The sequence below is a fragment of the Saccostrea echinata genome, unplaced genomic scaffold (assembly GCF_033153115.1).
Source record: "Saccostrea echinata isolate AGI-Se365-2 ecotype Australia unplaced genomic scaffold, CSIRO_AGI_Sech_v1 ptg000046l, whole genome shotgun sequence".
Classification (NCBI taxonomy): Eukaryota; Metazoa; Mollusca; class Bivalvia; order Ostreida; family Ostreidae; genus Saccostrea; species Saccostrea echinata.
In genome coordinates this window covers 7,962,924-8,251,281 of record NW_026889795.1, presented here as the reverse complement: position 1 = coordinate 8,251,281, position 288,358 = coordinate 7,962,924, and the positions used below count along the sequence as shown (strand labels likewise).

The following is a 288,358-nucleotide window of genomic DNA, read 5'->3' as shown; positions in this document are numbered from 1 at the left end:
AAACGCTTTGAAATCGAATGCCTGCAAAGTTCAAAAAGTAGGTCACTGTGACCTACTTTCAAATAAATATGTTTTATTGCCCCAGGATGCATCATCTTACAAGATTTAATGATTCTAAACCTCTCAGTATTCGAATTAATGACTATAAATGTTTTGAAAAAGATTAGCCATAAAATTCAAAAAATAGGTCAAGGTGACCTACCTTTAGTTGACCTACTATAAGGACCCAAGATGCAACAACTGACAAAGTTTCATGATCATAGGCCTTATATTGTTCAAAATAGGCCTCTAAATGATTTTGAAAAAGAATGGCCGCAAAATTTGAAAAGTAGGTCACCATGACCTACTTTTGAGTTAACATGATATGAGGTCCTTAAATGCATCAACTGACAAGATTTGATGATCCTAGTCCTTACAGTAAACAAGGGTGAGGGTGCTTCCATTAAAATACGACCAATCATGGCTTTGCTGTTCTTAAGAAAAAGAGTTTTAAAGAATTTTCCTATGCATTCCTATGTTAAACTTTGATCATCCGTTGTGAGCGTAGAACTAAAACTCCGAGAGTAATAATTAAGGTGATGTCCAAGAAACATTAGAGTTCAATTTGTAATCAGAAGAGTCAATAGATGCCTAATGAATGGTCAAAAGAAAGAAGGATAGAGTCAAAGAATAGAGTAGAATAGAATTGAGTGCCGTTTTCCGGCAAAACAGGGTATTTTGTGCTCAGAGGGTATTCATGGTCCCGGATATAAAAGTACTTTTCATTGGCTGACTTACCATTGCTATGCCACCTACACTTTGTCCGTCGGTCTGTCCGTTGACCTATGAACCCCAACATGACATCACCCTCCAATCCAGGTATACCTTCATTAATAATATTTATGGACTCAGTCCCCATCTCTGCACCACAGGAGTTCTAGCCCTAGGCTCTTTTACTTATCTGTTTCAAACTTCCCAATTTTATTACTCTTAATCAAGAATCTTAATAGTACTTTACATTTCCTTTCAAAGTTTATTACTTAGTATCAATGGGCTTGATTGGTCTATTCTGATCAATTCCATTACAAATGAGTTTACAAAATTATAGTTCAGTGTACCAATAAAAACATTAATTTGTTCTAACAATATAATTATACTTCATGATGTTAAAGTCTCTTTTCCAATTATAAAATCACTGCATGTGGTACACAAACAATGTATATCCCCGTTTAACAAATTTTTATTTTATTTTACTGTCACTATAAATAACTAAAATAATTATGTTATGAATATAGTCCAAGTTTAAAATGTTCAGATAAAATGTCCATTCTATGCCCCATAGGTTTACAATATCTTTATCCTGTTGTGTGATTTTGGTGATAATCTGCCCAGTGGTTCGTGAGAAGAAGATTTTTAGCAACCAGTACTTTTGTTTCTATTTCCCTAATTATCTTCCCTAGTTAAAGGGTTAAATCCCTTGCTTTAATATAAACATGAGCCCTTTGGTCAAGGATACTCTGATGCAAATTTGACATAAATTGGCCAAGGGGTTCTTGAGATATGGCCTATATTCTAAAAAGTTTACGCAGACCACACACCGCTCAAATGGCCATAGCATTAGCTCTCTGAGCATAGACTCAGTAGAGCTAAAAACGACCTCTTTGTTGAAATAAAATTTAGGTGATTTTTTAAACAATTCCTTAATTTGAAGTTCTGTGTGCCTTATCGTGACTCTTATGAAATGATTTGCTTTGTTTTAATTGAAGTCCATCATACAGTAGCAATTAACACAATCAATGAACACAACCAATAAAGAATACCTTGGATGCTATCTGTCACATCAAAAATGTCCGTGTGGATATCGACTCCCCTGGTTGAACCGATACTTTTCTTTATTTCTTCCAGGTCAATACCCTTCAGTCTCTCTAACAATGTGGTTTTACCACTACCTGCACATCCTATTATCATTCCAGTGGCGTGGTACATGGTTGTCTTCCCTTTCTCTAAATTCTCAATGAAATTCTTCACTGATTTGTCTCCCCTTAAGATAATCTGCATTGGTATTCCAACTATAATGACAAAACTCTAATATTACAAAGCTGCAAAGCAGTCAAATGCATGATGAAAAACAATCATAAAAATAGCTTTCCTATTCTCGAGATTTTAAATTCTGTAAACAATATCATATGTAGAATTTTCAGTGACGTATTTATCCCTAATGAGTATGTCAATTAAAAGGAGGAAAGGCAGATGGGCAATTTTTCTTAGTTAATTAAATTAGAATACCTTTACCGTTATGAAACATTATACATTTTAAAAAATAGGTCTGTTTGTCAAGCAATGATTTTTAGCCAATACAAGTAAAATAATAATCATATTGAATTTGATCGATATAGCACAATTTTAATTGGGTACTTATTTGACTAAGCTGTAATTGTGACAAAAATACCATGTAGATTACATATTAAACCCCCACTTGTAACTTTGATTCTGGCTTTGCCAGACATTACATTTTAAAACTTTGAATTACTCTCTGGTGTTACATTCTGACCAAGAATAAAACCGTGGTTCAATAGTAGCATATAATCTATCTTTGAACAAGAGGCCCATGGGCCACATCGCTCACCTGAGCACATTGGCTAGGCAAAAGCACAAATCAGTTCAGTATTGAAAAGATTAATGGGGGAGGGGGGTTCTTTTCTTGAGAAGAAATATTTTTCTTATGTAAAACTCTGGATCCCCCATTGGGCCCCATCCTACCCCCGGGGTTCATCATTTGAACAAAATTGAATTTACACTACCTGAGGATGCTTCCATATCAAAATGACTAACATGATTTCAGTTCTTGAGAAGAAGATATTTTCCTATATGTTCCTATATAAAATTTTCGATCCCCCATTGTGGCCGGACCCTATCCCTGGGGTACAGTTCTACAGAAGAAGATATTTTCCTATATATTTCTATGTAAAACTTTGTTCCTCCATTGTGGCCCTGCCCTACCCCCGGGGGTCATGATTTGAATAAATTTGAATGTACACTACCTGAGGATGCTTCCATATAAATATGACCAATCAGGGCTTTGCTGTTCCTGAGAATAAGATTTTTAAAGACTTTTCCTATATATTTCTATGTAAAACTTTGATCCTTCATTGTGGCCCCGCCCTACTCCCAGGGGTCATGATTTGAACAAACTTGAATCTACAATACCTGAGGATGCTTCTATATAAATATGATTTATCATGGCTTTGCTGTTCTTGAGAGGAAGATTCTTAAAGATTTTTCCTATATATTTCTATGTAAAACTTTGATCCTCCATTGTGGCCCCGCCCTACCCCCGGGGGTCATGATTTGAACAAACTTGAATCTACAATACCTGAGGATGCTTCTATATAAATATGACTCATCATGGCTTTGCTGTTCTTGAGAAGAAGATTTTTAAAGATTTTTCCTATATTTTTCTATGTAAAACTTCGATCCTCCATAATGGCCCGCCCTACCCCGGGGTCATGATTTGAACAAACTTGAATCTACAATACCTGAGGATGCTTCTATATAAATATGACTCATCATGGCTTTGCTGTTCTTGAGAAGAAGATTTTTAAAGATTTTTCCTATATTTTTCAATGTAAAACTTCGATCCTCCATAGTGGCCCCGCCCTACCCCGGGGTCATGATTTGAACAAACTTGAATCTACACTACCTGAGGATGCTTCCATATTAATATGACTCATCATTGCTTTGCTGTTCTTGAGAAGAAGATTTTTAAAGATTTTTCCTATATTTTTCTATGTAAAACTTTGATCCTCCATTGTGGCCCAGCCCTACCCCCGGGGGTCATGATTTGAACAAACCTGAATCTACACTACCTGAGGATGCTTCCACATGAGTTTCATCTTTCCTGGCCTTGTGGTTCTTGAGAAGAAGATTTTTAAAAGATGCTATTGATTTTTCACTAATTCTTTATTATCTCCCCTTGAAAGAGGGCGTGGCCCTTCATTTGAACAAACTTGAATCCCCTTCACCCAAGGATACTTTGTGGCAAGTTTGGTTGAAATTGGCCCAGTGGTTCTTGAGAAGAAGTCCAAAATGTGAAAAGTTTATAGACGGACGGACAGACAGACAGACGGACAGACGGAAGACGGACAAAATGTGATCAGAAAAGCTCACTTGAGCTTTCAGCTCAGGTGAGCTAAAAAAAATGACATGCAAATTCTTAAATGTATCCCTTCTCAAATTATCCAAAATTGATTTTATGTAAGTTTAATTGATTTCAGCAAAAAGATTCTAAAAAAAAGAAGATCCCATTTGTAAAGTCTACAGATGACAAAAGGACTCTAACCATTCTTCAATGAAAAGCTCGACTGCATGAATGGCTCATGTGAGCTAAGTGTTTATTTTGTTTAATTTACCACATCAATGTAAAGGATTAAAAGAAAAAAAACAGATCTGAAAAAGTTTAGTTATAGATGAAATCACGGACAAATAATTCAAATCACCCAAACACACTTCTGTTGTTAAACTTTATCCGATTAACTAGTTCAGGTGAGCTGAAAATAGACCTACATTTTCTAAATACAGCTTCATTGAATGACTGGTCCTTCATTGTTGGGTGTGTGAAAATATCTTCCCCAAGTCTTTCTAACAACTCCTCAGTTTTTTCTGGCAGTAACCAACAACAAACTTCATCCTCTCTTCTTGGATAATTCCAGGATCTACAGTACTCAGCAATGTTTTCTTTTTCTGCCCAAGTCAAGAAAATATCAGTAAAGTTTAACCCAAAACTCTTTGAAAATTTCAGGAAACTGATATTTTTGAAGAGCTCAGTTGAAAAACTGATCTCTAATTCATCGAGTTTCAGAATTGGTTTGTATTTTTCTAAATCTGTAAGAGCAAATGGCTTTGTGATTTTCTTGGAATGAAAACTTTTGGCAACAGCATTATATTTGTTCATCCAGTTTCTTTCTTTCATGCTTATTTTGTAGGAATTGGAAAGAAGAAGGGACATCAGAAATATATATCCATCTACAAAATAAAAACAAAATCTCAGATCTCAAATGAATGACATCCATAAATAAATCAAAGTATAAAACAAAATAATCAGTGTCCTGAAAGTACTTCAGGATTTGGGGAATAACAATTCCAAGCGTTTTAACATTCAAATTAACATATATTTTAAATTGTACAAATTTCTCATATATTGTGCAAGTGAATTGGTTAATCATATAAAGTACTACAAATATATGTATATTTATTTTGATTAAAAATCGGGTAAAATAAATATCGGAGTAGAAAGAGCCGACATTTCGTGTACATCTAAAATGCCCACATATACATGATATAATCAAAATTCAAAATTGCACTTGGTTTAAAAATGCCTGCACATAATAATCAAAAAATCTTATCAAAAACTATAAGCAAAATTCTTGTTTCAATCTCCTTTGTACATGTTGTAGAGGTGTCATTTATTCTTCTTTCAGAGCCGATGCAGTTGAATCTTCTCGGGTCTTTCTGGTAACTTTGGAAAAACACCTCAAATGTATATACATCACCGGATGTTAAAATTTCATACAAAATGGAGTTGCTTCCTATTTATTTAAGTATTGAATACACACAGTATATTGTCCCTTCTGTGGTATATTTTAGATAATATCCTTACGTTCAATGTCTTTCAGCTCCATCCTGTACAGATAACAAATCTACCTAGTAGTACATTTATTCAAATGCTTCTGAAAAGGGGGTGTCATGGACACCTACGTAACACATTTGAGGTTGTTTTTTCCACTTGTTGGAAAGGCCCGAGAAGTTGCGATTGAGAACCGATGGCATCAAGTTATTGATTTCCGCCACTAGATGGCGATCATTTCTCCATGAGCAATAGTAAAGAATGCAAGACTCTCTGAGCCTCCGTACAAAAATTCCATCACATGTATAATTCTGTAAGTTTATTAGTAAAAGCCCTTCATCAGTTAAATAATGTAAATATACATCACTTCCTGAATTTAAGCGAGGTGATTTTGACCTTGAACTTGCTAAAGTGACCTTGGGTCAAGGTCAACACACATAATCATTGGACCCAATATAAGCTTTCAGTGTTTTCTCATAATGAAGTTTTGGTCTGGGCATGATTGCACAGACAGAACATATGGACAGCTAGACTGACAGATTGACAATGTGATTTTTATATTCCTCCAAAACTTTGGTTGCAGACAAACCTACTGGCAACAAGGCAACAAGGCAGACAAACTTTGATCAGAAAATTATCCCTTTGGTGTTCGGCTCAGGTCATTAAAGGTCACTGTAATAAATATTTTATTTGATAATTAAAACAGAATGATAGTCAAATATTTAAAATATATTCCATTGGCTATAAAATTTTAAAGAAGTTTCAAACACCTACCTTTTATCCTGCGAATGTTGTCAAACAAGTCCTCTATATTTCTAAGGTCATGTCTTCTGTGATCCTCAGAGCTGGTACACTCCACACACAAGGGAACACCACACGGGGTACAGAACTGGTCCAGGGGACTTCTGGGGTGCTTTTTGCATTTGATGTCCTCCAGAGGGAGTCCTGTTAGAAGAATAAAGTTTTATTTTGTAAATAATTGATAAATCTTGATTAATCTTCACAAAGCAAAGACTTTTTAGTACTCTTCCTTTTTATACCAAACTGAAATCCCAATATTCATGATATTGCAGTAGCCAAAATGTTTTGAGTCCAGACAATTTTAGAAACAAATCTAAGACTAGATATTCACATTCATTAGAAAAACTTTGTATAAGATTATATGCCAAGATATACAGAGGGAGAAAGTTTTGTGGTGATAAAACCTCACTGATTTCTGATCTAAAATGATTATGTATGGGGATTTCTTGTTTCCAATATTGTCATATAAGATATAACAATATAAAAATATCATTAGGGATTAAATGTCATTGATAACTGTTATCAATGATATATTGAATGCATCCTCCACAATTATTTCTACTTTAAAATTTGTGGTATTAAGTTCAGGCTCTGTGAGTATGCCCACAAAATGATGTTCTTAAGCTTGCAAACAAAAGTTTGGGTCACATAACATCTCAGATCAAATGAAAAGCTTTTAATTATCACATACATGAGCAATCAATGTTAAATTGCTTTCTTCCATAAAACATTCACGGTCAATGCACCATATATTAAAAATGTACATAAGCTAAGTACTGATGACCTTAACCATACTCACATGACCTTTGTTTAGTTATGACACCCCCTCGTGTACTATGCAACCTTTGTGTCAAGAATGATTTTTTAACATATCTCCATTGAAAATTCACTGAATGAGCATGATGAAACACTTTTACAAGACCCTCCCCCCCCCCCTTCCTCCAATAAATGATAAAAAAAACACAAAACAGTGACATACACACAATCTTCAGGGTGGGTATAAATTAAAAATAAAAGCAATCCAACAATTTCCTCATAAATAGGTTATATGCAGTCTAAGTGTTCAGAAGTATAAGTTCTTACATCACTATTATGAAAAATTACTGATATAACTTGAAATAGGACAGCCATATCATACATTACCCCCCCCCCCCCCCCCCCAAGCCTCAACACTTAGTTGAGTGTGTTTAAACCACAGAAATCAACCCTACATATATCTGCCAGTGACCTTCAATGCTTGTAACAGTGTACAAATGAAACACTTTCAGTGCAGTATCAGCTAAGGGCTTCCAGTCTTTTAAATTCATGTGACTGGGATACATAGGGTGACAAATGGACAGAATGATTCTAATGATAAATATACAGTACTTCCTCCTTCACCATATCATGCACTTACACTTGATACAGGCAGTAATAATAAAATTATATTTCTAAGTTTCAGCTAAGGACCAGCTAATTTGAAACAAAGCAGAAGGCTAAGTTATTTTTTTTTTCAGGAGTTATTTTTACACCTTTATAATGAAAAGGGGGGTAACTTAATTTTCTTCTTCACCTTCAAATTCAAAATTGAGTTATCTCCCTTCCATTAGCAAGCTACTAATATTGATCAATGCAGTTGCATTCAGGCTCATTCTTTGGTGTCTAAGAAATAATTTTTTGTTCATAAAATTGGCATGAATCTTAAACTTCATTATGGACTTTGAGCTTGAATACTGTTTCGTTATCTCCACATTTCATCTAGAACTTTCTCATACACAAAAATGTCAACTCAGTACACAGTGTAGATTTACTGAACACCTGCTACAGAAATACACAACATTCCTAGACAGAGCTGTGTCAATATCAATGGTGTCTATATCTAACTGTCAACATAAGTACAAAATGTCATCTGTTCTGACTGTAGAATAACTTAAACTGAATACATTATAAAGGTTAGGATATTGTAATAATTAGAAAAGATTTTAAAATTTAATCCATTCACTAATTCTCATAAAATTTACCATACGACACCAATTTTATTTCTCAAACAAAACAGCACAACATTTCACAAGCTGATAATTCCCCCAATGACAGTATATCATACATGGATCTATAAATCAAACTTAGTTTGTCTAACAAAATGTATAAATCTATGTATCTACTTTATATAAGAAATTTCTAAGAAAAATTTACACATCTGAAGAGTTTGAAATAAGAATCAGTGAGTGAAGAGTTACACACAACACCGTACAGTTAATTACACACAACACCGTACAGTTAATTACACACAACACCGTACAGTTAATTACACACAACACCGTACAGTTAATTACGCACACCACCGTACAGTTAATTACACACACCACCGTACAGTTAATTACACACACCACCGTACAGTTAATTACACACAACACCGTACAGTTAATTACAGACTGGATGTTAATCTATTATTTCTTATTAATCTATCTATTAACTTCATCTTTAACATCTCATGTTTGTTGTTTACACAATGAGGAATCATTTGTGATCAAACTATAACATTTGTAAATAAACACTTGATTACATTCATGTAAAGTTATTCTTAAATGACCTCTCTAACATAATGTAGTTATTAATTAGTATTGATATTATAATTATACAATACAATTAAACAAACTACAGTGTTACTTACCAGTCAGAGAGTGTGTATCTACCACTCTGTATATGTTGACTGTGTTGTTGATGGCTGACCCTACCCACAGTAGGTGTGTGTGATCATCATAACTCAGGCCCCATGGTCTGTTTATCCCGTGTGGTGATGTCTGTATCTGTGACAGAAAGTTACCTTCTCTGTCTAACATCTGTACTGACTCGGTGTAATCATCACACACCAGGATGTGTGACAGCGCGTCAGTACAGATTCCATATGGTAATAGTCCTGATCCTGATGGAGGTCCTGTGTAGGAGAAGCGATGACTTCCTCCCCGTTCTGTCACCACTACAGCATCACGGCCTAAGTCAGACACAATAACATCTCCATTGCGGTTCTCTGTGATGTAGATAGGTGATCTATACAGTCCCTGACCTGTGTTGTTGTCGTGCTGTATGGTCTGGATGTGTTCTCCTGTGGAGTTATACCGCACTAACTTGGCTGTATATCTATAACACATCCCGACCAGCAGGTCTCCAGTGGAGGGGGAGCTGTAGACACTCAGTGGTCTCCATGGTGCTGTGTACTTTATTAATGGAGTCTTTACTGTGTTCTCTGTAGACAGTTTGTTGATGTTACTGTGACTGTCTATATAAATTAAATCATCGTCATTATTCACAGTGTGTACTCCCCATACACTAGCTATATCTGTCAGGTGATGTAGTTTATCACCTGCTGTGTTTGTCAAGATGAGATTGTTATAATCATCACTGATCCAGACCCGGTCTGATGATACACGGGTAATGTGATGACAATCACTAACACCTGTCACTGTGACAGATTTCTGTAACACTAATCTATACATCATTGACAGCAGACATTTATTTCATCTTTATCCTGTGGTTTTATAACAGAATCCCGTGTTGATTTCCTCAGTCAGGGAGATCTCTCTGTAAATTACAATATTGTACTAGAATCATCTACATCAGTTACACATCTCTTTACACAGAATTAAATGTTTAGATAAAAATTTTCTTTATACACTTTATATAATTAATTTAGATCAAAAACTTGACTCTGCTTACAATTAATAAAATAAAAACAAATATAAAAACCTTTACACTGCAGCAGAATTCTATTTATTTCTCTGTGAACAGCAGGGTCCAAATATTCACAATGAAGTCTGCTTAAAATAAAATATTGATGGAGTAAAACATAAAATGTATTTATGTTAAAATACTGAAGATTTAAATTCTTATAGATTATCATTTAAAATCATGTCTACCATTTCAAGTCAAATGTATCAACTACGTGTATACAATATACAAAAATATAATCACAATAAACTCTGCTTTCTTTCATATATATCAGTTCAGATGTTACAAGGTTGTGTAGTATGTCAATGTAGATTTTTGTGATGATGTGCCAAACTATATAGATAGGTATGATCTACAGTGTGTTGTGAGTTTGTGACACAGTTATATAAAGTAACAGAGAAATAAATACCAGCCTGATTTCTTGTATCTGGTAACAACTGTTCAGCTTCTATTCATCTTGTTTCTGTGTCCTGGGTAAAGAAAATAAAATTAGAATTTATCATTTTGGGGAAAAAAAAAAACACTCACACATTGACAAGATCATGTCTACATTTTGAAATTAAACAAGAGGCCCAAGGGCCCTAAAGGTCACCTGAGTATAATACAACTATTTAAAAGATCCACAGAGGTATGAAATGAATAGATAGATGAAGTTTTGTTGCCCAAAAGCAAGAGAAATAGGATAACAACTATTTGATTCGGGGGCAGCAACATTTTCGAGTCAGATTATTTCTTTTAATGCCATTCATAGAAAAGTCCTATAAACTCCAAATCTCTATTGAGCACTAACTAATGACAGATTATTTATTTTCTTGCCGGTTGAAGACAGATTATTTATTTTCCAACTTTTCTAGGACAGATTATTTATTTCCAAAATCTGAAAAGTACTTTTTGTATTGTACAATAAAATTTCTTGCATAATTCTCTTATTTTATTAACTTAATACATTATTTACAGTGATAATTATCAAAGATGAATGGCAAAGGGGGAATAACTTTTCTCAGTAGAAAAAAATAATTAATAGAGCCCTGCCCAAGACCGGAACATTTGATCTAATGGCCTAGATGTTCAAAAATCTGGTAAAAATACCCTTGCTCATTAAAACTTATAATCTGTTTGCCTTCAAGATGCCCAGGAGCAAAGAAGATTTTCAAAGACATTGTGCATTTTCGCTATAGATTCAACGCAGCCCCACCCTAAAACCAGAACCCATGACCCAGAGTCATATAATTCACAAATTTGGAAGAGGTACCCTTGCTCATTATAACTATGTACTTAGTAAAAGATTTTCAAAGAATTAAAGAATTAACACATTTTCACTATATTATCAATAGAGACCCCCTCCCTCGGAAAAAAAAAAAAACAAGATGTGTTTGTGAAACACTGATGCCCCCCTATGGCAGCTTATGGCGAACGTTAAAGTTTCTCAAATGCAAGTCAAACTCCAGGTCAAGAAATCAAAAATGTTGGTACCCAAAGAAAGGTCTTGTCTCAACAAATATACCTGTGAAATATGAAAGCCCTAGTACAAGCTGTTGAAAAGTTATGGCGCAGGTTTTTTCAAAGTAAGTAAAACGGCAAGGTCAAGGTCAAATGATGCCCAAGGGGAGGCCTTGTCACAAGTGATACACATGATCATGAAATGTGAAAGCCCTAGAACCAAACATTCAAATGTTATGGCCAAATTTTAATTTTTTTTAAAGTAGGTTTAACTCCAAGGTCAAGGTCAATGCCAAAATTGTTGGTATCCAAAGGAAGGTTTTGTCACAAGGAATATACATGTGAAGTACGAAAGCCCTAACACCAACTATTCAAAAGTTATGGCCAAGGTTAAAGTTTTTCAAAAGTAGGTCAAACTCCAAGGTCAAGGTCAAAGGGTCAAAGTTGTTTGTATTTGAAGGAAGGTCTTGTCACAAGAAATACACAGGTGAAGTTTGAAAGTCTAAGCTCCAACTGTTCAAAAGTTATGGCCAAGGTTAAAGTCATAAAATTTTGCAAAAGTAGGTCAAACTCTAAGGTCAAGGACAAATATGATGGTACCCAAAGAAAGGTCTTGTCACAAGGAATACATACATGAAATATGAAAGCCATAGCTCTAACCAATCAAAAGTTATGGGCAAGGTTAAAGTTTTTGCGGACAAACTGACAGACAGACAGACAGACGGACAGGGCAAAAACTATATGCCCCTGAATCTTCGATTACGGGGGGCATAAAAAACAGAATCCCCTACACTCAGAATTTTAAAGTTTTTGGAAGGAGACTCTTGCTCATCATAACTATGCACTTTGTTTATCTGCTCAATATCCAGGAGAAGACAATATTATTTAATAGATTAATAAAAATAATGTATTTTTACTATATTATCAATAGAGCCCCACCCTTCCACAAAATCTAACCATCTGATCTGGGCCATGAAACTAACAATTCTGGAAGAAGCACCCTTGTTCATCATAATCATATATATATATATTTTTTGATTTGTAACCAGGAGTAAAAATCAATATTTTCACAGAAATTATGCATTATCACTATATAATAGAGCCCCCCTTTCACAATAACTCCCAACCCTGGGGCCATGAACGTCATAATTTTTGAAGAGGCATCCTTTCTCATCATAACTGTGCACTTTGTTTGTTTACATAGTACCCAGGAAAAGAGAAGAAGATTTTCAAAGAATTAATGCATTTATAATAGAGCCTTTTTTGTAGAGGGCTCAATCCTTATTACAATCATGCCTGTTTGATGCCCAGACGTAAAAAAGATTTCTAAAGATCGCAATAATTTTGATGGTTTTAGCCCCACCCAAAAGGCCTGCAAGGGGGGGGGGGAGGGCACGTTATTCACTATTTTGTCTCCCTTCATCCATAGATGCTACATGCCAAAATTGGTTAAAATTGGTTCAGTGGTTTAAGAGAGGAAGCTGAAAATAGTCAAATATTAACATATGATGCACAACAGACGACAGAAAAGAACAGGGGCCCGTTTTACAAAAGAAACTTATGACTGAGACCAAAATCTTCAGCTGATTGTAAAATTTTGTAAAATTAATTATTCTGTTTGAAATTGCTAGCATAAAAATATCTTGTTTAATTCTTTTTAAAAGGATTAAAACCATTTTCAAATCAATGTAAATTAGAAAGTAATAAGAAGAATTAAATTTTGGTCTTAGTCGTAAGTTCTTTTGTAAAACGGGCCCCAGATAGTAATACATGTAGGTCACCTTAGTGACTCAGATGAACTAAATATTCAAATAACAGTTTTATTGTTAATTGTTTGATATTAGCCCTTTCTTTTTTAAAACAAACTTTATTCCATGATGTCAATATTTTCAAAAGTGCATCTATAAATGTAGGGTATAGATGAATTTTTTTTTCTATATATATTATTTTTTAATTATTGCAGATAAAAACCTGTAAGAAGTTGATTTCTTCATCCTCTTAGCAACTGCACATCACATTCTAAGAAATCTGTCAAAATAAATTCAGAACATTAGCCTATATATATTTATATAATGGTCTTGTAAGGTTCTGTAGGTGTATAGGTACTAATAATGCTATGGGCTACGTTTTTTTTTTAAATACAAGTATCTTAATGCTTACAATTTCAACAATAAAGTGTTGTTTTTGTGTGTGTGAGGGTGTGTGTGTGTGTGTGTGTGTGTTAATGCAGGAATTTAAATGAATAATGCAGGGATTGATATAGATAATACAGGGATTGATATAGATAATACAGGGATTGATATAGATAATGCAGGGATTGATATAGATAGTGTAGGAATTGATATAGATAGTGTAGGAATTGATATAGATAATACAGGAATTGATATAGGTAATGCAGGGATTGATATAGATAATGCAGGGATTGATATAGATAATACAGGAATTGATATAGGAAATGCAGGGATTGATATAAATAATGCAGGGATTGATATAGATAATACAGGGATTGATATGGATAATACAGGAGTTGACATATACAGGGGTACTGTACAGGGGGAAAATAACTCGCGGTGTTAATATTCGCTATATTCACGGTGTTAATAAATCTGTGAATTCAAGACACAGTGAATAAGTTTTAAATATTAAACCTCAATGTTTTATTTGGAAATTTGAGAATAAACTACGATAGGTATATATACATGTACGTACAAAACATGGTCATTCAGTAATTACGAGTAGTACTTGTCATTCAATTATCTTAATTATCACGCTTTACTTTAATTCGAATAAGCAACTAATAACCTGTATTTATTGTTAAAAAGCTGTTTTAATAGATACATGTTTCATCAATTAAAACACATGGGTCACGGGTTTTGATTACCCGTGCGTAACGTTACCACGTGTATTTGTTACCTGCATTTGCATTATCCGTATTAGTTTTTATGGAAATTTTGGATTAAAAAAAATATCATTCGAATAACTATCGAACTTGCTGAAGATATGGAAGGATATTATTACGTCTACCTACATTTATACATTTATTAGCGTCCAGTGTTTTTTTTTTGCGGAGATGTGTATACCTTCGGAAAGATGTGTACAGATGCACTCATCGCAAAAGCATATAGGAAAGTCATTTGACGTTTATAGTCAAAGTCAAAAAATTTTAATAACGGCACTTGTTTTAATTAATCATCAATTAACTACTAAATCTAATCATTTTATATAAACCTACCCTGTTGTTCATGAAGTAAATACATAACACTGATAAATCTCGTTCTTGCTATATTAGCTATGAATTACACGGATAAAGACAAGGGAGGTAACTTTTATTATACACCGATTCCGCGAATTCAACAAACTGCGATCGTGTCCGATTAGAGAAAAACGTGAAAATTACAACCCGTGAAATTAATCCCCTATACAGTATTGGATGATGCTTGCTTCAGTTCATGAGAAACAACAAATTTAAGAATTTTTCGCATATATTCCTATGTATTAGCTTTTAATAACCAAAACAAGTCTTCTAGAGTATGCTTGAATATCATTACAAGTAATACGGAAGGACAAAGTCATACGGAAGATCAAAGTCATACGGAAGATCAAAGTCATACGGAAGATCAAAGTCATATGGAAGATCAAAGTCATATGGAAGATCAAAGTCATAAGAAGATCAAAGTCATACGGAAGATCAAAGTCATAAGAAGATCAAAGTCATACGGAAGATCAAAGTCATACGGAAGATCAAAGTCATAAGAAGATCAAAGTCATACGGAAGATCAAAGTCATACGGAGGATCAAAGTCATAAGAAGATCAAAGTCATACGGAAGATCAAAGTCATAAGAAGATCAAAGTCATATGGAAGATCAAAGTCATAAGAAGATCAAAGTCATACGGAAGATCAAAGTCATAAGAAGATCAAAGTCATACGGAAGATCAAAGTCATAAGAAGATCAAAGTCATACGGAGGATCAAAGTCATAAGAAGATCAAAGTCATATGGAAGATCAAAGTCATAAGAAGATCAAAGTCATACGGAAGATCAAAGTCATAAGAAGATCAAAGTCATACGGAAGATCAAAGTCATAAGAAGATCAAAGTCATACGGAGGATCAAAGTCATAAGAAGATCAAAGTCATACGGAAGATCAAAGTCATAAGAAGATCAAAGTCATATGGAAGATCAAAGTCATAAGAAGATCAAAGTCATACGGAAGATCAAAGTCATAAGAAGATCAAAGTCATACGGAAGATCAAAGTCATAAGAAGATCAAAGTCATAAGAAGATCAAAGTCATACGGAAGATCAAAGTCATGCTGAAAATCAGTCATATGGAAAATCAAAGTCATACAGAAGACCGAAGTCATACGGAAGATCAAAGTCATACGGAAGATCAAAGTCATAAGAAGATCAAAGTCATACGGAAGATCAAAGTCATACGGAGGATCAAAGTCATAAGAAGATCAAAGTCATAAAAAGATCAAAGTCATATGGAAGATCAAAGTCATAAGAAGATCAAAGTCATACGGAAGATCAAAGTCATACGGAAGATCAAAGTCATAAGAAGATCAAAGTCATAAGAAGATCAAAGTCATATGGAAGATCAAAGTCATAAGAAGATCAAAGTCATACAGAAGACCAAAGTCATACGGCAGATCAAAGTCATACAGAAGATCATATTCATATGGAAGATCAAATTCATATGGAAGATCAAATTCATACCGAAGATCAAAGATCCAAGGAAAGGTCAAAGGGAAGGTCAAGGTGAGAAAATTATGTCACAGTCCAATATCTTTCACCAATATGTATTGGTTTATAAATGAAGTTTGATAAAAAATATCATGAACAATTTCATTAAAACTGAGATTAATGCAAAGTGTGGCAGACAAATAGATGGAAGGATGGAAAGGCAGAAGATAAATTAAACAAATACTTATCATATACCCCGGTCATATGAATGGTTAGGCATAAAAATGTGTCCAAAATAAAATCTACATTCATATTCAAACAAAATGCCCCTAAATTTTCATTGTGGTCCCATCCTACCCCTTGGGTCATGATTTGAACAAATCTGAATCTACACTACCTGAGGATGCTTCAGAATCTATATAAATATAACCAATCATGGCTTTGCTGTTCTTGAGAAGAAGATTTTTAAAAAAAAATTCCTATGCATTTCTTTATATAACTTTGCTTGTCCATTGTGGCCAAACCCTAACCCCCAGGGTAATGATTTGAACAAATTTGAATCTGCAATACCTGAGGATGCTTCAATTTAAGAAATAAGATATCATTTTTAGAGTTTCATTGGGATATGACATGGAGTCGGTCACATGATCAAATTCTATAACGCCCAAAGGGTGTTTTAGTAGATTTCATCATGTACCTACTTCATGTCATATCCCAATGAAGCTCTAAAAAAATGGTATTTTATTTCTTATATTTATATTTTATTTATTCGTGTTACAAGGAAAAATAGGCACTATTTAGACTTTGTTATGGAAATGTAACATAACGTACCTACGACGTCATATGACGTCCCAATCGGAACTTTCCAAATGGCTCATGCAGTTTGCTTTCCATACACAAGAAAGTCTGATCATGTGACCAACTTCATGTCATTGAAAATTGAAAGTCAATTTAATTAGTATTGTCATATAAGGAAAGATATCGGCAAATGTAAATATATAAATATAACCAATCAAGGCTTTGCTGTTTATGAGAAAAGCATATTTTCTATATACTCCCACGTAAAATTTTGTTTGTCCATTGTGGCCCCACCCTACCCCCAGGGTTATTCTTTGAACAAACTTGAATCTACACTACCTGAGAATGCTTCCATATTAATATGACCAATCAGTGATTTTTCTACACCCAATTTAGGTCCAAATATTGGCCCTTGTACTGTTCTTTCCCAATTTCAGTTACTTTTTTCCCAAAATAAAACCTTGATTGTTTTTGTTATTATATTGAATTTTTATGTACGACTTATCTAAAATGGAACGCTATTGTTCTGGTCATTCAGACTTAAAATAATAGCGAAGAACAGCAGATTATTTTGTGCGTTTACAAGACAGAGAGAAACACATGCGGCTCATGTCAAACGTCAAACTAAATACATTGTAAGTAAGTGTAAGATGCATGTGAACAGGCGAAACATAGCTTTATTTGTAAATCCAAGTACTGGTAGTTCTACAACAAGCACCCCTGATTCCATGAAAATCAAACCGTTTCTACACCAATATTGCAGCAATATCATTAGGTAATTTAGAAAGCTTTAATAATTAGTTAGAAAAAAATGATTTGTTATAGATTATTCGGGTTATATCATCTTCAATGGCTATTATGAGTAGAATTTTCTCTTATGTCTACCATTATGGCAAAAAAAAGGAATGGAAATATAGAACGGTTTCAATTAATGACAACTTTAAAAAAGGAAAGTTGAAAATGTAGAACTGTATCTAATTTGTTATTTTGACGTAAATATTTTGAATAAATGATATTACATTTACTTATATATTTTATTTTACCTGTCAATTAAGGTTAATTTCAATCTTATTGATTTTTCCCAATTTGACACAAATGTCGATAATTTTTCCCAATTGTAAAGGCCCAGGCCCTTTTTAAAAAATGTAGAAAAATCACTGCCAATCATAGCTTTCCTGCTCTTGAGAAGAAGATTTTTAAAGATTTTTCTTATATTAAGCCCTATGTAAAAATTTGATCATCCATTGTGATCCCACCCTATCCCCAGGAGACATGATTTGAACAAACTGGAATCTACACTACCTGAAGATGCTTCCATATAAATATGACTCATCATGGCTTTGCTGTTCTTGAGAAGATTATTCCTATGTATTCTTATGTAAAAAATTGTCTGTCCTTTGTGGCCCAACTCTACCCCTGGGAGTCATGTTTGAACAAATCTAAATCTTCACTAGTGAATTTTTCACTAATTTGTAATTATCTCCCCTAGAAAGATACTTTGTGCCAAGTTTGGTTGAAATTGGTCCAGTGGTTCTGGAGAAAAACATGAAATTGTGAAAAGTTTACGACAACGATGCTTAGGACGACAACTGACATGGGAAAAAATTTGATCAAAAAAGCTCACTTGAGCCGAAGGCTCAGGTGAGGTAGAAAGTTATATAAACCTGTACAATGAGCCGAAGGCTCAGGTGAGGTAGAAAGTTATATAAACCTGTACAATGAGCCGAAGGCTCAGGTGAGGTAGAAAGTTATATAAACCTGTACAATGAGCCGAAGGCGCAGGTGAGATAGAAAGTTATATAAACCTGTACAATGAGCCGAAGGCGCAGGTGAGGTAGAAAGTTATATAAACCTGTACAATGAGCCGAGGGCTCAGGTGAGGTAGAAAGTTATATAAACCTGTACAATGAGCTGAGGGCTCAGGTGAGATAGAAAGTTATATAAACCTGTACAATGAGCTGAAGGCTCAGGTGAGATAGAAAGTTATATAAACCTGTACAATGAGCTGAAGGCTCAGGTGAGATAGAAAGTTATATAAACCTGTACAATGAGCTGAAGGCTCAGGTGAGGTAGAAAGTTATATAAACCTGTACAATGAGCTGAAGGCTCAGGTGAGGTAGAAAGTTATATAAACCTGTACAATGAGCCGAAGGCTCAGGTGAGATAGAAAGTTATATAAACCTGTACAATGAGGATGCAATCTTCTTTTCCAAAGCTACACTTTATGATACATCATCTGGAACCTATTAAAAATGAGTAAATGGCATAAATTATTCATATACTTTTCAAGACGATAGACAGAAAATGATTTTGAAGGTTTCCCTAAGGAACATTTAATAAACGTATTCCTTTAATACTTATCCACTCCTTCAAAATAGAGATACTCTGAACGAGCTTACAAAATAAATTTGAGTGTTTAACAATGGAGCCCTTCTGCGGTTCCATTCTATCCTCACAGGCCATGATTGAACAAATATTAATCATCATTAACTTTCAACTTATAACAATACACTCTTTTATTCTTCGCTATTTCCTAAATATATGCATATCTAGGTACATGTAGTTAGTCTAATTTTGAAAATTCTTTAATAATATACTCCCTGTACATTCAAAAACATATTCAAAAACCTGTAGATTAGCAATTTCTTCCCTTTCTTCATCATGTACACAGTTATACAGCACATCCTGGGAAAGCTGTCAAAATAAGCTCAGTACATTTAGTATCTATTTTTGTAGAACAAACTTAGAACAATACTTTAGGTGTTAGATACAGATATATGCAATGTAATTGTTGTAAGCCTGTATAAAAGTATTCTATTAACTGATCTTTTCAAGACTCTAATGTATTTCTTTATTTTCTCCAAATACAAAGAAAAAAGTAAACCTGTACATGATGGTAATTATCTTCACAATTCTTTATAACATTGACATCACATTCTGTGGTAGCTGTCAAAATTAACAAAACAAAATTAAAAAAAAAAAAACGAAGCAATTGTTTCTTTATGAACATAGTACAGAGTTACAGTTCTTAGTACAGTGACACATCATGCCAGACTGGCGATTCCATGTAAGGGCTGGGGCTCCTAACATAAAGCTTGTGTAACGGGAGAGGAGAAAAATGCAGCGGACCAGACTGGGATTCGAACCCGGGCCCCCTGAATCTCCAGTCAGGTGCTCTACCAACTGAGCTATCTGGCCACCGGCGATTAAACCCTCTGTCCGCCCCATACCTCCCTCCTTAAAGGTCTTTGGCCCCCCAAAGACTCCAACCCAGGCTCTTCCCTGGCAGGTATTTCACCTGTCACTTCCAGGGCATGGCACAGCACCAAATGTAATGGGAGAGGAGAAAAATGCAGCGGACCAGACCAGGATTCGAACCCAGCCCCCTGAATCTCCAGTCAGGTGCTCTACCAACTGAGCTATCTGGCCACCGGCGATCGAACCCGTCTGACCGCCACACTTGCCAAGTTTTTGACTTAAGTAGGGTATTATAGTATATTGTAGACCGCGGGGCTAGGACTTATTTTAATCTACAATAATTACTGATTTATTTATATACAGGTTGGGACTAATCTCCAGAATGAGATATATTAGCCCATTTGGGTGATTGGTCCCAACCCAAACTAGTGCTTCATGAGCTTGACTAGTCAGACACAATTTTTACTAGTCTCGGACATACGGATATGAGCTAATTTCGAATCCTGCCTGGGGCAGGGCTGGGCCACAATTAGCATTACAAGGGGGAAATCAGGTTAAGAACAGCAGGGCCAAAGTTACTCAGGTGAGCGTTGTGGGCCATGGGCCTCTTGTTTAAGAACACATACAGTATGTCCCATTTTGGGATTGGTTCAAACTTAATAATTTTTAAATTTCAGAGACATTATACTGATGAAGCCACCACTTTAAGGAAAGCAAAATTCTCTAATAAGCAAATAAAACTTATTTTTTTTCAGAATGAATTAAAAAAATAAAGTTAATATAAAAATCTTAACGAGGTTCGCTCCTGAGCTTTCGAGCAGATTTATATCTTAACCTATATTTCAAAAATTCTGCTTAAAGTTTTAATTCTTACAATAATTTTGGATTCTACAATGCCAATTAAACTATATTCAGTTAAAACTCCAGGATTAAATTCCATACCAAAAGCATTAAGTGAGGAACTATATTTTGTGGTGGAAGGTTTTTTAGAAGAAAATGATCATTTTTTTTCTCTTTTGAAGTATTTAAAGGATGTGAAGTTTGGGTTCCTATTTTTACATGCAGTCTGCACACAGAGTTATTTTGTGCAGTGAACTGTTTTAGACTGGTCTTAAATTATATATTAAATAAACTGTCATGAATTCTATCATCATATTTGATAAATATAGCAAATATATTGTGAAAATCAAGAAAAAAATAGCCCTATTTTAAGCTTAAAATTAGCACTATTTTAGTTATACCTAAAAATTAACATCACAGACCCCCACTTTTTATTTTATTTTCTGAATATATAAGATACTTTTAAACATTCTTCTTAAATTCAGTAAAATGCCATTACTTTCAAATGATATTTTTGCTTGTTAAATTTTTAATGGCAAAAAATGAAATTTTTTGAGTTCAAAAAGGTCAAATAATTGAACATGCGGAGTAATTTGAAATTTTTTTCGTTAATTGTCACAAATTTTAATGTGTCTATTCAAGATGAAATAAGATTGTGTTTGTTCCCATAATCTATTTGAATAAAAAAAATATTGGAGGAAAACTTAAAAATTGATTTATGTGAAAGACATATTTACAGTGCAAAAAGGTCAAACTAAATGCTTAGCACCAAAAGAAGCGCATTTACCCCCATTTTTTGTTTTGATTTTTAACTAAGCTATGTGTATAAATTCTAACCAGAAGTCTCTGATGAGACTGTAGCTCTACTGGTCTGTATGTATAACAAAGTAGCACTTGGATTTGAAACTTTGCAAAATGCAACAATAAATAGAATTGTGTATCTTAATGTATTCTTCTTCTGTGCCAAGTTATATTGAGATCAAACGAAAACTGTAGGAGTAGCATTTTGAAAGTATTTCACAGAAATTTCTATTTTTAGTAACCATGACAACACCATTCACTGAAATCAAAACCAAAATACATATTATGTATCGTAGTGTATTCTAATTGTGTTCCAAATTAGAATGAACTCAGACCAAAACTGTAGGAGGAGTAGTGTTTTAAAGGAATTTCACAGAAATTTCTATTTTTAGTAACCATGGCAACACCGTTCATCGAAATCAAAAACTGATGCAACAAATAATGTATCTTAGTATAGTCTTTTTGTATGCCAAGTTATATTGAAATCAGACCAAAACTGTAGGAGGAGTAGCGTTTTAAAGGAATATCACAGAAATTTCTATTTTTAGTAACCATGGCAACACCGTTCATCGAAATCAAAAACCCATGCACTAAATTATGTATCTTAGTGTTGTCTTCTTGTGTGCCAAGTTATATTGAAATCAGACCAAAACTGTAGGAGGAGTAGCGTTTTAAAGGAATTTCACAGAAATTTCTATTTTTAGTAACCATGACACGCCATTCACTGAAATCAAAACCAAAATACATATTATGTATCGTAGTGTATTCTAATTGTGTTCCAAATTAGAATGAACTCAGACCAAAACTGTAGGAGGAGTAGTGTTTTAAAGGAATTTCACAGCAATTTCTATTTTAAGTAACCATGGCAACACCGTTCATCGAAATCAAAAACTGATGCAACAAATAATGTATCTTAGTATAGTCTTTTTGTATGCCAAGTTATATTGAAATCAGACCAAAACTGTAGGAGGAGTAGCGTTTTAAAGGAATTTCACAGAAATTTCTATTTTTAGTAACCATGGCAACACCGTTCATCGAAATCAAAAACCCATGCACTAAATTATGTATCTTAGTGTTGTCTACTTGTATGCCAAGTTATATTGAAATCAGACCAAAACTGTAGGAGGAGTAGCGTTTTAAAGGAATTTCACAGAAATTTCTATTTTTAGTAACCATGGCAACACTGTTCATCGAAATCAAAAACTGATGCAACAAATAATGTATCTTAGTATAGTCTTTTTGTATGCCAAGTTATATTGAAATCAGACCAAAACTGTAGGAGGAGTAGCGTTTTAAAGGAATTTCACAGAAATTTCTATTTTTAGTAACGATGGCAACACCGTTCATCGAAATCAAAAACCCATGCACTAAATTATGTATCTTAGTGTTGTCTACTTGTATGCCAAGTTATATTGAAATCAGACCAAAACTGTAGGAGGAGTAGCGTTTTAAAGGAATTTCACAGAAATTTCTATTTTTAGTAACCATGGCAACACTGTTCATTGAAATCAAAAACCGATGCACTAAATTATGTATCTTAGTGTTGTCTACTTGTATGCCAAGTTATATTGAAATCAGACCAAAACTGTAGGAGGAGTAGCGTTTTAAAGGAATTTCACAGAAATTTCTATTTTTAATAACCATGGCAACACCGTTCATCGAAATCAAAAACCCATGCACTAAATTATGTATCTTAGTGTAGTCTACTTGTGTGCCAAGTTATATTGAAATCAGACCAAAACTGTAGGAGGAGTAGCGTTTTAAAGGAATATCACAGAAATTTCTATTTTAAGTAACCATGGCAATACCGTTCATCGTAATCAAAAACCCATGCACTAAATTATGTATCTTAGTGTAGTCTACTTGTGTGCCAAGTTATATTGAAATCAGACCAAAACTGTAGGAGGAGTAGCGTTTTTAATGAATATCACAGAAATTTCTATTTTTAGTAACCATGGCAACACCGTTCATCAAATCAAAAACCGATGCACTAAATTTTGTAACTTAATGTAGTCTACTTGTGTGCTAAGTTATATTGAAATCAGACCAAATCTGTAGGAGGAGTAGCGTTTTGAAAAATTGTTTACAGACAGACAGACGGACGGATGACGGACACCTTACCATCGCATAAGCTCTTCTGGTCTCTGACCAGTAGAGCTAAAAATATACTTGATAAAAAATTCTCATTACTTTTGATTGCAGGATCGAACCTCCTTAAATCAACAAATTAATCCACATCCTGCAGGTCCAGTACAATCTCTTGATTAAGCTATATAGCTTGAAATACCTATATAGCTTTATTAAGCTATTCAAAATAGCTTGATAAAGTATTTTTATGCAGTTTTTCACAAAAACGTTTTTTTGAAAGAAATGAAGAAAAAGTCACAAGTATTTGACCATTCATATGGGCTATCATAAAAACAACCCAAATCAAAGATAGCAGTAACATTGCAGCTGTTGAATGCTTTTACGCAAAAGATGAATTTCCATTGTTTAACTGTATACTACCTTGAGTGCGGTGAGGCATGGATAAGTGTGATTGCTTCTCATTGTGTGGAACTGCTTCCAATCAATTATCCTGTTGACCATAACTGACCTACTTTATAATTTCATTCAAGAAGTAACTGTATGGTCACTCATCAATAGCCCCAAAACTATAAGAACTTTGAGTACAAAGTCTCTCAAGGACATACAATTTGGTGAGTTTATTTTTACATGCAATGTATTCAGAAGAGTTCAAAGTTGAATATTATCACTGAACCAAGGTGCGACTTTTTGTATCTGCTGAAAAAATAGCCTAACAAATTTTAGAAAAAACTGTGATAAAATATCTAAATCACGCTATTCTGAATACTAGTAGCTTAATAAAGCTATATAGCTAAATCAAGAGATTGTGTCGGACCTGTCCCAAAATGGCTGAATCTACTTCCTTGTTCGTGTTTCTCGGTTTAACGTGAACAGAACAGTACAGAGATTATGACTACGTGATATGACCTTACTTTCATTATCAACTACTTAATCTGTCAATACGTGTAGTTCCCACAATAATGTCGTTTTTCAAGTCAATGGCCTTGATGCTGGTTTCGCTGTCTTTTCCTCGATCTCACTTTTCATGCACCGTCTGCGTGTTTTGACCCTTAATCGGCAATATTCTCGGCTGATTCCGATATACCCCATACGAACGAGGACCTCCGAGTATCTTGGAACTAGCCTGGTTCCCTGTCCCTGTTTTGTTTCGTGTACTCCGCGTCACTGCCTTAAAAACCAGCGGAAACTCGGCTGTCTCCGTAAACTCCGACCAGTAGCACTGGTTCTCTGCCCTTGATTCTACTAACTGCCGCTAGGTTGGTTTTTCAGGGCGCTTGCGCCCGTTAACCAATGTCGGGGTATCAGTCTACTCCGACCAGCAGAGAGCTCGTCGGAGATTTACGGAGACAACCGAGTGTCTGGTTGAACGAGACTAGTTTTTTTGTATTTCGATCCCGATCTTTATTCATTTAAGGACCTACTCTCCACCCTAATTTCAGGGTACTTTTGTGTAGTTAGACTGACCCATCATTTGATATAGAAATAGAATGAATTTTTATCTGCACTGTATGACATAAATTAATATAAATCCAAGTATTCTAAACATCATATTAGACCAAGATAGAGTAGTAGAAAACTATTTGCATGTATTTTCTCCATTTGAGTAAGCAAAAGCGAATTTTATTTATAATTACTTCATTATCTTTGAAGATTTTTCCTGGATAAAAAAGGCACGCTCCCTATATTAAAAATGAATTAGTTAATTTCAAAACATCCTCCTTTACGCTATATAATTTTCTCAAAGTCCAAAAAACATTTTTCATCAGTGTATAGAGAGTCTTTAAATACGAGTCAGCAAATCGGTGAAAAAGTTTAATTTTTCAGAGTGGGCTAATATTTTTATGCCACCATCATTGAAAATTCGGGCCATACAGTTGTTGGTTTGTTTATCTGTATCCTCAAAAAAAAAAAAATTAATCTTGTTCATAACTTTTGAAGTTGAAAGCTAGACTTTAGTTGAAGCTATGACTTTAATTTTTACATGCATGGGTCTATTCTCTTTAGAGAAGTGGACAGGCTTTCGCCTACATCCACTTCTCTTCGCAAGCCTTCATGTTTTGATTCTGGAAAACGTGTAAATCTCGAACCGGTGACGGTCTACACTTCAACTGACATTTCGTCTAAAATACGTCTGAATGTACGTAATAGATGTGTTATATTAACAATTTTAACATAAATACACAGAATTAACAAGAAAACTGACCTTTAAAAAGAATCATTTATAAATGTATTTTCAAGAAGTAGTCATTCATTTTTTTTAAACAGATATAAGTTTTATCCGACAATTGGCCAACAGAAAGAAGCTTAAGGCCAATAAAGAGTAAATATCGGACCAATCATTCAACGAAGGGTCAACTTTGAGCTAACCTAACTAACCAATTGCAAATGTTGTTTCTATGTTGGATGTTAGTTGACTTACAATAATAACTATACGTTGGTCCAACAATATGCCATCTGACATTTCAACAAAGGGCCAACATTGGGCCAACCTAACCAACCAGTTGTTAAGGTTGGCTGTTAGTTGGCTTTTAGTTGGCTTAATTACGATTATACCAACAATATGCCATCATGTTGGACCAACGTTGGGCCAATGAGCAAAATGACCGTGGGCCAACGTAGGACTACCAACAGTGGGCCAACGTTGGGGAAAAAATGGGCCAACGTTGGCCCAACAGTGTCTTGCTATCTGGGCAGGTGGAGTAATAATACTGACGAATGAATGTTAAAAGTATATATTAGGTTCTTGTCGAAATCATTTTATGTAGTCTCTCTTTAAAAAAACAAACGTGATTTCAATCCCAGACAGATATTCCAAACCTCTGCAATAGATTCGATCGAACTATATTAATTAAATTTGCAATAATTTGCATTTTCGTTTAGAACCTCCATCAATACTGTAAATTATATTGAACGTAAATTGTCTACACACGCTCAAAAGTTGGATGGTACACAAGCTTCGGCCTGTCCCTTCCCCATGGGTATGACTGTTTAATTGAAATTTATGATCGATGTTCATGTATATTACAACTCTCCAAACGTGTATTAAATGTAAAATACAGTTAATAAAATTCATATCATAAATGTATTTTTTCCTGTATTTATTCCATTCAAGTATATTTGATTTCAGGTTTACAAAACAGCAATTCAATTTTATCATGTTTTTGTTCATTAATCACTGTCTAATTTTCAAAATATATTTTCAATTTAAAAAAAGAAAGAATTTTTTTTTTTAGTAAGCTAGAAAAAAAAGCGTTTGAATATTTTACGCCTCTGTGTAAAACAATGGGTTAAAGAATAACTTGAAAATAATCAATCTCATGTATTTTTATTTTTTTTTTTTTAATTGACAATTTTCAAATCAAAAAAGAAAACTGGGCCGGCGGATTTCGGGTCCAAATTTAAATGCCCCTATATAATTCCGCCATTGCGAATCGAAAATCGAAAATTCAATGGTTTTAATCTTATAGTTTTATTACTGAGTCACTGTCTAATTTTCAAAATTTATTTTCATTTTTTTTAGTTAGATAGAAATTACAAGCTAATTCAGAGAATCTGTGTCCTCCGCTCAAGGAAAAGGGAACAGCATGTGCGGATCTAGAGGGGAGGAGGTCAAAAGGGGGGAACACTTTAAGAGAGGCAGGCAGAGCTTTAGGGAGTTATGTTATAAAATTTCATTGCAAAAGCTCAAAAGGCTTTTGAGATATCGCCCGGAATTGAAAGTATTACACACAGACAGAATGTATGAATTTTTACCTTGACCTTTTGACCTCAAAATCAATAGGGGTCTTCCATAGGGAGTTGTGGTATAAAATTTCACTGCAAAAGCTCAAAGGCTTGAGATATTGCACGAAAACGGCAGTATTTATGAATTTATGACTTTGATCTTTGACCTTTTGACCTCAAAATCAATAAAGGTCTTCTTTAGGGAGTTGTAAGTTAAAATTTCATTGCAAAAGCTCAAAGGCTTCTCGAGATATCGCGTGGATATGAAAGTGTTACAGACAGACAGAAATGCAGACAGACAGATGGACGGACGAAAGACAGACCCAACTTTCAGTGAAAGCGGGGGACAAATATTGCGTTTGAATATTTCATGCCTTCATGTTTAACAGTGCATGGGATTGGAAAATAAAATCTTTTTATCTCATGCATTTTGCAACGTATACCTTTTTTAAATGACACTTCTGAAAAAAAAAAGAATTCCTGGCATGGTGGATTTGGAGTCCCGAATCCACCATTACGATTAAACTGGACCAAAAATTCAACTCCTTGTAAACTGTATAAAGAAGATACATTCTTTCTTATTATAGCTATCATACACGTATTTTAACACAAAAATTGACCAATTGTTCTCAATAGTTGCATGACTAAAGATAATTTAGATTCATGGCAGGTCACCGGTTGGGGTGGGGTTTGGGGGATCCCCCAATAATAGCATATTTTGGCTTGTCAAAGAATTTTTGTTTGGTAGCCCCCCCCCCCCCAAGTATGTTTCGCTGGTCCTTCAGAACTGAAAAATATTTAATGCTTCCTACAGGTCTGAGATTTAAAAAGGTAGTGATTCGTTGGGGTGCAATTTTCGCTGCATCCCGACATGCGTCAAATCGAGAAACCTCAGCTATACGATATGTTCAATTTTTTTTTTAATTCCAACAGTTCCAGCAGAGGATGGGTTTTCAAGTTGAGGATGGGCGGTCTAATCCCCCTTGTTTCATGCCACGGTCCAGAGTCTGCATATATACCTCTTATAGCATGAGAGAGGATCCTTCATTTTGGCCGTGGTTTGCAACGATGTCCAGACCCCTTTACCCTGAGAGTTGGTTTCTACTGGGGAAAAAATGGACTCTTTTAATTTGTATGATAGGTTTTTCAGATTTTTTTATTTATTTTTTTTTTAATTTTTATTTTTTATTTTATTTTATTATTATTATTATTATTATTTTTTGGTTTCATGATGTCCCCCCCCCCCCTAGGAAAAATTCCTGAATACGCACATTGTTTGATTTTTATAGAACAAGAAGGAAAAAAAGAATACCGCGGTACATGATATCTTCATTAAATATCCTTTCTATCTGTTTACTTGTTTAGGATTCTCGAATCCTTCACTTAGGATTCTCGAATCCTTCGCCTGTCCCCAAATGTATATATAGATAATGAGTAAAATTATAAATGACATGATCCAATTAAAGGGGTGTCTTTAGCGTTACATTTATTTATTTATTTATTTATTTATTTATTTATTTATTTATTTATTTATTTATTTATTTATCAATCTATCTATCTATCTATTATTATTTTTGCGTTTTTTAAAGCTCTCATTCACTCTCTTGTCGGTATATTGCAACATCAAAGGATTCTTTTTATCAATGATTGCGTAATCGATCAGCGACAGATAATCCGAGTAAGACAAAGCAGGGTTATCGCCCGTGAATAAGCTGTTGCATTGTGGGTATGGACGCGAAATTTGAATGGCTCCGAAAGAAAACAAACATTTCCCGACAGAGAACCGCTGATCCTCAGAATGAATTTATACGGTAAGAGAGTAAGATGTGTGTTATTGTTTGTACATTTTGTTGTACCTTTATTTATAGTCAGTGTTAAGCGCTAAAACATCGGGATCGGGATTCCATGGTGAGCGGTTGAAAATCTTTGTGCTCCGATTATTGGGAGTGTGTATTGCTCAAAATTTCTTTTTACTAGTTATCTAGCCCTCCAGAAACTAGAAAATCAATAGTAAGTGATGTCTAAACAATACCCAATTGGACACGCTGACGTTACCATTCAATCAGCGATTATACCAACCAACTAAGGACAGAGACAATTCGAACCAAATGAGTAGTATTTACACCTGAATATCCTAAAATGAACCTACATATGTTTATGATTATCTTAATATGGATACTATCCATATTATGTTCAGAAAATCTTGAGTTTAATGAAAAGAACACTGCTTACATAACAAAACAAACCTATAGTATACATGTATGGCTATCAAGAACTTTGCCTGCTCATCAGCATAGTATACATAACTACGTACGACCAAAGTGCCTCATCAAGCTATTATTACTTATTGGTGGTCAAGTCGAATGTAACCCAGGCCCAGTAAAGTATCCCTGTGGCATATGCACAAGGGCAGTAAAAACTGGTCAACGTGGTGTTGCCTGTGATAAATGTGACAAATGGTATCACACTTCGTGTATGTCCATGACTACCCCAGAGTATATCCATCTTGCTAACACATCCATAGTGTGGATTTGTAGTGCTTGCAACACCCCAAACAGCAGCAAGATCTACAATTCCATTTCAGTGGAAGAGAACACATACAACAGCCTCTCAGCCACGAATTCTGACATACTACATACATGCAGCCCATGCTCTTCCATTGGGAGTCCGTGTGCTACATCATCTCCTATCCGTGATCAGTCACCTCCCAAACAACAGAAACGGAAGTTTCTCAGAGTGGTATCACTAAACTTCCAAAGCATAAAAAACAAAGTTCATGAGACTGAGGTACTCATTGATAACTCAGAACCTGACATTATTGTAGGTACAGAGACTTGGCTGAATGAGAACATCTTCTCAGCAGAACTTATACCTACAACATACAATGTCTTCCGAAGGGATAGGGCTGACTCACATGGTGGAATCATCATTGCTGTCAAGAATGACTTGGTGTGTACGCCAGTCTACACCAGTAAAGACCATGAGCTCCTCTGTGTTAGACTTCATGTGAACAAGAAAAAGTCAATCATCATAGGAGCCTACTACCGCCCACCCAACATCACTTGCGAAAATAATGCACGCCTGGCTGTAGCAGAGATGAGCAAGGTTCGCTCGGATAATCCTAAGTGTGACTTTTGGATAGCGGGAGATTTTAACCTTCCAGACATTAACTGGCCTACCCAATCAATCATCTCCCATCAATACCCAAGCAAGATGTCGACAGAGTATTTGAACATCCCTGGTGATTGTGGAGTGGAGCAGCTTGTATGCACACCAACACGGGGAGACAAAATCCTAGACTTGTTCTTTACGAGCAACCCATCACTTGTGCAACGATGCAAAGTCATCCCAGGGGTAGGCGACCACGACGCAGTCTTGATTGACTCCTTAATCCAGCCGCTAAGAAGTAAACCGGCCCGTCGAGAAATATACTCATGGGATAAGGCAGATATGACATCTTTGCGAAGAGACATCAACAACTTTGTACAAGACTTTATCACCAGACCTTTCACTTCTGTTGACACTCTCTGGGAACTCTTTAGAGACTCCACACTTAGCATCATGAACCGACATGTTCCTCATAAGCTCACACGATCCAGGACATCAAACCCTTGGATCAATACAGCTAGCAGATGTTTATCATGCAGGAAACTACGTGCATTCCACAAAGCCAAGGCAACAAAGAAGCAGTGTGACCAGCAAAGGTACCTGTCTCTTAAATCAGAATGCCAGCGCACTATTCGTCTTGCCTATCAACAATACATGAATGACATTATCACCCCCAGGGCCTCAGAAAATCCCAAGAAATTCTGGTCATTTATTAAGAGCAAAAAACAAGAAGCCTCTGGTGTAGCACCATTAAGGAATACGGACGGGCTCATAACCAGCGACCCACAAGCCAAGGCGAATATATTAAACGAACAGTTTAAATCCGTATTTACAACGGAGGACACTAGCCGAGCTCCAGACAAGGGTCCCAGCCCATTCCTAACAATGGACAGCATAATCGTCAATCCACGTGGTGTGTACAAGCTATTAAGTAACTTACAACCACACAAGGCTACAGGACCAGATGCCATTTCAGCACGTTTTCTGAAGGAATTGGCAGAGGAGATTACACCTGCATTGACCTTTCTATTCCAAACGTCTTTGAATTGTGGATGTGTACCAGATGACTGGAAGACGGCCCATGTAGTCCCCATCTTTAAGAAAGGCGACAAGAGTGCAGCGGCAAATTATCGTCCTGTATCACTTACAGCAATTTGCTCCAAGATCCTGGAACACATTCTCCATTCTAACATCATGGACCACTTTGAAAGGAACTCTATCCTTACACCAGCACAGCACGGATTTCGTAGTAAGCGATCATGTGAGACTCAACTTATTGCCACAGTACAAGATCTTGCTAGTAGCCTATCGAATGGAAACCAGATTGACGTCATCTTACTGGATTTCGCCAAAGCATTCGATAAGGTACCACACCAACGTCTCCTCCACAAACTGAATTATTATGGGATTCGTGGCTGCACTCTACAATGGATAGAAAGTTTCTTATCAGACAGAAAACAGCGAGTATTGGTTGAAGGGATGTCCTCCAACATAGCAGACGTGAACTCCGGAGTACCTCAAGGCACAGTAATGGGTCCCCTATTATTTCTTGCCTACATCAATGACCTCCCGGAGGTGGTAACATCAAATGTTAAATTATTTGCAGACGACTGCCTCATTTACAGGACAATTCAATCAATCAATGACACAGTCCAACTCCAACAGGACTTATGTGCACTTGAGAAATGGGAAAAGGACTGGCAGATGACCTTTCACCCTCAGAAGTGTACCATTATCCACATATCTAAGAAACGCCATCCAATTAAAGAATCATACCAACTGCATAACCATACCCTGGAAGATGTCCCAAGTGGTAAATACCTTGGTATCACAATTAGCAAAGATCTTTCATGGCGCGAGCATATTAACTCAACTTCTGCCAAGGCCACGAGAACAATTGGATTTTTAAGAAGGAACCTCAGAAGTTGCCCACAGGCTATCAGAAGCAAGGCATACACTACGCTAGTACGTCCAGTATTGGAGTACGCGTCAGTGGTTTGGGATCCTTTCCAACATTTAATCCAACATCTAGAAGATGCTCAGCGCCGGGCAGCAAGGTTCGCCACAGGTGATTACTCATCAAGGGACCCAGGGAGTGTGACCACCATGCTATACCAACTCGGCTGGGAACCACTGGAACATCGGAGGGCCCGGAACCGAGTGATCATGTTCTACAAGATCTACCATCACATTGTGGAAGTTCCGGTACATCATGTGCTACATGTCACCAATAGCAGAACCCGTGGTTCTATGGCAAACAAAATCCGCCAAATCAGCACCAGGGTTGATGTCTACAAATACTCATTCATACCAGCAACTATCATAGCATGAAACAATATACCAGCCACAATTAGGAATTCACCATCAGTGGACACCTTCAGACATGCAATACAGTCCATCAGCGTGTCTGATATTCTACACCACTAAATTGTCCACTTTTAAATTTTTATCCCTTTTAATACGGTGTACATAGATTTTTAGCTGTTCACTACGGAATTACTGGAGTTTTAACACTCAAATTGAGTTTACTCCATCAAGGGAAGAAGAAGAAGAAGAAGTAAAACAGAATACAAGTTCAAGATAAACAAAGGATATCCGAAAGTATCAGTGCACATGGTTGTACATCACATGTTTGCGTGTAATGCTATGTTGTGATAGGGTTCAATAAATTGAATTATTGCTGTTTTGTATCTGCACGACACAGGATACTCTTGCTTTAATGTGAAAAAGGGGGAGGGGATATCGCCCATATTCTTTTCAGGGTCATGAGGTTTATTGTACATGTATACATACATTCATTGTAAAGTGATATATATGCCACACTTGAATCGATAAATTACTGCAACATGCGCATGCAACAGCAATGAGTTCTTCGAGAAAATTGTTAAGTACTTTCATTACTTCACTATGGGGGGGGGGGGGGGGTTGTGTTGTTACAATGAAACTGAATTGTGGTAAAGCTTAGCAACTGCTGTAGTTTGTATGGTAACTTAACAAAAGCTAAACCTCATACCATGAACTTTCAACTTGACCTACAATTGGATGCTGGTCACAAAGTGATATATATTTTTCAATCAGCTCCATCGAACCCTTTTTCCAAATCTAATATTAAAATGCTCTGTTTACATTTCCGTATAAAAATCTGTTGACTCTCATCAATAGGCCTAGTTGTCGCTGGAATGATTTTATAATTTATTTCTGTGAATGTACAATTAGCAATCATGATGAAAGCTTTAAATTACTAATTTTGGATCAGGACTTATGATAATATTGATAATCAATTAATGTATGTTCCAACTTCCAATAGATACAGCAAAATTAGACATATTTACTGTTTTCATTCGGAAACGGTTGATTGCATCATTATCCACGTGCTGATTAATATATGCATGATTGCTGGGACAACAATGTCTTATTTATTATGCAAGTAATACTATCAGGGACCTAGATACTTTTGATATTTTATTCTTCTCTTGAGTAGGCCTAACAGCTTTTCCTTTACCAGGGATCAGTCCCAGGTAATACTGTTTTAAATCTTCACTTCTTTAAATTTTTTGTTTAGTTTGGAAGAGCTGGTGAACACCTGTATATTGTGTGAAGATAGTTACAATCTTAAAATTGAACCTAAATCATGTAAATGCACAATTTTCATGCCACAAAACCAAGCAATCCTACTTCCAATTTTGTAAAATATGAACCACTTCAAGTTCATGCTACAATATAACTGCACCTTTGTGTAACATCAGAATTTCCTCTATTGTATAGATAGATACCCATTGATCAGGATGCATTGAATATTGCCTAGGACGTCATTGTCTTTGAAAAGGGTTCATTCGACTGATGGTAACCATTTTCAAAATAAATCTCTAGCAGCTATAAAGTGTATATACATGATATATGATATATATCATGCTAGATATGTCTGAATCTGTAGCAGCTATAAAGTATATACATGTATATTTATCATGATATGCATGTCGGGGTACTTCTTAATATGATATCACAATATTTATAGGCAACACAGTGTATTGCAGTGTATTGATTGTTTTTAGGACAATTTTTTTTAAAACTACTATTTTTAGATATCATTGTCAAAAACTATTCAACAGCACCCTAAAAAAAAAAAAAAAAAAAAAAAAAAAAAAAACACACACACACACACACACAAAAACAACAAAAACGAGAACATGGAGAAATTATTCAAATTCAAGATTAAGACACAGCTACATGTAGATGACAGACAAAAACTTTGACATGTGAAATAGGTTGTTGTTGGTCCCTGGTACAAATTGCCAGTAACTTTTTTTGCTACATTTTGAAAAAAAGATTATACAAGAAAAACATAAATTTCCACTTTCCAAACAATTATGTGTTAAATTCCAGAAAAGGACCCCCCCCCTTTTGCATTACTTCTTACTTCCATTCAATACCAGCTTCTCCTGTCTGTATATTCAACAGAAGCTTTCAGGTAATGACCTTTCACCTGTCACAGAGGCCAGGTGTGTGTATACAAGTAATTCACTGTGTACCTAGTACTACCTACAGTACAGTATACAAACAGAGGGGGCTACTGGAAAAAGGGAGACAACAAGTGATGGACAAATCTCACTAGTACATGTTCATTGTGAAAATAAAATTGGAACTAAATTTTTAAACTTACAGATCCATTTTTTTCTCGGTGATCTCAGAATTTAACTTTTTTTAAAATGACTGTGAATTTTTATTCGTAGTAAAAGATCAGAAGTTAAAAGTACTTGATACATGAACATAAAGGAGAAAATGTTTTGGGACTGCGGTGCTTTAAATATTTCTAGAAAAAATATTTTGCCAAAAATTAAAATCATTGTTATTGTTTATAAGTATACAACTGAATACACAAGGAGTTCTCCTTAGTAGTTTCTGAGAGTTTCTCCAAATATTTGTAAGACTATTTCCTTGTTATTCTGAAAATTTATCAGTTTTATAACTATCTGCAAAATATAATATACCAGTTTTAATAAATTCTTGACATTTTGTGAAAACCATTTATTCAAAAAAATATTCATATCTCATGCACAGGGAGGGTTTTCAGATTTGTTTCAAACATAAATTTTGATAATATACAAGAATTTTAATAATTAAGATCCCATGCAGGATTATCTGAAATTCTAGGTAAAAAACAGATAACTTGACTTTCAGGGATGAATTAATACAAAATATCAGTTTATTAAATGTTATCATCAAATGCAATTAATTTTTTTTTATAATGATATTAGCAACCCTTTTTACATATATATATATACTAAATATTTTTATTTATTTGAGAATTTTTAATCTCTATCAGTATATCTTAAATTGACATTTTCTTTGTATTTTATATCATTTGATTTTTTCCCACAGTAGAAAACTAATTTAAAAGGAGATTATTGTTTAATTAGGGAGGTCAACATTACTTATTGTTAAAACAACACACTACTGTGCAGTTAATTCTGGGTACACAATCCCTAATTGGTCCATTTTGACCTTATAGAGGTCAAACCACAGAAATGACAGTCTCTGATTGGTCCATTTAATTTGCTATTGTTCTCTCAAAGTGTCAAACTCCCTCATTGTGACTAGGGTTATTAGTGTTAACTGTTAATTGATTAATTTAATTGAAAGTGTCAAGAAGTGTGGATTTGTATTTTTTAATTACCTGTTAATAATGAAGTTTATACAAGACAGGCTGTCACTGTTGTTGTAAGTAATGCCTTTACTAATTAAGTCATAACAGTAGTTTTTGTAGAAGTACTTTTATGATTTGAATATTACTTAGAGGTGGTGTTTTATACACTGTGAAAATGTGTCAATGGTTATTTCCACCATAAGAAAAAGTCAAAACTCATAATGAATGAAAAATCAGAGAAGGATATTGACAAGTGTAGAAAGAAAAAGAAGGGGGCTTTGTTTAGTTTGGGGATGGCTAAGAAAGAGGGTGAGAAAGAGAAAGGGAGAGTTAGTCATTTTAAGTATGAAAAAAGTGAGGGGGCCACCAACAGGTAAAGCTTTCTAATTTTTAATTTATGTTTCAGCAAGATGAAGTTTAGGTAAAATTGCATGATATAGTTAGTGCTCATCTTGGAATAATACATGTGAAACTGTTTTTAAAAAATGCTAAAGTTGTTATTTGAACATGTTGAAGATCTTTATTTCTACCTCCTCTTAGTAAACTTGTATATGATGACAGTGTACGAAAGGTAACTTTGTTTCATTCTTGATGAATTTTTTTTTCAGTGACATAAATTCCAAGCCTTCATTACTAAGTATAATACATGTAGTACATATTTAGTTAAGACATGTAATACCAGGCCTCAGGAGTCGGGTCCAATTGAACACATCGTATATTTTATTTTGGAGGGGATGTGTTATTTTTCACTTTTTTTCTATAATGATATTATGGAAGTATTGGAAGATAACTGGTCCATTGGACACATAACACTGATTTAATAAGTGAGCACAATGTCTCTGGAGTTTAAGTGGAGGGGGTGGGGGATGGAGAGGAGGGGGGTCAAAGATGTTATGAAAACCTAACTCTACATTTAAAAGTCTGATTAATGATGCCACCATGATGACTGCAGGCATGAAATAATTACATGAAATCCTTGTTCATGAGCTAAATGCAAATGTAGGTCAGTTGGGTGCTATTTGGTACTATCAGAATTAAAACCATGCAGATGTCTTTTTCATGAAGAATATGTTTTAAGGACAGATGATACAAACAAAAATATTGATGCCTGGATTGGTATATATTTTTGATCTATTTTGATTGCAAATGTTTAGAATAATAAATTTCTGAAATATTTAAAGAAATTGTAAACTTTCTACGATGATCAGAATTCTACCTTTCGGAAACCATCCTTATTAATCAATACATTTTTTGTCACTTAAAATCCAATTATTGTTAAATTTGGAATAAAAAATTAAAATTGATGCAGTTAAAATTATTCATTTTACTTTTATAAACATGACTTAAGTTGTTATTTTCAAGATTTTTGATAAAAGTTTGTTTGTATCATCTGTCCTTAAATAACATAAACAGGCTAATTAGTTATTAGTTATTAACTATGTGAATTGTATTTATGATATTGATTATTGTATGTTAAGACTGGATAGATACAAATCTTGAAGATGGATACTAGTAGATACTTATCATGCTTATTGTTTACTTATTGACATATACTCCCTCTGTGTTAATCCTCTTGGTCACTGTGTTGTGAATTTTTTTCTTTGACAAAATAACTTTAATGGTGATTGTGTGACAGGTATATATATGTGAAAAAATTCTTAGTGCTAACCATGTCAGAATATGTGTTGTAAAATAAACCAAACAGGGTTGAGACTGAAATTATAATCCTTCATCCTAAAAATGATAATTAATATTATAGTCATCAAATGAAATTAATTTTTAGTAGACTGTAGTAATGACTGAAACTCGTCATTCTTAAGAAAACTATAAAAAACTTTAATAAAAATTAAGTTACCTCTCTTCGAAATATATTAGATCCACCAACAAATAAAAAGATTAGAAAGCATGGTAAACTCCATGTCTCCCATATACTGTATACAGTGTTAATTTCGCCCTGTGTTATTTTTGCCCTTTTACACCTTGCAAACAATTTTGCCGTTTTGAATTCGCCCGGTCACAATTCTATTCAAGAAATTATATTGTGTTTTTTGAATTCACCCAGTTTTAAATTTGCCCATCTGTGAGTAGGGGGAAAGGGGCGAAAACAAAATAGGGGCGAAAATTTCACCATATACAATATTTAAAATCAATTATACTGGTCATATTGGCAGGTAAAAAACTCAAAGGCATAAAGAAAAACAGAGGGTTATATTTCTATTTACATTAAAATAGTAAAGAAGATCAAATGACAAGGATTTGTCTTTCTACCAAAAATGGGGGGTCCGGGAGCTTTGAAATATTTTTGCTTGATTTGCTGGGCATTTTCTTGTTTCAATTTTATTGACAAGACATTTTTCTACAAACAAGTCTGCATGTATTTATTATAAGACAGTGTACTTTTGTGATGTTCATGTCATTAATATTGTGGTAAATGCCATTAAAAGTGGGAAATCTGCGGTGGGACTAATAAATCTATATTTTACCAATAGAATGAAATAAAATAACAAAGTTCACCATCCATTTTGATCATATTCAAGGTCAGCAGTAATTCTTGATCCGGATGAAATGAAACTCGTGAAAATATTCCTCTTCAGGGGTAAACTAAAACATCACGTACGTATAACCAGTGAAGAAGTATAAAATTGAAAATGAAAACATGACTATTATTAAGTTACTTTAACAAAAAAAGAAGGAAAAAATGATGAAAATATCATGTAGCTAAAAGTAAACCTGATGATAATCCATAATTATTGAGACTGATGGATTTCAGTCTCTGAGTCCGACCATGCAGGCCTTTCACAGTCTGCCTATACCCGGTACTTTTACTCAGCTGAAATCATGATTGAACAGGCCAAAACATTAGTTGAAGAAAAATTCAATAATATATAAAATAAAACTGCATCCACAAGGTACCTCCTATTTTTTGTAAAAGTACCACCTGTTTTTAATTATCTTGTTTATTGTTTAACGTCCCTCTCAAGAATTTTTCACTCATATTGAGACGCCATCACTTGTTGGTGGAGGGCTGGAGATTTATACCTATATTCGGCACTCAGGGCCATTGAGCAGTGAGTGATCTTTTTCGTGCCAGCATTTACTGCGAGACGGGACCTCGGTTTATACGGTCTCATCTGTAGGACCGGTCTCCATGTCCCACAGTGGATTCAAACATGTGACGTAAGGATCAGTTCCTTACTCCGTGACTAGAGCAGATGCTCTAACCACTGCACCATGGGGGGACTTAATCTTTTTTGAAAGTCTAGGAACGTATGTTAACCTCTAGAATTGGTGTCCAGGGCAGGGGAAAAGTTTGAACTTGAATGTTAAAGGTTAGGCACTATTAAATCAAATTTTTTGGGTTTAATTGAAGAAAAAAAATCTAGCAAAATTGAATAGTGGAAAGCAATATTTTGGAGTACATCAGTGACCATAGAAAAAGGGGAACAACTCTTGTCATTACAGTGAGTTATAATATTTTGGTGCACTTTCCAGTTTTGAGAGTAGGAAGTGACTTAAACTGAGTAGAATGGCATTATTTAGATTAAGTTGATCATTTTTATACACAGCAAAAAGTTTATTACAGATACTTTAACTAGTGATGAAAGGATTGTCGCAAACAATTGATTGTTAATTGATTGGAGCTCTTCAATGCTAGTAATGGATTATGAAACAAAAGTCGCCGACGTTGCTGATAAAAATAATAAGGGTTAATTTGGGTGTAAACTTCAAATTTTATTAACAAAAAAAAACTCGCAGAAAGTTTAAAAGTTATCCTGAATGTTTAAAACGTAAAAACCAGTTCTTCACTTCAGTGGTTGTTGTTGACAATTTTTACCACCATGATTGAATGTAAGGTCAGGCTAATACTAGGAAATGGCCAGCAGGCCTCTAAGTGGCCTCTAAAATTTAGGCGCCAGCTGGCGCCTTATCAAAAAAAATTAGTCGCCAATGCAAATTCTTAGTCGCCACTCGCCAGACAATTTTTCTATGGCGCCAACTTTAAAACTTAATAGAATATAGGGACCCATGACGTGTCTAAGAAAATATGACATGTCCATTGCTATAAATAATTTCCTATTCTTTTAAATTTCTTTTCGCTTTTTCATAAAAATTGTTCAATAATTTTTTTTGGGGGGCCTTATATAATGACAACTTTCTGGATTCAAATTAGGACATTCTAACAGGAGATGGTAAAAAATTAAAGATGTTCACACAAAATTTAGGATAATTATGTTTTATATAACACCATTGGCATGGGGCCAAATCTTTAAGAAAAAAAATACAGCTTAAGATCATTGATAATATGGTTCATATAAATTATCTTTTTAACAGTTATTAAAATTATTTTAAAAAGTAATAATTTTTTTGCTTTAATACTTTGATTTGTCAAAACTTTTAAAGAAAGGCCAAAAATTGACAGAAATGGAACTTTGACTTGACAATGTTATGCTTATCCTGGAGGAGTTAGCTCTCTTATCACAGGGTCAATAACCTTAAAACTATTAATATTCAAAGATGAAGTAGAATATTTGGCATCAAAGTAAAATAAAATATCTGGTATAACTTTTAGACTGGTTTTGAAGTCTTGCTAATTTTTGATGCATTAATTCTACTGCATAGAATTATTGATACCGGTACAACTACATTGAAATTTGATTGAGCAAAGAGTGAAGTAGCTTTAGTACAAGATGAATAATTATTGACATACTAAATTTCAAGACAGGAGTAGATTGTCTATCACTGCCTAGCTCTCCTTTCCCACAGCAATATACAGACTCTTTCAGTGGGGGGTAGGAAGGAACATTATAGGCCTGATGACCCCCCAGGGAGACTCATAATGACCCAGTCACAGGTTGACTTGAGCACTGTATGTCAAACTAAGATGTAGTGTAGATAAAAGACCCTCCACTGCCCAGTGTGAACAGATGGTCAGTGTTTAGTGCTATATGGACAGTGCCTGTTGTAGTGTTATATAGTGTTAAATGTTATTTATTGATTCAGGAATTTTTAATTGTTTTATGATTCTTCTGATAAGGTAGGTGTGTGTGCATTTTGTTCATTCTTTTTCCACGTTTTAAAGGAAGGGGGTGGATTTTCTAGATTTCGCTTGTACTGAAATTGATGAAGAAATTAAGGGGGGGGGGGTCTTCAAGAAAAGTTATTAGCAAGCCTAAGAGAACTTTTTACTTGTGAAAAATATTGATAGGACAAAGTTTCTAAGAAACCAAGAAAAAATAAACATGAAAGTTGCTTTGTAGAATATTTTACTGCTATACCTTTTAAATATTAACGTGATTTTAAAGGTAGAAGAGGTGGGGGGGGGGGGGGCAATAATGTAAGAAAAAATTGTATACCATTATATAACAGTGAACCTATTAATGTCAGCTTCCATGCCAAAGACCTGTTACAACTTACTGGGTAGCTTTTCTATATTTTTAAAACAAAATGTGTATTTTAAAAGCTTAAACTTCATCGGGTGGGATTTTATACAAGTCTGTACTCTACAGTTTTATATAAAAGCATCCGAGGACGAGGGGGGGTCTGTCGTTATAGGGTAGCATGCTAGTCTTAACACATAAATCTAGTCAGGAAATAAAATCTGGGTACTCGATCAGCTCATTGTTTAATTATCACCAGTAAAATAACAATGATTGTTCATATATATTGAACATTAGGCTAAATATAAAATTTGAGGTTTTATTTGACTATTGCTTTTTGTGCAAGAATCAAGCTTTGTCATGTTTGTAGAGGGGCCGGGAGATCAGTGTTTTAGTAGTTATATTTTGTAAGTGTTGTTTACAGATGCCCAGAGGATACAAAGCAGATTTTTCTCAAAAAATGTTTTTGATTTTCTTGAATAAATCCCTTGTAAAGAAGCAGCCCCGAGATATATCAGACTAATAGGGATTTGTTTAAATGTCTGAAATGTGAAAAGAAATAAGACCTTACTGAACTAATTATTTCATAGGTTTAATTAACAGTTCATTGTGTGTGTGGGGGGGGGGGTCAAAAATTTTTCAGTTGGCAGAAATTTAGGTTTGAAAATAGGCATAACACAGATACATTTCTAATTATATTTATTTCTAGTATTCTGAGATAATTACTTTCCATCTGTTTCCTTTAACATAATTAATTTTCTCAAAAGTACACATTAACTTAAAATAAAATTGCCACTGTCTGAAAGTTTGAGAAGCTTATAATTATATGATTAAATCAGGGTCATTAGACAGCCAGGAAACAGGGGATCTATAAACACAATGGACAGGAAAGAAATAAAGAGTCCTAAACAGTTAGCTTATGTTGTTGTCATAGCTAAGCTTGTTTGTCAGAGGTTGTTTGTACAGAACATTGTAACAGGTCCTATAATTAGTGTGTCACAAGTCATTGTTGTGTCTGACCCCCGGGATATGCAGATTCTGTAAGTCAGCTTGTAACACCAGACAGGGGTTTTTAAAATGGATTAAATGTTAATAATAACACTGGAATTACTTAGAAAGGGCCTCATCAAATGTGTAAACAACATTCATGTTTTAATATGAGAAAAATATATTTCCATGTTAAAAGTGTGATAAGAATGTGCAGTAAATGTATTATCTGTTTTTGTTTTTGAGTGCAAATTGATTTTGGTAAGTTTGAAGTTTTAAATGATATGCAGCTGATTTTAAAGTTGCATAATTTGAATTTTTGTTGTGCATACAAATCCGACTGTGGCATTCCTGATTTAATCCAAAACAAAAATTTAGTCAGGATTAATATGAGAAGGAGTAACAGAGACAGATTAATAGGAATGTTAAATTTCCCTCCAAATCAGCCACACAGTACAGTAACTGGATGAGATTTTGTTTTACAGCACAGAAGAGTACCAGCCAATGAAGACCGATGACCCCGAAGCTTTCTCCGAGACCGAGGTCCGGAAGATGAAGAAACTCTCCAAGAGACGGACCCTTCTCTTCATCCCCAGCTTCCGCAAAAAGAACATCAAGTTGTTTCGAGAAGACAGCTCCCTCTCGGGCCCCAAGGACAACGACTCTGGTCAGGACAGCGATTCGGTGAACAGTGGAGATTCCAAGGGAGATAACCTCTCCATCCGTAGCAGCCTGAGTTCCCTGGACAGTGGATTTGGATCCACCACCAATTCCTCTTCCAGTCTGATGTCTCGCGTGGTGTCCGACATTCCTGACGTCATACGGGAGGAGTCCAGAGGTCGTGCCCCCATTGCTTCACCGGAGGATGATTCCCTGTTGGAGGATCCCAGTGATGGTTTAGGGGAGGAACCTACTTCCGCAGTAAAGGACGATGAGAATTCCCGAGAGGACAATTCTGCGTCATCCTTCCACACACTGAGTGATTCCTGCAGCTGTGATTCTTGTGGTGACTCTTCTAGTGATTCTGAGGGGGAGGATCGTGTGAGGGTGGACGATTCTTCGGATTCCGATTCAGACTTGGCATCTGTGACCAGAACAGTTACTCCCACATCCCAGCGAAGTACCTCCACAGACTCAGACAGTGACTCTGATCTTGACGAGTGCTCCAGTTTCTTTACACAGGAAAAGTGCTTTCTTCCTAATGCTTCAGGGAAGCCCAGGAACCCAATTGTACATACAAATTCTGTAAATAGAGGAAACCGTATCAAGACCAATGGCAGCGTCATCAAGAGGAAGTCCCACCAACAGCTGGTGACCCCCCTACCCACATATGCACGGAGCCACGCCCTGCCACCTACCACAGCCAAAGCCTGCAGCTCCTCCAGTTTCAGCTCCTCCAGTGCTTTCAAGTCCTTCAACTCCTGTAGTGACTTTACGGATTCAGTTAGTTCCAGTAGGACTGTGACCTCCTGTGACTTGATACAGAGGAATCGGATCTCCTACTGTGAGCCAGATGTCATCCCCAAGCCTGTGCCAAAACTCAGCAGAAGTGAGAGCGAAAGACGAAGCAGGTCTAAACTACGTAGTCCCATTCTACAAGTCCGCAACCAGAGCCTGAACCGAGAAGTCCTGAAGAGTATTGCAGTGGTACCAGATCTCCCACCTGATTCTTCCAAGTCTCCGGCTGATATCCAGCAGTCCATGCAGAACACTGCGTACTGGGTCAGCAACAGTCGATACAGCAGTGACCCCGACGACAGTACCCCACTCCTAAAGGACAAGCCTGACGTCAGCGAGCGAGAACTCTGTCAGGAAATCATCGGGATCTACTTTGGTGAGGATGACAGCGATAGTTCCCTCTCTTCCTCCTGCCTCGATAACTCTCTGGACGGCCAGGATTCCACCTCCTCGTCATCGTCGTCAGGGGATTCCACCTACCTCCCACGTACCCTGGAGACGAACCTTGACGATTTCTCCACAGCTGTCTACATCCCAGCTAAAGCTTCTGAGGCCCACACCCGCAAAATCAACAGTGGTAAGTGTTTGAGATTTGACTGAGTTGTCATGTAAGGAAAGGGATTATGACACAAACTTGTATTTAAATATGGGGAAGAATGACATGACCTTGACCTTAGGGGTCAGCTTTTTTATCATGTGTTTAAGATGAAATGTTTTTGTTGGATGCTCACGGGAAAAAAAAAAAGAATCTATAAAAACATATTTATGCCATGTTCCTTTTCAAAAGAATAAGATTTTCATCACAGTGTAAAATTTATTATTAGTTTGCATTAAACATTTTAAACAAATTTTGAAATTATGAGCTGTTTATTAATGAATACAGAAAATAAAACACCTTTGGTACTTTCAATGACTGATTAGCTGTCTTGTTATTTTTAGCCAAGGTGACCAAGACAAAGGCGGCAATGAAATCCAAATCTGATCCCCCAAATCACAGGAGCCAGGGAGGGACCAAACTTTGCTGTGAGGAGAAGCCTGTACCCAAACTGGTAAGTTTATAATCAGTTACTTTGTAAACAAATAAAGAACGCTTATAATTTTGGTATAAACTGAAAGAGAAATTGGAAAATCTGTTAAAGGAGTTGATAAAACAGAAAATTTCCTCTAAGAGGTAGTGTAGTCATTGTATAAATGTTTTCTGCCCAAGTTAAAGACACGTGTGTTGCAAGTTCAATGCTTTTATCATTTGCCTTTCATCCTTATGAGAAACGTGTACCCTTAAGAATTGGTCTGTGCTTCCAAAAAGTTAAGTCATTGTGGTCATGATTTTCTAGTCCTTACTAAGTTTTTCTTTTTTTATTTACAGAGTGAACAGGAGGTGGACACAATCACCAAACTCCACACTATCTGTAATGGACAGCGAATCGTACGCTATCTCAACATGTCCGAACTTCCCATGGTTCACTTCCCTCGTAAGTCTTCATTTGTATTCAACTTCTCAATCAAATCAAAGGGCTTGTGAAACTTTCAAAATCGCTATGATTTTGTAGTAAAATTAGATATGGGGTTGATTTTTATTTTGTAAAATAAATGGCTGCAAAGAAGTGTATATCAATATTTATAACTTGAAAGGAAAAGAAGTAAATCATTTCTGATCAAAACTGCCTTTCAAAGTTTGAGCTAGAAATGTTTTTGCATGAGAAATATTTCTGCATACATGTTTTTTAATTATTTGTAGGAAAAAAGTATAAATATTTTCATTCTGTTTCAGCTCCAAAGCGAGCCAGCCGGATCATCTGGAATCCGGATCTGGAGGAGGTTTCCCTGAGTCACCACTCCCCGCGCAGCACCCCCACCAAGCCACGGTCAGCCCTCAGACAGGTAAGGCCTCATCATATCTCAGTAATTATGATAGCTCAGTAATTATGACAGCTCAGTAATTATGACAGCTCAGTAATTATGACAGCTCAGTAATTATGGTATATAAACTGAAAGTCCTACAGACAATATCTGAGAAATGATTCTGTACATGAAAATATTTCTAATGTGTTGTTAGGATACACATTTGTGATGGGGCACCTTAACATGCTTGTAGAGTAAAGATAATGCCTCCATTAAATTATAATATGTAAAGAAAGAATCACAAATTAAATAAGTGACTTTTTTTCAATGAAATTTTTTTATTTTTTTTTATATGAAAGTGTTTATTGAAAAAAAAGAAGGTTAAAATGATACTTTATAGAAATTGTTGACTACAGGCTGTGTAGTAATTATGTCTTTTTTCTGTTACAGAGACCCAAAGGATTCACTTTCCCGTTCCTAGAGGACAAGCCCTCACCCATAGTCATCACCAGGGTCCGCAGGAGCAAGTCTATGTCCAGGGCGTCCAAAGAGTGGCCGTGGTAGGGAACTTTACCGAGTCCGAAGTCCGAGGCATCCAGAGAGTGGTAGGGTTGCTAATACCCATGGGAAGACAACTCTGCTGCTCTGTGTAAGCCAGCATAGACATCCCTTTGGGGACTGAGAAGTGTACCTCCCAATACACCGTCCTTGTCAGTCCGGGGGTCCTCTTGTTGTACGTAGATCGTTAAGTCGGTATTCAGACACACAGTTGTGCAGACTTCTGTTGAGAACTTTAGTGACCTTCGTAAGGAGAAATGTTTGGTTTTCCGAATTCCGAGACCAGTGCATCCAAGGAAATATAAGAGAGAAATCGCGAAGAAGGACTTTGTGAAATAAAGGCGTTGTTGTTCCATGTCAGAGGGGTTTGTTTTTTATTGTTTTTATTTGTTTTTTCTGTTTTTAGCCTTTTGATGTTTTATGGTTATCATATTGCCATGCTTTGAGGTTTTATGCATTTGTTAATGAAATGTTTTTAGAAAAAAACCTGACATTTTTAGCTGGAGTATTAACCCTTTGTGACAAGTCTTACTTTTTTACTTTCGCCCAGTAAGATTTGTCTTTGAAGGGTATTTATTTTACTGTCATGTATGGCGGCCAGTCAAATTTTAGGTATCAATAATGATTGTATTTTTGATAAAAAGTTTTGTATGTACATGTAATGTTGGAAGTCCTTATAAATTGTTTGTTAAGATATTGTAGAACTTGTGGGCTTTTTTTGATTGGTCAAATAATTTTCCAGGGAGAAAAATGAAAAAGTCTGATATTTCTCTGTAAATTTGTGGACATTAAGGATGTTTAGCCCCTGTATTTGTAGTTTGACTTCCTGTAGATGTAGTATTGTATGTTCTGTTTTTATAAGTTTTTCTCAGCAGTATTTTTTTGTTGTTTGCTCAAGATCAAACAGTCTCAGTATTTAAATTTTTTTTTTGTCAGAAGCTTGCCTTTCATGTGTTTATATCATCCATTGTCTCGAGTCAGTTCATTTCCATTTGAGATTAATCTTGTATTTTTGGAGGAATTTTACAGCGAATTTGTGCAATATATTTATTTTCTAACCTTGAATCTGATGTATGATCTCCATGTTTGATTAATAACACCTCCCCGTCGGAGGATTGATTACTAACACCTCCCTCATTGTATTATTGTCCTTTATTTATTCAGTGATTACAAACACACAAAACTAGTCCTATTTGTACATAACAAAATGACATCAACATTTTGTAAATAAATCATTGAAACAGATATTGTGGGTTTTTTTTTCTTTTAATTTATATATAACAACAATTTACAGTTGTACTTAATAAAGACAACAAAACAGTAGTGCAGGAGAACTTGTATAAATGTTTATCACACAAAGGAAATACTTGTAAAGGAACACCATGTTGAAAAATTCTAAAGTTGTCAGATAAGGGAGACAACTCTAACTGAAAGAAATAACTATAAGGCATTTGCCCTGCAAGGAATGATGGAATAAATAGAGGATATTCAATGTTTTGTAGATGAATATGGAATTTATTTCACAAGTGGGACAGGATTTTTTTTTTGATATTTTCACGAGTGCGAAGCACGAGTGAAAATATAAAAAAAATCCTGTCTCATGAGTGAAATAAATTCCATATTCATCTACAAAACATTGAATTTTCTGTTTATTACATTTTCTTTGATTTTTACTTTGCCTCTGTCTTTTCTTAACACAGTGTCATAGGCTTGATGTCATAGTTGAGCGGTTGAGACGTCATAGCTTAGAAGTTGTGCGTCAGATTGGAAACATTACAAAGCATGGATTTTAGCAACATATTTAGGAAGAAATTTGCAGTTTTAGCTCTATCAAGATGCTTAGTTACTATCTCTATCTTATGACAGGCCAGAACTTATTTTTTACTTTCTTTGATATCCTTTCACACTGTGAGAGCTTATCATTTTTGGTATTCTTTCACACTGTGAGAGAATATCACTTTTATTCAATAAATAAATCACAGTATTTCACTGTTGAAAATGTAATAATGTGTTTATTTTTAATCATAAATCAAATATTGTTTAGAAAATCATTAAGGCTAAGGTAAAATATTACCTGACTATGAACCTTAAACATATCACACTTCTCTGAGTAATTGCGTTTAGATTATTTTTTTTATACCCCCCCCCCTTTGAAAAGTGGGAGGGTATATATTGATCGGGGATGTAGCGATCGGGATGTCTGTCTGTCTGTACGTCCATCCGTCTGTTACACTTTGGGGTACCCATCTCTTATCCTCAACTCCTCTTATACCACTGAATAAAATTTAATGAGACTTTCACAGAATCTTTATTACATAGTGCCATTGTGCACCTCCTATTTTAATTTTTGGTCTGACACATATTTTGGGTCTCCCAAAGCATAACATGGACTTTGCCATTATAAACATATGGGAAGCAGGGGGTATCATTTTGTGAGCTCAGTGCTCAGAGTGCCTCTAGTTTTTTTTTTTTTACTTCCCTTGCGATTAGTAAATGTATTACTTTAAACCAAACAATGCCTGAATTATATATATATATATATATATATATATATATATATATATATATATATATATATATATATATATATATATATATATATATATATATATATATATATATATATATATATATATATATATATACATATGGACTATGGAGTTTTAATAACATTGAAAAAAAAATATATGTCAACTTTACTGAAAAATTCTTTCATGGAGGAGAGATGTTTTTCCTTTCCTATGTGTTTTTCAGGTAAAAGTCAGGAACCTAGAAATGGGCATATAGATAAAACCTGATTGTAGGGTAAACCTCTCATGCAAATAAAGCGGAAACAAATATATTCAAAACTGTTCTACATGTAGTCATAGATCAGAAGAGCTAATGCGATCATGGGCGGATCTAGGAATTTCCGTCAGGAGAGGCGCTGGATTTTTTTCAGAGACTGGGCTCTGAGGGTTGAAAAGTAAAATCCACGTATGCCAAATTTGCACGCGAACCATATCTCATACCTTCCCTTTATATTTATACTCTTGAATCCCCATCTTTTGAAATTTTACGGGGTCGTGTGCCACCTATAAGTCCACCAAAGGCGATGGTAGAAATTCCGTTGTTTATCTATCTATCCGTCTATAAAGTTACGTTTAAAAACACGTATACAAAATTTTAATTATGAACAAAAAATTTCGTATTGTAAATCATACTAGTAGATCATAGCATTCAACGATGTGGCTAAAATTTATTTTTTCAAAGATCTTTAAAAAAAAAATATCAATGTATGATAGAAGAATGACAAAATAATGAATGATTTATTTGGATTTGTCAGTTATTAAATAAAAGATTTCAAATTTTATCATACAGCCATGATAATTTAAAATTTAAATGGACACAGTATGACACAGAATAATTTGAAACACAAATATTTGTTGGATGGTACTGAGATTTTTTTTCTTTTCTTTTTTCTTTTTTTCTGAAAGTGATGTGTACGCACTTGCGTATAGGCAGCTACGCGCCTGTAAACAGTACTTTTTTTTCAAAATTATACTCCTCCCAAAGCATTTATCCCAGTTTAACAAAAAAAAAAAAAAAATTAAAAAAAATAAACCAAAAAACTTGCATATAAGTAGACTACAATGCTGAATTCCGTGTCATGGCTGTATCAACCGGGAAGGGGGTATAGTATACTATAAAAAACATAAACAACAGAAAATATAAATACACTATGTCTGTGCCCCCTCATTGATAACTTCTGAATTTTTTTCCCTTATGAAGGAATTTTTGCGTGATTGTGTCCCCCAACCCCCCAAAAAACTGAAATTGCGAAACACTTATCCCCCCCCCCCTGGACATACATTATAGGGTGCACAAGCCTTTATTATGGGCAGTATGTACATAATAGGCTGTGTACATGGAAATGAAATTGACTTTTTAAACTTACAATCAATAGGGGTCATCTACCGGTATTATCTGAGATGCAACGACCAGAAATAGTCTTCTACATCACATCTTTAGCAAAAACACGTTTCTCATGATATATCAGTAATTAGTTGTTTCAATCTTTGCAGAGATAATGAACGGAAAGCAAATACTTGGAATTTTTCTAAGTCCAAGGGGCATAACTCTGTCAAAAAAATGCTCGATTCTACCCAAAACAGAACCTGACCTAGATATTCTTATGATAAATCTGTATACCAAAGAAAGAGGGCGTACAAGGCGAGGACGATCACCCGCTCTAAGACAATACATGTACTCAATTTTCAAAGTTCACGAAAAAGTTATATTTTTCTAAAATTATGTTTTCAGTAATGGCATCTTAAACACATTTGATTCAATTATTTTATTGAGTGACTTTTTGATTTGTTTTTAAAGTTGACAGAAAAGCATATTTAGTGGAAAATGGGGTTATTTTAGCCATAGAAAATGATTTATAAATATGAATTGGTCAAGTCTCCACGCTTCAACAAACTCGTTTATTTAAATCACACTGACACACATCATTGCATGCATGACAACAAGATTTCGTAGCGTAGTGGTTCAGTATTACGCCTGACCGTGAGCTTTGGAGAGGGTTCGACTCCTGTGAGAAACATTTTTTTACCATAGTAACCATACCTTAAAACATGTGAAAAATAAATTATATATCAATAAACTATTCAATAAAATAAAGGAAGCAAATGTGTAAAAGTTGATATTGACAATACATTTTTTGAAAAATGTAACTTTTCATGAACCTTAAAGAATTGAGAAATGTCTTTTTCAGAGCGGGGGATTGTCCTCGCCTTGCACGCCTCCATTATTTCATTTCAGTATGTGCAATCTCTGCGAAGAAAATGAACGAAAACTGTTGGTGGACCGACAGACAGCAGCAAAACAATATGCCCTCCCTTCTTCGAAGGGGGGCATAACTATAGGCATATAAGGAGAATGCATTATGATAATTTTGTTATCAATGTTTGAATTCGATGAACGATGTTGTCATGGTTACTAAAATAGAAATTTCTGTAAAGTGATTCTTTTAACTCACTAATCCTCCAACAATTACTGTCCGATTACAAGAAAAACTGGTTCACAGTTACACTTGACCAATATATACAGTACAACATTGTAATTTCGGTGGTGTCTCGGACCAGTAGGGGTGCAGTCTCTTCCGAGACTTTCAATTCGGAGAGAAACCCCGGGAAGATTTGTGCATTTCATTATCCTGTTAACAATCTAATTATTGTTGGGTTTTTTTTAATACACTGTAACTAATAATTAGAACTACCTATAGGTGTCTTTTTAAAACAAAGTTGACGAGAAGTTTTGGAGTCGTCACCTTAATGTACGCTGTCAATGTTTTATAAAGAACCGCTTAATTACGTTTGAAAGATTTCACGAAATGCAACCCCTTTTGTTGTCTTTGCGGCAGTGGTGGTAATTAATAGGTATAGAGTCTTAAAATACCAATCTACTTTACCAAGCTTTTTCAAAAATTTAAATAATACGACCTCTTGAACATGATTAGAACAAAACAGCGGTGGAAACAAAGCCGTTGGTTGTTCCGGGGCTTTAACACAATTTCTCTCTGGTGTTTTGGGGTAATATACAGCAACAGCTGATTATTAAGGTGCACTGTTAGTTTAATCTCGGACCGTGTCGTTAGTGGGAGTAACCCTGTGTCCAATGCTGCGATCATTCTCTGACGTAATGATGAATTGAATGTGGACATAGTTTTATTATAAAGTATTAAGTGCAATATTTTGTTAGTAATAAAAGATGTCTGCCACCGCAGTAGCCAGAACTGTAAGTTTCACCTCTATCTTTTTTTAAAATTTATATAAGTAATTTTATTTTATCTCATATTTTTTTTTCTCCCAATTTTTAACTCCATAAAATTGTCTATTGTTCTTATCAGGCATGCGCATACAAAGTGACGATAGAGAAGATGATGTGAAAGTTAATTTAATTGAATTTAACAGAGAAAATTAATATATAATAAATGTGGATAAAATATATAGTAGCTAAGCGGCCAAGGGGAGGAAAATCAACTACCATCTCTCTTTCCCCTCCTCCCCCTATTTTTTTGGTTTGATTGTTATTAGATATATCAGATAAATGACCTGTTGGGTAACCAATTACTCCCCCTCCCCGCCCCCTAATTTTGGGTTGCTTATTATTAGACATATGTGAACTGCTGGATAACCCTATCAATCTCTCCCTCAGTGGATTCATGCAAGTCTCCAGAAAGTCTCATTCTGTCTTTTTAATTTTTCTTTGGATGTACAAAGGTTTTTTTTTAATTCATGTTTAAATTATTAAATATGTACAGATATGTAGAAATATCATGCTGTAACTAATCTTAAATTCCCCTCAAAATGCACAGAGTAATGTCATAAAATGTAAAATAAAAAAAAAATAAAATAGATTGATTATCGGTTAAGTCCATGATTAACCTCGGAGGATTAATTCGACTGAATTGTTATATAAATGTTCTGTGCGTGTGTATTAAATGATTTAAAAGCTTGGGTTTGGATTATAACTTACAAACAACCAATCACACGCTATGTTATTTAAGATCGTTTGCCTTATACAAATTCGCGGCCTCCATTCCTCTGTCAAATCATTAAATGTTGGTTTAATATATCACTTAATATGAATTTCTAAAAGAAATATAATTTTAAAATTAAGGGAGCCGACTGGGGTTTTATTGTGTAAAAATTACAATAGAAAACCTCTTTAATCTTTTATCATAGGTAACTTACATTGACATCAGCATACATGCCAAATTTAGGCAAAGCCTATCGTCTTGGTATTTTCTTAGGGACCGTCTCCAAATACAGGGTACATTTACTAAAGGATAATATGGGAAATGCTAGTTTTTCACTCTTTAAAACAAATTTTCCAAATACTAGTACTACAATAGACTTTTTGCTGAAATTATAATATATGATGAGTAATACTATATTGTAAATTATATGTAAGAACACAAAATCCTATCATCTGGTTTCCAGATAGGGCATCTTAATATGTATTAAAAAAATGAGATTTTTAAATTCTTGTGTTTAAAATTTTAAGAGCATGCATGTGTTTTATGTTTTTTTTCTTCTTTTTTTTATATCATTTTTTTATGTTACCCCTCATAAAGAAATTTTATCATAACGCCATAAATACACTATTACTACGTCCATCTACCTCTCAGTTGAAAAATCGTAAAAAAATCAGTTTGTTGAAATAATAATTATAGAGTTTTTTAACCTAGGTATGATTTCTTAAGTTCGTTTAATTTGATAAGTTGCTTTAAAGTGTAAATAAGCTTCATTTTACTATGCTGCGCAAAGTATTTCGCAATGAAAACCCCACCCGGTCCCTTAAAATGCACACAATTTCAGCGTACAACGTACACTGTTTACAATTTCAGCGTACAACGTACACTGTTTAGAACAAAATTTGAAAGAAATTACATTGCAACTTGACAAATTTTATCCAGGAATAATCGACTTTTTTTTAGTCATTTATTCAAGTGAGAGTTATCTTCCTTATCAGAGGGTCAATTGACCTTAATTTTGAGTACAAAGGGATTGGATAACTGCATGCATGTTCTAAAAACTTACATGCTCTAGAAACTCTCCCTGCAAGTGGAAATTAAGTCACAGTTTATCATACAAATTTTAAAAAATGTAAATGATTATAGATCAATGTATTTTATAAATACATTTTTATAGTACATATACAAGACTGCATTTGAAATTATATCTGAGAGACAATTTATATACATAATACATAGTTAATATCAGATCTTTTGTCACACACTGACACATGCACAAACCAATAAAAGAATTATTTTACAGACATTTTAGCATCTAATTCTTTTTAAGCTGGGGGGAGGGGAGAGAGAAAAGGAGATTAAAAGGTTAGATGTAGTTGGACATTACGGAAAAGGGTTAAAAATGCGTGAGATGAATATTTCACAATGTTTTCGTTTTTTAGATAAAAATCGTTTAATTAATACATACGAATGTCAATTATAAATTAATATTTCAAAATTTTCTTTGTTTACCAACAACTGTTTTTGCGCAATATCATTAAATCTCTTTAGTATCTATGCTTAGTGAATTCCTATGTATACAAATACTTCTTATATATTACATGTATTTAACTTTTAATCCGTTATGCGCTTAAAATCCTGTGCATTTCGCCTGTTTGTTCATTCACAAACTGTCAAATTCATATCAATTTAAAGCACAAACTTGTCATCTGAGATAATCTACGCAATGCGCTCTACAAAGGGCACCTGTCAATATGAACAGTATATTATTTGTGACCACAAAAGTTTGAATTATAGAACATAACCTCTAGAGATTAATTTAGAAAAAAAAATCGATGCAAAAAAAGAAGTCATTTTAAATTTTCTTTTCTGAAACGTACTTTGATATTATCTATAAATTTTGCTAAAAAAATGATATTAAAATGTCTATAAGAAATTCAAGGGTAAAAAATGCATTTTCTGCATGCATGCATCTTGATTTGTGGATGCACCCCCCACACACAAATATATATACATGTATACCGCGGTGACCCCTTGTTTGTTCCACTTTTTTCGATGACATGCATGATTATGCAGGTCAATGCTGATTAATTTTGTAAAAATAAATAAAATTAAAAAAAATAATAATAAAAAATAAAAACTGTTATCTTCGACCACAAGTCAAAAGTGCTTGTTTGATAAGAAAAAAGTAATGTGCTGCATACATGCATTTAGAATAAATGTTTTAGATTATTATACACTCAACTGAGCATGGGCATTTGAGAGAGTGGTGGTGGCTTGTGGCGTGGGGAGGGGGAGGGGGGCTAGGAATATGATGAAGTGCCCCAGTGCCTCCGGTTGCCACGGGAGAGTAAAATCTAATTTTCTGTATGATTTAAGACCATACCAGGACCGACCACTAACCCGTACATGGAGGCCGAGGACCAATATGCAGACGACAACTTCAGCACGACCTCCACCCAGCTGGACACTTACTCCAATTATACGGTCAACACAGAGACGCCCATGTCGCGCCTCAGTCGGTATGGATTCAAGATCCGCTCCTCGTCCAGCTTTCCCAGCATCCTTAATCTCTACAGCGAACCAATCAGCGAGGAGACGGTGAGTATAACTTGTAACATACCGAATTTGTTCTGAAATCTCATTCGTAAAATAATCAAATTCTTCGTTGCTTACACTATATAAATAAATGTGGATAAAACATTAGGGATGACACTAGCATTTAGAATTCAAAAAATGTTGAACTTTTTGTTTTTTAGCCAACAAAGAAAGAAAAGAAAAAGAAGAGAACAAAAATTCGATATTCGGAGAGTGTTCGATCTAAAGGCTCCAACCTGGAAAACTTGGTGTCAGAATCCAGGCGGACGACGGAGGTGAGAGTTGTTTTGTTTCTATTATACTTTTTAAAGTTTGCATCCTGGTCTGTTATAGTTAAAAAAGTTCTATTGTTAAATTGATCTTGTTCTATACGGACACGGTTTATTGATAGAATTCTTTCCGTGTGTTTGCAAAAAATAGGGCAGATAACTGTATATAATCTACAGTTGTATCTATAATCAATCGGCAATCCTCGGCTGACTCCGCTACTCTCCATACAAACCTCGGGTGTGATTGGCGGAGGAATAAATCGATGCATTTCTCCACCGAAACTACCTTTTAAATCATTTCATATTTCAAATTGCATAAGGTTCACCTAAAAAATCTTCTATCGTATCTAATGCCCATTGTATATTTAGTTTGATTACAACCTTCTGTTAGTAGTTCTTGAAAGCAGAAACCTGAAGTGTTGGACGTGCCACGAAGTAAATCGGATTTCAAAGGAATAATATTTGGAGGAAATTCGGATTCGATCACATGATTGTATGAACACCGATTGTCTGAGTTAAGTGTGCGAGGTGCTCCGATAGTTTTGAATGTTAAAATGGCACATTATTTTGAGGAGAGATGAAAAAAGCATTGATAGAATTTTTTGAATTTTTCCTTTATACGGATTAATTCAATAGGTGGAAGTCACAGAAAAGCTCAAAAAGATTTGTTATCGAATAATTTAGTGTTTCCTCCCTTACAACTTCGTTAATTAATACTTTCCAAAGTTGAACCTGAGCGGATCAGCTATATTATTTTACTGGAAATCCCACTCCATCTTCCTTCCGCCAAAATGTTGGGTATGACGTTGTAATCTCATTAAAGATATTTCCATATTAAATAATAAAGTTATCTTTATTAGTTAAATGATAAGTTCAAACAGCTGTTTCTTCAATTGCATTCTTAAACATAAACAACAAGATTAAAAATGATTGTACTGTATCGAATAACCCAGAAAAAAGAAGCGCAGAACAGAGGGCGATAAAGATCGACCTGTCTTCATACTTAGTCAGTGTTAGTAGCAATTAAAACTGCTCGCGCAAATCGTGAGGTGACGTTAGATCCACCCTCCTTCAATGTAAGTCGTCATCAGGATAATTAAAGCATGAATCTGATTCTAGTGAAAGTTCTCGAATTTCCAGTGTTTGAAGAGGAATTCTGTGATAACACATGTAAATATCTTTCTAGAGCAGAGACAATTTTATATTTCATTATCGCGTGTCGGGCTCAATCGAAAATCCCCCAACACAAAGAAGGGGCTTTAAACTAGTTCCTCGAATCTGTCTTATCTTAAAATTGAGTTGGTCTTTTTTGAATTATGTATGGGTCGTAAATTATTTGCGCTAATGAAAGGGAAATTACATAAACACAGAGTTATTCACACAACATGTATTACGGAAAAAATATTTCATTGATTTTGTCTTTTCGCTCAGTAATCGCCATTAGAAACAGACCATTCTCTAACTCTCTCAGTTCATCAAGGAAGCTGATATTCGTCTTATTTCGGATATATCGCCCCAACTCCGCCATTGTTTTTGTTTTTAAAAGTTAAGTGATTTAGACAATGCCTTTATACAAAGAAATTTTTTAGGATCATAAATTCAAACAAATTTACTCATGAGTGAGATAAGTGAATGACTTGGCAATGTATATGTATATGATCCCACAGCGGAGGAATATCGCCCGCTTATCCGAGGATGTGACCTCCACGCAGGATAGGAGGGAATATGTGGTAAGTTTGTGGTAAAATCATCGGAATTTGTTGTAAATCACTGTTAGTTTGCAGTACATTTATTGGGATATATATGGTATATAGTTGTGTGGCGCATTGTGGGAAATTTTGGTGTAGATGCCAAGTGCTGGTTTTTACAAAACAAACTTTTCAAAAAGATTTTTTTTCAAGCTTGGATTTTTAATTATTATAAGTGTAGTTTATCAATTTTCAGTCTAAATTGTAAAGGATAACATATATGTACATGACAACTTAGATTGAAAATTAATAAACAGCACAAGTATATTTCTGGGATGTGCGGATCCAGTAGTAGTTTTCCCAATGAGGAAAGGGGAAAGGGGTTTTTCTCGTCAGAACCGGGGGATGAGGGTTGACGAGAGAGAGAGAGAGAGAGAGAGAGAGAGCTTCATGTCTGAGGTGCACTTGTCTTATGTCATTTTCGGCCTAGTTTGCTATATGAATGTGAATTTGATAACACAGTATGTCCTATACATGTAGATGGGTACGGAATACCCTAGGAACCTTTCTTCCACTGGATCCGCCCTTGTCAAGGCAGTGGGTGCAGGGTTTTGATGGACTCATTTTTCTTTTACAGTAATTGAACTCTGGGTATAATGGGACTTGAAATGGTTGCTTTTACATATGTTCAGGGTACATGTAGCTTAGTATTTTTAAAATAAATAGATCAGTACTGGTATCCTAAGGTGTTCCGAAGAGTAACAGAGAAAAAAAATCATAAAACCATTATAAGTCCATGATATTTTTCAGTGGGATGTAAGATGATATTTTATGTTGTAGAATCGTGCAATCCGAATCGAAGCTGTGGCTCGCGAGCAGATGGAGAGGTATGAAAAGTATATCAAGAAACTTCAAGATAAAGTAGAAAAACAGAGGGAAGACAGGAGGATCAACGAAGAGGAGATGTCCAGGAGGATAAAGGTCCGAGAGGAGGAGGTATATATAAAATAGGAGGACCTCTTGTAGGAACTAACCCCCCTACTCCACCCCCACCCCTCACCCCCGATCTGACCCCAAACCCTTGACTGTGAGATTCGAGAGGAGGAGGTATGATTTATAAACATATAAGGAGGACCTTTTATAGGAACGAACCCCCCCCTACTCCACCCACCCCTTCACCCCTTACCCCCAATCTGACCCCTCACCCTTGACTGTAAGATCCGGGAGTAGGAGGTATGATTTATAAAAAGAAGGACCTCTAATAGGAACTAACCACCCCTACTCCATCCCCCCCCCCCCAACCTGACCCCATCCTTGACTGTAAGTTCTGGGAAGAGGTATGATTTATATAAAGGAGGATCTCTTATAGGACCTAACCACCCCTATCCCCCCATCATAATCCCCACCCTGACTGAGAGGAGGAGGTATGATTTATATAAAAAAGGACCTCTAATAGTAACTAACCACCCCCTACCCCACCACCACTATCATTGACTGTATAAGACCCAGAGGAGAAGGAGGTATGATTTACTGCAGTACACAGAGGAGGCCACAAGACTTTTAATAGGAGCCTCCAAGTTAATTTTCCAATGCTGTCTATGTATGATACATTGGTGCGGTGGGTAGGTGGGGATGTTGTAGAACAGTTCATAAAAAAACAATTAATATTGGGTAGATTATGCTTTTAAGGGGGCATTATATGTTTTAGGAGGAAGGGGTACACATACAAGTATTGCTTAACCTCACGGTAATTGTTAAGGGATCTTTTTGGGGGGTTTCTTTAAATTTTATAATGTTAGTTATGGTAAACTGAAGCTTTTTAGGATGAGATTTATAAAAAAAAATTGGTATCTTAAAAAGACAAAGTATAAACCATATGCTTTTGATATTTTAAACATAGAAATTTTCAAATCTTGGAGTTTTTATTTTATTATCATTTCTTTTTTTTTTATTTTATTTTTTTAAAATTTTCTGTAAGAATCCATAGTATCTGAAATGTTCTGTAAAACACGAAATTTTCGTAAAAAATTTGACATTTTGAGATGCGACCTTTTAAAAACCAGATGGTAGAATTTTTTTAAATGTATATAGTTAATGTACCTGTATTTTGAGACGATCCCTAAAAATACCTTAGTCGGTAAACGAAATGAACTTTGCATGTTGAAGGCTATACATAGTATAAAAATAAATGGTTTTTCTATTGTAGTTTTTACACAATAAAAATTAAAACTCCAGTCGGCTCCCCTAAATGGGGAAGAATTTGATTTTTTTTGTCCTTTGTCTGCTAACACCAGGGGGGACTTTTATTATTATCCTTTACGTATAAATGTAATGACTTGAAACAGCCATGTTTCAGTTTTATTTTCTAATTCACAAACACGATACATTTTAAAATCTATCACATGTATAAGGTTAAAATAAAGGATTGTAACTTGGTAACTTAAGATTGAAGGAAAAAAAAATCATGATACAAGTAGTTCTCGCATGTTCCATTGGCAATGATCCATACAGTAAAAATAAACATTTAGAGAAAATATTTTATTTATATAAACATTGAATTCCTGTAAAATGTTTAATATTCAAAGACCTTACTACAGATAGGGAAATAATGCCACCTTTACAATTTTCTTTTGTTTCAGGAGCGATTACGAATGAGCATAAAGAAGCGACCTAAACAGGAGCTGGTCAACGAACTGCCCTATATAAAACGCCTCCCAAAGTCCAAAATGAGGAAGGTAGACCCAATAAAGAGAGCTTTAAATTGTACTGAGGAATTTGCACAGTATTTTTTTTGGGGGGGGGGGGTAATCTGTTACTTTTATTGAAGGGGGATTTATAGAATTTATTTGCACACCTTTGGTGGAGTTTATATGTAATGTAATAGACAGCTTTATTTTCAGTATTAAAATATTGTGAACAAACTTTTATACGCGTACAGGCGAGAAATTTCCAATACAGTTCAACGAAGAAAAAGCGATTTTGAGCATGTCCAAACAATTGAACAAATTGTACTCTTTTCAACTACATCTTTTTTTTTATAAAAGGTTGTGCGGCTTTCGGACGATCTACAGAAAAAAGGTGTTCTTAAAACCCAGGGAGACGTTGACAAATTCTGGCAGGATTTTGGACATTCCGGCTTAGGTCAAGATATTATCAAAAAAGACCCAAATAAAGAAGGTTGGTTCTGAAGAAAACTCAGGGGCGATAAATGTTATTGATATACTTTTTTCTGTTTCCTAAAATTTTTCTGGGTAAATTAGTTATACATGTACTCAAAAAACCCTAGAAAAGCTTCACACTTGCATTATTTTAAGGACGAATGACCTTCTTGTAAGGGAGATAACTGAAAATTTAATTAATAACCATGTTAACGTCATGAGATAGTTCGATTATATTCTGCCGGAAAAATTCCATTCGAGTAATGAGAGAGAATATTTACCCTTAATTATTTTTTTTAACTATACATGACTGTGCAATTCTCACTCTCCAGAGTATAAAACAATATTTTTTTTTGTTTCTAGCTGACCAATCTCCAGAGGACTGGACAGGAATTCGACGAAAATCAAAAGCCAAAATAAAACTTGGCAGACATTTAGCACCAGAAAGTCCCGACAAATACAGTGAAGCTAGCATACCGCCGCGAGGTCACACCAAACATCTCGCGGAGGAAATCTTAACGGCACGTGACAAACATGACCCGGAAGGACTGACTCCGGAAGTGAAATATCCTGAAAGAAAAAGTAAATCTCGACACAAGAAAAACTTGCCCCCCATTGATAAAAAGAGAGACAAATCAGAGAAAAATCGGAAAAAGGCAAAATCCTGGCCTGACCGAGACCCGACCGAGGACCTCGATGCCGACAAGAAAGATGTTCTAGGTCTGTTTTTCCCTGATGTTTTCTGACTTCAGTATTGTATGTTATCATAAACACTTTTTCACTACATAAGTACTCGTATATGAAAAACTCCTAGGAAAAGCTACATACTTCTAGATGTACATGTAGTTGACATTTCCTTTATCTTAAAACTAGAGTTATTGAGAAAATTCTATAATGTATAATCATATGTGCATTCATACCTGTATTTACATGTACGGTGTATAGTATACTAACCAAAAAACATCTCTACAAATATTTTGACAAGTGATTATTTAAAAAAACCTTTTTTTACAGCCAACGAAGTCTAGCCCACAAATGAAGTAAATCTAACCTCTACGAGCAATACAAGGAATTCAGATGTAAATTTAAAGATGGACGACTGTCACACCAATACTTCAAAGACTGTCTTTACATTAAAGATGGTTTTAGATTTTGGAGACCTAGAGCAGAGATCGATGCCAGCTTTAATATTCAGTTTTCATCTTATATTAATATAAAAAAAACAATGTAATACATACTGATTCTTCTAAGCAATTTTTGAATGTATTCTGTTCATTGAATGCAATGAATGATCAAAGTGTAACACCGAGAATAAATATCTGCTCAATCCACTCATTATAAATTGTATTAGATAATTATTTATCGGTAATTACTTACACTGTACTAACGTTTGCCAAATATAATACCGGTTAACCATGGTGAAGCACTATGATATGAGATTGGATGACGTCATTACCTGAGTATCAAAATTGGATCTAGTCATTAGGAAAACGGCTATGGACAATATTTTAAAAATGAAAATACAAATTTATGAGACTGGTAACAAACTAGTAGCACGTAATCAGTCATGCTTTTCTGAAAATTCACGTGCAACTATAGGCCGCATGAGGTATTATTATTAACGTAATCCCAGCCTAGATATCGCCATGCGCAGATCTGAAAAGGAGGTGGGGGGGGGGGGGGTCAGGGGTCCAGACCTCCTGGGATTTTCAGAATATTTATATACCAGTAGTAAAGTAACCAAAAAAAAATTACCTTGGACCCCCCTTGAAAACACTTACCTCCTGGTAAAATGGTAAGGAGATTCATATTTATGAAGGAAAGCGACTTGTCTCTCGATCCCATCCGTAATAAATTTTTTTTCGGTTTGGAGAAGTTGTTAACTTTATTGGGGTATGCTTTTGTTTTTTACTACATGTCGAAACATTTCTGTGAGGGACTACCCTCTCCCATTCCGGACAAATTTCCTGGATCCGCGCATTATCACCTTAATGACAACAAAAACGGATATTTATTTCTTCAGTAACAAAAGTAATTTTAAAAGTTACAGAAATATATGAAATTAAATGTAAATGATTTAGATTAACAAGCTTCAAATATCTTAACCTTGTTAATAGAACAAATTCGGTCATTTTCTTCTTTCAGCTTTTTTTTTTTTACCTCCGTTGTTTTGTTTAACTTTCGGACATTTTCAGACGTTTCTCTATATATATCAGCTTAACCAGTTTAGGAATTTCATGGTCTACACCCCTTTAACAACGAGGAGAGTAGAAAAATTCATCAAAAATTATGTAATATTCAAAAATCTTTTACATTTATATATGAAGGAATCACTTATAGACATTTCTAAGAAACACTGCATGCTTATAAGTACAAGTAATGGTTATAAGCCTCAAACTGTCCTTTATGTCAGATATTATAGCTGGTCCGAAGCGCATTAGCGCCGAGGTGAGTTTAATACTAATATCTGACATAGTGGTCAGTTTGAAGCTTATAACTTACTTAAAACATTTCACCAATGTCGAACACTCCCATTGTTAAGTTATTGGACACCTACATGTAAACTGGTCTCGTTCTACTTTGGTGACATTACCTCGTACTGTCCATTAAGTTGGGCCAAAGAAAACGAGTTTCTGAATTTACCACTGTAGATTTTCAATAGTAGGAATCATCACTTTTTATATCGATAAATATAAACATTAACTTTGTTTAGTCTTATTTATCCGCATTGCAACATTTTTAAATATATACTACGCATGCGTAAAAGTTAATGCTATTTATAAAAATTCTTGACAGTTTATTTATTTTACAACGCAACACTACGGATGATGACGTACATTTTAAAACCACGGTGAAGAACACCAAATTGCAAGCTAAAGCTTGAAGTATATAATCTTATATTTTGGAGTTTGCAAGAAACAGTTTCTCGATTGTGCAAAACAACAGGATATTATGGATTTTATTCCAACCACTTTTGAAGCTTGATTTTTTTTTCTAGAGAGAAATTAGGAGATTATTTCTGATATTTTGTTTTAATTTGCAGCAGACAATTTCTCGATTATGCGCATGTTTTGAAGGATTATACTCCAGTCACTCCTAAAAAAGAAACGACAGACACTCGCTCAAATTCGGACTGGAAGGGCAATGGTCACATCTAACGAAAATACAGGTTAACATCACAGAATCAGTCAAAATTTGGTGAACGGAATAAAGAAAAATGGATGTTCAACTGAGCAAAAAAGCTTAAGAATGTGTTTAAGGAAACACGTACATTAATCACATAAATTTTTAAATATCTTTGGAAAAAAATGGCACTTTTCTCTTTTTTCTCCTTTTATCATGAACATTATCAAGCATGTGTGTACATAGCTAACAGTTACCGCTCTGTTTCCAGTACGAAATCACTAGGAGTATAGGATCCCAGGTTGGGGGATATTGAAAAAAGGCTTCATGCTTTTAAAATTCCTCTTCCATAATGAGCAGTATAAGCATACTGTGCACATGATGATGATAATTTATAAATCCATAAACAATAGTGATGTTTTTCTTCTTCAGGGTAGGGTTAACTTGATCATATTCTATTGCCTTTATTGAAAACTAGATGAAATCCCATGCAAGCGCGGGGAATTGAATTTTTAATTTACCGCTACGGACGGAATAATTTCGTTCTTTTACTCGAGAATTAATTACATTCTTATAGCAAAGAAATATTTTGTTTGAAATTCCGCAGTCAGATTAGAAGTAGATATATACGTCACAAACCCAAAGCCCCCTTCTATTTATTTATTTTCTTGGGGGGGGGGGGGCTTGAAAATACGAATTCCCTTAATTGCTGAAATGTTGAAAATCACGCTAGAGCTTTCTTATGTAATATAAATTCTAAGTTGTTCCAATCACCCCCCCCCCCCCCTCCATGGGTCTGGTGAAATCACAGAGGAGACTATATTTACATTGGACTTTATAAGAAAATAATTTCAAAAATCTTCTAAATAATTAATTTCCAAGTTGTGTAAGATTCATTTTTTTTTCTTTCAAATTATTAACCCCGGGGTTAGAGTTGGCTAAAATCTGGATCAAATTCTTCTTCATAACTGCATGGCCATATTAGTCATATTGATATTGAAGCATCCCCATGTTGGTGTGGATTCTGAGAGCAGAGCCCCTTAGAGTTAGGGAGGGGGCATAATATGGGGTCGCTATTTTTCAAATGAATTTAAAAAAAAATCTTTAAAAATCTGATGAAGAACAGCAGGACTTGTTACTCTGTTGAGCATATCGTGGCCCATGGGCATCTTGTTTGGTAATGCCCTCTCCCCAACTAAAAGAAATTGTTTCCTGTTCAGCTAAAGAGGAAAAATAGGAAGAATATCCATCAAAAATTACTCAACAAATTGTACAAATTTTATTCAATGTGATGTAAACACCATAACTAAATGCACAATTATGTCAAAATTACTGAATCAATCACATTCTAATAATAATACATGTATTTAATAAATGTAAGGGTCATACAAAAATATAATCTGTCTTTGAAAATGTATCCGATCTTTGTAACAAAGACCTATAAATTAATCAAAATACAGCTACCATAGATACATGAATCTTTTTCAAGATTAGACATTTTGCTTCTGTATTAGCCATTCAGCATGATGAGCTTTTTTAATTTGTATGGCACTTTTGTATCCTTGCAATCAATACAAATGAATTGTTCTCAGTCATCAAAAGCACAAACTTTCAACAAGTCTTGAAAAAATTCTATACTTTATATAAAACTTTGGAAAGGCTGAAAATAATATGAACATATGGAATCCATACAGTCAAGCCTTGTTAATCTACATTTGTCTTCCTGAGCAAATTGTCCAGATAAATTAAGCATACTGGTTACTGAAATATACTTGGTATAACTAAACATATTGTTCCCCACAAATTTCATCCAGAAGCTGAAGCAGCTGGATTATTGGTGTCCGTATTAACAATGCTCCACTGTAATCTACAAGTACCGGTGGTACTCATACTGTAGGATCAGATTGACCAGCAAGAGTTACCTTTCTTATTCCACCAGCATTTATTTACATACTGTTCAGATATTATAAATAATCATCTATCAAGTGATATAAGCAAAATGTTTAATATTTCGACATTGGATAACACTGTCTTGATTATAAATTACATACAAAGAAAACAGTTGATCATTAATGCTGTACAAATCAGCAAGAAACAAAGAAAATCTTTAAAAAAACTTCTGTTACCAAAAACTTAAACTTAATGACTATTGGAAAACTTGAGATCAATTCTCATTGACTATCAAATAAGTGGATCAGTCTAGGGGTCTCTTATTACCAAGTAAATTTTATTCCTTTTGGAGTTTTCTGACAAATTGGGTCACTTTGAAAAAAAATTATTATCAGATAAGTGGGAACAATTTAGAATTATTTTAAATTACCAAATATAGGGGATCAATCTTTGTAAATAACCAGATAAATAGGATCAGTTTGGGAGTTTTATTGACTACCAGATAAATGGGATTAGTTTGGGAGTTTTATTGACTACCAGATAAATGGGATCAGTTTGGGAGTTTTATTGACTACCAGATAAATGGGATCAGTTTGGGAGTTTTATTGACTACCAAAAAAAATGGGATCAGTTTGGAAGTTTTCTTGATTACCAGATAAATGGGATCAGTTTGGGAGTTTTCTTGATGTGCTCATGGAATGCTGGGTCTCCTCCATATCGTTTGAAGGCTGACTTTTCCTGGAGGGGAATTCCGCTGACCTTGGTGAGGAGGAAGGTCAGGAAGATGGGGGAGATGACGCTGACATGCTCCCACCCCCGGAGAACTGAGGTGGAGGAGAGGTAAATACCAGACCACATCATGATCTCCCCCAGGTAGTTAGGATACTGGACAATGCTCCACAGGCCATGCTGAATAAATTTACCCTGTAAAATAAAGATAGACAGGACAATGCTTAGGCCAAGCTGGATAAATTTACCCTGTTAAATAAAGATAGACCAGACAATGCTTAGGCCAAGCTGGATAAATTTACCCTGTAAAATAAAGACAGACAGAATAATGCTTAGGCCATGCTGGATAAATTTACCCTGTAAAATAAAGATAGACAGGACAATGCTCCACAGGCTATGCTGGATAAATTTACCATGTAAAATAAAGATAGAATGGACAATGCTTAGACCAAGCTGGATAAATTTACCCTGTAAAATAAAGATACATGTACAGTTGAACTTTGGTATCTCGAACACAGATATCTCGAATACCATGGATATATCGAAGTAATTTTGAAGTCCCAAGTGCTTATTTCTTAGTGCTTTACCCTGGATATCTCGAATCCTCTGATATCTCAAAAGTATTTTCTTGGTCGCGTGAAGTTCGAGATAACGAGGTTTGACTGTATATTTCTTTGGACTTTTGGCCCCTGCTTCACAAGCTGTGCTGGATAAATTTTAATTTATAATGTAAGCTAAAGACAGATTAAGGTTGGAGTTCTGAGCAGTGCTCTACGGATAAACACAATATGCTAGTTGATTCTTTTTTGTAAAATAGATTCACATTTATTTAGGGTGTCTGTCAAAGCTCAATACTCTGTACTAAATGATTCTCTCCTGTAAAAAAAGATTCACATTTACACTGCCTCAAAAACCCACAATATGTGCCCTATAAATCTATTCTGTAAAAAAGAGACACATTTACACTAGCTGCCTCAAAAACCCACAATAAGTCCTCTACAAGTAATAGCTTTTCAAAAAGCTTGCCTGACTAATCAATCAATATCTATGGAACGTATAAGCAAGAGAGGTGCTATAAACATTTCCGTCATCAAGGAGCGACATAGTTGCGATACTTCATTACACAAGATGTACAATTGACTTTCTTAAATCTCATTACCAAATACTGCAGATTAACGAATATCTAAGACATGCCACTATTCAATCATTTATTAGTTAGCCAACGGGCTGACAAGTTACTTTGGTATGAAACTCTAACTTTAAGTGCGATAGCGTAGATTATAATTTTTGGGGAAAAGAGTTAGATGATTTTTAAAGAAATTCATATTACATGTACTCTCTTACTAGAGGGCGCACTTCTCTGGTCAGTGATAGATTGATGAGGCCGCCTCTTTTTATAGATTGGTCTGTTTTCCGTCGTTCTCGACGTCGAAGTAAATTATGAACAGTTTTAACTGCCTTTTCTTGAAGTGTTTGAGACAAAAATGCTCCAATGCTGCTCTAGAACTCAAAGTATATTCACTGTACACTTTAAAGCTAGAGCAAAACAAGATACTAATAACACCCCTACCCCCCCCCCCCCCACCTCCCGGACGAAACTCATATACATGTACATGTATTATAAATGAGTTTAAAAATACATCTTTATGTGCAGTTTTAAAATTGTTTAGTTTTTCTTTTTTTAATCGATTTCAGGACCTTTCTCATAATTTTAATAACGTGCTTTTATATGAAATGAAAACTAGTACAGATCATGATGTCTTCTTCATTTTGCCGATTCTTTGCTTAGAACCTTACGGGAGTTAAGCCCATTCCTTTATGGGTACTCACCTACTATTGTCACTATCCTTGTTCATCACAAAGCATGAAATGATATGCTACTGGCTGACTTTCTAAGCTTTTTTAAAAACTTAATCTTGTAACGTACATTATTAATAAATGTAATATTGAAAGTAAAGGTGGGAAACAGACTGAATCAAGAAGGGATGTCCCATTTACTGGGTCGAGGGAGTTTGCTTATGATTGGACTAGTTCACTTCTAGGATAAATAGTAAGAATAATCAGCAAATCCATTGCTTTAGTGTTGCCTGCCCATATACAATGTGTTCTTTTAAAAATGAGATAAAATTTACTGTTAATAAAAAATCTGAAGGTTAAGAATCAGGTTAAAAGAATAAACGTTATTTATTTCCAGAGAAGTTATCACAACCATTCAATAGAACAATCCAAGAAAAAGGTGCGAAGATAATTAACATGCTACATGATTGTGTCACCCTTTTGTATAAGGCAAATGGACTGATCCAGTAGTTTAGAAACGCAGAAAAAATGTTACACGGACATGCCCGTGCAAAGAATCGCAAAGAATAAACATGTGCATGCCAAAAAACTGAAGGAATTAAACACATCATTATTTTGCATCATTAATACGATAATCATTATTTCTTCAGCAAACTGTATTTGTTTAAATGCAGGTAACAAATTCCAGTGTAAATCAGCTTCCAGAAAATCTAGTTCATTAAGAATGATCGCTTAGTTTCGGATCTTGAAAATATTAATCCTTATACTGCCTGACGCACGTGGCGTCAGGCAATAAATTTATTCTGTAAAAAAGAGACACATTTACACTGCCCAAAACCCACAATATGTGCCCTATAAATCTATTCTGTAAAAAAGAGACACATTTACACTGCCCAAACACCCACAATATGTGCCCTATAAATCTATTCTGTAAAAAAGAGACACATTTACACTGCCCCAAAACCTACAACCTGTGCCTGATAAATCTATTCTGTAAAAAAGAGACACATTTACACTGCCCAAACACCCACAATATGTGCCCTATAAATCTATTCTGTAAAAAAGAGACACATTTACACTGACCCAAAACCCCACAACCTGTGCCTGATAAATCTATTCTGTAAAAAAGAGACACATTTACACTGCCCCAAAACCTACAACCTGTGCCTGATAAATCTATTCTGTAAAAAAGAGACACATTTACACTGCCCAAAACCCACAACCTGTGCCTGATAAATCTATTCTGTAAAAAAGAGACACATTTACACTGCCCAAACACCCACAACCTGTGCCTGATAAATCTATTCTGTAAAAAAGAGACACATTTACACTGACCCAAAACCCCACAACCTGTGCCTGATAAATCTATTCTGTAAAAAAGAGACACATTTACACTGCCCAAAACCCACAACCTGTGCCTGATAAATCTATTCTGTAAAAAAGAGACACATTTACACTGCCCCAAAAACCCACAACCTGTGCCCGATAAATCTATTCTGTAAAAAAGAGACACATTTACACTTCCCCAAAAACCCACAATCTGTGCCCGATAAATCTATTCTGTAAAAAAGAGACACATTTACACTGCCTAAAAACCCACAATCTGTGCCAAATAAATCTATTTAGTAAACTGAAAACTATATAAAAATTCTGTTACAGTGCTGCACAAATCTTCACAATCCATTTTGATTAAATCAGAAAGAGGATTAATTCAGGGTTCCGGACAAAGCCCGACTGTTCATGCCATTGCCCAGAAAAATAGATTTTAACTTTGGTATCTCGAACACAGATATTCTGAATACCATGGATATGTCAGGAAATTCTGAAGTCCCTAAAGCTTATTTATTAAATATTTATCCCTAGATATCTCAAACCCTTGCATATCTTTAAGTATTTTCTTGGTCCTATCATGTTCGAGATAACAAGGTTTGAGTATATAAGGAACTGAAGTCAGTAAGTCAGCAAACAGCTTCCCTGTAAACAAAGGAAACTTGTTTTGCAATTATTAAGCACACAAAACAAGTCTGAACCAAGCAAGATGAAAAATTAAAGAGCATAGGAATTATTCTTTTTAATTTTCTATTTGTTTTAGATTTCCTGCATCAAGTTGAAGCAAAAACTAACAATGCAATGCCTAAATAATGACAAACATGTTCTAGAAACTTTGGAAAGAGAAGATTGCTGATGCACAATAATCTGGAATGGTCTTTATTTCTTGGAACAAATGCAGATACACTATTACAGGCACAGAACTCTCACATCAGATCAGACTCTCTCATCTCGTTTGATCTGATGATCCACATCTGTCAACAAAATGTGATCCAGCTCTCTGGCTCAGTTACCATTGGACATATGGATTCAAAAAAACCATGGTGTGGTGATAGGGAAAGCTGGATCAAACTGTGATTGTTTGAAATCAGCAGTAAAATTGAACGACACACACATGGATACAAGACACACAGATGGATACATGACACACAGAATGATACATGATACAGAGCGCTTAGTACCTGGTTTTCTGGATTTCCTCTGAAGGCGGATTTCTGGTAATCCGCGATGCTCTCGATCAAGAATCCGGCTGTCCACAGGGACCATCCGATATAATCACGTGAGTTCAAAGGTTGGTCCTCTCTCTTGGTGTTCACAATCAGTGTCGGAAGTAGTGTCAGGAACACCCACATACCTTCAGACAGAGCAGAAAAGTCATTTTAATGTTAGAGGGTAGCGGTACTGAAACATGACAGAATTGAAGCAAAGACAATTTAAGAAGGGAGGAATGTAATGGTTTTGGCCATGGATACTGGCCTGGGTAGCTCAGTCAGTAGACCACCTGACTAGTAATGCAGGGGTCCCGGGTTCGATTCCTGGTCCAGCCATATGTTTTCTCTATTCCTGTTACATTTGCAAGCCTATTGTACTGCTCCACCCTAGTTCCTAGAACTGATACATGTATTTGATTGGTATTTGACAATCTGATTCCTGAGATTCTAATTTAAAGGACTAAGAGTGGATTACAACCATAGGACCAAGAGTGGACTAAAACCCACTTTTTGCAACTATTCTTCATGAGTGAAATTTCTGGACAGTTGATAGGAAAGCAAATGCATTCAGAAAAGTGTATATTTACTACTTATCAGCTGGCTCCTCAGTTAATCATTATGACTACCTGGTATATATTAATCAGAAAGAAATAGTTTTTTTTTCAAATCTGTTTTGCTTGAGAAAAAGGCACTCTGACTCAACATTGAAATGATACAATTCTGATTTTTGATTCTTTAAAGAAGAACTTGGAACATTTTCTGTTTGTTTGTTTGTTTGTTTCATGATTTATCCTGGCCCAGTAACAGATCTATTAGACTAAGTGAACCAGGAAAAATGCATCAAGTATAAAGTGTTATTTATTTGTTTGCTTTATGTCTCTTTTTAGAATTTTTCACTCACACTGGGACTTCATCAATTGCTGGTGCATAGGTGCAAAGGACTATATTCGGTGATGAACAATATTTGCCCCCAAAGTCAAACTTTGATGGAGAAATCTACAATTCTGTTCTAAACCAGGGGGATATCTGCAGACTTCAAAGCAATAAATATTTACATCAGTCATGACACCATATGACGTCAGAAAAGTGACATAAATTCATAATTTCCATGATTTATAGAGAAAAAGGTGTATATTACGTTGATATTTTGAGTAAAAGTCACCAAGCACAGGTCGCTCCAACTCAATGTTTTGATATAATGTGTAGAGTGATAATATCATTGAAATATGTGGAATATTGTTATGGAGCAGGTTTGTGCTCTATATATTATATCGTAAAAATTGAACAAATTTTGTTTATTTTGTCCTTTTTTCAGAAAAATGACGCAAAATTCAAATAATTTGTGATGTCATAGAAAGAACAATTGCCAATAAAATTCTTCCAAACTATATTTTTTGTAGATTCAGACTTTTCATACAATATTACAATTCAGCACATTTCAAGAAATTTTCAAAATTTGACTTTTATGGGGCCAAAATAGGCATATACCACATATAGCTCTTTAGACTTGTAATTGGCACTTATGGCCATTGAAGGATCTTTTACCGTGCCAGAATCTACCAGAAACAGGTCACCAGTTTATACGGTCTTATCCTAAAGACAGCCTCCAAATCTCCACATGAAAGATTATGCATACATGAATAATTTTCAAACTTTGTAAGATTTTCACCTTGAATTGTCCAGTACACAAAGAACGTCCCGGGTTGGTCCCTGACCTTGTTAAAGCGACGATCTTGACCTTCTTTTAGAATTCTTGTGAAAAGGAACAGACCAAGTCTACAAGGGAAGAAGTGTTTATGTGTATTTCATGATATGCTTTATTGTCAGAGCTTGTTATCTCTAAATCAATGAGACTGAGAGAAAATTAGAGATGTTCAAGGATTCAAGATGTATGGACATGAGATTAACAAACATAAAGAAAAAGTTGTTGGGACTTCCAACTTCGACATATCAACATAAATTTTTGAGACAAGGATAAATTGCTACAGTTTATGATGGTAACAAGAACCATTGTTCTCAGAATTATCTACACACTTTCCTGAGTCTGAATTATCTGATAAGAAACATTTATGAAGAATCAGAAATTAGACTACAAACCTGAACGCCCAGGAGACAACCATTCCTGTGTTGACTTTCTGTCTGAGGTGATACCGCCTTCCCCATTTCAGACTCTGTAAGGCTAGATATATAAACGTCCCCGATCCTACAACAAGGAGATTCCATATAAGTCACTGACTGAGTGTTAGAATTAACGTCCCCAATCCTACAACAAGGAGATTCCATATAAGTCAATGACTGAGTGTTAGAATTAACGTCCCCGATCCTACAACAAGGAGATACCATATAAGTCACTGATTGAGTTTTAGAATTAATGTCCCCGATCCTACAACAAGGAAATTCCATATAAGTCACTGACTGAGTGTTAGAATTAATGTTCCCGATCCTACAACAAGGAGATTCCACATAAGTCACTGACTGAGTGTTAGAATTAACCTCCCCGATCCTACAACAAGGAGATTCCATATAAGTCACTGACTGAGTGTTAGAATTAATGTTCCCGATCCTACAACAAGGAGATTCCATATAAGTCACTGACTGAGTGTTAGAATTAATGTTCCCGATCCTACAACAAGGAGATTCCATATAAGTCACTGACTGAGTGTTAGAATTAACATCCCTGATCCTACAACAAGGAGATTCCATATAAGTCACTGACTGAGTGTTAGAATTAACGTCCCTGATCTTACAACAAGGAGATTCCATATGAGCATGATAAGTCATTGTTAAACTTAATCATATAAGTCATTGTTAAACTTAATCATATAAGTCAGTGTTATACTTAATCATATAAGTCATTGTTATACTTAATAATATAAGTCAGTGTTAAACTTAATCACATAAGTCACTGTTATACTTAATCATATAAGTCAGTGTTATACTTAATCATATAAGTCAGTGTTATACTTAGTCATATAAGTCACTGTTATTTTTAATCATATAAGTCACTGTTATACTTAATCATATAAGTCATCATGGTCATTGTTATACTTAATCATATAAGTCATTGTTAAACTTAATCATATAAGTCACTGTTATACTTAATCATATAAGTCATTGTTATACTTAATCATATAAGTCATTGTTATACTTAATTATATAAGTCATTGTTATACTTAATCATATGAGTCACTATTATACTTAATCATATAAGTCACTGTTATACTTAATCATATAAGTCATTGTTATACTTAATCATATAAGTCATTGTTAAACTTAATCATATAAGTCACTGTTATACTTAATCATATAAGTCATTGTTATACTTAATCATATAAGTCATTGTTATACTTAATTATATAAGTCATTGTTATACTTAATCATATGAGTCACTATTATACTTAATCATATAAGTCATTGACTGAGTGTTAGAATTAATGTCCCGGATCCTACAACAGGGAGATTCCATACTGTAGATTCCTAAATATACGTGAGCTTGAGGAATTAATTATCATGTAATTTCGCAAGAAACACCACTCATGAAATAAATCTAATCACTTTCATTTTTATGGTACTGAAGTCCATATAATATCTCTTGACCAACAGTCCACTAGAGTTCGTTGGAAGACTGTCATCGATGGCCCATGTTCCTAACGGAACGACAGTCCTAAGTAAGTATGTAACAGTCCACTAGCGAATTACTGTTCTCGCGATTTGACATCAAACTGAAAGAGCCATTCTGCTATATAAAGTACTCGTGAAAAATAAGGAATCTATAGTATAAGTCATTGTTATATTTAATTCATCCGAGTATTAGTATAAATGTCAAAAACATCAGAGGTGGGATCAGGTGCCATGGAGGAGTGAGCATATCCTACTAACTGGTCACATCTGCCATGTGCTCTAGTCATGATTGGGAAAAACGGAAAAATCCGTAGACAATTCAGTGTGTGCCATGGAAATGACCGGTCACATCCACCATGTGCTCATTGTTATGACTGGGTAAAAGGAGAAATCTGTTGTCAATTCAGTATGAAAAATAATGGCCTAACAATTTTGTATTAAAGACGTCATTCAATGTTCGACCTAATGACAGATTGTAATTTGCAAACAAGGTCATAGTATCAATTATTGAACTTGCAAAATGTTGACTTCAGCCAAGATTGTAGATACTCTTGTATCCTTAACTTGTTTGTCAGTAGCCTGCCTCATTTTACAAAATTTTTTGTACAAAGAACATGCTCTTGTAAATAATAAAAAAAATAATCAACAGAACTTACAAATGTTTCCATATTGCTATGATATAGTATGACTGTCTCATACACAATTCCTTGTAAAACTTGGATCCCCTATTATAGTCCTTCCCTCCCCCTGGGAGCCCTGGCCCCAGGATCATGAAACATCTTAAGCTTAAGTCAAAATCTTTATGTTGTACTAAAATGTTATAGAAATCAAGCAAATCAAAATTAAAATATATCTCAAAATTGCTCCACAAAAGAGTTGTTACCCAAGAATTTAGAAAGTAATTCAATAACTATTAAACATTTTACAGGCGATTGAAAATTTGACTTAAGTCGAAGTCTGTTTCATGATCCTGGCCCCTGATCTTATCAAATCTCAGTCTACACTTAGTCTACCTGAATCTACACATTAAGTTTAATCATGGCCCTGCTGTACTTAGGATTTTTAGAGTCTTTCTTATATACATGTATAATATCATGTAAAACTTTCATCTCCTATTGTGGTCCCACCCTACATGTACCCCCTGGGGGCATGATCTGATCAAAGTTGAAAGCCTTGCTGTTCTTCAGAAGAAAATTGTTAAAGAATTTGTCCTACATATTCACATGCTATTTTTTTTTTTATCCCTTTATGGTGACCCCACCCTACCCCATGGGACCACAATTTGAACAAATTTGAATGTTAATACAAGTTTCATATAAGTTTCATCGTTTTTGATCAGCAACAGTGGTTTTTGAGAAGAATGCTTTTAAAAAGATGTCATTATATTTAACCAATTATTAATTATTTCCCCACGAGAGAAGGTGTGCCTCTACATTTGAACAAATTTGAACCCCCTTCATCTAAAGATACTTACCCCATCCCCAGGGCTATTATTTCAAAACAAGAGGCCCACGGGCCTTATAGGTCACCTGAGTATCATGCAACAACTCATGCAACGCCACAATCAAATTGGATTCATGTTTTAAACCAGAGGCCATGAAATTCACAATTTCAAAAGAGGCACACTTGCTCATCATAATTTTACATTTAGTAAGCTTACTTAATACCCAGAAAGAGAGCAGAGGATTATCAAAGAATGCATTTTCACTATGTAATCATTAGAGCCCTGCCCTAACACCAGAACCATGACCCAGGGGCCATAAAATTCACAATTTTGGAAGAGGCATCCTTACATATCATAACTATACTCTTAGTTCATCAGCTTAATACCCAGGAGAAAAAAAAGATTTTCAAAGAATTATTGCATTTTTACTATGTAATCATTAGAGCCCCACCCTAACACCAGAACCCCTGACCCAAGGGCCATGAAATTCATAATTTTGGAAGAGGTACCTTTACTCATCATAACTATGCATCAGTTTGTTTGTTAAATACCCAGGATCAAAGAAAAAGATTTTTAAAGAAATAATGCATTTTCACCATACATGTATATTCAACAGAGCCCCGCCCTTACACCAGAACTATGTACTATGTAATCATTAGAGCCCCACCTAAAACCAGAACCCCTGACCAGGGGCCATGAAATTCACAATATAGGAATAGCCACCATTACTCATCATAACTATGCATTCAGTTTGTTTGCCCTGGATCAGAGAAGATTTTTAAAAGAAATAATGCATTTTCACTATATAATCAACAGAATGCTGCCCTAACACCAGAACCCCTGACCCTGGGGACATGAAATTCACAATTTTGGAAGAGGCACCTTTCATCATCATAAATATGTATTTATTTTGTTTTCATAATATCCAAGAGCACAGAAGAAGCTTTTCAAAGAAATAATGCATTATCAATATATATTCAACAGAGCCCCACCCTAACACCAGAACCCTGACCCTTGGGGGCCATGAAATTCACAGTTTTGGAAGAGCCACTCTTTCTCATCATAACTATGTACTTAGTTCATCGGATTAATACCCAGGAGCAGAGGAGAAGATTTTTGGATAATTAATGCATTTTCACTATATAATGATTAGATCCCCGCCATAACACCAGAACCCCTGACCCAGGGGCCATGAAATTCACAATTTTAGAAGAGACGCCTTTCTTCATCATAACTTTACATATTGTTTGTTTCCTTAATACCCAAGAGCAGAGGAGAAGATTTTTTTAAGAATAATGCTTTTCACTACATATTCAACAGAGCCCCACCCTAGCACCAGAACCCCTGACCCTGGGGCCATAAATTTCACAATTAAGGTAGAGGGCTCAATGCTTATTACATTCATGCCAACAGTTTGCCTGTTTGATGCCCAGGAGTAAAGAAGAAGATTTTTAAAGATTGCATTAATTCTGATGGTTTTAGCCCCACCCCTCAGGCCCCAGGGGGGTGGGGGTCATGAATTTCACAACTTTTACTCCCCTTCACATATAGATGCTATGTGCCAAATTTGGTTGAAATTGGTTCAGTGGTTCCAGAGAAGAAGCTGAAAATGTTCAAACGTTAACGCACGACGGACGACAGACGACGCACGCCGATGGACGAAAACAGATAGCAATAGGTCACCTGAATAAACTCAGGTGACCTAAAAAAAACAAGAGGCCCATGGGCCACAGCGCTCACCTGAGTAACTTTGGCCTTGCTGTTTTTCACCTGATTTCTCTCCCCCCCCCCCCCCCCCGTAGTACTTATTGTGGCCCCACCCTACCCCTGGGGATCATGATTTGAACAATTGGAATCTACACTACCCCAGGATGCTTCCAAGTAAGTTTCAGCTTATCTGGGCCAATGGTTCTTGAGAAGAAGATTTTTAAAGATTTTTCCTATATATTTCAATGTAACACTTGGATTCCCTATTGTGGCCCCGCCCTACCCCCGGGGGTCATGATTTGAACAATTGGAATCTACACTACTCCAGGATGCTTCCAAGTAAGTTTCAGCTTATCTGGCCCAGTGGTTCTTGAGAAGAAGATTTTTAAAGATTTTTCCTATATATTTCAATGTAAAACTTGGATTCCCTATTGTGGCCCCACCCTACCCCCGGGGGTCATGATTTGAACAATTTAAAATCTACACTACCCCAGCATGCTTCCACGTAAGTTTCACCTTTTCTGGCCCAGTGGTTCTTGAGAAGATTTTTAAAGATTTTTCCTATATATTTCAATGTAAAACTTGGATTCCCTATTGTGGCCCCGCCCTACCCCCGGGGGTCATGATTTGAACAATTTAGAATCTACACTACCCCAGCATGCTTCCACATAAGTTTCAGCTTTTCAGGTCCAGTGGTTCTTGAGAAGAAGAATTTTAAAAGATTTTTCTTATTAATTTCAATGTAAAACTTGGACTCCCTATTGTGGCCCCGCCCTACCCCCGTAGGTCATGATTTGAACAATTTAGAATCTACACTACCCCAGCATGCTTCCACATAAGTTTCAGCTTTTCAGGTCCAGTGGTTCTTGAGAAGAAGAATTTTAAAAGATTTTTCTTATTAATTTCAATGTACAACTTGGACTCCCTATTATGGCCCCGCCCTACCCCCGGGGGTCATGATTTGAACAATTTAGAATCTACACTACCCCAGGATGCTTCCATATAAGTTTCAGCTTTACTGGCCCTGTGGTTCTTGAGAAGAAGATTTTTTAATGACCCCACCCTATTTTTGTCTTCTCTTGATTATCTCCCCTTGTGAGGGGACTTGGCCCTTCATTTTAACAATTTAAATTCCCCTTAACCCAAGGATGCTTTGTATCAAGTTTGGTCAAAATTGGCCCAGTGGTTCTTGAGAAGAAGTCAAAAATGTGAAAAGTTTACAGACGGACGGACAGACAGACAGACAGACGGACAGACGGACGGACGGACGACGGACAAAATGTGATCAGAAAAGCTCACTTGAGCCTTCGGCTCAGGTGAGCTAAAAATGAATCTTAACTACACAGAGATGCTTTCATATGCTCCCTTATTGGGACCCCTCCTTATCCTGCTGACTCTGACATGGATAAAAATCTGGGATATATAAACATCCACTTACTCTCACAGAAAATTAATTTACTATAATGATAACTTTGATTTACTTTCGTAATCACTTTGAAAACTTTACTGTAAAAATATACATGTAGGTCCCTGATAAAATCAAATCCTGTCAATGACCTAGCACAGAGCCTAGAAACATAAATTTTCATGCATATGGGACATTTATTGCATATCTCTTTTTTCAAATGTTCCAATTAAACAGGCCCTTAAAGGTATACATCATGCGTTGCAGATAACAGGATAGCAAAAATGAAACTGAGGAAAATCGGTACATGAATAGTTTAGGTTACATAACTTGAACTGTTATATGTGTTAACAAAATGGCCGAGGCTATCCGCACGACGGTCGTGCTAATTACCGGTGTTATCCGCACGACGGTCGTGCCGATTACCGAAGTTATCCGCCCGACGGTCGTGCTAATTACGGAGGCTATTCGCACGACAAACTTTGAAACAATTTTATATATTTTTTTTTGTTTATAACTTTATATTATTTATATTTGTAAATACTTTATTTATATAAATAAATTTTTACTCGATGTTTTGGTATTGTATGTAGAATTTTACATATTAGACGGACACAAAAAGTGAATTTAACCCTACCATGCTTATTCTTCAGAAATTCCTAGCTTATTCAAAGGTTATGCCGCGGTATAATTACGATTACGATTTTTCAAAAAGAAAAACAACGGCCTTTTTTTTTTCGAAATACGACACTCAAATTTCAATTTTATATATTAGAAAAAAAAAGCTTCTCGACAGTCCGACACTGACGGTTAATTTATCCCATTCTGTGCAAGTAGTGCCATTAAAAAAAAAATAGAGGGTTTTTTCTTTAAAATCCTCTGGAATGTATATGGAGTGGAATGGGTTGATATCAGATAGAAAAAAATGTCTGGATTTTTTTTTTCAATTACAATAGTGGAATCTTTGCTTTTAGGAAGGGTATAAAGAAGGCTTTTTCACCTGCTTCTCAAATTTAAGGGAATTTGAAATATGTGCAGTGTAGAGGTTATTTGAAGTGTCACAGCATGGCTTGTACACTACAAATTTTCCTGAGATTCAGAATATTTTTAGACTGGAATTGTTCTAGCTCTGTGCCAAATGTCAGGTGAGTTTGAGGCAGTCAAATTCTTTAAATTAATTTTTATGTTATAAAGGAATATATTGTAGCGAAATAGTGGTAGTCTGTGTCCTATGATACTGTACATGTACACGTGAATTATTTTATCGGAATCCAAGATTACGGTCTCAGTATTGTAATAAAGTAGACTAAATGTGAATCTTTCTCATGCTTCTTCTTCTTCTTTTTTTTTTTTTTTTTAAATATTTATATTTACTTATCTGAAATTAAATTCAGTGTCTTTTGTCTTTTCTTTCATGAACATGGATTATATCGTATCATATTGATTTTGAAGAATTTTTGAATGAATTTAAATGGTTCCTCAGTGTATATTTGAAAAACTCCAAACACGTTTGATCAACGTACTTAAATAAGAAAATATTTAGACGAAACTTTATATATGTTCACTATCAAAGAATATACATGTAATATTGCATAAATTTACTAAAAAATCATCCTCTATGAATATATTAGAAATTAATCGATTTACTATTTAAAATAAAAATTTATTTTTAAATAAAATAAATAGGGAAAATATGCACGGAATCACAAATTCTGTTCAATTTGCGGATAGAAAATTATCCGATTTTTGATTGCCTTTGCACGTCTTAAAGATTTTTTTAACTTGTACGCTTGATAATTTTGTAGGATAAGTCCAGAGACTTACGAGTATTCCTTTACGAGGTATCTGGTTTTATCCTTAATTTATAACCCAACAGGAAGTCTATGTATCCCATTCGTAGTCTTATTTTGTATCGAGATAATTTTCGAGGAAGAAATGAGCGGTTTACAATAAAGAGGATCGACCAGTGACGCCCGAAACGATTATTTGACAAGAAAAAAGTCTTTCGAAGCGAACGATGTCATTTTAAAGTACATGTAGGTTAATGATTGATCTATAAACAAAATACGAGCTTGAAGCGGGGGTGCCTGATTAAATTGAGTTAGGTACCTTGTGGTAAAAATAAGTAGGGGTGTCCCGTATACGAAACAAGTGCCTGTGTACAGTATACTGGAAGGAGAGAGAGAGAGAGAGATTATTAAGCCATCCAGAAAAATGGAAAATTATGAAAAGAGAATATAAACACCATAAAAACGAAAGAAAATTATTGAAAATAAATAGCTATAATTTTTTTATATTTCCAATCAAAATAACGTTAGAAGTACGTTACATGTACCCAAGAGATGATATAAAGGACGAATAAAAAATTAAATTCTTATTATACTGTGCCACGATGATTCACGAAGAAAATTCAACGTAAGCAAATTTTGCTTAACTGAATGTTATAATTAGTTCTACATGTGTGTGTTATGTGCATCCCTTTTTTCTTTGGATTAAATTTTAGGTGAAAAGTTTACGTTTGTTAATGTATATAATGTTAGAGTTATCTCTCAGGTGTCGTGCGGATAGGAACTGTAATTCGCACGACCGTCGTGCGAATAACGAAAATAATCGGCACGACCGTCGTGCCGATAGACACTTCCTAACAAAATTTAAAATTTTATGCAGTATGTAGGATTTTACCTGCCAAATCGTAAAATTTCTCAGTCTTAAGACTAGCTGCCACCGCCCAGCACGCCCACTGAATGCCGAAATCTACTGCCGCAGCCTTGGCCAAAGAGTTTCCCATGATTTCCAGCATGGGCAAAGGTCTTTATAGCGTAGTATCGATCAATCTCGAGGATTCCGAATTATTGTAAACAAACTTTCGGAACTTAAAAGTAAATGTCAAAAAATGATGATAATAATTTCCGGACAGAATTTTTTGTTCTAATGCAGAGATAGAGAAATATTGCCCCCCCCCCCCCTTTTCCGTCATGCTAATGTTACCACACCTTTTGGACTGCAATGGTTCCATAACCGGTAAACATGTATAAACATTTTTTTTTTTTAAATTGAAATTGATTGAATGGGGGACTTCTTAAAATTCATATATATCATGTAATTAATTATCATTCAATTCTGTGTATCGACTATGTAAATATTCATATTGATTTTTACTGCGGTGTCTGCCTCTGCTGTTAACGATCCTATTTCCGACACTGAAGATAATCACCGATAAAATTAAAGGAAAAAAAATTCAATATGACAGGAAAATATCAATAATGGAGTTTTAATTCCATTCTCTGCCAGTAAAAGCCACACAGAGATCATAGCGGCAGGAAAGTACAATGTATGTGGAATTACGACCCTGGAAGCTACCAAACATTGAATTATCAAAAACCGCCAGGGACTTGAACAACTTTTAAGAAAATTTTCATGGATTGTCAAAGGTTTGTATAAAGATTTCATCCGAATTGCGTCTATTTTGAAGCACTGAAAACAATTTGCATTATTTTTTTTCGGGGGGGGGGGGGGGAGGTAAAAAGTGCTTTAGAAAGATTATGATCATCTGTAAATAATCAAAGAGAGAAAATTGCATGTTTTTATTGATTTCTTAAGAAATGCTATATTTTTACCCATACAGTATGTACGGTAAGGTCCCCATTCATTTTTTTTTACCAATGTGACTGTACGGAAAAACGACAGGAAATTAATTAATTGTGCTCATAGAAAAGTGTATAGAATGAGCTTTATCAAGGTTGTTATGCATTCTTAATTCTTAATAATCAGTTATCTAATTGTTCTATAATGGCGTAAATACGGAATAAAAACACAACGATATAAAATGTGGGTTAAACATATCAAATGTCTATGATCCAAGGTGTTTAACAAATTGTTGAAATATAAAGGCATTTATTTCCTTCAAGTTTGAGACAGTTAATTAAACAATTTAAGTATGCATTTGCAGAAATCAAAAAAATTATAAGACGAATATTTGTATGGATGTTCATGCATGCATTATACAAAGACAGCTGGATATAATTTTAAAATCATTTAGATTACAAAATATAAAAGATATTTCCCCAATCAACAATTAAATGATAGAGGAACATGAAAAAGGATCAACTGGTTTTTCATTCTTCGGAGTAAACTAATTACCCAGGAGGTATTTCAACGTTGAATCAACGTTGAATTTTGGTTGCAAATGAAAGTTGAGGCAACGTTGAGATATTAACGTTGTTTCAACGTCATTTTTCAACGTTGAATAGACGTTGAAAATGGGTAGAACTTTGGTTGATTTGTAGTTGAAATTTGGTTGCAAATGAAAGTTAAGGGAACGTTGAAACTTCAAGGTTGTTTCAACGACAAATATCATCATTGAAAAAAGGTTGAACATTGGTTGAAATTAGGTTGACTTTTGCTTTAAAGTTTTTGGTTGTACAAGTGTTGATATTTGGTTTAAATCACGTTGAATTCATACTGAGTTTTGCTTTATAAACAAATACATTTCACATTCAAAATAAAAGTTTTTATTCAAGTTGCGAAATATGTAAGTTGTAATTCAGTATTAATATTATTAATATATTTAATAAATATTAATAAACGCTCAACCGAACACCCCACCCCCACCCCCGGAAAATGCAATGTACACGTAAATCTGAATTGAGTGTTAATATATAAGTTTTTTTTATTCCCAGATCGATAGAAATTTACAAACAGTTCTTAGTTACAATACATTTCTTTATATAGTTCAAATATTGCCCGTATAATAAGAGTGATTGAGATAAAAAAAAAAAAAGAGGGTCGACTGTAAATGCGATATACTGTACATGTATATCACGTGACTTACTGGTCAAACATAAAATGTATGCATTCCCTCACCCTCTTCGCACCCCATTCCCCTTTTTTCACAGCAGGTGTACGTACATCAAGCAGTTTCTGTGCAAAATTCAAGAAGGAATTTCTTTCTTAAGGGGTTATTCTATTCGAATTCGTTATATACACAGGTTAGGTTCCCGAGACCCCTCTGTATTTAATATTGGGTGCAGATATAGAGGGGTCTCGGAAACTATAGACAGATACTTATACATTCTAGAGAAAGCTCTACCCATATTTATTCTGCTATCGAAGTGTAGCAATATAAGCATTTTCTCCAATGTTTAATATTCTTCTCTAAAACAAAAGCAAACAAAAAATATTGACTGCCAATTAACATATAAAGCACGTTATATGCCATGTGTAAATATTTCTCGACTTTTGGTGGATCAAGGTCCATAAGCTTCCACAGAGTATAAACAACATCTACAATCTATTACATGTATATAAAAGTCTCTATATGATTAGTAATATTTCCCACTATGATTGTATATTCAACAAGAGGCCCATGGACCACGCCGCTCACCTGAGTCACTATGGCCCTGCTGTTCTTCATCAGCTGATTTTTTCCCTATACATTCCTATGTAAAATTTTGATCACCCTTTGCAACTTCACCCTATAGCCCGGAAGGTCATGATATGAAGAAACTTGAATCTACACTACCCGAGGATGCTTCCATATCATTATGAATAATCAAGCCCTTGCTCTTCTTAAAAAAGATCTTGAAAGATTTTTTCCCATATATTACTATTTAAAATTTTGATAGTCCATTGTTGCCCCACTCTACCCTAGGGGGTTATGATATAAACAAATATGAACGTACATTATGTAATGAAGCTTACACATAAGTGTCAACTCTTCTGGCCCAGTGGCTCTTGAGAAGATTTTAGAAGATTTATCCCTATATATACAAGTATATTCCCATGTAAAACTTTGATCACCTATTGTAGGCTCCACCTTACCCCGGGGTTAGGATTTGAACAAACTTGAATCTACACTATGTAATGAAGCTTTAAATAAGTTGCAACTTTTCTGGCTCAGTGGTTCTTAAAAGAGATGTTACCATATTTTCACTAATTTTTAATTATCTCTCCTTGAAAGAAGGATTGGCCTTTCATTTGACATATTTGAATCCCCTTCATTCAAGGATGCTTTGTGACAAGTTTAGTGGAAACTGGCCTTGTGGTTCTTGAGAAGAAGTCGAAAATGTGGAAAAAAGTTTACCTATGGACGTAGCGACAGACGCCGGACAGACAGACAGACGGACAAAATGTCATCAGAAAAGCTCACTTGAATTTTCAGCTCGGGTGAGCAAAAAATATAGATTACTGTTTTAGAGAGAGAGAGAGAGAGAGAGAGAGATTTGGCATTTAAAATAATGCAGCTATTTTTTGTGTATGTCGTATCTAAAGACGGAAATTCTCTTTATGATTTGATTGTTGTGTTGACTTGATTTGTACCATGCTGTACAAACACAACTTAAAGCAACTTACAATTTATATACATTTACCTGTATACGAAGCTTCTGATAAATTGACATTGATTTAAACAGCAGGCAAATAATTCCGGATCAAAAGACAGTCATATCAATTTTATAGACCCTTAGATACACAAAACTCAGATATACCTGCAGAAAACCAGGGAAAGGCCGACTTCTTATGTGTACATACAAAAATTTGATTAGCGGGCTATAATGCCTGTGACATTTCTGTGGAGTCTTTGACCACAGTAGAGCTTAGATTTAGAGTCCCATTCCGATTGCTGATCGATAGCCCTGCTAAGACAAATGAACGTAGTGATTTCCCGGGGGCTAAACTGACCGTACAGGGAGGAGCATATGTGAGCTTGAGATGTCGCAGACAAGTTATCTGAACACATTTCGGAGGTTGAGGTAAACTTTACTAGACTTAGTTAAGAAACGTGGTATTAGACAACATTTATAAATGGAGCCTGATTTTAGATGTGTATATGAATATCAGATATTGTGTTAATTTATATACATGTAATACACATTCAAAGTTTAATTAAAATTTTCTGTTCATGTGATTATAGCACAGTACTTTTAAGAACGTGCATGTACTAATTGTAAGAAAAAATTAAGAGACGAATTAAGGTGGATAAATGTTTAACGTTGTATATGTAATTGAATAGGTAGCATCATCGACAAAATCGAAGGCAAGCAAAGTATCTCAGCGCATCTATGAATTATTTGGAAAAGTTATACTTTATGTAAAGTATACATGTAATGGGATACATAAAAAAAAATCATTCCTTTTAAATAATTATTCAAAACATTTTCAAAAGCGTGAAAAGTCTATTCGTCATAATAGAACTAGGGAGTAATATACTGTATGTTTTAAATGCATCACCCAAATCGATGTATCTATATGGATTGATTAATGTATTTAATTGATTATTGGTGTATATGACGTCATTACCTGGATTTGTGTGTACGGGCCTGACGTCTTTAAATGTTTTTACCTGTAATAGATTACAGGTAGATACTGTGAAGTGTATCGCTTCTCGCGGAGAACATGCGTCAGACCTTAGAGTTAACGACTCTAAAGATAAAATGGGTATTTTCTCTGATTTAGAGTTCAAGACACTTTAAGCCATATACTGAAAAGGGATAGAACAAAAATGCCTTTCTGAATTAGTCTCTGTTTTTCCACTATATTATGAAATATACACTTTCAGAGAGAGAGAGAGAGAGAGAGAGAGAGAGAGAGAGAGAGAGAGAAAGAGTACAGTATTATATTCTCTCTCAAATTACATATGTAATGAACTGAAATTTTCAATATCAATGATTCATAATTTAAATTAACTTTAAATTATTTGATACATCCACCTTTTTCTCCATAGCAAAGCAGCTCAAAGGATAATCTAACTTAACACTAAACTTTTAACTTTAAATTCTACTTAAGGATTTAAATAACACAATCAAACTTTTTCAGAAATCAGCAATATATCTAATAAAGATGTATCCATAAATAATTTAAATAATGTTTGCTAATTTAAAAGTAAAGCAGGAAATTGTTATAATGTCAAACAATGAGTGTATAAAAATGGTATACATTTATACATGTGTAGAAATTGTATAAAGTCGCATATACGCGTGTATTTGGAACCAAAATAAATAAATAAATAAATAAATAAATAAATTTTACAAAGAATATACCAAAAAAAAATTCGATTTCTTAAATATATTTCCGGAATTTATTATTTATTTCATTTCCGTTAAAAATCAGTCAAAAATTATATAGGATCCATGAATCATTTTTGTTTGTTGTGTTATTTATCCTTAGGAACAAACATTTCAAGGGATGGTACAATTGTGTGCCCGAAATAAGGTTTTTTTTTTTTTTTTTTTTTTTTTTTTTTTTTTTTTTTTTTTAAAATTCATCTCCTTAATCATAAACAAAATATTTACAGGAAACAGTACAAAATCCACACAATTGATAGCATTTCCGTCAGTTGTCTGTCTTTTTTCATCGCAGAAGATAAATTGTTGGAGATAACGACATCTCTATAATCCCGATAATCCCTCTATGAGTGCATTTAGCACATTAATTAAATACAGGCACCTCTTATTCAATAAAGTAGACTGCATGAAGAAACTTAAGTGGCATAAGATAGACGCAATTACCTTTCCAAAAAGAATTTTAAGGAGACTTTTACAAAACGCTGGATAGGTTAAGATAAGCGATAAATTGATATCCTTAAGGAGGGAAAGGTATTGCGTGCGGTCTATATACAATAAATATCAAGATGACAGTCTTAAATCGCCGGTGACTATTACAGATTTAACAGTTCTGTTCTATTGAAACTACACGTTGACTTTTAGTTTCAGCTAGGAATCACCGAGAGAAATCTGCTCTTCAGTGGACAAATGGTCTTGCAATTTACTGATTTTTATTTATAAATTAAAACAAGTACACGATTTACCACAGGTACTTGGGTCTTGGTTTATAATTATGTATGTACCTTATGGATATTTAAAAAAAAAAGTACTTTTTTTAACATATCAATAAGGCACATACATATTTATAAACCAAGACCCAAGTAGTACTTTTTTTTTTTTTTTTTTTACATATCAATAAGGTACGTACATACATATTTATAAACCAAGACCCAAGTACCTGTGCGATTTACAACCAGAGAGAGAGAGAGAGAGAGAGAGAGAGAGAGAGAGAGAGAGAGAGAGAGAGAGAGAGAGAGAGAGAGAGAATTTAAGCCCTTTTGAAAAAAATACGAACAATAAATTCATTTTATTTACATCTCACAATATTCATTAGAGGATTTTTTTTAAAAAAAATCTCTGGGGTAGAGGAATGGGGATAGAATTTATTACCCTTTCACAGCTACAGAATTTTGTAGAATGTTGGGACAAGGTCAGACTGATTTAATTTAACATCGATGTCTTCTTCATGTGACTATCGAGTTTTATTCAAGTCACTATTTGACTCGAGTATTTAGTGAATAAAACAGTATTTCAAACAATAAAGATCACCAAGTGTGATAAAGGTATTTGAGTTGAATACTGGCATAATTTATATTTTCCACCCCTTTCTGAGTACTATTCTATTTTTTATGCGCCCGGATCGATAGATCGGGGGCGCATATTGTTTTTGTCCTGTCTGTCTGTTTGTCTGTCTGTTGTCAACTTTAACCTTCGCCATAACTTTTGAACCATAGGAGATAGAGACTTCATATTTGGTATGCATACTCCACTAATTAAGTTCTTTCAAATGACACCAAGGTCAATGACCTTATGACCTTGACTGTGACCTATACGCTAAAAATAGCTTTTTCGAACTTTGTTGCCGCCGGGTGCATAGTGTTTCACAAACACATCTTGTTCTCATCATAATTTTTTTTTTACATAGAAAATCTAAAGGGGAGCATAGCATGGGGGTGGGGGGTCGAAAAAGATATTTTCCAATTCCACAGCAATTTATAGTCAAGGTCCAACTCCATTTTCAATTACGGAATGTTTTATTCCTCTCGAAATTTAATATAGAAATGTGACTGTACCCTTCAAATTAACACCTGTGTCAGAATAGATGACTTCGATGAAAATATTGCTCTAGTTCCAGTGGTATACGCGTCGACTGAAGGAGGATTTAATCTTACCCTGTGCTATCGATTTTAAAGCTTATATCGATCCCTTGTTAATGAAGTCATTTGTTCGTTGTCAGCGGTCACAGTTTTTAATCGATTTGATGTTTAATATATTTGATGTTTAATATATTTGAATGTACACGGTATAGACATTGACACTATATCAAACCGCGCGAAATATTGGGAAATACCATTGAAAAGAAAGATTCGTTCATTAGAAAATAAAGTGAAAATTTATTATTCACCATGCAGAACACCTAAAATTCATGAAATGTTTTGCTAAAATCAATTTTTATAGTTTAAATATAAAATTCATCGATCGGCAAAATATTTCTTGCTTACATACAAATTTTTACAATTTCACAATTAATTGAAATCTGCGAATAGAGATGAAGAAGGAAAAATGACATAAATTATAAAACGCCAAAATGTGGTTTGATATTTTGTGAAAAAGCAACTACATGTGCGGTTGTCTGTTTTGAACTTATACTTTAATAATTTCAAGGTATTCTTGTTTTGACAGAATTAAATTTTCCACTTTTGAATTTCTGCCAAATAACATATCGAAAAGTGAAGAGCTATATAGTTGAACGATTTTCTAAAATAAATCACGTTAAAAACACGTTTCTTCTTCTCTAGAGGGAAAAGAAATTGTATTTTTAAAAAAAAAAAAGCAGTTGAAACATTGGTTGTCTTTTAATTGGCAAGTAAAAGATGGTTCTTTATAGTTTTGAAAATAATATTAATATGTTTGTTTTCAAGAAGAGATGATTTTGTTTTGAAATAAGGACGCATTTCAGTTCTTGCGTTTAAAATGTCCTTTAGCAAAACTTAAAAGTCTTAAGTCCATACTCAATTCAAAAATCATGATTTTGCATGAACACGTTCGTCTTGATTTAATGCAAGTACGTAATGATACCGTTGAACTTTGATATCTCGAACATCGATATCTCCAATAACTCGATTTGTCGAAGCGAGTTGGAAATCCAAATCACTCTTTTCTTTAAGAGTTTGGAGTTTATTTTATCGACCCAACAAAATTCGAGATAACGAGGTTTACCTGTTTGCTACCTTTTAAAAGACCCGGCAGTTTGATTTTACGAGTAAACCTTCCAAATATGAAATTCTACCGCCAGCATTTGGCATTATACATGGTACCACTCGCAACTTAATTACAATGTAGCTTCCAACCTCAAGAAACATCATGCAACCTGTATGTATTTCAATCTGAACATGTCGAATCTTCGGATATCTCAAAAGTTTTTCTTTGGTCCCATCGAGGTCTGAATGACGAGGTTTGACTGTAAATAAAGGTGATTGGCTTGATTTATGGATGATTTCATATTACATTTATTATTGATGTTAGTTACGGCGGATCGTACTTTTACATATCTTTTGTTCATCATGTAACATTTACTGGTCACGGTAATCTAGTGGTAGGGCGCTCGCTTCGCGATCTGGATGTCAGGGTTTGATTCTCGTTCCCGGCGCCTCGTCAAACTCAAGATTTTAAAAAGGTAGTGTGTGTTCCTTCGCCAAGCGTCCGGTGCACAAGTGTAGAAATGAAAGTTAAGAGTCTTTCGGATGAGACATTGAAAAACCGATTCCCGTGTCATGGTAGGTGTTTGCACTGCTACAGCCGTAAGCGCCTTGCTTGGGTCAACATTTGTGGCACTTCACCTAAAGCAGGTATCATCTCTATATTAGCGAAAAATTCTCGAATGGTACGTTAAGCAACATACATTCAATTCCTGTAACATTTTATAACATATGGCATTTGAAAAACAGCATAAAAATACATGATGTCCTGCCTAAGTCTTAATCCAAACATTCTAACTGTCCAGATTGTGTCATTGAAGTACTTGTATTGTGAAATCAATTCATTATTGAGTCTGTGACCTTCATCTTGAGATTTGACCTTGAGATAAACATCATGCTATACTGTTGGATCATTGACAACATACAGTGTGTATATGCACCTGTTTTTGAAAGCCTTCCAAAGGTTTGCCTGAACGTTTTACGAGGCGCAATTTATGACAGACAATTACATATATATAAGCAACTTACCAAGAGAGGCATACAAAATATATGTTTCCAGTTAAAAATCATTGAAATCTGAAATTGACTATCATTTTTTTGACGTCTATTCTGACTGTTCAAAATCACATCTAACTATAAACTACATGTATAAGGCTTTGTGAATGAAATATTTTAATTGACAGACGTGACAGTCGAAGAGAAAGTCAGAAAAATCCCAACAAAACCGATATGTTTCTTTCCGAAGGAAAGCAAAATGAAAAGAAGACATATTCCTTTATTTTGTACATTGGGTACAGCTATAGATTTTTCTTTATGTTCGATTTTGGGTAAGACAATTGTATTCATTTATGCATGAAACGTTGTTTTCTTATATAAGTAAAGCCCATCAGAAGACGTAAGTATATTGATTATAACAAAGTTTAGAATCTTCATTTAAATTTAATATCGTCATTGTCGACCAGGGCATAAAAGAGGATGAGATATTTTCGTACATAACTCTTTTTGTTCTTTCTATCTGATCAATACATAGGGCTCACGGCCGGTGTGACCGGTCAACGGGGCTGCTTACCCCTCCTAGGCACCTGATCCCATCTTAGGAATTTCCGGGGATCTGTTTTATGCGCTGTTCACAGATTTGTATTGTTGTAAATTTTTGAGAGTCGATCACTGTTTGTTATGTTCACCCTTTTCATTGATTATAAATTCTTTGGAGGAATATCATAAAACTTTTGCACGAATTGATCATCATTCAACAAAAGATTTACACGAGCACAAATATTATTTGTTCATAAATAACTGATTTAAATTTTCGGAAAATATGAATGCTATTATGTAAACGTTAAAAAATTGGAATGAAAACATAGGTAAGTTTAGTTTGAAAATAAGTAAACATCTGTTTTTAAGGCAAGGTATCCCCTTTATACATGTACTCTCTTTTGACTTTCTGCCAGATAAAATATGGAAAAAAAATAGATAGCTAAAGAATCTAAAATAAAATCAAACTCATCTCTATCTCACTATATAAATTCATTAAATCTAAAAGTATGGTATATTTGTCAACTTCCATGATGTTATTTATGTCAAATATAGAATGATGCTGCTTTAACATTTCTCAGGGGAGTGGGGTATAATTCTACCTTAGTTATACCTATATGTCAGTTATCGATCACTTATCGACGACTTGTGATTGATTTATTCGTGTTTGTCGGGGACATTGTAAGTAGTTTTTGAAGCGGAATCAATCCAGTTGACAGATCAATACAACATAAAAATCTCCATGTATGAGCCAAAGGAGTGAAAAGGAATAAAATTATAATACTAGTATACAATAAAATGTCTAAATAAGCGATTGAAAGATAGAAACTATTCAACTTTGTTTATTATATAAAAATTGAAGTTTCTACACATGAAATAATGTGCAAAATGATACAAATGTATCAATTTTAATAAAAAATTATATTGGGGTAATAACGTAAAGAACATCTTCGTAAAATAAGCTAAGAATTGCAATAGATGTGAGTATTTATTATGCCCAGTAATCGAAGATTCGTTGGCATACAGTTTTTGTTCTATCCGTCCGTCTAGCTGTTTGTCTGTCTGTTTGTCCGCAAAAAAACTTTAACCTTACCCTTAACTTTTGATTGGTAGGAGCTATGGTTTTCATATTTCACTTGTGTATTTCTTAAGACAAGGCCTTTTTTGGGTACCAACATATTTGACCTTTTGACCTCGGAGTTTTACCCACTTTTGCAAAATATTTTCAAACATTGCCTTTGGTCATAACTTTTGAACTGTTGGTGCCAGGGTTTTCATATTTCACATGCGTATTTCATGTGAGAAGACCTTTCCTTGAGTACAAATATTTTTTGCCTTTTGATCTTGACCTTGGATTTTGACCTACTGAAAAAAACTTTAACCTTGGCCATATCACTTTTGAATGGCTTTCATATTATATGTATTTCTTGTGACATAGGTGCAGAGCTGTAGTGTTATGGTTTTTTATTTTAGTCTTTGACCAATAAACTCATGCCATCCGACAACAAATTCACAACAAGCGAGTTTATTGGTGTAGAGACGACTATAAAGGATCAGGAGGTGGATAAAATATATAGGTTGGTTATAGAATATGTCTAGAATTAGGGGATGGAAGGTCGTTGATTGACTAATGCTGAAAAGTGGCGAAATATATCCCCAAAGTGCGCTGAAAATCTTGCGCCGTAAATTTGCACTTTATTTACATTACGGGATCTGTAGCATTATGGTCAAAGACTAAAATATAAAACCATAACGCTACAGTTCTGCAGCTACTTGTGACAAGACCTTCCCTTGGGTACCAACAATTTTGACCTTTTGACCTTTGAGGTCGATCTACTTCTGAAAAACTTTAACCTTTGTCATAACAGTTGAACAGTTGTTGCCAGGGCTTTCATATTTCACATGTGTTTTCCTTGTGACACCTTTGGGTATCATTAATTTTGTCCATTTGACCTTGGCCTTTGAGTTTGACCTACAATTGAAAAAGTTTAACCTTGGTCATAACTTTTGAACGGTTGGTGTTGGGGCGTTTACATTTCACAGGTGTATTTCATGTGAAAAGACCTCTCTTTGGGTACCAACAGTTTTTATCTTTTGACCTTGAACTTTGATTTGCATTTGTGAAACATAAACCTTCGCCATGAGCAGCCAAACGGGGGCATCAGTGTTTCACAAACACAATTATTTTCCTTTAAATTAAGATTACTTAATCCTCTTACTATACTGTCTATTAAATGAGGGAAATTATGTTAATGAATACTGCGATTATTTCAAGATATGATATATATGTATGTGCACTTTAATCGAATCCTTCTTGCATTTTAAAATTCTTTTGAAGAAAACTGTTTTTTTGCTTTCTATAAATAATATTCATTAAAAAAGAGATAAAAACCACGTTTGTGTAGAAGAGAACTATGCCTAAATGTAAACCCATTTCACTGAAATAGTTTAGGTAGTCATGCTCTTCTTTCACAGATTTGTAAATCACGATTAAAATAACTCACTGTAAAAACAAGAATTTCATCAGTTCAGATGCACTAAACGTTTTATTTCGATGCTAGTGTACTGTTGTATAAGCAATGACATTGCAATTCTCGTAATATTGTTCAACACGCAATTTCATTTTGCAAACAAAGTCTTGCGTTCTCTCTCGAACGTGATCATATGAAAATAAACTGTCTTTTTTCATCAATTAATGTTTGTGTGAGTGTATGCTAGTGGGGGGTGGGGGGATGAGTTGATGGCGGGAGCTGTGTTTGCTTACCGGAAACCATAATGAAAAACTATGGTATTAAGGCTAAATAAGTGAATAGCCTTTTTGATGCCATTTCAATAGCGATTGAGATGACAAGACGGGATTAATATTACCGTGTCGTGTCCATTTAAAGGAATTTAATTAACACGATGTGCTGATCTTTTAAATAAATGACACACTGTAGAAATTGAGCATTTTGTGAAACCCCATTAAGGAAAATAAAATTGAAATTTCTTTTCTTTTTTTCAGTCAGAGTAAATATTAAATACCGGCTAAATAGTTACTAAAGAGCTAATATATTGTTGTTTCTTTAGAATCGAAATGAGTTGCATTTTGTCAATATCTAGCCTTGCTTGGGTCTGATTTTGCCTTGTGTTGAGTTTATCTTCATGAACAGTACAAATAATGGTTTCTAACAGCTCAGGCTTGGGAGGTATGCCGTTAGAACTGAGAAGATAAAGTTATGTTTATGCCCTTTAAGTTCACATGTTTTTAATATGAAAAGTGTTATCAGATGAAAAAGGAAGTAATTAATGGTACTCCCTTTCTACAAGTAACTCAGTAAAACATGTTAAGTACATGGCAACTAATTGAAATGGGGTCAGCAATCAAGCTTAGAACATTAACGAATAAAGAAGGAAGTTTAGATTGAAAAATAAATATATATTATTAACTGCCATCATAATAAAATCTTGTTCAGAGTAATAAAATACTCATTCCTGGTGAATTCACCTAGAAGACATAAAGAACAATTTTGATTTTAGGTTTGCATATTTAAAGGAACTCTCGGTAACATAATATAGAAAAGGGTTTTATTGGTTTATCGTAAAGCCTTGTATAGGCTTTTCATACTGACTTATAGTGCAGTCAATGTAAACTTTAAAAGTTCACGAAACCATATAACCAAATATTTGAATGTTTTTTGTTTTTCCAAATTAATTAATTTATTTTATATAATTTATTATTTAGTTTTTCATTACAACCTTTAGTTGTCAAACGATCATAATAAGTCATGTACTTAAAGGTGCTTGGACACAGATTTGAAGTTAATATTTTCTCAAATTTTCTGTATATTTTAATTTCATGACTTACATGTTGCTATAGCATTTCATACTAAAATATAATAAAAATCTTATTTAATCTCGAAGTTATTGAAACTTCAAATTTCTGGACGCTTTGGATTGACACATCCTTGCACTTTCACAAATTTTAATTTTATTCTAATACTTAAGAAAAGTGGCAATTTTGTTGTGTATTAATGAAAAATATCTAAACTATAATCCAGAAAATTCAGAGTAGAAATGTTCGAAAGCAAAACCAACTCACAGTATTGTCAGTCCGTGCTCAGTGGTGTGTGCAGACTTTAACAATTGAACACACCCGGTGAATCGTAAGCATTAACAATAACAGAGCTCGTGCCCTGTTTACAAAAACAGTTTACGTTTCACGGGTGTATTCAATTTGTTAAACTCTGTACACAACACTGAGCTCGGGCTGACGATATTAGTGAAGAAAGTTTGCTTTCGCACATTACTACTCTGAATTTTCTGGATTATAGATGTAATGTTTTTCATTAAAACACAACAAAATCGTTTCTTTTCTTAAATATTAACGATAAAGATAAAATTTGTAAAAGTGCAAGGATGTGTTAATCAAACGCGTCCAGGAATTCGTAGTTCCAATAATTTCCAGATAAAATAAGTTTTTAATTATATTTTCGTGTGAAATGCTATTGCAATATATAAGTCGTGATATTATACAGAAAATTTGAGAAAATATTAACTTCAAATCTGTGTCTAAGCACCTTTAATGACAATAATGGATTAAATCTGAAAAAAAAAAAAACATTGATAAGCCTAATTTTCATCACTTAGAAAGCCTTCAAATATCGTTTATTAGTAAAACACACATTTATCATTCACTGATTTGCTTTAAGGACTGGATACAGCTTTTTCTTCCTCTTTTGTATATATTAGCTCTCCCCCCTGTATACTGGCTTTTTCTTCCTCTTTTATAGGAGATCTTAGCTTTCCCCATGTATACTGGCTTTTTCTTCCTCTTTTAGATAGGATATCTTAGCTTTCCCCCTGTATACTGGCTTTTTCTTCCTCTTTTATAGGAGATCTTACCTTTCTCCATGTATACTGGCTTTTTCTTCCTATTTTTTTGGAGATGTTAGCTTTCCCCGTGTATACTGGCTTTTTCTTCCTCTTTTATAGGAGATCTAAGCTTTTCCCCGTGTATAATTTTATAGGAGATTTTAGCTTTCACCCTGTATACTGGCCTTTTTCTCCTCTTTTATAGGAGATCTTACCCCCCCCCCCCCCCGAGTACTGGCTTTTTCCTCCTCTTTTATAGGAGATCTTAGCTTTCCCCCTGTATACTGGCTTTTTCTTCATCTGTTATAGAAGATCTCAGCTTTTCCCCGTGTATACGGTCTCTTCTTCCTCTTTTATAGAAGATCTTAGCTTTTCCCCCTGCCTATGGGCTGTATTACGATTATCAAAAATTTTACTGTTTTAAAAGATTTTTAAAGTTTCTAAAACTAAACTCTTCAGGCATCGTCAGGGAACTCAAAGAGTTCCTCAAGCGAGCGATAAGGGTTCACAGTTTCTACATGGTCTTAAATTGAAAAATTCTAAATTTTTGTAGAGGACACTATGATGAAATACAGTATTGTGGATCCTTCCATTTGGTGGGAAAAATTCTGGAAGTACAAGAAATGTTTTATACATAGTAATTTGTTGTCCTTGATATCAGATTTGTACATTAATTCATAAAGTTTATTAGATTTTTTTCTAAGGAAGTTATGAAAAGTATATATATATACATGTATACCTGTACATATGGATAACTTTAATTGATTTTTTTTCAGCTTACGAACCAGATCATGAAAAAAAAATCGATTATTGTTTGTTCGTCGTCGAAACAAATATTTAATTCTTAAGAAGGGGATGGGGTTGAGGTTTGGGATGGGGGTGGTTGGGTGGTGCCTTTTTCAATTAAAAAAAATAGTCTTTTGTTATAGAATCTATAGCATTCAACACCGTGCCCCTCATCCTGTCCCCACACAAACACTCATTTTTGATTCAGCCAGGTGCAAATAAAGTGTACCATACTATTGGATTCAGAATTTGCCAAAAATATAGAGGAAGATTATACTCCCCCAAGTTTTCGACAATAAATGTTTTTCCTTGCTTGTCACTTTTGCCCCCCCCCTTTTTTTGGTAAACGTTGCATTGGGCTCAGCTGTCTTGTGTTTGTCTCTCACACTATGATCCTCGAGAAAATAAATCACTTATAATGTTAGTTTAGTGACTGTCAAAAGAATTATACTGGGTTGATCAATCTCATAGACTGCTCTGCTCCGCCTCGCCTTCTATGAGATTGATAAGTCCGATATATTTCTGTAGACTGTCAGTAACAAACCTGATAAGTAATAATATGCATCGTAGACACTGAAAATTTGTGCAATAATGTTGTATGCATGAACAGAAAACACAATTTAAATGGAAATAACCAAATGATATAAATATTGTGTTCTGTATGTGACATTTATAAATGTATATATGTGACGGTATACTCCATTTATGATTATTAAAAAAGGAATGTAAATTCTATAGTAGTATGTTTACAGGACCTATCTAATAAGTAGTTTCTCTGCAAATACGAGAAAACCGATTATATCCTGATATGGTCCTATTCACGTTAAAGTACACAGACAAATAACCATCATGTAACCTATTGACGTTAAAGTACACAGACAAATAACCATCATGTAATAACTAATGGGAAAATGGGTATTTGTGTACATTCCATTAGACATATTTCTGTTTGGATTAATGATACAGATGTTTAATTTGTGAAAAAAATATGCATTTTTGAGATTTTCCCTAGTTTATGGTTAAAAGGAATCGCCCTATTTTTTTTAAGTATTTACAAAAATATATGCCTGTATGCCAATAGCGTTAGTGGTTCATAATCTAACCTTGAGAAAAAAGTTTACAAGTACTAAGATTATATCTAAATGTTTCTTGTTCAATCCCAGAACATGCTTTTTATTCTTTGTCTTTAATTTTCAAACCGAAATGTTTTATAGTTTCTTTTAATTTTACCTTAACATTTCCGAAAATAATTCTTGATGTTTAGTGTTTTTTCTTAGATATTGTGATTAATGAAAAAAGTGAAGATTACGAACTGTGAACAATTAAAACTGTGAACAGGGTATATAAAACACAGACTTCGGGAAATTCCAAAAGTGGAATCAGGTGCCTAGGAGCAGTAAGCATCCCCTGTGTACCGCTCACACTCCCCTTGAGTCCTATGTATTGATCACGTAGATGAATAAATTTTAATAATCTTCACACATTGACCATACCTCTATTATTTTAAAGAAAAATACATGTACACGCTAATTAATTTATGATGTTTTCATCATGATTCTGTCAGTTTTTAAATCTAGATATTCATATCTTATGCTTATGCTACCGTTCACGGTAGCTCAGTCGGTAGAGCGCTCGCTCCGTGATTGGGAGGTCGTGAGTTCGAATCCCGGCCGCGACTGACCTAAGTCGATAAAAAATGGGTAGCAACTGTTCCTTCACTATGCGCTCGGCACTTTGAAGTGAAAGTTGCGGGTCCTTCGGATGAGATTTTAAAAACCGAGGCCCCGTGTCACCGCAGGCGTTGGCACGATAAAGATCCCTCAATGCTCAATGGCCCTAAGTGCCGAGTAAAGGTCAAAATTTGAAGCCCTTCACCGGTATATGGTGACGTCTCTATATGAGTGAAAAATTCTCGAATGGGACGTAAAACAACATACAATCAGTCAATCAATATGCTTATGCTTGGGGAGGATCTAAGATTATTGCAATGAAAATTGGAAAGCTGAATTCTTCATGGATAACTCATTTTCACTGGCTAATAACCAGATATATCATAGACATAAAAAAGTACTGGATTAAAGAAAAATAACTACAGCAAAATTTATTATAATATTTTATGATACACTTCCAGTGCTTAAATTCATGAGATTACTATTTTCCTTTACAGTTGTATTTCACGTACATGGAAGAGTAAGTACCTCGATTGCATGATATACCAAATACATTTCAATTTGATTAATGTTACCAGGAATTCCAATTTATGTGTGCTAAGAATTGATAAAAGTAAAATATATAAACAAACGACATTCATTGGTTCTTACAAATATTAATTTTATATTTTGTATATTAAATTCCAAAAATACTGAGTAGTAAGATGCAAGTTAAAAAGCATTTATGACAGGTAAAAAAATGCTTTTGAGTTACAAGAAATGTACATCTTTACTAAAGGAAATCTCATCACTTGATATTCATTGTTGTCTTAAAAAGCTAAAGAAAAAAAAAGGATTATCGGAAAGGAAAGCGTGTTTACTTTGTGAAATTGATCAGCATTTAATGGCTAGATAATGAAATGTAAAGATTTATCTGCACAGATTTAAAAGCTTTTGTGTTCAATATTCAAAGACATTTCTAAATTATTAAAATGTTATGAAACTTAGGATGAGCGTATTTCAATTTTTTAAATTTAATGACGAGAAATAACTTGCTTGATGGAAATGCGGGAGAAAGGGCCTTTACATTTAAAACCGCATGCCTTAATTTCGATTTTTAAATTGATAGACATTTTACGTCTAAATAAACATCAACAACGAATTTTGCTGGCATGTATTGGAAATTTTCAAAGTTTGATTTTGCTATCGATATTTACATGTTATAAGCAAGCTGTCCTTATTATTTTGGTAGATTTACTAAACTCTAGTAACTAGCAAGGAATAAAATGGGGTCTCTGTCCAAAATGTTTTAATATCCAGGTTAATCGTAATATGACATTATTAATACTTAATCAACACTTATTTTTTCAATAAAGAACAAAATCGAAATTTTCAAAAAGATAAAACTTTTATATATTTTTTATGTGTTGAGAAATGATGTTTCTATTAAATTTTTAAGTTACTTATGAAAAAGGATATCAATATGCTGCATTAAGAATAAATGTCAAATTACCTGGTGACACCATTATGTAAGTGTAATTTTACAGTGCATCCGGATTTAATTCTGTTCACTGTTTAAGAAGACAATTTTCAAACGATTTGTATGCTACCAATTTTCATGTACATTAATATAAAATTGTTGATGATAGACTAGTTGATGACTTCTAAGGTATCTGGAGATGTGTTTGATTTATTTGTTCATGATAGTCCAGTTGATGACTTCTAAGGTATCTGGAGATGTGTTTGATTTATTTGTTCATGATAGTCCAGTTGATGACTTCTAAGGTATCTGGAGATGTGTGTTTGATTTATTTGTTCATGATAGTCCAGTTGATGACTTCTAAGGTATCTGGAGATGTGTTTGATTTATTTGTTCATGATAATCCAGTTGTTCAACATAGTGAGTAAAGAGTTCTGACCTACTTTTTAAAATATAATTTAGGTGATGAGTTGTAGGGTTTGTTGTAAGAGGAAAGTGTTTTTGATCTTTTTGTTGACGATAATCCAGATAATAAGTTAGAAGGTATAGTGTCTGAATGTGTGTTTGTTCTACTTGTAGATGATAATCCAGTTTTTGACTTAGAGGGCGTATTGTCTGAATGCTTGTTTTTACCTACTTGTTTATGATTAATCCAGTTGATGAGTTGGATGGATTAATGTCTGAATGCAAATTTTTTTATCTACTAGTAGATGAGAATCCAGTTACTCGTCTAAGATTATATAGCTTGAGAGGGGAGATATTAAAATATCACTTATTCTTTTGAAATTGATAAAAGATAAAGTGCACATAATAACTTATCAGTTTTTCCTGTAGGAGAGAAAATGAAAAAAGTAATCTATTCTCCTTATTTATGAAATATGGAGATAACGAACAGTATTTAATCTCAAAGTCCATTTTAAAACAATAAAAATCGGGAGCAGCGCAAACACGGACCTCCAAAAACATCAGAGGTGGGATCAGTTGCCATGGAGGAGTGAGCATCCCCTGCCGAGGTATATATATTAAGTATAACTCTTTTTTCACCCATCTCCGTCATGTCCGATTTTGGGATCAGATCAGAAAATGATAATTGAAGCATGTATTTCTTTCTGCGTAAAATATCTTTTTCTTTAGTGAGTGATAGTATGCCTGTGTATTATACTTATTAAGTAAGCATATTTATTATGACGAAACTTAAAATTTCAGTCATTGATAAAAAGCCAATAACAAAAAGGGTGATATTTTTAGGAAATTAACTCTTTCGATTATAAATTCTGTTGAAGAATATGAGTTTGAGGAATGCGTTGGCGAAGATTGATTAGCGTTCAACAGTGCGATTTACATCAGCAGAAATATTTGTTCAATAACTACTGTGGAATCATCATTGTTCGTGGGGGATCAATGTTCGTGGATTTCGTGGGTAACCCTTACCAACGAATTTACATCCCCACGAACAATTATTTTGTCAATGTACTGATAAATTAAATCTACCAAATCTGTCATATAAGATATGGGAAAATAGATGCTTACAAAATCTGGAAAAAAATCCATTTTAATCAGATGTCTACATCACTATATGCAATAATTTTAACATGTAAAGTTATCTGATTTATGGTTTGTTCGTCAACTTTGACAAAATTGTACCAAATATAGAATGATGCAGCTGTATGATTTTAAACAAATACTAAACGTCTTTTCCCATCGTTTTCATATTCTATATGTTCAAGGTCAATCATGCTTTTAATTAAATTTTCCAGGATTCTGTTTTCAAATAAATATTTTCATATAAGATTGTAAAATGGTAAGATCTTTCTCATTTACAAATGATTTCAATATAAATCTAGTTTCTTTCTTCCTAAGAGCTGACTGAAGAGGGATTTTAATTCTACCTTAGGTGTACCCTTATAGGTTATCGATCACTTGTGATTGATTTCTTCATGTTGTCGCTGACTTTATCTGTAAGGAGTTGTCAAGAGAGAATCAATTCACTTTATATTACTTTCAGGTTGTTAATTTTAGAAGTGAATGTGGAGATTAATGTATGTTATAAATTTCACGTCAGCGCAAAAATGTAGATATAAAATCCAAATGAATAAAAATTGAAATGAAAGAGAAGAATAACTTCCAAGTAAGCGAAAACTGCAAAACTTTTTTTCAGCTTTGGTTATTATGAAATTCTTTGATAATCTTCACTATGAAATTATGTGCAAATGATAACAAGGTTTCTTTGCTCTTAGAAAATTACATTCTATTTGCGAATAAAGTCTCGCGCTCGCAGTATATCGTGCTCAAAAGTCTGTTTTTAAAACACTTTTGTGTGTGTGTTTGTATGTGTGCGGGGTTTGATTTGATGGCGGGAGCTAAAATGAAAAAAAAATCTTTAGCGGTATTAAGGCTAAACGAAAGAATAGCCTTTTTGATGCCCCTTCAATAGTGATTGAGATGACATGAAGGGATTAATATTACTGTGTCGTGTCCATTTAAAGGAATATAATTAACGCGATGTGCTGATCTTTAAATAAATGACACATAGAAATTGAACATTTTGTGAAACCCCATTAAGGAACACAGAATAAAAAAATTCTTTTCTTTTTTCAGTCTGGGTAAATATTGAATGCCGGCTAAATAGCTACTAACGAGTTTAACTATTGTGGTATCCTTAGAATCGAAATGAGTTTGCATTTTGTGGAATATCCCCTTGTGTGGTTCTTATGTTGCCTTATGTTGAAATTTTCTTCATGAAATTTACAAATGAGGTATGACTTAACAAACTTTTTCAAGTCCAAATTGAGGATTTATTAGAGCTTAGATGCAAAATACTTTTATAGGTAGGATAAAATCATCGTTTTTATTTCCTTTAACTTCATTTACTTTTAAAATGAAAAGTACTATCCGATAGGTAAAGGAAAAAATGATGGCATGCCCTTTGACATGTAACTCAGTTAAACATTTAATGCCAAGAAAATAGCATCTTACAGAAATGGTATCAGCAGCCAGGCTTGCAATATTAACTAAGAATAAAGAAAGAAGTTTAAATTGAAAAAATACATCATGAATAGTGACAATTATGAATTTTGTTCACAGTCATTAAATGCTCAATTATTGCTGGTGCTGGTGAATACGCCAAGAATTCACCATTTTAATTTTATGTTTGCATATTAAAAGAAACTCTCGATAAAGAAATCTTCACAACTTTGTCTGTGGTTGATCTTGAAGCCCTTGGACTCAAAGATGGGCTTGTCGTACTGAATTTAGGTGCAGACACCGATAAACTTGAACGTTCACTTATGTAACAAATTCTATGGTCGACACACTGACCTTATTGGCAAATACTATCTGTCGTTAATTCGAACATTGATTGACGTCTTTCATACAAAATTGTTCGATACAAAACTGTTTACCCGATCCTGACAAAGAGAACACGGCGGGTGTGACCGATCGAAAGGGGATGCTTACTCTTCCATGGCACCTGATCCCACCTCGGTTTTCAGAGGTCTGTGTTGGCTCTGCTCATGATCTGTATTGTTTGGCTGGACTGTTGGGAATGATCGCTGTTCGATATTTTTACATTTTATTTTCCTCAAGAAAGATATCGCTGAGAATAGGACGCTTAGTACTCCTACATTTTAATTTTTCACTGATAAGCTCTAAGGCTTCCATACGATCTTTCATCCTTTTTTACTAAGATCTCTCTCTCTCTCTCTCTCTCTCTCTCTCTCTCTCTCTCTCTCTCTCTCTAATGATATTGGGGATCCTTTCATCTAGTGAAATTATTTCTGTAATTACCAGTGATGTTTTTTTTCTTTTTCTGGAAATTCTTAGGCCTTGATGTTAATTTGTGCGTTGCTATATGTAGATCACATATGTTCAAAAGAAGGAATCAAAAGGTTAATGGACGTTTACAGCATTGTTGATTGACCATCATTTTAATTCGCACGAACAAAGAAGGTAATTCATCTACAAAAATATCCCGGAGAATTGACACTGTATGGAGTTTGGTCAGAGCCATTACTATAAATTAACTTTTTTTTCAGTAATTCAAAGAGACCTACTGCTCGCAAAAATCTTCAAATACATTATATATGTATAATGGATTAAATAGTGAATATTATAAATTCGTGAACTTTTTTCCCTTATAAATGTTAAATTACTAAGTTGTATTAATAAGGTGTTTATTTATATTCATATATATTTCTATTAAAAAAAAATCTGAGAAAAGAATGATGGGGCAGATGTGAGTACCCTTTATTTCTTTATAATTGGATCTAAAACACGATTATTCTAAAAGTTTATATAACACGTCCGTTATAATATCCCACCATAGTCAACATACAAACAAAAGCACTAAAGAATAGATATTGTAAATTATTAAAATTAAAATTTCATTAAAGGGCTAGTGTACGTAATCAAAGTATAGGGTTCAAATACCTACACATATACTTGAGGACATTTTAGGAAGACTTTTTTCTTAATTATTTCCGACTAGGAATGAGAAGAAACTCGCATAAATATACACATTCCTGAAGCATCGATATCATCTTCACTATACCATTGTCCACAGAAGTAGATAAAAGGCATCTATAATCATTGAAGCAACATATACAGAAAGCACGATGTTAATGAGAATTGATAAAAATAGATAAGTTCGTCCTTTATAGGTAACAAAACACTTTGGTGACGGCTTCTTGTGTAAACTGATTATTTGAAGAAAAAGGCCATTTCTATTCTGTGTTGGTATGTTTACAGGACCCATTTAATAAGTAGGTATACTGCATAGAAAGAAGCCTTGTGTTCATAAAGGGATGTGCTCTCATTGACGGTAAAGTGCAAAGACAAATTATTAACATGTCATAACAAACAAAAAACTGGGTATAAGTGTACTCTATATAGGATACTGCTGTTTGTATCAGTGATCGCGATTTTTGTGTATTTTCTGATATAACTTGATTATGCACCTCTGAGATTGCCCCTGGTTTATGATTAAAAAGGAATTGCCCCAATTTTTTTTTCCATTTACAAGACACATATGCCAATAACATAACAATGGTGCCCCATAATTTAACCATGAGAAAAAAAGTTCTATGAGAAAAAAAATTAAGATACTAAGAAAATATACAGAGATGTAAATATTTAACGTCTTGATAGCGTAACACAATGTTAAGCTCTAAGTCTTTAATTTCCAGACCGTAAATTCTTTTCTGGTAAATTTGATTTTAATATAATTTCATTTCTTTAATCCGAGAAATGTGGAAAGTGTAGGTTAGTGTAATACTTCTCAACAGTTAAGATAGATCGTGATCTTGTGTTCTCAGGCGACTCAATGGTTCTCTTTATATAAATACTCAAAAATTTACACCAAGAGACAAGATAGATTTATACGAAGAATTTTGTTCTGAGTAAATAAATGCAATTGATTTTCTTTCTCGTTTTTTTTTTAATTCTCAATAATCATTCAGTATGGAGCAAGAGACCATTTTCTCCTGCAATTTCCCATACTTTAGCAAATCACGTGTAACAGCAACAATACGACCATGAAATCGTTAGAAAAAATAGGTCTCAATAGTAAAACGGAAAACGGTTCTGATGTTCAGAGGATGTTCAAAACTTTTCTATCTTTAGGTGTTTTCTGTTAAGTAATAGAACTTCTACACACTGTACACTGAGGCGTATCCAATAAATTGCCTTAAGGAGGCATGAAAAAGTAATACAGAGGCAGGGGGTCTAGAGGCTGCCTTGAGGCCCCTAATAGATCTTGGACGAAGATCTGGTGGGGATTTCGGGAGGGGGGGGGGAGCTCATGGATTCTAGCAATGAGTAAATTTAATTTTATAATTAGCCTTTCTACTTGTATCCAGGTGGTAAGGTACACCCCCTAAAACGTTTTAGTAACATCATCAAATTATGAGAGGTTTTTTTCGTCATCAGTTTTTTTATTGTCAAGCTCATTTGCTCGTCATTGAATTGTGACTTGACTTCTTCTACTTACATTACTTGATATGAGCAAAATTGCACCCTTCTCCACCATGCACTTCATTGTGTCTAAAGATGCATTTTCATCAATACATCTTTTTTTTATGAATCATTAAATTACCAAATGTCACTTTTTGAGACTATTGAAAGCAAATTAAAGAATTTCTGAGGCAAGGAAATTGATGTCATAGTGAAATGTATTTAAAAAAATCTTGTAATTAAAGAAATACTTCGATGGGATATTTGAGGAAATTATAGAATTTAATCCAGAACTTGCATTATTTGCACAGCAAAGTCATTTTGATTCTATAATTTTTTTGGGTGAAGTTAATAATTTCTTGTCGATGGGCAATCGCCATTTTTACCTTTAAAGATAATATTTCTTCACTTTCCGAAGTAACTGAAGGCATTTAAAAGAATATCTGAGAAAAGTTAAGTGGCATCTATAGAATTGATATTTCTTAAGAATCATTTGGTAGCATGTAGCCGATGGCAGGTCTGTACTATGGAAAGCAACGATTATGGAAACCATTTTCCAGCGATGTACATTGCTTGAAATCAACTATACCCCAAGTAATGTTAAATTAATTGTGAGAGTATGAAAACTTTTTAATATAAAAATTATCTATTTCAAGGGATTTAGACATCATCATTTTCATACATGTATAATGACAGTTTTCTTCGTATATATTTTTTTAAAATCCATAAGAATAAAAATGGCAAGGATAGAATCATTTTAATGTTTACATTCTTGGTGAACTTTCCTTAATTATGTAGCATTATACCATTATCACCTGCATATAGTATTTATGTCTCCAAGCTGAATGGATACGCATGTTCTACGTACGAACAATGTCTTAACCGAGGCAGGCTACTTTCAAATAAGTTGATGATACAACCTCGTTAAATGTTAATATTTTGTAAATTCTATTACTTTTTGCAAACACAAATATGCCCTTACAAAAAAAAAATACTATAGTAAACTATAGTTAACTATTGTTTACTATAGTTAATAATAGTACCAAAGTAAAAACTTTGGAACTTTGATTTACAATAGTAAAAACTTTGGAACTTTGATTTACTATTCTAAAAACTTTGGAACTTTTATTTACTATAGTGAAAACTTTGGAACTTTGATTTACTATAGTAAAAACTATGGAACTTTGATTAAGAGCGATAAATCCCGTGGAATTATGTTTTTGATTCCCAGTCTTTACATTTTATGATATTTCAAGTTTAAGATTCATAAAAGCTTTAGAGAACATTTTAAAAACCCGACTCTTCCCCTAAAAGAATAATGTACAAGATATGAATTTTAATGTAAAGGTTGTCGCTTGCGCCGATAAATAAGCAATATTTATTTTATTTTTTATTTAATTTTAATGTTATGCAGATGTAACATAAGTCTTATTTATGGAGAAAAAATAATATATTATAAAAAAAATTGTGTCAATATCTGCTTCATCAACTTCAGTCAACATGTATTTTTTTTTTAAAATTTATAAATGTAAATATTGCATTTGAATTAACTACTTTTGTATATTTAAATAAAGATGTACAACAAAGCCCAGCCCCAACTAACCCCATATCCACCCCCTCCCCTAAAACGGCTAAATGATAATAAAAAATTAATATAAAAAATACATAAGTTGTTAAACTAGCGAAAAAACTTTGAAACTTTGATTAAGTATAGGGAAAACTTTGAAACTTTAATTAAATACAGTAAAAACTTTGAAACTTTAATTAAATACAGTAAAAACTTTGGAACTTTGATTTACTATAGTGAAAACTTTGGAACTTTGATTTACTGTAGTAAGAACTTGGGAACTTTGATTTACTATAGTGAAAACTTTGGAACTTTGATTTACTATAGTGAAAACTTTGGAACTTTGATATACTATAGTTAACTATAGATTACCATAGTATTTTTTGTTAGGGTGTTTTTAGGTCGAAATTGACTTGCTTTTTCATACAAATTGCTTGGTCATTATTTTAATACTCAATTGTCTTCGGATTTCTCCGTGTACCCGATCATGACAAGGAGCTCAAGGCGGATATGTGTTGTGACAATTGACAGGGGATGTCTACCCCTCCTTGGAACCTGATCCCACCTCTGATGTTTACAGGGGTTCGTGTTTGCTCTGATTTCAATCTTGTTTAGTTGGACTTAAGAGCATGATAAGAAAGTCTAAAAATATTTTTGTGAGCATTAAGTTTTCGAACTACCGAATTTGAAACATAAACTGCGTTAAATTAATGTGCGTAATATATACATAAAATCAATGGTAATGTTTTAATGCATTTCCTATAGTATTTAAATTGAATATGGTGTATTTTTGTATCTTAGAAACATTCTATCAAAGACTACAAACTGTTTATTACATTTACATCAGAATTCTTTTATTTTTCATTTGGATATTGACATCTTTAAAGTTTCTGAACATATGAAATCCAAATTCCCTTAAGATAATTTGCATTCATCATTGTTGACGACCAAAGTATTATAGATTTGAAAGTGTAATGTTTAAAAAAAGTGATAACAGTAAATCTGACGTCCAATGCTTAGATTTATGTTGATTGATGTTTTTTTTTACACAGTTGCATTTCAAGAGATTTAACGTTGGATAGGTATATCGAGAGTATAATGCACTACACGTTTAAATTCGAACCATGTACCAAAAGATTCCATCTTTTATGAGTGAAATTGTGATCGAAATTGAAAGTATATAGGAGCGACATTGGATCTTACGCAAATAAAATTTATGTTTTACATTAAAGCCGCAAAAGTATTGAGTGGCAATATGTAGGTTAAAAGCATTAATGACAGGAAGGACGCATTTAATTTTCGCATAAATGTACCAAAGGAAATTTTATTATTTCATATTCATTGGTGTCTTAAAAAGCTGAAAGAAATTACCAGAGAGGAAAACGTGTTTACTTTGTGAAATTGATCAGTGTTCAATAGCGAGATAATGAAATGTAAAGATCTATCTGCACTAATTCAAACGTTTTTGTGACTGGCATTAAAAGAAGCATTTCTCAAATATTTAAATATTATGAAACTTGGGATGAACGTCTTTTAATTTGTAAATACATTGACGAGAAATTACTCGCTTGATCGAGATTGGAAGGTAAAAGGCCCTGTGTATATAAAACCACATGTCTTATTTCGAATCTTTAAATTGATAGACATTTTACGTTTAAATACACATCAACGTTCAATCTTACTGGCCTGCAGTGGGAATCTCTTTAAGCTAGAGTTTGTTGTTGGTTATTTTTTTATAAGAGTAAGCTGTCATGAATATTTTGGAAGATTTACCTAATTCTAGCAGGAACAAAATGGGATCTCTACCTCAAATTGTAATTACGAGGTAAAATTTTGAGATTTAATTCTTAATTACAAATGTAATTAATTTCATATTTCGCATGAAATTGATAGCATTTTCTAAAAAAAAAAAAATTAAAAAAAGAAATAGTGAAAGCGGTATTTTTTGCATATTGGAGAAATGGTGTACATTGTATCTATATAATGCTTTTCATAGGAATTTCAATACAGAGCTGTATAAAAGCAAAATTGACACTTTCATGTGAGTGCAATAATCATCTTGAATTAAAGGGAAAAACTGTGTAAGCAGATGTTCGAAAGATTTATGTTGCACAAATTTTCCTATATATTCGCTCGTTTGATGATAATTATCTATAAGATTTGATGACTGCATAGTTATAGATCTAGTGTTTTAGATCGAGCGTGTCCATTCTAGTTGATGATAAATCCGTAGATGAAGTGGAGCTTAAGTGTATGAGAGTATGATTAACTTGCACTATTTTTTCTTTCGCTCTTTCTTTATCATCACCTCGCAACGGAGTTGGAGGGGATTTAATATGTGAGCGCATGGGTTAGTTTTTCCTTGTGTGCGTAATTTTCATTGGGATTGATGTCAAATGATGTCTTGATTTATAGATATGTTCGTTTGCGATGGGATGCTCCGCTTTGCGGTTCCCTTGTTTTCTGTATAGACTTAAAATATTCTTGGCACATTTCACATCTACAAGATATTGTATATTGTAATAACATGGCTACAAGGACTATATTGACTTATAACGTAGATATAAAACATTGCCTCCTGGTTATTGGCTATACATGAAGGCAAAATCTCAAGTTTATTTTGTTTATATTCAGTAAAGCCTTCAGTTAGAGTTCATACATGATGTCAACATCTAGTATAGATTTGGACTTTTTACTCAAAACTTGAAGTCAAAGTAATGACACACCTTTTTGTTATGTACAAAAATAAAATTAAGTTTGAATGCATTCTACACAGAGGTTTAAAAGATTTAACCGTGGGAAAATTAAATTTTGCATTCTTGGCATCAGTGTTTATTGGAGTGATGATGCACTGTCTAGTCACACTTATAATTGCAATTAACCATTAGTTGTTTCTTTTTAAGGGCTTCTGGAAGCAACCCGTTTGATCCTAATGCCCACAGTCAATATGCAGGAGAAAAGTTACAGGTATTTCTCATCATAGACCGGAAATAAAACATTTCAAAGACGCAGCCGCATGTACATTTTTATCTCACCACAAAATTAAAACAAAAATATGTTCAATTTCAGAATTTTTGATACGAGTTCATGCCGTTATTTTCTGAATTAATTTCAATATATATATCTGGGTAGGACAAGTTTATTCTAGGACATTGTTCGAATAAAGTCATTATTTTTCCTCTTTTTACATTTATAGGTGCGTTTGGTTACACTGGATGAAAAATACAGAAGCCACTTGTTACATCAACAGATCAAGGCTTTCGAAGAGAAAGTGTACACGTCCTACGACAACTTTAACGTGGACATGATGTTGAAAATGTTCCGTGAACTTGCCAGAAGATGTAAAGGATCCCAGGACATTTATACAATAGGCGGAATTCGACAAGCTATCAATCAAGAAATTCGAAAACTACGCATGCGGAAAAGGAACAAACGACTTCCTCTTTCGGAGGACATGGGCACCGAAAATGATGACGTAATGGAATATTTCAATTGGTTTTTCAAGAATCTGTCCTATTTACGAGAACTTAGGAACAATTTTGCCAGTCGCATATTCAATCCTTTGTTTAAGTACTTTTATAATGTTTCTCATGGAGGGCCGGACCGTGAACGTTCAACTGATTCAGCCATGTCTATGTCGAATCTAAGTGTGGCGTCCCATCGTTCTTTTGACAGTGGCATTACGGGTATTTCCGGTTGGAGTTCTTTCCGATTTTCGGATTCTGAGAGCCAAGCTTCGGGAGATGGCGATATTCAGAGTGCTCGGAAACACATGATCTCGAAAGCCGCTCTCCAACTTTTAGGTCGAGAGCTACGGGATGTGAAGAATTTATACGACACGACCGAGCTTGAAAAGACGGCCCAAAGACTAGCATTAATTAAGGAGCAGCTTGATTATCTCATTGACAACGAAGACGCCATTAACCAAGCTCTCTTCAGTCAGGATAGCGAAAGGGTGGTGAGCCACCTTAAAGTTAAGAACTCTCGGACTTATTATCTAATGCGATTGATCCCTGATATTCTTGTTAAATTCCAAATTTGTGCATGGCTAGCCAGGAAATGGTTGGAAATTGACGACAAGAAAACAAAAGATCTGAAAGAAAGACTTGCCAAACTTGTATCGCTGGAGGATCAATTATCCAGGAGGTTGAAGATGCTGTCCACAGACATCCAGAAGCATGAGAAAAAACTAGAAAAAGAAACAAACGAACTACAGAAGCTCTTAAAAAGAGAAGAGCGAACAAACGAATTAGAAATGACACTTCATGGCTATGAGAATCGGGAAAGAGACTTAAAAGATTACATTCAGAAACTGGAAAACGAGAAACAGGAACTTACGACAAAGTTAAACAACATGATCAAAGAAAAAAAGACAGGGGAGTCCAAAGCTCTACAGACAATGTTGGAGAGGAACAAGCTGCAGCTCTTTGCGATGGAGAGACAGCTGGGGACTCTGAACTACCATAAAACCATCGTACAGAACGACATGCAGGTAGAACTAGAGGTGAAAACAAACATCATCCACTTCACAAACGACGTACAGGATCAGTGCGAAGAGCTCGAAAAGATGTTAGAGACGGAGAAAAAAGAGAAAAGGACTATACAGGCCGCTCTCATTCCTATAGCCCAAGACTCGGAGGAAATCAGAGAGCGCCTGCGCGAGAAAGCATATCCGGTAGAAGAAAATGAAGGCATTGTTGCTCAGTATATTGGGAGTAGTAGGATCCCGCTCTCTACAATGAGTGTCGTAGAAATGAAAAAGAGGTTTGCAGCTAAAAATCCTAATCCCAAACATATTCCCGTCTTTGAGAGTCCGCGAAAAATGAACATATTTAAGACTGAGATTGAGCCTTATCCTAAAACTCCTGAGTTTGATTTTTGACATTTTATTAAGTTGTTTGGGAAACTCGGTTTCCTCTGTTTCCTCTGTTAACTCTGCTTGGTATGCTAGAAATCATATAGATGCTGTGAGATTTTTAATTTCAAAGAATTAATAAGGATGATATTTAGTGAATAATTCTTTATGTTTTTTTTTAAAATAATAATAAATTAGTACTCTTCGTGGGGTCAAATGATCGTGGTTTGACAAAAATATATTGGTTTGTGGGGATTAGAATTCGTGGTTGAAGAATTATTAAGTTGTAATATATATTTTAGATTCAACATTTCGTGGAGGTCCTAAATTCGTGGGTCTTTTCATACCACAAAACAACGAAAATTATCCCCCCCCCCCCCCGAAATTCAGTGATTTCACAGTATTTTTTTTTCTTAAAGATAAGCGAAGAAGCCGAAAAAATGCCTTTGGTTCGACAAAAAAGTGAAACATAATACAGAATTGTAACACTATTTTCTTTGAAATATCAGCTAACTTTAATGTGTACTTTATGTTATCTCCACCATAGTAAGTTTTGTTTGTCATAATTTCATACATTTTAATATTTAGAACTCAGTATACTTAGTTCACAAACTGAATTTGATTTTTATACGTCTGAAACTACGGGCATTTTGCATTCTTTACAAGAGTTTTTCGTTAAGTTTTCATTATATTTGCCAGTGTATGGGACTGATAATTTAATATTTGCTGTTTTGGAAAAGAAATTCAGTTAGGTTGAACATATCTTCTTTTGTGCTATACTTTCTTTTAAAATCCTATTCAAAGTACCATTGATAAAATTAATGATGTTGATTAAACATGCATTACTCAGAAACATTTTGCTTTTATACTCTTCTAATGGCATTGTGTATCTGTCTTTAACTCTCAAAAGAAAGTAGGAATGCTAGTTTTTAAACCCCTGATTATAGATGTAATAGATTTAGACATGCCTACCTTATGTAAAGAACAAACATTATATGTATATATTTATTTCCTTGAACTGAACATTAAAGAAATGATTATTAAATAAATATCAGTGGCATTCATTTAGATTTACCGGTATCTAAGTATATTTAAGCAGGACCCTCAATGGTTCCTTCAAGGAATATGATTTATCGACATTACGTTTAACAGCTTCAATTATACGTACAACTATTAACCTGTAAGACAGCTGCTTTGATATGAAATCATTGAATGTTCAGACTATACTAGTCATGCAATCTGACGTTCATGATTCAGTGCATTCCATGGTAAAATGTTTTAGTGTTGGGGAAATAAAAATGATGATATCAATAAATTACTGGTGAGCTCTACATCTTAAGAAAAAAAAGATCGTTTTTCGTAACTGCAGAAGGACAATGGATACTGTATTCAATGTTTGCCAAAATATTTTTCAGACACAGCAACCAATTGTGCCTCAGATGTGAGCCTGCAGTTTGAGGACGAAGCACCATCTGCTCATTTGAACATATTTTTTTTCTGAATTCATAACAATTTTCTAAAAGAGGATGGAGATAGAGCAGGCAAACTGAGCTCTCCATAAATCAGAGACATTGAGACAATAACAACTGGAGATAAAAATATTCTATTAGAAACGAAGTCCGAGATAAATTTTGGAGTTATCTTTCTTGTCATATCTCCTTAAAGAAATATTTACTCTGTGGGTTGTCGAATCAAATGTACACAAGGATATTACAAATAATGGTGTGTTTCTGTAGAATATTTATTTTTAAAATTCAGATCCCCTAGCCTATATTTGACGAAATACATCGTTTTCTTGTTTTTTTAAGCTTCCACTTCAAAGTGCAAGACATGAGCAAGGGGGTTTTGAGATCATGTTTCGATGATTAGTTAACGAAGAACAATAAGAGATTAAGAACATTTAATGCCGAAGATGGTTATAACCTCTTTATAATAAGTTAATGCTTAACACTGAAACATAGACAAATAAAATGAAACTTCATGAATTATAACAAAATACAGGAATATTTTGAAAGTTTTCTTATGTCCCTTTGCTTATTTGGGAGTCTACGAGAAATCCATTAAAAATCAAAACGTTTGTTATGGATGATGTATTCCAATTATAAACTTATAAAATGAGCTCATTATTTTTGAAATACGTACATTCAAGATGTGAAGTACTTTTTAAGTTTCATTTGGATTAACGAGTGAAAAATTTCACAATTGAGATTTTTGAATAAAGATAGACTTAGATAATAACACATTTTATTAAAATAAAATTTGATTGAATGATTTCATAACAAATTTATTTTCAAACATTCTGAGGTATGATGGCCGATAGTGGCCATCACTTTACACCAACGTTTTGTTTGTAACGTATTTTCACTGAAACTCACTGTCACCACGTTGCACCTAAAAGTAAATGTGTACAAAGTGTAGAGTATCATTGCAAAATTCCATGTACACTCTTCACCAACGTTTTATGTGTGTAAAGTGTTAGGGAAAGTTTCATATGCACTCTACATTTCAAGGCGGTATCAAATGTCAAAATAGATCCAGGGTTTCTTGGTGTTACCCACGCAAGTTTCCTCTTGGAGTTCACACAGATCTAGGAAAATGCTGACAAGGTTCCTTGGTAATTAAATAAATACTCACAAAGCATCAATTTGAAAATTGTTTTATTTATTTTAAACTTGATGTTTGTGTATAAAGAGATTGATCAAGTATCTTTTTTTCAGTTGATGAAATTCTTAACTAGTATTCTAAACGAAGTTATACCTACGGTGGGAATGAAAATTTACTGCAGAATGTAGTACAAAGTATGCATGTAGTAGATGTAGTATAAAACTAGTGTTTCATAAAAGGTTAAATAGGACAATCAATTGTATTAAATATACTTAAACGGATCTAGTTAGTAGTATTTGAAACCAAAGTTTTTAAAGTAATTTTCATAATAATATTTTACTATTGCTATAGGAAACGGCTTTGGATGAAAGTTTGTAATGCTTTTCAAAAGTTATAAAGCGAAACATTCTTTTAACATGGCAGCAATAAATAAGGGCATTTCCACATGATGAGAAAAGAAAAGAAGAAATGTTGATGTGTGTGAAAATAAACACTTTCCATTTTTCTTGACTGGGAAACTTGAATGCTAATGTATGAAATATATGGAGATAACGAACAGTATTCAAGCTCAAAAGTCCATTATACAATACAAAATAGGAGCAGAGCAAACACGGACCTCCAAACATCAGAGGTGGGATCAGGTGCCATGGAGGAGTGAGCATCCCCTGCCGACCGGTCACACCCGCCGTGTGCTCCTTGTCATGATCGGGAAATAACGAAAAAATCCGTAGACAATTCAGTGTGTAAATAATGGTCTAACAATTAGTATGAAAAACGACAGTCAGCATTTGACTCAATGATAAATTGTATTTGCTGACAAGGTCATTGTATCGACCGTAGAACTTACGAAATGATGACTTTAAACGAGATAGCTGATATTTTTGTTTCATCAACTTATTTGTCAATAATTTACCTCGTTTTAGAAATTGTACATACGTAGAGCATGCTCTTGCGTATCGAATCAACTGAGAGATATATACCCCGTATGCAGGTGATGAAGGTATATTGCTGCATAAGTAAGGGAAGTTGACGATTGAAAAGTTAAAGTCATCACGTTTATCATAAAGCTTGGTTGTTAGATTACCATGAACGTCTTTTTCAAGTAAAATATCCAAATAAGAAACAGATGTGTCAGACTCTGTGGTATCTTTTATCTCAAGTTCACCAGGATATATCGTATCGACATAAGAATGAAAATAGCCATTGTTAATTGACAATACGTCGTCGATATATCTAAATGTCGAGTTGAACGCCACAGCAAGTGTTTTCTTCTTTTCACGTACAAGATTTTGGACAAATTCTGCTTCATATGAATACAAGAAAAAGGTCTGCTAATAACAGGGCGCAATTGGTACCCATAGGAATTCCAATAGATTGTTGGAAGACCTGGTCTCCAAAAATCACATAGATATTGTCAATCAGAAACTCAAGCATCTTTTTAATGTCAACTTCAGAGTACTTGTGTGTACAATCAGAATGTTTTTTAACAAAATAATTTTGCAAATGACCAATGACAAGGTAAGTATATTTACGAGTTCCATTTTTATTGAAAAAGCAGCTGTCAATGATATCAAAAAGCCTGGACTTTAATTTATCGTGGGGAATGGTTGTGTATAAAGTTGAAAAGTCGTAAGTTTTTAAGCTGTTGATTTTGGTAAAATCTTGTGATTTCAAATTTTCCAAAAGTTCCATGGACTTTTTAAGTATCCACATCTGATTTTCACCACTTCTCGAATATATTGTTGCGCAGTACTCTTGAAGTTTCTCCTTCACCACTGTTAATATCTTAGTGAGGAGTAAAGATAGAGGCTTGGTTGAACATTTACTGGAACCCGCTATGTATCTTTGTTTGTAAGGATTTTTATGAAGTTTCGGAATCCAATATAAATATGGTAATTCGAATTCATTTTGGTTGTTTGGAATATTAAAAATATTCAAAACTGACATATGATTTTGAAGAATTTCATCCTTAGAAAGGGAACTATGAGTATAAGTTGGATTACCACTTGTAGAATTAAATCCAAGTTCCTCTAAAATACATTTAATATAATGAGCCTTACAAACAAAGACAATGTTGTTACCTGCAGGGACCAGTACGCACTGATCATGTAATCTATCTAATTCTTTTTTCACTTCTAGATTATTGAATGCAGAAGAATATGTGGTTTTCATATTGCCTCTCAATCTTTTAATGCGCGATTTTAACATACATCTGATACATTTAATCCATTCTGACAAAGTATCAAGGTCTTCTTTTTCATGTCTGGCCCATCGCCTGGCGTAGTCCTCTACAGAATCCATAATATTTATGAAATTCTTACGCCAGTTGAAGGATCTGGGTTCCCTAAATTTAGGACCTTTTAAAATTAGTGATCTAAGATCCTCATTATTAACTATATTTACGTCACTAGTAATAACGTGTCCAGCAGGACTATAGTTATAGGGCGAAGAAGAACATGAACACGATGGAGGATTATGTCTCAGATATTCGATATCCAGGCCCTGTAAAGTTTTCTTGTAATTAAAAAGTTTGGAAGCAATAGTCGTATATTTGTAGGAAATACAAGGTGTAGTCTTTAACTTGAAATATGGTGGAATACAAGACTGGACCCTTTTGTGATTAAGGATATTACTTATATTAACCGCGTCAATTCCTTTGTTGGCATATTGAAGTTTAAGGAAAAAACGGATTGTTTCAGCTGCATTTTCCTCAGTAAAACGCGGGGGTTTAAAAAGCCTGTGACTGGCAATATCCATAACTACAGATCCGGGCCTATATTCTGGTGTCGAGGAATCAACAAATGGACTTTTCTTGACCTTTTCAAGAAGACTATTTAAAAGTTTCAAAGGGACAGAGTAAAGTTTGGTGCGAATATGATGTAACCCTAACTGTTGATTTACGTAAGGTAGTAATGAATCAAAAGAGACATCGTGTATTAAAGGTTTATTGTAAGACCGATGCCCATGACTACGTTTACGTCTCTGTGTATGGTTAAAAAGTCCCATCACATTTACATTGTTACACTGTGGACTGGAAAGATTTCCAACACTATCGACATTATCATTACATCCATAGGAAAGGCTGTCCCTAGCTTTCTTATCCAAAATTCTTCTCGTTGTCTACGGAAAGGTATCTTTCCTACTGGCTGGCTGACCCGTTTTTCAAGCTGTGTTCTAAATAGTATTTTCGATAGTAATTACACAAAAGTTATCACGATCTGATTAAGTATATTAAACATAACTGACGATCCTGTCTTACCTTTTTTTAAAACACTAATTTAGTACTACATACAGGCATTGTACTACGTTTTATACAGTATGTTTTAATAGAATACTCATTTCCCAGAAGGTATAATTTTGTTTAGAATACTTAATCAGGAATTTCATCTACTGAAAAAATATACTGCGAAACCTGAACATTTCAAAATTACATATACAATACGAAATGTAATTATGATGCTTTCTGGGTATTCATTATTTACTAAGGAACCTTATCAGCATTTTCCCAGATCTATATGAACTTCAAGAGGCACCTTGCAAGGACAACGCAAAAAAAAAATAATAATAAAAAATTTAAAAAAAAATTGATAATTTAAAAAAAAAAGTGGTTCTATTTTGATACTTGATACCATCTTTAGATGAAGAGTGTACGTGAAACGTTTCCCGACGCTTTACACACATTACACATAACGTTGGTGTGGAGTGCACATGGAATTTTGGAATGACACTGTACACTTTGTTCACTTTTACTTTTAGGTGTAACGGGTCAGTGAGTTTTCAGTAAAAATGTTGTACATGTTACACACATAACGTTAGTGTAAAGTCAGCCATCGTACACAAGTGCTTCGAAATTCATATTAAACGGATGCTTGAGCTTCTGGTTACAATATCTATGTGGTTTTTGGAATGAAATATGGAGATAACGAACATTATTCAAGCTCGAAGTCCATTTAGACAATACAAATCGGGAGCAGAGCAAACACAGACATTCAAAAACATCAGAGGTGGGATCAGGTGCCATGGAGGAGTGAGCATCCCCTGCCGACCGGTCACACCCGCCGTGTGCTCCTTGTCATGATCGGGAAAAACGGAAAAATCCGTAGACACTTCAGTGTGTAAATAATGGCATAACAATTAGTTTGAAAAACGTCAGTCAGCATTTGACTAAATGATAGGTTGTGTTTGCTGACAAGGTCATTGTATCGACCACAAAACTTGCAAAATGATGACTTTAAACGGGACTATTGATATCCTTGTTTCAACTTGCTCTTGCGTATCGAATCAACTGGCAGACAAAAAACCCATATGCAGGCGATAAGGGTATATTGCTATATAAGTAAGGGAAGTTGATGATTGAAAAATTGAAGTCATCACGTTTATCATAAAGCTTTGTTGTTAGGTTACCATGTAAGTCTTTATCTAGTAAAATATCCAAATATGAAACAAATGTGTTATACTCTGTGGTATCCTTTATTTTAAGTTCACTGGGATATATCGATCAAGTCTTCCAACAATCTGTCAGAATTCCCAAGGGCACCTATTTCGCCCCGTTATAAGCAGGCCTATTTTTATCTTCATATGAGACAGAATTTATTCAAAAACTTCTACATGAAAAGAATAAATCTCTTGCTGTGGCCTTCCATTCAACATTTAGATATTTCGAGACGTTTTATCAATAAACAATATTTATTTTCATTCCTACGTTGATTCGATATACCCGTTTGAACTCTAAATAAAAGATATCACAAAGTCTGCCACATCTGTTTCGTATTAGGAAATTTTACTAGAAAAAGACGTTAATGCTAACCTAACAACAACCTTTTTGATAAACGTGATGACTTCAACTTTTCTATCGTCAGCTTCCCTTATTTATGTAGCAATATACATTCATTGACTGGCTTCGAGGGCATCAGGTAAACAGTTTGGTTCTTAGGTCCGACAAAACGCATTTTGCCCGAGACACACAGTCAATAAATGTTTTGTTATACCTTTTATTTTTTGACATACGTTTTTTTGTGCTGGCTTCCATGATGTAAATTCCTTTATCCGCACTGCGGTTAAACTAGGTCGACTCCGTCACTGTCGAACACCAAGGAATGCAAATGAAATTTGCTGATCCCGCCCAAATGTGTCGTAAGCGGTCCAATATCTTATCGACAGGTCAATATCTCACTCCGCGGTCAAACATCGAGTTTTTATGACCGCTGATTAAAACATTAGAAATATATTAAGATTTTTTACTATAGATAACCAATTTTTATTAATATCAATATACCAATATAAATCAATATATAGAAACCAATTTTTATAAGGTATAACAATATGATGACCGTCAAGCGAAAACCACCTTATGTGCATTGTGACGTTATCGAGAAAACGAGCGCTAAAATTGACGTCATAAATGTTTGCCGTATTTTGCAAATAAATGCAGTGTGAAGACGCATCATTAATTAGAATATTTCTTTATAAAGTAAATGCCTAGAATAGACAACATAATGAGTAGTCTTAAGTGTAATTATTAAAGCCTACTGTTTTAAAAAAATATATTTTTTTAACGATTTTTAGCAAACTTAAGGTGAAAATCTTTCGAAGTAGCGAATGCACGATCTTCGCCCTTGTTTTCATTTTCAAGGAGCATTTTTTTTTAACTTCTAAAACACAAATATAGGGAGAAATCGCATATTATCTTGAGGCTTGGGCAGTAACAAAAAGAACATAGATCTACTCTTATTCAACATGATTTTTTGTCACTATTAATTAATATTTCTATATTTATAATAAAAAGCATAGAAAACCTAATCAAAGTGTAGAGCCAAGGTGTTGGATTTTATACAAAGGTATGGAAGTGTATTTGCATACTAAACAGCATTATGTACCAAAAATCAAAAACAAGCTTGAAGGAATCACAGGAATATAATTTATCAGTATATAATTTAATTTGGAAAACAAAGCTATAAATTTACAGTTGTGCACCCTCGGTACAATTTGGCCAGTTTTTACTATAACAAATGAAAAAGTTCGTTTGGCTTTGTTATTGCCTGTCAAGAATCCCCGTTTTGGTCTGTTTTGCTTGCCAAGAATCCCCCCCCCATTAAAAAAAAAAAGAAATGAAAAATGAAATTGCTTCCTACGTGCCTGAAATTATCTACATGGATCTTAACATGTACCAGTACCGCTATTGAAGGGAAGTAACCTGCATTATATAATTATTTATTGTTACCTGGCAACAGGAAGCGTTCGGTATTCACCACTTCCTCCAAAGATTTTTCGGTATCTGTGTGTATTTTATTTTCATGTTTATCGATATTTAGAGGGGAAAGTATAAACTGTTAATTATTCATCCTATAAAATAGTTGCTAAAAAGAGTTTAAAACAAATTGATATTTAAAAAAAAAAATTAATCTGTTCATACTCTGAAAGGATTAATACTGCAACATTATGTATGAATCCTTCGATCAGTTAATCAGTGACAAACACAACCTACATGTCTTGGGAAAAGATGAGAAATTATCATGAAAATGAAATCATTTAGACTCTAAACTGTGTTGTATACTAAATTTATGGAAATAATACTAGTAATACATGGTTTAGGGTGGGTATAAGCAACTTTTACTTTGATGAGTTCATAGAAGTAAAATTAATTAAATTGATTCAAATAAAAGTTGAAACTGATGTAATATTTAGTATGTGGCGAATAACTCTATGTAAGCTATTTTAATGTGTCGTTTAATCGACCAATCAAACCACAATTGTACAACTGTGTTAGAAACTTCTAGGAGTTAGCGTGCTGTCGGGTTATTTCCCTCCTTCTACCGTGCAACCACACCAAAATGAAGTTTATTAAAGTATGGTCTCGCTCAGCCAGCAGGAAGTAGACATGCAGTGGGATTAACGCTATTCAAGACTCTTTGTACAGCCCGCTGCACCCTTCTCAACAGATTTACGACAGTTGCATTATGCACTGGACTATTCTGAAGCGCTTTCAATTCCGCACCACGTACATGTACATCTATGCCAAGTTGACCTACTGTGTTTTGGAGTACATATTTGGTCATGCATGGTACTTAGTGCATATAACGCTCTCTCTCTCTCTCTCTTAAAATCTCAAAAAAGGAATTCTTTTCATGCTGCATTTTTGCACATATCTTCTCATGCCACTCTCGATCTGCATAAAATCTGTCCAGAATTAATGTGCGAGGATCGTATACCGGTATTTTGGTCATTGTTTCCGATGGTGTATTTCAGGGAAAACTTCTTAGATTCTAAAGGCGAAATCAGGTGTTATTTAAAAGTGTACTTGTGACAATGCTTCACATCTCATTTCTTTTTAATATAAAAATGTGAAGCAGGAATGAATTTTGTTATATGCATTTATGCCTTGTATTTTAAATGTAATGTCGTTATTAATGTTTTCATGCATATATTGGTATACTGCCTTATCACCCATATCATTTTGTTTATATTTACAAACCTTCTCAGATAATAGCACGTGTTGCTTCCATCAACTCTTATGGGTAAATGTTTATGTTTGATGATCTAAATTCTCATTGACTATCAATACGGAAGTTAACCTAGCTTTTAGGTGTTACTAATTTCAGTCAAAATTCATACCCTTGGGGTGTATTCACTAGATTTCAAGTTAAAGATTCTATTGTTTACAAAGAGTATATAAACCCGTGTAACTGTTAGACACGTGGGGAATCTTGGAAAGCATTAACTTGCTGCAGGTTCTCTCACTTTAATAAAGGTTAATTAGGTATTTAACAGGTTGCACTCCTAGAAATTATGTTAAGATATTAGGCATTTGACTAAATTGTCGTCGTCTATTGCTCCTGTTAAATTTATTAGGCCATAATTCTAAAAGCTAGGAGATAGGTTTTAAGGTATTCTTAAATAAATAAGGGGTTTTCTAAATTACCCTAGGCCTTTTTCCCCGGCTAGGTTGGGCTAGCGTTTCCGTACGCTAGGTTGGGGGGTGATTTTTATACGGTTGTTAGGATTTTTCTACAAGGCAGGAATTTACAATTGTTATATTTTTTATACTATATATATATATATATATATATATATATATATATATATATATATATATATATATATATATATATATATATATGTATATATATATATATATACAAAGGTAAATAAATTTTGTTGTTTATTGGAACCGGTGTTTTCATTACGACTGACATGAGGTTTTGAATTAAGGTACAAATAAGCTCGGAAATAAGACCAAGCAGAATCTCAAATCAAAATAAGAACCTGGGAAATAATAAACATGAAAATATAGGAGAGTGTACAAAAATATTCTGGAACCACTAATGAAAATGGTGTTCTAAAGTTAACACCTATTACAAATGTATGTCACGCCAGGAGGAGGGGTGCACGAAACATTTGCTTAAAAGAGAAAGCAGCAGTGTCCCTCCCTCATGACTGGTCTTTAAATTCTACGTTTTAGAAACTTTATTCTGTGCGGAAATCTTCATCCTGATAATTATTTTTTCAACAAAAAAAAATATGGACCCCAGTCACACTGCAAATTACGAATTCACTTCTGGTAATGCATTTTTATCTGCATAGCTGAAGCAAATACGTATGTAGGTCAGGTATTATATAATTGTCTTAATTTTAGCAAAATTGTCGTCTACAATCAAGCAGGAAAAAAAACACATTCAATTTGTCAATTATTTTCAAATGATTAATTCTTTTCCTAAAACAGACATTTATTTATCATGAAGACTTGCTATCAGTTAAAAACTTTACTTCCATGCAAGTCCTGTACCTTGATAGGAGGTGGTGGATGTTGGACTTCCTCTAATAAGTAAGCTATATAGACGGAGAGAAGTTGATTGATTTGTGAGCTTGCTTTCCACCACGAGGAGCGAGAAGTGCACATTTTCAGCAGATAAGAAGGGGAAGGGGACTTCCTTCCGTTTACTGGAAAACGAAGTTCAGTGCCAAAAGCCAAAAATTATATTACAGCGATATGTATTATATGCATCTTTAATGCAGTGTCTCTTCAGCAAATTTTGTTCCTCTGTTTCCGGTAAAATGTGTAGTGGCGGCTAGAGAGGATGAATTCTTTATAAAGCTCTTTGGGCCATTTGTGCGAGATGAATAGAAAGATGCAATCAAATCTGCTCCTCAAACTGCTCCAAAAAAGAATAAATTCCGGAACAAAATCATCATTTGAAAAAAAAAAAAACCCACCAGGACAGAAAGTATTTTCGACGAACGGCTTGATTTAATTTATATGTGAAATAATATATTGATTTCTCTCTCCCTCTCTGGAAAATGGTGGGGTCGTTTGTTATCAGAATGCCCCTTATTAGCAGACCTAATTTTTTGTAATCATATGAAGCCGAATTTATTCAAAATCGTATATACACATGAGAAACAGAAACACTTTCTGTGGAAATACACATTTAGATATATCGACTACGTATTATCAATTAGCAACATTTACCTTCATTCATATGTCGACTCGACATATCCTGATCATGAAATTGTTCAATTTTCGATCATAAAATGGCGAATAAAACTTCTCTAGCATAGACCATATAAAGGGCATAAAGGCACAATAAACCCCCCTCCCCCAAAAAGAAAAATAAACTGAAAAATGATTAAAAAAAAATAAGAAACAAAACATCTCGTGTCTCTTTTGTATAAAGGAGGGGAGGTAATAGAAACCTGATTTTTCTTCTAAAATGCTAAAATTATCGATCATAAAAATAGAAAATAACAAAGTTATTAAATAAAAATCACATATGTAATGTCATTTGTAGTCCGGGGTGATTTTTCTTGTGCAGTTTTTAAAACACAACCATGGAAATGTGAGAACAAAATAAATGACGTTTTCCGATAAAACACAGCGTCATGACAAAGAGTATGTATTTTTTTTTTATTTTAAATTGTCACTTATTTCTAGTTTATAAACAATGTCATGTTATATATCATTTGAAAGAAGAGAAAATTGTATACCAGGATTGCTAATTAACTCAAAATGTCAAATTTTTGACTTAAGGGTGGTTTTTGCTTGACGGTCATCATATATAATAATCACCCGCTTATGGGGTTTATGTTTCGCAGATGATTCGATACGTAAGAGCGTGCTCTACGTACGAACAATTTCTAAAACGAGGCAAGCTATTGACAAATAAATTGATAAAACAGAATATCAACGTCTCATTTAAAGTCATTTCGTAGATTCTATGATGGATACAATGACCTTGTCAGCAAATACAATCTATCTTTAAGCCGAATGTTGACTGACGTTTTTCATGCAAATTGTTAGGCCATCATTTTCACACTGAATTGTCTACAGATTTTCCTTTTGCCCGATCATGACAAGGAGCATACAACGAGTCTGATCGGTCGACAGGAGATGCTTACTCCTCCATGGCACCTGATCCCACCTCTGATGTTTTTAGAAGTCCGTGTTTGCTCTACTCCAAATTTGTATTGTTTCAGTGGACTTCTGAGCTTGATTACTGTTTGTTATCTTTATATTTCATTCAAAATGAGTTATAGTTTCTACATCTGATACCCATGTTTGGCTGTTTGATGTAGGATAAAGCTTATAAGGAGGTATGGGAATCTGTTGGATGAAAATTTCATACAGTCCAGCCGATAGGATGTAAAATCCATTTCAATGCCTTTTATTTGAAAAATGTATTTTTTTTTAAATACACATACCTATGAAGTTTCGTGTGTAAAAGATATTCTATGGCCTTTATTTATTTCTTAAGAATTAAACAAAATACATATTTTACATTACGAACAGCGTAACATAAGTTTGATCTGGATCGAGATTTGTTTGCAGACAGGAATGGGTCATACTTAAATACGTCTGCCGAATCCAGCCAAGGAAAGGAGGGAGGACAATATATGTTTAAAGGATATGTTTTACTGCCCGATTGCTACATTATCATTTTTAAAAGTAGTCATAAAATATTAAATATGCGATACGTAAAACTGGTATGCATTTAATTATATTTCCACGACAGACGTACTTTATTTCAATAGGCGTTATTTCAAGGAAATCAGACAATCGCGGCAAAATTCCGTCTAGTGGTGTATGGTGAATATTGTGATAGTTCCGACTCACTGACTGCCCTAAAGACACTTCCCCAGATCCATCTCATCGGAATAACATTACTTCATTCAAAGTTATTTATTGAATTGCCTCAGTAACCATCGAGTCCTCATCAAATGTAAAATTCCTGGCAAAAGATTCTAGACCGTGCAGATATGTGTGGAACCAAAAGGGTCCAAGTCTGCGAAATGAATGATACTCATTTGGCCTATAGGCCTCTTTTACGACTTCTTTTGCCCTTTATTAAACGACTTTTGTTTTTGTACAATCAGTATAATAAGATTATGTATATTTTTTTCCCCGCTGTTATTGAAGATTTGGGGGCATATAATTTTTGCTCTGTCCTTTCGTCTGTCTATCTGTCTGTCTGTTTGTCTGCAAAAACGTTAAACTTGACCATAACTTTTGATTGGTTAGAGCTATATGACTTTCATATTCCATATGTGTATTTCTTGTGACAAGACTTTTCTTTCTGTACCAACATATTTGACCTCTTGATCTTGGAGTTTGACAAACTTTTGCAAAATTTTACTGAACTTTAACCTTGGCTATAACTTTTGAACGGTTGGCGCTAGGGTTTTAATTTTTGAAGTGTATATTCCAGGGATGGGGTCAATTACTTTAAAAAGTAATTAATTAAATTACAATTACTTTGACTTTTCTTCAATTAAATTACAATTAAATTACAGGCTTTCTAAGACATGTAATTAATTAAATTACAATTACTTTGGAAAAGTAATTAATTAAATTACAAATTACATTTTTAATTTTTTTGAAAAATTTATAATCCTTGTCAATGAATATACAGAACATCATTTATTTGTATATAAGCTCAGCCTCTGCACAAACAGTACAAGAAATAATATGCCTATAGGCGTTGTGTATCATAGTGGTTTAATTTATAACATTTATTTACAAAACAATAAGAATCTCTTAAATCAGTTTGATGCAGTTTCCACCACACAAAACCTACATGTGATCTGGAGGGCAATTATCTCTTCCCAAGAAGAGAGAACTTAATTAATGACACACACCTTCTTTTTCTTTATTATTGATCAAACAACAAAGATTGAAATATAATAAATGTGTGTTTCATAGCTGAATAGACCTATGAAGGGTGGTTCAAGATTCATATTTATAAACATAGATAAAAAAATTCAAAATTTACATAATGATTATAGAAAGAAACTAGTTTATTATTATCAAGCCAATCATTTAATTATTTGTTTGTAAGCATTAACCTAAGATTTTGTATAATTGAAGGATTGAGGATATGCTTAACAATAAAATAAAAACCAGTAAAATGGGGAGGTAGTGGCGACGATATATCATGAATATATCATGAATGTGTATTATGTAAAGTAATTGAATGTAATTGAAAAAGTAATTGAAATTACATGGTATTTTTTCAGTGTAATTTATTAAATTACAATTACAAGTAATTGAAAAAATGTTCAATTACAAATTACTTCCAATAACTTAAAAAAATGTAATTAATTACAGTCAATTACAATTACTTTTTCAATTACCCCATCCCTGGTATATTCCTTTTGACACTACTTTCCCTTGGGTACCAACATTTTTCACATTTGACCGTGACCTGTAATTTGACATACTTTTAAAAAAAACTTTAGCCTTGTCCATAACTTTGAACGGTTAATGCTAGGACTTTCATATTTCACTAGTGTATTTCCTGTGACAAGACGTTCCCTAGGGTACCAACAATTGTGACTCTTTGACCTTGGAGTTTGACTACTTTTGAACAACTTTAACCTTAGCCATAACTTTTGAACAGTTGCTAGGGTTTTTATATTTCACCTGTTTATTTTTTGTGACAAGACCTTCCCTTGGGTATCAACAATTTTGACCTGTGACCTTAAACTTGGCGTTTGACCTACTTTTGAAAAACTTTATCTTTGGCCATAACTTTTGAACAGTTGGTGCTAGGGCTATCATATCTCACATATGTATTCCTTCTGAAAAGACCTCCCCATGGGTATCAACACTTTTGACCTTTTGTCCTTGACCTTGATGTTTGACTTACTTTTGAATAAAAAAAAAACCTTGAACTTTAGAACGGTTGATCATAGGGCTTTCATATTTCACAGGTGTGTTTGTTGTCGCAAACCTTTCTTTGTGTATCAACAGCTTTGATCTTTGACCTTGACTTTGGAATTTGACTGAATTTGAGAAACACTAACCTTCGCCATGAGCTATCATACGGGGGCACCCGTGTTTCATAAACACATCTTGTTGTTAATGATATGAAAGGTAAGAAAGGAAATGTATGTATAAACATCTAATTTCAATATTTTTTCTTTCTATGAAATTTAATGTTGAAAGGTTAAAGAATTTCTGAAGCAGAGTAGCGTATGAAGTATCCTATTATATACTTCTTTTTTAATTTCCACATGAAGGTTCTACTTTTTGAGTGTGCATTAAATATTGTTTAGGATCTTTCAACTGTACGAAAATAGCTTTAAACTTGACAACTTATATATCCTACATGTCCTGTATAATAAATTCCTATTATTTGAAAAGTGGAAAAACCTTGGTTACTTTAAATAGTATTAATAAAGATTTCTTCCTTTTTTTATCTACCGAGAGATAATTATATATTTAAGTTTATTATGCAACACTAGGCTCTACATTAATATTCCTGTCCCTTTGAAAGAAAATGATTACAACCACTTGTAAAATTTGCTAAAATAAGCATTTTTTTATACTCTTTAAAAAGCAAAATGCAGTAGAATTATCGTTTTTTGCAACACCAGCATCTTGCATCTGTTTGAGTTTTCAAGATTGTCAGTTACCGGTCACGGTAGCCTACTAGTAGGGCGCTCGCTTCGTGATTGGGGGTCCCAGGTTCGATTCTCGTTCGCCGCGCGACGTCAAACCTAAGACGTAAACATAGGTAGTGACTGTTCCTTCGCCAAGCGCCCGGCACTTGAAATGAAAGTCACGGGTCTTTCGGATGAGACCTTTAAAACCGTAGGCGTTGGCACGATAAAGAACCCTCACTGCTCAATGGCCCTGAGATCCGAGTACAGATCTAAATTTGAAGTCCTTCACCGGTATATGGTGACGTCTCTATATGAGTGAAAAATTTTCGAATGGGACGTTAAACAACATACAATCAATCAATCAATCAAGATTGTCAATTCTGCGTTCAGTATTACTAATCTTTGGGATTTAAACTTCAATTGTTTCATTTTTTATGAAGAAAGACATATGCTTCTCCAAAACATACATATGATTCATCTTCCTTTCCAACAGTTACGTACACTTAACCGATTGATTGATTGTATGTTGTTTTACCTTCCATTCGAGAATTTTTCACTCATATGGAGACGTCACCGTATACCGGTGAAGGGCTTCAAATTTTGACCTTTACTCGGCACTAAGGGCCATTGAGCAGTGAGGGATCTTTACCGTGCCAACGCCTGCAGTGACACGGGGCCTCAGTTTTTAAGGTCTCATCCGAAGGACAACTTTCACTTCAAAGTGCCGAGAGCATGGCGAAGGAACAGTTGCTACCCATTTTTCATCGACTTAGGTCAGTCGCGGCCGAGATTCGAACTCACGACCTCCCGATAACGGAGCGAGCGCTTTACCGACTGAGCTACCTTGAACGGTACACTTAACTGAAGGTAAAATTAACTCAGAAATAACTAAAGATATACCAAACTTTCGGAAGTAATGTTTTCGTCAATTTATAATACTCTAGCCCCAGATTGATGAGGAACGAACACGTTTTGCAGCCCCCGGGATCAAGAATCAGACGTATATGTACATTTGCTATGATCTAAAATGCAAAGCTTGCTGCTAGGAGCGGTCTGGTGACGCCATCTTTAAAAGCATTTTCACTTGGAAAATTTGACGTTTACACAATTTCAGGGAAATGAACAGATTATCACGTACGTCTGGGGCCATAATTCTGATGGTTACTATCAAATAGTTTGTCATTTAGATGTCCAGAATCAGTAAAATTCGAAAATATATATCGCTTACAAGAATTGCAGACCTCAATACTAACAAAAGGCTAAGCCCTGCATTAAACTTAGGGGGCCTAGAATTCAATTAATGTAGTAAGTCAATCTGCGTAATAGATTACAAAATGACTGGGCTTCAATTTACATTTGTGTTTTTCTTCAATGTTAAAATTTCCTCCTGATTGATGGATTCTCGATATGGTGAGGGTGTAGTAGTATACAGTCAACTACTCCTGTAAAAACTGAATTATAAACTAAAATGCAGAAATTCAAATCAGGCCCTAAGACCATAAACTGAGAACAGTCTTAAGTCGAAAAGTTCTGTAAATTATAATAAGTTTTGAAATCATTTTGAAAAATAGAACAGAAATTTCAACATGCATTTCTACTGTAATATTTTACACTTATTTTTAAACATATTCATTGAATAAAGATCGAAATATTAAGAAATCTAAATTTTCGGCTTAAGTCTATTTTCAGTTTATGTTCCTTGGGCCTGGTGTTTTTAAACTTATGGTTCTCTGATCTGAATTTACCAAATTACCAAATTAATCATTAAAAATATCCCTGTACGTTCACTTATAGCCTAAAGAAAAGGGGGAAATAATTTATAACAACCACTTATAAATACTATTGAAATGTAAGGAGAAAAAATATATTTAGAAAACTAGAACAAAACTGCAATTAGTGGTAAACAACTTGGATTTAAAATTGTAAAGTTCTTAAACATTAAACCATTCTCTCACGAACTCACGAAGAGGTGATTAAAACACTTGATGTGATAAAAAGAGGACAAACTGCCTCTAGTATGTAATTGTCACTATATGTTTAATTAAGCCATTCCTGAGTAAAAAGTGATGAATAATATAACGACATAATAAACGATATATTAAATGATTTGTGAATATTGTAGACTCTATAATATCTTTCTTAAGAATGTATGCATCTTAATTTCATACTGAACGAAGCAAATAGCACTTAGCAAAAATACGACAAGTTTTAAAATGAAGTTCCCCATTTCATTTTGTCATAACCATTGTAAGTAGATTTCATTTTGTCATATACATTATAGTTAAATTTCACTTTGTCATGTACATTGTAATTAGATTTAGTTGTGATGAATCAGTCTGTTTCCTTGAATTTTCTAAACTTATTCATTCTTTATCATTAAAACACCAGAATACGTATTAATTAAGAAAAATGTTTTATACTTGTTCAGCGTTTAGTCTAAAGACGGCGTATAAACAACTCTAAATAGGTAAGAGACAAACAAAGTGTCAAAATTTGTTTTCAAATGCGGAAGTAAAATGACGTTGAAATTTAAAAATAAAGTCCACAGACAGTAGATATAATCTGTATATACATTTTCTACAATCTAAGTTCCAGCTTTTGGCCCTTGATTTTACAGCACGATTTACTGAAAGGATATTTACTCTAAGTTGTACTTTAGCTGCATTTACAACACTTCGATCATGTTTAGGAGAATCTGATGGTTATATCTATGTGTATATATATATATATATATATATATATATATATATATATATATATATATATATATATATATATATATATATATATATATATATAGCATAACTGAATGAAGAGCCAATATGGCTGAAAGCATTTTGAACGCAGCATTCTAGTAAACATTTATTTAAGTACCTAGAATTTAATATCCTTTCAGAAAATCAAATTCAAGCTCAAATTCCATTAAAACAATACAAATCGGGAGCAGAGCAAACATCTAAAATAAAAACCTACAGACAAGACAAATTTGTAAATAAGGCATAAATCACCAACCACTGGAAATTCCAGAGTTTGGATCAGGTGCTTAGGAGGAGTACGCATCCCCTGAAGACCTGTCTCACCAGCCGTGAGCACAATGTATTGATCAGGTAGATGGAATAGAATCAAATTTATTACAAAAAAAATGGCCTAACAATGAGAGTGAACTATTTCAACGAAATACGACCCAGTGATAGATTATATTTGCAAACAATAAACATTATAATGACCATAGAATTTTCCAAATGCTGGCTTTAGAGGAGGTTGTTGAAATCCCTGTAACATCAATTTGTCAGCAGCCTGCCCTGGTTAAAAAGTGATCGTGCTCAGAGAATGCTCCTGTATGGAATAATTTTGGAGACACACACACCATATGTAGATAGGAGTGGAATATTACTACATAAATCTATACTTATAAATTAATAAATTTTGCAAATAAACTCCGAAACGGGTGAACCAGAGTTCTTACTTACTCCTCTAAGAATACACACGATACAAGATGATGTCCGTAAACTATATTTAGATTTCACTTGCATTGTAAGTATCGTACATTAAATTAAAAGTCTATTTTTATTTTCTATAAACAGCCATGAAATAGCAAAAACGTGAGTACGGTGGCGTTTCCGGTTGGCGGATCTAAAAAAGATGTTAAAAAGAAAAACGAGGCGATTATAGCTGCTTTAACATAAAAAAAGCTTTTGTGTGAATGGTCATTGAAATAGTGGTAAATCATTGATAACACTGTAAGTTGTGAGTATATTTATATATCGAAAGACTATTTCATATATATAGTCGGTTTTCCTAATACATTTATCCTTAAAATTTGTATATATTCCTCACTGAGAGCATCGTGGCAACGAACCCGAAGTACAATTTGTACTTTGTTATAAACTTGCTTACATGAAAAGAGAATATTAACGAATAAGGCATTATTCAAATACAATAATGCTGTAAAATTTTGTGCTTTAATAATCAATACATTTCGGTTTTTTTTAATACAGTCTTTTGTATCAAATATTCGGCCTATTCCAGTGGCGGATCCAGAAATCTTGAAAGGGGGGGGACCAGTTTGGGGTTGGGATAGGGGCCCACGGACACACCAAAAAAATTGATTTATTAAATTTTATGTATTTTTTGGACAGAAAACGGGAGGGGGGCTGCGCCCCCCTCTAAATCCGCCAGTGTATTCATAGGGCGTTATATAACAGCTAATTTTCACACAGGTTCTTGGGTCTTGGATTATAAATATGTATGTACCTTACTGATGTGTAAAAAAAGAGGTAAGATACAGTTTTTACATATCAATAAGGTACATACATATTTATAAACCAAGACCCAAGTACCTGTGAATTTTTACCAAAAAAAAAAATCTATTTATCAGTAAATTGTGCATATTCACTGCTTTTATTCTTGACGGAAATGAAATAAGACCATCTGAAGTACAATATTCATAACATAGTATATACAATATCCATAACATAGTATAAAACAGGTTTCACAATAAACGTCAATTAATGATATAAGTTTTACAAGGGGTGGGGGGGATTGGAGACGTACTTCTACTTCATGCGGGATTTTGAACAAAGTATTTCTTCCTGCTATTAGCCTGTAGGCTGTCAGTGGAAACTACAATATATATATATTATTAGATTTTTTCTGTCGGTAGTGGTATAAATTCAATTCCCCGCGCTTACGCGGGATTTCATCTAGTAATTAATAAACATGTTACAGGCGATTGAAAATTTGACTTAAGCCTAAGACTGTTTCATGATCCTGGGGTCTGGTCTCCAAAAACTTCATAGATGATGTCAATGTGAAACTCAAACATCTTTTTAATAACACATCAGAAACTTATGCGTGAAATCAGAATAAGATTCAGCAAAGTAATTTTGTAGATGACCAATCACAAAATATGAAAATTTTCAAGTTCCACTTTTATTGAAGAAGCAAGTGTCTATGGTATCAGAAAGCCTAGTCTTTAATTTATTGGGAGGAATGGTTGTATAAAAAGTAGTAAAATTGTACGTTTTGATTTTACTGAATTTTGAAAAATTTTGTGATATTGAATTTTTCATAAAGTCTTTTGGAGTTTTGAAAATCCACATTTGATTTATACCACTTTTTGAATATGCTGAAGTACAGTGCGGCTGACGTTTCGTCTTTACAGCAGTTAAAATGTTTTTGAGTAGTAAAGATAAGGACTTGGTAGGGCATTTGCTGGACCTTGCAATGTACATTTAATCATTGTTTGTAAGAATTTTCATGAAGTTTAGGAATCCAGAATATGTAGGGTAGATCGCCTTGCCTCCTGTAACTATATCATATTATTCACGAAGCCTGAATTAATTCGTTCATCACCTCCGATTTAGTGAAAATGGAAGGGTATATGGTTCGCATATTGCTTCCTAGGTTTCAAAAACGAGTTTAAAACACGTATTCCATTATGACAAAGTACCAAGGTCATAAATTCGCCCATCGCTTGATATAATCCTCGACAGAATTCATGATAGAAATGAAGTTCTGACGCCATCTGTAGATATTATTCCTATATAGGCACTGATTCCACCTCTGGAATTTTCAGGGGTCCATGTTCTATGCCCTGTTCACAAGTTTGTATTATTTAAATTTCATTTAAATCAATCACTGTTTGGTATCTTCACCTTTTTCATGTTAATATCAAAATCAAATGCATGTACTGTATTAAATATATGTTAAAGATAGAACTCTTGAAAGGTCGATGTAGGTACGTCACTAATCCTAAGGAGGAACACTCCAATATTAAGTGACAATTACAAACCAGATCCACTTATTAATTCATCAAATCAAGTATCCGTAATCTTAATGTTACCAAACCCCACAATAAAATACAAGAAAGTTCATCAATTGCAGTTTTGTTCCAGTCTTTTGATGATTTTGTTTTTTATCATTCCGGAGATTACGTATAGTACTGTACTATAACATATGTATGCAAATTGCGTGTTTTAAATCATTTTTTTCTTCTTTTTTGCAATTCGTAGGCTGTAGGTTAATGTTCAGATCATGCTTGATAACATAATAGGAATCAGGTACTCCCCCTCCCCCCAAATAACCACCGAAATCTAGGATATCCCACAATCTCTATTGAATTAGTAAAACCTTGTTTTTAAAAAGTGTTCAACCATTATCATTACATCACTGACAACAGGCCGGGAATGTATCATTCGATAGGAAATTTTAACTTTGTAGAAAATTCACAACTTCCCCCTTTCGTTATTCAAACATTAGCTGATTTATGAGGAGATGGAGGGGTTCAAGCTCGAAGCTGTCTCGGCGTTTTTCGTGGCATGTATCCTTGGGATATCTGCACAAATTGGCGCAAAGTAAGATTTTTCTTCAACAACAACTCAAAATCTTTTTGATATCATTGAAACGTTGAACACTAGGGTATTAACAGATTCATTTTTAAGCAAAGGGGATGGAATGAAGTAAACTTTGAAACTATGATTTGTTTTTACCTGTAATGTGATGTTAGAAAACGACTATGGAACATGCAGTAAAACAGTACTTGTATATGTCCGTACAAGATATAAGAATTCGTGTAAGCATCGAAAGTAAGATGAGATAGCAAATGGAGATTTTTTTTCTCTCAATTTTCCTATGCAAGCTCTTGCAAGAAACCCTCACAAATGATTGTTAAAACAATTGTTCATTTTGGGAAAATTGATTGTATTTATTTTTTTTTTTTTGCCTAGGAATTTACTCTACCATTAATTTCCTTTTAGGAAAATTTACAAGGAAAACAATTACATGTATATATCAGAATATGTCATTCAATGCATACAGAAGAGAATTAACGTGTAACTTATATCATATTATTATAATAAATTCTAAAGTCACGTCAACGGTCAACCTTAAAACGCCGATTATCATGCAAATAGCAATATTGAAGGTAATGATATGAAATGATAGGAAATGAGAGAAGAATAATTTTCACAAAATGGTAAAATTGTAATTTTTATTACCCGATTAACACTCTTTTATCATTATGATTATCATGGGTAGAGGGGAAAACTAAAATGCTGGAATCTGGAAACATGTTAATTATTGAAAAGGTTTTACATCTCTGCAAAAAACAATTTCAGTACGGGGGGGGGGGGGGGCTCAACGTTAAAGAAATTCTTGACAAGTCAAAAAAAAAGGTCATCATACCTATTAAAGAGAGGAAAAAGCTGCAAATTATTATTTTTTTTATCGTAATGTAAAGTCATACTCAGTCTGGCAAAATAATAAAATGATATTGTGGGGCACAGATGGGAATTAGCTTTCTATAGCAAAGTATATACTGGGAAGTGTCATGGGGGCATGGCCTACCCCCTCCCGCTTCCTACGGGACTGTTATTACTTATATGGAGATTGTGAAAATATTTCTAAAATACAATATATACAGAAAATGCACGCGTATGAAACAGAATATCTGACATTGCAAGTGTAGAGACAACTATCCAGCTATTATCACTCTCTCTGAACACGTGTATTATCTTCACAGCTTTACTCAGAGCTGTAACACTTGAGCGTGGAATTGTAACAATATTAATAGTGCAGACTCTGTATTATCTCTGTAGTTTTAATGACGGTGTCATCTAAATCGTTCTAAGGTTGCGTGATTTAATACTTAACTCTTTAAAGCAATACTGGTGAGAAAGGGTTATTTATTTCCTGTTCAGATAAGGAAGTTTAGACGACAAAGAGGAAAAGGAACGCTAAGTGTATCGCCGCATGGCATTCATTAATGAGTTTCGTGTTAAGTACCATCCACTCATGAATTAATAACTATGGTGTTCAGTATCTTTACTTTCGAGGCTAAAGAGAAATGACCCTCGGTCTGAGAATTGGGTCTAAAATTGATGAATCACCCTGTTTTCTTACACTTTTCTCATCAAGGACGTTTCTCTAATTTTGCCCAGTACAGGAGACTGTTAGATTTCCTAATTTTTTCTTGGCAGAAACAAAATCACTTCGTTTTAATAATGGATCGGAATAGAAAATGTATACTTAGTATAGATATACGAAAGAATTCTGTATTCGGTAACTATTTGCTATTGTTTATTGGAAGTAATCAAACAGTCTGTTTTCATACATTTTTACGTTTTAATTCCGTCGGATGGGATGTTAAATGGTGCCCCATGTCAAGGATTACAATCCCCTTGGCACGCAAAAGATCGTTTTCCTGGTTCTCGAAAAAGAGTAGACTGATAGGGGGCCGCCAGAGAAACCAAAACTGGCCACGGAACGTTAATCTTTACAGCCGAAATATTGCTGAAATATTGCAGACTCGCCGTCAAACAATAACAACCAATCAAACCGTTTGTTCTTCCTTTATCATGGCCGTAGGAACCGGGGGGCAGGGGGGGGGAGGACCTTGCCCCCCAATAATTTTGCCGATATATAGATTACTGTAGAAAACATTTCTATTATATGCTTGTGCCCCCTCAATAAAAAGGTCTGATGACCTTTTTTTTTTTTTTTTTTTTTTTTTTTTTTTTTTGCTTGTCAAGGAATTTTTGGTTGATAGTGCCCCCTCAACTGAAAATATATGGCTGTGCCCCCCCCCCCCTCTCCAAATTGAAATTGCTTCCTACGGGCCTGTCTATTAAACTAATTATTGTCTTTTAGTTATAAAACTTATTTATAATAAGTTACTTTTTTATTTTTTAATTAAAAAAAAGAAAACAAACGTATCTTCATTCACCGCATGTACTTATTTTTCTTGGTGCATTCCTTTGAGCTTGTGTTTCTTGTTTTCTACAGTGTATGCTCCCGGACACAAACTGTTTACCAGAGACAAAGAGTGTGTGCCTACAGAACATGGCTGAGGTGAGTTTTTTTTCTTTTCTTTTCTTTAAGAAGAGTTACTTTTGTGTAAAATGAGTTGAATAAAACATACATATCGGTAAAAAGAAGAATTTTCGTTGCATCGTTCTTGTAACTGCGTTATTGAAGAAAATGTATATAGGAAAATTGTTTCCGAATGATTTGTACAGCATAATTATCTTCACATACAAGAGTTGTCCAGAAGAAAGTTCGTGGACATATACTCCTGACTGTTCAAAATAAGAGAAACAAATGAAACAGTTTTAAATTGTTAAAGGTCAATATTTGATTTATATACATGTATATATATAAAAAGAACACTTTAAATACGCCTTTTAGAGCAGTCCGCCTTTGTATTGTACTCGATCCTAGTCTGTCTGTATAACAACAATATACGTGATGTCGAAAGGATTTCCCTATTTGAGAGGGTTCGTATCAGAAGTTTCATCTTGTAATAGTAGAGGGACCTGATTCGCTCAAATCCGTTATGGAAAACTTCTGGATAACAATAGTAAAATTAAAGGAGATTCCTAAAACCAATTTAATTTAATTTAACCTTAAGGCTTCATTCAATTTATCAGCGTCTCTTGGACTATTGCATCTTTCAGTGAAGGAACCTACATGTACGCTCTTTAAACAATTTTTGGAACAAATCCCGATTTTTCATATATATTTTGTTTTTAAGGGCGTTTTTCTAAAATCACTCACAATAGCCTCTGATCCTTGACCGCACGCTCTTCTATATGAACATCCCACCTCAGGCTTTTACGTAAGATATGACACGTAAAACAATCATCCGTCGTTTTCCTGTTTTAATGAGAAAAGGAAATGACAACCACATAGGAAAAAGTGACACAATCTGCCTAAAGTATTACACGACTTTTAAAAGTCTTCACGCCTTCAATAAACGAAACAAAATCTTCCTTTGATTTGATTCAGGCATTTCATGAAAATTTAAGTTGTTTCCAGTTCCCGAGTCCAGACTCACCAAACAGAGACAAGTATCTCCTACTCCCCAGTCCACACACATCATACAGAGACCAGTATCTCCTACTCCCCAGTCCACACTCATCATACAGAGACCAGTATCTACTACTCCCCAGTCCACACTCATCATACAGAGACCAGTATCTACTACTCCCCAGTCTACACTCATCATACAGAGACCAGTATCACCTACTCCCCAGTCTACACTCATCATACAGAGACCAGTATCTCCTACTCCCCAGTCCAGACCCATCATACAGAGACCAGTATCTCCTACTCCCCAGTCCACACTCATCATACAGAGACCAGTATCTACTACTCCCCAGTCCAGACTCATCATACAGAGACCAGTATCTCCAACTTCCCAGTCCACACTCATCATACAGAGACCAGTATCTCCTACTCCCCAGTCCACACTCATCATACAGAGACCAGTATCTACTACTCCCCAGTCTACACTCATCATACAGAGACCAGTATCTCCTACTCCCCAGTCCAGACTCATCATACAGAGACCAGTATCTACTACTCCCCAGTCTACACTCATCATACAGAGACCAGTATCTACTACTCCCCAGTCTACACTCATCATACAGAGACCAGTATCTACTACTCCCCAGTCCACACTCATCATACAGAGACCAGTATCTCCTACTCCCCAGTCTACACTCATCATACAGAGACCAGTATCTCCTACTCCCCAGTCTACACTCATCATACAGAGACCAGTATCTCCTACTCCCCAGTCCAGACACATCATACAGAGACCAGTATCTCCTACTCCCCAGTTCACACTCATCATACAGAGACCAGTATCTCCTACTCCCCAGTCCACACTCATCATACAGAGACCAGTATCACCTACTCCCCAGTCTACACTCATCATACAGAGACCAGTATCTCCTACTCCCCAGTCCACACTCATACAGAGACCAGTATATCCTGCTCCCCAGTCCACACTCATCATACAGAGACCAGTATCTCCAACTTCCCAGTCCACACTCATCATACAGAGACCAGTATCTCCTACTCCCCAGTCCACACTCATTATACAGAGACCAGTATCTCCTACTCCCCAGTCCACACTCATCATACAGAGACCAGTATCTCCAACTTCCCAGTCTACACTCATCACACAGAGACCAGTATCATTCTCCTACTCCCCAGTCCTGACTCATACAGAGACAAGTATTTTCTACTCCCCAGTCCAGACTCATACAGAGATCAGTATCTCCTACTCCCCAGTTTACACTCATCATACAGAGACCAGTATCTCCTGTTCCCCAGTCCCGACTCATATAGAGACCCGTATCTACTACTCGCCAGTTTACACTCATCACATTGCATACAGAGACTAGTATCTCCTACCCCCAGTCTACACTCATCATACAGAGACCAGTATCTCCTGCTCCCCAGTCCACACTCATCATACAGAGACCAGTATCTCCTACTCCCCAGTCCACACTCATCATACAGAGACCCGTATCTCCTACCCCCCAGTCCAGACACATCATACAGAGACCAGTATCTCCAACTCCCTAGTCTACACTCATCATTCAGAGACCAGTATCTCCTGCTCCCCCGTCCACACTCATCATACAGAGACCAGTATCTCCTACTCCCCAGTCCACACTCATCATACAGAGATCAGTATCTCCTACTCCCCAGTCCACACTCATCATACAGAGACCAGTATCTCCTACCCCCCAGTCTACACTCATCATACAGAGACCAGTATCTCCTACTCCCCAGTCCAGACCCATCATACAGAGACCAGTATCTCCTGCTCCCCAGTCATGACTCATCATACAGAGACCAGTATCTCCTGTTCCCCAGTCCAGACTCATACAGAGACCAGTATCTCCTACTCCCCAGTCCTGACTCATTCAGAGACCAGTATTTCTTTCTTATTTTCTTAAAGAAATCTATCTTACATACCATGCTGATAAGCATGTTAACAAACAAATGCATTTGTCAACAAATAAAAATATTTGTTCGAATTTCAATTATTTTTTTTAGGTATGAATTTCTTTTTTAACATTACAGTCCCAAATTTGTTTGGGCAATCTTTGCCTCATTGTTACACATATTTTCGACTCTAGGCTAATACTTGTTGATGGCTTGTCATATGATTAAATTAAGACTTAATTTTGTGATACTTGAGTGTTACTTTCAAGCAAAATATGTTCAGTTCTATTAGGATCTAATTGATTTTTCAGTTGTTGTTATTACCGGTACGTTCTGAAGTGTTCCTATAAAAGAGTGAGTTACTGCTGCTCTGGATATAGAAATGTCAACAACAGATGCATCCGTAAGTTAATTAGCAGAGATTCAACAACCGTGAGTTAGTAAGTTAAGAAGTTCATAATCAACAACCTTACGTTTATAAGCACATAATCAACATTCTTTAAGTTTATAAGTCAATATTCAACACTTGTAAGTTAATAAGTGCATATTCAACACACGTAAATAATTTTATGTAACTGTGGAATCATGATTGTTCATGGGGGACCAATGTTCGTGGATTTCGTGGGCTATACAGTTACCCACGATATTTCACCCCCTTGAACGAACTTTGTCATAGTATCGATTCATTGGATGTTTTCTAAATACGAGTTATCCACGAAAATACGTACCCATGAACCAGTAAAATTTTGGTTACCCACAGAACATTGAACCCCACGAAATAAAATGATTCCACAGTATAAGAACAGATTTCACAGTAAGATTGTAAGATTATATAAGGATATATTCAACATTCCCTATCAGTTTTTTAAAATATATTTCTTCAGTTTAACAATTTCACTCTTTCTTAGTGAGAATCTGACAATAGTTTTAGTTCAGAAATCTTTGATCTTCATTATAGTGAAAAACAGGGGACAATAGTCTTTCTTATGATAATCACTTTTGTTTTCAGCCGTGTGCTTTGGACAGACAGACAGATTGGGTTGCAACAATGTAGGGACATGTGTAGCTCCAAACACGTGTAATTGTGATAGTGGTTACTCCGGGCCACAGTGTGATAACAGTAGGATTTTGATTTTATTTATTTGCATTTTTTCTTGATTTTACAGAAGAGTGATCGCATTGTTGATACTTTATTTTAATCCTTGGATGTGTCTTAGAGAATTATATCGATGAATCTTATGGGCTGTGATTTTGCCAGAAATAACTTAGTTTTTTCATATCTTAAGCACAACGTTAACAGACTTACAATAATATATTCATAAACTTGATAGGATCAAGAAAAGGAAAACCCAATTGTCTGTATTAGCGGGAAGTTATTGAAACAAACTCAAATCTACACTTAATCGGGATTCAAACATATTTAGTCTGACTGATTGTAATCTAGCTGTTCTTGAGAAGATTCCAATATACCTCTCCCTGGATTTTTCATGCCAAATTTGTGACTACTATGATTACACACTTACAAGCCCGGGGGTAGGATTTAAATAAATTTGAATCCACACTTTATGCGGTTGCTTTCATAATAATTTGAACTGGAAAGGCAGTGTAGTTCTTGAGAAGATTCTTTTTTTCCCTATTAAACTGATATATAATGGCCCCAATGTAGGTTCCTCCAGAACAGCCGCAAGAGAGGCTGGAAAGGGGGAGGTAAAGCTAATAATGTAGCATAATTCTAGTCCTGGTCGGTAAAGCCAATAATGTAGCCTAACCCTAATCCTGGTAGGTATAGCTTATAATGTAGCCTAACCCTAATCCTGGTAGGTATAGCTTATAATGTAGCCTTACCCTAATCTTGGTAGGTATAGCTTATAATGTAGCCTAACCCTAATCTTGGTAGGTATAGCTTATAATGTAGCCTAACCCTAATCCTGGTAGGTATAGCTTATAATGTAGCCTTACCCTAATCTTGGTAGGTAAAGCTAATAATGTAGCCTAACCCTAATCCTGGTAGGTATAGCTTATAATGTAGCCTAACCCTAATCCTGGTAGGTATAGCTTATAATGTAGCCTTACCCTAATCCTGGTAGGTATAGCTTATAATGTAGCCTAACCCTAATCCTGGTAGGTATCGCTAATTGTAGACTAACCCTAACCCTGGGAGGTAGTTAATATCGTAATATAACCTTATTCCTGGGAGGTATAGGTAATAATGTAGCCTAACTTTAGTCCTGGGAGCTGGCTAAGAATGTGACCTAATCTCATTCTTGTGTGGTATAGCTAATAATGTTGCCTAACTTTAGTTCTGGTAGGTATCGCTAATAATGTAGCCTAACTGCAATTCTGAAGGTATGGCTAATAATGTAGCCTTACCATAATGCTGGTAGGTATCGCTAGCCTAACTGTAGTCCTGGTAGGTATCGCTAATAATGTAGCCTAACTGTAGTCCTGGTAGGTATCGCTAATAATGTAGCCTAACCCTGTTCTTGAACATATTCAAACATACTCACACGTAGAATTTTAACCCTCCTCTATATGGTACCACGCAAACACGGGAAAGGGGGGGGGGTGGTATCAGAAAACAGAAATATTTCTAAAAAACAATTTAGAGAAGAAAAATTCTTTTGAATGGTATTCTTTAATATTTTTCAAAACGTTTGAAAGATCAGAATTGATATATTACCTTAAAAATGTACAGTATTGGCGTTTTTTCAATAGAGGTGGCCTGTTCTACCACTAGACCCTGCTACCCTGGCGATTGCCCCAATGCAGATAGCTGCACGTGCTCAACAGGCTTTGGATCAAGAAACTGCACTACAAGTAAGCTTCAATTACATTGCTTCTATGTTGTGATAGAATTGTATGGATCAGTTTTGATTAATTTATACCTTATAGCTACTTCATTGCTTCAAAACATTTAGTTGAGCCATTTAAGCCCTAGTTTTTTCAAATAGTAAGACACATATACTACGGTCAAACACTTTATATTACTCAGTCTAATCCTTTTATATGTGGTATGTTTTCTCCATGAACTCAATGTTAACTTTATATATTTTTTATTTAAGTTACACAATCTCCTACAATAACCCTTGCTTCTGCTGTTTTGGCATATCACCATCCAACTAAACTCATGGATATCTACAACTTTACCACTGATGCAACAACGATCGGAACCGAAAATGCTTCTAGTGCATCTATTTGGGCAAACTTTAAGAGATTTAATGAAATCCGGGCGAGTTTCTCTGCAATATTTGGTCTGGATGATCAGCTCTCAGCCAGACCAAGCTACGTTTCTGAGTCCAATATAGGCGTTGCTAAAGCAACGATGGAATGGGAGCTTATAAAACTAAGAAGTAAGAAAAGTTATGTGGCAATGTTTACTCTTTTATACTGTGGATATAGCTCGATATCGTTTACCTATCCACAGCTGTACCGTCACACTGGTTTTTGTGTGAATTAGATACATGTAACTTTAAAAGTCAAACTTTTGTTGATTTACATACATGTATAAATAGTGTACAGTGTAAAAAATATGAAATATCTATGTGTAAAATATGTGATAAAAAGAATGTCCCATGGTTTGTGGTTAGATGCGATTTTTTTTATCCAACACCTTGTGTATTTTTATCTCCTGGCAAAGGCTCGGGGATAAAAACACATCTCGTTGGATAAAAGTCATATCCGACCATAAACCGTATGGGAGATCCTAGTAAATATAGAGTTTTCATAAAAACCAAGAACAATCTGATTAATCTCTTGTGGTAATCACTTTGTGACAAATGAAGCTACATGTACTAAAGTTTTTTGTGAGAAACAGATGATTCAATGTGAAGTACGACAAACGTTAATATCCGTGCACACATAATGCGACACACTTCTTTAGTAATGCAGATTTCTGGTATTTTCATATCGTAAAAAGGTTTTACTTTTGGAAAGATATTTTTTTTCAGTACACATTATCTTGTGATTGAGTGTTTAAAGGGTGTACAAACCTGGCTTCTAAATATTAATAAACTTTTCCAATACTATTGACTTCCTGCAAGAAAAAAATTCGTAATTGAATTTAAATAAAAAAACATTCATAGAATTTTCGAGATTCATGTACATATTTGTACCTCTTCCACTGAAATGATTTGACAGAACACTTGTGTACTCGGTAATGATATCTTACTGCATGAAAATCAGTATGACATTTGTTTTCTCTAGAGTCTATATCATAAATTATTTGTATTACTTAATGTTTAGACGGCATTCCACAGAGAGAGGGTGGTAATTCCAGTGCCTGTCGTGAAGTTTCCGAGACTAACCCAGATAGTACCTTACAGGAATGCCAGGTGGAGTTTTTCAACCCTCTTGCTAGCGACAGCGGTGATGTGTAAGTTAACACTTTGTTTTATGGAATGCTAGGCACATGTGCTGTTTGTTATTGCGCCAACACAGGTGTAAAATGGGTGACTTAATTGTAATCGGGCTCGTGATGCGAGTATTCTTTCACCCTCTTGGCGCCATATTGTTAGTTTGTGATTCCTAGCAGTGTAAATAAAGTTTACTAAATTTTGTAACATGTTAGTTGTGGATTGTCCCCTACCATGTACTTGACTAAATTTTCAGTGTTCCCTAGTATCAGATTAAAGGCAGAACAATATCTGCAGCTTAAAATTGCAATTTGATTTTTCTTTTAACAAAAGATAATTTTAAATCTATAAACCAAACGGGGCAAAAATTTGAAGAAAAAAAATCCATCAAAGTAAATGAATTTTTAAGAAAACACATTGTAGTAAATAGTCATAGTCATAGTTACATCTGTTAGAACACAGTGATTTCTTTTAACTATATTAATAACTTAAATCATCTGTTTTAAGAACTTTGAATGTTATAATATCAAACAAAATGACTTGCTCTGATTTCCTTAAAATTGTTAATTAATTCAAATTTAAATCAATGCCTATGTACGTATGCATTAAATGTATTCAATATACTAAACGCAAAGGACTCTATATACATCTGTATTAAGTTTTGACATTTTATATATATCAGATTGACATTGAAGTTTGAAGTTGAGAACGGGGGGTACGAGGTTCTCTCTGGCGGAGTTCGACTTCCTTTTAGACAGCATACATCCGCTACGGCATCAGTTACTTATAGAATCGACTTGGATAAACCCGTACCTACTCCTAGCACAGCATTTAGAGTGGTGGAATCTTTCACCAAAGTAAGTGAACATCCTTCAAACTACACTGTACATACGCTTTACATTTTTCTATCCCAAGGTAAGGGAACGTCCTTTTAACTACACTGTACATACGCTTTCCATTTTTCTATCCAAAGATTGCATGCAGATAAGATCTTGATATCATATTTATCTTAATTATAAAGTTAATAGTCTATTACAAGTTGCTGTCCTTAAAATAAGCTAGGGGGTTGTCTTTGTGAATGTGGCAAGTTGAACTAGGGGCGAACACGCAGGCGCATGTGCATGCTGACTTTTTCCATAGCATCCGGTTTAACCTCGCTTATATATTTTTTGCATGGTACCTCAGGGTCCACGCAGAAAAAATACTAAAATACTAAAGAATATCTTGGTTATTTATTTAACAGTAAGTTTGTAGTTCATATACCAGTATAACATGAAATATTCCGTGTGGTTAGAGCGTCTGCTCTAAAGTCGCGGAGTAAGGAACTGATCCTTACGTCGCAGGTTCGAATCCACTGCGGGAAATGGAGACCGGTCATTTGGGTGAGACTGTATAAACCGAGGTCCCGTGTCGCAATAAGTGTTGGCAGACAAAAAGATTTATCACTGCTCAATGGCCCTGAGTGCCGAGTATAGGTATAAATTTCGATAGTGACGTTAAACAACAAACAAAAAAACATGAAACATTCCAAATAAGAGCGTTCTATATCGAACGTATCTATGTCAACATAAAATGTCTGATCAACTGCAAAACGGTAAGATTTATGATGGATATTGGTAGATAGGTAAGATGAGTCGCCCATATCGATACTGTGGACTTATGAAGGCAAACTCTTTGTCAAAAAACTGAAAAAGGTAGGGTATTTAACATCAAGCACGAAAATGACATTGCCATATTGTAAGTACAATTCCGCCTCCTGCACTCACTTATACTGTAACTGAGGCTATAAGCGAGGACTTAGATACTTCATGACTTGTGACGTAAAAATATTAGAACAGCTGTTTAACAGCTGATTGCCAGCTGATAATCATGCTTAGCAAGACATTTGTCAAAGCAATACTTTATGTACCATCACACTATTTATCCTAATATATTCATATTTATTTACTCTGTATATGCTGTTAGACTATCTTTTTATCCCCTTCTTATGAGGGTGCATTTCTATTTTATTTGTATAAACGTTACTTATAGTACTTATGGTACTTCTGTTTATTTTTTGTATTTTTTTAAATCCGGAATCCGGATTTCAGTATCAATACCGTTTTGGTAGTCAATATTTTCAAGCCGGTACTACACTGTATTGTTTTTCTTCCTTTTTTTCTCCTTTTTTCTTTTCTGTAATGTTTGTTTAATTAATATTATACCTATATAGTATGTATTTACCTTGACCTTGTTGTAGGGAGGGGGCTAAAATAGGCTTTGCCTGCTGCCCAATCCCTTTCACATTTATTTGTGAATAAAATTTTGTATAAATGAAAAAAAAAATGTTACCTGTTTTTTTTTATAGATGTTTTACATGTTTCCTTTGAAGGAAACGTACATGTATTTATGATGTTATTAACATTCACAGACAGCCATCGAAACCCGTTGGTCAGGATGGAATGATATGCTTTCTGGAATGGAGAGTTACAACTGGGAAATCTTTGAACTTCAAAATCAGAGTGGAACTCTGCGATACGTAAAAAGAACTAAAGAAAATTGTATAAATCCACAGTTTGGAGATACTTGTAATGCTTTCTTAGACCCAATATCTAGTATGAAATACAACCATTCTGACGAAGAGAAAGTAATGGTGTACTCACCACGTAGAGCGGGTGTTTACGCAATGATACTAGAGGCCTCAGATAGGGCAAACAATTCTGAATATGTAGCACGCTATGTAGTGTATGATCCAAGTTCATCAAGTATAGAAATACAAACTGGGAAAAATGACATAAAAGCTCTATCAGGGTCACCAAACGCTAGCTATAAATGGCAGATTTTGTCAGCGCCATCACAAAGTAATGTTCGAGTGGAATTCTCCTGGGAGGGACATTTCATAAATCGTCTTCATCAGGAGGAAGGCTTTTTAAACATAATTGAAGATTACAAACCGCAACTGGAGGACGAAAGCGCCGCCCCTGGTGTGTTCCCAAAAACTGTTAGCTCCAAGTACAAAGAATCAGGGACAGATACACGACCACAAGAAGAAATTCCGAACAAACTGGGAATAACGAGGCAAGTCTGATATCATCTATATATTTCTATTTGAAACATAGAAGACCATCATTTGTTGATACAGTAAAACACGCTTAAAGCGAATCACCAGAGATGACTGAAAATCATTCGTATGTCCTCTTGTTATATCCATAATGTCCATATTTCATGTTGATTACTCTTGGGTGAAAAAAAATCATTATAAGCATGATTTGCAAATTCTTTGTCTGCTATAAAAGTGTTATTTTAAACCTCATTAGATTTAGCATATATCAATCTTTATATACATGTGTTTGAACTTTGATTTACATGATTATTTGACAGATTTGAAACATATTTTGATGACACTGGAGAACAAACTATTGATGTAAATTCAACACTTCACTGGAGTGACCAGAATTTAACTACTACATTTTCCAGTACCATCGGTAGAGAAATTAGGGAGGGGGATTCTGTAAAGCTGTGGGTACGAGCGGAGGATAAAATGGGGAACAGGAATCTCTCCTTTATTCAGTTGGGGTTTGATGCCACCGGTCCATTACTGTATGAGGCAATGTTTATGAAGAACATGGGATCGAAATACACATACGGCAGCAAGTAAGTGTGATTATAATATTAATGTATAAGAAATATAAGGGGTTATATATATATTAGATCACATGATTATTAGCATAAATTTCGAAATATTTTCTACTTTTTTTTCCATACGCCCCGGCCAAGTATGCATGTATATATTACTGTAGTTACCCATAAACCCCGTAATATGTAGATGCTATTTCTGTAGCTTATTTTTTAAACCATACCTTTCAATTAGAAACAATTTTTAGTGTCAATATCAACTCAAGGTAAATGCAATCCTGCTCAAGGAAGTTTATTTTGGATGTCACAATGCTTATTCACTCACAATTTTTTTATCATTTTCATGAAAATCAGTAAAGATATATTTCAATTAGTGTGGGTGAATTCGACAGTGTAACGCAGTAAATATTTACATTTTATTTTTAAAAAATGCACTATACTTAAAATAAGATATCCTTGTTATCATGCGCGGATCTAGAGGGGGTGGGGTGGGGGGTTCGAACCCCCCCACCTGGAATTTGCGTAGGTATTAAAAGTATATACTGAAGCAAATAAAAAATGACTTTGGGCCCCCCCCCCCCCCTAGAAAACATGTACCCACTATTACCACCACCAAATAGGTGTTTTTTGCTTGTCAAGAAATTTTTGGGTTGAAATTTTTTTTTGTCTGGGGTGGACCCCCCCCCCCCCCTTTGAAAAAAATTCCTGGATCCGCGCTTGGTTATGAAGTATTTATGGTTTTTATAAACATTCTTGTATATGTTCTTACGATTGCTTTGACGCTCTGGATGGTGAATATTTCAGACTTTGGTTTAAAGCTGCGGATGTACACAGTGGCATTTCTCAGATCTACTTCCGCATTATAAATAAATCCAACGGTTCCGTGGCAGAAAACGGCACTGTTAATGTCAACAGTTCAACAAAGGTAAATATCTCAATAATAGTAAGTATCTCAATAACTGAAAATATCTCAAGTAAGTATCTCATCAATAGTAATTATCTAAACAACTGTAAGATCTCAATAACTGTAAATATCTCAAGTAAGTATCTCAACAATAGTAATTATCAGAACAACTGTAAGATCTCAAGAACAGTATGTATCTCAATAACTGTAAGTATCTCAAGTAAGTATCTCAACAATATTAATTATCGCAACTGTAAGTATCTCAATAACTGTAAATATCTCAAGTAAGTATCTCAACAATAGTAATTATCAGAACAACTGTAAGATCTCAAAAACAGTACGTATCTCAATAACTGTAAGTATCTCAAGTAAGTATCTCAACAATATTAATTATCTAGGCAACTGTACGTATCTCAATAACTGTAAATATCTCAAGTAAGTATCTCAACAATAGTAATTATCAGAACAACTGTAAGATCTCAAAAACAGTACGTATCTCAATAAATGTAAATATCTCAAGTAAGTATCTCAACAATAGTAATTATCAGAACAAATGTAAGATCTCAAGAACAGGAAGTATCTCAAGTAAGTATCTCAACTACAGTAATTATCTGAACAACTGTAAATACCTCAAGAAGAGTAAGTATCTCAATAACTGTAAATATCTCAAGTAAGTATCTCAGCTATAGTAATTAAATAACTGTAAGATCTCAAGAACAGTATGTATCTCAATAACTGAAAATATCTCAAGTACGTATCTAAACAATAGTAATTATCAGAACAACTGTAAGTATCTCAAGAACAGGAAGTTTCTCAATGATGGTAAATATCTCAACTTCAGCAGTATACGTATTATCTCAACTACTGTAAATATCTATACAATTTTCTTTGCAGTATGCTTTTGTAATTTATTTTGCTGTTCGAGTCCATGTTTAAATTATTAGTTTGTGTCTTTAAACATAGACATGAACAATGCCACCGTAACACAGAAGTACGAAATAATAAAAATATCGTTTTTTATTCTTAGGTAAGAGGTAAACCAGATGAATCGTATAAGGTTCGTGATTTATTCTACTTTTACCAACAAGAGCTGGAAATAAACAATTGTTGGTTTCGAGTTCCAAAGGAAAGACAGGCCTCTGATCGGTTTGCTGTAGAAGTCACCGCTTATAATGGCGCCATGCTGCAAAATCAAACCACAGTTGATGTTAACTTAGAAGAATTTAATGGAATCGGGCAATGTAGGCCACCAAAGTTCCGGTCTCTTTATTTCGTAACAAAAAAAAAAATAATAATAATAAATAAAAAAAAGTAGAAATAAAAGAAAAAAAGTATTATCTTTATTTCTATTAGGAATTCAAAACACATCTACATTTGGTTGGAAATAATAGACTGTTTCAAGGTAATTGAAGTACGTGGTGGTGGTGATGTCCTGCTCTTTTGCAAGGCAAATTGATTTAGTTTTGTGCAATACGGTGTAAATCAACGTCATTTAATTATCATCCAACTAAAATTTTGCCTCATTATATTAACTTGCCCTGCAAAAGAGCAGAGCTAATCGTAAAAAGGTTTATTAAATATTTTTTATTGACATTGTAAAGATGTAGAGTAAAATCGAACATGTACATTGCAAATTTATGCACATACAACGAACTGATATGTTTTGATTTCCAATAATAGACAATATAATGCATAATTTTTTCATGTATCAAGAATCGCAGACATAGCTAACCAGTATCAGGTGTCTCTTGTAATTCTATTTTTTACTCTTTGTAATCATTTTTTAGAACTTGTTTTTCTTAATCTTTCTTTGAGACATTTCAAGTTAATTAAGGAATGAATTTAATAGCGGTATAAAGTGGGTTGGGGCAGTTTACGCTTTATAAACCACGAAGGCAACCCAATTTATACAATATAAAGTAGTTTTTTTATCCAATCAAATACCGCGTTATAATCAGAATTAAATTATATGAGATTAAACAAAGATTGCATTTTTTTCATTAACAGATCAGACCGTGAAATCAGTAATACTACTAGACAACACCGGAAGTGGTGTTCGATTTGGTTGGAATCTGACAGAGACGTGTTACAGACGCCAAAACATCATTTTAAAATACAATGATGGGGAAAAACACAGGAAACTGGTGAATGCTAGGGTCAATCGATTCGATCTCCGGGGCTTAAAGCCACTTACCCGGTACAACGTCAGCTTCACCATAGAATATGACGAGGGTGATATAAGCGACCCCGTGTATTTCGACTTCAGGACGGCATGTAAGTGTAATGCAGTTTTTAGGTCACCTGAGTTACTCAGGTGACCTATTGCTATCTCTTTTCGTCCGTCGACGTGCGTCATTCGTCGGTCGTAAACTTTTGAACATTTTCAGCTTCTTCTCTGGAACCAGTGAACCAATTTCAACTATTTTTGGCATATAGCATCTATGGGTGAAGGGGAACCAAAATTCTGAAATTTATGGCCCCTGCCCCCCTGGGACCTGAGGGGTGGGGCCAAAACCATCAAAATTAATGCAATCTTTAAAAATCTTCTTCTTTACTACTGGACATCAAGCAGTCAAACTGTTGGCATGATTGTAATAAGCATTGAGCCCTCTACCAAAATTGTGGAATTCATGACCCCAGGGTCAGAGGTTCTGGTGCTAAGGTGGGGCTATATAGATCATATAGTGAAAGTGCATTATTTCTTTGAAAATCTTCTTCTCCACTCCTGGGAATTATTGAAACAAATTAAATACATAGTTATGATAAGCAAGGATGCCTCTTCCAAAATTGTGAAATTCATTGCCCCTGGATCAGGGGTTCTGGGGTAAGGACGGGGCTCTATTGATTATAAAGTGAAAATATTTTAATTCTTTAAAAATCTTCTTCTCTGGACCTGGGTATTATTAAACAAAGTAAGTACATTGTTATGATAAGCAAGGATGCCTCTTCCAAAATTGTGAAATTCATGGCACCGGGGACATTGGTTCTGGTGCCAGGGCGGGGCTATATAGATCCTATAGTGAAGGTGAATTCTTTCTTTGAAAATCTTCTTCCCTGCCCCTGTGTATTATATAAACAAACTAAGAACATAGTTATGGTAAGCAAGGATGCCTCTTCCAAAATTGTGAATTTCATGACCCCAGGTTCAAGGGTTCTGGTGAAGGGGGGGGGGGGGTTCTATTGATTATAAAGTGCAAAAGCAAAATTTCTTTGAAAATATTCTTTTCTGCTTCTGGTTAAAAAGCAAAGAAGCTAAGTGTATAGTTATGATGAACAAGAGTGCTTCTTCCAGAGTAGTAAATTTCATGACCCCTGGGTCAGATGTGCTGGTGTAAGGGTGGGGCTCTTGGTAATATAGCGAAAATGCATTGATTCTATTAAATAATCCTGTTTGCTCCTAAGTGTTAAGCAGATAAACAAAGTGATAAGTTATGATGAGCAAACATGGTCCCAGGGTCAGAGGCTCTGGTGTTTCTCGTGGGGGGGGGGGGGGGGGGCTCTATTGATAATATTATAGTGAATCCTTAGTAAAAATGCATTATTTCTTTAAAAATCTTCTCTGCATCTGGGGATATCTGAGGCAAACAGAGTAAAAGTTATTATAAGGAAGGGTATCTTTACCAGATTTTTGAACATCTGGACCATTTAGTCAAGTGTTCTGGTCCTGGACAGGGCTCTATTAATTTGTATTCTACTGAGAGGAGTTATTTCCCTTTGCCATTTACTTTTGATAATTAATCACTGTAAATAATGTACTTGAGAGGTAAATAGAATAAGAGAATTATGCAAGAATTTTTATTTTATAATACAAAAAGTACTTTCATAGTTTTAATGATCAGAGTAGACTTGTAAATGGGAGGTAAATGAGAATGAGACAAAAATAACTTGTCTTCTTATATATTCATCAAAGACCAAGAAAGGCCAATGTAAGAAATTTCAACAAGAGATTAAAATAGTACAGAAGCATTGATAATTTGTTTATATACTGTATAGTGATAGTGATAAATGGGGAATAGGTTAGAATCTAATTTATGAACTGTTAATGAATATTAAGATTAATTATTTTGTTGATCCTGATTACCCTATTTTTCTTGCTTTTGGGCAATAAAGCTTCACCTTCCAGTTCATTTTATACTTTTTGTATCCTTTAAATTGTTGTATTATACTCAGGTGACCGTTAAGGCCCTTGGGACTCTTGTTATAAATAAAGGATTCAAGGATTCAATAAATGGCATCATTATTCGACAAAGATAAAGTAATAATAAAGTTTTGCAAGAATGGAGAACGGAAAATAGAAAGCTATCTAGAAAAAAGTTTGCCAGATGATAATTAACATAAACCAAGCCTGATAAATTGGTTTCTTAGAGCCTTCTCTGATCTTTTTGTTTACAGCTGTACCTGTTGCGCAAAGCGGACTAACACCTGGAGGAATATCTGGAATTGTTGTTGGTAAAATATTATTTTTTGGGGGAGGGGGTGGTCTTAAAATTAATGCCCTTCGACACACACAAAAATGTCAAACTTGACCCTTGATGAGAAAGATCTGGGAAGTAAGTAACAGGCTCCACAAGTTATGGAACTATTTTTTTTCTTCTTTTTTTTCATACCTAAACTATATTCTCCTTTTCTCATTTAATCTTGAGTTTTACTTTCTGCAGCCATTTGTCTTCTGTTGTTATTTGTGATTTTCGTGCTGGTGTTGTATAAAACTGGTCGTCTGCGCAAAGCGGAAGTCATCATTGCCCCGATTAGAAACACAATCAGGCGGCACAGAGATGGCGCCGGAGCCATCGGTTACCAGCAGTATAATGTAAGTTTACATTAATTTGTATATTTTCCACGAAGCAAATACTTAATTATATTTCTTTTAACTACATTGCTAATTTTATTAGGCATTTTAGTGTACAATAAAAAAGCAGTAGGGATGGGTATCGCCAAAAATTTCGTATCGCAATATAACACGCCCTCCCCCCCCCCCCCCCAAAAAAAAAAAAAATTATATCCTTATGTTTTTTAACGAAATTTTACTACAATTTTACATATATGCCCAAAATGTTGCGCACTGAAATGCAGTTAAAACATAACTTCATTTCTTTTCATTTTTATTTATATAAATAATATAAAGCATGTTTTTATCTGTATAAAATAAAGCATGTTTTTGGATGCTAGAATGCTGTACTGTTTTCAACATTTTTTAAATAAAACGCTAAATAAAAAATAAAAAAAATACCAGTATACCCATAAAATTGCGCATCCCTAAAAAGCACTAACGTAATATGTATACAACAACATGACAACATCAATTAAATGAAGGTATTAATAACAAGAGAACATTAAATACATGATTGCATAATTATTTAGACTGGAGGATACAACGTACGATCAGAAGTCGTGTTTTAATTACATAAATTACTTTAATTACATGATAAGATTTATCTAAGATAATATATTAGATAATAATATGATAAGATAAATTAAATGATTAGATTAATTACATGATAACAATAATTGCATAATTACATTAATAATAACATAAACATTAATTACATGATATCATAAATTATAGGATTACATTAATTTCATGAATGCATTACCTACATGATTACATTAATTAATTACATGATTACATTAATTACTTGTTTACATTAATTACATGGTAACGTTTATTGCATGATTACATTAATAACTCGATTACATTAATTACACGATTATATTAATAACCTGATGATTATTCCATGATTACATAAATAACATGATTACATAATTTACAGGATTATATTAATTGCATGAATACATTTTGAAATCATTACATCAATTACATGATTTACATTTTTACATAAATCACAAGATAACTTTCATTGCATGATTATATTTATTACATGATAACGTTTATTTCATGATTACATTAATTACATGATTACATTAATTAGACTGGAGGATATGAAGAGGAGGACATTTACTTATATGGGGGACTCACGTTTGAGAAGGAACCAGATTGGCATTACAGGATGGAGGACGTATCTCTGGATGTCCTCCTAAAGACCGGGAGGTTCGCCATGATTTATAAAGCCACAGTCTATAAAAAAGGAAATCCAAAGGAATGTGTAGCAAAGACTCTAAAAGGTTATATTTTGTTAAAAATTTCTGTTTATTTTCCAACTGTATTGTGAATTGAAGAATCGAATTACTTCAGGTGGTGTAAAAAATTAATGGACCCTAAACTCCAAAATCATTACTATACATGTTATATATATGGAAAAATATTTAAAAGATGTTCTTTTATTGAATGTTTACATTTCTTATGTAAAATACCATTTACTTCAAAGTCATTCATCATGTGGCAAAAAAGAAGGCAATTTCTTCAAATGTGTACGTTTTTCATAAGGAATTCCATTAAGAGATATAATTTTAAATTAGCTAAAGTTTTTCACTTCATGATATTTCAATAATGTTTTTTAACAGATGGATACACTGACGAGGATAAGGTTCTGATGATGGCGAAGATTAATTTTTTCGGAACAAAGGTTGGGGAACATCCATGTATCCTGGGGTTTATTGGAGCAGTAACATCTGAACAGTCTAGTAAGTAAAATCTGAACTGTCTAGTAAATAATATCCAAACTGTCTAGTAAGTAACATCTGAACTGTCAAGTAAGTAATATCTGAACTGTCTAGTAAGTAACATCTGAACAGTCTAGTAATAAGTTACAACTGAACTGTCAAGTAAGTAACATCTGAACTGAACTGTCTAGTAAGTAACATTCAAACTGTCAAGTAAGTAATATCTGAACTGTCTAGTAAGTAACATCTGAACTGTCAAGTAAGTAACATCTGAACTGTCTAGTAGGTAACATCTGAACAGTCTAGTAAGTAACATCTGAACTGTCTGGTAAGTAAGTTCCAATCTGTCTAGTAAATAACATCCGAAATGTCTAGTAAGTAATATCTGAACTGTCTAGTAAGTAACATCTGAACTGTCAAGTAAGTAATATCTGAACTGTCTAGTAAGTAATATCTGAACAGTCTAGTAATAAGTTACAACTGAACTGTCAAGTTAGTAACATCTGAACTGAACTGTCTAGTAAGTAACATTCAAACTGTCTAGTAAGTAACATCCGAACTGTCTAGTAAGTAATATCCAAACCGTCTAGTAAGTAACATCCGAACTGTCTAGTAAGTTACATCCGAACTGTCTATTAAGTAACTTCCGAACTGTCTAGTAAATAACATTCTAACTGTCTAGTAAGTAATATCTGAACTGTCTAGTAAGATTATACTTATTTTGAGAAGCCTAATATTATCTTTTATCCTAATAAAGTGGTTTTATAAGTTTTATGCTAATCAGAAGAATCTTTGAAATATGTGTTTTTGAGGACAAAACGATGATTAAGCCACCCGAGGAGTACAATACTTACCGAGCCCGAAGGACTTCAAAGGTTGCTAAATCATCTTATTGACTTAAAACCCCCCAGTAATAATTGTTTTATCATATGATTCATAATTAAATGATACGAACTCATTAAGTAGTTCATGCCATGTTTACATTTGCTGAAGCCCTAGCTAAATGGAATGAGAGAAGCGGGGTCAAATAAACAATACCAGTCATGTTAATTTAGAATTTTTAAAATCTACTTTAGTTGCTATGAAAAAAGAAATAATGGCAGGCTTTTTTGTAGAACAGATTTTAAAAGTGGGCATTATCAGGGAAAAAAAAAAAAAAAAAATCTTTGATTAGCCTCCACAAAACGAGAATCCTTTTTACCTCATTTTTGTTTTATGGGCTGGGGTAGGGTAAGGGTTGGGGGATTAAGGTAATCTACATTGAAAAATAACGGCTCTTGCAATACAATGTTATAAAAAAAAAAACAACAAATATCATGAATTAAAGAAAAATGTAATCATGATATAATTTATGCTGTGTATGCATATGCGTTCACACTTTTCGGCGGAAATTTGTCACAGCGTTCTTAAAGTATATTTATGGTATAAAATAAAACCCCTAGAAATCCGTGTATTAACCCACGGATTAAACCGCAATTGTGAATCAGAGGAATTATGTCGCCGCGGAAAAAAGTACTTTGACAGTAATTCATTAAGACCAGGTTGTTGTCTAATATTGCCAAAAAAATTAATAAATAAATAAATAAATAAATAAATAAATAAATAAATAAATAAATAAATAAATAAATAAATAAATAAAATAAATTTAAAAAAATAATGCAAGAACATTTTGTAAGCTTTCTTTTTATTATAATATAAAAAAAAATGTTTCAGTTGGCCCAATCATGCTACTGGAATATTGTGAAAATGGAACACTTAAGGACTGGTTGGTAGATCGACAGAGTTCCGTCACTGATGACGTCATTGAGAGTCTCTTCCGGTTTTCCTACGACATTTCCAGAGGAATGATGTACTTAACGAGTAGAGAAGTAATACATGGAAGAGAGAAGTTCTTTTTCTTTTCTCATTAAAAATAATTTTCTCTCGCTTGACATATTGAAGGATTAAAGTATTTATGTGCTTTAACTGAATAGTCCTACAAATTACATTCCCTATACTTGAATAATATTTTACCCTTTAAATCGTAGAACTATATATTAAAACAGAAATAGACTTATTTTTCATGTTCATCAACGACAATGCCAAGTAAATTGAAGAAAGGATAGGACACACCTGAACTGTCGCTCCTTTTTTACTTTATAGCATCTTCGTTAGCTACATGTAGGTCACCGATCCACTCTTAAAGAGGAGAAAAATTAATGGGAAACTTACCTAGAGAAAATGCTTACAAAGATAATTTAGATATTTTTAGATATTATTAAGATAATCCAGATTTTACTGAGATAATCTAGATAATTATCTAGAGAATGTAGATATCACTAAGATAATTCAGATATGAAAAAGAAAATCCAGAAATAACTGAGATAATCCAAATGTTACTAAATAATCCAGACATAGCTAAATAATCCAAATATCACTAATAAATTCAGATATTACTTGAATAATCCAAATGTTATTAAATAAACCAGATATTTCTATGTAAGTCAGATATTACTTAAATACTCCAAATATTATTAAATAATTCAGATATCATTAAATACGTTAGATACTACTTAAATAATAAAAAAAGATCACTAAAATAATCCAGATATTATTTATATAATCCAGAATTTATTTAGGTAGTCAAGATACTACTAAAAAAATCCAGATATTACTTAGAAAATCAAGATACTTTTGAAATGATCCAGATATTGCCTAGAAAAGTTTTATATTACTCAGATTATTCCGCATGATACTTTGATACGTACTGATTGGATATAATCAATATAATTTTAAGATCAGAAAATGTACACTGTAGTTAGATCATCCAGAAGTTACATCACCCACACGAAACGATTACATTGTTCATCTATAGATCATCCACACTTACCGATTACATTGTTCATCTATAGATCATCCACACGAAACGATTACATTGTTCATCTATAGATCATCCACACTTACCGATTTCATTGTTTATCTATAGATTATCCACACTTACCGATTACATTGTTCATCTATAGATCATCCACACTTAACGATTTCATTGTTCATCTATAGATCATCCATATGAGACTGGCAGCAAGGAATGTGTTTCTAAGTAAGAACCTGAGTGCTAAGGTAGCAGGGTTTGGACCACGGCAGGGGGATGAAGACGACGAGTCATCTAGAAAGGTCAGTATGAATATGTAAACACTCTTGACCTCTGCGACCTTCCATTATAATCACTCCTAACCTCACCCTTAACCTCTGCGACCTTCAGTTGTCATCAACTCTGTGATGTACCGTTTACTCAAAGTACTTTTTTCTGTTTCCGTACCGATTCATGATTACGTTTGCAACAAGTTAAACTCTATATAATATAATATATATATTAATACCTTTTTACGCCGTCCAAATTTCAAAGTCATGAATTGTCTCATAACAATCATACAATCTTTACATTTGTAACTTCGGCTTAGTAAATTGTGTGGAATTATATGTTTTTTGATCAGATATATTCTGGTGATGTGATAGGCTGTGCTTGTGACTTCGTCGTGAAATACATATGACTCAAAATAAATTTGTTATGTGTTTTCCTTATTTTTAAAAGATATTTATTTGCATATATTTTGTATATGTGCACATGTGCAAGATTTTCATTCATTTTGCATATCACAAAATATCCATGTTGCCTCATTCTCTAATTTAGACAAGTTAATAATTCGTGTATTTGACATTTTTGCCCTGGTCTATACTTCGCAAGTTGAACAAATCTCAATAATTCTTGTCATGGTTTCTCCTATGTATCTGCAGGAGCCATAATATCAAAAATAAATATACAACGAAGCACGCTTATAGCCAACACGTTTATAATGAATCGACGCTTACAGCGAAGTGATTTTCATTTTTAAAGTATACTGTATACTGAAGGGATATAACAAGTTACGCTTATAAGGAAGTAAAACTGTCTGTCTTCGTTGTAAGCGTGTTTGACTGTAATGCTTTTATCTCTATAATAGGAAAGAATACCAGTGAAATGGATGGCTCCCGAGTGTCTGAATAAGTCTGGAGCTGCATCCGAGAAAAGTGACGTCTGGTCTTACGGTGTTACTGTGTGGGAGGTCTTTACGATGGGTAGATATATTTATTAAGCTGCTCTTTGAGATGTACACAAAGTTATATTACCTTGACATGTTGAAATCATAATTCACTTCTCTTTTCTACTAAGGTGGTACCCCGTACGACAATGTACGTAGCAGAGATCTTCCAAAATGGCTGAAACAAGGGAATCGATTGAGTAAACCCGAATATTCGGATGATTTGTACGTGATATTGTCATCTATTTAGATTTAATTTTCCTCTGATAAGAGAGATAACTTTTATTTGGATATAAATGTTTGTTTTTTCCCAATAAAGTTGTCAAATTAAAAGACCGTTCTGTCCAATGTTATTCCTCGTACTGTATGCAGGAAATTGTAAAGATCTTATATAAATGGATTACTTTTGAAAAATCATTTTTTTGTTAATGAGTAGATACCTTGATCCCTAAAGCTTTTTCCAATGCCCTTCCATTACTTTAGCAATGCATATTTCTTAAAATCAATCTATAATTGAATAAGTGATAAACAAAACCTGAATGGGCATCTTTTTTTAATATTCTCAAGGAAATAAATCAGTTTGCATTCCAATTTTACTTCAAGTTTTGCTGTTCGCACTATATTTTTTACACCATAGATATCTGGGTATCTTTTTTATGTGATAAGTCGGTGAATTTTTTCGTGTAGACATTCAAAATCTTCCAGGAGATAATTGTATTAATAATTATATTTTTAATCATTCAGGCATTATGAGATCATGAAGAAATGTTGGGCTATGGAACCATCTGCTCGGCCATCTTTTGGAGAAATCAACAAACAGATTGAATCTCTGTTTCGTCAGTCATCCGGGGATTTGTACTACTATGATGCACAGAAATGACCGAAAGTGAGAAAACCCCGGATGTTAAACGAACTGCATGAATAAGAAGCATCATTGCAAATTTCAAAAGTCAAGAAATCAAAATATTTGTTTGCGAAATATTGTTTATGTACTGAAAAAAATAATATATACTTAACTCATATTTTAGCCAGAGTGTATTTTTGCCTCTCCTTAGAAACAGTTTAAGGTGTTAAATCTTTAACCGGTTATTCTGAAAGACTAATCCAGTATTTATTGCAGATAGAAACTTTCATAAAGTAATTACCTTCTTTCATCGTCTTTAGATTGTTCAGTGTTTTGTAAAGTTCTAGAGAAGAGTCCAAATAAATCATAGGATTAAAAAATAACATTCCTATTTTTATTAATGATAAAGTGAATAGTTCTATAAATACTGTCCTGCAGTACACCAGAATCAAGCTGAAAATTTGACAAAAACTTCAAAACTAAACTGTTTCTTTAAACAACAAAAAGTCTAATGGAGATAAGCATTTATGGATTGTTTTCTTATTATATGTGTTGCTTTGAACTTGATTTTGCTGAAAATATGTAAATAATGTGCAACCTTTTTTGGAATGAAAAATATACCATATCATATGCAATGAAAACATTTCGTTATTGGATTTCCAATAATTTATTATCATTTTTTTTTGTTCTTTTCTTGAGATGCATTTGAATGATATTAATTTTGTCTTTTATGTTTTTGTATGTCTTCTTATATTTAAACATTTTGTCACCTGTTTTTCATTCCTTTGATCTCTAAATTATTTTGTATTAAAACCATGACAATAGTTTTTTTTTTTTAGTTTTTTGTGTTCCTCAGGTTCTTTCGTTTGCATTAAGATATAGAATTAGTACTTTGGTGTAAAGATGTATATCTAAAACCTTCATTTTTCTACAAGTCGACAAATTGAAAGTTGTCTTTAATGTACATGTATAAACTGTCAACAGTATACAGTAAAAGTATATAATTGAGAGAGTCAGCAAGATTCCAGTTCCCCAAAAGCAGGTCTGTTTCCCGAGGCGCAGCCGAGGGGAACTTGAATCTTGCTGACTCCCTAAAATTATATACTTTAACTGTTTTATTATAACGATACCAAATTTAAACTTTTTTCAAAACCCATGACTGCAATTCTATTTTATACGCAGTGCAATTATATGATGCGCAATGGAAATATTGATTACTCAGAATGTAGAAAAACGATAAATAAATAAAGTCTTTGCATTTGAATCAATTGTTTATAAGATACAATAATGAATAATCTATGAAATACATGTATCAGAATCTGCTAGCAACTTTATTTTATGTAAATAATTTACACTGTGACAAAGTTACATGATCCGTCTAGATCTCAATACACATTAGTTTACGATGTTGACATAACAATAACACGATACTCTTTCCCGTATAAATTGGGCCCCGCCTCCTTATAAATAACTTTAACTGAGCTGCATTATGAATGTTCATGATTATATTTGGAACGTATCGGTACTTTTCAAACGATTAAAAGAAATTGCTAGGTGTTCCGAATAGGTGTGTATCAGTTCATAAAACTGACGCACCTTTTTGCAGGGAACCAGTCCATTTACGGTGATTTTCAGGGAATCAGCAAAATATATCGATTTACTCTTATATAGTGAAAAATCAGTAGAGGTAAAAAAAATGTCAAATATATCACACTTGTAGTGCCATAATCCACTGAGAACTCGAAGTATATTTTTGAAAAGAAACACCCTAAAGCAGATATATTATACCTCTAATGATGCTAAATAAGAGTAAATCGATATGTTTTGCTGATTTCCTGAAAATTGCCGTAAAAAGACTGATTTCCTGGAAAAAAGTGCGTCAGTTCGATGAACTGATACAGATCTATTCGGAACATCTCTCAATTTCTTTTAATTATATGAAAAGTCTTTATATGTTCCAAATAAAAGCATGAATATTCATACCGTTACACAGTTACAGTTACATATAAGGAGGCGTTGTTTAATAAACAGAATATTGCATGCAGATTCATGTAATTAAGAAACCATTAATTCAAAAGCAATGCCTTTCTATAGAATTTATCTACATTCTTGGTACATGTAACTGATCTTCCCATTGCGCAACTTATAATAGCACTGCGTATAAAAAAGAATTGCAAAGCTTTAGGAGATAACTTGTCTAAGTTTTGTATCGGTATAATAAAACAAAGTATAACATTGAAGGAGTCAGCAAGATTCCAGTTCCCCTAGAGCAAGCCTCCTCGCCTCGGGAAATAGGCTTGCTCTTGGGGAACTGGAATCTTGCTGACTCCCTACAATGATATACTTTAATTGTATAATAATATCATGCTACGCTCGTCTACAATACATGTGCACTATTATATTACAAAGCTGATAAAATTTAAGATTAAGTGTTATTTTCAGAAAGTGCAAATTTAAGTTTATTCAAATTATTGTTCCAGGCGTATAATACTGGATATTTTTTTCTATTGGAGTATATAGATAATTAATTTAAAAAAAATATCTTTTGCAGCGTAACAGGGCCAGAGATAACGTATTAAGAAAGTTATAGGAAGCAAAACATCAAAGAAAGTGTTATAATAAAGTAAATAAGCGAAGTAAAGTATTCAATATAATAAATCAAAGTATCAAACAAAAGGGTATAGCAGTAAACCAAAATGTCAAATTGAAGTTTAAAAAATATAGCAAAATATCACAGTATCTGTAAACATTAGAACACAGTGAATTGTCACAGCGAGGCATGAAAGTATCTGTAAACATTAGAACACAGTGAATTGTCACAGCGAGGCATCACAGTATCTGTAAATATTAGAACACAGTGAATTGTCACAGCGAGGCATCAAAGTATCTGTAAACATTAGAACACAGTGAATTGTCACAGCGAGGCATCAAAGTATCTGTAAACATTAGAACACAGTGAATTGTCACAGCGAGGCATCAAAGTATCTGTAAACATTAGAACACAGTGAATTGTCACAGCGAGGCATCACAGTATCTGTAAACATTAGAACACAGTGAATTGTCACAGCGAGGCATCACAGTATCTGTAAACATTAGAACACAGTGAATTGTCACAGCGAGGCATGAAAGTATCTATAAACATTAGAACACAGTGAATTGTCACAGCGAGGCATCAAAGTACCTGTAAACATTAGAACACAGTGAATTGTCGCAGCGAGGCATCAAAGTATCTGTAAACATTAGAACACAGTGAATTGTCGCAGCGAGGCATGAAAGTATCTGTAAACATTAGAACACAGTGAATTGTCGCAGTGAGGCATCAAAGTATCTGTAAACATTAGAACACAGTGAATTGTCGCAGCGAGGCATCAAAGTATCTGTAAACATTAGAACACAGTGAATTGTCGCAGCGAGGCATCAAAGTATCTGTAAACATTAGAACACAGTGAATTGTCGCAGCGAGGCATGAAAGTATCTGTAAACATTAGAACACAGTGAATTGTCACAGCGAGGCATCAAAGTATCTGTAAACATTAGAACACAGTGAATTGTCACAGCGAGGCATGAAAGTATCTGTAAACATTAGAACACAGTGAATTGTCACAGCGAGGCATGAAAGTATCTGTAAACATTAGAACACAGTGAATTGTCACAGCGAGGCATGAAAGTATCTGTGAACATTAGAACACAGTGAATTGTCACAGCGAGGCATGAAAGTATCTGTGAACATTAGAACACAGTGAATTGTCACAGCGAGGCATCAAAGTATCTGTAAACATTAGAACACAGTGAATTGTCACAGCGAGGTGTCAAAGTATCGCAGTAAAGGAAATTAATGTACGTGTTTCATAGTGAATGAAAATGAAGTTAAATAGTAAAACAACTTATCAAAATAGTATCACAGAGAAGAAGAGTATAAACAAAAGAACAGAACAGTTAACTAAAGAATAACAATAATGGTTGATTGTGTACCAAAATATCAAAGAAAAGTATTAAATAAACTGAAGTACAAATCATCATGTTTTTTTTTTTTTTGTATGTTGTTTAACGTCCCTCTCGAGGATTTTTCACTCATATGGAGACGCCACCACTTGCCGGTGGAGAGCTGCAAATTTTGTCCTATACTCGGCACTCAAGGCCATTGAGCAGTGAGGGATCTTTTTCATGCCAGCACCTACTGCGACACGGGACCTCGGTTTATACGGTCTCATCCGAAGGACCGGTCTCCACGTCTCGCAGTGGGATTTGAACCCACGACGTAAGGATCAACTCCTTCGCATGTGAGTTAAGGCTAGGTATAGGCGTTTCTATGCAAATGAGCTAATAAAAACGCATAAGAGGTATATTTATTATTCAGAGAAAGTTTTGATTTATTTTCTTATGCATACTTAGTACCCACGATATGTTATAGCCAGTAAACATTATGACGTCATATTATGACGTCACTGATCTTATCCACTGGAGGTAATAGGGTCTGTAAGTCTCGTCAGCTGACCGACGAGATTTGACGAGATTAATAACTTCCGGGTACCTCAAGCGAAATGGCCTTGTCCATATTGTATTGGGCAAACTATGTTGAAGGTTTAACAAAGATTAAAAGGAAAAGTGAAGCTGCAGTGGAGTCTCAGAGGGTTCTCCGATTCACGTTTGACGAGTTGCGTGTGATAACTGCGAATGTTCAAGCATCAATGAGGGACACATCGTACAAAGTGCAGGTTGGTTGTAGATTTATAAACTAGCATACATAATACTGTTAACTCTTTCGATAAAACAATTTTTCATTTAATTTATGAATGATTGCTCTTTGAATGAATATAAACATACTTGAAAACGAAGCAAAACATTTGCCTAACGTTATTTATCGATGATCGTACAATCATACGTAACCTATGCTATGTAATTGTAAACAAATCTGTAAGCCTATGTATTATAGCATATGATTAGATTGTGTGTGTGAAGTTGTATAAATTTTATATATGTTAAGAATGACAAGTGTATAGATACATATAAGTTATCCTTTTTAATTTAATGTTATAATGCGCAATAGATATTCCTTGAATCTGAAGATAATGGTGTTATGGAGTCATCCTCATGTGAGTGTCCTATGGGACGTTATAAGTGTCATCACGTGGCAGCAGCTCTCCTTTATGGGCAAGTGTATAGTATATAATTGTAAAACATTGTTTATGTTTTTAAATCAATATGGACAATCTATTCAATTTTGATGTGTAAGAGAACTTAAGTAAATAATGAGTGAAACTCTTCAGATATAATTATAAAATGCTACATTCATTCCTCATTATTGCTGTATATTCAGTTGCTTTTCCATCATTTTTTTTTAATTCTTTATAAATATTGCAGGTATAAGAAGGCAAGTAAAACTGATGTAAAATGCAGTTGGATAAAACATCCAAAGTCAGCGCAGCCGAAGGTGACAACAACCATGGAGGAATTATTTCCACCAAAACAGCCAGGATACAGGTACATGTAGTTCATTTATTTTCAAAGCAAAGTTTCAACAAAGATTGCATGATTTGAGTAAAAATTATTTATATCTAAAATACAAATATAAAATATCACACACACATATAGAGCATTGAAACGTGAGGTGACGGATGAAGACAGATCATATTTTTATAATCAACTTGGCCAGTTAGGCAGATTTACAGGTTCACCAGTTCACGTTCAATTTGTTCCCTTTGAATATTTTCTTATATTGGATGTATTCATTGCCAGTTTTTTTAAATTGGTTAATACAGTGGGGTTTTTTTAACTTTTCTTTCAGATTTATTATTTATGAGATACTTTTTGTGTATTTGGAACTTCTATATTTGGACTTGATATTAATGTTATTCATTTTTTTTAAGCCATGGTCATAAAGTTTTAATGAAAATAAATCAAGCATATTTGTATTTACACAAATTCATGTCGTATATTCAATTTCAATGTATGTACTTTCAATCATCAAAGAGCAAAAACTGAACCTTCTCATTCAACAACATTCTGATTAGTTAATTGCTAACAGAAACATGCACTTTGTGAATTTTATTTCATACTGAAATATTTCTGATTTAATTTATTTGTGCAGCAATGCACTGGATATTATCAAAAGAGCCTGTGACAGAGGATATTCCTGTTGTCCTGATACAAGATATATTCCAAAGCAAAGAATTCTTGAATGCTGAATGCAAAGAATCCTTTTTAAGGTATGTTTAAACCTAATAATCTGATATCGCTCTTAGATTAAACTGTTTCAATAATATTATAATATCAAATTAACTTACACAATCCCATTGTACATATATCAGGTTTTTTTTTCATGAAATGTTATGTATAGCTTCTAACAGAATCATTTTACACTATCTAAAAACCATGATTTTAGGGGGAAGCTTACAATGTCGCCAGAGAAAGTTATTCAAACTGCATGGATTACTATAGGACAGCGAGAAAATATTATGTGGGCTAAAGTTCGCAAGCTTCGTTTCACAGCTTCAAATTTTGGACAAATTGTTACAGCAATTCGAAAAAACAGGTATAATTTTTAATGAACACTCCGTGCATGTCTCCTCAACCACATAAGTAAAGATGCATAATTAAATATTTAAAGATACATAGTGTATATATAGGATCTCCCATGATTTGTAGTTGGATATGATTTTTATCCAACGAGTTGTGTGTTTTTTTTATCCCCGAGCCTTGGCGAGGGGATAAAAACACACAACGAGTTGGATAAAAGTCATATCCAACTACAAATCATGGGAGATTCTTTTTATCCCATGTTTAATACTTCACAACCAATGTTTTACACTGTTTTATATAGGACTCCACTTTATTTTACTTCATCGCGCTAACGCAAAAACCATTGTGACGTCACAACTGTGGATTATGAAAAATTTATCCAATGAGTCATATCCACGGGATAAAGGGGTAAACATGGGATAAACATGATTATCAGTTTTCATGAATTTTGTAAATCACACACTTTTGAGGATATGTAAATTCTTCAACAGTAGCCCTGACCATGTTTGAAAAAGCCATGTTTCTTACTTATTGATCTTCTGATTTTGTGGATCTGGTAAATAACAAAATTGACAAAAAATGGTGTTATTCAAATAATGATGAAACTACAGTAGTTTAATTTAGGGATCTGTTTTTCTATCTTTTTTTTTTTAAATAACAAGATTTAGAGCATTCAAAAATACATTTGAAATATTTTTAGGTTAAATGTGTCCTTGAAAAAGAGACTACTGAGTGCATATAACTTGGAAAAAAGAGCACCAATCCAGTGGGGGCTTGCCCATGAAAAGACTGCAATACAAGAATACTGCAAGCTCTTTGAAGTAAATGTTTTAGAGACAGGTAAGTTTTATAAGGATAGTAATAGTTTATCAAGTTTGAAATTTCTATCATTCTTGTGCAATTTTCATTAGTTAAAAATTATGTCAGTCTTGATAGATTATTTACCAGTAAATAAATTATATTGATATCCTGCCTTTAAATGTTTAAGTCACATTATTATCATGAAAGTTGAGAAAAAAAAATACAGCACTTATTGTTGCCAAACAGATACAACTTCTTTAAATGATTGAAATTTAAATATTTTTACAGGAATATGGCTTCACGAGTCTGGGGTACTTGGAGCCTCTCCAGATGGTTTTGTCCAAGGAAGTCCAAAGGATATTACTGAAAGAGTGCATCAACAAGAAAACAAGTCAACATTAGTGTCACCTGACATTGTTGAGGTGAAATGCCCATTTTCTGTCAGATCAATGACAATCAAAGAAGCTTGTTCAAATGTTAAGGATTTCTTTCTTGGTAAGCTAGCTAGTTTTACAGAATTAAAAAAAACTCTGAATTTATATTGTAAGGGATTTAATCTTGAATTGCTCACATGATTTAGGTATATTGTAATACATGTATGAATATATACATGTATGCATACTTCTTAGGCATTATTAAAAGGTTTAATAGATGAATTATTAATGTTTACTGTAAGATTTAAGTAACTTGCACTACATTCTGAATATTATTGGAGTGCAATTATGTCAAAACATCTTGTTTACATGCTGTCTCCACCATTCCATGTCAATAAATGAAATTTTATTTACGTTTTTAGATTGTAATCCAAGTGATAGTTCACTCCACCTCAGGACAAAACATGATTATTGGCACCAGATCCAAGGACAGTTGTACCTGACAGGAACACAGTGCTGTGATTTAGTAGTGTGGACTCAGACAGACATTCAAGTTGTTCGCATTGAGAAAGATGTGTCATGGTCACCAAACATCTCGAGCATGATCGAGTTCTATTATAAAGCGTTTCTGCCAAGTTTGTAATATTAAGGACTCATAGTGGTTAACAAATAACCCGTCAGATTTTGAAGTTTTAAACTATTATTTTGTATAGAAAAGATCCATATATTTTAGCTTTAAAATATTTAGATATTTTCTGATATCTTTATACAGAACTTTTCTTCTTAAAAAAGATCAATACATCCTTTAAATGGCCACAACCATCCAGTCCTTTTAAATGATTCCAAAATTTTTATTTTCATTATTTCAACATACTTTTTACAAGACCATTAGTATACATGTACAATTATTGTTTGCTGAATCATTATATAATTACAATAACTGGCAAAGGCCCAACACTTGCAGAACAGATTATTTTTATAACATATCAGAATATTAAAATTCATATCAACATAAAAGGAAAAATTCTGAGACCCAAGATAGTGCATTTTTTCTGTATGATGTACATTTGTTAATGAATGAGTGAGTTACACTAAGCACTATCATAAATATACTATTTATTAAACAAAAGTTAGCCGTCAGAGTATTTGAAATTTTTGAAAAATTCATTCTATGAAAACATATATACAAAATTCTTTCAAAAATTGATCTCAAATGATTACATGTATATTTTTAGTAAGCTGGGAAAAAAAACTTTGTATTTATGCTGCAGTGGTACAATATAACAAAGTCTTTCATGTACATGATGTATTGGAATAGATAAGTGTTGACCTTTTTCTATGGCAAGATTGTGTGAACTAATCTTAAACTACTAAAAACTGATCTTTTTACTTTTTTCATAAATATATCAACATATGAAGATCATTTAAAATTATCAAAAAGAACGTGATAAAATTTTAGCTTTGATGGAATTCAATAGATTTGTATTACCTTTTTTAAGCACTGGTCTGTAAATCTTTGTTTATATGTCCATTGTATAATGAATAAACATTATAAATGATATGATGGCTCAAAAGCTTTTTTTTTGCCATACCACATAATTAAAGTACCCAACTTTACATGTATATTATCAAACGTGCATGGTTATATGCATAGAAAATCAAGTACATTGTACTACCTAGACATTTGCAGATTCTAGATATACATGTATAGTTAGTTATATATAAATAACATTGACCTACTGAGTAGGTTCTTCAATGTCATACTTTTCTGCAATCTCTTTCAAAAGGGGGGCTTGCAAATTCACAAGGGCCACACAAAGTTGAAATATTTTGGTGGATAGGTGTCTATACTGTGATGGTATATGACTCAGAATTTCAAAGTTCTTTATTCTCTCGTTTGCCCGCTCTACGTGGATTCTGCTTCTTCCTATTTTATAACATAACTGAGCTTCCTCCTTTGTGAAATGAGACTTGTTGGTAAGAAAAGGTGGGATATTAAGGGTTACGCCATTTGGAAGTTTATCAAATATATTGAATCCTTTGTCGGCCAGTATCATATCACCAGCTTGCAACTTCTCTAAGATGCCACAATGGTCCACAATTGCAGCATCGGAGGTTGATCCAGGATACAGATCTGAACAAAAGACAAGAGCAGCATTAGGTGCAACACAAGTTAAAGCTTTCACAGTGTGGCGACTCTTGTAGTTACTGTATGCTAAGGACTGGCTATTCATATCTGTTGGGATGTCTTGTGTCACTTCTGTGGCATCCATCGCAATTCTTGCCGATGAGAATTCTTCAAATGACTTTGGCATGGATCCTTGGCATTTCAGTTGACTTGGTATTCCGACAGCCTTCATGACCCCTTCAAACAAAATTTCATGCAAGGCATGCACAAATGTGTTAATAATATTGGACACAGTAGCACGACTAGTGTTGAACCTCTCTGCTAAATCAAGGTCCCTGCAGTTGAGTCGTAACTTCATTAATGTCATCAACAACTGATCACCGACACTGAAGTTAATCACAGTCCACCCACCATAGTAATTGAACGGGCCCATTCTCTCCAAGAGGTTCTCCAAAATGTGAAAAATATCTGCAGGATATGACGTATACAGCAGCATCTGTACCAGAAAAAAAAACAATCACTGTTATGTTATAAAAATACTGTTGAATCTATGATTAATAATGTTTTGAAATTGAAAGCCCAAAAGGAAATGTTTATTTTTTCCTTACAAACTGTAAAAATCTATAGTTTTGTAACATACCTTTTCAGGATCATTAATTATGTTCCCAATTGTCATGGATGGTTTTCTTAGCTTGAGCGTATTGATTTCTTGCTGCAACTTCAATATTTCCTCTTCCATGTTTTTAAGAGAAGCTGGAAGAATAACAACAGTATACCATATATAGTCCTTAGTATATATGCATATGAATATAGACAACATATAGAAGCACTTTGCTTGGAAGCAGAAAACCACCATAAATGGGTATTAAATTTCTGGTTTAATGTACAAGTACTAGTATATGTACATGCATTTGTATCTGGTAGTAATAACACATTTCATAATAGGTTGGTACCTTTATTATGTTGAGGATCTGATGTCGCATATCCATGATCATGAACCACAATTATGCTGTCTGGTACAGGCATTTTAGAATCAGCCTCAACATCAACTTCAGCTCCCACATCTATGTTTGAAGCAGATGCTTCCACTGCAGCAGGTTTCATGAGTTTACGTCTAATAAGAAAAAACAGACTTGTATACTATATGACCTGCCATTCCACTTGATTTATATAGTGAAGCAGTAGCATTTTTCTGCTGTTGATTATTCAGTAAAATATTTCTTTATTGCACATTTAGATGCAGAATTTATTCTGAACTACATGTATGATTATACATCAGTATGAAATACAATTGTTCAGTAACATCATTGTACATGTACAATTCACATGCACATGTATAATCATTACTGTGGGTTACATGCATGCACTTAAAAATGATAATTTATTTTCATATATTATAATTAAATATATAATACTGTGCATTAAAGGTGCTTGGACACAGATTTGAAGTTAATATTTTCTCAAATTTTCTGTATAATTTCATGACTTATATGTTGCTATAGCATTTCATACTAAAATATAATAAAAAATCTTATTTCATCTCGAAGTTATTAAAACTTCAAATTTCTGGACGCGTTGGATTGACACATCCCTGCGCTTTCACATAACGGTATTTTAATTTTATTCTTACTACTTAAGAAAAGTGGCAATTTTTTTGTGTATTAATGAAAAATATTAAAACTATAACCCAGAAAATTTGGAGTAGAATTGTTCGAAAGCAAAACCAACTCACAGTATTGTAAGTCCGTGCTCAGTGGTGTGTGCAGAGTTTAACGATTGAACACACCCGGTGAATCATAAACATTAACAGAGCTCGTGCCCTGTTTACATAAACAGTTTACGTTTCACGGATGTGTTCAATTTTTTAAACTCTGTACACATCACAGAACATGGACTGACAATACTGGTGAGTTGGTTTTGCTTTCGAACATTTCTACTATGAATTTTCTGGATTATAGATGTAATATTTTTCATTAATACATAACAAAATCGCTTCTTTTCTTAAATATTAAGGATAAAGTTAAAATTTGTGTAAGTGCAAAGATTTGTTAATCAAACGCATCCCGGAATTCGTAGTTCCAATAATTTCCAGATAAAATAAGTTTTTAATTTTATTTTCGTGTGAAATGCTATTGCAATATATAGGTCATGATATTATACAGAAAATTTGAGAAAATATTAAGTTCAGATCTGTGTCTAAGCACCTTTAAAATCAACAGTTTCATAGCATTACTTTATTGTAAGTCTATATACTTGTAAATATCAGATAACACAAACTGTTTCCTATAATAATGTAAATGCCAGGTCCGGCACAATCTCTTGATTTAGCTATATAGCTTGATTTAGCTATATAGCTTGATTTAGCTATTCAGAATAGCTTGATTTAGCTATTTCATCAGACTTTTTTCTTTTGTTTGTTATTTTTTCAGCACCTTGGTGCAGTGATAATATTCTACCTTGAACTCTTCTGAAAAAAATGCATGTAAAAATAACTCACCAAATTGCATCTCATTGAGAGACTTTGTAATTAAAGTTGTAAAAGTTTTGGGGCTATATAAAGCAATTGATTTGTGACCATACAGTTATTTCTTGAATGAAATTATGAAGGAGGTCAGTTATGGTCAACGGGATAATTGATTAGTTATAATTCAGTACAATGAGAAGCAATCATACTTATCCACACCTCAACACACACAAGGTAGTGAACAGTTACTCAAACAATGGAAATTCATCTTTTGTTGTCTTGTTCAAAAGCTGCAGTGTTAGAAGTATCTTTGATTTGGATTGTTTTTTTTTTTTTGTTTTTTTTGTTTTTTTTTGTTTGGATAGCCCACATTACATATATGAAATTGAATGGTCAAATACTTGCAACTTTTTTGTTTATTTCTTACAAAAATACATTTCTATGAAAAACTGCATATAAATAGCTTTATCAAGCTATTTTGAATAGCTTAATAAAGCTACATGTATACAGCTATTTCAAGCTATATAGCTAAATCAAGAGATTGTGCTGGACCTGTGTACATTATTGTAATAGTGCTTGAGCCAGTAAATTCATAATATTTGTATTTGTATAACTACGATTTAATGATACCTTTTTGGTGTGGCAACATCAGGAAAACATCCAACGTTTTTACTATAACTAAATATAGTTGGGCCGTTCTCCTTTTTGCCGTCCACAAAATGGCAGCTACAAATCCTGTCATTAGGATTATAATCCCTATCCGCTCTCCTGAAATGATGTGTTTTAACGATAAGTAACTATGTTTCGGCCTATAGTATACTTAATTTTGCATTAAATTCATATACAGTCTTTATTCAATCATTTATTTATACTCTTTACGGATTTTTTTTCCGGTAGCATTTGACATCAGTCTGTTCGACTTTTTATGTATGATTACTTACCTACATCTTTCAACCCATCGTTTCCTTTCTTTGAGGTCGGTTGGAAACCTGTATAGACTGCACTGCAGATTTTTACCGGTCTTGTGCGTACAACCGATGGCAAAACAAAACACCATAGTAGTTCACTCTATTTGTTTACACTGTTGAGGTACCCGGAAGTGGTAAAGCGAAAGTGAAACCAAACGAGACTTACGGACCCTATAAAACACATCAACAAAACAGCTTTGGCGCAAGGGATTACCCTATTTATTTTTAAATAAAAATTTTATAATGCTAAGAAGAATATTCTATAGATTAATAAAACTGCTGCACAAATCCTAGGCATTTTCTCATTTGATCGGAATTTGAGAATACTTGTACCGGACTGTACATTTTTGCCCTTATTCAACTTAAAACTTTACAAATAGAAATTATACAACTGAGCTGTTGATATTTGTGCAGCAATACTAGCAAAGTTTGGAATATTTTGCTACTAAATATACCTTGTTTCAGTTGAATAAAATAGAGCATGCCCTTGCGCCAAAGCCTTTTTGTAGACATCCGTTATAATCTTGTGTAGCAGGTTTCGACATTCACGCTCATCACCTCGTCATTTCCACCCCCGGATGATTTTTGACGACTTGATTTTCAGTCTGGCTCGCCCAAATGACGACCTGGGAAGAGTTGGAAATATTCAATAATGATGTTTAATATTTTAGAATAAACTTCATAAGGCCTTGAAAACATTGTTTCCTGTAACCCAACGACCCATTCAAATTGCAGCCGCGTTGATTTTTCTTTCTGCCAAATCAGTGTTCGATCAATCAGCTAATGCAATTTTTCCAAAAGTCTTAAATTAAGTTTTATTTGAGATATAAAATATGTCAACCTAGTCAACAATCACCTTAAATATAAAGAGTAATAGCGAGCGCAGCGAGCGGGGCAAAGCGCCGCTTGCAATGCGAGCTCTAACGACAACGCCTGGGCGAAGAGAAAATTGACTTACACATTTTTTTCCACAGTAACTTTTGGACCCACACTGCATTGCTTGTTTACGCTATGTTCTCGCAAGAATAACAACAAAAGTTTAACAAAAAATAAACTCGCCTTGATTTTTAATGGATATATTGCAGATAAATTGTAAATAAAAGGTTCTTCATTAAAGTCAACAATGTTCAGGCTTCGGTTTGTAATGCAACTTAAATACGACGTCATGTGACGTCAGAGTCTAGACGCACTAAATGTCACATGCAGTTTGACGATCGAGCCTGATCTAAATTAAACCTGAATAAATTTCTGCGCTCGCCCTAACGGTCGCACTGTCAACATATTAATCATCATTGTAACATCTAGCATTTCCCCCCACAACTTTCTGATGTTCGTTTTCTGCTGCTAGACAGCCATGCTGGGTGTCCACTGTAACACACACCCGGTTAATTCAGTCCAGGGATATTTGACCCTATTATTTTGGCCTTTATAGTAAGTGAAAATGAATGTTTTAGCCTAGAAACTTTATTATGTATCAATATGTGAGATTGTACATTGATACATTAGCCAAAAGAAAAAAAAATCCCGACCTACCAACCCTCGATTTTTTTTGGATATTGCAGGAATCAAACATTTGTTCGGGCAACCTGAAATACATTCGGGCAACCTGCGATCAGTCCCAGGGTTGCCCAAATGGCGAGACTAAATTTTGACGAGTGTCGAACCCTGTGTAGTAAAGAACAATGACGTCATAATATGACGTCATGATGTGCAATGGTTATCTCATGTCGCGGATACCAAGTATGTATTAGACAATAACTTTTAACTTTCTCTGTATGATAAATATAGTCCATACGCATTTTAATAGATTATTTGCATAGAAATGCCTATACCTAGCCTTAACTCACCTGCGTTACTCCGCGACTCTAGAGCAGATGCTCTAACCACTGCACCACGCGGGCGACAAAGCATCATGGTAAAACAAAGTACAAAGTAAAGTTTTATTGTAAAACGAAGTAGTAGAGGTATAACAGTAAAATAAAGTATAAAAGTATCATTGTAAACCAATGTATAAAGTATCATAGTAAACCAATGTATAAAGTATCATAGTAAACCAATGTATTAAGTATCATAGTAAACCAATGTATAAAGTATCATTGTAAACCAATGTATAAAGTATCATTGTAAACCAATGTATAAAGTATCATTGTAAACCAATGTGTAAAGTATCATTGTAAACCAATGTATAAAGTTTCATAGTAAACCAATGTGTAAAGTATCATTGTAAACCAATGTATAAAGTATCATTGTAAACCAATGTGTAAAGTATCATTGTAAACCAATGTATAAAGTATCATAGTAAACCAATGTTTAAAGTATCATTGTAAACCAATGTATAAAGTTTCATAGTAAACCAATGTATAAAGTATCATAGTAAACCAATGTGTAAAGTATCATTGTAAACCAATGTATAAAGTATCATTGTAAACCAATGTATAAAGTATCATTGTAAACCAATGTGTAAAGTATCATTGTAAACCAATGTGTAAAGTATCATTGTAAACCAATGTATAAAGTATCATTGTAAACCAATGTGTAAAGTATCATTGTAAACCAATGTATAAAGTATCATTGTAAACCAATGTATAAAGTATCATTGTAAACCAATGTGTAAAGTATCATTGTAAACCAATGTATAAAGTATTATTGTAAACCAATGTATAAAGTATCATTGTAAACCAATGAGTAAAGTATCATTGTAAACCAATGTATAAAGTATCATTGTAAACCAATGTATAAAGTATCATTGTAAACCAATGTGTAAAGTATCATTGCAAACCAATGTGTAAAGTTTCATAGTAAACCAATGTATAAAGAATCATTGTAAACCAATGTGTAAAGTATCATTGTAAACCAATGTGTAAAGTATCATTGTAAACCAATGTATAAAGTATCATTGTAAACCAATGTATAAAGTATTATTGTAAACCAATGTGTAAAGTATCATTGTAAACCAATGTATAAAGTATCATTGTAAACCAATGTATAAAGTATTATTGTAAACCAATGTATAAAGTATCATTGTAAACCAATGTGTAAAGTATCATTGTAAACCAATGTGTAAAGTATCATAGTAAACCAATGTGTAAAGTATCATTGTAAACCAATGTGTAAAGTATCATTGTAAACCAATGTATAAAGTATCATTGTAAACCAATGTATAAAGTATCATTGTAAACCAATGTGTAAAGTATCATTGTAAACCAATGTATAAAGTATCATTGTAAACCAATGTATAAAGTATCATTGTAAACCAATGTGTAAAGTATCAATGCAAACCAATGTGTAAAGTTTCATAGTAAACCAATGTATAAAGTATCATTGTAAACCAATGTGTAAAGTATCATTGTAAACCAATGAGTAAAGTATCATTGTAAACCAATGTATAAAGTATCATTGTAAACCAATGTATAAAGTATCATTGTAAACCAATGTGTAAAGTATCATTGCAAACCAATGTGTAAAGTTTCATAGTAAACCAATGTATAAAGTATCATTGTAAACCAATGTATAAAGTATTATTGTAAACCAATGTATAAAGTATCATTGTAAACCAATGTGTAAAGTATCATTGTAAACCAATGTGTAAAGTATCATAGTAAACCAATGTGTAAAGTATCATTGTAAACCAATGTGTAAAGTATCATTGTAAACCAATGTATAAAGTATCATTGTAAACCAATGTATAAAGTATCATTGTAAACCAATGTGTAAAGTATCATTGTAAACCAATGTATAAAGTTTTATAATAAACCGAAGTAGTAAAGTTAAATATCACAGTAAACTAATGTACAATGTTAAGTTTCATAGTGAGAAAATTAAGAAAAGTATCATTGTGAATGAATATTCAAATAAAGTTTCAAGGGAAAACAAAGTATCAAAGAAAGTTAGCTTAAAAATGTATCAGAAACAAGAGACCCAAGGGCCTTATCTGTCATCTGGGTATCATAAAACAATTAAGAGGATCTACAGAGTAGAAAATAAACTTGTAGATGAAGCTTTTTTGCCCAAAAGCAATAGAAATAAAATGATCAGAATCAAGGAAATAATCAGTCTACTAATTCGTAACGACTCATAAATTAAGTTCTAATTTGTCCTCCATTAACACTATTACCATGAAGACTATAAACAAACTATTATTTTTAACCCATATTTTAATCTCTCACATTGGCGTCTCGTAGTCTTTAAAGAACATTTAATAAGATATTTTTGTCTCATTTTTATTTATCTATTACTTGCAAGTCTTTCTGATAATTAAAATTATGAAAGTACTCTTTGTATTATACCAAAAAAATCTTGCATAATTTTCTTATTGAATGAACCTTTCAAGTACATTATTTATAGTGATTATTTATCAGAACTGAATGGCAAAGGGAAATAACTTCTCTCAGTATAATACAAATTAATAGAGCCCTGGTCAGGACCAGAACACTTGACCAAATGGTCTATATGTTCTTAAATACCCTTGCTTATTAAAACTTTTACTCTGTTTACTTCCGAGATGTTCAGGGGCATAGAAGATTTTCAAAAAAAAATGCATTTTCACAACAGATTCAATACAACCCTACCCTAACACCAGAATCCATGACCCAGGGTCACGAAATTCACAAATTTGGAAGAGATACCCTCATCATCATAGCTATGCACCCCCCCCCCCCAAAAAAAAAATACACCAGAATCCCTGATCCTGTATCTGGGACCACAAGTTATAAAAAATTTATAAGAAGCACCCTTGTTCTTCATACACTTTATCTGCTCAACACTAAGGACCATACAGGATCATTTAATAAAATTAATGCATTTTCATTATATTATCAATAGAACCCAACCCTTAAACCAGAACTTCTGATCCAGGGGCCATAAAACTCACAATTCTGGAAGAAGCACTCCTCCTCATCAAAACTATACACTTAGTCTCTTTGATTTGTAACCAGGAGCAGAAAAGAAAATTTTCATAGAAATTATGCTTTTTCACTCTACAATCAATATCTCCCTCCTTCATCAGAACCCCCCCCCCCCCCAACCCTGGGGCTATAAATTTCACAATTTTGGAAGAGGCATCCTTCCTTATCATAACCATGCACTTAGTTTATTTAAATATTACCCAGAGCAGAGTAGAAAATTTTTCAAAAAAATTAATGAACTTTAACTATATAATCATATAATCCCATCCCCTTTATCCAGAACCTTTGACCCTGGGGTCATGAAATTCACAATTTTGGAAGAGGCACCCTTGCTCATCATTACTGTGTAAAGGGAAAGGGCAAATTAAGTTTTTAGAACTTTTGTCCAATCCCATTGTATATATTCATTGCAATAAAATATGTTCAAATCAGCTATGTGCTTAATAGTTTTTTAATACCCAGGAGCAGAGAAGATCTTCAAAGAATTTATGCATTTTCACTATATAATTAATTGAGCCCTGCGCTAACACCAGAACCCCTGACCAGGGGCCACGAAACTCACAATTTTGAAAGAAGCACCCTTGCTCATCATAAGTATGTACTTAGTTAGTTTGTTTAATACCCAGGAGAAGAGAAGATTTCAATTAAATGATGCACTTTCACTATATGATCTATATAGCCCCGCCTTAGCACCAGAACCCCTGATCCTGAGGCCATGAATTTCAGAATTTTGGTATAGAACTCAATGCTTAATACAATCATGCTAACCGTTTGAATGCTTGATATCCAGGGGTAAAGAAGAAGACTTTAAAAATTGCTTTAATTTTGATGGTTTTAGCCTCACCCCTCAGGGCCCGGGGGAGGGGGGGGACTAATACTTTCATAATTTTATATTCCCCTTCACCAATAGATCCAATATGCCAAAATTAGTTGAAATTGGTTTAGCTGTTCAAGAGAAGAAGTTGAAAATGTTCAAATGTTAATGCACAACGCACGACTGACGACGACAGAGAAAAAAAGGGAATAGCAATAGGTCACCTGAGTGACACAGGTGCACGTGACCTAAAAAGTATTTTTGAAAATCATCGTACAAGGTAAAGCATCATAGTGAGCCGACGCACGAAGTAATGAATCTTAGTAAACAAAAGTATAAATGTAAAATATGAAAGGAAAGAAGTATGAGAGAAAGTGTCAAAGTAAACAAAATATGTCAAAGCATTGCCAGCAGGTTACTTAGTTACTTAGGTTGCTTAAGTAACCAACAGGTTACGTACAATCCGTAAATATTCAAAGACTATATTTGGCAGACTCAATTTTATCATAGCTGTCCGCGTGGCGCAGTGGTTAGAGCGTTCGCTCTAGAGTCGCGGAGAAAGGAGGTGATCCTTACGTCGCGGGTTCGAATCCCACTGTGAGACGTGGAGACCGGTCTTTCGGATGAGACCGTATAAACCGAGGTGCCGTGTCGCAGTAGGTGCTGGCACGAAAAAGATCCCTCACTGCTCAATGGCCTTGAATGCCGAGTATAGGTCAAAATTTGCAGCTCTCCACCGGCAAGTGGTGGCGTCTCCATATGAGTGAAAAATTCTCGAGAGGGACATTAAACAATAAAAAACAAACAATTTTATCATACAACAGAAAAACGGAGCAATTTATTGAACATATTGAACACATTGATCGAATTCACACACAAAATAATTTCGAAAATAATCAAAACAGCTTTCAGTTTCCCAACCATCATTCGTAAATATTATACATCTAGGCACCTTTAGTAAATTTAGGTCATTTAAGCCAGGGTCATTGACGACGAAGTCCGTGAAATGTACCTCTTCACCATTGTCCCATCTGATGCTACTATTGGATACTTTAGCTCCCAGCCATATAGATTTATCTGAAATGGGACCAGTGACGAAAAATCTTGAAAAACATACTTTTACTGGTTAAATTATGTCAACAACTTTTTCTATTCTTTAATTATTTAAGTTTAACCTAATTTTAAACATGTATGTAAGGAATTGCAAAATTCTGATTTTATTAATTCTATACTACGAGAAGTAAAAACGCCTTTGTACAGTGGATATCAGTCATAGAGGATGTCGTTTTCAAATCACAAAGTCGTGATATTACAATGGTTTTTACGTGAAAAATAATTCAATTTAAGTCGATTCATATATAAAATTCAGTTTAAAACATATTCTACCTATTTGTGAAACTGATTATTATGCAGGCAATATAAAAAAGATGTCAATTGCATAAATTTGTGATATGACGCTCCTCTGAATCATGTCCTAAGGCAATTTACAAATTTGGAGTTTCCTGAGGAACGCATGTGTAGCCTGCCATAGCATCATAAAAGAAATAAATAAAGCTGAAATTTAACTAAAGTATGTGTCACTATTGAAGTGTATTTATTTAAACAATAAAATGCTTTCTTTGGTTGTTAGTACGGGAATTAATGTCGCAGCTGTTGCAGAAAAAATACAGAACCCGTGTATATCTTCATTAAAAAAACACATTCAAAGTAAATTAAAAATGTCAATGCATAATTGATGGAACAGCCGTTGCTTAAGAAATCTATGCATGCAGGTGGCTTGCTTAGTGTTATTTATGGACTGATTAACGGCAAAGGTTTTCATAAGAAATGAAGGAAATAATATTCAGTGGATGTAAATATTTCTTTTTAAGAACAAAATAACATTGTAGTTCATGCAAAGAAAAATAACACACAGGATATAGTGACTGCGATAGAACCATAAAAGCTAAAATGAATAATTAAACTGAAATTATTATAAAGATATTTATCTATTTATAAATAAGTTTTAATCTTCCCTGTAATATTATCAGCTCAGAGCATTGCTTGAATTGAGTTATCAAGCCAATTTACAAAGCATTCAAATTAAGCTATCAAACTTCCGGTTTGAGAAACAACAATACCTGGAAATTGTTTCCTTATAAAATCATTTTCTTCTTTATTCCCTATTTTTACAAGGTATCCACCCTCAGACTCACATCTACTCTGTTAAAAAATGTTAATGAAAAGGTAGATTAAAATAGATATTCAGTATCATACAAATTTAAAAGCGATTCAATTCAAAATCTAAAGTTTCAATGTAAAGCATTGGAGATCTTACGTGAGCAAATTTATGTTTAATATGTTATTTTATGAAGATAATCTATTTCTGTTACGTTAGCAGAGTCAACGACTAGATAAACATAAGCCCTAATTCATATTTACTTTCCTGCCGAATCAATAAACAAGACAAGACCTAGACTTTCAGATAAAATGTCCATGTATTCGCTCTTCCTGCCAGAATATTCGGGTAGTTTTCTAAAACTATTATTGTCTCGTCTTAGTTTTTTTCAAAAGCAAGAATTGTATTGAATTTACCTTCGCCTCTTGAAATGAAGTTTTTCTCTTTGACAGTCGATATCTGCATTCTTTCAATAAATTTTCTGTCGGTAAACACCATATAAAATTGTAAAATTATTAAATTGAAGAGAACGATCATAGGCCTTTATGCCTGCTGTTCAATACTATTCAGGAATAATGAAGAAAATATATTTTAAATTAAATTAAAATTGTTAAATTAGCAAAGAGAACATGAAATATCCAATGAAAGAGCAATTTTACTTACTTGTAACAAATGGAAATTCAATGCATATTGTGTCTGAATTTTAAGCGACAGTTATATTACCATTCATTTAAAATTTACTGGTTGATGGGTCCTAAACTCTTAAATAAACTGGAAGATACCTTTTTCCTGCTGAGCATAATGGTAAAATCCTGAATTTGTTCCAAGGGAAGACGATGCATCCGGATCACACTTCATTTCCTCCAAATTGTACAAAAACGATGTCGCAGACAGCGCTAAAGATTTAACTGCGCAATCGGTGACGCTGATGACGTCATTATAAATGTTTGGTGGAAAGATCAGACGGAATTCGTCTTCCTCCGACTCAGTACTTGAAGGAATACGATAGTAAAGTGCTGTCCTAATTCTGTGAGAATAAGCTTCATATTGAAATGTTTGATGCAGCACCATGTTAAATGTAATGCAGAATGTCAAACATTGCATTCTGTTGTAGGACGTGTGTTACTGCTGTTTAAGCTGCTGAACAGTGTTTCTATTAAGAGTTCATTTTTTCTCCATCATGTATAGTTGTTTTTATTGGATATGAAAAGTTGATAATATTATGTTTACCTTTCATAATGAAGATAACTTTCCTTCAGAGTTAATTTGCCTTTGGAACTGAATGAAATCTGATTCATAGGCAAATATTTTTCATCAAACTTTCCGCTAATCAAGCCTTATCAAGCCTGAAGAGATACTTTGATGCTTTCAAAATGATCTATTTATCGTTAAGCAGAAGTGCGTATGGATAAATAAAGTGTATGTCATTCATTCGTTTTCCTATCATAATTTTTGCAACTCATTCCTCTGGTTTTCTTAGAATTTTTTAAAACATGTTACGTACATATCTTCCGTGCACTAAAACTCGCCAAAATATGGCTGAAATATTGCCGTCTCGGCGTTAAACAATTATAATAATCAAGCAATTCATGCATTAATCTTTGATTTTGAGGAACAATACAAGTCCTGTTATTTAAAAAGACTGACCGACAAAATTCTATTTAAATGATATTTCTTCAATGAATAATGATGGAATGAACAAAATCTTGTACACATGAACCCTCCGCACAGACCTATAACACTGTTTATTGAATTCCATGTCAATGAATAAGGACACAGTTTCAGTTTACCAGCATAATTGCATTATTCCCAATAGCACTACTCGTTCTGCAAAAATTATTTTGTATTATTTTAATCTGTAAAATTTGAAACGGTTGTTTACTATATAGAGATAGCAATTACCAATTAGAGAACAAGAAACTATACTGAAAGGAAAAGAAACGGAGAGTAACATAATATGCGACGATTTTTTGAGTGTCTGCCCAAAAAAGTAAGAAAACTGGTCGGTGGGGTATCTTGCTTACTTTGCACTTAAATCGGTGTTCAGAATTACTCAACCGTGAAATGTATGACGTCATGTGAGGAAAAAGTAAAAAGCCAAAAACACGAGCATATTAATGATGACAAAATTTTCAAGATATCGTTTAATACCATTTGATGCACCTGAGATATATACATCGTTTTTCGATATTAACCAACTCGATTGGCCTTCCTTAAGTTCATCTTCTTCTGCAATTGAACATCTGTTGGACTAACTCGACGGTGGGGCTTATAAGCGTCGGAAAGCAGAAGCGACTCTCCATAAGCTATGGACTACCTTATCGGAATGATTGAATAATATTCGTATGAGAAAGATAAATGCGCTGGTGAACTCCATGCAGGGGAGAAACAAGTCTGTGAAAAATGCGCTAGGGAGTCATAGGTGATTTTGATTTTCACTTTTGGGGGGTACCGTCTTAAAATGTATAAGATTCGATAACTCATGAACTATCAGTCAAAATCAAATGAAATTTTGTTTACTTATTGACTAAAGATGTCTAAATATTAGATAACAATACTGAAAAATACGTTTGAAAAAATAGCATAAAACCCCGTCAAAGGTTTACTCTGAGTTTCTTTTACCTTTCAGAGTATTTTAGAGTAACGCGGGGTCAAGTGTGGGGTCACGTGAAAATCCTTGTATATCCAATGTTTATTTCCATATATCATTACTGCATGGCGTTGTCTCTTTTGAAAAATGAAGTCGTGCTTCTAGATTCGTTATTTCGTACATGTAGTGGATATTACTTTGATAATAAGGGTTTTTTAAATATCAAATAAATAGAGTCAGACCTCCTTTTCTCGAACTCAATTGAACGAAAAAAATCGAGTATCTAAGGCCTTTACATATTGAATGTAAAATTATATTCTTAAAGAATAAGTGGTTAAGACTTTCAATTATTTCGACATTTCCATGGTATTCCAGATATCGTTTTTTGAGATACCGAAGTTCACCTTCTTTTCTATTCACGAATTCACAAGTATCCTTGATTGTCTCTCTTCTACTGGTTCACATTTTATAAAAGAACTTTATTCCTTATCCTTATACATCACGCAAACTTAGAAACAGAGAAAACTTTCAAAGACTATCATATTTCAGAATTTTGGGATAGGTTATTTGATAATTTTCAGTATTTCTTTTCCCCGTAACGATTTTTAATATTGCTTTATGATTAACTGAATGTATGTTGTTTTACGCTCCGTTCGAGAATTTTTCACTCATAAAAAGACCCCACCATATACCGGTGAATGGCTTCAAATTTAGAACTTTACTCGGCACTCAGGGCCATTGAGCAGTGAGGGATCTTTATCGTGCCAACACAACGGTTTTTAAGGTCTCATCTAAAGGAGCCGCAACTCTCACTCCAAAGTGCCGAGCGATGGGCGAAAGAACAGCTAGTTGCTTCATATTCTTTATCAACTTGAGTCAGTCGTGGCGGGGATTTGAACCAACGACCTTCCAGTGGCGTATTGTATTATGAACTTTTTGTTGATGTCTAACAGAGGAATCTTTGCGTAACGAGGTCTTCACACGTGTTTTCTCTGCTACTGTTTTTTTTTCGTCTCCTGCGTTTGTATGCTTTGACTGTCTATGGTTGTTCCCAAAATTCACAAAAGCTGTTTTAAATTATTTCGCTGAAAAGACATCGCTTAACGTGCTGCAAAATCACTAATTCACGTGGGGGTTGAATTTTTGTCGTTTTCCTGGTACATGTATGAAGAGAGCCACGAATTATGAAATGTAAAATTTTGTTATACAATAACTCAACACTTTTACAACCGTGAAATAAAGTCCCCAAGATCCAATATTTTTTCCTCAAACCACAAAATTTGACTCCACAAAAATATGTGATTTTACAGTACGTTACGTTTTCAAATAAAATTATTCCGTTAAAGGCAATTCAATGCTCTTCTACGTTGATATATTTTAAATCCTCTTAAGTGGTCCACTGGGTTTTCATTGAATAATTATAAAAAAAAAAGTAAAATAGTATGCTTTCTTTCTAACGAATCATTGCTTTATGAAAAGGAGTGATTTAAATTCATTTGACAATCATAATTAAATTGCAGTTAGGGAAACCATATCACTAATGCTTTCAGAGATGGATACCAGATATTTCAGTAACAAAAAACGAGAGTCGTACATGTAATAGCGTAACATGTGTAAGGGTAAATTTTAGCATTATGTTTTTTTTTAAACAGAATTTTGCAGAGATTTTTTGGGGGGCATTGAAAAATTCCCCTCCTAGCCTTTTTGTTCTTTTCTTAACATTTATTTCTACTTTTACATTATCTTTATATATTAGTACAGCTTTACTTGTATGTTCGACATCCGGTATTAATAAATACATTTGTCGAATTCACATAGAACATGAAAAGGAAGTATTCCGCAGTGCATACTAATCTTCCCGTCCGTTGTGAGATTTACACAGTTATCTTGAAGTGAAGAGGACACAAATGGTTCATCATAGTCCACATCATCTAACTGTAAATTAGCATTTCTACTGACCGCTAGGGGGAGGCAAAGAACGATAACTCCAAATCAGCGGAAGTTGTGACCTGAAGAGTGTGTCCGTGCAATCAGAAATACGCGCCACTTCATTGTTCGTGTTTCGTATAACAGGACGTTATCTGGTAAGTGACATTGTCTTTATAAGTGAAATTAATTTTCTGTAGGTATTTTGTGTTATTATTCTATTATATTTTTACCGTTTATTTCATTAGATTAAATGTAAATTAATTTTTAAAATACATGTCTAAAATGCAGGACACAAGAAAATATTTATTTGCACATGTTCTTCTGCTTGCTTCAACTTGCATCATCGATTAATAATTAGGGAAATGTTTATAAAGGTTATGTGAAAAATCACAAGTTATATAAATGAAGCAATTTTTGTCACTATTTTTTTGAAATATTGAAATGGTTTTTTGTTGTTATAATTACCCCCCTTTGCAATCAGCTGTTTATAGTTTGTTTCAATTATATCACATGTAATTTTGACATGCAATTCTAGAAAAATTGGTACAATACATATATATGTAATTAATATATTTCTAATCTGAGTTACATTAATAGTATTGATATTTGTAACAATTGTTACCATATAACAACATTAATATTTATTTTTCAATGAATGATATAATAACTTTTATTATATTAATTATATCATAAAGTGCAGGCATATTGTGATTGTATTGTGAGTTATGTAATTTTTTTTTTAATTTTGTGTAGGGAAGGCATATTTACTTGCACCAAAAGACTGTGTCAGTGCCATATATGTTGAAAAGGTATTTATATTTTATAAATATTCCATTTATTAATGTGTTTGCATTCTGTGCACAAATTCATCATTTTAAGAAGTTTTTTTTTTCATCATGTCATTGTCTGCCACTTTCTCCTCTTTCCCTTCATGTTTTCCATGAGATATAGTTAGAGAATGAATGATAAAAAGCTATTTTCTCAGTCTATTTACAGAATAATAATATTTTATATTAAGATATGGAAAATTATACTTATCGTTTGCAGCATATATGGTAAATATTATTCTAACAACAAATTGTGACTCACCAACATGATTTTAAACAGTGACATTCAGAACATATTCAACAAAGTACAAGGAAATTCCATAGCATTTCATGAAGAAATTTGTAAATTCCTTCAAATAGAGAAGGAACTAATTAATCCAAAAAGCCTACACACGAAAGCTAAGCGCACTGTAAATGAAATTAAAAAACTTAGTAAATTTGCCAACAAGGAAAAGTATTTACAAAAACTAAAATCAGAATTTATTTTGCCATCTCTCAAAAGAAAAGAAATCGATAATGTTCAACAGAAAAATAAAAAACAAGAGATTGATCCCGATTCCTGTGCTGGTTGTGACCAGCTGCGTACAGGTACAAAAAAATTATCAAAAAAGGTCAAAAATACTAAAGTAAAGGTACTGAATCAAAAATTAAAAAGAAATAAACTTACTATTCAAAGATTGCAGGCCACAATCAGCAGCCTCCGAGTTAAATTAAAAGAGAATGTGTCTTCCAAAGATAAATTTGAAAAGAAAAAAAATACTAGTACATCTACTATTGGCACCCAGTGTAACACACTGAAATCATATATAGATGATCTGAAAGAAGAAATTGAAAATTTATATTCAAGTTTGGAAGATCAGGCTTCTGAAGACAATGAAAAGCAGAATACATTACATTTAAGAAACCCCCAATGTAGAGGCAATCCCTACGATTTTAAACTGAGAAAAATAATGTATGAATTTAGAAGTCGGAATATTCCTGTCCAACACATAAATCCGATTATTAAAGAAGTTTTAAGTCTTGTTGATATGAACATAGAAGAGTTGCCACATCCATCAACAGCTGCAAAGCTAAGTAGTGAGCTAGGCATTTTAAGTCGTAGTCATATTATTTCTGAAATAAAAAATTTAGATAACTTAACGATTCATAGGGATGCTACTACCAAAAAAGGAAGGCATTATTATGGAGTGGAAATTTCTACAAATGACAAAACTTTTACAGCTGGGTTGAGGGAGGTGGTTGATGGCAAAGCAGAAACTTATGTTAGTTGTGTTAAAGAAATTTTTACTGATGCTTGTCATGATTCTGAAATTGACAATTTTAATATAATTTCAAATGTTTCTAATTTTATGACAGATAGGAGTGCTACAGAGCAAAAGGTCAATAATATATTGGAGGATGAAAAGAAGTGCATTTCCAATAATGATACTGTTATAAATTCTTTTAAATGCTCCGTACATCCCCTTTTGCAATTTTCAGATGTTTGTGAAAAAGAGATTTGTAGATTAGAAAAAGATTTTAAAATCAAATTTGATTTAAATAAGAATGAGAGTGCAACCCTGAGTTTGTTGCGTTCCGTTTCAAAGTTGTTTTTTAAAGATGGATGTGGTGACCCAGTACATGCTCCAACATATTTGAAAGATAAATTAAATTTTTCAAAGGTACCAGTTATGAATTGTAGGGGAAACAGATTTAATACACTGTTTTATAATGCAGCAGGAACATTTTATTTTCATAAGCAGCTTTTACAGTACTTGAAAGGATCAAAGAGTTCTTTAAATTTTACTCAAAGTTATATTTGTACAGCTCTTGCAGATAGCAGTATTTTATGTATTGTACGTGCATTAGGAATTCTGAATGTACTTTTTACCAAACCATATTGGAATTCTGCAGAAGTTTCGAATTCTGCAATTGAAATGGGGAGTGTCTACAGAAGAGTTGTTGACTTTCTTGACACATGTCTCCAGAATCCTGATCTTCTTTTACATAATAAAATATCCTTGTTCTGTGGACCATCTCTTCATAATGAGGTTTCCTCATATCTTTTTTTACCACATGCAAATGATGACGCTACATCTCATGTTTTAGAGTGTCTCTGTGTTGTTTTAAAAGATAAATGTTTCCAACTTTTTAGGGATTTTTTAATTGGTGGTAAATTTTATGATCCACCGAAAGATATTCTTTTAAACAGCCAATCATGTCCACCGAACAATATTAATGTAGAAAGACTTATGGCTAAATTAGATGCCAGTCTTGTCAAAGCCTCCAACTTCAATGTTAATACGATGGAAGGCATCATCATGTTCAAAAATAATAAAACTTCTGAATGGCTTAATTCAAAATCTCAAGAAGAACAGTGTGCATTAATAACAAAAGCCAGGAAAAGAAATACAAAGGTTTTAAAAGAGGTGAAGGAAAGAAAATCTAATTTATTCAAGAAACATCTACAACATATAAGAGAGAGAGAAAAATGTATATTAATGAAAAACCAGAAGAAAGAAGAACAACTAAATTGTGCTATTGAAAAAATTAAATCTCATGGTCTATGGAGTGACAGGAATCGGGTTCAAAAAGAATTAGAAAAACTTTCTACTAAAAAAGAAAAGTTGTCTGCCATGAAAGAGCAAATTAATTTATTAAAAACTGTTTTTGTTGTAAATCCTTCAGACAAACATCTAACATTCTTCAGTAAAAATAAAAAAAATCATGACCTGGAAACTCTTACCAGTAATTTCCTCACTTTAATGGAAAAAACTATTACAAGAACTTCTGAGTCTGTGAAGGAGACAACCCTTAAACCTCTGGAAATGATAGGGAAACATTTTAAACACATGTGGACAGACCAGGGTCAGGACACCCTGTGGGAAGGAAAAATTGTTTCCTACAAGGATGGAATATTTAAAGTACATATATATGAATATATTTTGTGTTTTTCCCACTTTCCATCTAATATTGTTCTATAACAATATTATAAATTAAAGTATTATGTTTTTTTTTGTATGGGGACCATAACAGCATCTTTTCTTGCATTCTTTTCAACAAAAAAGGTGCTTGGTGATTATAATACAATTATATTTTATATTAATTATTAATTATTTTAAGTATCTGTGATCAAAGTTTGTCTGGAATATGCACATTTCTAAATATGTATTTACCAAAGTTTACGATGGATTAAGTAGAAATGATCATCATGTCCATCTGTCTGATTGTATGAGCATTTGCTATATATGAACTATAAAATCATAATGGGAAAACATTACAAGCTCTTATGTGACATATAATAAAAAAGATTTATGTCAGTGGCTACTACCTTAACAGTACTTTCAAAGGTGAGCGAGTGGTTCATTGTCCTTTGTTAATGCATATTTATTAAATATAATGCAATTAATGTTAAAACATTAAGTGTTGCACTAAATCACTGTCTTGTTCATGTGCACTTCATATTTGCATTAACCATTCTGTGTGCTTATGTAGTGTAAATTTACTTTGTTTTCATTGATCATCATATTAAATTTAATTTCTGTTGTGCAGTTGAAATGTGTTCCCTCTCTCTCTCTTATATATATATATATATATATATATATATATATATATATATATATATACACACAGGGTTATTTTCACCCTTTCACATTTTGCCCCGTTTTAAATTTGCCCTCATGTCAGTAGGGTGAAAGGGGCGAAAATGAAAGGGGTGCAAAAATTTCCCTATATCCAGTATTCAAGTATGCATTAATGATATATTCAACATTTTATAGGTAAAATATTGGGAAAACTGTGAATCCCTATCAGATCCAGAGGGTGAAGAGGACATCTATGAACTAACAGAACAAGAAATATTAGTTGATATAAAAGAAGGAAATCTTACCTTCACAGGTATTTATTTCATTCAAAATGAAAACATTTCATTCTCAATAAGATAATAGAAATGTAATCATATAATATTAACATTTTTATTTTCGTTTGTATAACTTGACTCCAATTTCTTCATCTTATATTTCTATTTCTATTTCTTACAGACTCAGAAACCACAAAACCTTCATCAGTGCTGGATCATTCCTACTCATTACAAAATTAAGTATTAATTAAATTTCATAGAATTATGTCAGAAAACAAACTTAGAAAGTTTATTTCTAAAAGATTAGAGCCGCCAACAGGTCACAGAAGCTGTGTACCAGTTGTGCTGTCTGATAGTAAAGGCAACTGGCTGAAAAGGGTTGTATTGCACAGTACTGAAAAAGAAATTATATGGTGGTCAAAAAGTGGTGCAAAGATAGAAGATAGCACAGAGTGGTTAAAAAGAAATATAAGAGAAAAGGTAACACGTCATGGCAACATATGGTTGTATGTTTGGTTAGGCACTTGTAACTTAACTTCTAAAAATAAACAGTATATATCTCTTAGTTCTGATAATGGGGATGAAATTGATAAAATTATTTTGAAATGCAGAGAACTTATAGAATTTGTTAAGAATTATCCAGGCTGTAAGGTAACTATATTAGAAACTCCAGTGTATTCAATTAAAGAATGGAATAAATCAAGAGGACACAAAGACCCCAACCTTTTTGAAATTGAAGATGAAAAATTAAGAGAACAAATTTATATGTTAAATAATAAAATAAGAGAAATAAATAAAAGTCAAGGAGTATACTCCCCCCAGTTTTCTTCAGATTTAAGTGCCACTGATAAATATCGTTGTGGTAAAAATAGAAAACTAAAGACAAAAAAATACTATAATTTTAAACTTTATAAAGATGGTATTCATCCAGACACTCTGTTAGCAAAGTGTTGGCTAAAAAAAATTTCTGAACAGGCAAAAAGAGATTGTTGGACATAAATTGAACAATAGAACATATTTTGTGATAGTTAGTTTGATAATTTATTAATGTTGCAGTGGTTGGGAAAAACTATATGACCCACTTACAGGTTATTTAAAATTTTTTACGCACTAATTATTGTATAATTGATATGTATGTAATTGTATATTTTATTGATGGAAGAGACACTGCTCAAGAAATCTATACATGTGGCTTGCTTAACAGCATTTACTGATTGATAAATGATCATGGTTTTCATAAGAAATAAATTATGTAAGCATATTAAAGTAACATAGGTTTATAGAAAAGTCTTGCCATTTCATGGTAAATACATATACATTTGCTAAGTTGGTCATTATAGTCTGGAGCTATGCCGGCGGGGATTTTAATCCCTGGTACCGCCACGGAAGCCGGATTGGTTCAGACTAGACCAAAAGCTAAATAATTTTTTATTTCTTTATATTTTATTCATTATACATTACTTTAAATAAAAGATGGACTAAGGTCAAATTTGCTTATGTGGCACAGTGGTTAGGGAGAAGGTCTTACTTCAATCTAGAGTCACACAGTAAGGAGTTCATCCTTACAATGTGGGTTCAAATCACTGGGGGATGTGAAGATAAGTCCTTTAAAGAAGATATTATAACCAACAACTAAAATCAAGAAGCATACTTTTTTTTTATTACATAATTTTTTTATGAAATCTGCTTTAAAGATGCCAATGTATAACTATGCAAAGATAGGGTGTTCCATAATATCTGATACCCTCACAGTTTGTAAAGCTTTTAAGGATGGATTATTGTAAGGTTTTTGATTTATTTTAATAAGTTCAATTATTTCTGCATATTTATGTGTTCTATATTGAAATGTTAGAAAATCTGAAATCTCACAACTGCACATCTTACCATACACATGGTAAACTGACATCAATATAACATGGATTGTATTTTTCTGGAAATATCAGTACATTAAAGAAAAATATCACAATTGCAAGTATGAATAGGATTGCTAGAATAAAATGTAATTTATAAGGCTTACCTTTGCAAATATTTTTTTATAATGCTTCTCTAAACAATTGTCAATATCCTTAGACCAAGTTTCTTTACTCTCAATTTCAAAAAAAGTATGCTGAAGAGCATTAAGTATTTCTCTCTCTCTCTCTCTCTCTCTCTCTCTCTCTCATTTAATGATGAATACTGTTTTGTTTTTCTGTTATTGTGTGATACTTTAGGTATTTATTTTCACCACATATTAAAATAAAATTATTTTTAACATAGGGCATACAAAAGTAAGCAACATGCCTATGAATAAAAGAATTAAACAGAAAGCAGACAATTTTTCATTGAGAAACATGTGTTTTGCCCAGCTGTCCTTCTAAAGATTTAAGCAATTTTTTTTTCATGCAAGAGAATTGTAGAAGGAAATGCTTTTTCCTGTTTTTTTTTTCTTAGGTTATTCCTAATTTGAAATATTCATCTTATATCATAATTTTCTTTTGTCATATATTATCACCTGTGCTTTGATATGGTTTAAAGTTTAATTTTCACAAATTTATTTTTACATGGGATTTAATGTCACTTTCCTTAATTTATGGTTAAAGTTAACAAGATAGGCACACAAATACTGCAATATTTAAATATTTTTTTTTGTCATTTCTTTGTAATGATAATGAATTTCCAAGTATATTTAAAGCAAAGAAAAAATGAATTAACATTATGAATTTTTATGGGGATAAGATATCTTTTCTATTTAAAATTTCTTCTTGTCCTAATCCACCGTTATCTTTATTAAGGTGAAATTTCAAGCACTTTTGGCCTTTCTCATTAATAATATACACATATTTTGATCGTCATCGTCTTACTTCGCAACTAAAATGTTATGATATATATCAGTTAGTTTTATCAATAATTGTAATTATTCTTCAGAAGTATTTTCTGTTCAAACTTGCTTTAGATTAGTATCAGTGTAACTTAAAAATTCTTTGCATTACACAGCATTCACCTCATTGACATTGCTCTTTGAAATGATCATAAATTCTTTGCATTACACAGCCTTCACCTCATTGAGATTGCTCTATGGAATGATCATATAATGTTACATAATATTTTACATTTTGCCTTCCTATTTTACACACAATTTGTCAATATAATGCAGGTATGAAAGCAGATAGAACATATATATCTCTCAAATGGTATCAGAATTATTGGAACACCCTCTGTATGAAAAGTGCCCAACCAAACATACATCTATTACCGGGGCTTGGACACCATCACACAGAATCAAAGCTTATATTTGTCCAAAATTTGGTTATTATTAAAGTAATATGTTGCTTGAGCATTTCAAAGATATTATAAAAGCATGTTATTATTAAAACTTTTTCTATTTGAAAATTATGAAAAGTGTGAATTTTTGGTAGCTGTTTGTCATACATCTGGACTAAAATGTTGAAGTTAGTTCAATTCACTACACTGAACTTATTTTTTCTATAAAGAAAATTAAATTTAAAATGGTAAAAACAGCAATGTAGCTGTGTCCAAGCTCCTTGGGTACTAACACTTAAATTTAAGATACTCCTTCATATTGTAAAGGAATGGAACCTGTCTATAATTTATCATAAATACATGTATTATATACTTAAACACACTTCAGCACTCAACTTTTAGATACTCCTTCATTTGAAAGGAACAGTACTTGTGTATAATTTGTTAAAAGGACATCTACCTGAAGATACTCCTCAATGTTTCCCTCTATAATATGTTATATATTACACCTACCTGAAGACACTCCCCGATGTTTCAAAGGAACTGTACCTCTCTATAATACGTTATATATATTACACCTACCTGAAGATACTCCCCGATGTTTCAAAGGAACTGTACCTCTCTGTAATACGTTATATATATTACACCTACCTGAAGATACTCCTTGATGTTTGAAAGGAACTGTACCTCTCTGTAATACGTTGTATATATTACACCTACCTGAAGATACTCCTTGATGTTTCAAAGGAACTGTACCTCTCTATAATACGTTATATATATTACACCTACCTGAAGATACTCCCCGATGTTTGAAAGGAACTGTACCTCTCTATAATACGTTATAGATTACACCTACCTGAAGATACTCCTTGATGTTTCAAAGGAACTGTACCTCTCTATAATACGTTATATATATTACACCTACCTGAAGATACTCCTTGATGTTTGAAAGGAACTGTACCTCTCTGTAATACGTTGTATATATTACACCTACCTGAAGATACTCCTTGATGTTTCAAAGGAACTGTACCTCTCTATAATACGTTATATATTACACCTACCTGAAGATACTCCTTGATGTTTCAAAGGAACTGTACCTGTATATACTTTTTGTGATTTATATCTACCTGAAGATACTCCTCCATGTTTCAAAGGAACTGTACCTGTAAGTGCCTAAAATGAACCGCCTTCTTTTTTTTTCAGAAAGAATATTATTATAATATTTGTATTTGTTAACATTTGTAAAATTTCTTAAATTGGTCATTAGTCTGGAGCTGTGCCGGCGGGGATTTTAATCCCTGGTACCGCCACGGAAGCCGGATTGGTTCAGACTATACCAAAAAGCTAATTATCTTTAAAAGCACTCCTAAGTTTCTTAAAAGAATAAGGAACATTGACTTCATCATTATATACAGAAGTGAAAAGAACAATCATTAAGAAGGGCACCACAAGGCGGAGCATTCCCTTGCAACTATAAATTGAGGCAGCATTCGACATGAATCCTGATGCAAATTATGTCAATTCGTTTTCGCAGAATTAACCCTCTCACCCACAAACAAACACACACGATTGTGTTGCTATATCCCCTCCAACTCCCTTGTATAATAGAATTAAGCATAATAAAGAGAAGATTATCAATTTAAACTATATATCCAATTTCATTACATATCAATCTTTAACACAATATGTACTGCATTTTTTTTGCACTTTTCAAAAATAGTTATCAAAATGTGCATCACTTTTTCAATTCAGCCAGTTGCCTTTACTATAAACAGATTACACAGGAGAGTACAATTTTTCAATTCTTTAATATGTAGGAATATAATACTTATATCTTTAAAATTTTCAAATAATTTAAATGTCAGCAACTTATTTTATGCATAAAAAATTTTTTTTTTGGCACTGTAACATCAAATGACTTTTTTTATATTTTGCATAATTTTGTTTTAAAATGTAAATTATTTTTATGTTTTAATACAAAGTTGTTGTGAGCAAAATCAGTCAGCGCGGGTTTTTCCGCACTATACTGAAACTAATTGTTTGCATCAACTGTTATATTATTACATGTACTTGTATCTCTTCCTCATCAAACCAACATAGAAATCTAGCTCCAAATAAATATAGTTCTCAGCTCTTTATTATAATCTTTCATTTACTTGATGTTGCATTTTAGTTTTCGATTACTGATATTCAGCACTGATGAAGGATAAAAATATGTCAGGAACACTTCATTACTGGATAAAAACATTGATTTTCTGCCATTTACATGTACCATATTTATCATCTTGGAATCTGCATCATTTTTTACAATATTATTCTTTCCTACCAAGTGACATAAGCTTTGGACAGTGTTAGTAAATTGTTGTGAACAAAATCAGTCAGCGCGGGTTTTTCCGCACTATACTGAATCTTATTGTTCGCATCAACTTTATATATTATTTCTTGTACTACTTCCTTGTCAAAGCATTCTACAAGCGTAATTCCATATACATGCAGTTTACAGCTCTTCCTAAAAGATGTTGCACTTCAGAAATTTTTTTTGTAATATTCAGCTCTCAAATTTAAGGATTTACAGATTTCAGAAGTTTACAAATTTTACACAATCAGAAACATTCTTACTGGATAAAGACAGCTGGGGTTTTGTGCCATTTACCATCAAACAACTTCTTGAAATGTTCATTTCTTTCTTACAGTTCTTAACATATGCAAATTAATAAATTAAATCTTTTAAAGTTCTTGGTCAGAATCAGTCAGCGCGGGCTTCTCCGCACTATACTGATCTTAATGTTTGCATAATTTTAAAAATTACTTGTAATATATAGTCCTTTAAGGCAAACAATATATCAGAATCCCATGTAATATAATTTTAACCTTTTCATAAATACCTTAAATAGATATGTTGCAGATGTGAAAGTCACCTCTCTGTTGAAGGGATTTACAAATTTCTACATGAAATGCTATGGAATCATGAACACGTAAATTCATACTGGATATGGAACTTGAGCCATTTACCATACACTTCATACTGGATAAAGACATGGAATTTGAGCCATTTACCATACACTTCATACTGGATATGGAACTTGAGCCATTTACCATACACTTCATACTGGATAAAGACATGGAACTTGAGCCATTTACCATACACTTCATACTGGATATGGAACTTGAGCCATTTACCATACACTTCATACTGGATAAAGACATGGAACTTGAGCCATTTACCATACACTTCATACTGGATAAAGACATGGAATTTGAGCCATTTACCATACACTTCATACTGGATAAAGACATGGAAATTGAGCCATTTACTATACACTTCATACTGGATATGGAACTTGAGCCATTTACCATACACTTCATAATGGATAAAGACATGGAATTTGAGCCATTTACCAAACACTTCATACTGGACTTGGAACTTTAGCCATTTACCATACACTTCATAATGGATAAAGAATTGGAATTTTTGCCATTTACCATCAACCGACTCCTTGGAATTTGCATATTTATTGTAATATACAAAGTGATTTTTTTTTGGATTCATTAGTCAGTGTTGCTTTATTTACACTATACTGGATTATTATGTTTTTATTATTTTTAAAATGACTTCTACCAGTTTTCCTCATCAGAAAATACAAGCTACCTGTGAAACTGATTTTTGGCACCAACCTTCAACAGTATTACTAGTATCATGGAAATACAGAAACAGACTATAGATACAGAGTTATCCTTCCTAATGGTAATGTTTATTTTTTTACTCTATTGGATTACCTCCCGTAGGTCACAGATTCTACTTTTGAGAAGGTATGGTTATCATGTGTTTATTTTAATTTATACAAAACAACCAATAAAAATTCATTTTACATTTACTTCCGAATGCAGAAAGGAAAGTAAAAATGAACAGTTGACCCTTGAATTCTTCAATTTAATTTTTAGAAAGAAATGCTATGTAAATCACTTTGTTGTCTCCTCGGGTAAGTGATATTTTGTATCTCGACTCCGAGCAGTATTGTGAAACCTGTAAAATTAGACGCCAATTATTTTTCTAAGGATTTTGTATTGAAATGTCCATAAAAATAGGAGACATACTGTATCCCCTTTAAAATTAATGATTCGTTATCCGATTACATGAAATTACATTTCAGATAACTCATACATATATTTTTAACAGTTTCCCCTCTGTTCACCTTTCTTTTAAATATTTGAAAAAATAGTATTTTTTATTTTTTGTTTACTTTTAATGACTTGGGTATGATATGCCAAATAATTTTACCTTGAAACGTTTCCTTCACAAAGTCTGCTTCCTGTTCCGAGTTTATTTTTAGTACATATCCTCCTTGGATTTCACATTTCCGCTTTCAAAATAAATATATGTAATCAAAGGCATATACAGGTATTATTCATCAATTAATAATGAGGAAATCACAATTTATTCACGACAAGTTTCAATATTTAAGAGTTTAATCTATCATGCGACATTTTTTTTTCTTTTTTGCTTTTCATATCAATTAAAAATGACGTTATGATTTAATAGATTTTTCCATCTTTAATTAATAGCTTCACATAGAGTTCTACATTACAATATGCATGTATAATAACATGAATTTAACCCTCCTCCCTGTCCCCAGAGAGAGAGAGAGAGAGAGAGAGAGAGAGAGAGAGAGGGAGAGAGAGAGATTGACATGTACCTTTGCCTCAGTGAAGTAACTTTCACTTTTATCCAGTAATTTATAATAACAACGTTTTGGACTTTTCTCTATAAAACACCATGAATAAAAATGTTAATAATGGTTATTTTAAACTTGCTTCCTATATTATTTAAAATACATATAAAACTCAGAAATTACAACCTTTTAACTCATTTTTGTTTTATCAAGATAAAGAGACAAGGAGACATTATGACACACAAGTAAAATCATAATGATGGTGGAATTTTAAAGACCATCCAATCTTGTAAGATTTAGACTTAACATTATTTTTGTAACAAATATTTTTCCATAAAACGTAAAATAAACCTGAAAAAATAACTTTGTATAATGACCAGACAATAGTACGCACACAGTTTATTTTATTTCAATATTCTTTATAATAAATTACGAAAGAATAAAATGATACTAAAGTGAATTATAATTTAAATAGGACTTTGGGAACCATATTATGTTAGGAAGGGTGTCCTGTAAGGCCTAGATAAATAAATTGTGTGTTTCCGGTTCCCCGACCGACCCTAAAATATATGAGCCGACCCTAAAAAAAATTATCCGCAGATATCTTTCCCAGTCGTAAACTATTCCAGTTTAACTATTAGAAATCCTAATCTCGATCACTTTTGTGTTTCAGAAAATGCATATCCTATACACATTAATCAGAAATGTTTTGACAGCAATTGCCCTGGGGTAAAATGGTATCGTGCTTGCCAATAAAATATTAAAATGAAATAAAATGTTTTCCCTACCTACCTACCCTATTTTTTCTCGGGTTGGAATAGGAAATGCACTATTTATTTATCTTGGCCTAAGCAAGGAATTATCTCTTATGATTGGTTAATTTACCTTTAGGAGATTTTTCTAAAAGTAAAAATTGAATTAATGGTTTGGTGTACATTTTTGGACTTATTATGTTTCTAAATGGCGCAAATATAAAAATACCTAAAATATAATAATGTGTATATTTTCTAAGTTGTTTTATTTTCTCTGTTTTATTTCTTCTTTTTTTTATTTTTGTTTGCTTTTTTATGGCCGTTCCCTTTAAAATTTCTTACAACTTTTAATATTTGTAGGATATTATTGGAATAAAAAAAAATAAAGCTAGCTGGTTATAAGTATTAATTTTGCTGATATAATCGAGGATTACGTATCTATTTTCATGATTATTTTTTTGCATAAAATTTTGTCCCCTTACATACAGTTTGGATATTTGCAATGACATCAATGGAAACATATTAATATTAAATTTAATACCTTTACCATCCGAAATATATTGATGATATCCTGGTATGTAGTCGCCATGTGAAAAGTTCGAATTCTTAATCAGTATGCATCGCCTTTCATTCTTATGGTAGAAAAAAGATGTTGCTAGATTCGACAACGACCTTAAAGCACATTCACTTAGCGTACTGATGTCCTCACAAATCGTTATCACGTTGTCTTCAGACATGTCATCAAGTTCTCTTTTACGAAAGGGAGAATCCAAAACGAGGTATCTGTCAAAAAGAATTTTGGATGAAACATTGCATAAAAGGACAAGGATTAATAAACTCACACAAAACCAGTGATTCATTTTCGGTGGTATGAGCTTGAGGCATCAAATGTGAGATGATTGAATCAATGATGGTGGTCTCCCTATCCCCTCGAAACATTTTATCGATAATTAATTATTGTTGAAAGATAACTCCCCCGACGAAAGTGATGAAGAACATTTAATGAAATTGCCTAATTAATTTTCATTTAATTGAATAGTATTTTTGTATCAATTGATCTGATGATGTTTATATTTTGTCTAAACCCTCTCCAGAGCAGGAAGTTTAGGTAAAGTTTTATTAAGTAATAAACATTTCTATATCAATGTTGATTTGTTTATGTGTAATGCATGTTGCTGTATTGTGAGTGAATTTATCAGAGTTTTATTCCACGTCATAGATTGAGTCCATATCTATAAAATACTTGTGTACTGAAAGCATTTATTAAACTAAATATTGTTAGAACAAAATTTAATGAAAATCTTGAAAAATGATGAAATGAAAAGCAATGAATGAGTTTAGCTCTGTTCTAGAGTTTCACAGCGACAATGTTTACCATAGCAGCAGTATACGTAGATACAGCTGTACTTTTTAATTATTTTGCCAAAGGTTAAATAGTCAAACAACGTGATAAGATAAAAATGACATATTTCACTATCACAACATTGTACATGTATGCATTAAGTTACTATATATATATAGCGCCGCGAGAATTCCATCGGCATCGAAAGCAAGTTTTTTGACTTGCCTAGATAGCCGAGCGGTCTAGCGCGCTGTCCCTGTACTGCTAGGAGACAGGTTCCGTTGGTGGAGAGTTCAACCCCGGGCTGGGGTGGAAGTGGGTATCCTTATAAAAAGTGAATTTCTTTGTGCTTTCTGTATTAATATTTCTTCACTTAGGGCAGTTATGTTAGTTTAAGAGTTGTTGTAAAAAATGTGCTATATATATATATATATATATATATATATATATATATATATCGTATATTTTATTTAGTTTTTTAACGATGGCAAAACAATTTTAAGTTGAAAGAGTTGTACAGGATATAATACATTTTTCCTGTTTCTATTCAGGATGTGAATTCCCAGATATTCAGCATGTTGACAACCTCTGAAGTGGAACAGTTCAACATCACTAGAAGTAAGAAAAGACTGAATTTCAAACATAACTAGTACATGATATATATATACTTTATCGATCTCGGAAAATGTTACCTCATGAAAGATTTCTTGCCGTTATTCCTACGTACTAGGGAAACAACAGTTTCTGCCTTAAGACTGACAAAATGAATATTGTCTATATAACTATTGTATAACTGTGTTCTGTTATTTCCGGAAAGATAAAGATCACAAATCATGATCATTCAGTCCTTTTTATCGTTACTTTTTTTAGCAATGCGTCAAAAATCACTAAGATGTACACAAATATAGAACAACGCGTAACAGCGTGTTTAAAAAAAACGTGATCAATAAAATAGGGCTCGCGGCGGGTGTGACAGTTCGACATGGAATGCTTACTCTCACTATGCACCTGATCCGATCTCTGGAATTTTCGTGTTTTATGCCCTGTTCACAGATTTATATTGTTTGTAGATTTTTGTGTTTTATGCCCTGTTCACAGATTTGTATTGTTTGTAGATTTTTATATTTTATGCCCTGTTCGCAGATTTGTATTGTTTGTAGATTTTTGTGTTTTATGCCCTGTTCACAGATTTGTTTGTAGATTTTTGTGTTTTATGACCTGTTCACAGATTTGTATTGTTTGTAGATTTTTGTGTTTTATGCCCTGTTCACAGATTAGTATTGTTTGTAGATTTTTATATTTTATGCCCTGTTCACAGATTTGTATTGTTTGTAGATTTTTGTGCTTTATGCCCTGTTCACAGATTTGTATTGTTTGTAGATTTCTGTGTTTTATGCCCTGTTCACAGATTAGTATTGTTTGTAGATTTTTATATTTTATGCCCTGTTCACAGATTTGTATTGTTTGTAGATTTTTGTGTTTTATGCCCTGTTCACAGATTTGTATTGTTTGTAGATTTTTGTGTTTTATGCCCTGTTCACAGATTAGTATTGTTTGTAGATTTTTATATTTTATGCCCTGTTCACAGATTTGTATTGTTTGTAGATTTTTATATTTTATGCCCTGTTCACAGACTTGTATTGTTTGTAGATTTTTGTGTTTTATGCCCTGTTCACAGATTTGTATTGTTTGTAGATTTTTATATTTTATGCCCTGTTCACAGATTTGTATCGTATGTAGATTTTTGTGTTTTATGCCCTGTTCACAGATTTGTATTGTTTGTAGATTTTTGTGTTTTATGCCCTGTTCACAGATTTGTATTGTTTGTAGTTTTTCATGTTTTATACTCTGTTCACAGATTTGTATTGTTTGTAGATTTTTGTGTTCTATGCCCTGTTCACAGATTTGTATTGTTTGTAGATTTTTGTGTTTTATGTCCTGTTCACAGTAAGTAGATTTTTGTGTTTTATGCCCTGTTCACAGATTTGTATTGTTTCGTAGATTTTTATATTCTATGCATTGTTCGCCGATTTGTATTGTTTGAAGATTTTTGTGTTCTATGCCGTGTTCACAGATTTGTATTGTTTGTAGATTTTTGTGTTTTATGTCCTGTTCACAGTAAGTAGATTTTTATATTTTATGCCCTGTTCGCAGATTTGTATTGTTTGTAGATTTTTATATTTTATGCCCTGTTCACAGATTTGTATTGTTTGTAGATTTTTATATTTTATGCCCTGTTCACAGATTTGTATTGTTTGTAGATTTTTATATTTTATGCCCTGTTCACAGATTTGTATTGTTTGTAGATTTTTGTGTTTTATGCCCTGTTCACAGATTTGTTTGTAGATTTTTGTGTTTTATGCCCTGTTCACAGATTTGTATTGTTTGTAGATTTTTGTGTTTTATGCCCTGTTCACAGATTTGTATTGTATGTAGATTTTTATATTTTATGCCCTGTTCGCAGATTTGTATTGTTTGTAGATTTTTGTGTTTTATGCCCTGTTCACAGATTTGTATTGTTTGTAGATTTTTGTGTTTTATGCCCTGTTTATAGATTTGTATTGTTTGTAGATTTTTGTGTTTTATGCCCTGTTCACAGATTTGTATTGTTTGTAGATTTTTTTTAAAGATACATCACTTTTCGTTATCTTTACCTTAGTCTTTGTCTGTACAGTTTCCAAGCATTGAATCGAGAGAGTGATTAAATTCATGACATGTATACCTTTAAATGATCCAAAAATTATATCTATAAAATATTCTATACTAACACCATCAGTAAGCGTTAAGTACATGTAAGAAAAGCCATTCCGTGACGTGTCAGTGCATCACTTTTGTAATTTCGCAAACTTCATAATTCACTAAACGGTTGTATTTACAAAGATGCTTAGCTAGATATCTATATGTATAATGTTTTCTCTCAATCAACAGACACTGACGATAAAATAACACCAACAGAACAATTTGGTATTGCTATAGGTATGTTCGAGTACGACACTTTTTAATTGGCACAAAATATTTACATTTTAAAGTAATCCAAACCGCTTTATGCAACTTGAATTTAACTGATCTTTATGACAAAATATATAGATAACATGTAAAAGAATGAATCATTCAATCATCAAACACGTATTTTTTGTAAATTGGACAACTAATTTCAAATAAATGTACCTGTGCATTATTTTTTAAACGAAATCTCGTTTCAGTTGTTTGTTTTATATTGTTTTTGCCATTGCTGTATATCGGGAAGAAATTTTGCCTGTGGAGAGAAACCATAAAAATTATTGCGAATGACTCCATGTTTGAAATTGACAATGATAAAGAGCCCCAAGTTCAGGTAAAACAACTCTGTATGCAGAATAATTTATAAATTAAACTATAAATAGAGGTACTGTATCAAACCCAAAGTTTAAAGAATTTTTATATGTTATTTTCCTTTTTCTATTGTTTATTTTATTTCTATTGTTTTTAAGATTTCTTTTGTTTGTGTGTATAGTATATGGGGAAGGAGAGGGTGTGTTGTGGGGGAATAGGTTGACAATTTTTTTTTTTGAAATGCACCTTACAACTTGTTTGTAAAACGCATTTCTGAACTACAAAACACCATGAAGTACAATCCTAAGCAAAAACTAGCATTGTACATGTATATTTTAAAACTCTGACAGCTTTAAGAGTACTCTCGTACTATGTCATGCTGTAGTTAAAGATATCCTGAACCAACAAACAAAAAATCAGAAAGAAAGACAGGTTCATAGATAGATAGCTTATTAGACAGATTGACTGTTTTTTTACAGTGGGGAACACTGGGACAAATCAATATGGATCCTATGTCAATCATAAAGAGACTAGTGCAGAGTGAAGTGTCAATGAAAGACGTCAAAATAGGTCAGCTCATTAAGATAGGAAGAACGGTCCGCGTCTTCAAAGCTAAAGTTGTGGATGAGGGAGAATCAAAGATTGTGGCTCTGAAAATGCTTCAAGGCAAGTAAAAAATGAGTAACAATATTTGTACATGTATACACGCCAGCCACCTCTTCAGTTTCCGGGAGTCTGTGTTTTATGCCCTGTTCACAGATTTGTAATGTTGGTAGGGTTTGTAGAGATGGATCACTGCTCTTTATTTTCACATTTTCTTTACTAAGAAGTATCTTTTTGTGTCATACTTAAAGAAAAAAAATTTGGGTCCGGTATCTAAATTTTTATAAGTTCCTTTTTATAAATAACTTGATAAAAAAAATTCTCTTCAATAAATAAGAATAAAAATTCCCTTTTACATCCTTAGGGATATATTCAAATATGGGCATGTGTAACTTTCGTATATATTTGGTTAAATTGTTTGGCATTCTAATCAATGCTGATTTACGAATTATTTTCTTTTATTAAAAAAAAACCAAAACAAAACCAAAAAAAAAAACAAAAAAAAAAAAAAAAACCCAAAACAAAACAAAACAAAAAAAAAAAAAACCCAAAAAACAAAACAAAACAAAAAGCCAAAAACAGAAAAACAAAAACAAAACAAAACAAACCAATGTAGACTCATGGGTAGGGAATATAAATCATACTGAGGGAAGATGAAGGCGATTGTATAACAAGTCATTTGTATCTTTGTTCAAGCTGTGAACAATTTACTAACAATACTAGGCATATGTAAATAATAAATTCACCTCTCCACCCAATTTTTTTGTTTAAACATCTCCATAGAATTTAAAAAAGTACGTGTAATATGATTGCAGGAAATGAACAAGTTGTTTTATCTGACAGTGTGATTGTCATGACTGTTATAGATAAAACCTGTGAATCTCATGTTTATATCGCTTCTCTCTCTTTTAGAAGGGATCTCTGAGAAAGACTATAGACTTATGAATGCTAAGATTCGCTTCTTCTCAACAAGAAAACTGGAACATTCGAACGTTGTGAAATTTATTGGAGCAGTAAAAGACGACGAAAAATGTAGGTCTAAGTTTTCATACCACCTAAATTAAAAGAAGGTTTTAGTTTTACGTACCCCCTGGCTTAAGACTATCTAGATCTCTCCCATTTATAGCAATTAGATATTGGTTATTTGTCAGATGGACCGTGTATGCTCTTTGAGCTATGTCGAAGATCTGTTAGAGAGTGGCTTGAGGACTGTCACGCTCCACTGAGCGAAGATACCCTGTCACGGATGACTAGCTTTCCCCTCCAAATAGCCAAAGGGATGATGTATCTTTCTGAACAAAAAGCAAGTTACTTTTCAACATATTGATGAAGAAGACATGTATAAAGTAATTGTTTTATGATAGCGAACTCGGGCTCCTGTACGTAAGCTTAAATGTATTAATATCAAAATTCAATGATAACACGAGTACATTGATATGGTCAATATTCACTCAAATGTATTTGTATTTATTAAATGTCAACATAACATGTTTTGCAATTGGATTCAAAACTAATTAAGTGACGGCATTCAGTGCATTTCAGAAATAAATATTTATAGATAAATGATTCATAATTCACACCTTTGATGATACAGATAATACACAAACGTCTAGCTGCTAGAAATGTGTTGTTGAACAACTCCTTACAAGCAAAGATTGGATGTTTTGGACCGAGACATAGAGACAAAATTTCACATCCTTTCCAAAGGGTAACATTCTGAAAATTGTTTAATTTTTTTTCTGAATAACCAATATCAAATTAAAATATTAATCTCTTCTCAATTTTTCTCAAGAAGATTATATAAAATATTATTTATTTATTTAATTAATTAATAGCGATTCTCTGTAACCACTTAAACTCCTTTGCCACGCATGGTCACCGATTTTGATGAAACTTTGCCCATTATTACAACTTGACACCAGAAACATATACAAATAAAATTTTGTTGCTATGTGTCTTGGTTGCCATGGTAACAGCCAGAAAAGTTGAAAAAAAAAAAGATTTTCAGCTACTTTGAATCTTTATTACGCCTTAATAAAGACTAAGAAAAAACAAACAAACCATTCTCTCAAAAACATGACACCTTGTTGCCACTTATGCTATAAAGAAACTATTTAGAATTTATCTCTTAGTAAGTGGTAACCATGGGTACATTTGGAATACATTTTAAATGCTGAAAAATGCTGAAAAACGCTCAATATTCACAATTGATAGATGTTACATGATCAAACTCAATCAACAACCAAAGGAAAACAATAAAAAATATTTGACCTTAAGTAATTGGGTATTGGCAATATTATTTTAAAAATAACTTTCATGGTTGCCATGGTAACAAAGTGTAACAATGCAAAATCTGTTGCTAGGATTGGGTTTGTGCTACTTTCTTGAGGAAAAGCAATAAAATTAATGACTGACACATATGCATCCGTAGGACCTTGCAACACCGACAACATATGAAAAATTGGGATTAATTGTTACTTTGCAGTGTAACCATGGAAACATCGTACCAGTTATCAGTTATATAGAAATATGCTTTCTAAAAAGATAGGATAAGTTTAAAACACTAAGAAAGTATATTTAGAATCCCTTTGTGTTATTAAAAAAATTGGCAACCATTGCAAACCTATAAGATATATCATATTTCGTCCTTGGTATATGTTACAAGGATCTCTTGTCTATTACTTGCTTGCATTTCAACCTATAATTGTTTTTATTTTTAAGTGTATGACTTTATAAAATTAAATGAACAAAATTATTACTTTTGAATACTTTGTTTCCATAGTAACGTATGTAATAGTTGATTTACCAAACATGTTTATCATGCATTTAAGACCTCAGGCCTTCAACTTTTAGAAACAGTCATTGCCACTTGTTTGCTTTGCTGCAAACGTCAACTGCGGGGCTCTGAACATGTTGAAAAATACCATTTTTCAAACATTAGGACATGTTGCTATGGTAACCATGACACATAGCAACCAATTTTTGCCTGATTCGAGTTTACGGTATCAAAGACTTTTATAATGGAGAGTTTGGAGAAATTCGGAGACTTTCAAGTCATTACAGAGAATGGCTCTTAAAAGCTCTGAAGTCCCAATACGTTCCCTTGGCCAATTCAAACAAACCAAAACAATTCCGAAGCTGAAGAGGGTAAAAATGAATTAAATACTTTGTAGTTATTGTAGTGTGTCTTTTTCTTATTAAACAAAAACAATATTACCTTGTTTTGTCATACTCTTTTTTGATCCACCTCAAACCTCTTTCTTGATCTACCTCAGACCTAACCCTCGTTAATCATGCTCTTTCTTGATCTACCTCAGACCTAGCCCTCGTTAATCATGCTCTTTCTTGATCTACCTCAAACCTGGCCCTCATTGATCATGCTCTTTCTTGATCTACCTCAGACCTAGCCCTCGATAATCATGCTCTTTCTTGGTCTACCTCAGACCTAGCCCTCGTTAATCATGCTCTTTCTTGATCTACCTCAGACCTAGCCCTCGTTAATCATGCTCTTTCTTGATCTACCTCAGACTTAGCCCTCGTTAATCATGCTCTTTCTCGATTCACCTCAAACCTAGCACTCGTTAATCATGCTCTTTCTTGATCTACCTCAAACCTAGCCCTCGTTAATCATACTCTTCTTTAATTCACCTCAAACCTAGCCCTCGTTAATCATACTCTTTCTTAATGCACCTCAACCCATGCCTTTGTCAATCATGCTATCTCTTGATCCATTACAAACATTAACCTTGTTAATCATACTCTCCTTTGATCCACTTCAAATATAGTCCTTGTTAATCATACTCTCTCGATCCATCTTAAATATTGGCCATGTTGATCATACTCTCCTTTGATCCACTTCAATTATAGTACATGTCAATCATACTCTCCTTTGATCCACCTCAATTATAGTACATGTCAATCATACTCTCCTTTGATCCACCTCAATTATAGTACATGTCAATCATATTCGCCTTTGATTCACCTCAAATATAGTCCATGTTGATCATACTCTCTTGATCAACCTCAAACCTAGTCCTTATTGATCATTCTCTCCTTTGATCCACCTCAAACCAATAACCCTTGTTAATCATACTTATACTGTAATGAGTTAAGTATTTTCAAAAAGAATCTACCGACCCAGACTATTCTCCAAGAGAACATCAGTTAAAGGTAACTCTGTATAGAGATTGCATATTGCATGGTATTTGTCATCGTTGGGCCCATCTTATAAAAGAACTTACGACTAAAACCAAAGACTTTATTATAAAATATCTTCCATAATAAATGATTCTGTTAGCAATTGCAACAATCAATACATCGTTCTAAATGTTTTAAACAGATCAAAACCTATTTTCAAATTATTTAAAAAAAAAAAAAAACCCTTCCGAAAATTACATCTTGGTCTTAGTCATAAGTACTTTTGTAGATCGGGGTCCTGATGTTTTCTTTTCACAGGAAAGGATGCCCATCCAGTGGTTTGCTCCCGAGAGTCTTGCTGAGATGAATACGTATTCCACAGAAAGTGATGTGTGGTCTTTTGGGGTAACTGTATGGGAAATATTTTCGTTAGGTATATCTGAGGTTTTATTACCTTATTTTTGTGTGGACAACGCTAGCAACCATCAAATTATTTCCATTGTTTCATTATGTTTTTCTGCATGTTCTTAATGGACTTTTGCGAGAAGCAATGACTTTTACACTCGACGGCTTACTTTGACATTTAAACATGTATTATGTACGGAGGTACAGAATTGATATTAGATTAGAAATCCTTGCTTGTGGTCATAGGTATGGTGTTAGGGTCACTTACATGATTTACTGGTATGCAATCAACACAAGAGATGATGGGTGGTAGAATGACATAACTTAAAATACCTTATTTGTAAGGGGCAGTATTTTCTTTCAATGTCATTTTATGAGGGAATTCGAATCAAATAAGGAAGAAAAAACATTCCGGAAGGAAAACTTCGCAGGAGTTGGTCAAGGAAGGAAGGGAGGGGGTTTAGTATAGGGTGTTTCACGTTCAACTCCCTAGACAACGTAATATGTGCGTTGAAATGCCCAATTATTATCTTTGAATTAACTGTTAAGCTAAATATTTACATCGCAAAAGAGCTGCCGTATATTGTCCAAGTGTAAAAGTAAGTCGTCGATTGTAAAAGTCAGCGCTTCTCGCAAAAGTCTAATAGTATCTAAAGGCAGTTTTTAGATTTTAACAGAAATCGGATAACGCAGGTGAGTTAAGGCTAGGTATAGGCAATTCTATGCAAAATAAACTAATTAAAATGCCTAAGGACTATACCTATCATACAGAAAAAGTAAAAAATTGATGTCTAATACATACTTGGTACCCACGACATGAGATAGCCAGTACACATTATGACGTCATATTATGACATCATTGTTCTTTACTACACAAGATTATAAAGGACATCAACAAAAAAGCTTCGGCGCCAGGGCGTGCTCTATTTTATTTAACCCAAACAAGGTATATTTAGAAGCAAAATATTCCAAGAATTGCTGGTATTGCTGCACAAATATCAACAGCTCAGTTGTTTAATTATTATTTGTAAAGTCATTAAGTTGAAACAGGGTAGAAAACTACAGTCCGGTATAAGTTTCCTCAAATTCCGATCAAATGAAAAAATGCCCAGGATCTGTGCAGCAGTTTTATTAATCTATAGAATATTCTTCTTAGCATAATACAATTTTAATGTAAAAATAAATAGGATAATCCCTTGCGCCGAAGCTGTTTTGTTGATGTGCTTTATTCCCTTAAGTAGGTTAGGACAATAACGTCATAATGTATACTGGCTATAACATATTATGGGTACTAAGTATATACAAGAAAATAAATCAAACGTTTCTCTGAATAATAAATATATCTTTTATGCGTTTTTATTAGCTCATTTGCATAGAAACGCCTATACCTAGCCTTAACTCACATGCGAAAAGGTGTATGTTAGAAATACGAATCAGCTGCTTTTTGAGGTTATGGAATAAATTTCTTGAAAGTTGATTATTTTTCTTAGGCTTCCACCAAGAAATCTTTAAAAGTAGTTTCCCAACTTCGTATAAAATTTGGGGATAAAAATGCAGTGAAGAGAGCAATTAAAAAAATTAAGTAGATATGCAAAAGCATTGAAATAGAGGCAGATGCAGGAATTACGCTTTCAATTTCAATTGAGTTAAGAACAAGGTACACCTTACCGTAGTTTTAAGATAAAATCCCTGAGATGACTGAGTTAACCGCTCATTGAATTCATTTGGTTTGTTTTCTTTTAAAAGGAATATGTAAGTACATAATGAACAAAGATTTGTTTTTAGCTCACCTGAGCCTTCAATTCAAGTAGTGAGCTTTTCTAATCAAAAGATGTCCATTGTCTGTGGTCGTCGTTGTTGTTGTTATCGTCGTTAACTTTTTACATTTTCATTTTCTTCTCCAGATCCACTGGAATAATTTTAACCAAACTTGCCACGAACCATCTTTGAGTAAAGGGGATTCTAGTTGATTAAATGAAAGACCACACCCTCTTGCAAGGGGAGATAATTAGGAATTAGTGAAAATTAAATCGCATCTTTCAGAAATCTTCTGCTCAAATACCACTGGGCCAGAAAAGTTGAGACTTTTTGGAAGCTTCATTACATAGTGTAAATTCAAGTTTATTTAAATCATAACAATGAGTAGGATGAGGCCACAACAGGAGACAAAATTATACACAGGAAAATAAAGGCAATATTTTTGAAAATCATGAACAGCAAAGCCATGATTAGTAATATTAATAAAGAAGCATTTCATGTAATGTAGATTCAAGTTTGTTCAAATCATGACCCCCAGTAGTAGGGTGGGGTCACAACAGGGAATCAAAGTTATGCAAATGAATATATAAGAAATTATCTGTAAAAAATCATCTTTTGATGACTAGCAAAGCTTTGATTAGTTATACTTTTAGAGAAGCACCCTAATGTGATGTAGATTCACGTTTGTTCAAATCATGACCTCCTGGGGTTAGGAAAGGGCCAAGTAAGGATCAAAGTTTTATATTGGAATATATAGGAAAAAATTGTTTGTTCAAATCATCAGTTAGGGTTAGGGCGGGACCATTTAATATATATTTAGACTTTTAAGTACTGAACTGGTTATTACTTATCTCCAAAACCAAAATGCTCAGGTGAGCGAGGCCAATTGGGCCTCTCGTATAACTTACAAAATAATTTATTTTTGATATATAGACAAACTCCCTTATATTACTTTTTGAATTATAGGCAATCTCCCTTACATTACTTTTTGAATTATAGGTGATCTCCCTCACATTACTTTTTGATTTATTGGTGATCTCCCTTACATTACCTATTGATCATAGGTGATCTCCCTTACATTACTTTTTGATTTATAGGTGATCTCCCTTACATTACTTTTTGATTTATAGGTGATCTCCCTTACATTACTTTTTGATTTATAGGTGATCTCCCTTACATTACTTTTTGATTTATAAGTGATCTCCCTTACATTACCTTTTTAATTTATAGGTAATTTTCCTTATACTACTTTTTGATTATAGGTGATCTCCCTTACATTACTTTTTGATTTATAAGTGATCTCCCTTACATTACTTTTTGATTGATAGGTGATCTCCCTTACATTACCTTTTGATTATAGGTGATCTCCCTTACATTACTTTTTGATTATAGGTGATCTCCCTTACATAAACTACAACAACATGGAAATAATAGACCTGCTGAAAGAAGGGTTTCGCCTACGTAAGCCGATGTACGCTGATGCAAGGTACAAAAACGTGAACATTTTTTTCGTATTTCAGGCTTTAAAGGAATATCACTCACCTGAATACTTTGGTTAGAAAAAAAGCAAAAAATCAGTTCAGTATTAAAAAGTGGTCCCACCCCATCCCGGAAGGGCAGGGTAGGGGGTCTTGATTTGAGAAAAAAAAAACCTAACACTAACTGAAAATGCTACCATACTTATATGACTATTCATGTCTTAAAAATATTTTAAAATATTTTTCCTATATATGCCTAAGTATAAGTTTGATTTTTATTGTGGCCTCGCCCTACCCCTGGTGTTCATAATTCGGAAAGCTGAAATCTAAACTCCATATTAATATTACCAATCATGCCTTCTGCTATCCGGTTTGCTAAAGTTTTCTGGAGATTTTCAAAGATTTCTCCTATATTTGATTGTCCATTGTGGTCCTACCATATCCACGGGAGTCATGATATGAGCCAGTTTAAATCTATACAACCTGACGATGCTTCCACATAAATATGAAAAATTGTTACTGTATTGTTCTGTTCTTGAGAGGAAGAATTTTACAGATTCTTCTTATGAATTCCTATCTGATCTCAAATTATGGCTCCACTCTAGCACCGGGGGTCGTAATTTCGAACGGATCTTCAACATAAAGATACACCTAATCATGGATTTGTTGTTCTTGAGAAGAAATTTAAAGTTTTTTTAATTATATTGTTTTGTTTGGCTTATATGAAGAAGTTTGTTCATAAAAATCATGTTTTTTAAAAATATTTTCAAAAACGTAAAGAAAAAAAGGAGAAAAATTGTAATTACAATCTTTTTGGCATAAAAGCGCAGAGTAACAATTTACATAAATGTATGACCTTAATTTTTAGCATAAGTACATTGATCTGTTTCCACTTCATTTGTTATAAAGTTTTTACGTTCCAATCTTACAGAATACCTGGTAACTTACAATGAAAACTTTTCCCTGGAATATTTCACACTGAAAAATATATATTTTTAACCGAGAGAGGCAGCGCTGATCATTACATTTAGCACTTATCAGTTTCTTTTCCATATACTGTTGTAGTGTTAAGTATATGTCGTGAAAAATAGTTTTCAAAACTAAGAAAAATTTCCGAAAACAAGAATCGGAGATTTTTGTTTTTTAATTTTTTAACTATTTTTTGCAGGTTTTATGATATTATGAAATCATGTTGGAAAATGAAGCCAGCCAACAGACCAACATTTTCTTCCTTAGTGATAGAACTGACGAATATTACTAATTTACATGTAGAGACAAAGGAATAATTAAGTAAGCCTGAGATAAGAGATCAATTAAAACTTAAAATGTTTAATTGTTTGTGTGGTTCAAATGATAAAATGAAAAAAACACCTATTTTACCTGAGATGACCTAATTTTGAATAAAGGTTCCGATTTGCGTCCTAATCAGTGAAGATCCATCCATCATTTATGATGATCTGTAAAGCAGCGTACTGTTGGATTTTGTTGGGACATTCCAGAGGGAAAAGATTCATTAATCTTCGTTAGAGTTCATTGTAAATTAATCTATTTTTAGTCATTTAATGAATAATAATAAATTTATTCTAGTCTCTGACCTACTTGAGTACTAATCTTGTTACATTCGTTTTTTGAGAGAGAGAGGGAGAGAGAGAGAGAGAGAGAGAGAGAGAGAGTAATAAATGTTAAACCACTTCAGAATGTCTAAACGATTTTATTAAAGAAGAATACATTTTTAAAAATACAGCCTTAGTCTAAGGTATGTTATCTCCAAATTTTCTTGCATTTGTACACAGAATCCCCACTTCTTTTACCACACACAAAACTGAAGCGTGAGAGTAGTCATATAGGGAAAAGGAGTTCTAAACAAAAGACCCTGAAGTCCAATATATCCCTTAATTAATATACAGTGTTATACATGGGTATTTAATCACAAGCTAAATTTGGCTACAAATTCTATAGAACGGTTTCTATAGATATTGCTTGGATAAATTTCAACAATAAAAGGAAACAAAAACACAGGGCTGCCACAATTTACAATTTCACAAAAACTAAGCATTATAGGAAATTATTTTGATGGTGGATATTCATTGTTATCGTTATCAAACCATGTAATTTACTGGAATAAGATTATTGGTAAATGGAAGTACTGGTGGATGACCTACATTCATATCAAGAACTTTTGTTTTTTACTTGACTGACAAGCCAAGTAAATTTTGTCATTCGAGCTTAAAGTTGGCGCTTCAAAGACATAAATAACAATTTTTATAACTTTTTTTTCTATTTGAGCCAAGAAAATGATGTTATTATTAACACAAAACTTCTCTAAGATGAAATAGACCGTCCGAACTACATACATAAGTGCTTTGGGCTTTAGACTGAACTTGAAGTGAGAAGTAATTTTTAAAACCTTGAAGTTATGACTTTTCCGAGATGCCCATAAGCAAATCACAGGATACTCGATATATTGTATGTACATGGAGAGTTAGACCACTTAGGGACTGGACTGGTACAGAAAAGATTGTTTATTAGTTCGATGTTTGTAATGGTGATATTCTAAGTGATGCAAAAAATACTTAATACATGACCTTTATAAATCTACACAATTTCTTATCAGTAATGGGACATTAATCAGAAAACTTAAATGAATTATTGAACTTTTTTGTGGCTAAGAGTTTTCGTTTTCTCTACATGTACTGTACATATAAACATTGATTGAGGTATTTTATGATGTTTTGGAAAAAATAACTTTGAGCAAGTGTCCTTAAGTAAAAACTTTGGAAATAAGATTTTAAGAATCCAGAATCGTGTTTGATCAATAACTACAAATGATTGATCTTTCCAGTGATGTATAGTCTAGTCGTATTTTGATCTGACAAAATATTTTGATCTGACAAAATATTATTAGAATATTTCTATGCAAAAAAAAATGTTTGTTTCAAGATCGCATTCATTGGTAATAAGGAAAAAATATTTTCAATATAGAGAAAAGTGTTATTAGTTTGTTATCAGGTTTAACAATAGTCAGATAGTGTATACTTATAAATATTTGTTTAACATTAATAAACAGTATTTTGTAGAAGAGAAATTTATTGGGAGGATTGTGGTTTATTTTTCGTCTATTTACTTAAAGTACAATACTGATTGAAGTATATTTATGCTGTTTACCTCTCGCTCACTTTCAACTACTTTATTAACCCCTATTAAGTTAAACGACATTGGGATTGCCTAAAGACGTCTTATACTTAGATATCAATAATATTTATATTCATGAGGTCGGGATAGCAATTTTATAAATGATGTATAAGAAGAAAATTTTTAGCTATTAGGGATTTAAATGTATTTCGCAATCAAATTTGATAATCTTTTAAATCGAGTAAGGCGTGTCAAATTGATTTAATTTTCTCGTTATATTTAACCATTTGTATCAATATTCATGTTCTTTAATTTTTGTTTATAACACAGTTTGTATCCTTAAATCTTTTATTTTAAATCGATTGTAAATTCAAATGGAATTCACATACAACGCAAGCTGAAACATTTCGTATAAAAAAATAATAAATTACCAATGGACAAAAATGCACGTAGAATAAAAAATAGAAACCATTCAATATCTGTGTATAAATTTTCAAAATATAAATGGAAAATTATAAAATAAAAATAGGAGATATTTTGAAAATTTATACATAGATATATAGATATTGTACGTTTTCTAAGATGAAAATTAAAAAAAAATACAAAATAAAAATGGTCCCTATGAGTGAAACATTCTTGAGAGGGACGTTAAAAAAACAAACAAAAAACAAATACAAGTGCTGATGCAACAATACAAGTGGACAATTATAGAATACACGTGGCAAATAATGAATATAAACAGTTTGACCTGCAAAACAAAATATGCAGACTGCTTTGATCTTTGGATGATTTTTTTTAAACATTCTATTAAAATAGAAAAAAAAAATCCGCAAATCATATTTGGCAATATTACGAAAACATTTATCAGAACTGGAATTTTTTTTTCTTTTTTTGAAATATTACGAACCACGCGTTAAACCACGTATAGCATCGTCATGTTAAGCCTCGTCCTGATATACAATGTAGTATCAGGAAAGAAAACATAAAAAAATACACTGGACAGATATACAATGTAGTATCAGGAAAGAAAACATAAAAATACACTGGACAGATATACAATGTAGTATCAGGAAAGAAAAGATAAAAATACACTGGACAGATATACAATGTAGTATCAGGAAAGAAAACATACACTGGACAGATATACAATGTAGTATCAGGAAAGAAAACAGAAAAAAATACACTGGACAGATATACAATGTAGTATCAGGAAAGAAAACATAAAAAAATACACTGGACAGATATACAATGTAGTATCAGGAGAGAAAACATAAAAAAATACACTGGACAGATATACAATGTAGTATCAGGAAAGAAAACATAAAAATACACTGGACAGATATACAATGTAGTATCAGGAGAGAAAACATAAAAAAATACACTGGACAGATATACAATGTAGTATCAGGAAAGAAAACATAAAAATACACTGGACAGATATACAATGTAGTATCAGGAGAGAAAACATAAAAAAATACACTGGTCAGATATACAATGTAGTATCAGGAAAGAAAACATAAAAATACACTGGACAGATATACAATGCAGTATCAGGAAAGAAAACATAAAAAAAATACACTGGTCAGATATACAATGTAGTATCAGGAGAGAAAACATACACTGGACAGATATACAATGTAGTATCAGGAAATAAAAAATACAAAAATACACTGGACAGATATACAATGTAGTATCAGGAAAGAAAACAGAAAAAAATACACTGGACAGATATACAATGTAGTATCAGGAAAGAAAACATAAAAAAATACACTGGACAGATATACAATGTAGTATCAGGAGAGAAAACATAAAAATACACTGGACAGATATACAATGTAGTATCAGGAAAGAAAACATAAAAATACACTGGACAGATATACAATGTAGTATCAGGAAAGAAAACATAAAAAAATACACTGGACAGATATACAATGTAGTATCAGGAAAGAAAACATAAAAAAATACACTGGACAGATATACAATGTAGTATCAGGAGAGAAAACATAAAAATACACTGGACAGATATACAATGTAGTATCAGGAAAGAAAACATAAAAAAATACACTGGACAGATATACAATGTAGTATCAGGAAAGAAAACATAAAAAAATACACTGGACGGATATACAATGTAGTATCAGGAAAGAAAACATAAAAATACACGGGACAGATATACAATGTAGTATCAGGAAAGAAAACATAAAAATACACTGGACAGATATACAATGTAGTATCAGGAAAGAAAACATAAAAATACACTGGTCAGATATACAATGTAGTATCAGGACAGATATACAATGTAGTATCAGGAAAGAAAACATAAAAATACACTGGACAGATATACAATGTAGTATCAGGACAGATATACAATGTAGTATCAGGAAAGAAAACATAAAAATACACTGGTCAGATATACAATGTAGTATCAGGAAAGAAAACATAAAAATACACTGGTCAGATATACAATGTAGTATCAGGACAGATATACAATGTAGTATCAGGAAAGAAAACATAAAAATACACTGGACAGATATACAATGTAGTATCAGGAAAGAAAACATAAAAATACACTGGACGGATTAAATATTCAAAGAGGAAACAAAGTCTCGCATCGTTTTTAATACAAAAAAATTACACATTCATTATTTCTCTATGGTGACCTAGTTTAGTACTAATAATGCTTTTTCGTTAATCTTTTTTGTCGATACTGCGAGAAACTTCTCCAACAGTAAATAGATCATTATATAATTAGGTCACTGAATTAAGGGACTCTGTAAAGAATAATTCAAAACAGAACAACTGAATGAAGCAGTTTATAATATATCATAATTCAGTCCAAGAAATAGATTCATGATTCAGTCCAATAAATTCAGTTCAGTAGATAGTGAAGACATTTAATAAGGGCCCGGAATCGTCAGGTTGATGGATAAGAAAAAGAGTAATTATTTAATGATTGAGAATAGCATAGAAATGTATCAAAATATTCCGGAAAAGGAAGTCCGTCATAGGAAGCCAGCAGTTTGTGGGAAAAGATTTACGACGATCTGTGAATTTTACTCCTATAATTCAATAATAATAATATTAATAAATAAATAAATAAAACATTTGTAGATCTAGAGCACCCTATTTAATAAAAATTACTCTAAGGCGCTTAACAATAAGATTGTAGTAAAATAAATGTACATGATAGTAATTAAAGCTTTAAAAAGAAAAAGAAAATGATAGATGCATAAAAATGGAGAAACATGCAAGAAAAAGAAAAATTAAATTAAATAGGAAAATTATATATCTGCATTTGAGACATTTAAAAAAAAATAAAAATTATAAGGGTTTAAAACTCAGGAAAAGCAATCTTAAAAAGTGTGTTTTAAGCATTTAAAAAAAAAAACAAAAACATCCACACCTTGAGCCCATTTTATGCATGTTGAAAGTTCATTCCGGCCATAGACTGGCGGCAGACCAACTAAAAGTCCGTTCTCCAAAAGTCTTAGTTCGAACTTTTGGTTCTACAAGTCTTATTGATATTTCCGATCTTAGTGATCGAGCTGGCTTATAAACTTCAATAAGTTCTTGTAGATATGAAGGAGCACATACAAACAGGGTGCAGTAGGTAAGCACCAGTATCTTAAATTGTGGTCTATACTGGACCGAAGCCAGTGGAGCTCAGCAAGAATGGGGAAATGTGATTCCGCTTTGATGTAAGCAGTCCAAGGGTCCTGTTGATTCCTAACAGAAGAGAGTCGCCATAATCGAGCCTCGATGTAAGTAGTGCATTGACAAGAGTCTTACATGCATCTGTTGTTATGAGATGGCGAATTCGTCCAATATTACTGAAATGAAAGTAACATGTCTTCACGATAGACGACACATGACTCTCAAATGTCAGATTAGAATCGAACTAAACACCAAGGTTCTTGACAAGCGATGCAACAGAAAAGTTGTATTCTCCAGCTTTAAGATGGTGTAGTGGAATGTTTGCTGCGTTGTGTTTGGAAGAGAAGATAATTAGCTCCGCTTTGTCCTGGTTAAGTTTCAACAGGTTCGTAGCCATCCATGAACTTATATCTGCTATACACGCTTCTAATCTTGAAAAATAGTTATTCCACCCTTCCAATGTTCTTAAAACGAGGTAAATGTACGAGTCGTCTGCATAACAGTGGTAGTTCATTCCATGTTGTCGACATATAGCCCCAATAGGTTTGGAAAACAAACAGTAGAGTTAAGGCCAAAGAACAGACTCTTGAGGGACACCAAATGGAAGAACTCGCTCGGTGGATTTGAGAGAGTTAATTGACACAGATTGGGGTCGATTTTCTAAGTAAGATTAAATCCACTGTAAGGCTCCACCTGTTATTCAATAAGCTACATTGAGCCTATCCAATAGGATACGATGGTCAATGACATCAAATGCAGCTGACAGGTTGAGGAGCACAAGGACAACAGATGAACCACTATCTAATGCACTTTAAACAAAGCAGTTTCTGTAGAATGATGTTTTCTGTACGCTGACTGCATTGTGTCACTAAGGCAGTTTAAGTTTAGATGGTTGTCTAGTCTCTAAGCAACTACCTTTTCAAGTATTTTAGAGATGAAATGCTGACAGGTCATGATTGATGATTGCTGACAGGTCTGTAGTTTGAAAGGATTTCCTTATCTAATCCTGGTTTCTTGAGCAAGGGCGTAATGCATGCCTTCCTGAAACTAGAGGGAACTGCATATTCTGAGAGTGATGCGTTTATCATTGATGTTATATTAGGAAGAAGTGGCTCCAAGCATTGTTTTGTCAGATAAGTTGGGAGCTGATCCAACTCACAAAAATTTGTTGTCGACTTTTTGATGATTGACTCAACTTCATCTACAGTCGTTAAATCAAAGGCAGTTAAGTGTTCTCCAGTGAATTTCACATCTACTCTAAGGGGGTCTGACTGATCTGCTTGGTTTTGTTGGAGTCCTTCTCGTATCTTAACCACCTTGCTCATGAAGAAGTCTGAAAAGGCCTCCACAAGATCAAAATCTACCAAAGTAATTCAAGAAAAATGCTTCTTGTAAATTTTACTCCTGTATTTCTAAAGACACCTGATTTAGATTTTACCCTGTATTTTTAACGACGCTTCTAGCTTATCCATTTACTCTTGTATGTCAGACGGCTCTTCTTGACAATTTTCTGACGATCCTTCATTGTCAATTTCACTCCTATAATTGACACGACTCTTTATTGTAAATTTTATCTTGTGTTTCATTAAACTTGTATTGTAAATTTCACAAGTAACTCGGGCGATCCTTCTTGTAGATTTTTCGCCTGTAATTATAACGATCATTTAGATTTTACTCTTTTTCTGACGACCCATTAATGTTAATTTTACTCCTGAATTTTTGACGAACCTTTATTGTAAATTTACCCCTAACAAAAATTTACTATAGTTAACTATAGTTTACTATTATAGTAAATACTTTGCTACTTAATTTTACTATGGAACTTTACCCTAGAGCTCTTTTTTGTGATTTCAAAGCTTAAAATCTTTTAAATTCGTTAACGGTGATGTAAAATTTGGAAATAATATGTGAATATACAAGCAACAGTTCCATTTAATATAAGAAATATACATGTATGAATTGGAGGATATAAAATATAACAATCTGAAATCCATAGTAAAAATACTTTGATTTACTATAGTAAAAACTTTGGTTGATTGATTGATTTATTGTATATTGTTTTACGTCCCATTCGAGAATTTTTCACTCATATGGAGACGTCACCATATACCGGTGAAGGGCTTCTAATTTTGACTTTTCCTCGGCACTCAGGGTTATTGAGTAGTGAGGTATCTTTATGTGCCAACGCCTGCTGTGACACGGGACCTCTTTTTTTTAAGGTCTCATCTGAAAGGACCCGAAACTTTCACTTCAAGGTGCCGAGCGCATGGCGAAGGAACAGTTACCACCCATTTTTTATCGACTTAGGTCTGTCGCGGCCGAGATTCGAACTCACAACCTCCCGATCACGGAGCGAGCGCTCTACCGACTGAGCTACCGTGAACGGTAAAAACTTTGGTACTATAGTAAAGTATTATTTTTTGGCTAGGAAACCCCTGTAAAACGTAAGTCTAACGGCATTTCTTTTAACCCCCCTCCCCATATTTCTAGGAAAACTCATTTGAAAAAAAAATACTCGTCATTCATTTTTTTTCATATTTTGTATATTTCTAATTTAGTATTTAGTATGTCCCAAATATCTTAATGCAGTTATATCACTAGGTTTCTTACCTTATTTTAGAGATCTTGATGGACAAATACTATGACCAACAGTGTCTAATGAAATATGTTGAGATAATAAACAGTATTCGAGTATTCGGACCTCTAAAACATCAGAGGTGGGATCAGGTGCCATGGAAGAGTGAGCATCCCCTGCCGACCGGTCAAACCCGCCGTGTGCTCCTTGTCATGATCAGGAAATAACGGAAAAATCCGTAGACAAATTAGTGTGTAAATAATGGCCTAACAATTAGTATGATAAAAGTCAGTCAGCATTTGACTTGATAAAAGATTGTATTTGCTGACAAGGTCATTGTACCGACCATAGAACTTACGAATTAATGACTTTAAACGAGACAGCTGATATTTTTGTTTCATCTACTTGTTTGTCAATAACTTACCTCGTTTTAGAAATTGTTCATACGTAGAGCATGTTATGGAGTGTCGAATCAACTGAGATATATAAACCCCGTATGCAGGTGCATAAGTAATTAAGGGAAGTTGATGATTGAAAAGTTAGTCATCATGTTTATCATAAAGTTTGGTTGTTAGATTACCATTAACGTCTTTTTCTAATAAAATATCCAAATATGAAACATGAGTCAGACTTTGTGGAATCTTTTATCTCAAGCTCACCGGGATATATCGTGTCGACATAAGAATGGAAATAACCATTGTTAATTGACAATACGTCGTCGATATATCTAATTGTCGAGCTGAAGGCCAGGGCAAGTGTTTTCTTCTTTTCACGTAAAAGATTTTGAACAAATTCTGCTTCATATGAATACAAAAATAGGTCTGCTAATAACGGGGCGCAATTGGTACCCATGGGAATTCCAATAGATTGTTGGAAGACCTGGTCTCCATAAACCACGTAGATATTGTCAATCAGAAACTCGAGCATCTTTTTAATATCAACTTCAGAGTACTTGTGTGTACAATCAGATTGTTTTTTTAACAAAGTAATTTTGCAAATGACCAATGACAAGGAAAGTAAATTTACGAGTTCCATTTTTATTGAAAAAGCAGCTGTCAACGATGTCAGAAAGTCTGGCCTATAATTTATCTTGGGAAACAGTTGAAAAGTTGTAACTTGAAAAGTCACAAGTTTTTATGCATATGCCAGATTTATATAAGTCAAAATCATTGAAGAATCTTCATCGTGCGAAAGCGGACATAATATGTTTGCATCCGATAGGCCTGTGTTTTTTTTTAAATTATAGGTCGGACTTATATACATGTGCATAGACCTACCAATATATACATGTATCAAGATACATAATCTTCCTGTCAGAAACTGTGTGTGATAGTCTTTGTTCTAGTGATCCAAATCCTAGTGTCTACATTTTACATGTAATTGAATTGGTAACAGTTTTCTTTAGGAGCTATTCTTTACAAAAGCAGGCTCCATGACAAGAATTTTCTGGAGTCAGTGGGGCATGGCGTCTCTTTATGAAACAAACACATGATGGATTATGGGGGATTGTGTCTACATTTATAAGATTAGAGTACTCAATTAAGACTTTACATTTCCGTTTTCTATTTTATTATCTGTGCACGTCTTCAAGAGATTTCTATTTCTTTTAGGTAAGTTTATTTGTTTAACAAAATTATATAAGATTGTTGAATAATTTTGAAGAAAAAAATAAGTATAAAAATTATATGGTAGATAATATAATTTCAGAGACAAAAAGAAAAAAAAAACACCTCTGCTTTAAATTTGATATGTACATATATTAAAAATGATGCCGTTTTAAAACAGTTCACTTGATTGTAATCCGTTACCGTTTGTATGTTTGCCTTACGTCCCTTTGAGAATTTTTCACCATTGGAGGCTGAAAATTGGACCTCTGCTTGGCTTTTATGGTCACTGGTTAGAAAAGGATTTTTTCTGACAGCATTTCCTGTAACATGAGACATCTGTTAATGCGATGTCAAGCGAAAAGTGGGTTTCTACATCCAACAAAGGGATTTGAACTCGCAATGTTAGGATTGACTCCATAAACCTCAACTTTATAACCACTGTACCACAATGGCAAACATTTTAACGTTATGTTATGAAGTAGCTTTGAATAAATCAGATTGTTCCAATATTTGGAGTCTTTTCCGATTTTAAAGAAAAACTGTTTCTTTTATGTATAATGTTGATTCCTAAAATTACCAGATTTTGATCGAAACAATCACAAATATTTGATATTTATGTCTTCTTTGATCATATGGGGAAAAAGACTTGTCAAAATAACACTTCCTAATTCAAATATGTTCTTGCTCAATATTTCACCAATTGGTTTATTGACAAAATCGACATATATTCAACTGTGATCATTCTAACTCTGGCTGCTTTTCTTCCCCAGTCTATGATCCTAGATCAAATGGCTCAAATTGATTGGCCACTATCCAGTTTAACATAATTATTTACAGAGTGCTATGGGTTACGAGAGAGAGAGAGAGGGGGGGGGGATTTTCCTCTCATTAACATTAAGCGTTTAATGTTCATTAACATTAAACATTTTTCTAATGAACAACCCGAAGGAAAACAATCAAATCTTAATTAAATGATGTGTTTCTAAAATGCTTCAAAACCATAATCGAATAAAACCAAAAAAAAAAAAAAAAAAAAAAAAAAAATCTAGAAAATCCCCGCAAATAAAATTCATAAAAATAAATCGACCATAAATGATGCATTGTATGTAAACACTGACTCCGTTATTTCAGTTGAAATGTGTGCGATTTACCTCACAACAAAGATAAATAAGAATAATTAAGCCTAAAATGTGATAATGATGAATTGGTATATCTGTAATATATATCATACATTCAATGACACTAGACTTTATTTCGGCCCTAAAGATTTTTCTAAACTTTGTACCTCGGTACTTTAATTTCATAGAGAACAACACAACACCACCTTCCTTTGAAAGACTTGATATGTCAGACCAGATCTTTAGGAAGCAGTTTTAATGGGAAAGGGGACCTGTCAGAAAGGCAGTATTAAAGGGGGCAACGGTAAATAAGTTGAGTTTACTAATTCATACTTAAAGGACTGTTAAGTGAATTGTTGATACGCTACAGAGATAGATGTGTAATTTGTGGACACACAACAGAAAACATTAGTCTTAATTGTGGAGATACCGTTAGGTGAATGAGGACACAATAAAGAGAATGTTTGTTGGTTGGATGGTGGAAAAACTACAGAGACCATTGGGTAAATATTGCATACACTAGAGACCATTGAGAAAATATTGCATACAATAAAGACCATTGCGTGAATTGTCGATACACTATACAAATTGTGGTGTGGATACCGTTTGACGAATGATGATGAACAAACTGCACAGTGATCAATCTAAAAAAATATACAAACAATACAAATACCTGAACAGGGCACAGGACGCCTCCAGAGGTGGGATCAGGTGCCTTGGAGGAGTAAGCATCCCCTGTTGATCGGTCAAATTCGCCGTGAGACCTATGTATTATCAGGTAGATGGAACATTCCGTAGTCAAATTAAGTATAAAAACAAAAGCATTACAATTGGTATGAAACACGTTGGCCACAATAGGACCCAATGATATGTTATTTGCCAACAAGGCCATTATAGAATTTACGAAACGCAGACTTTATACGAGATTGTTGAAATCCCTTTAACATCAACTTATCTGTTAGTAGCCTGCCTCTGTTAAAAAAATGATCGTACCTAGAGAATGCTTTCGAGTATCGACTAAGTTCAAATTGACAATTTCTTCTCTGTGAAAGAATTTTATCTTTCTCATATATATCTTTTCTTAATTAATTTCAATGTCTCCATTTCAAAGACTTCAAATCTGTTAATATCTTAAATATTATTTTCAAGTCGCCCCTTTTTATTAAATTTACAGTCATAGCAACCTTTATTTTATTGTGATTGTTTATCATAAAATCATAACTGACTAATCTGATTTTATACAGTCATTTAACAATAACAAAAATAAAAAAACCCATATACTTAGCAACCGATTTTTAGTATTATATATTTTTGTTTCATAATTTAAATTATCTCACTAAAACTGTCAGTTAATACGTGTTAAAAGTACTAAAAAGTTCGGAAAGTACATGTCATGTATTTTCACCTGAAACAATGTAAAATTCACATATTCCATAAGCTGAGCAGAAATTTCATACATTTCATAAAATTGAGAAAATACTTGAAATGCTGATTACACACATTAACTGTAACAGCTACAGAGACCATTGGGAGAATGTTGGATATTCTACAGAGATAGACTACACAGATTGTTGTATGAATATTGGACACATGAGAGACACCATCATTAATGTTAGATGATGAAACATTACAGGGACCGTAGGATGATGGATGCACACTTAAGATATAGCTCGGTAAATGGAAGATAACTATAGAGATTGTGGAGTGAATATTGGATATACTATAGAGATCATTATGTTGAATTGCTGCGCAATTGTATTACAGTTGGATGATTGCTGGATACACTAGAGATATAATTTAGTGAATTGTAGATACACTGCAGAGACCGTTGGATGAATGTTTGATACACTGGAGAAAAAGCTAGGAGGGTTGTACACAAACTATATTGATAAATATTGGATACACTAAAGATACTGTAAACCAACTTTTATTCGCGTGTGAGAATTTTTACGTGAGTTTCGCGACCTTTTATTCACAAATATTTCTCGCTGCGAACTATTCATTATACTCCCGCTTGAATTCTGGGAGTGTATAGTAACGGGGATGTCCGTCCGTCCGTCCGTCTGCTCTTTTTATTTTCTTTTTGGTTTTGTTGTAAAAATTGATTAAAATATTAATAAACTTATAAATACATGGTGTTTATGCATTGTATATTTTCTTTTATTTTCGTTCTTTGCCTCAATTTATTTCCTCTTCATTTTAAAGATAAACTTTCTCTCTCTCTCTCTCTCTCTCTCTCTCTCTTAAATTTAAAAATATATTATTAATGAGGGAACCCGTTTCATTGTTTGATATATCTGAATTCTACATTGTAGGTGAAGGTTAACAAGGCCCATAAGATGAAACTTCTATTCCTCATAACTTGTGTACTATGCGCATTTTCGGTGAACTGTGATACCCCTAGCCTGCCAATCGAAAGGCCAGCAGACATTCGTACAGAAATCCCACCATCTGATATAGTTTCTCCAGAGGGCCAAACTATCATCATCGTAGACGAAGACCCGATTATTAATTCACCAACGCCGCCACTGCCGCCACCAATAGCTGACCCAGATATACCTAATGGACTCGACATTGCAGAAAAACTAGCCGAAAGTAATATCGACCTTAGCTCCTTTGCTAAATTGGAGCCAGAAAAACTTAACTCTATTCTAGACAACATCCTTAAAACAGTTAATGAAGAGATAAATAATCCGCCTCCGTCCCCACCTGTTGATCCACCAACTCCTATCGATCAGATTGTCCAAGATGCAAGGATAAATCAAATACAAGACAACGAATTTGGATTGGCAGATAATGGACCACTAGATCAGTCGCAGATTGATAGATTATTAGGAAGCTTGCAGGGAGAAGGTGGTTTGAAACAGCCTAACATAATTGAAACACCTTTACCTACGCCTGATGTCCGAGTTCCAATATTGAACAGACCCACACCAACACCCGATGTCCCAGTTCCAACTGTGAACGACATTGGTCCTACACCAGGGGCTCCCCTCTCCGAATTTCCCTCAATCGATACAACCGAACTTGATAAGGAACTTAAAAACATACAGGAGGAAATTCTCAGAACATCAGTAGAAACTCAATTACCAGACCTAAGAGAACCAACGTTACCTCCTAACGATAATTTGGGAAGTGCTCCACTCGTGATTCAGGATCTGGAAAGGAACGAGCAGATAGACACAATCCCCTCTGAATTAGGTCTTGGAGAAGAGTTCACATCAACTGTGAGAGGAAATTTTCTTGAGGATGGATTTGACAGTGATCAAGCTAAGCGGCTAGCAACTTTATTAGAGCAGAGGCGTGAAATACAACGGCGTCTGAGAGAACAAGAGCAGATTATTATAAATTCACCCGCTCCAAATCCACTTCTGACCAGGAGAGCACCCTTCAGAAACATCAACCGCGCTGCAACAGGACGGCTAAATTTTTTCGATGAATTTGGAAATTCTATTGATGATATCTCTTCAGTCAGTTCCCCACTCGTTGGCAATAGCATAAGTGTTGGGCGAGATATAATAACTGATTCTGAGAGTTTGCAAAATAATCGGGTCTTTGATGCCCTTGCTCAAGCCGGACAAGTGAATGCGCCTGAAAATATCCGTCAGATATTCTCAGATGACGACGGAATCAATAGTCCTCCACCATCAATTTCAAGTCCTGGGATAGTAACTCGAAATCAAGCAGATAGTGCTTCTGCAAGAATAACGGAGGCAATGAGAAATGATCCTTATATAATGCCTGGACGTGCTCTATTGACTGATACTTCTGGGCAAACCCGGGGCAATGGTATTTCGTTTTCCCCACAGCAACAAGAATTGAATGCTTTACTAACCCAGAGAGAATTACTAGAGGATCAACTGTCTAGAATAAGTAGCGTTGACATTCAGACTACAGGAGGTGCTGGAGATATCCTTCCAATTCCCCGAAACACAAGACTTTCGGTTTCTGATGATGATAACAATGGACTACCAGAAAGAGTGTTAAACTTAGGATTAAACGAACGCGGAGACCTGTTAAGAGCTCCTCAAGGAACAAATACTGTAGGAAGAAGATTCAGAGCAGGATTATCAAACGTTGATGATTTCGTTCCTTTTGTAGGATTAGGTCGTCTTAGACAACAAAACTTAAGAAGAGCACTTACACCTTCACAAATAACAGACGCACCTTTCCCAAGAGGAGTGAGAACTGGTACTTTTTCCGAAAATGATGATATAGAGCCTCGTATCCTTGGATTCCAAAACCGCCGTGGATTGTCTAGTTCTACCAGAATTGGACCAGTTGTTGGCGACACACAAAGGTCCACTCCTTTATCTACTGCCTTCAGAAGTGGCTTTGTCGATACATTACCATCTAGTGTACGTGCTTCCTCAGGTTTTATTCAGTCTGACTTTTCAGGATCCTCGTCTTTACCTGATGATATAAGGGAATCGTTTATTGGTACTACACGGGCTAGACAAAACTTATTGCAGTCTGGAAGAACTTTAAGTGGTACCAGACAAACAGTACCAACTTCCACGAGTTCCTCTTCATTTTTTGGAACTTTATCTCCTAGACTTGACAGAACACCACTGAGTTTATCATCAGTGGATTTAGATGACGATGTATCTTCTCGACGTGGTGGTGACACACAATCCTTGGGAACAAGAAACAGTGGACGGGAAACTGGAGGCTTTTTAACACAAACTTTTGACGATTTCCCAGAATTCAACAGGCAAGTTGCACAGCTTATGAGCGGAGCATCTGGATTCGGTTCTGTTTCCTTTAGAAACCTTGCAGGTGATGATTTCAGAGAAAGATCAAATTTTCGCACTTTCCCTGTGGGTAATATAGGGAATCGTAGAACATTACGATTTTTCAGGCCACAGAGAAGAACATTTTCGACTCGAATATTTTAATCGTACATTTGATAACGTTGTGTAGAACTATTATGAGAATAATCTGCACATAGCATTCGTTTTTTTTTCCCTTTTTTTGTGACAAAATGTCATCAATTTCTGTATTTTGCTTTCATAAAAAAGTACTCATATGTTTGCATAGATTCAAAACTGATATATTGAGATTGATTTTCATGAGTGCATATTGTCTTCTCTCTCATGTACAACTTAAAGGTTCAATATTATACCTGAAAGATACATTTTCTTCTGAAGTGATCATGACGATCAAATTATAGCTTACAAATGGAGCAAAGTCGCGATCATCAACTTTTCTGACAATTTACTGCCACTTCGGACATTACTTATTATCATAACGTGGTATCTCTATAGTCACTATTTTATCTAATTTAATGCCAGTCATAAAATCCTGTTTCCTGTTTCTGTGCGAAGACTGCAGTGTTTGTGACGTCACTAAGGACACATCAAAATCTGTTGGAAATAATGGCCGCGACGGCTTGGTTGAACAGGAAAAAAAATGTTCGTAAGCCTCTTATAGGAAAGTTATTTTAACACACTGATGGAGAATGTCTATCACATAACAAAAGATATTACAGGAATGTTACAACTGTAAACTGTACATCATTGACCTTACATAAGAACGTTAATGATTTTTTTTTATTAAAGCCTTCGAAGTCTGTTTTATTTAGTACTGGACTCTGTAACAATATTAATGTAACTTTTGTCTTAAATGTTTAATTTACCTTATATAAACCAGAAAAAAATATCAATAATATCCTCGGCTTCTCCCCAGTCATCGACATACGTATGGTTAATATGAAACAGATTAATCAAATACAAAGTCCATATTGTATATTGTTTTCATCTTGTTTAAAATTGTGTGCTTGTTTTTTCTTTTAGATATTGACTAGATTGACTTTATTTTTATGCAAAAGGTGACCAAAATAAACGAAATAAAAGTGTTGTTTCATGTTTTAAAATATTTTTGGTGTGAATAGACCATCAGTTTGTATCTCTGACAAACCAAACATTTGCAAACACAGCATTTCTACCTAACTTATCCACAATTATTTCCTTAGAATTTATCACATTGCACATATTTGATGTGCACCAGATGTTATTACAAGCCTGGATTCCTATATATTATGTTAATTAGTGTTGAAATCCTGTACTTATAAATCTGCTTTAGTTAAAAAAAATAAATTTTATTCAAATTGCATGGTGTTCTACTGAAAAATAAATATGAAAGAAATTCTTTTGATTACCATTTGTATATTAAAAATGCAAGAAAGAATGATTTCTACATGTTCTGTTCACCGATTTGAAAAAAAAAAACAAAAACAAGGTAACTCAGGACGTTCATTAATACTTTGGGTAAAAGATATCTTTTTTGGAAAAAAGAAGTGACTGTATAAATGTTTAATCAACTTTTCTAAAGGATTAAGATATTGAATACAATCAAATACTATCTTACTAATTTGATAGCCAATTAATTTTATAAAGCAGCGCAATTATTTCTTAATATGTGGTTCATTTCAGGTTTGGACAGGATTGTTACCACGATTGTGATACAAAATGTTAATTTTCTTTAAATAAAGAATCTCATTTCTTATTTTTTTTCAATTGTCTTTTTGAAAATATATAAATGTAAATATTTCCAGTCACAGTCAAAATAATTTGAAAAAAAGATGAACAAGGGGAGAACTGTCAAACCGTTTTTTTTTTGTGTGTGTGTGAGCAGTACTGATAATTCTCACATAAATTATTAAAACATTTCTATTCTGAAAACGGTATGAGGTGACAACCCAACAACATCAATGTGCACTATGAACAAGTGCAACAACTGGCATTTCCCCCATAGATGATCAAATATCAAAATACAACATCCATGCAAATCTGTTATACATGTGCAATTGATCTTCCAAAGAAAAACTTCTTCTCTTGAAAACTGCAGGAGTAGTTATCCAGACAAATTTGATATACCTTATAAGCAAATAAAATGTTTCATAAAAAATGTTCAACAACTTGTATTTCTCTCCTAAAGTATCAAAAATCAAAACCCAAATACTATGCATATCTCTGATATATGTATACACTGTAAAAAATGTGCTTAGATGATAGACACATTTCTAAACACATTCTTGTCACACTTTTTTTAATGCGTTTAAATTTTAAACATGTTTTATTTCAATACGCGTAATGGAAAGTGTTTTAAACCTAAATAGTTACATGTTTAGAGTTTAAACACAATTCTAAACACTTAGATTTGTGTTTAGAAGCTAAACACTTCAACGTTTTCAACAAGGATCTGCAAGAAAACTAAAAGTATAAAAGGTATGTCCGTTTTAAGTTTTATTTACTTCTAAAAATCATACTAAAAGTAGCGCTCATACTTGCAAAAAAATACAATGTTTAAGGTTTTACTTTTGGACATTTATAACATTTAATCTTAGAATATTTTAAAAATACACTAGGTAGCCGATTTTGATAATTTTTAATTTTCAAAACAATTATCAGGGATTTTTACAGATACAATATCAATTTGTTTTTGACTCAAGATTCACATTATATAGTACAACCGTTTCTTTCAATATTTTTAAGAATTCTTTGGATGATCCTAACATTCAATCGACTATTTTAATAATTTATAATATTAAGTAGTACCGCCTAAACTGTTTTTGTTTTTGTCTGATACAATAACCTTGTTATCAAATACAATTTATCGTTGTCGAATGTTGACTGACGTTTTTCATACAAATTGTTTGGCCATAAAAATACTCTTTAGGTCAATACATAATTTCCATAGCAAATCTCCATCATTTTTAAAAACAATAAATACTCCTTTAAACAATGTTAATATCAGAGATCACTCTCATTCGAACCTAAAGGGTTGAACGTCATATTAATTATTTTTAGAAAAACTTCACTCAGAGCAAACAAAATGTAGAATGCTAGAGCAGTAAAAAGATTTGACCCAAAAAACAGAATATATATTTATTATACATGTATTTATTATGTTTATCCCAATAGAAGGGGGGCCGTATGTTTATTGACATGGTATACAGCCTGTCAAGAGTCTGTCTAGCTGTCATGAAATAATGTGTGGGGATGGAGAGGGGGGGGGGGGGGTGTCATATAATCTCTTTCAGGAGCCAAATAACCTATACTGTAGCATGACCAAGATCATGTCAGATAGGTCAATATCACAGCAATAAATAGTGAAATCGTAACTAGAGCATTACATTGTACTCTAGAATGGATTAATTTATTAACTTTTTCTTTTAACAAGCATAGATGTAGATTTTGCAAAAAATCTTTAATACCGTCTTTAGGGATAATCGTAAATTATAGTAAACTGACATACACATAAACAGGATGAATTCTTCGACAGCTTTTCACAGACAGTTCAGACAGTGCAAAACAAAGAAAAGATAAGAATGAAACACAAATTGTAACGTTTGCATGCACAATTAACAGAACAGTTCTGTTATAGAAACAATTTTAAGGACCCTCTATACGCTAAAAGAAAAAATAATTTTAGACATTGAAAAAATCATATTGTATAAAAGTGTAAATGTTGAGCTTACCTATTTAATTTTCGACATAGGTAACGTGGCATTTACCCACAGGAAAAAGGTTCATTAGCAAACAGAGTATTGCTGAACAGAAATCAAAACTTCTAACTCAACTGGGGAAAATACATGCAAATTAAGTGTTCAGCTGATTTATCTTGGCCTATTACAATGTTTAAAATGTTTAAAATGAATACAAATAGGGTAATACATTGTGGATTTCAAAGATCAAAGGGCAGATTACTCTAACTGCATAAAAATACTCCAGAATCAAAACTCTTTTGTGTGCATTGTATAGAGGGTTCTTAAATAGTTGCTTTCGAAAAAATTAAGGTATCAGTTTCGTTGCGATTTTCTTTTGTTCATTTTGTAAATGTTTTTAGCTATAGAAAGTCATTAGAAAGTTATACCACAAGCATATTTTCTCCCTTGTGTAGGAAAGTATTTCAACCAATAAAATAAATGAAAATTTCACACGATGCATTTTCTACCAATTACAGCAGAGAGGAAGTGTCTACTCCAAAAACTGTAAAAAAAAAATTCAACTCTGTATATCGTCTTCCAAGGTCTTAGTTTGTTGCAAATGTTGTCTGATAATTTAAAGTGTTTCATGACCTTGGATCAATTTTATATTCTTAGTAACTTGAGTTTCTCAGTGGACCTACTGCTACGTCCCTCTCCCTTATTTTCATGCATTGCCCGTGATATATCGTTGGTAAATAATTGAACGTTTTCTTTGAATTCTCTGATCCTTATTATCACGTAACAGTGATAAATAAGAGGAATAACATGTTTTAATTTAAGGACCCCAGTTACACTTGGGGCTTGAGGTACGTGGGTCAAATACTGTTTAAATACATGCAATTTTCATAAATCCTTTTTCCATACTTCTTGGTCATTCAGCAGGCATGTATGTTAATAATCAGAAACTAGCATTCCCTAAAAATATTTAAAAATCAGGGACCATTGTTCATTGACCAGACCCGAGTTAATTTGGTAATACATGTATAATGAAAGGCTAAGTAATATTGAAATAAATAATAATAATAATATATGTAAAAAATAAAATAAGTCAGGGATAAATTGTTCATATGTTTAATCTTATAATACGGCGTACCTTTGAAAATCTTATAAATCAGGAACATCATGAAAGAATGATTGGACATAAGAGTCCTGAAAAAAGCCGTAAAATGAGGTTTTATAAAATGCTTAGTATAAGCTACATGTACTATTTAGGATTAGGTGACTTTTGAATGAGAGAAGATAAGGTGTTCATACTTGATATGTGTATTACCTGAAACAATTCTATGTTTGACCTACTCATCTTAAATTTTAACTTTGGTCTTAACTTTTGCCCCAGAAGAAACAAGGCTTTGATTTCTTTTTTTTTCACATGTTCATTAATTGTGACAAGAAATTTCGGTTTGTGGTATGATATTTGATCAAATGACCTTGATCTTGAAGTTTGATGCAGTCTTAAGAAACTTTAATCTTGGCCATAACTTTTATTAAATCAAAAATTTAAATCTTTTCTGTATGATGGTAAGACAAGACAGGACACAGGCAGAGAGTTACAAAATGCCATAAATAATTGCATCCCAACCCTTAAGACACCGAAAGTCGGGGAAAACAATTCTTTGAATTTGCTTGTTCTACTCATTTATCTATTCGCCATTTGACTTTTTTGCAATAAAGTCTACCCAGAAACCCAAAAGAGAGACACAAGATCAGTGGTGCCTTTCGCACTGTCAAACCATTTTGGTAAATGCATTATTTCCTCTTTAGAATATTAATTTCTTTCTCCAATAAGAAAACTAGCTATAGAGGTACTATAAGCACTGATCTCATAAAAAATGATACCCATGCTTCCATATGAGTATATGGGCAAAGTGAATTTCTTTTCAGCATGTAAATGAGATCCTGTGAAAGTTCCACTGAACTTCATTAAATACGTCAGTGTTTATATATATATTTATAATGTTTTCCTAATCTTATGATGAATGCATATCTCAAAAATGTTTAAGGTAATTAAATCCATTTTCTAATCAATGTAAAAGTTGTCTAGATGTCATACTATATTCCATTGTCATTGTGTTTTCTTTCCTTATATATTTTTTTAATTGATTTTTTGTTTTGTTTTCTTTTTTGTGCTTTTATTTTAAATCTAATTTTTTTTCCCATATTTCTTTAACTCTTAGCATGACAAACTTAAAATGTTTCAAAATCTATAATTTTTTTTATTCGTTCCTTTTATTACATATTAAAATCTTAAATGATTAAAAATGAAGAAGTTATGTTATTTAGATTTGTATATGAGATTATCTCCTTCCGGGTTCAATAGAGGCAAGAGTGGAAAGTCTCAAAGAAGAATTTAAATGAACTAAAAATACCTAGGGTTAATTACATGCTTTATAAATAACGAATCTAAAATGCATTAAACGCCATCTTGTTCTGATTACAGTTTGTGTCTTAACAAGTAGACAATCATTAGATTACAGTAGAAATAATTAATTAGTTTACAGATCCTTTCGTACAAAAACACTAAATGTCAATCCGTCTCAAACAGTATGGTCGCGCACCTGTTGACGAGTCAGCCATCACGAACTAATTGTGACAGATCTCTTGACCGATTACTACGCACCGATGTATTCATACTCTGGTGCGGTCAAATTGAACAGAATTTGTGCAAATAGTTCATAAACTTACAATCGTGCAGTTCAGGAATGTTCTGGAATCATATCCTTCTGTACGTTGTGTATAATATTTTCTTTTTTACAAAATCAATAACAAAAATGATAACGAATAAACTTCATGCTATTTAATGAATGTCCTTTTTATGTGTTGGAAGATTTCTCGTTAGTGATGGACAACATTTTGATCTAAGGAATCAGGGAAAGGTCATAAAATATAAACAGCGAAACGATTCTTACACACATGTAGATTAAATAAGCTTCTAATCTGAATCATCTGTCAAATTGAGGATGATAATACCATCAAAAAGAAACTTTTTAAAAATGTAAGCCATGCTCTCTTTGATGAAGTAAAAAGGAAAAAAAAACTTTATGCAATGGTTGTCTATGAGAAGGACATAACCTTTATTGATTTCAAGTGAATTTTTAAGATAACAAGATTTTATAAAGAGTATAATACAGACAATTCCATCAATATCTTAAGAACCTAAAAGTTGAAGTTTGAAGCCAAAGAGAAAAGTCATTGAAAGCAAATATTCCCTACTGATTTTAAGTTCAAAAATTAAAACAACATAATTTATGTCGCTTACCAAAGTCCATCAACATGCGTCTGGTTGTCATCAAATTTTGTATTCAGATTGAGTTTGAGGAGATGAATGATTAATAAGATAAATGATGCCTATTCATTTCCAGATGAAAGAATCACAAGGTTTTTTTTTTGTCATATCTATGTCAAATGTCTTTTGTTTGATAGTAATCCAAATTCAAATTAACACACAAATTGACCTAGTTGAAAGGTGACCTCTTTCAATTTTTAGATCAAAAGGTCAGAGGTCATCTGGGTTACCATGGTAAAAACAAACTCTATTCATGATGAAGTCTTCTGTCTATTTTTATCCAAATATATTGTCCGACAAATTTATTGAAGTCTTTACTCGAATCTTAATACTTCGTTTAAGATGCAAAATGGTCGGCTACTTCTATGTTATCAGTCATGTGAACCTGGTTCATTTCACTTTCATCGTTATCTAGCAATGCATATTTAACTGTTTTAAAATGATTCAAAATTGCTCAATATCCCTTCATTATACATTGAATACCTTAACTAAAAATAAGGTCATTAAAAGCCAGAAAAACAAAATTCTTGTATGATTATCTTTTAACTTCCGCTTTTCAAGACGAAGGTAAATAAAATTTTTGGCATAATCTGCACATGTATCACATATTGTCCCCTCAATGTCCTAGGAACATCTTTTGATAATCAAAGTAAAGCTGGTTGTTAGAATTGCTTATAACAAGTAATATAAATATTTTAAGAATAGGTTAGGAGGATATATATTATTTTTTTTTGTTTGATAAGTCATGACTTCATTTCAATGGACCGCATCACACACCTTCCCCGTCTTCCGCGAGAAAATCCCAAAATGATTTCTCTTTAAGTTTGTAAGACTGAAAGTCAGGGATTCGTGACAATGAAAAGACTCTGCTATAAACCACAAAAAAGTTTAGTTGTATCAATTGTCTTTATTATTTATTCAAATAGGTTGTATTTCTAAATTTAACTTGAAATTTAATTGTTCGCGAATTCCCAAGTGCATAAGGCCACAAAGAGGCCTCATTTGTTGGATTCTAATCTGTATAAGCAATGAATAAAATGATAAATAAAAAAAAATTATAAAGAAAATGAAAATTAAGGAATAAAAACGATATCTTTTTTTAAATCAATGAAAGAAGTTATTTTGCAGTCTTTGTACAAACTAGTAATTGTGGTCTAGAAATGTTTTCTGTCAACATTTATAAAGGAAAGAATGTGTAATTAAGAGGAATTTAATTGAACGGAACTAACGAATGAAGAACTATTTGGTATGTAGGGGGGAACACTATTGATTGATATCAAGTGATTGAAAAGTGAACAAAACCCAATAAATAGACATAGAGCATTGTTTGTCCACTAATTGTACGGGGCAATTCATTTCGGGGACTTATCACACAATCCAGGTTTGATGCGAGTGTCTTTTCTTAGTTTATTTCATTTTTATATTGTTAATTTCATATGTTTAATACCTTAGATATTTCCTTTTTTCCTCAAACTCAGATAGAGCAAAAGAACCAAGAAACAAGTCCTTGAGTTTATAAATTCAGATTCCTAGTCTTTTTATGAGTTTTCAATAGAGAGTATTTCAATATATAAAATCATCTGGATATTGGCAGTACTAGTATATTCCTCACAGTCATTTTAGTAGAATGAACTGATATTCTTTTTTATTTCTTGTTCAAAGAATAATTGGCTTATTATTATTGTTTATGCGATAAATACACCTTTTTAGAGCAAAACAAAGTAAACAAATAAAAAAAACAATAATGGCAATATGAATATATAGATTTTAAAAAGATACAAATAGAAAAATAATAATTGTCTCAGAATATATCAACATAGTCGTTTTTTCCTTAGGGAAATAGAAATAAGACAATAATACAATCAATAATTAGTAGTTATCTCCAGCTTTTAAATTAATACATTTACGGAAAGAGAATATATTTTCTACGTCATAATTAATTAATATTTCGGAATCCTGTTTTACGCTTAAGAAACAAATCTGATCGCATGGAAAAATTATCGTGACTTTGATTTTGTTCTAAACCTAAATATGCATCCTCTGTTAAGGACTTAAGTAGAGGATTCTTTAGATTAACCATTTTACTTCAGGCCCTTAGGAACAGGGAAGGGGGGATGGGGAGGGGTTCAATAATGTTGCCAGTATATGCTGTACGATAGGAGTTGTAGTGAACTTGTAGTTGTGTCCCTGAATAATAACACGTGGTGACCTTATTATTTTATTTTTGCTTGTCAAGGAATATTTCTAAGGTTGTGCCCCTTCCAATAAATTTGATAGGTTGTGTCCCCTTTCCAAGCTAAAATTGCTTCCTAAGAGCCTATAATGTGACATGCTTTTGCAGGATGGGTCCAAGACCACTATTTTTAGCTTTAGTGAGTTTAACGTGCACCGTTTATGGTCAAGTGGGAGAGGACGTCCAAATGCCAGGCTTACCAAACGTAAATGATATTATGATAGAAGACGTCCAAGGAATCCGACGACAACAAGAACAACAAAGACAACAAATACAACAGGATCAACAGATAAGGCAGCAACAACAAGCAGAAGTACGACAACAGATAATAGAACAGCAACAAATGGACCAACAGAGGCAGCTACAGCAACAACAAATAGACCAACAACAGCTTTTGGAAAGACAACAGCAAATAGAGCAACAACGTCTGTTAGAGCAACAACAGATTAATCAACGTAGACAACAACAAAGAGGCTCGAATGTACAAACAACAGATAGGCCGATAACAGCGGGGAACATACAGGTTGGTACAAATAATAGATAGGCAGCTAACAGCGGGGAATATACAAGTAAGTACAAATAACATATAGATCGATAACAGCTGGGAACATACAAGTACGAACAAATAACAGACATACCGATAACAACAGGACACATACAGGTCAATACAACTAACAGATAGACCGATAACAGCAGGACACATACAGGTCAATACAACTAACAGATAGACCGATAACAACAGGACACATACAGGTCAATACAACCAACAGGTAGACCAATAACAACAGGCCACATACAGGTCAATGCAACCAACAGATAGACCGATAACAACAGGATACATACAGGTCAATACAACTAACAGAGACACCAATAACAGCAGGACACATACAGGTCAATACAACCAACAGATACACCGACAACAGCAGGACACATACAGGTCAATACAACCAACAGATACATCGGTAACAACGAGACACATACAGGTCAATACAACCAACAGATACACCGACAATAACAGAACACATACAGGTCAATACAACCAACAGATACATCGGTAACAACGAGACACATACAGGTCAATACAACCAACAGATACACCGACAATAACAGAACACATACCAACTAATGAAAGCACAATGAAAGCAGGTAACATATATGTAAATAAACAATCAAATGAAAGGTCAATAACATTCAGGTAAGGATTAAAAATCAATAAAAGCAGGTAACATTCAGGTGAGGATATAGACCTATAAAACAGGTATCATATAGTTTTGGTCCGAAATTATATATTCAATTAACTGTTATAAATTCTACCATCATATTTAACAAATATAGCAAATATATTGTGAAATTCCTTGGGAAAAAATAACCCAATTCAGGGCTCTCGATTCTCTATAAGTGGGTCCATTGAATGGCCCCACTCCCAATGCAAAAAATGTACCTCTCTCTCTCTCTCTCTCTCTCTCTCTCTCTCTCTCTCTCTCTCTCAAATGTTAATTTCCCAATTTTCTTTACAAAATATTTTTTGAAAATAATTTTAATCGATGAAACTTAATCGCCAACAAGTGAAAGTAAAACAAACTAGTTCTGTGTTATCTGTATAAATTAATACATGTTACCTATATTCGTAAACTGGTTCGGCTTCAATAAGGAACCAGGTTTTCCCAAGTTTCGCCGAAATGACGAAAATTTTCCCAATTTGAATAGCCCTGGCCCCAGTCCCAGAAAGTTGTGTGAGAGCCTTGCAGTTAAAGCTTAAAACTAACACTATTTTATTAATATCTAAAAATTAACATCTCAGACCCTCTCTTTTAATTTTCTATTCTGAATATAAAAGATAATTCCAACCATTCTGCTTGAATTCAGAAAAATGTCATTACTTTCAAATAATTTTATTGCTTGTTAAATTTTTGATGCCAGAAAAATCATTTTTTGAGTGCAGAAAGGTCCAATAATTGAAACCTTTTTTGTTGTCACAAATTCTAAGGTGACTATTCAAGATGAAAAAAAATGTGTTGGTCCCATAATTTATTTGGATGAAAAATATTAGATTTGATAACAGGATCCAACCTCCTTAAGTGACACAGAAGAAATAAGTTGTGATAACTGATTAATAAGTAAAATGCGAAATCGTTTTCGTCAATCTCCGATCTTACTTTTTATGGAAATTTCTAGAACCTCAGATGGCATCGAACCAGATGTTAAAAAGAAAAACTAGGCGATTATCAACACCTGAATATAGACATAAAACTTAGATGCAAATGGTTATGGAAATAATGGTAAAGCAATTGAAAACACTATCAATTGTGAATATATTTATATATCGAAAACTACTAGTAATTTAAGTTGTGCTAATAAATTTACCGGTAAAATGTGCATATTCGTCACTGAGAGCACCATGGCAACGAATCCGAAGTGCAATTTGTATATACATGTAGTAATGTAGTTCACATTTTACTAAAGTGGTTAAATATTTGTCGTTTAATCAATACATTTCAGTGTTTCTTTTTCTACATACAGTATTTTGTATTAAGTTGCCACGTTTATAGAGGTTTTATCAAGCTCCAGTCACAATAATCATCAATTTCTTTGTAATGCTTCTCATTTATTGCCATATTTATTATATTTTCTATTCCAGTTACTTTCATTTTCGTGGCATAGTACACCTACACCACTATACTGAGTCTTTGGAAAGTTTTTCCCTCGTATATTAACAGAGTTTAACTGAATTTATCTTAACTATTGTAAGAATTTTTATCAAGTCCTCTTTTTCAAAATGAAATTTGAATTCCGACCTTATTATGGTCACAAATGTATAATATTCGTTCCAAAGGGTAGACATTCGCCTTTAAGGAAGCTCTAAACACTAATGAAAAATGCTTTTTGGACTTTGAGAAAAATATATCATATCAAGGTGCACATATTCAGTGTATCTAGTTCATTTTCAACATAGGGTACCTGCCCTATTTCTGTAGGAAAAATGTTCAAAGAGAATGAATTATCTGTGAACAGAAATCGCTGTTGTTTACTTACATCGGAAAAATTAATGGAAATGATGTATTTAATTACTTAATCTTAGTCTAACATAAAATTAAGAATACTTTAATTCATAACAATTTGTGTCATTAATTGTAGATTCCCATTTATTCTATTTTTTCTTCTAAGGGCAGATCACTCTAACTCAATAAAACTACCCTACAAATAGTACTCTTTAGTGTGCAGTGTTAAGAGCTTCCTTAATAAACCAACAACAAAAAAATTTCCACAGGTGGTCTATAATGATGAGCTGAGGAATATGATGAAAACTTATGACATCACTGTTGACGAGATCAGAAAGATGCTGGAGATATATGCTCAGGGAGGAAGTGCCACAATTACCAAGACGAGGAAGAACCCGGATACAGGGGTTCAAGAGGTAAACTTATTTTACCGTTAACGGGTTCAATAGGTAAACTTATGTTAACGATGAAAGGATCTCACCAATACGAAGCTTAAAAAGAAAACATATGTAATCTCTAGAGACCACATGAGGTAACATTTTATTACTGTAAACGGTTTCAAAAGTCAATTGATGTTACCGTAAACGGTTTTAAAAGGTAAACTTATGTTACCGTTAACGGCTTCAAGAGGTAAACTTATGACATTTTTAACGGATTCAAGAGTTACACTTATATATGTGCTATCGTCAGAGGATTAAAGAGGAAAGTTTTGTATATTCATTTCAGTTTTAGCGTTTCATTAGATTCAAACAATAATGAAATGCTTAAACTGAAATGAATATGAAAATGTCTTGTTAATATAAATATATTATATATAAGAAATGTAGCTATTTACAATTAATCCCAAATATATATTACACTGACAGGTAATTACGTTAGACTTCGAACAGTTTACAAGCCCAAGTCGGCCCGGGGGTACACAGATACCCACTATAACCCCCGACGCCAATCCACTACCCGGGGAACCAATAGAACGAGGAATGAAACCAGGTGAAGGTACTGATGTCATTAGCCCAGCGGAACCGAGGCTGGAGGAACTAATGGACGCGGAAGCATTTCTGCGGCAGAAGATAAGGGAACTGGATGCTCAGTTACTGGCTTTAGACAACGCATACCGAAATGGTGAGAGAGAGAGAGAGAGAGAGAGAGATAGAGAGAGAGAGACTCAATTATTGAAAACTAGGAAATTGTCTGCCCCGTTTTATTTTGGCACCATTCGTCTTTGTTGCAATGGGGCCACTTTAAAATAGGGCGAATTGAAAGAAAACAGAGTTGTTTCTTTACTAAATTTGTGTCTGGAAAAAATTAAGACGAGGGGAAATCGTTTAAAAGTGAGAGAAGCAAAAATAACACAATACCCTGTATACAGTATTAAAATCTTCATATTCTTTAAAATTTCTGAAGGTATTATGGAAGAAATACTATCCCTTACAGTGTCAACATATCTTGATAATGCACATACAAGAATTCATAAGAGTTGATACTACGAATCTGAGATTTATGCTAATTTATGTGCTAGCCGTATAAACAGCATTCATGCTTTTGCTTATAGCTGTTAAAAATCTTAATTCAATTTCTGACATTTTAGCTCTTTATGTTAATATTAAATACTAAATACTAAAATTCCTAACGGTTAAAGCAGAAGATAATGGAGTTTGTCTTTATTTGACCGTGTGCCTGTCAATCAAAACTCGAACCAAAAAAAATAATAAAATAAATAAATCAAGCATCAAAATTTCTTTCAACAGAACTTTTATGAATGTTATAATACCATTCTTATTTTGCAAAAATCTTTCAACTAATAACAGACTCAAAACTAAATTTTAATTCTTAATAACTTTATTATTGAACTAGAATATAAGAAAAGTTGCAAATTCGAATAACATTAAAATAAAAACATATCATGAAAATTCTCCTTTATTTTCATAATTATTTCAAATGTATTATGAATTTAAAATTTTCACATGAGTGTTCTCAGTTTATGGTCTTAAAACGTGGCACTCTGAGTTAAAAAAAATACTCTTATTAATCCACATACATATTTATGTTTTATATTTTTACAATCCTTTTTTCCGGAATAAATGATAACTTATTTTGAATATTGTTATGACCAAATTGAAAGAAATTTTGACTTTTAAAAACACCGATGAACAAATTTTCTATAAGTCTCAGATTTTTAATTTTATTTTATACAGGACAGCTAACAAGAGTGACCAGAAATGAGAACGCCATCTTAAACAGACAGCAGCGAAGGGAAGCTGAAAGAGACCTCAGAACGATTCAACAGGAAATCAGTAGAATGTCACCTCAAGCCAGAAGAAATCTACCTCCCAAAGAGGTCTTAGGTCCTGCAGATGATGGGCGTATAAACCCGATAGATGGAAACATGCCACCATTAGTACGCCCAGGGGATATGGATTTTGGACGTGGACAGTCGGGAGAAATCGATCCAACTCGACCATTCCCAGAAACACGATTGCCAGGTGATGTGTCGTCCAGAAGAATGGAGAGCAACATTCGTCGTATTGAAGAAGAAAATAGACGTTTATTAATGCGGCTCCAAGAGTTGAGACGAAGGAGTCAGATGTCGGGCCTTTTTGGAAGGGAAGCGGGAAATATGCCACGAAATAGTTTTGATTTGGAGAGTTTTGGTACCGGACGACCACCCTATGGAAGGCTTCGTGAAGAGCTCTTGAGAATAAGGGCCAGGGAAATGGACATTCTAAGAAGACTGAGAATGTTATCATCACGATACACTCAACTGCTAAATAGGCGTGGAATACCGGTTTCTAGAGACGGACTGACCATGCGCCGACCTTTGAACAGGCGGATTAGTTTCAATGGCGGCAGGCCTCAATTTACCGATCGACGAACATTAACGGGTAGCATCAATGGAGGTATGATGCAAAATCCTCGAGTGCGCCTAATGTAGACGGAGTTTAGACTACGGACCGGAATATCTTCATGACATACTTAAATTCATCTCAACCCTGTATATATGTATATTCCCACCATGCTCTTTGTTGCAAATAAAGTATTTGCAATCAAACTTTTGTTGCGATATATTATGTTGATATATTATGCTTTGAATATCTGTCATTCAATTTAAGCAACAGTACTGATATTCATGAATAATAGATTGTCAGAAATCATTAAATCATTCTGAGCGTACGCTAAATAGTTGTTGATTATTCCCTCATAATATTATAAATTGTTTCACTACGTAATCTCAATGCTTAATATAAAACTAGAGACCATAATAGCTTTAAAATTTCAAAATATGACTTTTTAAAAAGAGTACTACTGTAAATGTTTAAAACATTTAACCTATACAGTCAAGTAGATTTAGACAAATGCAGTTCCTATTCTGATTTATACATGCACCTCAGAATGGCAATAAGGTGAAATTTAATTTTGCTAATAGCATTAACATTTCATGAAGTGTGTGTGACCAGTCGATAAAGGATGATTACTTCTCTAAGGCATCTGATCCCACCTCTGGTGTTTCTAGGGATCCGCTCTTTTATCCTGTTCACAATTTGTATTGTTTATGTAATTTACTAGATCGAAAACTGTTTCTTAATTTTACCTCATGCATGAAACACAAATTGTAAAACTCCAACCACATATGCAGTGAGCAGAAAAATAATATAATTTTGATATTTGCAAATGAGAAATTATAAAAACTCTGACTAGAACTGTACCGTAGTTTGCAGTTTAAAAAGATATGTGAAAATTATATATCTTTAAAATGTGACTACATTAAGAGGTAACAATGGTAAACAAGATATTTGAGAATTACAAATCGTTAAACTTACGATTGCATCATAGGTAAGCAGACAAATGTTTAAAGGATATGTGATAAACTAAAATTGTAAATCTCTTATTACAACAAAAGTACTCAAAAAAGTTACGGTGAAACACAAATTGTTCAGCTCAGATAACACCTGTAATGGACAAAAAATGAAAAACGAGATGTGAATGATGCTCAAATGTAAAAAACAGACCACATCAATACATGTAATAAGCAAAAAAAGGTAAACAAGATATATGTGAAACGCAAATTGTATAGTTTTAAAGCAACGTCTTGGCGAAGAGAAAATTATGATGATCTGCACACTGAAGAAATATGCTCAAGCTCAAAAGTCCATTCAAACAATACAAATCAGGAGCAGAGCAAACACGGACGTTTAAAACATCAGAGGTGGAACCAGGTGCCATGGAGGAGTAAGTTTCCCCTGCCGACCGGTCACAACCATCGTGTGCTCATTGTAATGAAAAACAGAATAATCCGTCGACTATTCAGCGTGTGAATAATCGCCCAACAATAAGTATGAAAAAATGTCAGTCAGCATTTGACTTAATGATAGATTGTATTTGCTGACAAGGTCATTGTATCGACCATAGAACTCGCGAAATGATGACTTTAAACGAGACTGCTGATAGTTTCATCAACTTGTTTGTCAATAGCTTGTCTCGTTTTAGAAATTGTTCATACGTAGAACATGCTCATGCGTATCGAATCAACTTAGAATCATAAAACCTCATATGCAGGTGACAGTGGTATGTTGCTACATAAGTAAGGAAAGTTGACGATTGAATAGTTAAAGTCATCATGTTTATCATAAAGCTTAGTTTTTAGGTTACCATAGCTTCTTTTTTCCCGCAATGAATGCCTTACCAACAATCAAATTTAGATTACATAATGGCTGACCATATTTCGTTCTCTCGTTAACGAGACAAAAGTTAACAATGAAATTGGAAGTCTTACCCTTTTTTGAAAAAAAAATTGCAGATACATGTATACTGTGGATAAAACGCTCTGTTAAAATTTTGCACTCTATTATGAATATGTAGCTAACATAAAACCTCATATGAGGTCAGTTTAGACCCTCCAAATTTCCTGTGCGGTTTGATGAGGCAGATCAAATTCAAAGATTTATACATCTGTAGGTATACACATCTGTGCTTGCCCCAACGGTTCCACGGTCAACATATTTGGCAGAAATGTGTGAAATACAAAGAGTAAAACTCCAACTACACCAATAAAAGGCAGAAAAATGAAGAACTGCGTTAAACACAATTTGTTAAAATTTCGACTACATCGATTCCTAAGAGACTTATGAAGTGAAACATAAATTGTTAAAGCCTAAATACATTTAAGTAGTCAGACAAGCGAACACAAGATATGAATGAAAAACACAAATTGTAAAAACTCTAACTTCATCAATACAGGATAGAGAAGGGTATAAAAGATATAAACAAAACTTGTTAAATCTCCGACTACATCAATGAATACACCATAAATGTGAAACATAAAATTGCTAAATCTCCGAAAACATTTGAAGTAGTAAGACAATTTAACGAACACAAGATATGCATTAAAAACACAAATTGTAAAAACGTCATCAATAGAGGACAGGGAAAGTTGCAGTAATCAGGATATGTGTTAAACAGAAATTATAAACAAGATATGGGAATTAAGGAAGAGATTGCAAGGGTACATGAAAAAAAATCCGCTCTATGAATTTTTCTCATTTTTACATATAATTTGCCTTACGTTAAGGGTATCATAATATGAAAATGTCAACCATGGTCATCAGGGTTATAAGGAAGATATGGTTGCCATGGTAACCACCGTTTTTCAATATTTTGATATTTATGTAGTGAATTTTTAATTATGCCATACAGGTATCAAAATTGAAGCAAATTAAATAATTTTCACCAAATATTAAATAATATGCTTTATATTCATCGAAAATAAAAATTGTATCGGAAACTACTGATAGATGTACTAATGCCACAGTTGCTTTGGGTAGTAGTCATTGTAAATTTGCAGTAATATTTTCACCCCAAGAGCAGTTTTCAACGTCTTGACAAAAAATTGCCCAATGAATTTTCCTTAAATTAATATATTTTGTACAATTATTATAAGTGACTTATGGTTAAAATATGAAGTGGGGTCATCACATTCTTTTTTAAGCTACATGCATTTCAATACCCCCCTTCCTAAAATATTAAAAGATTTCATAAATTTTAATCTGATGGTTTGGTGCTGAACCTTTAATATGCATAATCTGTTAAAAACTATAGAAAATACGTATAGATTAATAAATATTTTTTCCTGAAAATCTTGTAGTGGTTGCTCATTTTATACGTTGAGCAGAATGATAGCAGAATGATATTAGTATCATGTACACAAAAAAACAACAACATGCATATTTTTTTTATTTCCCCATCTCCAAAATATTCATTCCGTTATTATATCAATATAAGTACATGTATATACATTCTAAACCAGTGCACAGTTGTGTAAGGGCCAAATTGTTCATGCTCTGAACACTCATCGAGTTCTCTGCACTGTGACTTGGATTCGGAAGGGGGGGGGGGGGGAGAGAGAGAGTCACTTGAACACATTGAATGAATAGGTTATTTCAGAGAACTTGTACCTGCAATATATTCCGTATATATGAATCCTACCTATTATCTTATTTGATAAATTTTATGATTTGCTATTTAATATTTACATTTGCAAATATTTTTCCTTCAGATTCAAGTTAGAAAACAATTCATTTTCTCATGAACTAGGTAAGCTTACATATCTCCATTGTGACGTCATAATGCCACACTTGACGTCAAAACTATAGCGCAAACTGTTTTTTTTCAAAAATAATCGTTGAATGACATTTATAAATTTGCGCTTCATGCTCACGCTCTTCTTGAAATATGCTGAGGTGAAGCGTCTTTGTTTATGTCCTCGTGAATTTTAAAAAAATTAAATTCATTTTTCAAATATATTCCCGTGAGCATGATGAGTTGAAATGTTTTTTTTAATAAATGTAATATGCTCAAAATAATTTTCTCTCTCTGGTATACCTGGTACCTCCGTAGTATTGTCAGGATTACCCTCTCTTAGTTTCGTCTGTCATTCTTACACGCTATTTTTTTGCTAGATTTGTGAAAACTTGCAAAAAGAAACTTTTTTTTCTGTCATCAGAAGTGTGTTAAGTTTCAATTTTTTACCAAAGACGACGCATAAAACATTTTACCACAACAAATGTTTACGCAATAATGTGGGAAAACAATTTCCTCTGCGATATTTTTAAAAATACGTTCATGTCCAGCATGCGACCTCAAACTGGTCTATACACGTATATATGAAAATCGCATTCGTTTATCTGTCCATCCATATAGGCCTATATTCATTATAATCACTGAGAAAATCACGCCGTCTGAAGCTTCTAGGAAATGAATATCGATTCATAGATGTAGATCCTATAGGAAAGAAACCGATCTCAAATAAAATTCTTATATTTTAAATAAAACTAGAGGACATAAAGATCCAGATATGAATTAAATTTATTCATGAAATCGAGTTCAGAACTACGACAAAAGGTAGACGTGTCAAAACGGAAAAAAAAAACACAGGGATAAAAAAATCTGCGTCGACGCTCACCAACACTCTGCAACATCACATCTTTATATTATTCTTTCTCTGTTTTAAAAATATTGCCACGAAGATCTTTTGTCATGGGCGTAATCATAATCATGCTCCTTATTCAGCTGTTATTCCGGAAATGGTTACCGTAAATCTTTTTTTAAACATCACATGAGTCGATCACGTGACGCCTTGCAATCGCTTCCTTAAGTGTCGAAGATTAATAAATAGTCTGCCTTGTTTTCAAAACACATAAAAAATATGTTAAAATTAAATCTATAAGCATGTAGTACATATACTAGGAAAAAGATACAAGAAAAGACATGGTACAGGAAAATATACACCTGAAATTACAATTAATGTAATCAAGGAAAGTCATTATATCTATGAATTTATTGTTTTTTTTACTACTTAAAAATGATTTCGTTACTTGAACAAGGGAAAACAGAAGGTTAATTTAAATTGTGTTCAGTGATTACATGTAATATTTTGAATCGTATTTAGTGATTACACATACTTTTAGATGTTGGATATTTTATTAAAAACTCTGATTATATGTACACGTATTATTGTACCATAAATTCATGACTACAGAACAGGTATAACTGACACATATACACGTTTTATACTGTAACCTACATTCCTAACTTATGTTCATGTATTACTTTAACATACATCTCCAGGTACATGTCTATGTATTACTGTAAAACACATTCCTGACTACATGTACAATTGACTCGAGCTTCATCTTCATATTCAATACATGTTATTGTACTTGTAACAAACGAACAGATAGTTCTTGAATTGGACTGCTGAACATCAATGTAAGTATTCAAAAGTTGGAGCGAGGGGAACTCTCAAGACCAAACAGCTTCTAGGTCACTGCGCGTCACAACATAGCAATACGGCGGGCCGTTAGTGTAATAAATGTAGTTCTTTTCAAAAAATTCGTCTCAAATGTAAATAAAAGTAATAAACAACAGTGTTAAAAAGTTCACTGGGAAATGAACTTGGTTGGTACGTGATCAAATCTTCTAAGAAGCCCTTCGGACTTCACAGGATTTGATCACGTGACCAACCAAGTTCATTTCCCAGTGAACTTTTTAACATTGTTGTTTATTTCTTAATTATACATTATATACTTGTACATGTATACATGAGTGATAACATGAGTACTTCAGAGTTTTCATATTGACCGCTTTAGTAATTCAAAGTTACAAATGTAGTATCATAGTGAACCAAATTACCACTGTAGTTAACAAAGCTTTCATAGTGTCAAAGTTATCATTATAGGTAAACAGAATCTCAATTTTATTAAATATATTTGTTGCCGTAAAATTTTTTCTAGGGGGCAGGGGAGTCACAGCTTTGGCGGTTTTTTGTCTATAACGTATACATATAGCATAAAATTTGGCGATATAATTTTAGTAAATCCTATTCTATGTCATATCATATATTCATATCTTCAAATGAATTCTATAGGATAATATCTATCCATTGATTTTCAGAAAAAAATCTTTGATGTTGTAAAGTCTTTGGTATTGTTAAATCTTTGGTATTACTAGAAAATTGAGTAAAATGTCGTTAATTGTTGAAGTATGCTATTGCTGAGGGCATCATTTTATAGTTTAACATGTTCCAAAAATAGCAAATTCTTTTCACATATTGCTATTCTTGTCAAGTTGAAAGATCGGGCTAAGACAATATATAGCTTAAGGAGGTTAGATTCTGCTATCAGAAGTCTAAAAAATCTTATTGACTATATTTTTGATATATACACACATAGCTTAATTTGAACTAAACAAGAAAATTGGATATCAATTTGCTTCCTCCAGCGCAAACATGCATTTGATATGACCTTTCAGCACTGCAAAAGCAGATTACACGTAAATCACTTTTTCGAAGATTTTCTCCAATATTTTTGTCCAAATGAATTATGGCACCAAATATGGTCTTATTCCATTGGAAATCGATACACTGAAAGTTAAGAAAAGTTAAAGAAAAACAAAACAAGGCATTACTATTGGTGAAATATATGGAGATAACGAACAGTATTCATGTTCAAAAGTCCGTATGCATTAAACAATACAGATTTTGGAGCAAACACGGACCCGCAGGTGAGTTGAGGCTAGGTATAGGCATTTCTATGCAAATAATCTAATTAAAATGCCTAAGAACTATATCTATTATACAGAGAAAATTAAAACTTAATAATTTAATTTTGTTTGTATTCTAGCCTCTGACTGGTTAATATCCAAAAAGGAACACAAATTATTTCTGTATAACCTGGTTTGGTATGGGGACCCCCCCCCCCCCCTACAACCAGCTGAATCATCTGTATCCATACAATCCTCTCATTTCCAGTCCTCGGGATTCATGGAAAATTCCAGATTTAATAAATGTACCTTTAACTTCAAACAATAATTCGATCTTACCACATGTAAACAAACAACAAGGCTGCTAGGCCTATGTATCAGCTTCCCATCACTTCCGTTACTACGGTTGTATTACTGAGCGGCAAATTTGAACTAATAAAAAGCAACAAAATTTTACACCCATAGTTATTTAATGATTTTAAAATGAAATTATAAGGAATGACTCTAATTCTTGGCCAAATTATTCGAGTATAACCTGGTTTGGGTCAGTTTACGCTGTTTTATAATCCGCTTCGCGGATTATAAAGCGTAAACTGACCCAAACCAGGTCATACTCGAATAATTTGGCCAAGAATTATAATCCGCTTCGCGGATTATAAAGCGTAAACTGACCCAAACCAGGTTATACTCGAATAATTTGGCCAAGAATTAGAGTCATTCCTAAATTGTCTAATACATACTTGGTACCCACGACGTGAGATAGCCAGTACACATTATGACGTCATTTTCTGACGTCATTGTTCTTTACTACACAAGATAATAATGGATCTGAACAACAATGCTTTAATTTGGCGCAAGGGCACGCTCTATTTTATTTAACTGAAACAAGGTATATTTAGAAGCAAATTATTCCAAAGTTTGCTGGTATTGCTGCACAAATATCAACAGCTCAATTGTATCATTTCTATTTGTAAAGTTTTAAGTTGAATAAGGGTAAAAATGTACAGTCCGGTATAAGTTTCCTCAAATTCCGATCAAAGGAGAAAATGTCTAGGATTTGTGCAACAGTTTTATTAATCTATAGAATATTATTCTTAGCATTATACATTTTTTTGTTAAAATAAATAGGGTAATCCCTTGCGCCGAAGCTGTTTTGTTGATGTGTTTTATTACTTCCAGTAGGTAAGATCAGTGACGTCATAACATAACGTCATAATGTGTACTGGCTATAACATATCGTGGGTACTAAGTATGCATAAGAAAATAAATCGACACTTTCTCTGAATAATAAATATATCTCTTATGCTTTTTTTATTAGCTAATTTGCATAGAAACGCCTATACCTAGTCTTAACTCACATGTGCCTCTAAAACATCAGAGGTGGAATCAGGTGCCATGGAGGAGTGAGCATCTCCTGCCGACCGGTCACATCCGCCGTGTGCTCCTTGTCATGATCGGGAAATAACGGAAAATCCGTCGAAAATTCAGTGTTTAAATAATGGTCTAACAATTAGTATAAAAAACGTCAGTCAGCATTTGACTTAAATGATAAATTGTATTTGCTGACAGGGTCATTGTATCGACCATAGAACTTACGAAATGACGACTTCAAACGAGACTGCTGATAGTCTTGTTTAATCAACTTGTTTGTCACCAACTTACATGTACCTCGTTTTAGAAATTGTTCATACGTAGAGCATGTTCTTGCTTATCGAATCAACTGAGAGATATAAACCCTGTATGTGACCTTTCTGCACTTTTAATTAAAAAAATTTTACAAAAAAAAAAAATATTTCAAAGATTTTATCGAATTTGCAGCAGTCTTATCACAGTTATTATCTTAGAGAGAGAGAGGGGGGGGAGGGAGAGAGGAAGAAATATTAAAAGTAGGGGTTAGTTGTGTAAATTTCAGACATCCTAAAAATATGGTAATTTTCGACTTAAGCTTGCTTAGATTTTAACAATATTTTGTCTATGATTGTCACATTTAGTAGAAAGCAAAACAGTTAATCTTGTATGCAATTTGGGACCAACAAACAATATCTCACTACACTAAACAAGAGGCCCAAGGGCCTTAACGGTCACCTGAGCATAATGCAACAATTTAGAGGATCCATAGAGTATAAAATGAACTGAAAGGTGAAGCTTTGTTGCCCAAAAGCAAGAAATATAGGGTGATCAGGATCAACAAAATAATTAATCTAGTATTCATTAATAGTTCATAAATTAGGTTCTAATCTGTTCCCCATTTATCACTATCACCATACAGTATATTAACAAACTATCAGTGCTTCTGTACTATTTTAATTCCTAGTTGAAATCTCTTACATTGGCCTCTCTTGGTCTTTAATGAACATTTAAAAAGACAAATTATTTTTGTCTCATTTTTATGTATCTAATACTTACAAGTCTACCAGATCATTAAAACTACGAAAGTACTTTTTGTATTATACAATAAAAATTCTTGCATAATTTTCTTATTCTAATAACCTTTTAAGTACATTATTTACAGTGATTAATTAACAAAAGTAAATGGCAAAGGGGAATAACTCCTCTCAGTAGAATACAAATTAATATATGCCAGGACCAGAACACTTGACCAAATCATCGATCCGAGAGTTATCTTTAAGCCCCGCCCACTTACGTCATCTTTGACCTGCATCACAAACTTTCAACATGGCGAGCGATTCAGCCTCGGCAACAGATTCGGTGGTAGATGTTCCAGATACGATATCGGTGTCGTATCTCGATTGAAGTAAAGATTTATCACGGAAAGTGTTAGAGAAGGGTTTAAATTATTTCACACAAGGTTATATTCATAATATCCGAGTGTCAAAGCCTGAAAATAGGATACGAGTTGATGCAAAATGCTGGCGATCCATGAGGAAGTCACAGCCGCCGTATTCGCTGCAGATCGAAATAAATGTCGAAAAATCAACTTTGACCGAATCATATTGCAAATGCAAAGCAGGGTATGTTTTTTCCACAACGATTTGATAAATCAAATTGAAAATATAGCGGAATAATATTCACAATAGTTGCTGATAATCGTCATAACTAAGTGAATGCACTTTAATTAATTTGTCACATCGTTATGCTAGTTAATGCAAACCATTATAGAGCTTGTGGATTTTATTTAAAATAATGATACACTTTATTAGGAAAAACAATTTATATATCCTCAAAGTAGGACTTCCTTTTCCTTACAGACTCGATGGTCTCTGTTCACACATTGTTGGACTTCTTAAAACGCTGCAAGGCTTAAAACTGCAGAATTTCAAAAATGCACCTGATCACCAAAGTTGCACTAGTTTACCACAACAGTGGCATGTTCCCCGGGGTACCAAAATAAAACCTGTACCCTTAAACCATGTTGTTGTTGTCAGGCCCAAAGAAAAAAAGGAAGAGGAAACCAGTCATTTGCCATTTTGACGAAAATTACAAGTAATTCAAATTTTGACTCTACATTAAATAAAAAAAATAATAAACTTAGTTATATCAAGTATCGTAATATTCTCTATGTATTAATTTCTGATGGGTCCCTGAACTATTAACACACTATCGCACTGACCTATCCAGCCTCTTTTTCTTACTATTTTTAAGACTTCCACGAGTAGACAATGATGACATAGAGAAGCTTATGAACATAAAAGGTACGCCGCTGGAATATATGATTTCTAAAGAAGCACCAAAATCACAGTCATACTTTGGAGAAGTTCAAACTGGCTCCATTTTGTCATATCAGGTATTTCAGTGTATTGATGATGACAAAGAAAGTTATTAAAAAACCTTCTGCTACCACCTATTGATATTTGTAGCATTTCTTGTTACATGTACCATGTGTTTCATAAGAAACACTCTCGTGAATTTGGAAGTTACAGTTTCATATCAAAATTAAAAGAGCCCTATACTTTTCAATCCCCAGTATGCAAGTTTCACTGACTATTTCACAGAGAAAATAAATACAATGTAATAACAATAAAAAATTACAACAAAAGGATTTATTGATTATCTTTAACAAAAGTATCCTGAAAAAGTGTTAAAAAACAACAGATAGATCAGATTTTATTAATCTTAGAAAACATTGAAGTTGGTATGTCATGCTTTACAATTAAAAATTTCTTAATCTTGGCAATCAATCTCTCTATATGAATTCTATGTTTGGCTATTTTTTTTTGGGTCATTTTAATTTCTCCAGATGTCATTTGTTTTCCTTCTTTAATGAAAGGTGGAATGTTGAGTAATTTTAATAATTTTAATGTTTATTCATGTAACTGATAAATAATTTGATCAATTTCCTACTCTTAGAAAAATTCTATAAAGCATATAGGTATAATGAAGCTTGCAAGGATAAAAAATATTCATACTTATCCAAAAATATTTCTTCCAGTTTTTGTTTTTTTTTTCTTTGGTGTTGGTTTTGAAGACTTACATGCACTCCGTTTCTTTGGTAAGGGACGACTTGGAGTGCATGTACCTCCAGATGCAGGAATAGGATCTGGATATAACTAAGTTGGTCCATTTTCCCCAATGAAGTGCTGTTGAAATACACAAAATATATTGAAATAAACAATTTTAAATGATGCATGTGGATTCTTGAGATGATTATTTCTCATTAATCAAAGTCTATGCCTCACAATAAGTGTATTACGCTATCAGTATACAGTATCAAGGGTACTTGTATTAAACAGCGTTTGCTAAAACTAATTTAAAATATGCAACTCAGCATTAACCTTATCCATCCCTAATCTTGGCTGAATTAAAGTAAAATGGACACCCTCGTTGAGTAAATATGCACCTATATGCTACATATATTAGTAGTACTATCGGGGTAGAAAATTCGTCATCACGTTTAGCATATTTAGCCTCCATGAAAATGATAAATAAATAATATATATATATATATGTATAATATATAAACAGAGACATAAATGTCTCTGATATAAATAACACCACAGCACAGGCCACAATCACCTGCATTAGGAATTTTACATGTACTTACTTTATTGCACACAACTTTGTTTCTATTTCCGTCAATAGTGTTAACATTTAGTTGATGATGGGGACGACCACATGCTTTGATCCATCTTAAACCTTTTTCTTGATCCTTTTTTAGGCTGCGAAAACGGAATTGATCGAACTCCAATTAATCTTTCGGGATATCTTTCCTCTGAATTGCAAGTGCCCCACACACATCTTCTTACCATCGTTGAAAATAATCACGTATCACATTTCCGCCGCATTCTGTTTGTGATGCAAAATGGCGTCTCATGAAAGTTACAGATGCGGGCAGAATAAATCGAATTATTTGATTGGCTGAGAAATCTTATCTCGTTTAAATATCGGATCGATGAAATGGTCCAGATATTCAAAAATCTGGTAAAAATACTCTTCCTTATTAAAACTTTTACTCTTTTTGCCCCTGATATGCCAAGGTGCAGAGAAGATATTTAAAGAAATAATGCATTTTTATTACGGATTCACTATATTATCAATAGAGCCCTCCCTCCCCCCCCCCCCTTCCCAGCGAGAAACACCAGAGCCTCTCACCCTGGGACCAGAAGTTTGCCCATCATATGCATAAGTAATCACCAATCTGATTAAAATCAGATCTTTGTTACGCTCCGAAATTCTGATGGTCGCTGTACAAAGATCTGAAGACATCCCATTGAGGGTCACCTCAGAATGAACTTTAGATTATCCAATGAAAACGCCGCTGGCAGATTCTTTGGATGTGCTTTACGCGAAACATTCCGAAGAAAACGAGTTCCGAAAATACGCAATAGCGGCGCCCATGACATTGAAAATTTTCATCTGAGCAACATTTGCGTTGTTTATTGATCGATATGGATGCAAACAAATATAAACAGTGAAGGAAAAGTGACCATACGGAAGATTTTTCCTATACACAGCTTAAATTAACACCCGAAAGGAAAATTCTATTTTGGAACGTTTGTAATAGATGTGCAATGTGTATGTGTGTGCGTTTTCCCTCCGACTCTGAAAATTTGCCGAAACTTTGAGATGGTCATGATTCAAAAACAATGCGAGAAAACTTCAAATCAAGTGTCAGATCTACGATGGAAATGTAAGTTTAATGTTGAGATTTTTGTTTTGTATGAGTTACGACTACAGAGTTCACACAATGATCTAAACAGCTACTAAAGCTTGCATTTACATCATTTAAATCATCTCAGTTGTCTTGATGATTAAATACACGTACTTCCTATTATAATGACACAACAGTCAACCCTAAAGAAAAAAAACTTGATGACAAATATATATATATATATATATATATATATATATATATATATATATATATATATATATATATATATATATATATATATATATATATATATATATATATATATGTGCAACGTTTTATTTTTTTGTTTACTTCTGTTTTTGTAATTCTTACCCCATTCTCAGTCTTTGATTAATCTCATCCTAACAAATTCAAGTAGAAAGTACTTTAAACTTAAATATTTTTTGTTTAATTCATGTTTGTTATTATTAATGTTGTAGGTGACACATTAGCTGAGTCAATCACCCTGCCTGCAAGATTTTTTGCAAGGATGGGAAGGTTTGTGGTGCACATACTATAACATGCTATAAATTCTCACATACACATACTTATGAATTGTAAAATCTTAAAATTGATATATCAATTAGGCCATTCCAACCAAAAGAATCAATTTCAGAACTCCTGATTTTGTTTTCCCCCCTGTTCTGTGGAGTTCAAACAAACACACACACACTTAAAAAATGGCCTTACTTTTATCTGACTCATTGACAAGATATTAAGTAAAGAGCAAGAGTCACTTTTTTGGCCCTGAGAATTTCTGAAAAATCAAAACTGCCCAGTTTTGGTTGAAAATGCTGTATTTATAACTTGGACCCTTGGTGACCGTGTATTTATTGAACATGACGTAATTTTCTTTCTAGTCAATGCATTATGACATCATAAAATGTGTCATTTTCCCCATATCCTGTAAATTCCCTTAAAAATGGCCAAAAGTTGAGGTATTTTTTTTTCAATATTTCATACAGAGCACAGCCTTTGATCCGAAAAATATAATTACATAATGAAAGATCTATTTTGGAAGATCACAAAACATGTTTTAATTTTGGGATTGTGGGCTGGGCTCATATTTTAATTCTTTGCTGAAGATAGTCAAATACGTATGTTTTCTGCAAAATTCAAGAACATTGCACTTTCTCAAAGATTGTTTTCCAATACCTGGATTCTCAAAAAGAAATTTTGTTATAGGAAATGAAAGCACTAAGTCTCTAGTCTACTTTATTTTGATGTATGAAATGGGACAGAGGGTGATAGTCATTTAATTGATGTAAGGACAGGGCCATTTTATTAATAAAGTGAACCTAGCTCTTTGTATTCTTTTAGCCTCCACAGTGACTATGTTACCACTATTCTGTCATGATAGTTTTATGATGTCCCTGTAAATTATAAGTCAGGAAATGACCCAAGAAAATAAAAGCAGCAAAATGATATATTCTATTTTTGTCTCATCTCCATCCATTATTTTCACATCCTTGAGGCACATTTAAGTATTTAAAACATGGATGCTGGTGGGGCATTTGTATCACACCCACACTTTTAGTTAATTATCATGCTAATTGAGTGTAAGGTTATGTTACTAAATTAACCCGCAAATTTAAATACATTGTACATGCTGAATGTTCCTTGAAATAATGTAGAATGTATATATTTTTTAGGTGACTGACACTGTGCATTATTTTTGTGGAGAAAAGTCTGCCATGTTAACCTCTGCTCTCCAAAATACTGTATACATTGCCATTGTGTGGGAAATGAAAACACAGTATCCTCTATTTCCTGTATCAGTGGTCTAGATCTGGTTCAAGACGAAAGTAGAAAAGCTGAGTCAGAAAAGACGGCATTTCTTCCTATGAAAAAAAGGAATATAAAGACAAAATGATCTTTACTTTGAAGCAGTAAAAAATATGTATGCCCTCATTGTCCTGAAATTTTGAATGTGCTTTCATTAGCTGTCTCTGATTAAAATGAAAAAAAAAATCATCAAACTGGTGTCAGCAGCCATTATTGTCCTGCATTTTATAATAAATAAGTAATGATAAACATAATTCATAGAACTTTTTATTACAATTATATATTTCAAGAAAAAGCAAATTGTATACTTTCTTATATTGCATACTTGTCTCTCTAGTTTCCATTAGACATGTTTGATGATTGTAGAATGTATTCTAAACAATGAATGTTCATTGATGCAAGTCTGTTTTAGAACAAATTGGAGTTTCTTGAAAATAAACAACTTCAACTTTTTACTACTGTCTAACGTTTTACTACTGTCTATAGATACACTTTGATTGGTATGACAATAGTTCTCCTGACAGTCCACCAAGCTTAAAATGGGGGGGGGGGGGGATGCGTACAATACAAGTATAACAACTTTCTTGTTCATCGTCTTCCTGGGTATGTGAGAACACAGGAATAATCTTCGAGTCCAGAAATGGTTTTGAATATTAATGGGTTTAGTTTGAAAAACCAGAGTCTGTCATCATTTTCGCTGCTCCCTGAAACAATGAAAAACAAGTAAATGATGGGGGTTGAAATGGATGCTACAAATATTATTTTCAATTAACAACAGCAACAACTATTTTTATTTGTAATCAGAAATAAGTATAAAATCTTTAGTGTCTTTTATGCCATGTTTGTTTAACTGTAAATATTAATAGAAACAGCGGTGAATAATTTAAGCTGCAGGAAGGGATAATTTCTTGGGAAGTTGGGATTATTTTAGAAAGTGACGTGGAAAGGATTTGTTCGATGGAGCTGTGTTGCAGGAAATCTTAAAGAATTTTGAACAAAGTACGTAAGTTTAATTAGAAAGAGCTCTGACATGTTGTGTATGTTAAACAATGAAAGTTCAAAAATGTTTTGATGGGCTGGGGGGGGGGGGGTTAGATATTTTGGGAAGGGGGCTGCAATTTTTATTGACTGACAGGCCCTTTGGGACAGTGGTGCAAAAAAAGGCTTATGGTGGTAATGTATACACACCAGACAAAGAATGAATACATGTGAGATCAGAGAAAAACTATAAGGCCAAATAAAAAAAATATGTGTGGTTCCGGTTACCCGACCGTCCCTATTTTATACCCCCGACCCTAAACTTTTTTTTTGACAATTTTCAAATTTCCGGAATTTTCCCCGATTTCCCTCATTGGCTCCAGTATTAGTTTTAGTTTCAGCAATGGTGTCCTTCTTTGACAACACCGTTTCAACATGTAGTACAAGTGTTTTCTCAGTTACAAATTTCACCACTTGAAAGGAAGCAATAGTATTATCTCACCAATATCACCAATAGTTAATTCAATGATATTTTTGACGTTTATTATATCAAAAAAAAAAAAAAAAAAAAAAAAAAAAAAAAAAAAAAAAAAAAAAAAAAACCTACCTACCCTTATTTGTTTGGACAGGTAACCGGAACCACACATATTTTTTTATTTGGCCTAAAAATAAGATTGAACTATAAATCAAGTATCATAATTGATGAAATTGAATCAGAAAAAACTTTGATCATAATATTTTCTTTTTAATGCTTCATTTAATGTGTGTAAAATACCCGATTTTTTTTTTATGAAAGTGCTACTCGAAATTTATGCAACTTGTACACTTGTGTCAACATTCACTTTATTTTTAAAATGCATTAATTTCTGTTCATTACACTTATGACTGCCTTTGACATCGGACAACCCCTTAGATACAGGTAAAGCCCGTAGATCGATTTATGTTATTTAAAAAAATTCGTGTGAGATTTTCTGATTGACTTTTATCATTACCTCGATAAAATATTTTGTTGACCTGTCAACTGTCACGGTGCTCCGTCTTGAATACGCCATGGACTTGCAACATCTGAGAGAGTGACATCACATTACCAATTGCAATCGGAAGAAGAATTCTGCATTTCTGCTTGTACTTCAAACATAATTAACTCGCTATTTCATTTCATACAAAGAACCGATCTGCATTTCATCCACTTCGTTCTTATTTCGCCATGTTTACACTATGACCATACCCCTTATATATCCCGATCATTGATTGGCGGAAGACGTAAATTTTCATTGGCTAGTATAAGGTCGTGAACTTTATTCAAAGTTCATTCTGAGGTGACCCTCAATGGGATGTCTTCAGATCTTTGTACAGCGACCATCAGAATTTCGAAGCGTAACAAAGATCTGATTTTAATCAGATTGAAGTAATCACTTTGTTTATCTGCTTAACACTTAGAGCAGACAGGATTATTTAATAGAATTAATGCATTTTCATTATATTATCAAGAGCCCCACCCTTACACCAGCACATCTGACCCAGGGGTCATGCAATTCACTATTCTGGAAGAAGCACTCTTGCTCGTCATAACTATCCACCTAGCTTCTTTGCTTTTTAACCAGGAGCAGAAAAGAATATTTTCAAAGAAATTTTACTTTTTCACTATATAATCAATAGAGCCCCCCCCCCCTTTTCACCAGAACCCCTGACCTGGGGCCATGAAATTTACAATTTTTGAAGAGGCATCCTTGCGTATCGTAACAATGTACTTAATTTGTTAAAATAATACCCAGGGGCAGAGAAGAAGATTATCAAAGAAATAATTCACCTTCACTATAGGATCTATATAGCGCCACCCCAACACCAGAACCCCTGATCCTTGGGCCATGAATTTCACAATTTTGGAAGAGGCATCCTTGCTCATCATAACAATGTACTTAGTTTGTTTAAATAATACCCAGGAGCAGAGAAGAAGATTTTTAAACATAAATGCATTTTCACTCTACAATAATTAGAGCTCCGCCCTCACACCAGAACCCCTGATCCAGGGGCCATGAAATTCTTAATTTTGGAAGAGGCATCCTTGCTTCTCATAATTATGTATTTTATTTGTTTAAATAATACCCAGGAGTAGAGAAGAAGATTTTCAAAGAAATAATGCACCCTCACTATATGATCTATATAGCCCCGCCCTAGCACCAGAACCCCTGACCCTGGGGCTATGAGTTTCACAATTTTGGTAGAGTTATTATTGCTGATCATAACTATGTATTTAATTTGTTTAAATAATACCCAAGAGCAGAGAAGAAGATTTTCAAAGAAATAATTCACTTTCACGATATGATCTATATAGCCCCGCCCTAGCACCAGAACCCCTGACCCTGGGGCCATGAATTTCACAATTTTGGCAGAGTCACTCTTGCTTATCATAACTATGTATTCAATTTGTTTCAATAATCCCCAGGAGCAGAGAAGAAGATTTTCAAAGAAATAATGCACTTTCACTATTTGATCTATATAGCCCCGCCCTAGCACCAGAACCCCTGACCCTGGGGCCATGAATTTCACAATTTTGGTAGAGGGCTAAATGCTTATTACAATCATGCCAACAGTTTGACTACTTGATATCCAGGAGTAAAGAAGAAGATTTTTAAAGATAGCACTAATTTTGATGGTTTTAGCCCCACGCCTCAGGCCCCAGGGGGGCAGGGACCATGAAATTCACAATTTTTGTACTCCTTCACCCATTGATGCTATATGGCAAAATTAGTTGAAATTGGTTCAGTGGTTCAAGAGAAGAAGCTGAAAATGTTCAAAAGTTTACGACCGATGGACGATGGACGACGGACGACGCACGACGGACGACGACGGACGAAAACAGATAGCAATAAGTCACCTGAGTGACTCAGGTGACCTGATAATTTATATTGTAGTCTGAATGGAAGTTTAGGAAGCTGAACTTAACTATACAGAAAATATATTGAAATAGAACAACTGATCATTTCTTTTCTAGAAAACCCTCCAGCTCCGCCACAAAATATAGTTCCTAACTAAATTATCTTTTATGAAATTTAATTTTATGTTTTTAATTGATATGGTTTAATTGGCACTGTAGAATCCTAATATATTGCTAAAACTAAAATACGATACAGAATTTGCAGACTTAACAGGTTGGGGGAAACGTAAATTCCGCTATAATAGTGGTATACCACTATTATAGTGAGATTCCGCTATATTTTCAGCCGTAGTTGTCCTCGATTTCATCAGATAACATACTTGCTGTTTAAAGCGCAAGTTATGATGGGAATAAAAATGAACAATAATTGGCATCCTTACATATTATGAATTTTATTTAATTTTCTGCCGATGCGTTTGATAATGCGAACACACTTTTTAAAGCGGAAGTTACATTTTTAACATAGCAACCAGTGATTGCGGTAATATTGAACAAAGACTGACTCTTAATATCTCTCTCACATGTGCACAAATTAGTGCTTGTAATAACTTTCAACCAATTTTGGAATAGGTTTGTCGATTTTACAGACGAAAAGATGATTTTTGCCTGCATGGTGACGTGTACGGAGGCCCGTTATGACAAACGAAAAAAAGCTCATTACATGTTTACTTTATTCTGATGAAACCGATTTGTTTAGTTTTTGCAATAAATCATGAACAATGATATAAGATGTCATTTCTGCAGGTAATTACATATACATTATATGACATTAGTTTCCGGAATGTTAAACAAAATTTTTTGAAATATTAATTTTTGTATTATGACAAGTAAAGTAAAATTAAAAAAAGAAAAATCTTTTTAAAAACTATTTCAAATATTATATGTGTGAGCGATTTTTGTTGGGAATATTTGGCGTAATTTCTCAGAAGAAACATTGGTGCTTAATACATGTATTATGATTAAACCACGTAATGGCGAGACATAAATTAATTAAATGTTCATTTAGTTATGATATATCTGCAGTTTCCAAAAATAGAAGTATGTTGAAAATTACTAATAAAAGACACCAGGGAGTATAACAAATATGCTTCTTTCCTTAAATATTTTACTAGAGAAAGAGATTGATGACAAACTAATAACTAAACTTACATGGTACATGTGATAACTACTTTTTCTATCGTCAACTTCCCTTGTTATGTAGCAATAAACCATATTACCTGCATGTGGGATTAATGTCTTAAATTATTAATTGATTCGATACACATTACGAACAACAAGGGGTCTCGGTTTTAAGAGGGTCTTCCGCCTATTCCCCAACCCTTTTTTTTAAATCACAAATCCACCTATTCCCGCTTGCAAGTAGCAAAATGAGTTGAACGTTCAATTGTGTTTATAACAATTATGTTAATTACATCCCAACTTAGATATACCTGTGTTTTGTAGAATTTAATACACCTTAAGACAGAAAAAACACAATAAATAAATCGATGAAAATGCAATGATTGATTTCACTTAATTTTGTACATTTTCTGACAGAAAATAAATAAACAGATGTAAGAAAAATATAATGTAATTCACTCAAATTTTTTGCACTTTAAGACAAAATAAATTAAATGGGTTCAATTTTTTTTTTCAATTTGCTTGAAATACTGTATGAAATATGAAGATAACAAACAGTAATCGATCTCAAAAGTCCTTTGAAACAATGCAAATTTTAAACAGAGCAAACACGAACCTCTAAAAAACATCAAAGATGGGATCAGGTGTCATGGAGGAGTGAGCATCCCCAGCCGACAAGTGTGTTCCTTGTCGTGATAGGAAAAAAAACGAAAAAATAACCGTACGCGAAAACAATTCAATGTGCATATAATGGCTTCTTTGTAGTTAAAAAAGCGGGCTTAATATTTTAGCGGCTGTGGCGAGACAACGATGCACTAATTCATGATAACTATTAATAAATGAATTTTGCAAAGTCCATGTTCGACAAGGGATGCGTAATCCTCCATAGCACTTTATCCTACCTATTCGCTCTGCAAAAAAATTATTGCTCAAATGGCCTTTTTTCGTTATCTTCATATTTCTGTTTCTCCTTGTATTTCGTTTATTTACAACAGAATAATCTACTTCTGGTAAATAGGATTCCATTGTTTCTTTTCCAGTGTATATCGTAGTTAAATATAAAATTTCATGCAAGTTAGAGAATCAATAAATCGTGCAGAATTTATTTTACGTCACGTCTACAGGTAATTCCATGCACAAGTGTAATTCTTCTTTTCTTGCTAAGAATAATCATTTAAATTCATGGATTCATCGTCAAGAAAGGAAACATTATACACAAACTTAAGATTACTTCGAAAATTGACATATTATATATATTTATTACAATTTAGACGACACAAATCGGTTCCTTTAAAATGTACATGTACTGAGCTTTTTTTTCATTTGTCATAACGGGCCTCCATACCCGTTACCATGCAGGCAAAAATCACCTTTTCTTCTATAAATTCGACAAACCTATTCCAAAATGAGTTGAAAGTTATTACAAGCACTGATTTGTGCACATGTGTGAGAGATATTAAGAGTCAGTCTTTGTTCAATACTACCGCAATCACTGGTTGCTATGTTAAAAATGTAACTTCCGCTTTAAAAAGTGTGTTCGCATTATCAAACGCATCGGCAGAAAATTAAATAAAATTCATAATATGTAAGGATGCCAATTATTGTTCATTTTTATTCCCATCATAACTTGCGCTTTAAACAGCAAGTATGTTATTTGATGAAATCGAGGACAACTACGGCTGAAAATATAGCGGAATCTCACTATAATAGTGGTATACCACTATTATAGCGGAATTTACGTTTCCCCCCAGCCTGCTTAAGGTCCAGACAAAATCTGCTCAAAAGCTGGGGATCGAACCTTCTTAATTAAATAACAGTGCAATCTTATTACATGCTTGCAAAAGAAAGGTTTAGGCTTAAAATTACGAAGTGTTCAATTTGTACTCCTCTCAACAACTAGCGTGGATTATCTGTTAAATAATTGGAAAAAGGAAAAAGCCTAAGGAAAAAGTCAATAGTCCTATCAAGCAAACTGTAAAATATTTTCATATATACATGAATTTATAAAATCTTCTTAGAGACTTACTTGAATTCACTGTAATATGAAATACTCTGTTGAATGTTTATATATTTATTTCACAATATTTGTATTAAAGCTGGAACAGTATTTAAATAATTTGTATACATTTAGGGGGTTATCATCTCTTTTCTTTTATAATGCTGATGAATAATACTTGATTGTGAATCTTTATTTTCTATTATTAGCAAGTTTATTACCATGTTCAAGTATTATTACCGGTACTCAATGTCCGTGTCTTGACCTATTATACAAGGAGAGGGTGTGCATAGGCTTTGCCTGTTGCCGAATCCTTATTGAATTACTCAGTAAAATATCTATACTTATAAATTAATAAATTTTGCCAATAAACTCCGGAGCGGGTGCACCAGAGTTCTTAATTACTCCTCTAACAATACACTATATACAAGATGATGTCCGTAAACTATATTTAGATTTCACTCGCATAGTAAGTATCGTACATTAAATTAAAAGTCTACTTTCATTTTCTATAAACAACCATGAAATAGCAAAATCGTGAGTAAGGTGGCGTTTCCGGTTGGCGGATCTAAGTTACTGGCAATTTTTAATGAAACTGACAACAAGCAATTGTTTATTTATTTCATAAAACGTCATCACTGAATTATTAACTCAAAACTTGATTTGATTAATATAAAAGAAATAAGTTGTGATAACCGATTAAAAAGGAAAATTTGCAAATTATTTTCGTCATTCATCGATCTTAATATTGACGGAAGCTTCTAGAACATGATATAGCATCGAGCCCGATGTTAAAATGAAAAAAAATTGTAGCTGCATGAACATTAAAAACAGTTTTCGTGTAAATGGTCATTCAAATAATGGTAAATCATTGATAACACTAAAAGTTGTGAGCATATTTATATATCAAAAGACTATTACATATATGTAGTAGGTTTTCCTAATAAATTTATCGGTAAAATTTGTATATATATTCCTTACTGAGAGCATCGTAGTACAATTTGTACTTCGTAATAAACTTGCTTACATGAAAAGAGATTATTAATGAATAAGGTATTGTTCAAATACAATTAAAGTTGTAAAATTTTGTGCTTTGATCAATACATTTCAGTTTTTTTTCTGAATACAGTCTTTTGTATCAAATACTCGGCCTATTCATATGGGTTAAATGCTAATTTTTACACAAGTACTTGGGTCTTGGTTTATAAATATGTACATGTATGTACCTTATTGATATCTAAAAAAAAAAAAAAAGTAAAGTACATCTTTTACACATCAATAAGGTACACACATATTTATAAACCAAGACCCAAGTACCTGTGAAATTTTAACTCCCCCCCCCCCCCAAAAAAAAAAAATCAACTCATCAGTAAAATGTGCATAATGGTAAACCTTGACGAAAATGAAAAAGGGACATCTGAAGTACAATATCGAAAACATAGTATAACAGGTTTCCCAATAAACGTCAATTAATGAAATTGTTATTTTTTTCAAATTTTTTAAAAAAAAGGGGGCTGGGGTGGGGGTGGAGACGTACATCTACTTCATGCGGGATTTTGAACAAAGTATTTCTTCCTGATATAAGCCTGTAGGCTGTCAGTAGAAACTACAATATATTTTCTGTCGGTAGTGCTATAAATTCAATTCCCCGCGCTTGCGCGGGATTTTATCTAGTATGTTTAAAGTAAATAATTATCATCCACACATTCATCTTTTTCCTAACTTTAACCACATGAAGACTTTGGTACTTTGATAAACTAATATATGAAATTTTTGATACTAGTACTTTTATTTCTTTTGGCAAATGATATGGAATTTCAATTAACAATTCATTATTATAGTCAATTGAAAGCTATTATTGTTTACAATAGTGTTTATTTATTTTTATATTTCTTAGTAACAGGTCTTTTTTGTCTGCATCTTAATCATTTTATTTAGGCAAATTACATACTTCTCATTCAATTGAATTAATTGATTTCCATTGACGAATGAGACATGTCTTTAACAGACCTTTACTCTGATGCACAGTTGCACTGACTTAATGAAACGTTAAAAAGGAATAAGTGCGTGAACCAAGCCTTTGAGGTATGTATATTGATTGATATCGATAACAGAACGAAATAAGATCGAATAAAAAGACATCGAACTTCAGTCCTTTGTTGAAGGCTATTCATAAGAGGGATTTATATCAAAGAAGAGGTTTGATTTTAAGGTACGCAATATTTTCTTTCCATGATTTTTGTTTTAGTTATGTCCTGTCAATTTTTTTCTGCAATTTTGTAATTTTGATTATTTCATGGAAGTTAATACATTTATTCTTCTGTAAATTCTTTTTTTAAATTTAAAACCCCCACAATTTCTTAAAATGATGTCTGGAGAAATAATGCATTTTTTTTTTAATATTAGCGGGAAAAAGTTGGATATGCCAAGCAAGATACAGGAATAATGGAAGATCAAAGAAAAGCATGATTTTGTGTATTGCTTATAATTAACATAGGTCTGGAATTTTTTTTAATATAAGAAATATTTTAAAAACTATTTCATTACAGGATGTATGTCATGTTTATTTTCGTCTTATCGCTTGGTTTCGCGAGCACAGTTTACGGACAAGAACAATTGCCTTCAACAAATGACATCATGATCTCCCGAAACCTACAGCAGCAGGAACAGGGCTCCAATATCTTGAGTGGTGACACAGAGTCGATAAGTGCCGGGGGACTACAGGTAATTTTAATGATTCTTTTAACAGTTATATAATCTATTGTAAATGAAAATCTCAGAAATACATAATATAGAATTTATTTCACAGATAGACAGGGTTTAGTTCGGAAAAGAGGGTTTAGTTCGGAAAAGAGGAAAATATCAATTTAAAAAAAAATCCTGTCTCACAAGTAAAATAATTCCTATAGCCCAACTACAGAACATTTTTTTTGTTTATCATTCTTTCCTTATTATTTTTTTTTTTTTAAATTTTTTTGTTTGTTTGTTTGTTTGTTTTTTAATATTTTGACCCTTTTAGCAAAGTAGTCGTCATTTTCACAATGTGTAAAATATCGATTCTGTTCAATGCATTTTTTATAGTTGAAAATGTAATACTTGCAAATAGTAATATTTTTTTAAAACAATGTTCCGAAAACATTGTTAGATGAGTAATTTATTTTTTATTTTTCATTTAACATGCAGATATTTTGGACTTTAAAAAAGATTTACCTCATATGCATTCAGAATTAAATTGCATTCAAAATCATTATTTGCTGTATATTTGCATGATGGTGTACGGGTTTTGAAAAGTTAATTTAACTCCTAACAAACAAACAAACCAAACCAAAAAAAAAAAAAAAAAAAAAAAAAACTAAGTAAAAAAATCTAAACGGAAAAGAATATAAGGATGCTGAAATAAATATATATAAGGATGAATGTTCAGTTCTTATATAGTTGTACACGTATTTTATGAGTACTGTTGCATATTTTTTTCCACGTATTTATCTCTCAAAAAGAAGTTCATTCTTGAGCGGAAAATCTTTGAAAACAAAGGGTTTTCTGTCAACTTTGTCTGTGGCGCGTTTCCGTAAGAATAAGTGATTGTTTTTAAAATGATCTATCAATTATAATCTTCAATCAGCACATTCAAATCCTAAATCTTGATACTAAAAATAATATGCAATACTCAATAACAATATTTCATTTAAGAATATATTATTGAACATATAAGTATTTAAATACTTTGAAAATATATCATTGAGTGATTAAATTTTTATATTAAGGAGAGATGTTACAAACAAAATATGGAATGCTTGATTGATTATACAATTATGGACTCTTCCGTTTGTGAATATGGTTGATATTTTTCTGGTGAATATCAAACCATTTTCACCAACGAAAGAGTCCATAATTGTTTCATTTTATAGTCTAGATTAGAATAAGTAAGCCAATTAAAGGTTGCATGACGACACCAATTTCCTTAATGAACTTCTGTCGCAGAAAGATTGAAAAATGTCCAAATTACATGTACAAGTTAAAACTTCTCTGTTTTCCTTTCGTAGAGTGTACGTAGTGTGTAAGACATTATTTCCCCCAATCTCCTACAAGTATGCAGAGTTGTCGTAAAGAGAGAGTGTGTCTCCCCTCGAAATGTTTGGATAAAAATCCGGCGATAGGCTTATTCATTTTAATTGTATAAACGTGACTTTATTTATCAGTTTTTTTATGATTTTTGAAAAGAAAGTTAGTTTGTATCATCTGTCCTTAATATCTTATCATTGTTCTTTTTTATAATTATTAATGTTTGAAGGTTAGTCCACCCTTTTTTATGGTCCAACTTTGCTATGGTCTTAAATTGTTATGGCCCGTTTTATATTAAAAAAAACCCCGGACTCTGTAAATTTCCGACTTACAACCTGTATATCTCTCAGCGGCAAGAAGATTACAGATTAAATTCCGGGTTCAATTTAGGACGTTTTAGTTATTTTCGTCAATAAGTCATTCATCATAAAAAAGATAAAGTAACTCGGATTTCATTTGAAATTAAGTATAACTTAAAGGGATCACCCATTTTGGGGCCATACAGGCTGGTCGCATCGCAGCTAGCTCACTAGTTGGGCAGTATGAGGTACAATACATAATGTTTGTGATATTCATTTTCTTCCCGGCATTTAAGCTAACGAAACAGAGCCTTTGATAATCAATATTAAGTATTATAGATATTGGTTTATACACCCTTTATAGTTGATTAAGTAAATGCAGTTATCTGATCTGACAGTTTATAACAACTGTCTGTGAAATATCTACTAACATTTTCGGTATCATCAGAGTTTCCTATAGTCTTCTGGGGTAGCTTAATGCAACTACTGGAGTTTTTTTTTTAAGAATTTATTAAAATATTTATCTTCTTATTTTTAAATTTTCAACTTTACAGGTGGTTTATAATGATGAGTTGAGGGCTATTATGGATGAGTACAATATTACTGTGGAAGACATACGCCGTATGCTAGAGGTATATGCAAAGGGAGGTAATGCAGAAATAACCAGGACAAGAATGAATCCGGATACAGGACTTCAAGAGGTAACAGAAATTTTCTGTCTGTTTTTCCGCTTCAGAGAAATTAACTTTTTTTGCTCGATTCTTTTCTTGCAGTGAATCATTTATTTCTTTATGTATGACGAAGAGTAATTCCTTAGTTACAAAAATTATAAAAGTCGTGGATTGATTTTTAAACTGACAAATGGCTACAAAAACTTGTCGCAAAATACTGGTTCACAGTATACATTTTTGTACATGTATATGTCTCGAATTATTTTTATCTTCAACTTCTTTTATTTCCCACATGAAACAAATAGATGAGGAAAGTCAGAATCTATTATCCATAAGATGAAAAGAATTTAAACTTTTATACCATATGTTTTATCTATTACTTTGCCGTTTGCTAACAAATAAAAAACTTTCATTCAACAGATAATAACCCTCGACTTTGAGCAGTTTACAAGTCCTAGAAAAGATGGAATCTCAGACTCTACGGTACCTCCTACAGAGATCCCACCTCCTGGACAAACACCCGATAGTCAGACAACTAAAGAAAACCTACTCAGAAACACATTGGCGGATCTTAGAGGAGCGGAGGCATACCTACGAGAGCGGATTAAAGATCTGGACGCACAATTACCAGCTTTGAACATTGCATATCGTCAAGGTACATGTAAACATGTCACTACCATCATTTAGAATATATATATATATATATATATATATATATATATATATATATATATATATATATATATATATATATATATATATATATATATATATATATGTATGTATGTATGTATGTATCAGATTCCTACCTGTGGTAGTTGCTCCAAATTTTAAGTAAGTTTTCCTAAAAACTTTCTATTAAATAATCACCAAGAACCTAAACATTCTATATATATCACTTTAGTATATTACATTATGAATTTTATATTCAGCAAATGATATTGTTTAGAATAGTTTACATGTATTTGTCAAATTATCTTATTTTTATTTTAATAATATTTTGTTTAATTATATATTTTATAAATTAATAAACAATATTTAGATTATGAACTGCGAATAAGAAATGCAACACAAACATGCATTTTTAATCAGTTTCGCTCGTATTTAACTTAAGTCAGCCAATCTACTGCTCTTTGGTCCAGAATTTGTCCATTTTCGCCTGATTATTACATGTACTTCTAGCTACATCTACTCCTCGGCAACTGTGAAAAAGAAAAAAAAAACTGTTGGCTCTTCAACATATCGAAAATATAAATTAAAAACAAGTCTCTCTCACTCTCCCTCGTTTTTTGTTTTTAAAATAAAAATATATAAATGTTACTGATAAAAAGATTTTACATGCATACCAAAAAGCCTAATTTGCATAACAATCGAGGTTTTCTTTTTTTCTGCAGGACATATATCATTACTTACTAGAAATCAAAACGCCATAGAAAACAGAAAAGAGCGCCGAAAGACCGAAAGAGAGCTTAGAACAATCCTAAAGGAGATAGAGCGGTTAACAATGGAAGAAAGAAGAAGACAAACATTGAACCGAAATATTGATAACAGGGAGCCGACGTCAGATTTGGAGAGAGAAATACAAGTTATGGAGGAACAAAATAAAATTTTAGCAGAAATACTTAGGAGTATGCCTGACACACCTAAATTACCCAGAGATAAGCAACCCAGATCCGGATCCGATCAGTCTCCTGCTGGACGTCCCTCAACTACTTCCGGTGTCGTCGGAGGCACTGAGCCTTCTTATGAAGCACTAAGACAAGAGGTTCTAAGAAAGAGAGCCAGAGAACTGTACTTACTCAGGCAACTAAGAATATTATCTGGTAGATTTTCTACCTTGTCTGGAAGGCGTGGCTTTCCTGTTACCAGAAATACACTAATAAGACGACAGCCAATCAGAAGGCAGATAAATTTTAATCGCCCACTCCAGCGTACTAACCGACGAATGTTAACCGGAAGTGTGACCGGGGGAAACATGAGTATGATTCCAAGAAGGCGAATCATGTGATTTTACAATTATGCAGGCAACAAAAATTATCCGGAAAACAGACCTATATAGATGTCGAACAATTATCCAGACAAGAAATAATTATCCAGACAACAAGTAATTATCATGACAATAAACAATATCAAGACAACAAACAATTGTCCAGAAAACGAACAATTATCCAGACAACTAACACTTATCCAGACAACAAACAACAAACAATTATTCAGATTTCAAGTATATACAATTTTCAAGACTCATCCTTATGACATTGCTTATCTATATTAAAAAAAAACTGTGTAATAAAAAAAAAATAAATTCAGTTGAACATAAATAATAACAATTGTACTTCAGTGAAAATTCAAAATAAAGAAGATCATGTACATGTAAGGTCCCAGTCAGTAAAACTCATAATTACTGGACATGAAAATAAAATCTGTGAATTTTTGAGCAAAAATATGCAAAGAATTAATAAATATGTGTTTAATTTTAAAACAATTTGGTAAAACTATCTACTAAAGAAGCTGTTAATATAATATATGTATTTTATAGGATTATTATCCAAAGGTTATGATTCATACAAAAGTATGTCATGTATAGTTTTTTTGTTTTTTTTTTTTAATTTTTTTGTAACAAAATGATTTTAATTTTGCATGATTTCAGAGTTTTAAAAGCAATTTTTCTCATTTTCAAAACTTGTTCAAAATTTTAAATCTTTGAAACCAAAAAGGCAACCTATGTCTTGTATCCACAAGCCTTAGGATCGCTTAAATCCGACTTTAAAAAATTGGGGTGTATAAAAAAGATCAAGGTATGGAACTCCTTACGTAGGGTACCCACTTTCACTAATAAAATACTTTTAAATCGAATGCTCTATAGAGATAAAATTGTAGACTGAGTGCTAAAAACCAAATATTCAGAGAGTATAGAATAAATTCCGGGAAGAATTCGTCCCGTCGTTCCCGCTTTACAATAAGGTCGATTTTGGAATATGATTTCAGCATATCTCGGGAAGTATACGGAATTTCGGAATGAACTTCGATAGTAACGTAGATTATTTATATGTGAATAGTTATGAATAGAAAGTAAAGTTCAGATCATTTGATTTAAAAGTTTTTTTTTACTGGCGAATGTGGGTACCCTATGAAAGGAGTCCCATACCTTTATTTTTTTTTAACACCTTAATTTTTTTAAAGCGATCTAATGGCCTGTGCTTGTATCAGAGGATAAAGTATGTAAATTTGACATATACGAGTGACTTTGATATCTACAGCAAAATGTGCTTCAATATTGATACAAAATAAAAAGATCTTAGGTACTTTCTACTTCTACTGAAATATTCTGTACAAGGAACTTTATCTTTGATTTAAAAGCCTAAAATATGTTTGACATAAAATGATAACACTGGCAAAGTCTTGTTGGCTGACATGCATTTAAGCGGATCAAGTTCCTGATTTTCCTTGACTTTTACGTTTACTTGCAAAAAGGGCATTATCAGAGGGTTTGATTGATTTCTGTTGAATTGTTCTGAATGTCATCTAGGATGGGGACTTAAAATGACCCCATAACTATTTTCTAGGTAAAATAGCCTTACTTTAAGATTGACTTTTACATGTTTATTGATAAAGTTTTATTTTTCATAACTTTCATAACTCTTTTATATAACTATTTTTATCATATATAGATACAAGTTTGATTCAGATTTATTGATATGGGTAATTGATGAATCATTTTTATATTTATTTTTCATAAGTATAAAAATATGATGCCTCAAACACACATAAAAGGGGCCAAAGACCATTAACGGGTACCCGAGTCACCTTGGCCCTATTGTTCAGGGAAAAGATTTTCTCCCATGTATTCCTTAAAAAAAATAACCTTACCCTTACCCATGGGGTCTTGTTATGCATGTTTGAAACAACAATACCTGAGAGTGCTTCCATATTAATATGACTTTATTATGCCCCTATCTGTTTCCTGAGAAGATTCAGAGATTGTTTTCTTCATAATCCATTGTAAGACAACTCCTCAACTATCGCCCCACCATACTCGGGGGTTGGAGGGGGAGTAGGGGAGGATTCGGGTATATGTGATTTAAACCTGAATTTTTACACATCTTGGAAGCTTTCACATATTTTTTTTCTTTCGGGATAAGTGATTCTTGAGGTGGAAATATTTCTTATTCAAATACCCAAGAGAAATGGGCATACCCCTTTAAATCTACTTCTCCTGACCCTAAATGGTTTGTGGCAAGTTTCATTTTCATTGGTCCACTGGTTCCAACGGTTAAATTGCCTGTAAGATGGCGCAAGTATTTGACAGAACTTACTGTGACATACAGTTTACGGGAAAATTTTCCAGTGGTATTTGAAGCACCACTGAAATAAGTAGGTTTATACATACAGGAGCAACAAAACAAAAAATGGGGGCGAAGAAATAAAGTGACTTTCAAGTGTTTCTATCAGAACTCAAGCAAGAAATTGTGTACGTGTAAATACGAGAATGAATTTGAAAAAAAAGACTAGATCATATTTGGAAACCATATGCCCGAATATCAGATTTAATTCTAAAACCATCATGGATCTTCATACTATCCTTTACAATGGATATTATTTCTCTTTATGCCGATTTTAGTCAGTCTCATAATGAGCTTCACGTTTACTTTGCCGTAGCAAACCGGGGGAAAAGGGGTGCAGCCCTCCTCCTACCCCCCCCCCCCCCGCCCCCAATAATTTAGCCGATATATAGTACATATAGAAATCAAAGCTACTATGTTGATCCGCCCCTCAATAAATATGTCTGGTGACTTTTTATTTGCCTGTCAAGGAAAGTTTGCTTGGTAGTGCCCCCCCCCCCCAACATTGAAAATGGCTGGTGTGCCCTCCTCCCAAACTAAAATTGCTTCCCACGGGTCTGGTTTACTCAAGAGCATTACAAGTCCGACAACTTCTTGCCTCTATACAGACTTAACTTGGATATTATAAAATGAAAAAAATTAGGAAAGGGGATGAATTCAAAGGAAACAGTTTTCTTTTAAACACAAACTTAAAAAGGGGCAAAATATTTTGCAGTTGTAAAAAGGACTTAAATTACAAGGAGGCGAAAATTACGCTACACAGAGTATTGTGAAATTACAACATCACATGAAAAATTAATTTTCAAAAAAGACTAATTAATAAATCATATCTGAAAGCACATGACAACGCAATACATTTATCAATTGAAAATTTTTTGGAGGTTAAATGGTTTTCCAGTAATATTATAATAATATACATTGTATATAAGAAACAGCAATATAAGCAGTCTATAGAAAGTTTATAAATATATGCAAATGGGGGGGGGGGGTATTCAATCACGAATAAATAATTGAATTGAATTATGAAAACAGAAAGTTGTTTTTGATATACGAAAAAATTAATAATAAAGGATCCTCTTGTCTGGACAAAAGCAGTATAAATAGAATACTGTTGGTCCCCTAAAAGTTACGAGGGGGTCTAGTGGTAATGTACCTACGTACAAGTCTTATATTTAACAGATGCAATGAGCATGATTTTAATCTGAAAAAAAAAAAACCATGAGCATAAATTGGAATATATATTATTTCACAAATACATATTCTTTAATCTGCTTAAATAAATTCCCATTCTTAACCAGAGTGTATTTGACTGTGATCCATGCAGTCTTGTTTGTAAACGGACTTATATAATTGTCTTTAGAATTACGTCTTTAAACTTTTTTTGATTAATTACAAAGATCCTGAAATGACCATTATTCGAATGTAATAAATTAGAGGACAAAAACAATTCTAATGATGGCAGGGAAGGACAAATTGATCGATAAAGAATGATGGAGGTTCTCACAAAGACCGATACATAAACTTGAAATTTTTATTTGGCGACTAATTGTTTTAGCAATTCATTTGGGGAATTCATCTTCGCACTCAGGTTGGGTTGTAATTTTTTTTTAACTTTCTCAATTTTATTGTGATAAATATTTCTTTTTACAATTTCTGTAAAGTTTAAACATCAAATAACATCTCTTGAAAATACTTTTTCGCTTTGAGTTGGAAATTACAGTCATCGAAATATACGTCAAAATTACTAAATTGTTATTAATACATGTACATGTAAGTAGTCCAAGGTTACCATAGAGCTCTTCAACGGTGACATTATAGATTAATTTCAAGAGAAATTGTTCAATAGTTCAATTCGATAGACATCTACAAAAAATGTCTTATTCCTGAATGAGATAAAAATACATAAAAATTTCTTCTAAATTCCTGTTTTGGGTGTATATGGTTATCCCTCCGTTGGATTATACCCGGAATGTTGTCCGCTAGACATAAGATATTTTCTTTCATCCTTTACCAGGATGGGATGCTTGCTAGTATTGACAGCCATTTTATGTTTGGCTAACACTGTTCATGGCCAAACACCAACGTCGGATGACTTCAAAAGACAGGAGCTGGAATCAACAAAAAATGGCACAATAGCTGAGACTCAAAGTCAACAACAAGATCAACAACAAGAGGTGTCCAGTGGTCTGTCTAATGATGGAACATTAACTGTAGGGGATTTTCAGGTGTGTTACCTTTCAGGTGCTATGTCTTACCTTCAGTGTTTATATCTAATATCAGAACAAACAATGCATATACAGAAAAGAGTGCTTACTAGGAAGTTCCGGGGTTTGGAAATTGTTGTCCCTAGCTTTTGCTGAAAGCGGAATATATTAACTTGAGTTTGTCTATCTGCTCTTCTGTCATTCTGCATGTATAAGTAACACTTTAGTTTCCGGACGATATCTAAAACTCGTTCAGCTTTTGCAATGAAATTTCACATCTTAGCTCTCCGTGACTTAAAAAGACTTCCATTAATTTTGAGGTCAAAAGAAGAAGTTCAGGTGCCTGTTTTACAAAAGAACTTACGACTAAGACCAAAAACTTAACGGGCCACAGAAATTTATATCTTGCATAAAATTGTTTACAGTTGGAGGTTTTAGTTCTCCTTAACATTTTGCAGTGAAATTTCTTTGACATAAGAAAACCGTCGATATTTTTTTTTGAGGTCAAAAAGTCAAAGCTCAAGGTCAAAAATTCATATTAAGTGGTTTATATGAGATATCTTGAAATATCTCTGTGTTATTGCAATTAAACATAAGGTAATGAAGACCTCTAAATGAAGTAAAAACATTTTTTTTTAATTTTAAGGCCAAAAAGTAAAAAATCAAGATCAATCTATCACTATCTGCATTATTTATCACATCCACCAACCATATTTGTCTTTAAGCAAGGAATCGTAAATTCCCTTAACTTGTAGTTCTTTACATCCAAAATTCTGTTTTTCGTGTTTGAAAGTGATATGGTATGTGGTTTGGGAAAAAGATGTAACTTTCATATAGTTAACCGAGATTCCTTTATATCCGAGTTCCTTATAAGCGAGTGTTACTGCAATATGTATTTGAGAGAGAGGGGGGGGGGGGCTTACGATGTCTTTTATTGTCACCTTTGCTGTCAAAGAAACAATACGTTTTTAATTCAAATTAATTCATTAAGAGGTTGCATTGTGCTTTTCGTTCTACTTTCATTTTACTTGGAATTCATTAATTTGAATACAATTGTACGTATTTGACCTAATTCATACACATGCTTTGTTTGACTTCTGATTCGTCAACAATTCTTCTTACTTCCAATTCAGTAATTTTCACACAGATTAACCTAACGTTATTTTTTACTTCTAATTCATTTATCCATCCACGGGTTTTGTTTGACAAGCACACAAATTGCATTTTTGATTTGGAATTCATTATTCCATACCTAGGTTGTGTTTGAGTTAATTCTGATTCATTAACTCGTACTCAGATTGTTTTGACTTTAAATTCATTAACTCATACACAGGTTGTGTTTGACTACGCTTTGAAGGAGATTATGATGAGTTATAACATTACAGTTGAGGACGTCCAACAAATGCTGGAAAACTATTCACAAGGCGGAAGTGCATCCATCATGAAAACAATTACGGACCCAGAGACCGGAAAAGAGGAGGTTGAATATTTATTCTGAATACGAAGAGAAATGATAATCCATTCGTTGAATGCATTGTTCTTATTTACATCTATCATACATGTATAATAATTGAAATATTGATTGTCATTGAGATTTTTTAAAGTAACATTTTAACTAGCGGATAAAATATTTCTCTTCGATTTTGTACATACAATCATATTGAAACAATAATATTAATTATAAACTGGCAATATCATTTTAGCAAGCATGTAGACATAAAAAGTATCATTAAGTTCGTAATTTCGAAGTGAAATGAATTTTTTTTTCAATATATTCAATGTGTACTAACAGTTGAAATCACAAATCCCTGTCTTCATGTACTTTGCTTCTTCCAAATTTTAGCTTTGTCTTTTCTTTTATTAATTTTTTTCTATAAAATCTGAACACTTTCTTTCCGTAGGTTATCTCTATAGATTTTGGTGATGCAATCCTCAGCAAAGCGGAAGTAGATCATAATAACGCTCAAAAACAAATTGACAACACCATATCGGCACAACAAAATGAATTTAACCCTATGGAACTTAATACGGAAGCAGCAGATCCAACTCTAGGTTTGAACAGAGGAGACCCTAATCTTGAAAGATCAGCTCAAACTTCCGTTGCAGGCCCCCCTTCAATTCCTCGCCCATTGGACTCCGATCAGCCATCATATGAAGAACTGAGACAAGAACTGTCCAGAATGCAGGCCAGAGAAATGTACCTCCTCAGACGGCTTAGAATTCTGTCTGCTAGGTATTTGCAAATGCTCGGAAGACGGGGAACCCCTGTTCCGGGAAATGCGCAAAATATACGAATTCCATTTATCAGGCGCATTAACTTCCGGCGCTCACCACAACGAACGTTATCCGGAATTGTAACAGGTAGAAACGTAAGAAGAGGTCCTCCAGTTCGGGTGTTTTAATCAACCGCTTTTAATTAGAAAATGAAAGATTTATATGGCTTCCTTTGGTCCGTTTTACTCTGTACAACTATCACAGAATGTATCTTGTAGTAAATAAAGTATATGGAATTTGATATAGCTTGTTTTGTGAGATGTACAAACCAAAAAAGGACAAGAAAACATTGATGTAACCATCAATTGTCGCCCGGGAAATAAAGTAAACAATGGAAATGAGTCTTGATCATCAAACCGCTTCGATATGTGTGAAAAAGGCATGCGTCTAAATGATGGAGACGATAGTCGAGAATATTTTGAAAACTTATAGTAGGATGAAAATCGAACAAAAACGATACCCTTTTAAACTTCATCAATTCCTCAAGTAAATGTTGGCTGTATAAAATATAATTTGAAACCAGACACATGCATCACCTACTTTCAAAAATGTCTTTCACTTTAAGAATATAAAACACGAGCTGTGTAAAGTACATTTTTTCCGTTTTTATGCGATAAGTAAAATTTGATGTTCTAAAAAAAGGGACCTGTCGTTTTTTCGAAAGTAAATGATAAGCAACTTTATATATTAAATATGAAAAACATATATATTTTTACAGATTCACTTTATGGAAGTAAATGTATTGTGTATCTCATAATTTATAAAGGGTATGCTGTCTGGAACAGCTAGCTAAACCTCACACCTCACACCTCATACTTGATCATTGAAGAACACATGGTAACTGGTTCCATATTTATTAACAAGCGAATTCATATTCCAATCAGTGAATGAGCGAATGAGCCTAGGTGAGTGAGACAAAGTGAGCCTATGTGAGTGAGCCTGAGTGAGTCTACACGAGCGAGTAAGCGAATGAGCGAGTGAGCGAATGAGGTAAATAACTGAAATAAACAAAATCAAATACTATAATACTGATATACCAAAAAGACAATAACGGTGTTCCATAGAAATAGCTCACTTATAAACCTTATCATAATAACAAATTACTATAAAGCATATTAGATAAATTGAATAACAATAACTAATTCTCGTGACTTCAGTGACTTTAAACTTTACAAAAAATACCGGTCTGAATAAGTTTTCAATACACAAAAACTCTATAAATAATCACCAAAAAACTTTACAAATAATAGGTATGAAGTTACAAAAGTTTCCTATAAAAACTTACATGGTAATAGGCCACAAATCGTAAGAAGGTAGAATGTTACATGTACATCCTCATGGATGGAACTCTAATGGCAGACTGAATGAAAACTTGCACGAGAAAATGAGGGAGATAACTCCTGACACAAAAGATTTCCACTCAAGGAAGATAATTCAAAAATTTACAAAGAAGGATAACTCTTTCTGATATCTGAATAATACACATATTTCACTCCGTATAATTACACAAAAAAGCAAACAAAAATAAATAAAAAATAAGAACTGTGACAGCACACTCCCCGTCTGATGTTTCTAACATCACATATACAATTACAAGCTATACATCAATGTCATTGGATAGTAGCAGCACCATCTCTGTAACTGGACGAATGAATGTTGACGACTGGCAACCGCGTTTCGCGACACGAATTTCAGCTTTACGAACTTTCCCGTCATCACTGGGAAACACTTTCACAATGACACCCATAGGCCAAAGGTTACGATGAACATCTTTATCGCGAAGTAACACAATATCACCTTGTGTAATGTTTCTTTCACTACGCGTCCACTTACGACGAATCTGTAAAGTATAAAGATACTCTTTTCTCCAGCGTGTCCAGAATAAATCTGCCATATGCTGTACGCGTTTCCACTGAGCTTGATACATGTTCATCTTGTCAACAGGAAGGTCGACGATCACAGGAGTTTTCTGGGTAAGTATCATGGAAGGGCTCAGAGGGTACGGTTCATCTGCATCTTCCGATAAGGGGACTAATGGTCTGGCATTTACGATTGCTGAAACTTCTGCCATAAATGTCGTCAGTGTTTCATGAGTTAGTGATCTAGCTGGTATCTCCAACATAACTGCATCAATCACACGTCTTACTACTCCAATGAGGCGTTCCCATGCGCCACCCATATGCGAAGAGTGGGGTGGATTAAACTTCCAAGTAGTTCCACACTCATAAAGGAAGTTTTTGATTTTACCGTCTTCCAAGTTGAGTCCAGTTGAATCAATTTTCAGGTCATTTATAGCACCCACGAAATTGGTTCCTTGATCTGAACGAATTTGGGTAACTTTTCCTCGAATGGCTTCAAACCGCTTAAAGGCATTGATAAATGATGAAGAGCTTAACTCCTCCACAACTTCAATGTGAATTCCTCTCGTTGTAAGGCAGGTAAATAAGATTGCCCATCTTTTCGAGTTTGCAGATCCTCCACGCGTCCGACGAGTAACTATCTCCCATGGTCCAAACGTATCCAGGCCAATGTAAGTAAATGGTGGACTAGGCTCCAAACGATCGGTAGGAAGGTCCGACATTTTTTGACACAATAGCTTTCCACGTAATTTTCTGCATTTGACACAGTTGTGAAGTATGGATGAAACTAATTTTCTGGCTCCTATTATCCAGAATCCAGCACTACGAATCGCTCCTGCTGTTAAGTGGCGACCTTGATGTTTACAGAGTTCATGATAGTCACGAACAATCAACAACGCTATATGATGGTTTCTGGGTATTATCACTGGATTTTTCTCATTGATTGGTAAAGAACTTTTGTTGAGACGTCCTCCGACTCTCAGTATTCCATCTTTATCCAAGAATGGCGAAAGAGGTAAAATGTTACTATCTCTAGGTAGAGGTTTTTCTTTCAATATGCACTGAATTTCTTCTAAATACACTTCATTCTGCACAATTTTGATGATAAGTTTCTCAGCTTTGTTGAAATTTTCCACAGTTCTTGAATCTTCACACACATGCCACCCAGAGCATTTACTGTCTCCTTGTTGAAAGGAATGTGCTATATGCTGAAGTCTGGCAATAGTTTCAACAAGTTTCCTCCATTGCGAAAAACATGAGAATCTTTCTGATTTCAGTCCAAGTCTAGAGATGTCAACCTTTAGACAAGTGATTTCTTGTCTGACTTCCCTGTCTGAATCTGGGTCCACCATCTCATAAGATACGCATGGGTGCTGAATCTGTTGTAAGTGTGCAGGTGATGGTCCTAAGAGCCAAGTACTGTTTTGTAGAGCTTTAACTGGTATCTGTCTTGTTGCTTGATCAGCTGGATTTTTGTCTGTTGATATGTATGACCACTGATCTGGTTTGGTCACTTTACGAATTTGCATCACTCTGTTTGCCACATACTGATAGAATCTCCTTGAATTGTTGAAAATATATCCCAACACTACTTTACTATCACAGTAAAACTTAAAATGTTCAATCGGTAATTCTAGCTGTTCTGATACACACTTAGCAATTTCCACAGCAAGCACAGCGCCACAAAGTTCTAAACGTGGTATCGAATGTCCTTTTAAGGGCGCAAGTTTTGATTTGCCGAGGATAAATCCAAAGTTTCCTTGTGATTCTACATAGGCCACTGCTGATATTGCTGATTCTGAAGCATCACAAAAAATGTGAATTGTTTTGTTCATTGTCTCACTCCACGACTGAGTCAGTTCTATGTAAACTCTTGGGATGTGTAGATTTTGGAGATGTTGTAAGGAATTTTTCCATTTTTCCCACTGAGTAGACTGATTTTCTGGTAAAGGTTCATCCCAGTTGACCGTTTCTTGAAGTAGATTCCTCATAAGTGACTTGCCTTGGATGATAATTGGGGCGAGAAATCCTAGGGGGTCAAATATACTATTTATTGTTGATAACACACCTCTTCTTGTGAATGGTTTGACATCATTTGAAATTTTAAAGAAAAACGAATCTGACTGTAAGTCCCAATTAAGTCCTAGACTGCGCTGTGTTGGTAGATTGTCTTTTGATAAATCCAAGTCTTTCATTTCACTTGACAGATCACTAGGTGGAAAAGCGTTCATAACTTCCTGGTTGTTTGAAGCTATTTTGTGTAGACGTAATTTCCCATAACTCAATGCTTTCTGTGTTCTTTTCATTAGGTCCACAGCTTTTTCTACAGTAGGTTGTGATGTTAATCCATCATCCACATAAAAATCACGTTCTACATACTGAATTACATCTGTCCCAAACATATCTTCTACTTCCTTCACAGTCTTGCGTAATCCGTAGGTTGCGATGGCTGGCGAGGGACTGTTTCCGAAGACGTGAACAGTCATACGGTATTCGATCAGTCTCTTTTCAGGATTGTTGTCTTCATGCCATAGAAATCGCAAGAAATTTCGATGAGGTTCACAGACTTTAAAACAATAAAACATCTGTTCAATATCTCCAATTAATGCGACTTTCTCTCTGCGGAACCGTAGTAAAACACCCAGAAGACTGTTTGTCAAGTCTGGTCCGGTAAGTAGTACGTCGTTAAGCGACTTTCCTTCAAATTTTGCTGAAGAATCAAACACAACTCGAATTTTGTTTGGTTTCTTTGGGTTGTAAACTCCAAACAATGGTAAGTACCAACACTCTTCTCCATTCTGTAGAGGCGGTGCTATTTCTGCATGATGATTCTTGAACAATGCATCCATAAATTCCACAAAATGTTCTTTCTTTGTAGGATCCTTCTGCAAAGTGTAATCTAACTGTTTTGCTCTCTTCCTAGCTTGATCATAGTTGTTTACTAGTCTTTGACGGTCCTTACGAAAAGGAAGTGGAGCTTGCCAATGTCCATCAAGATCTTTTGTAAATTCTAAATTCATGATGTCTAAGAACTCATGATCATCCATAGAAAGTCCTAACTTTTCATCATTCTCTGTCCTCTGAAAAACACTTTCACCAATTTCAGTTTTTGTACACATGATGTTTGTTGAGGTTTCATTGAGGATTTTTTCTTTGACCTGTAAGTTACTGTTGCAAGGTAGCATCAGAGTTGGACGGCCATCAGGTAGAACACAAGTTTTCATGACATTAATGACATCTGGTTTATGGGTTTTTCCCAAACAAGTCTCACCAATGATAGTCCAACCAAGGGACAGTTTTTGGGCATAGGGTTGATTTCCCAATCCAATGCGTTGGTCTAAAACGTGATGTGCTTTGGTTATGTCCCTTCCTATCAGTAACAGGATTTCTGCATTAGGATCAACTGGTGGTATGTGATCAGCAATGTCATGCAAATGTTCATAATGTAGGGCTACATCTGGTGTAGGAATTTCCTCTCTGACTTCAGGAATTTCATCACACTCAATGATGGTAGGTATATCTATACAGTTTTGTCCATCTAATGACTCAACAACTAATCCATGAACTTTACGTCCTGACCTTTGAACTTTTCCTGAACAAGATGTTAACAGGTAATTTGTCATAGTTCCATGAGTGTCCATAAGATCAAAGAGTTCTGGTTTAGCAAGTGTTCTGTTTGACTGGTCATCAATCACTGCATAAATTTTCACAGATTTTTGCGGACAGTGTTTTGGGTACACATGCACCAGAATGGTTTTAGCACAAGATTTTCCACCAAATGTTTGTCCACAGATTTGTGTACACTTAGAATTCACAGCTGGGTTGTTCACATTTTCAGAATCTAAAACTTGTCTCTCAGTGAAATTCTCCCCGCCATAGTTTCTCCAAGGGTATGAAGTCTGAACTTTTGTCCTGTTCACATGTAATGGTGATGTGTGAAATTTGCTTCCACATTCTCCACACTGCACATCAGAATGACACTCTGCTTGTTTATGATCTCTTGATCATCTATAACACAAATTGTTATCTTTCAAGATCTTCCTCCGTTCGTCGAATGGCTTTGTTCTGAAAGCTCTGCACTGTTCCAAGGAATGGTTTGTCTTATGAAGGGGACACTGGTTTTCTTTTCCTGAGTTACGAAGAATCTGTGGTTGCCGAGACACAGCTGTTTTCCTGCTTGAAATCTTCAGAGTTTTGTCACTGTGTTTCTGCATATGCAAGTTTCTATCTGTATAAGCAAAACTGGGATTGTTCTTGATACGGCTTTGCTCACGAATAAAGTTTGCAAATACATGAAATGGGGGAAACACAACATGATGTTCACTTATGTATTTCACTGCTGTATTCGTCCATTTTTCTTGAAGTTGGTACAGAAGCTTCATGACGATAGGTGTCACTCCTGTCGACGCATCAAAATATGCAAGTAATGACTGGTAACGGATATCTTCTTTTGCTGCTAGGATTTCATCCAAAATATCAGACAAGTCATATAGACGACGATAATCTTTCGATGTAATAGGAGCAAATGAGTTCAGTTTTGTTTTTAAAGCAGATTCTATCATTTCAGGACAACCAAATCTCTCCTCTAATCTTTGCCAAATTCTTTGAAGTCCATGCACTGGATTGCTGGCACTTGCTGCTTTAATGCTGATAATCTGTTGTTGTGCTGATAGACTAGTGAATTTGATAAGAAAGTCAATTTCCTCTTCTGGTGTCACTTGTAAGTCTCTCATAACAGATTTAAAGGTTGCTTTCCATGACGGGTAGAATTCAGGTTTGTCATTAAATTTGATGAGACGTGAAAGCATCAAGTCTTTTTTCAAGAGATAACGAGTGAAATCTGAAGTCACTGCTTGTCCTCCTACACTCCAGGACGGCTGTGGTGGAAAGTACGGAAGAGCCTGAGGATTCAGTATAGATGTACAAGGTTCTGGAATGCAACTCTGACTATGTTGATTAACATTTTCTTTCACAATAGTTTCAGGTTCTACACAAATGTTTTTATTTTGAGTTCTGATTTGAGCATGTTGCTCTACATATGATTTTGTACGTTCTTTACTGTCAACACTCTCTAAATGTTTAATACATGTGTCACTATGACCACACTGACTTCCTTCCTCTTCACTGAGAATTTCCGCTTCAGCAACTGCGACTTCCTTTTTAACAGATAGTAATTGTAGATCTGCTTCTAAATCGTCTGTCATTTTCTGAGACTTAGCTCTTTCTAATGCTAGAAGAGATTGTTCCTTCTTAATTTTCATTTCAAGTTCGGTATATTTTAATTTGGCACAGGCAATTTCTGCTTTCTTTCTCTTTTCATACAATGAGCTTTGTTTACTGCTGATTGAAGAAGTTTGTGAGGCATTTTCTTGTGATCTCTTAGTTGACCTATTTGAATGAACATCTTCTTCCTGAGGTGGTTTCTGTTCATGAAGCTGTGGTGACTGTTGGTACAATGCATTCAGTTTTCTGAAAGCAGTATCAAATAAGATAGAATATCCTTTCTTTGAAAACTTGAGTTTTTGAAGTTCATGTACACATTTTTCAGTTCGATGTCTTTCCAGAAAACCACAGAATTCACTGAAGAGTACGTCGAATGCATCTATTCTTGTTTCTAATTGTGATTTCAAATGTATGATGAGTTCTGGATTTTTAGAAGATGTGTGGTCTACTTCCTCGATGATAGTGTCTACATTTTTCCAT

At 33.6% G+C, this 288,358-nt stretch overlaps 15 protein-coding genes and 2 long non-coding RNA genes across 18 annotated transcripts in view; 12 read left to right on the top strand and 5 right to left on the bottom strand.

The window, feature by feature from the left end:
- Window positions 1-9,920, bottom strand: part of LOC133202270 (uncharacterized) — a 42,138-nt gene extending 32,218 nt beyond the window's left edge. Inside the window, exons 1-4 of the mRNA XM_061338064.1 lie at window positions 9,054-9,920; window positions 6,377-6,547; window positions 4,543-5,001; window positions 1,800-2,048 (exon numbers count right to left, since the gene is read on the bottom strand). Of these exons, the coding sequence (XP_061194048.1) occupies window positions 1,800-2,048; window positions 4,543-5,001; window positions 6,377-6,547; window positions 9,054-9,879 (1,705 nt within the window). The 5' untranslated portion in view covers window positions 9,880-9,920. The remainder of the gene's footprint in view (window positions 1-1,799; window positions 2,049-4,542; window positions 5,002-6,376; window positions 6,548-9,053) is intronic.
- A 19,360-nt stretch (window positions 9,921-29,280) lies between these two features.
- LOC133202101 (dentin sialophosphoprotein-like) lies at window positions 29,281-47,895 on the top strand. The gene is made up of 6 exons (XM_061337884.1): window positions 29,281-29,492; window positions 43,284-44,833; window positions 45,196-45,305; window positions 45,623-45,728; window positions 46,028-46,137; window positions 46,549-47,895. The coding sequence occupies exons 1-6, from the start codon at window positions 29,410-29,412 to the stop codon at window positions 46,660-46,662; spliced, it is 2,073 nt and encodes a 690-aa protein (XP_061193868.1). The 5' UTR covers window positions 29,281-29,409; the 3' UTR covers window positions 46,663-47,895.
- Window positions 47,896-52,332: 4,437 nt separating this feature from the next.
- On the top strand, window positions 52,333-62,153 carry LOC133202123 (kinesin-like protein KIF16B). The gene is made up of 8 exons (XM_061337900.1): window positions 52,333-52,437; window positions 55,559-55,780; window positions 55,939-56,052; window positions 58,575-58,730; window positions 60,377-60,469; window positions 60,779-60,911; window positions 61,256-61,612; window positions 61,907-62,153. The coding sequence occupies exons 1-8, from the start codon at window positions 52,411-52,413 to the stop codon at window positions 61,918-61,920; spliced, it is 1,116 nt and encodes a 371-aa protein (XP_061193884.1). The 5' UTR covers window positions 52,333-52,410; the 3' UTR covers window positions 61,921-62,153.
- A 4,247-nt stretch (window positions 62,154-66,400) lies between these two features.
- Window positions 66,401-81,988, bottom strand: LOC133202255 (uncharacterized). The gene is made up of 5 exons (XM_061338051.1): window positions 81,831-81,988; window positions 73,069-73,174; window positions 72,641-72,747; window positions 70,942-71,114; window positions 66,401-66,829 (listed from the first exon to the last, which is right to left on the bottom strand). Exons 1-5 carry the CDS (start codon window positions 81,946-81,948, stop codon window positions 66,554-66,556), a joined length of 780 nt encoding a protein of 259 aa, XP_061194035.1. The 5' UTR covers window positions 81,949-81,988; the 3' UTR covers window positions 66,401-66,553.
- Window positions 81,989-85,718: 3,730 nt separating this feature from the next.
- LOC133201927 (uncharacterized) lies at window positions 85,719-113,866 on the top strand. Of its 2 annotated transcripts, none has more exons than XM_061337715.1 (3): window positions 85,719-85,897; window positions 110,890-110,953; window positions 111,183-113,866. In XM_061337715.1, the coding sequence occupies exons 1-3, from the start codon at window positions 85,857-85,859 to the stop codon at window positions 112,866-112,868; spliced, it is 1,791 nt and encodes a 596-aa protein (XP_061193699.1). In that variant the 5' UTR covers window positions 85,719-85,856; the 3' UTR covers window positions 112,869-113,866. The 2 variants fall into 2 exon arrangements, with proteins under 2 accessions (XP_061193699.1, XP_061193698.1); XM_061337714.1 differs by lacking the exon at window positions 85,719-85,897 and adding an exon at window positions 109,712-109,811.
- Window positions 113,867-135,599: 21,733 nt separating this feature from the next.
- LOC133202005 (uncharacterized) lies at window positions 135,600-161,507 on the top strand. The gene is made up of 22 exons (XM_061337787.1): window positions 135,600-135,679; window positions 138,108-138,173; window positions 141,377-141,468; window positions 142,075-142,185; window positions 143,781-143,882; window positions 144,128-144,415; window positions 145,308-145,437; window positions 146,100-146,274; window positions 147,828-148,474; window positions 148,778-149,050; window positions 149,837-149,957; window positions 150,964-151,177; window positions 151,944-152,210; window positions 154,329-154,385; window positions 154,595-154,746; window positions 155,867-156,059; window positions 156,399-156,518; window positions 158,211-158,365; window positions 159,537-159,650; window positions 160,478-160,592; window positions 160,687-160,780; window positions 161,300-161,507. The coding sequence occupies exons 1-22, from the start codon at window positions 135,600-135,602 to the stop codon at window positions 161,433-161,435; spliced, it is 3,702 nt and encodes a 1,233-aa protein (XP_061193771.1). The 3' UTR covers window positions 161,436-161,507.
- A 4,363-nt stretch (window positions 161,508-165,870) lies between these two features.
- On the top strand, window positions 165,871-169,736 carry LOC133202131 (uncharacterized). Its single transcript, XM_061337910.1, has 7 exons — window positions 165,871-166,114; window positions 166,447-166,550; window positions 166,761-166,880; window positions 167,782-167,931; window positions 168,619-168,758; window positions 169,008-169,214; window positions 169,516-169,736. Exons 1-7 carry the CDS (start codon window positions 165,941-165,943, stop codon window positions 169,734-169,736), a joined length of 1,116 nt encoding a protein of 371 aa, XP_061193894.1. The 5' UTR covers window positions 165,871-165,940.
- Window positions 169,737-170,829: 1,093 nt separating this feature from the next.
- Window positions 170,830-174,808, bottom strand: LOC133202004 (uncharacterized). The gene is made up of 5 exons (XM_061337786.1): window positions 174,627-174,808; window positions 174,316-174,453; window positions 172,175-172,335; window positions 171,862-171,974; window positions 170,830-171,717 (listed from the first exon to the last, which is right to left on the bottom strand). Exons 1-5 carry the CDS (start codon window positions 174,740-174,742, stop codon window positions 170,830-170,832), a joined length of 1,416 nt encoding a protein of 471 aa, XP_061193770.1. The 5' UTR covers window positions 174,743-174,808.
- Window positions 174,809-181,209: 6,401 nt separating this feature from the next.
- LOC133202003 (collectin-12-like) lies at window positions 181,210-183,600 on the bottom strand. Its single transcript, XM_061337784.1, has 4 exons — window positions 183,312-183,600; window positions 182,946-183,010; window positions 182,492-182,573; window positions 181,210-181,448 (listed from the first exon to the last, which is right to left on the bottom strand). The coding sequence occupies exons 1-4, from the start codon at window positions 183,598-183,600 to the stop codon at window positions 181,210-181,212; spliced, it is 675 nt and encodes a 224-aa protein (XP_061193768.1).
- A 15,291-nt stretch (window positions 183,601-198,891) lies between these two features.
- On the bottom strand, window positions 198,892-201,112 carry LOC133202002 (uncharacterized). Its single transcript, XM_061337783.1, has 4 exons — window positions 200,917-201,112; window positions 199,648-199,715; window positions 199,233-199,314; window positions 198,892-198,977 (listed from the first exon to the last, which is right to left on the bottom strand). Exons 1-4 carry the CDS (start codon window positions 201,110-201,112, stop codon window positions 198,892-198,894), a joined length of 432 nt encoding a protein of 143 aa, XP_061193767.1.
- A 6,120-nt stretch (window positions 201,113-207,232) lies between these two features.
- On the top strand, window positions 207,233-214,696 carry LOC133202001 (tyrosine-protein kinase TXK-like). Its single transcript, XM_061337782.1, has 4 exons — window positions 207,233-207,340; window positions 210,088-210,202; window positions 213,325-213,418; window positions 214,579-214,696. The coding sequence occupies exons 2-4, from the start codon at window positions 210,094-210,096 to the stop codon at window positions 214,694-214,696; spliced, it is 321 nt and encodes a 106-aa protein (XP_061193766.1). The 5' UTR covers window positions 207,233-207,340; window positions 210,088-210,093.
- A 9,627-nt stretch (window positions 214,697-224,323) lies between these two features.
- On the top strand, window positions 224,324-231,355 carry LOC133201899 (uncharacterized). Its single transcript, XM_061337689.1, has 2 exons — window positions 224,324-224,381; window positions 227,812-231,355. The coding sequence occupies exon 2, from the start codon at window positions 227,836-227,838 to the stop codon at window positions 230,392-230,394; it is 2,559 nt and encodes an 852-aa protein (XP_061193673.1). The 5' UTR covers window positions 224,324-224,381; window positions 227,812-227,835; the 3' UTR covers window positions 230,395-231,355.
- An 8,259-nt stretch (window positions 231,356-239,614) lies between these two features.
- On the top strand, window positions 239,615-245,551 carry LOC133201897 (uncharacterized). Its single transcript, XM_061337687.1, has 4 exons — window positions 239,615-240,026; window positions 242,772-242,918; window positions 243,369-243,624; window positions 244,698-245,551. Exons 1-4 carry the CDS (start codon window positions 239,691-239,693, stop codon window positions 245,432-245,434), a joined length of 1,476 nt encoding a protein of 491 aa, XP_061193671.1. The 5' UTR covers window positions 239,615-239,690; the 3' UTR covers window positions 245,435-245,551.
- A 9,094-nt stretch (window positions 245,552-254,645) lies between these two features.
- Window positions 254,646-255,805, top strand: LOC133202132 (uncharacterized). The gene is made up of 3 exons (XR_009723200.1): window positions 254,646-255,008; window positions 255,246-255,480; window positions 255,640-255,805. It is a non-coding gene; the product is annotated as an uncharacterized LOC133202132 (long non-coding RNA).
- A 2,234-nt stretch (window positions 255,806-258,039) lies between these two features.
- On the top strand, window positions 258,040-259,855 carry LOC133202046 (uncharacterized). The gene is made up of 3 exons (XR_009723176.1): window positions 258,040-258,124; window positions 258,568-258,625; window positions 259,780-259,855. It is a non-coding gene; the product is annotated as an uncharacterized LOC133202046 (long non-coding RNA).
- Window positions 259,856-269,118: 9,263 nt separating this feature from the next.
- Window positions 269,119-274,481, top strand: LOC133201898 (uncharacterized). Its single transcript, XM_061337688.1, has 5 exons — window positions 269,119-269,155; window positions 269,493-269,667; window positions 271,859-272,005; window positions 272,396-272,630; window positions 273,370-274,481. Exons 2-5 carry the CDS (start codon window positions 269,494-269,496, stop codon window positions 273,981-273,983), a joined length of 1,170 nt encoding a protein of 389 aa, XP_061193672.1. The 5' UTR covers window positions 269,119-269,155; window position 269,493; the 3' UTR covers window positions 273,984-274,481.
- A 3,400-nt stretch (window positions 274,482-277,881) lies between these two features.
- LOC133202111 (uncharacterized) lies at window positions 277,882-281,037 on the top strand. The gene is made up of 4 exons (XM_061337890.1): window positions 277,882-277,906; window positions 278,333-278,543; window positions 279,856-280,002; window positions 280,424-281,037. Exons 2-4 carry the CDS (start codon window positions 278,334-278,336, stop codon window positions 280,922-280,924), a joined length of 858 nt encoding a protein of 285 aa, XP_061193874.1. The 5' UTR covers window positions 277,882-277,906; window position 278,333; the 3' UTR covers window positions 280,925-281,037.
- The last annotated feature ends 7,321 nt before the right edge of the window (window positions 281,038-288,358 follow it).

What these genes read in the sequence shown, in the direction of transcription:
- LOC133202101 (XM_061337884.1), top strand. Translation starts at nt 29,410, where the DNA reads ATGGACGCGAAATTTGAATGGCTCCGAAAGAAAACAAACATTTCCCGA. An exon ending in CCTCAGAATGAATTTATACG is followed by an intron (nt 29,493 to 43,283) that starts GTAAGAGAGTAA and finishes TTTGTTTTACAG; the next exon opens with CACAGAAGAGTACCAGCCAA. An exon ending in CACCCGCAAAATCAACAGTG is followed by an intron (nt 44,834 to 45,195) that starts GTAAGTGTTTGA and finishes TGTTATTTTTAG; the next exon opens with CCAAGGTGACCAAGACAAAG.
- LOC133202123 (XM_061337900.1), top strand. Translation starts at nt 52,411, where the DNA reads ATGTCTGCCACCGCAGTAGCCAGAACT. An exon ending in AATCCAGGCGGACGACGGAG is followed by an intron (nt 56,053 to 58,574) that starts GTGAGAGTTGTT and finishes TTTATGTTGTAG; the next exon opens with AATCGTGCAATCCGAATCGA. An exon ending in AAAAGACCCAAATAAAGAAG is followed by an intron (nt 60,912 to 61,255) that starts GTTGGTTCTGAA and finishes TTTTGTTTCTAG; the next exon opens with CTGACCAATCTCCAGAGGAC.
- LOC133202255 (XM_061338051.1), bottom strand. Translation starts at nt 81,948, where the DNA reads ATGCTGGAAATCATGGGAAACTCTTTGGCCAAGGCTGCGGCAGTAGAT. An exon ending in GAAATTTTACGATTTGGCAG is followed by an intron (nt 73,175 to 81,830) that starts GTAAAATCCTAC and finishes TCCTTGTTGTAG; the next exon opens with GATCGGGGACGTTTATATAT. An exon ending in GTTGTCTCCTGGGCGTTCAG is followed by an intron (nt 72,748 to 73,068) that starts GTTTGTAGTCTA and finishes CTTCCCTTGTAG; the next exon opens with ACTTGGTCTGTTCCTTTTCA.
- LOC133201927 (XM_061337714.1), top strand. Translation starts at nt 109,738, where the DNA reads ATGAATATTTTGGAAGATTTACCTAATTCTAGCAGGAACAAAATGGGA. An exon ending in CCTCAAATTGTAATTACGAG is followed by an intron (nt 109,812 to 110,889) that starts GTAAAATTTTGA and finishes TTTCTTTTTAAG; the next exon opens with GGCTTCTGGAAGCAACCCGT. An exon ending in ATGCAGGAGAAAAGTTACAG is followed by an intron (nt 110,954 to 111,182) that starts GTATTTCTCATC and finishes TTACATTTATAG; the next exon opens with GTGCGTTTGGTTACACTGGA.
- LOC133202005 (XM_061337787.1), top strand. Translation starts at nt 135,600, where the DNA reads ATGGAGGGGTTCAAGCTCGAAGCTGTCTCGGCGTTTTTCGTGGCATGT. An exon ending in AATATCTGGAATTGTTGTTG is followed by an intron (nt 154,386 to 154,594) that starts GTAAAATATTAT and finishes TACTTTCTGCAG; the next exon opens with CCATTTGTCTTCTGTTGTTA. An exon ending in AGTAACATCTGAACAGTCTA is followed by an intron (nt 156,519 to 158,210) that starts GTAAGTAAAATC and finishes AAAATGTTTCAG; the next exon opens with TTGGCCCAATCATGCTACTG.
- LOC133202131 (XM_061337910.1), top strand. Translation starts at nt 165,941, where the DNA reads ATGGCCTTGTCCATATTGTATTGGGCAAACTATGTTGAAGGTTTAACA. An exon ending in GCAGCAGCTCTCCTTTATGG is followed by an intron (nt 166,551 to 166,760) that starts GCAAGTGTATAG and finishes TAAATATTGCAG; the next exon opens with GTATAAGAAGGCAAGTAAAA. An exon ending in TGTTAAGGATTTCTTTCTTG is followed by an intron (nt 169,215 to 169,515) that starts GTAAGCTAGCTA and finishes TTACGTTTTTAG; the next exon opens with ATTGTAATCCAAGTGATAGT.
- LOC133202004 (XM_061337786.1), bottom strand. Translation starts at nt 174,742, where the DNA reads ATGGTGTTTTGTTTTGCCATCGGTTGTACGCACAAGACCGGTAAAAAT. An exon ending in GATGTTGCCACACCAAAAAG is followed by an intron (nt 172,336 to 174,315) that starts GTATCATTAAAT and finishes TTTTCTTATTAG; the next exon opens with ACGTAAACTCATGAAACCTG. An exon ending in TAATTAATGATCCTGAAAAG is followed by an intron (nt 171,718 to 171,861) that starts GTATGTTACAAA and finishes TTTCTGGTACAG; the next exon opens with ATGCTGCTGTATACGTCATA.
- LOC133202003 (XM_061337784.1), bottom strand. Translation starts at nt 183,600, where the DNA reads ATGGTGCTGCATCAAACATTTCAATATGAAGCTTATTCTCACAGAATT. An exon ending in CTTCATTTCAAGAGGCGAAG is followed by an intron (nt 182,574 to 182,945) that starts GTAAATTCAATA and finishes ATTTTTTAACAG; the next exon opens with AGTAGATGTGAGTCTGAGGG. An exon ending in TATAAGGAAACAATTTCCAG is followed by an intron (nt 181,449 to 182,491) that starts GTATTGTTGTTT and finishes GTCCCATTTCAG; the next exon opens with ATAAATCTATATGGCTGGGA.
- LOC133202002 (XM_061337783.1), bottom strand. Translation starts at nt 201,112, where the DNA reads ATGTCTGAAGACAACGTGATAACGATTTGTGAGGACATCAGTACGCTA. An exon ending in ATATATTTCGGATGGTAAAG is followed by an intron (nt 199,716 to 200,916) that starts GTATTAAATTTA and finishes GGTGTTTTATAG; the next exon opens with AGAAAAGTCCAAAACGTTGT. An exon ending in TGTGAAGGAAACGTTTCAAG is followed by an intron (nt 198,978 to 199,232) that starts GTAAAATTATTT and finishes CTAATTTTACAG; the next exon opens with GTTTCACAATACTGCTCGGA.
- LOC133202001 (XM_061337782.1), top strand. Translation starts at nt 210,094, where the DNA reads ATGCCCATCCAGTGGTTTGCTCCCGAGAGTCTTGCTGAGATGAATACG. An exon ending in ATGGGAAATATTTTCGTTAG is followed by an intron (nt 210,203 to 213,324) that starts GTATATCTGAGG and finishes TTTTGATTATAG; the next exon opens with GTGATCTCCCTTACATAAAC. An exon ending in CCGATGTACGCTGATGCAAG is followed by an intron (nt 213,419 to 214,578) that starts GTACAAAAACGT and finishes TATTTTTTGCAG; the next exon opens with GTTTTATGATATTATGAAAT.
- LOC133201899 (XM_061337689.1), top strand. Translation starts at nt 227,836, where the DNA reads ATGAAACTTCTATTCCTCATAACTTGTGTACTATGCGCATTTTCGGTG.
- LOC133201897 (XM_061337687.1), top strand. Translation starts at nt 239,691, where the DNA reads ATGCCAGGCTTACCAAACGTAAATGATATTATGATAGAAGACGTCCAA. An exon ending in CGGATACAGGGGTTCAAGAG is followed by an intron (nt 242,919 to 243,368) that starts GTAAACTTATTT and finishes TTACACTGACAG; the next exon opens with GTAATTACGTTAGACTTCGA. An exon ending in AGACAACGCATACCGAAATG is followed by an intron (nt 243,625 to 244,697) that starts GTGAGAGAGAGA and finishes TATTTTATACAG; the next exon opens with GACAGCTAACAAGAGTGACC.
- LOC133201898 (XM_061337688.1), top strand. Translation starts at nt 269,494, where the DNA reads ATGTATGTCATGTTTATTTTCGTCTTATCGCTTGGTTTCGCGAGCACA. An exon ending in CGGATACAGGACTTCAAGAG is followed by an intron (nt 272,006 to 272,395) that starts GTAACAGAAATT and finishes TTCATTCAACAG; the next exon opens with ATAATAACCCTCGACTTTGA. An exon ending in GAACATTGCATATCGTCAAG is followed by an intron (nt 272,631 to 273,369) that starts GTACATGTAAAC and finishes TTTTTTCTGCAG; the next exon opens with GACATATATCATTACTTACT.
- LOC133202111 (XM_061337890.1), top strand. Translation starts at nt 278,334, where the DNA reads ATGGGATGCTTGCTAGTATTGACAGCCATTTTATGTTTGGCTAACACT. An exon ending in TAACTGTAGGGGATTTTCAG is followed by an intron (nt 278,544 to 279,855) that starts GTGTGTTACCTT and finishes ACTCATACACAG; the next exon opens with GTTGTGTTTGACTACGCTTT. An exon ending in CAGAGACCGGAAAAGAGGAG is followed by an intron (nt 280,003 to 280,423) that starts GTTGAATATTTA and finishes TTCTTTCCGTAG; the next exon opens with GTTATCTCTATAGATTTTGG.